The sequence below is a fragment of the Crocodylus siamensis genome, chromosome 4 (genome assembly GCF_052110815.1).
Source record: "Crocodylus siamensis isolate JL-2025a chromosome 4, ASM5211081v1, whole genome shotgun sequence".
Classification (NCBI taxonomy): Eukaryota; Metazoa; Chordata; order Crocodylia; family Crocodylidae; genus Crocodylus; species Crocodylus siamensis.
Window position 1 is genome coordinate 223,516,423 of NC_143398.1, and position 288,358 is coordinate 223,804,780.

The 288,358-nt window shown below is 41.2% G+C and overlaps 2 long non-coding RNA genes and 1 pseudogene across 2 annotated transcripts; 1 reads left to right on the plus strand and 2 right to left on the minus strand.

The window, feature by feature from the left end:
• Positions 1-2,800: 2,800 nt before the first annotated feature.
• Positions 2,801-72,277, minus strand: LOC149867612 (uncharacterized). Its single transcript, XR_016441641.1, has 4 exons — positions 72,232-72,277; positions 8,843-9,059; positions 5,656-5,788; positions 2,801-4,848 (listed from the first exon to the last, which is right to left on the minus strand). It is a non-coding gene; the product is annotated as an uncharacterized LOC149867612 (long non-coding RNA).
• A 36,174-nt stretch (positions 72,278-108,451) lies between these two features.
• On the plus strand, positions 108,452-202,585 carry LOC149867613 (uncharacterized; annotated as a pseudogene).
• A 1,983-nt stretch (positions 202,586-204,568) lies between these two features.
• On the minus strand, positions 204,569-223,311 carry LOC149867614 (uncharacterized). Its single transcript, XR_016441734.1, has 3 exons — positions 223,135-223,311; positions 205,935-206,180; positions 204,569-204,717 (listed from the first exon to the last, which is right to left on the minus strand). It is a non-coding gene; the product is annotated as an uncharacterized LOC149867614 (long non-coding RNA).
• Positions 223,312-288,358: the final 65,047 nt, after the last annotated feature.

Consider the following 288,358-nt stretch of genomic DNA (forward strand, 5'->3'; position numbering starts at 1 on the left):
CTAACCAGTAGGCATTAAACAACGCTGTTTCCTAGGAGGTGTCAAGGTAAAGGGTAAATTCTAAGGGACTGTGTTCACTCAGTGCTTACTAACCTTGGGCTGACTGCTTAAAACGAATATCTTTTCTTTAGCCTGAAAAGGATTTTTTAATATTTAAAATTATTAGTTTATAGTATCCATGTAATTTCTTCAAGCCATAGGGCTTTAATTTCTTTGATGTGCATCTCTGTTCCAGCTGGTACTCCTACCACTCCTGCTGTCTCTTAGCCCTAAGTAAGGTTTCTTTCTTTGTTAAAGCTGGTGCCACTGATTTGTCTTCAGTTGTGAGAAGGGCTTTTATCCATTTTAAAAGTGGTGCTGCTGAGACAGCTTTCCTTTGCTCTGAGAAGATTTCTTATTCACATTTGGTTGCTGTATTTTTTCTACTATGGAAATTTGTATTCTCCTGAGATGTCGGGTTCTCTTAGTACCTAGCCTTTCAGGCAAGACCAAGGTAGTCAGAAAAGGTAATGCATTCGCCCATCCCTTCTGGAATGCAGACAAATTATAGTGCTTGTGCAACTAGAAGCATTAGTGCGTGTCTTTGAACGATCTCCTGTAAGTCATTCCTGTGGCAAATGGCCAGCACATAACTCTTGCCTACATTAATTTCAAAGAACTAATACCAGGTGAAGATTTTTCCCCATAGCCACAAAGAAGAGCACAATCACATCAGGCTGAAGATAGGGAGCCAGGAGATTCCCTGAATCAGGGTCTTCTGAAAGGTAGATTAGAATGGATCCTTCCTTGTAAATCTATTCTAATGATTTTTCTGTAATATATACACAAAGCTCCTCCGCCTGTAGTTTCATTAAGAACCTAGCTCATCATTTGCTATTTATAAGTAACTGTGTGGAGCTTATAAATTTGTAGCTTCCTGGACTGTTTCCCTTTTCTAAATGCTTAACATCTTTCCCACACTTGTAACTTCACAGTATTCTGCCCTTACGCATTCAAATGGATACTTCTTTTTATTGTTTTCATATAGATATCTAAAGAAGCCTTTTGATGTCATCTGGTATCAGTTGATAGTTTTAGCTTCCGGAATACAAGAAGAACATGCATTTCATAGCATCTTTCATATAGACAGATCCCAAAGCACTTTACATTCATCTTAATAAAAAAGACCTACATCAAGTACCTGAAAACCAATAAAATGCACTACAGCCAAATTTTTAAAATCTTCTAAAGAAGCCTTCTGATAAAACTCAGAACAGATTCAGGGTCTAACACCTTCAATCAGCAGATTCCAGAAGATAGGACCTAACAAAGAAAATAGTTTATTCCCCATGTTAATCCGATACCCATATATTCAGTATATCCAGGATAAAAGTGTTTATGTAGTGATATAAGTAGTGGGCTGTTCTATTAACTGCAAATGTATAAGATATTTGCAATTTCATACAGCTGAGGAAAAAAATCTTAGTCTTGTAGACATTTACAAATGAAGAAGCAGATCCTATCAATTGAATAGATCATTTTCTTACTTGACTTAGAGTTATAAATGGTCTAGAAAGTTTTGTATAATTTACAGACTAGAAAAAGTAGTATTAGCAAGGCCACAAAACAAAGCTTTATAGCAATCAAATGATCTGGCTAATACTGTCAACAAATTGCTCTGCATAATAAAAGGCAAGTTAAAGTATTAATTGAACATTAATAATAAATATAATAAAGAAGATCTTCTAAAATTGATTTTCAGTAACAACTTCATACAGCTTAGACTAGATAGAGTTAGTCCCACAACTGAAGGAGCTGAGGGTATGAGTGTGTAGCATGGGGACAAGATGGGCAATGGTGATTTTATCCTACCTTTCTGGTATCAATCTTATCCTTCAGGGAATGGTTTGGCTCAAGGTACAATTTAGAGAAGCTACCATTTTGCAAATGTTTTCATTGCCTGCCCATGATTTCTGACTTCTTTGTCCTGGGGTCTCCAAAGTAGATTTCTCCCCCCCAGAACAATGCCTTTTATATCATTAAAACATGGAGAGAAGAGGTTGTTATCACTTCTAGTAGCTATGCATCATGCTTATGGAAGAAAAATGTTTTGAGGTCATTTCTTTTAATGGATGGTAGACATAGCAATGCAGATCATTAGCTCCTCAGACATTTCATGAACTATGTTAATTTATACCAATAGCTAACTGGCACAACATCTCTAACAATGCAAGTAATCTGAGGGCCAACATTGTGAGATACAGGCTATGTCTACATGAGAGGCTAATTGTGCAGTTGTTACTGTGCAGTCATTTAGTACTGGTTTATTTGTACTAAATGGCTCCACAGTAACCAGCATTAGTATGCAGTAGCATCCCCACATGGCTTCTGGGTGACACTGACTGCACAGTAGCTTGTTATTACTGCACAGTAGCTCAGTACTATTGCGCAGTAGTGTCACGTCATGGTTCATGCTCCGCAATGTTACTGCACAGTAGTAACAAGCTACTGCACAGTGAGCATCTCACGCAGACACAGCCACATAGTCTCAAAGGGACTGTAGCTTGAAAGCCTTATACACGTACTCTCTTTTCCCTCCCCCACACTCCAAATGCAAGCAGGTGGTCCATGGCCACTGCCATGTTACATCTAGGAAGTACTACAAGTACTGTAAGACATAGCCTAATTAAAATCAGTTCGCAGGGGAAAAAAAAAGTTTTTATTACCAGGTGTTCAGTTTCCAATGGAAAAACAAAAACTGTAAATACAAAACAAATACATTTCAAAAACACATTTGTTTAGTCCAAAATCCCATCTTTATTTTTTTTAAAGTTTAAGAGAAAAGTGTCCTTTCATCCTTTCTAACATCTAATAATTCAACATCTTCCTAACTGATGTCTAAAACCATAGCATACCATTTCATCTATGTAATCTGATCTCTTCATCCCCACAGATTTCTACCTCAGTATCTATAGAAGCAGAGGGCTTTGTGTTATATCAGGTTAACTTCCCTGTTCTTTGCTATAAACCATGACATCAACACACAAATGCAACTCACACTAATGAGTATTTTTTAAGAAACTGAATTGGGGAAGTCATGTGTCACCTGTCACTCTGGCTACCCTCACAACAGTAAAAAAAATATGAAGATGTAGGCAAGTTTTCATCACCCTTATTTCCTCTTCTTCATTTCCTTCTAATGATTACTGAAAACTGGATAGTACCTTCTGGTTTTAGAACCTAATATTAGAGATCTACATTTTCTACTGTCCTTTGCCTTCTGTTTCTGCTTTTACAGACTGCCTGGCTTCCTATGGAGATGCTGAGCTGTACAAGCAAGGAGATAAGAATTGTCAGGCCAGAGCCAACCAATGGTTCATCCAGTCTGGTATCAAGCTTTCCCCAGTCTCCTACACTCCAGGTTTCATGGGAGAGTGAAAACCTTGTTAATGAAGCACCCAGTAATTGTAGAGAAGGGGTGGTGCGAGGGGGAGGGAGTAGACGTAGACCTCTCTCTGACCCCAGATAGTTATTAGTTTAGTTTCATTTTATAAAAAATAAATTCTGGCTGGTCTCCACATGTATAAAGCCAGATCAAAAATGATTTGTAACTGTACCTAAGATATATTATTAAATTGAGTATTATCTAGAGAAATTAATATATCCCTCAAACCCATAATCTGGGATTATCTGTGACTCCTCCTTCTCCTTTACCTTCTGATCAAAGACACGTCCTAATCTTCTTTATTCTTCCTCCTCAACATCTCTAAAATATGTTCATTCTGTCCTATCATTACAGCTAATCCTCTCGTTCAGGACGCTATTATTTTCAATCTCTGTCAGAGGGAGGAGTTAGGCCTGTTAAACTGAAGTTAGGGAGAAGGCAGAGCAGTTTGGCACCCTGGAGACAAACTCATACGTAGGCTTTTGTAGGTACCAGTCTACTTTGTCAGATGCATCACATGCATAGCATTTCATGACATAGGCTGTTGGCTAGGAAAACAATGCATTTCTGAATCACATAGTCCCTAGGGTGCCACCACACCCTACCTAACCTGTTTAGTATGACCTCCTTGTTCATCTCGTTTGATGCCTGTCTGATTCCCTCCACAACATTAAAACCTGTGGTAAAGAGCTTCCTTTTCTGCCCTTTTAACTCCAACATTGTGAATACTTTGCTGGCTCTTGCTCACCTCGCACATCCAGTTCAAGCTTTACAACATCATCTGCACTTACCTTCTCTTCTCCCATTTTGTCCCAGTCCCTGTCTCCTTGCTCTCCCAAAAAACTAAAACTTAACCTCTTTGAAATTGTCTTTTCATGTTCTCATATAAATGTCTTTGGCTACATCAACAGAGGGACACAAGTGACAAGCTCCTAACTGACACATCCAAAATCTAGATTCTCAAAATTAGGGGATCTTTCAGCCTCTGAAGTGCCTTAACTTTTTACCATGAAGGTTTTCTGAGCATGCCCTGAAGTATCTCAGTCTTCACAATGCTGAGCAGTTTGTTGTGTATCTCATACTAAGCTCCATCATGATTCACAACCTGATGTTCCTTCACCTATCTCACCTGCAGGGCCTCGTCAAGCAGGCTTCCTTAAAGTAGTCCTCTTGGATCAAAAAACACAGCTAGAGGAAGATGATGTCCATATCTATTACCCAGGAGCTTTGTGACTAGAACTGTCACTCAGAATGAGACAGATGGGTTTAATTTCGTCTTTGGCTCGAGAGGAGTTGAGCCCACATCTCCTACCTTCCAGGAGGCTGGCTCAGACATTGAATAATAGTGTGTTTGGGGTGAAGTTTCACTCCACCTCTTCTTTTGAAGCTGTTCCACTTCATATAAACAGTAAATATTCACTAGGCTGGAGAGAAAAATCAAAAGTGAATGTGATTGTATAGGAATAGAAAGTTGCAGTTAGGGGTATCTGCATACCCCAGTGGCAGCTTAGTTTGGCTGGAATGCTCCCGAGAACACCCCACCCACCCGCTGCTTCTTGCATATGGCAAATCCAAAAATATGCAGAGCCAGAAATATGCAGTATCCCTCTGTGGCTAGTCCTAAGCTTGTTAGGGAACATGCATGTGTTACGTTTAGATCAGTCTAACTAGGGCTAGACCAATGAAAATGCCCAATCGTGCAGCCAAAGGGCTTAAAAAATGGGCACCCAATCTCAGTTAGTTCACCTGAGTAGGTGCACTAATTAAGACAGAGACCACGTTAATTTGATCTAAGAAATGGTTAGCCCCATCTCGTGAACACCTCTATGTATTCACATTGCAGCCCTGGGACTAAGAAAGCCCAGCTACTCACCCCAGTCCTAGAGCTGCACTATTCCTACTGCTGGAATCTGACCAAGCTATTTTTTAGCCCCTCAACATCCCTCCCAACAAGGCAACCCTTCAACCCTATGCACCTAACAACCCTTCCCACATATCCACCAATCTCCCCCACAATGCTGCCAAATGCCTTGGACCTGCGAGACCCCACACCCACCCACTAGCCCCCCCCCCCCCCCAATCTCTCCTGCCACCCCAAATTATTTATACAATTTTTCCTGTGCAGCTCTGGGGAGCAGTGAATGGCTTCATGCCCTGCTTCTGGTCTACATTTACATGGCATAAAGTAAGCCTCATGAATGTAGCTGGCTGCAGTAAATGACTGTACACACCTTGGAGATTAAGGTCATGAGAGCAACTTCAGGGAGATGTCACCAAAGTAGCTTCATTAATACATTCTGGCTTCAGTGTCAGAGTGGGAAAAGGTGGGCAGGACATTCTCAAGGGCATCCTAGCCTGGCTGCACTGCAGTATAAATACACCTTACATGAATAAATTCCATCAGAGTCACATTGTACCTCCAGCATTTTATCTGCATATTCACTTGAAACACCTTCATAAGGAGAAATGTGACACACACAATCAACGCTGAATGACCAATACAACAACCAATTCAGAAACAATGTGCAGACTATAATTTCTTTTCCCAAATTATTAGTCAAATTATTACAAATAATGAATAGTTTGTTTAAAAAACCCCCACAAACCTATGCATAGATATTTCATTAACTCAAAACAAGGGCCAAATTTGTCAGATAATTTATTCATAGTTAATACTTCAATCATCTCTTTTTGTAAGACTCTTTGACCTTTGTACAGTCTAAAAGCAAACAACAAATAAACCCTATTAAATGAGAGGACTAGTATTCACAATCATGTATTCGGAATACATTATCTCAGAAACCTTCTTGGCTTCCCTATTGGTGTTGGATAACACCACATTTTATTAAAGATCTGTGAAGTGTTTCCTGAGATGTTACATAGCCTATTTTCTTTAGACAGTAAGTTTTACAAAATCTTCTTGGCTTTGTATAGGTGATAACAGGAAACAAGAATAATGAGATAAAACCTCTTCTTTCAGGTTTTTTAATTGAGGAACAAATTATTTCATAGTTTCTCATTAGTTATTCCCATGGATTCTAATGACAAGGTGCCAACTTTCACACTTTAAACAGGTTAATTAATCAGGTAGTAATGAAGTTGGGTGATACCTGAGTGTTGGTGTGCCAAATAATCACAGCTCCTAATAATGTGCTTAAATGTCTGTAAACCTGAGAGGATAAGTTGAAATTCAGTTCTTCTCAGCACTGCATAAATAAATGCTTGCTAGCTAATAGGCAAACTATTTTTAATGTCATATTCTGAGTATCATTATTATTGATGTCTCACATGCATTAGAGATTGATATTTTCTCTGCTTTTCTTTTTTCAGACTTTAAAGGGACACAGTCAAAGTTGGCAGAAATCAGATTTGAACTATTTATTTTCCTTCAAGTTGCCTAATTCAGGAAAAACTTTCACTTTTTCCCCAAATAATCACACTTTCATGATCTATTTAAATTAAATCAACTCAAGAAGCCAAGCATGCAGGAAGAACTGAACATTAACCAAATAATATATGTATGCAAGGGAGAAAAAAATTGCCAAATCCTCCTCCCCCAAAGTCACTTCCAGTCTTCCCAAGTAATATCATGAATAACTGTTAAATATTTATATTTTGTATTAAAAATATATTTGGATCTCTTCTAAGAATGATGTAAAAATAACCTCAATAAGAAGGCCGGTTGATAACCAGTTGTTTTGGAAAGTACTGCAAAAAAAGTCTGAGAATTATTTTTGTATTTGATTATTTTAAGATGAAGTTGGTTTGATTCTCCATTACAAAAAAAATCTTTCACAAATACAGTCCCATTTCCTGTTTGTGAACTGTTCACACACCAATCCTGATTTCTAAAAATATGTCTGTTATTTTTAAATATTGGCTGAATAGTTTATGCAAACAATGTCAGATTTGTTCACACACTGATCCCTTCTACTAGTCACTGTTCGTAGCACATGATTTCTTACTAGAATCACATGGATACTGTATCCAGTCTGTACAAAGTTTTTGAAAACAGGAGAATATCACATGACAAAAAACAATACAAAATAAAAAAAAAAAAGAGAGAGTTCTTTGTGTGAATTTTGAAATTGGTTAAAATGTAAGGGACAAATATTTGCAGAGATAAATTAGGTGGTGCTGATTTGAACACTCATATACAACAAATAATGTGGTGCCCCAGAAAACAGCAAACCAAACTTCTCAAAATTTATTTCACACAAGTATTCATGAATGAGCTTGTAAATTATTAGGATTGCTATGTCCCAAAACTAGATCGCCATGAGTCAGAATATACTTCTGTTTACTATCAAATCTACTCATACGTAAGTAAGAAATTTTATAAAATATTTATTAAGTCGTCATTTTTTCATTAACACTTTTTCAAGTTGTCCATTTGCAGGTTAGCTGCTGAGATATTTTCCTGAGCTCCTTGTAAAAGATTTCTGGACTATACCATTGACAAGGGGGCTGGATGTCTGCCGGACATCAACTATCTACTATACTTTCTACTTTGTTTCTACTGTCTTTTATTATGTTTTTAAATCAATAGGAACTTGAACTGGAAGTAATTTTCTTTCTGTGGAGAAAATATTGTTGGAACTAACAGGACGTTAACAACTGATTGACAAACGTGAGGGAGCCAATGATGGTTTGTCCAACAATAACAGCATTTACATTCTTAGGAGTAGGTGGTCTAAAAATGTGAAAACTTAGTCTGCTGGGTTAGCTTGAATAGTGGGTCAACAGCTAGTGGACCTCAGCCCAATATCTTTTTTATTTTACACATTATGATTATTGGCCATGATTTCCATTGACAACTTATTCTGGGTGAGAGGCCATACTCCTCATTCACGACTGGTAATAAAAAAGAGGAAAGAAAACCTGCACAAAACAAAAGCTACTCATGTTACTTAAAAAGAATATGAGATTCTGTAGTGCTCACTCTAAAAGCAATAGGACAGTATAACAAATGCTACAACATAGTTTCTTTAAAGCATTTGTTTCAAAAGCCAGAGTGGAACTGCAAACATGTATATCATTAGTACAGATGCATGCCATTTATTTTCCTTCACAAAATAAATTACATAAATGGTGTTTATATTGTTAGCTATACCTCATCCAGAGATTAGGATAATTAGGTTTCAAATATAGAGATGTTTTAAAATGCATTTAATTTTGTAAAATTGGTAAGGAAGCTACTGCAATTAAAAATAAAGGACAAAAGTTTCCTATGCCTTACTGGGTAATTTGGGGTGAATTTAGACTATGGCATTCGAAGTACAAAAGGTAACTAAAAATGCCATTAAATGAAATGTTCCAAGTCCAAGCAATTTCCTTCTTAACAGAAAGTAAAATGCAAACAGAGATTACTAAAACCCTGCTGTGTTTAATTTAAGTGTATGTAAGCCTTTTACTCACAGTTATTTTGTCTGGAGATAATCATGTAGATCCTCAGTGGTCAGAGCTGTGAAGCGTGTGTTGTCAAAAGTTGCTCACTCTTTGATTCCACCTCGCTTCTGTCAGCCATGGTTCACATCATGCAAGCTCAGCTCATTCATCTTCTGACAGGGTGGGATTCTCCCATTTCTGTCTCCATCAATTTGTTTCTGTCGCCTCTAGATTGCTTGCAGAAATACTGAAAAGTGTGTGTGCGAATTATTATTATTTTTATAGATAACTGTAGCATACTGTAGGCATTAAGCATATTATCTGTTGTAATACTTTACCAAAGGGCAGTTGTAGATTTAAAAAAAAACAAAAACAAAAATTCAACATCTAGTGTAGATTCATTATTTTTTGTTTAGAGATAAAAGAATTAGACATGCACTAGAGATGGAACTTTATAATGAAGGAAACTGTTCTTGAGTGATTTTATATGGAAGTAAGAAGCAAGCACCAATGGCAAAAAATTAGGGCTAACTCCAGACCTTAGAAAGGACAGTGTGAGATCTGGAGTCAGATTTTAGTAAGGCAGTGAAGTCAGTGGGGAGCTTTGTCTGAGTATGGATTTCAGAATGAGAGGTTCCTTTCATTGCAGAACTACTTCATATTTGCATTATACAGGGATACCTTCTATCAGGTCTAAAAACTCTCTCTGAGAAGTCAAAAGTCTTTTTTTTTCTTGCCCAAATGTCTTGATTCAGAACAAAAAGGTCTCAGATACCTCAAAAAAACATTGCTATTGCTTCAATTAGGGAAGCATATTTAATATAAGGCAGTAGAAGAAGAATAGAAGTAAAATGGTCTGCCTTTGCCAATCAGGGAGTGTGAAGTAATTATATGGGTCACTAGCTGGGGAAGACCCCAAAACAAAGATGTATCAGAGGTTGAGGTTCTTCCCAACTGGCTGTGGCAAAATTAAAGTATTCAAGCATTCAGAATCCAGCAAAACAAAACCAAAAAATAGGAGATTTATTCCCAGCTAGAGACATACTATTCTAATCTATACAGTCATGTGATCCGCATATCTATCATGGCATTATAAAAAACAGTATTGTACCTGATCAGGCAAGTACAGAAACCTACAGGACTTCTCTGCTGTTTGGGATGGCCACTCCTGCTTACAAATCAGAAGCCACTATGTCATGGTTAACTATATTTCTCAGAGCTCTACTACACCTCCCTCAGTTCTCCACCTTCTACTGGGTGGATGAACTACCATGCTTTAAGCGCCCTTTGAATCTTGTGTAATATTTCAAATTTTGCATTTTCTACTGATAATAAGGTAAAGGTTTTAGAAGCTGCTTGGCCAGCCAACTTGTTTAGAGTTGGTGGTAGGTTCCCTTGATAGGCTGAGGTACAGTACCTAATGCTTGCGATGAGGGAGCTCTGATTGATAGACCAGGGTCCCCATTTTGGTTGCTTTCTTGTTTAATGAACATATAAAGTCATTATGAAAATTGAGAAGGATTCACTGGATTCAGTGTTTAATAAGTAGACTTTTAATGTATGGCTCCATTTCAGCTGACCTGAATGATGTTATGGAATGGGAGACCAAACATATTCTGGGCACTGGGATTTGGATTAGGGACAATAGGAAAAAGCTAGTTACAGATATGATGATGATAAAGGTACTTTGCTGGGGGACAAGAGCTGGTGACTATTATATCAGTACTCATTTGATATAGATGACCTGGTTTCACAACCTGGATTATTTGTTGAACCTTTTGAAAGGACAAAACAGTAACATTAACATTCAGATGAGGTGAATAGAGGTATAAAAATTAAGCAGGTAGAAATTGTTAAAGGCTTTCTATAAATTGAGAGAGGTTACTTTTGTTTGAATCTTGTTGCTTTGGGATAGTTCAACACAGATGACTTCCACAAATATCCTGACATTTCTAACAGAAGGTTTCTCTTGGATGTAGGCATTTGTTCTTGGGTAATCATTTTGAAGACAGAACTGAACAGGAAGATGTGTTCTATAAGACACCATTTCCTTGGCATGAAAAACACATGAGAAAAACACACTGAACATATCCAGAAGGTGGTCAGTAACAGAGAGTTACCAGAATTCACTCTTAAATCCGTGTCAGGTTTCTAATTTCTTAACTTCCTGTGTAAAAGTAATTGTCCCAGCCTTACAAAAATCTACCTTGTCTTAAGTAGACAAATGAGATACAACAAATTATTTTATAATTTTTCATTGTCATCATCATTATGATCAAAAGCAGGCACGTTTTTGTGGGCTGGTAAATTTTACAAGGCACAGTTATAAAGTAGAACAAGTGGGCAGTTTTTGGGAAAGGAAATAAATGTCTAACTATATAAAAAAAGGTTTAATGTATAGTGAAGCATGCTGAAGAGCTTGATTCCACTGCCAGTGCCTTATGGCAAATTAACCTAGTGTGAAGGATACCAGGTCACATTGTGAAAACACTACCCCACCAGCATGAACCCAATCTTCAGATTTTTAAAGTTAGCTTGTTCCTATATATTTGATAATAAGAATTATGTCTCAATTCAAGGATCCATTTGTGAAGTATGAACCAGGCATATTTCATGAAGATTTAGGGTGGCCATAAAGATGATGGCAGTATGTTTTAAGTGTAGCCTGTTCTCTTACTAAGAAAGTACATTTTGAACACCATTACTCTTTAAGCTTAGGGAGACAATCACAAGCAGCAGGAGAAACTTTTAATTACAGCCTCATTGGCCAACATAGAGAAAGTTAAAACGTCTCTCCTAGAATAGGACATTTATGTTGTATGGCAGTTATTCACTGGTATAATCTCTTTTTCTCAGCAGAATTATAGGCCCTCAAAATGTGTTCAGTTCCTTCAAAATACAAAATACAGTTTTATCATAAAATATGCCACATTGCATCAATAAACGGTGTTCAATTGATAAGCTCTAACTTGTATAATAAAGGCTCAGTTGAAGAACTTGGGTTTGATCCCAAGTGAGGGTGGAAGGTTTTCTACTCATTTTTTCCACTTCTAGCATGGCCCTTGAATCCACACAGCAAATGGGTACCAGGAGCTACCTCAGGGTAAAGGCAGCCAGAGCACAGTGCTGACCACATCACCTCTTTCTTGTTCAGAGGTTAAAGAGTGGAGCTCTACCTCCACTACTCCACTGGGTTTCAATGGCTGTAAAGAGGACACCTTTACCTTTAATTTGTATAATGAAAATGTCTGAATAACAAAAAAAAAGTGAAAGTGGGGTTAATGTTTTAAAAAAGTGATGGGAATTTAAAATATAATCCAGATAAACACTGTTTCCAAGAGATTCAAATATGTAGCGCTACTACCAATTAAATAATATAGTCATCAAAATTGTAATTGTAATTAAAAGGCCCCGTTTCTCCTACCTTTATTAAGCACAAACTAAGTCATGACAATGAGAGATGGCACAATGACAATCACCCATTACATCAGGGCAGAACAACCAGTCCCTACAATATAAAAAAGTTTCTCCATTTTAATTGAACTGGAAATTTGAATCAACCCTCAGATCCTTAAGGAAATAATATTCTTCAATATTGCAAAGAGGGATCTGCCTTCATTGTGTTCTGGGACATCAAGACCAGGTTTGCCCACTGTCCGTATATTTACAGACAGTCCATAGAAAGAAAGGGCAAAAGAGGCTTGTCTATAAAGTGCTTAAAAATGGAGCCACCCACAAAACACTAAGAAATTGTGAGCTTGATGAACAGACCATGCAGAGCAGCATGACCTGGTGTTTGAGCAGGAGCACAGCACCCTGAAGGGAGCTCTTGTCAGAACGCTGAGGCTCACCAGCAGCCCTCTCCCCTGACTGGCATGAGCTGCAATTTCCCTTTGGTCATCCACTGCATCCAACAATTGTCTACCTCAAAGGTACAAGGAGGGGTGTGTGGGGTTGGGACAGACCTGTGTGGCTGGGAGGGAACAGCATTATGTAGGGTATCATTGCAGGTATGAAGCTGTGGAGGTGAGTAAGGATCCCTGGACTGGGGCAGGCATGGTGTAGTCGAGTCAAACCCACTGCTGTAGTCAAGCAGGATTGCTACCCCAAGAAAGAAATATTTTTACTGATCAGCTGCAGACTTTTTAGTGACAACCAAACTTTATTACGATGGTTGGTGTTAAATCCCTAAATCTGAACCTGATTCTAGTTACTACTGTCCAGAACCTGGCAGAAGGGTTACACTTACACGATGTCAAACATATCTCACTAAAAACATGTGTCAGTAACAGTTTAGTTGTCAATAAAAAGTTTGCAGATCATCATTAAAAAACATTCTTGGATTAGCAATCCTGAAGACCCAAACTTCCTTACGTTCCTAAAATTGGATAAATTATCTTAAACTTTGAGCTTTTTCAGTACCAAATTATTCCCTGTAGGCCTCCAAAGCTTCTCTGTAATGAACATGCATTCCTATATCAGAAAACTCTGGATTACTGCTGAATACCTGCTTGTTTTACTCATCATAAATAATTTTCTGATAATAACCTTTTAAAACTTTGGCATCAGTCCTGAACGGTAAGACACAAGGTATTTTTTGACCCATATGTAATCTCTTTGATTAGATCATGAACATGTAATTCCTTGGAGCAGAGAAATCACAAAAGGGACCATGCCTCTAATCTACTAGTCAGAGCGTGCATTGGGAAAAGGGAGGTGAGGCCTGAGAGCTGAAACCAGAACCCAGGGCTCCCTGCACTCTGTGAATGACCTTATACAGGATCACAGAGTCCTGCTTCTTTTCTCACGCCCGATTCATTTTGTGTTCTTTTCTGCAATGTCAGAATTTCAGCAGAAAGGTTGGAAGGTGCACATACCCAGGATAACTTAATAGACAGATGATGCACTCTTGGATAACATGGTTTTGAACTCCTTTTGGCAAAGAGAGAATGCAATTCTCCAATTTTCTGAGAAAGTTCTCTAACTCCTAAGAAATTAGAGATGTGCACTAATACTTTCTCCTGTGAGTGGAAGTATTTTTGGTAAGGTGTTAGATGTACTTTAAAAGGCATCAGCTCAACCCTGTTGGGGAATTTAAGAGGAATGCTTAATTAAACATGAGTTAGGTGCCAAGATCCACTGTTCTTTCAAGACTGGGGCAGTCCTGGGCATATGTATTTGTGCTCCTCTAAGTGTCTGGGAACCTCTATATAAAAAAGTAAGGTGCCTGCAGAGATTATGTGACTCCAAAGTAAGCAGGCACCATGGCTTTTACATTTAGCCTAAAGGTGCCTGAGTCTTTTATTGGAACTGCCTCCGATTTCCTCATTTGGGGTAAAAACAGAAACCATAGAGTAACGGTTAGCACTAATTCAAGGTACTTTTCAGGAGTTTATTGTGCTGACTTCTAAAGGAAAAATGTTGCACTGAATAGAAGCTCTTCAACCATGACTTCTTCAGGTCATGACACCTTCCAGTATTTTCAAAAATGAAGGATACATTGCTTCCATGAGGTAGCACAATGAGAAATGTCCAACACAAGTATAGACATTATTTCCCCTGGGGACAACCTTGTGCCACTGCTAGTTGTCCCTGGGGAATGCCTATGACACGTGCCCTCTGGTGTATGGCAGATTATGCTGGATGGGGTAGGGGAGGCTGGGGCCAGCACCGGGCTGAGGCCAGGAGCCTTACTTGGGGTCCTGGGGGCCTCGTGGGACTGCACCAGTGGCAGCCCTGCCACTTGGAGCCTGGCTGGCCACTAGAGCATGGCTCCAGCTGGCCAGGCTCCAGTTTTGGGTGGTCCAGCATGCATAGCTCTGCTTTTTGTCTTTTTTGCAGACTTTTCAGCCTTAGGATCTCCCAGGGTCAACCCCCTTCACCCCTGCTGCTACACTTGCAGCGTGAGAACAGCTGAATGTGCAGTGCGTGGCACCACAGACATGTCTGAGGGGCCACATACCACACAGCCATGCTCATTTGGACATGGCCCAGAGGTGCTGACCCTGTCCATACCATTTTGAGGGCTTTCCATGCTTCTTCTCCCTTCTGTAATGTACAAAGAAGAAAACTGTGAGGGCCTATAATCAGGCATATCCTCTAACACTGATGTAAAATTGAAAAAAAATCAATCTGCTTCAAACATTTAATGAAAAATATAACAAAACTTTAAAATTCAAAATAAATATATTTTGGAACTTTGTCAGTTTTGTGACTAATCCACAGATCACTGAGTATGGATTGCAGTGAATTATGAATGGGCAATATATAGTCTTATTTATCATGCTCATCTAAATAAACAATATTTTAAAATACAATAAAATGTCATGAAAGAAGTAGAGGAAGTTTAGTTTTATTTTCAATTAAAATAAATAGTCTTACTATTGCTAATACTGTTTCAGTAATTCACTTCTGTTGACCTAAAGCTTCATTTAAATTTTGTGTGTGTGTGTGGCTATTTCAGTAGTAATTCATATCTATTGGCTTGCAGTTTATTATAAGGTTACCCAAGACAAACTGCTTGATTTCCTCTATTATCCAAACAGAATGGTTTATGGTCAGTCTGGTCAGGATCAAATTCAAATGGTCTCAGAGTTCAAAGGCATGGTGATGACTCGAACTAACCATTTTTGTAATCTGTAAATTCCATTTCTACAAAAATAAATCAGCTAGAGGTTGTAATAGTTATGGCAAGATTTTGCAAGGTCAAAAGACAGGACTGCATTTTGTATTTTGATTCTGCTTCAAGACAGACAACATATACTTGTAACTGGGCTTATGTTACAGTCCACTTTTACAGGATTCTCCTCCCAATGCTTTCTGCATGTGTGTGTGTGACAATGTATGTGCATGTGCACACATGCATATGTGTGTGTGCATTCAACACCTCCCCCGCCCCATATTTATCCCAGATCTGTTCCTAATTCTTTTAAAATAATCTAGAGTTACCTTTGAGAACATACTTATGCTTTTAGAAAGGAATGAACTCTTTGGTTCTTATCTTCATATGCTGTGTGTTTGTTTGGAGGATGGGGAGAGAATTTAAGAATTGTGTAATCTGTTGGTGGGCATTTATTATTGGAAACAAAGGCAAAGGCAGTATTTATCAAATAAACTATTCATTACAAGTTATATTTTGAACTCTAGCAATTCCCACTGAGACACATATACCACATCTCCTAACAACTTGGTCAAAGTGGAAATTTCCTGCAGTCCTTTTGCACAGCTTTTGACTTAGGACATAGTCAAATACTCAATAAACTACACAAATATGCACACACACACACGTGCACTGAAATAGCAGTTTCAAATAATTGGGAAAATCCACTTTAACAGCTGGCTACCTTTTACTCATTTACTTGCCCATCCTACCATATAACCACCCTTCTCTGTGCAGATACCCAAACTGAATATTGGCAGCATGGACAAAATCAGCAGGGTATATTAGCTTATGCAGAGAACTGCACTATTGCAGCTATACTGCTTCAGGATTGGAGTGACCTCAGGTATCTCTGTATAGCACCGCATTGTACCATGCAGCCATACCTTAAGTCTTATTACAGACTGATGTACATCTCCCAGTCTCTCTAACACCCTTCTTCCTTTCCCTCTCCCTAATGACTTTGAGTGAAGACAAGGACTCAACTGCTTTTAAAATCCTAAAATCAGAAGTGGAAGAACTTGACTTTCCTCAAAAAGAAAAAAAAAGTTAACATGGGAAATTGGGGAGAAAGGATCTCTTGGCTGATGGGGATTAGGGCCACCTCCTAGGAAGCCTCATGGAAATCCAGGGTTCCATGATCATCAAAACCTTTGCTGGGGCACATCTCACCCACAGTCATTAGCGTGGTCTGGAATTCTGCTTTCACAATTTGCATCCAGATAGGTTTTGGATTACTTGCATTACTACAGAACCCAAGAGACTCAAACCCCATTTTACTAGGTGCTGTAGAGGCACAGAACAAAAAGACAGTCCAGGCCTCAAGGATTATAAATAGAAGGGGTATGCATAGAGTTAAACGAAGAATTCAAAATAAAGATAGCATACTAATCAGGATGATAAACAGTGGTATCAGCCCTAGAATTTAGGGCTAGAACCACAGAAGAACTTCAACATCAGTGCTATGGCATAATCTAATTTTACCATCCTCACCAGTGCCACCCACAAACAGGCCAAGTGGCTGTATATATGTTTCTTCCCAGATTGTAATGTAGTTATTTCCAAATGGCACCTAGGGAGAACTAATTGGCATTGCTGAGTATTATTTGAGCCATAATGAGTGCATGTTGCTGAAGTAACTTATCAGGTCTCTGACGCATATTTTTGGTATTATAGAATATACTTGAAAAAAAAAAAGGTTGTATTAATCACACCTCAGAAAAACACAGCTGGAAACAATTTAGATGCTTCCTTGAGGTATTGATCATTAAGAGATGTAAAAAGTTGCACAAGGAAGTTGCAAGGCACAATAATATCACACCTTTTCCCCCTCTGAAATCTTTAATATTATACCTACAATCTTTTTACAATCTTTAATATTATGCATTGGCATATCTTATAATAACTTTTTATATGTATTCAGAGTTAAATGTAATTCCATCAGAAACCTGTATTACTAATTTAGTAATTGACTGGAGTATAAAGAAACAAAAAACATAAAGCACTTGGAGTTCAAAGGAAGTTTGATTCCAGGTATTATTTAGAAGCCCAAGAAATATAGAACTTAAGCCAAAGTGTACAGCTGCCATTCTTTCAGTTCTTGCCTAACTCTGGACATTCCTAAGGTCCATAGTTTAACCTTAGGCTGAAGCATCTGAGACAGCCTGTCCTTTCCATACCATACCTTGTAGCCTGCACCAAAACCATTCATATTATGCTTCCTGTTTCTTGAGCACAGCACCAAGGTTCTTTTGCAGAGCCCTTGGAGGAATTGTTCTGAAAACCGCTTCTTTCTCCCTCTGGGCTTTTTTACTTATGAGGAATAGAGAGAAGTAGAGTGGAGAAGGACTGCTTGTTAGGATTCAGTTACTGTGCGACAGGAGGCTTGCACATCCAGGTACGTTCTAAAACATAGCAGAAAGCAGCAGCCTAAGAGGTTAAATGAGGTAGGCCCATCCTCTTGCCAGAAACTTCAATAGAGCTTCCAAGGTCAAGATTCGACAGAACAATGAGCAAGGGAAGTTTAAGCTGGCTATTAGGACAAAGGGTCTCATTAGGAGAGTGGTGAAGCACTGAACTAGGTTACCTGGCGAGGTGGTGTAATCTCCATCCCCATCCTTGGAGATTTTTAAGGCCTGCCTTGACAAAACCCTGGCTGGAACGATCTACTTAGGGATGGTTCTGCTTTGAGCAGGGAGTTATACTAGATGAACTCTGGAGGTCCCTTCCAACCCTAATTTTCTATGATTTTATGAATAGCTGCCACTGTGGGTTGAGCTAATGGGTTTAGAGTATAGACCGCCAGTTGGTATAAGCTTCAGAATACTGCTAAGACTGACCTTTATGATTAGTGTAGACAGATGTAAGTCCTGCCTCCGGACATGCCCAGAAGTGCCTTAACCCTCATAGTGGTGAGTAGTTCACTATCTCTTTCATGCAAAAGCTGCACAGGGATTCAACGACTAAGAATGAGAGTACACATTAGAGTTAGCAAGTGCTAATTCTAAGGAATGTTAATCTAAGGTTAATTAGTGCTACTGATCAGTCACACATTTGGGGTTATTAAACTCCCAGATGTACACTGAGCAGTCAGACATGCTACTAAAAGACTGGAGAGCAGGGATGTAACTAGAGGCTGCAGCTCTGCTCCGCTCCATGCCTGCCTTGCTCACTGGCTCTCTAGCCACAGGATAATCTGGGAAGAATATGGGAGACGCCTCCCCCATGCTCCTTGGATCATGCCCTCTGCCCCCTCTCCTCCCCTCAAATCACCTTGATGCCCCCTTTAGCACATGGATCCCCCCCTCCACCCAGAGATAAGCCCTTCCCACCCCTGGATTGCCCCCTCTCAGATCTTCCCTCCACCCAGCAACTGGCCTTTCCATCCCTGGATTGCTGCTGTCACGCTCTGTCCTCTTCCTCCCTTTCAGTTGCAGGGCCTGGCAGGGGCTGGATCTGGGTGTGCTGGGGTGGGTTTTTCTACATGGACCCCAGAAGCAGATAGAGGAACCCCTCCTGGCACCTCCATCACTCTTGGGCTGATTGTGGTTGTGGAGAGTGATCTGGGGGTGGAGGGGCTGATATGGGCAAAGGGGTTGATTTGGGACACAGTAGAGATCTGGCAGTGGAGGGGTGATTTGGAGGTTGGAGGGCAATTTGAGGGACAGAGGGGGCAGCAGCCCAGCAGCTCCCCACTCCCTCTTTCCCCTCCCTCTTCATCCCATCCCCCTCTCCATGGCTCCCCTGCCCCCTTCACCCCTTTCCCCTCCCTCCCAATTCACCCCATGCCCACTCACTTGTGGCCCAGCTGTCAGTCCAAGATAGGAGAATCCTGAGTGATAACATGGTTGTCTCTCGGGATACAAGTACTGAAGATTGTTGGTCTTATCCAACAATTGTTGGTGAATACCCTGATTTAACACAAGCTAGGTAGCCCAACTCAAAGATAATAGCCTGGAGTGGCATAACTTTAAAATGCCTAAAGGGCATTTAGCATTAGTTAATGAGTATTAATGTGGGATTATTCATACTTTAAGTGCTCTCAGCATGATCTAATTGTAAAGTATAATTTCAGCCTAAGGATTGATTAACTTTTAGGGTGAGATTACACCCTAAAGAGATTACCCATTTATATCATAAGCAGGGCATAATCCAGGAGACATTCTTAAAACACAACCTTCAAATCAGTTTTTACTGGCTTAAGTCAATTAATGTCAGATATGACTTTTATCTCATTTAACATTGCTACTGCATAGCTACCCACAACTTTGAGTACCCAAATACTAGTCTTTAACAGACACTTTATTCTTCATAATCTCTCACAGGTATTTGCATGTCACACTCAGTCTCCAAGGGTCAACTGAACTGCTGAAGTAGCAAAGGTCGGAAACGCTTGAGAATCTCTTCTCTCTGCCTCACTGCAGAACTCTTCCGTCATTTTGTTGTTAGTTCTCTGATTTTCTAAACAGACTGGTAACAATGTTTCATAAAATCTTGTGGCAATGTTCTTGCAGGACATATTCAGACATCTGTTTTCTTTTTCCTTTCTCTCTTTGGTTTACATGATATAGGGCATGTGTAGATGAAACAGGGGCCCTAAATTGAAGCAGTGGGTTTTAAAAAGCACTGCTTCACTTTAGGGTTGATTAAACCCCCATGTTGTGCATGCACCCCGCTGACTTACCTGCCTCTCTAGCAGGGAGGGGAGGGTGAGTTGCCAGTGGGTGAAGCAGTCCCTGGGCTACGGGGGGGAGGAAGCTGGCAGCCCCCACAGGCAGCACCCACCCACAGCTTGGGTAGTCCCAGGGGGTGCTGCAGCCATGGAGGGCAGCTCTGGGCCCCCGTGCAGCTCAGGCAGGCAGGCAGGCTCCAAGGGGGAAAAAAAAAAGATCAGGCTCACAGCTTTTCTTGGGTAGAGCTGCTTTCCTGGGCTGCTGCCAGGCTGCCTGCAGGGCTTTCTGCAGAGCCGTGGAGCTGCACAGAGCGCAGTGCTTCGCTCACCGGCTGTATGGGCAGCAAACTAAAACTCCTTGAAGGAATTTTAGTTTGCTGTGCCCCAAGTCATGTAAAGTGCATTACACTGCCAAATTTCCTACAATAGCTGGAATTAATGTGCAATATACCACTGAGGCATGCAAACACTAACACCATTAAAGAGGTGCAAAAGCATTTAGCTTGCTTTAAAGTGTCATGCTCACACGCCTCTCATTTTGTCTACAAACAGCCATAGACTCATAAACTCCTAGGACTACTGTGGCAGGACAGTCCCTAGGGGTGCTGTGACCTCCCCTAGCGCCCTTGCCCACCGTGCCAAGTCTGGGTCCTGAACACACCCTCTATCTCACCCGCCACATCTTTGATCTTTATATTATCAATGGGAGGCTGCCTTCTTGCCCCCTTGGCATGGGGCTGGTCTTGATACCATGATTCCAAGGCCACTCCCTGCGCCGGCCTGTCTTTGGGACTGTTCTAAGTAGGCCGCTCTCTCTCTTCGGGCTCCCTAGTAGGCTCGCCCTTCTCTCCGGGACCTTCTACTGGGCTTGCCCCCTTCCAGGCTTCCCCTTCACAGGCAGTGCCCCACTGCGCCTGCCCAATGTCCAATATACACGCCCTCTCCCGGGCCTGCTCAATGTACTCGCGCCTCACGCGCTCCCCTGCCCACACTGGGCCCCTTGCTCACACTCGTTGTGCTCTCTGCCCCCCACTGGTGCCCCTTGCTCGCACTCCTCACCCACTCAGGCCTGTGTTTGCGCTCCTCACCCACACTCCGCCCCCCACCGGGGCCCTTGCTCGTGCTCACTACGCTCTCTGCCCACACTCCGGCTTGTGTTCGCACCTTACGCGCGCCCGCCCACACTGGGGCCTTCTATGCCCAACTCAGGCTTCCTATGCTTGCGCTCCTCACGCTTCTTGCCCACACTCAGGCCTATGCTTGCACTCCTTGCGCATCCGCCCGCCTTCAGGCCTATATTCACGCCTCTCACGCGCCTACCTGCACTCGGGCCTTCTATGCCCGACTCAGGCTTCCCAAGGTTGGGGCTCAGGTGGCCTTAGCTTCACCTGGCCCCCAGACCCACCTTCTCAGGCCTATGCCCCACTGGGGCTCTTCCCAATTGGGGCTCATTCCGATATTGCTCCTGCTGGGCTGGGGTCGGGACACCCCACTACACGGCACCCTCTGTGGTGCTAGGAACTCCCCCACTTTACTGGGGAACTCCTGATGAGGCCTCCTCCACCCCTACAGCCTCGCCCGGTCCTCCAGTGTAACAATAACTAAACAGAACCACAAGCCACACGGCCGGAACATAACAATAAGCCTACCGGCTAGAATGTACACTCCTGTCAGGGATCTCTCCCCCCCCGTCTCGTCAGTCAGTCAGTCAGTCAGTCAGTCAGTCAGTCAGTCAGTCAGTCAGTCAGTCAGTCAGTCAGATGGCCATGCCGTGTTCTGCTCCACAGCAGAGTTGCTGTTCCTTCAGCTGCCAGAGGGGAACTGGCCTTCCCTGTTTATAAAGGCCAGGCCCTGCCCCCTGGCAGTCAGCTGACCCAATTAGTAGCCATAGTAACTGGCACCTGCTGCCCTAATGAGTGGCAGCTAGGCCTATATCATCACTATTCAGTAGCAGGCACCCTTGTGCCCTGCTACAACTACATAAATGAAGATAGCAACAAGAGAAAGAAAAATAAATTTCCAAAGGTAATTTCAAATTTTCAGTCAAAAATTGAAAACTAAAAGGATTTCAGCCAAAAACTTTATTCTTTACTTTAGATATTCCAAAAAAGCCTTGCCTGGACTATCATGGTGACAACAACACACCAATTCTACCACTTTGATTTAGAAATATCACTGTGGTGCTGTCTTTTCTATAGACTGGTCCCCTCATTACATCTCTTTTGAAGCATCAGTCCTTCCTCTAGCTAGGCTGTTGTGGTGGTTTCCGGGATTCTCCTGCCTGTGGTGCATGGTAGTTTAGCTAGGCAGCCCAGCATAGAGAAGATACTGTGAGCATGAGATTTCCAAACAAATTTCAGAGGGACTTCCATGACATTATTATTTAATGAAATCCCCACCCTCCCCGTTTTGTTGTAAGTTAGGCACTTTTGAAACAACCACTATGTGGCTATCCACAGCTTTTGGTGCTCAAACACTTTTAAGGGCACCTATACATGTGCTCAATGTCTGCTCTGATGCAGGCTAATTAGTATCCATTGGAGCAGGCTCGAATATTAGCACACTCTAGCAGTGCTAATATGTATTTAATATCTCCATGCTTCAAAATGGCAGTGGGGGCACTTTAACAGAAGCTCATCAATTGAGGTTTAGTTAAAGTATCCCTGCTGCCATGTTGAAGTGTGGGATACTGAATACACGAGGCGCTGCAGATGCTTTAATTAAAGGTGCTCCCAAAAGCCCCGCTAATTAAAATCCCTCCCCTGTCCCCTGCCCCAGATCACATGCAAACATGCCCAATTTATAACAGGTCCTTTACCCTTAATGGTAATCCCCCATGGGTATTTGCATATCAGGATCAATCTTAAGGTCTCAGTTGGCCTTCTTGGTAGCAAAAGTCGGGATTGCTTGAGACTGCCTTCTCTCTTCCCCAGTGTAGAACTCCTCAGAACCAAGGAATTCAGCATTTAGGGTCAGATTCAATTTTCACTGAAGTCAATAAGAGCTGAGTTGGACCAGAGGTTCTTAACTCAGTCTTTATTCAGAGTAATGCCTATTGACTTCATTAGAAATCTGTCCAAGTTAGAAAATTGAGTATTGAACTTAGGACATGGCTTCTAGTTTATAATGCAGACTTTGACACAACAATATCAAATCTGTCATCCTGTTGTGAATGTAACATCAGAGTATAATACCGAACATTTTGCAAGCTAACGTGACAAAAGCCCTTGTATATTCACTATCACTAAGGAATGCATGGGATAGAAATAAAATACAACAAAACAATAACAAAATAAAACCCTAATGATTTCCACAACAAAAATAAAATCACTGTAGCATAAGGAGATTTAAAAAGAGAAATAAAAAAGAAAAGAAAAAACTAGAGAAGGGTGGCTAAAAATCTACACTAAAATTCTACAAAGAATGTCATGTCAAAAAAACAATGGCACAAAATTACTCATTTCTCAGGAGAACAACTGTAATGAGAATGGGAAACTGGTTCTGAACCAATTCTCTTCACAATCTTCAGATCTTAATCATGTGATCCTCTTAGGATGCCAGAATCTAGTTTTCCTAAAGGCCTGTATAAGCATGTTCTGTGGAAAATCTATCTATCAGCAGGTGTCTTTTAACTTTATTTTGTCTTCAACATTAAATAAAGATTAGAAGAATGGAATGAATTAGTTGATAAGTATTAGGGAATCAGGTGAAAAGCAAAAGGATTGTGTCACAGTAAGATTTCTAGCTTATCCACGGGCTGCAGCATTTAATCAGGGACTTGGCCCAATCCTTTGGGTTGGGAATTGGAGCTCACTCAACATTTTATCTTTAAGAAATGACCATTATGCCTTATACTGCATGTTTAGAACTTTGAAATTTGGATGCTGAATTAACTCACAATAATCATAACGTATTAATTTAATAAAGGAGTTAAAAACCAGATTGATGTTTATATTAAAGAAGTAATTCTGATTATTTGATGGGACTGGGGCATACAGTTCATGGGGGTGGCATTTTTTTCTCAGGATGCAAGTAGATGCAAATGTACTTGACCCATTTATCTTAGAAAAAGAAGAGGAAAGAATCTCATTCTTTTTCTTTATGCATATCTTGGACATGCTCTCTTCTCTATGTCTCTACAACACAAAGGTTGACAAAATAGATAAATTCATTGGGAAAATAAATCAATAGGGTGGAGATTCAAACACAATATTTGTTTTGGTAGTAATACTGAAAAACAATTATATGCCACATAAAACTTGTAAGAGTTGTTATATCAGAAAACAGGATTTGAAATAGAAACAGTATATATTGAAAGGAGGTGGCAGCACATAAACATAAAATCGTAGCCATTACTGCCAAATCTAACAGCAGGATGTAGTGGCTTAGCGAACAAATTGTTTCAAAATATAGAAGCGTAAAGGGTAAATCTGTGTTATTCTAGGAGACAGAATATGCTCATTGAGTACTGGATCATTGGGCACTGAGACTTTGAGAGATCAAAGAAGATTCAAAAATCAAAATAAAAACAATATGTTGTCACACTTCCCTAAACCAAATTTAACCAGTTGTTTGAACATAAAAGGTTCTGTTAAGCTATGATTCTAACATCGGGTGAAGTAGAAAAAGTTTTCTTTCCATAAGGCTGACTGTGACTGATTTACAGAGGCACAGATATATTCTGGAATGCTGACCCCTTCCCAAGAAAGGTCATATAATCATTGAATGTAACTATAACTGATACCAATCCTAAGCTTTTGTTTAAAACAGATGCCTAATCAAGCCATTTCTGCTATGACTGCTAATTTACATAAGTACATAAATACTCTTTATCCCCCTAGGTACTTCCTATGTTAGATAAAGGTAAGGTAGGAAATAGCTTAGTGGGCAAGGGTGGATATCTTCCTGAATTTGATCAATGAACTCAATTACGACCCCATTCCAGGGACTTTCAGCCTTAGTTTACAATGATACATAGTTGCCGCCATACCTGACACTTCTCCCAAAATCTCTTCAATAAATAAGAGGGTACTCGAAAGCTTTGACTTTTTTTTTATTTTTTTAACAGCTCTTCTGGGTCCCCAGCTGATTTTCTTCGCAAGGTTAGTTGCTAATACATTCCTAGCACCCATGCATTATTAATGCTCACCGCTCTCCAAGGTGGCAGTGACAAATAGGGAGCAAAATTCACTGACTAGTGGGGAATGTACTTTTTAGTCATGCTTGAATTTTTCAATCCATTCTGCTTGTGGAGGATTTTTCAGTAGAGGTACTGTAGCAAAATATGATTTTTTTTTCAAACCTAAGAAGCACTCTAGTAACCAGTGGAAAGATTATGAGTCAGGGCTTTTCCCAGGAGGCTTTGAGGGGGTGTAGTGCAAAAAGTACCTTTGATGTTTCCAGTAGCATGAAAGTCATTGTTTTTCCTTCCATGTAGTAAGTGGCAGTTTTGACTGCAAATCGACTATGCATGCAGTCAAGTAAATTATAATATTTTAACTGGGCTATGCATGCCAGCTGTAGCATTCCCAGAAATAATACCAAGTATGTATCATGAGAAACATTGATTTTTAATGTGCAGATTTGTTTCTTCAGATGTAAAAGTCTATTCATTCTGCAATATAAAGAAGCAATCTGTGAAGTACGTTCTTACATGAGTATTGGTTACTATAAATCCCACTAGCAGTACTACCCACACTTGTTTAATTCAGAATTACTTCATTTAAACTTTGACATTGTACATGTGGTGTAGGTGCTGTGGATTTAGCAAATACCTTTTTTATCATAACAGTTGGATGTAAATATTAAAATATTTCTAACATTTAAAAGATGAATTAGTAGACAAAATAATGAACCCTTTTCCATAGGCAGCATACATGGGACCAACTTCTCTGTGCAGCAGTCCAGAATAAAAGCAAATATGTATTTGTCTATTTTGGAGTCTCTTAATAGTGTCCAGCTTTACACTACTATAAATAGCATTTTTAACGAAAAGTTACTTTTCGTCACTCTTTAGAGCTTTGCTATGTAAGGACTCTAGATAAGGGTTTCTGTCCTAGCCTATGGCCACAAATTGCAAAGTGCAGTGATAGGATACAAAGGTAAATTTCATGTTTCTCTTGATCCTGAGTAGACTGTGGCCTTTCTAGGCCCTGGTATAAAGACCACTCTAAATTATGCAGACTTCCAGTGACACAAAGAGACATATTAACTCTTGGCTTTCAATCAGCAGAGTCACAGAGGCCCAAACCATGCCCACCACCTCAAGCACTCATAAGCCAACAACAGGAAAAACTGGCAATGTAGGAGCTGCCATGAGATACATCTACAGTAAGGCAACATTGTTCCTTTTTGATGGTTATGCCCTCTTTCAGACTGAAATTTCTCTGTGATCTAATGGAAAATGAATGTAAAGACAAAAACACAATATCAAAAATTCATTGGATGACTTTAAGACACAAGTGTAGTAACCAAAGCTAGTATGACAAACATTCAGTATTTTCTCCTGAAGGGCAGCAACAAATGCCTAGGTTATGTATAGTGCTCCTCAGGCTCTTCCTCTTACCTGTGAGCATATCCAAAGAAAAAAGGATACTAGAATTTAAGTGGTGGACATTGTTGAGGATGCAGCTACTTCTAAGGATACATAGGGAACTGGAGATGATTAATCTTAAAATAAAAGCAGAAAGCTATCATTTGCACACCTGCTTTCTCTCTTTTCTCTTTTCCCTTATGGCTGTTCAACTGTTTTTTGCTTTCTATTGGTGCACAATGAAATTATGAGGGAAGAAAGTGTACACACAAGTAAGGGTGTGCATGTGTGTCAGAATAGTGGATGTGAGAAGAAGGGAGAAGGTTATGTTCAGAGGACACATATGTATTAAAGGATTATGGTTGTATGTGGGTACAGGAGTGAGAGGGAGGCTCAATGCCTCACTGCTAAAGCACTGTAGCTTCCTCCAGTGATACTACTTTAATTCCTCCTGTTGACTCAATAGCAGCACCATTCGGTGCAGATGCCCCAGTGCACAGAGGAGCACTGTGAGGTAGCTGCTGGTTGAAACCTGAAACTTGTACCTGTACGTAACAAAGATTTTAAGTAGTTTTCAGAATAAATTGATCAAGATCTGCATTAGCAATAGAAGTTCTACCACTGGACAGAGTCAGAAGTCAAAGAAGCTGATGAGGAAAATGAATATCAAATAAAAGAGGAGATGCAGAAAAATGAAGCAAAGAAAGAATCAAAAGTGAAGATAAAGGAGAGAAACAAGCATGTGAAAATAGGGGTGATAACACAGGGAACATTATATTAGAAAGGAATGGAAGTGTCAAAGAAACCAAAGAGCAGCAGATTGGATAAAAAAACAGTGTGTGCAGGAGATATTGATGGAATCTATCCAACATCTGAACGACTCAATGAATAGCAGACTGTTGAAACTAGATGAGACGCTAACTAATTTAGTTCAGGCTGTCAATAATTTAAATCAGAATGTAGCTGTATTCAATGCTAATATGGAGATTCAGATTTCAGAAGCTCAGGATTCTAAGGAAGCTGAGTAAATGTATCTGTGCTGTCAGCTTCCAATTGTTATTGTTCACAGAATATTGAAATAATTTTATTGATATATTATTACTGTGTACTATTATTAATAGCTAAATATTTTAATATTATATGTTTTAATTCTATTTGGCATGTATCTGCCTTGGCTCTGGTTGATATTATATAAGGATGTGAAGGGTGACAACATCAACACTGGAAAACGTCAGTGTTACATGTATGATTTGTGTAATTCCAACATTCGACAAATGGCTAGTATAGGCAAAAAGAAAGAAAGTTCTGTGACTCTCAATGCCTTAGCCAGTCCTTTCCAATTGCAGACAGAAAATTCAAATATCTAGTGAATCCTTTTATGTCTATTTATTTTGTTTGGCAATGCTTTTCTTTAGTTATGATGGATTAAAGGAAAATATTTATTTTTAATATATTTAAGAGATTCAGCAAAAACAAACAATATCCTTTAACTCATTTACTATTAATAGGGAGCCATGGTTTACAAAAACATCACAAGACACAGAATTTAAAGCCTTAATCGGACATAACAGAAATTGTAAGACAATGGTTATAGAAGTGAAGACATGGATACAAGGCTGAAGAAGCTGGGTGCCCAGGGCACAACAACAACAACAAGAACAGATCATATAGCTTTGGGGGGTTTTTTTCATATTTATGCCTTAGCTCTTCTGTCTTCACCTCATCCTCCAATTACTTTATTTCTAATCTAAATAGATCATGATCATGCATCATGAGGGCAGCTCCAAGACCTTTATTCTATTACACAAATCTTATTGTTTTTTGGTTTGGGGGTTGTTGTTTTTTTGCAGTATCTGATAGAACTTTTGAAATCTATATCATTAAATGTTGGGTGATACTTTTTTTTAAAGATGTACAAGTTACCCAGAGGACTGGTATGAAGACTCCTCTGGAGCTGCACTGTCGTGCAATTCTTTTTTCAGGACGCACGGTATGGGTAGAAAAATATCCTTATGAAATTGCATAACACATTGAGTACTTTGACTTCTTTGTGTATCTGCTCTGTGTACTATTGAGACCTGCTGTTACTATCCATGTGCCAGGACTAAGTAACTATTCTCCCAGAGCCCAGTTACATTAGGGCTTCTAAATGCTTCTTATCAGTCACAGCTGAGCTCTAAGGTCCAAGATTTTTCAAATAAAAGCCTGATATTCATTTTCTCATAGGTGAAAAAAAAATAAGGAAACCATCTACATTCATTTTGGTGCTGACTATAGATGTGTCTAGGTTCTGACTGTGACTCAAGATCTCTCACAATGACTAGTTCAAAAGCATACCATCTATGCCAGGCTGAAGAAAACCCCAAATTCAAAACACTCATAGGCTGAGTCATTAGCAAAAGGGACACACAAACCCTTTTCCTGTACATATTCTGTTCTGACAGAGGTGATAGTTTACAAGTACCTAAGAGACTCAGAAAAAAATTTGGGCTGATTAAGCACACTGAGAGAGGCAGTGAAACGTAAGTGGATAAAACTAAGAAGCCTCCTCATGCTTTAGCATAGTCATTTTTAACATTTTTCTAGTTCATGTAATTTTTCCCTCTATTCTAATCTCCTTTATGAAAAGCAATTTATCTTATTTCTGATGTGCTCATCCCATCACTGGGACAGGTGGACTAACGGATTTTCCGAAGGATGCAGTGATGTGCACCATGTACCACAGGGCATGACCCATCCTTGGCTATTTATTTCTCATTCATATTGATACATATGCAGTTGTCTGGTAGCCTCCTTTCTGAAGGCACATGGCTATATGGCCATGCACTACATAAACATTGCTGTTCCTCTCTCTCTTATTGAGAAGTTTTGAAATTCTACATAATTTTGTAGAAAAGGCAGTGCACCCAAGGTATTCTAGAATATGAATCCAAAATGTTACGGCTAACAATAGAACTGACTGCAGTAATTTGGCAATTGAATTTTTTTTTTAATTCCTGTAAAAAAATGTATTCTAAGTAAAAGTGAAAAACCCCAGCAGTGAAAGGTAAGAATAGAATAAGTGAGGTCCATTCAACTCTTTGTCACTATAAACTAGCTTAACCGTTTATGCTTAAACCCTAGTATAGTATAGTATAGTATAGTATAGTCACAAAAATACACAAATATTGCATTTCCTCAAAGATCAGTATAGCCACAGATTTTTTTCTAAATAATTATGAAACATGATGCATCTATATCTTTTTAAATGCATATAGCATTTGCATTGGGTAGATCTGTATTTTACTAGTTTCTGGTCAAGGCACATTATTTAGTCCTTATTTGGAACCCCCGTATTTAAAAGGTGGATTACTTCCACAACAGACCAGCACTGACGAAGAAGTCATTCTATCACATCAAGTACTTTTTTATTTAAGAGGTATACTGCTATAGAAAGTCACTGTGTGAAAGCTATGAATGCTCACCCTTTGCTTTGTCTTACTTAAGCAAGAAAATACTCTGAAGAGCAGATCATACTGGGTGAGAACCTCAGCTGCTGTGGAGCCTATTGAGCTTCAGTGGAGCGTGCTAATTGACATCACCCAGAATCTGGCCTATTTGTACATAAGTACATAATGTCTCCCAGATCCCCACTGCATTTATTTTTTTAACCCAAATGAAATTTTCATCTAGTTTTATGTCCTGAAATCTAAAGAAGACCAAAGATAAAACTTACTACTGGCCAAAAATCTAACATACTGAAACAAGAATGTATAAATGTGAAAACAAGAATTTATAAATGGAAATACTAACAGAAAAGTGACGCTGCTTTTATTTATTTGCACTAAATGTTTTTTTCCCCATCTCTTTCCCTTTTAATGATCTAAGTCTTTCTGCATCTAGCAGCATGTTTCCACACTATTTACCCTTCCTGTCAATGTAGTATCATCCATCTATAACTATGCTTTTCTTGGTTTCTTGTTCTCTGTCTTTAATACTTGGAGCCAATTTTCCACTTATTCCCTGACTCCCACACCTAATGTTGTCATTAACCTCTAAAGTGGAACCTTGTCAAAAATGCTTTCAAGATGCAATTTTTTCATTAGAAAAGATGTGGTTATGCTCAAAAATACATTTTTTTTTATCATCAACATTATATATTTTGCATCTGTACCTATTTGGTACTTGACATGAAAGAATTATGGGACTGTTGCTTTGAGATACTGAGTGCCTGATGAGTGCTACCTACTTCTATTAATATTGCACAGGAGTTCTGGCCCTTGCTGGGTGCTCAGCACCTCTTTTTTGGATAAAATACCCAGGGCATTGGAAGATAGGTATTGTAAAAGAGCATGCAAGTGCTTCAGTCTATAGACTTTAGAAAGCTGAATGGAAGTTTGTACAAAAAGTGTAATAAGAGGTGCACTGGCCCATATTCTTTAACATGACCACTCTTCCTTGCATCACTCCAGTACCAAAAAGTAGGTTTAAGAGCCTACTATCCTCTCAATATTTCCCACGCATGTGATACAGAGCTGGTCACCCTTTGTCTGTTCTCCTCCCCTGCTCCCCTTTCAGTGCTCACCTACTCCAGGAGACATGCCGAGGGATGGAGGAATAGTTGATGTGAGGTACGTTCTAACCTCTGTGGTGACCTTTTGGGCGCTTTCACAAAGGTGAGGCTGCTCTGAATAATGCTGGTAGTCCTCTGACAAACCTAGCGTTGCGAAGACATAAGAGACCACAATGAAGAGACAAAGAGACTTAAGGACTGGGCCTAATGTTGTATTTTTAAAATGCTATTGTAGGCAGTTAACTGCCATCTGATAACCCAAGGTAACCGCCTTATATTTTACCAGCTACATTCAACCACCAGGTCATCATTCCTGTCTTTCCCTCCCCACCTACCTGTCTCTCACATCTACTCAAAGAACCTTGTCTGCCTTTGTCTCTCCCTATTACCTCCCCTCCCCTCTGATCTTCCCTGCCATGCATTTGCATTTTCACAGACCTGCATTTTGCATATTGGCATAAGCCTCTATTCTACCCAGGGGAGTACACAAACACTAGAAGACTCTCCCTATGTCTGAAGAAGGGTGTTTGTGCCTAAAAACTTCTAAAGAACAATTTTCCCAACTGTTTAGTTGGTCTAATAAAATAAATCACATTTACCCAAAGAACCTTGTTTGTTATTGTAGACAGATGCTTGAATCCACCTTTTACAGTAGTTACTAGGTCAAAAACCCTGTTAAGAATGGATCTTTTTTGGTTTGGACTCTTGTGTAGAATAGGTAGCAAGGAATGGTGCTTTTCCTACTTTATGTTTGCATAGACTATATATTTTTATCATTACTTGAAGGTATTGGTCCCTTCTAATCTGGCACAACTCGAGAAGACAAAACCTCAATGCAATTTCTCATTCATGCAACTTCATTTAAATAAAAAAATATAAAGCAATCTACTCCTACTGATTAGCAAATTGAACTATTTTGTAGATGTTATTTAAACAGTACCACTATAACTGTCTTTCACAAAAAACATGAAACATTGAAAGGGATCAAAGATTCATAAGGAAGTTCTCTTTTTGAAAGCTGATGCTCCTGGCTTCTTTAACTAATTGAAAAATTTTTTTTACAAGAACAGACCTTCAAGCATTCTGGTTGATGCCACTAGCCTTATCATTACATATTTGTTACTTCCTGCTGAAAGGACTTAGTTAGAGGATAATGGAAAATAAGCTGGCAAATTGTGATGGACTTTATCTATTGAAAGTACAGTATCCAAATATTAAAACACAGGTGTACACAAACATTAATGGACACAACCATTCATGGACTCAGACTGGAAAAAATGCATAGCTTCTTAATTTTTCAGCCTGTAGACAGTGTTTTATGATGTTATGGAATGTCACTATGTGGAACCATATTTCCTTTTCCTGAGTATGAATATTATAAGGAAGAAAGGGACAGAAATCAGTAATGGTATGGTTCTGAGTGAGAGCTGTAAGTTTATATTTTATCATTTGCCTACTTTTAGGGTCTGTTGAGACTTCCATGTAAAATAAATATTAGTTCTGACTGTAGCATTACTATTTTACCCCTACTCTCAAAACCCCTCCCTTTTTTTTTTCTTTTTTTTTTTTTTTACCCCTACTGCTCTACAGCCCAGTTCAGCAAGTAACTTAAACATCCCACCAGGTTACCACTTGGCAGGTAATCGCTTTTTGAAAAACTTGCTGGGGGTTTTCTGGTGTACAAAATGGGGCAGTGAATGAACATTTTTTCTCAAAAGAAAACTGCTGTAACAGATGGCAAGTTTTATTGTAATATTTCTGTGTTCATAGTATTCACATTGTTATAATATTGTATGACAGTTAACTCCTTAGCTTGTGCACAGAGAAGGAGAGATTTAGTGCTAAGGCTGCTTATGTTCAGGAAAAGACAAACATGCACCTTTAGCAGCAGCAAAGGATAAATGGCTTTTTAGACATATCAATAAATTGAGATAAGCATGACAAGACGGGAGCAGGATGGACAGAGCAATCTGGCAAGTCTCGGGCCAGAAGAATCTGGGAAGTGAGAAAAGCTGGAAGAGCTCTGGGGAGCTGGAGAAGATTGGGAGGGAATAGCTGAGCCTCCTTGGTGGTTCTCAGAGTTGTGCAGGATGGATTGGGGATGGAGGGGCTGCTTTACCACTTTGGAGAAGAAATAGACCCTCTGGCTAGCCGGTCTTTGCCCCCGTAAACTGCCTGCTCCGAACTGTGGGTTGCACTGGGTCACCCCAAGATGACATGAAGCGATGCCTAGGCTGGCTTCTAGGGGTACTCTAAGACTGAACAAGTCCACAATGATCCCAAGCAAGCATTCCCTTGGAATAAGCACTCCGTGGCAGCTGCCACATATGTAATGTATATACCAAAATGATAATGGAATGTTTGAGATACCAGAATTCTAGAACACTGATTAACATTAATTATGCATCTGAAGTCCAAAGAATTCCATGGGGAAAAAGTGAGGGAAGTGGCTATTTATTATGTCCCACTACCACTATCAGTCTTGCTTGACTGTATCAAGATCGGCTGGTGTCAGTTTTATAGACTCTACCTTGCAAAGTGCTATGCCTTTGTAGTGCCTAAGGATTCCATGCAAGTTGAGGATAACCAAAATTTGCGGGAAGCACTTAGGACCTCACAGAATTTATCCCAGTTGTGCATACATTCCTAGTTATAGCTTATTAACAAAGGACAGATATTTCTGAAGTCAGAATGGTAGGTTTTTAAAAAAAAATGGAAAAAGAAAACTTCACTTTTTATTACCTGGACTGGAACTGAGCATTTAAAACTCAAAGCTGATTTTGAGAAGAGTTAGATACCATACAGCTGTCCTGGACTACATTTTTCTGAATTCAGCTCTGCATCAGTGATGCACTTCAAACCCTTTGAAGTAGAACTGAACTGAGTTGCTTTCTTGCTGGTATGTGCAGTTGATTTTTTTTTTTGTTTCAACTAAATTGGCCTATTTCATTACCATCAGGTGAATGGACTTTGAATTCCAGACAAGACTGAGTTTCATCGTTAGAAATGTTCTAATGTTAGACTTGTCAGTGAGAAAGCAGGTGTAAAGAAAATGGCCTTTAACCCTCTACTGTTTGCTTAATTGAACTAGAGAGCTTGATAAGAAGCCACAGTGTTTGCCTGAATTTATGCTTAATGTAATGGGAATTTAAGATGTTTCCTCCATTGTGATTCTTTTTCCCTGAGAGTGATATAAAATGTTAATGAAGGATTTATCAGAAATCCTTTCAGTGTTTCTTCCTAGACACAAGTTGACATATATATTATGTACTATTATATGATAGTCAAAATAGACAGACATGAAAATAAAGTCACATTCTATGAGCAAGCGTTTTACCTGTTTACTCCTGTTCTTGTGGCAAACCTATACGCCAGCTTCTTCCCTGATTTCTCTTCCCAAATTCCTTTCCCCACTCATTTCAAGGGAGATGCACTGCATTTAGTTAGCAAAGGCAGAATTTGGTTCTTTGTTTTTAAATCAAGATACTTCTAATCTAGTTAAAACTGCATCTCTGGATCATAGTATTGTAAACTGAAACAGACATCTGAGTCAGGAAAAGTTGTTTGAGTTTTTTTCTCCCTTTGACTGTAATTTTCCAATCCAATTAAAGATTGGAAACTTGAGCAAGGAATTATAATTGCAGCAAAAGTCGGAAAAATATAACAGGCAAATTCCTGTCCTTCCTCATTTTGCAACTAGATGGGTGTGGGGAAGTGTGTGTGCCAGGATGGCTGTGGGTGACCAAAGCAAAACACACTCTGATGTGCATATTACTCCTGCTCCAAGAAGAGCAGATTGCGTCCCTTTAAACCCTGCTCCAGGAACAGACATGTGCCTGAATCATAGTCATCGATCTGAACATCCTGGATGCTTGTGGTAGAAGCACAGTGGTTTTAGCAGTAACACCGGAAACATGGGTTCAGCTCATGGCTCTTACTAAGATTCACTGGCAAACTGCAAAAGTCTTTGAACCTCTTTGGACCCCAGTATTTAAAAGGGGAATAATATTTCCTATATCACAGGAATATTGTGAAGCCAAATAAATTTAAGATCCTCATTAAGACTGTGCTATTTTAGAAACAGAATGCGGAAGGTAGGGTAAAGCAGGTGTCTTTTCCTAGGTATCTGAAAAGTAGTCCACACAGCGTACAGCCAATATTCTTCCAAGGCTTTGGATACATTAGCTAAGAAATCAACATAAAAAAATAGCTTGATACAGATATTCTTTTCAGGCTTTGCTTTACCTAAGGTGCATCCACAGCTAGAGGCCACCTTTGAAAATTTGTGTCAAAAAAACTCCATTGATAAGATACGATACCAAAGATTTCTTTGCTGATTATTTGGAATTTTTGCTCATTTGTACATAATAGTGTAATGCCTTTCAGGCTCTGAGAAAGATCTGGCCCCTGAGACTGATCAGGGGAGAGGAAGAAATCAGCTGCTTCTTTTTGACTTTTTATAATGATTGGTGGTAATTCCCTGAATAAGCAATCTCTACACTGATAATTTCAATGCTCAGTCAGAGGCTGAACCAAATCAGGTATTTCAGGCCTGGGGCAGATACCAAGATACGTACTCCCTCCCTCTCTCTCATCCTTTCAGAGAAAGTTTCAGTATGACTGAAGACAAATTATGTCTATCCTTTCACTGTCTCAAGATTTACCACTTTTCAGTGGACTATGTATTGCATCATAGACTGTTCCCATTAAATTACCTGCTTGTGCCAAGAAAATAAAAGTTTCATATTTAGCTTATAGTTTCTTTCCAGTATAAGGTTCTCTTTCCAGATAAATGGTTGCTATGCAGCTCATATTTTCAAATTATTACTCCTAACTTCCTATTTAGTTGTAAAGGGTGGAGGATGCTAACTAGACTGATAATGAGATGCCAATGGGTGGATGCGAAGGCAACATCTGCATGTCTGATCTCATGTGCTGAACTTGTGTACTGGCCCAGGCCTGCATGACATTTTGTTATTTCAGAAGTATCTTAAGGACAGAAAATTGCAACAGCTGGAACCTGATCTTAAGTTGTCTTTCTTCTCAAATTGATCTCTCCTACAGGCATGTCAGGGTTTTTGGCACTGACGCAATGGGGAAAAAATGCCAGAGTCCTTCTGAGCTACACTTAACATACAGCACTATACTTACCAATGCATACCTAAGCAAGAGAAATAATGAAAGAAAACATAATATACTTATAGCATCCATGCCATACTGCAGTTGCATGGTTTTCTGAGAATAAGGTCAAGGAACAATGTGCTCAGAGTGAAAAGCATATTATTGGTCACATGGATTAAATACTATAAAGTGCTCATGCTAGACCTATACAAACTTTTGCATAAGCAGTTTAAATGATTCTTAGCAATGGTGGCTCAAAGGAGCCCCTATGATTTAGTTGCTTTACAATGTTCCAACACTTGGCTTGACAGCCTTCCTCAAGATTTCCCTCCTCTGGCCCCCTCTGTGTTTTTCCTTCTACAAGGAGCAAAAGAGATAGCCAGAGCCAAGGGGAATCTCCTGGGAACCCCTCCTGAAGAGGAGGCAATGTCAGAGTCCTGCGAGGTCTGTATGTGCTTGGCATGGAGACTGGCTGCTCTAATTCACAAAGTTCATGGCTGGGATGAAGAGAGACTCTGCAACCCCAACTCCAAAACTGGGCCTGCCTGCTACTACTAGCTTTCCCCAGGTTGACAAGGAATAACAGGGCACTGACAGACATCCAGTTCTCCAGAATAACTTGTGGCACTTCACAGGAAGTGCCATGAGTTAGACTGACCCTCCAGACCCAACAGACACTCACTGTTGGGCTGGGAAGGTGGGGGATCAAGCTCCAGTTTGGAGCCAATCCAGGGGAGGAGCTGCAGTCATGCAGTTTCTCTCTCCTATCCCCACCCCCTCCCTCCTAGCTCTAGAGCTGCCTCCCCAGTTGGAGAGGAGGAGAAGGGAAATGAGTGAGCTTGGGCTGGGGTTTCCATAGCCTGTGCTAGAGGGGGGCTGAGGAATTTGAGTCCCTTGCCAATCCACCCACTGCCACTGCAAATGCAATTTCTGTCTGTGCCCACAGTGCTAGCATTACCTACTGCATAGCCAGGGACAACTGTCACACTGATCTGCCACTGTGGACTAGCTTATGCTAACCACCAGAGACTGTGTGCATACACCAGACCTGCTACAGTGTATTTAAAGAAATCCCAAGTCTCTGCTGCATTCATTTCCCTGAACTTCTCTTTCCATAAAACTTCACTAACCAGATCACTTAGTTTGTCAAAACTGTCCTTTAGAAATAAAAAATAAATAAAAAAGTTTTTTTCCCTACTTTATTTTTTCCTTCGTTTACTTGAAAATGATTCAGCTCATGACTTACCTTATTTTCTATGATGTACCGATAACTTTCTAAAACCAAATCTAAAATAGAATCATCTGGATTTGGAGCCACAGGGCATACAGCTGGCAGTGATCCATTGTAGGCTGGAAGCGACCTGACAAGACTTTTTGGCACTTGAAACTGTGAAGCAGGGTGAAAATCTCTGCAATCTCAGGGTGAAAAGGGGGTGGTGGGTCTGGCTCCCCAGGTGGTCAGTCAATCAGCATTTTCCTCTGCACTCACATGTCTTGGGAAATGGGGCCTCCCACAAAGCAGGACAGTATGGCCTCTTGCCATATTCTGCAGTGCTCTGGGTAACTGGGTATTTGAACGTTCGTATACATCAATGTCTCCCAACCTCAGGGAGCAACCCAAGTCAGGGTCATGGGGGGTCTTCCCCTCTCTCCGCCCATCTCACCTGCAGGGCTCTCTTGTCACACAGTCCACACGGTTCTTGCCATCACTGCCCCGCGCGATCCTGGCCCGGGCTCTGGTGGCAGCACCGGGCATAAGTGAGTTTGTGGCAGGGGCAGGGTGGGGGCAGGCGTCGCGACCCAGATTTCGGGGTGCAGCAATAAAAGGTTGGGAGCCACTGGTATACATGTTTCTTGCCATGTTTTAATGGTGCTGCAGATTACTCAGAAATCCTTAGACCTGCAAATGAACACCTGTCAATAGCTTCTGTAGCTCATGTATAGTCACGTGACTACAGGTTTTGGCAGTTACACACATTTTAGGATGCAGTGTATCTATGCTTGTCCTATGCTTCCTTTCTGAGCATGGTCAGTAGGTTGCACTGTGGCTATGTCGGCACCCAGGGAAAAGAAACTCAGCCAGGCATAGGTCAGAGAAGTTCCAAGACTCTAGTCCTAGAAGAAATTCAGCCAGCCATTTCTCTGTAGCTAGATGCCAGGAGAGAATGACCCTTCCCTGTTTTAGTGGTTACAACCTAGGTCTTCTACTTTCTCAACAAATGTTGAGCACTCCCCACACAGAAAAGGTTTTGAACTTATGTATTCTGCTCTCAAGCAAAGGGGTAGCAAATTGATACATCAGCTTCTTGTGACAGGCAAGAGGTGAATTGATATCTAAGAGAGAACAATTGTTGAAGATTTTTTTTTCACTATTTTTGAGGTGTATTTTAATTTTCATTGCTCCATATTGGTTTCTTTTGAGGATGAATCTTATAACTCTAGATGGCCTGGCCGCTATAAGCAGAGACCTGATTCTCAACACAGCATCGTTGTGAAGTCAGTGTATAAGTTACATGAGACAAGGAACTGGCTCTCAAGTCATTAAATGCTTTCTCTTAGGAGAAGAAGAAACTGCATGGCTCAAACTGAACACTATACACAGCTGTACAGTTCTGGATGGTATTGTCCCCCACTTTTAACACAGCCAAGTCTCTCCTTTCAATAAACCTTTTACTATGTGCAGGCAAATGGAGGAATCTATTACCGTTCTGGTGGCAGTCCAAGGTGAAGTCTGGGCAGAGTAGGAATGAATCAAATGTAAACACGCACAGAACTTTTCTTTCAGCACTAAAATCAAGCACCCTGCTTTCAAAGTAAGTAGTTATGCCTAAGCTTGCTTGTTGATTAGGTTGTACTGTGATATACTAGTCCATCAGTACTCTTAGATGACCTACATAACATAATATGATATGTAACAGTTAAAAATGAAAGTGAACACAATACAGCACCATTTTCTAACTAGTCCCTATCCTTTGCAGAAATTTGGTTTGGACTGCCTTTATACGAAAACTTACCATTGCTTAAAAAGCACTGAAACAGGTTCAAATCTGTAAGCAAGACACATTTGCACCCAGGATTGTGAAGTGATGATACAGATTCCTGCAGCCTCATGTGTGATAATACTTTATCACAAAAACCCAGCTTTTCTGTCCTAGGTAGTAGAAAATAAGTAACTCCTATGTTAATACTTAGTTTTAAAGAAAGCAAGTGATATAGCACAACAGGAGGGGGTGACAGGTATGCACAGGGACATATTAAGTAAATCAAATGCCTGATATATGTGTGTGTGTATATATATATATCACAGAATCAAAGAGTTTAGATGTCAAAGAACACCAGAAAGTCTACATTATGTAGTGGTCAGGAAAAAAGTGCTGTAAGGAATGTATCAGTTCCTCTTGAGCTGTCCATCTACATCAGATCAATAGCCCTTCCAAGCATGGGACATTCAAGCTTTCAGCTTGAGAAATTGAAGTTCTCAAAATAAGTCAGGGTTGTAACACAAGTCCATCATTGTGTGTCACCGAAATGAAATGAGTTGTCTCCTGTTCGATTGATGACTGACATAGAACTGGGGGTGGGGGGGAGAGGAAAATAAACGAGACATGGTTTTTTGAAAAGTTGTTACGAATACTTCTGTCAAAAAAGTTTACACAAAGCGGTCAGCTTTCCCTTTTATGTACATACATAACTCCTATTACCAATAATAAGAGTTTTATGGTGTGGAGTGGGAGAAGGGAAAGTGATATACCCATGGGCCTTACTTACAACTTAAATTTAACATAGTTCTTACACAAAGGAACAAATTGCACTAGAGTAAGGAGGAGGTTTCTTATTTAAAAAGGAATTGCAATGCCAGAAGCATGGTAATATTTAACCTATGCATTATAATGCTTAAAAAATAAGAGCTGCTCATAGAATCAAATACATTCAAGTAGATACTTGGTTGTAAAACAAGAGCCTTAGCTTGGTGGAGGATGGAGGGAGGGGAGTACACCTTGGTGCATCCAGTTACAGGAGGAACCCATTAGAACTGGACCTGAGCTGCAAATTTTGGAAATGAATCCACCCTTAGAATGTTAATAGTTCAGAGCAAACCAGGTTTGCACATGCCATGGGGCTTGGCTCAGTTCTTTACAGAGATTGGAGACATTAGATTTGGCTTTCATGTGTGTTCAGACTCCAACCCACCTTAAAATTCATTGTTTCGAGGGGTTATGAGTGGCTGTTCCATGGTGAGGTTCACGTTCTTCTCTAAAGACATATGATTGATGCTAAAAAAAAAATTGACACAGCTTCTCCTGTTAGTTGCCAGCCCTATAACATAATGCATAAAGAGAATGTTCTGCAAAATTCTGTGTTCTATCAGTTAAAAAGGCCCCTGCAGTGCCTACAAACAGGCTAACAAAATCAATGTTTGCTGCAGTTACTAACTGAGCAGCTTGTTGATGTTAAAGGAAATAACTTTGTTATCCATAGTACAAGTGATCCTCTATTATCCAGGCTTTCAAAGTGATTGAACCTGAAATGTATTCTACTAGTGTATATAGATACCCTTGCTACCTTGGAGACCAGTGAGTTTCAATGCATTAAATATAGAAACTACAGTTTCCTTATCTATTGCCTAGAGCAATAAAAATGGAGACAGAAACAATGATTGCCCTTTTGTACATATGTGGAAGTGATGTAACTATGTTCTTGAACTTCTCAGGGAGTTATTTTCCTATTAGAAACAATGGCTTTTGGTTGTAATATGAGTGGCATACTGGTTAGAGAGTGAACCTGCTACTGACTTACTGTAAGTAAATGGGGTAAATTGCTTGACACTCTGTGCCTCCATATTTTGTTCTGTAAAATAGGCATAATACTTGCCTGACTCAGAATGCTATTGTTATTCCTAATGTCTGTAAAATTCTTTGAATTTTTTAAATGTTTTAGCATATGGCCAATGTACATTAATATTATTTGGGTGTTCAGCATTGAATATGGTCTGAACTCAAGACTGTCATTTACTAATAAACTAACAGAATTTGACTAAGACCACACTTACATCATAAAAGATGTATTGCTACCTTGGATAGTACCATTACAGTGAATTTCTGATATCTGAGATCCAAAGCTGATATCTGTACAGTGATTTTCTGATATCTGAGCTCTGATACTGAGCACCAAAATGAGTGCTCAAAGATACTTTCATAACCCGGTCTCAAAACAGACTAAGAAATGTTTCTCTGTTTTTCCGAAGCTGGTGTTGATGACAGTTTTCCTGATTTAGCAAATAATTTGCTTCTGCTAATTGGTCTCTGGTCCAAGCCATTTGGTTTTAACACTACAGTCATCTCTTCAGGATCAGGAAGCTGGAGGTATGTTGCAGTTCAGGACTAGCTTAGCATAAGTAAAGGAAATTGTTTGACTATAGTTCACTGTTATAAATAAAATGTGTTAGGAATATAAGGCACTGACCAGCAAATAAACAGTGCTGTTTTTTGGTAAAAATCTATATTCAAAAAGGCCAAAAATTAGGTAAGCTGTGATGCTCCTGTGGATGTTAAAAATAATTTCTTGGAGTTTTCTATTTTAAATGACACTCATCAAATCTACTTGTGTAGATTTTCTCAGACAAGGAATTTTGATATCAATGGTACAGACTAAATTTGAGAAACTGTAAATTTATGGCCAACAAATCATAGGAATTTCATGAAACACTTGGAAAAAATATACTGCTAATGTATTTGTGATGTTTGATGTGATTAAACACAGAAAAACATAGAAATAAATAATTTGATCTTCAGCATTGTTCAGAGCAATGTTGTAGGTCCGTTTGTCCTGTTACGTAGGAGGGAATAAACATGGTATATCGCCTTTGTTAAAATGATGTAGGTGAGATCAGATGCTGTTAGAGTAATAGACATTTTGGACACTAAGAGGTCAAAAACATTTTTAAAAGATCATTTTAAGTGGAATAAAATATATTGTTTGATCAGAAGTGAGATATATGGTTTCCATTTGAAGCATTTTAAAAATAAGCTTGAAGGGAATTAAGACTCAAGGAATTTCAGAAAAATTTAAATGTAAAAGTCTTGAAACAAAACTTTGAGAAGGAAGGAAAGAAGGAAGGGACCTCTGTCTCAACATTTTGTATGTGCATGTGTGACCATGAGTATGTATAATGTTTTTTGGTTCTCTGACATGACTAATTCAGAAAAACTGAAAAAAGGCCAAACATTTGAGTATCATCAAAGCTTTTTAGAAGTAATCTTGGAGGAGAGGTCTCACCTGGCTCAAATGAGAAGCACATCTACCTAGAACTTATGGGTTCCAATATTTCATCACCCCATTCATTTATATGCAGAATTCAAGTGGGAAACATTTGCTTATGTGCAGTACAAATGTACTGCGGGGAAACCGATCAGATCATTGTGGTGTAAGGTAGCTACTTTACACTGGCCCAGTGCCAATGTGTGATTTGATATATCTCATCCTGGAGGGGAAAAAAAATCTATTGGTAGTTCCAGATGGGTGCTCTAATAGCATGAAGGCTGCTATTCCAGCTGACATGTCAGGTGTGATTGGAGAAAAAAGAGTGTCCTGTGTTGCTTTGATTTTGGTACTTGAGGCCATTAGCAGCCAACGTAAGTATGAACATCTTTCAGGCATCCCTAATTTGTGACAAGCACTTCAGACAAGAACTCCTAGAATCAGGGGAGTCTGAAAGGTGATCATGGAGCCTCTAGCATCCCTTTCTGGTTACCTTACCTTTCAAAATGTATTATTGCACATACTATGCATAAATCAGACTTGTTTTTGAAAACAAGAATGGATATTAGGGCAGTGTACTGCAGTGAAGAAGGTGGACACACAGGAGCCATGTTCAGGACATTCCTTTATCACTTTTAGCTCTAATTCCTCAGGGTGGAGTGAAAAGAAAGTATACAAACAGAAATAGGAATTATTTTTTAAAGCAAATAAAGAAACTGTTTTAATTCTGCCATACTCTGTGAAGTAGATTGGTATGAACCCACCTCCAAGGCCCTGGGAAAAGAAACTTCGTGATAGGTAATTCTGTCCTCAGTTACACTTGGGGCCTCCAATGTCTTTGCACAATACGTGAGTAACTGGACACAGAAGTTTCTGTACTGGCAGTCTTTCCAGCCCTCTTGTATTTCCTGCACCTTTAGAATGACACAACTCTGCCATGTGATGCTTAAGGCCTTATTAGCCACCCCTGGGATACTTAGCAGGGATAGTTATTTATGTCTGTGCAACATGGGTACAAACACTACAAATTTTGACTGCATCAGGCAGAAGAAAAATCAAACCACCCTTCCCTGTGGATGTGTGATATATTCATGCCTTTTGCTTGCTTGCCATGATCTACTGCTTATTCCTTTCTGAGCTGTTCAGCTTCAGCCTTGCTGCATTTGACTTCAAACACTGCAGATGCAGAACAGCTGGGAAATCAGTGAAGCAGCAGAGCAGAGTGGTTACAATAGTAGGGGAAAAAAATCCTTATTGAAAGAAACCGTCCAAGGCAGCCCCATGGTGCCCTTTTACACTGAGACACCATCCCAGAGGTCCCCATGGGAAATGGCAAGACATATTTTTCCCTGATAATAATATAAAGCCAGAGAAAAGTACACATGGCATCTAGACATTCTGTGTTGCTTTAAGACAACAACATGGTTTGTTTATTTGATTTGTGACTTGGATGATAACAATACATTTATTTCTATATATACATTTATTTCTAACACTCTCAGAAACACTTAGTGTAACTTCTAGTGTATTACTTTAAGCACTGATGATATGCTGTGTACAGACATGCTGTCACAATGAGTTTATAATGCAAGACCCTGAATCTAAAACAGTTTCTAAATGTTTGCTCCAATGAGTAGTCTTATGGGACTTCAGTAACTGCCATAACCACGATACTTTTGAGCTAGATTATATAACATGCCTACTAGTGAGCGCTCATTTACCAGAATTGTCCCATTCAATATTCTGATAAGGTTTAGGGTTTAAAATATATGGTGAATGCTGAGTGACATATTCCTAGAAATCTGGGAATCTCAATTATCTTCTTCAGTTCTTAGTATATCAGTGTGAAGTAGGAAATGAAAGAGGATAAATACAATATTTTTTAAGCAAACAACAAAGGAACTATTTTAAGTGAATATCTCAACTCAGCCTGCCAGTAATCTTGAGTTATTTTCTGAGTTTTAGGTCTAATTCTGACAAGGGGCCTATTTGTTTGAGTTAGGACTAAATCCTTTGTTGGATTTAGATGCCTAGGAGCAAGATTTACTACCACCTTCCCACTTACTTAAACACTAAACTTCAATTAAAAATATTCCACTCAGAAGCTGCCTAGTCCTGGATGCATCTAACTTCACTGAGGACCTCATGACTGACTTAAAAGTTCCCTAGATGCCTAGAGTTTTCCTTTCCTCTATGTCCAGCATAATCATTTGGGCTGCACTCTGGCTGTACAAATAGGTGTCAAGACAGGATTGTCCAAGTACATGCATAAAGCTGGATAAGTCCTAAAATTGTAATTGAGCAAAATGTCATGACTAGTTGGTGGAGGGATGGCCCTTCCACATATTAGCCCTATAGCCTAGCCCAGAGCTATCCAGCTGTGGGACTACAGGCCCCATGCAGCCCCTGAGGGATTAAATTGTGGTCCTCAGGCTCCTGCTTGGTCACCTCTCCCCCATTACTCCAGATGCAATAGCAGGTAGAGGCGCTAGGCTCCCCCTCCCTCTTCCAGCTGCCACTTTCTGCCCCACCTTGGGGGCAACGGGGCAGCAAGGCAGCACAGGGAACTGAGTGTGAGTCGGGGGTGTGCAGTGCAGTGGGGGTCGGCTGTAATCACAGGCATGTGGTGCAGTGGTGGGTTTAGCCATGCCTACTCACCTCTCTAGGCAGCTAAGTATATTTAAGTATCTGGCTTTTAGAGAACACAGCACATAGATCAGTGAAGGCATGCTGAAATTCCAAAGAGTGCAATTTTGTTAGGTTTGTATGTCTTATATAGTGACTGCTGCCAGCCACGACCGACACAGCCAGGCACCTTCTACTAGCAGACTTTCATGTATGCATGAACAAGTTACTATGAGGTAAGCTGAAGCATGAAATTACAGTTTCCCACTGAGTAGCTTCCCATGTGCATGTTCTTACCCCATGGCAAACAGCCCATGTGGGGCAAGCCACTTTGCATTTCTGTGGCTAAGAGCGTGCAAAAAAATCTCCCACACTCTAAGTTCACACTTGGGCTAGGTACAGATATTACACTTTTACAAGTATATGTGATTGGAAACCAGTCTATACCCACAGAAATTCTGCACACATAGCCTGGTTTAAAAATGGCAGAACCCAGTCTAAGATATGTCCCCCCAACCAAAGGGCAAACACGTGTCCTGTTTACTACGAATGTTTGCTATGCTGCTTACAGAAAATGGTGGAATTTAGATGAATTCCACTTCAGGCTTTTTGAATGTTTGTACCTAGCCTTTTAGTTTAGTTTACCTCACCTCTACCAAATGGGACTTACAGCTTTAGGTGTGAAATCCTGGATTCATGGACATCAGTAACAAAAACTTCCATTCACTTCAGTTGATTTAGGCATTTACCCAAGATGGCTTAGAAAGCTTCAAGGTAACTGTGGAAAAAAATGCTTTGTTCAGAGATATTCTTTGTCCCCAAAGACTGCCACCTCCCTCTCAGCTGCTTACTCCCCAACTTTTTATTTTCATCTACTTCCAAGCCCGTGATCTTCCTCTTAAATGAAACAACCAAGCCTGATACTTCATCCAACAACTCATTGCTCCATCTATGGATCCAAATGCCAAACTAGAGTTTCAGTCTCTCCCTAGCTAGCACTTCAGCCTTAACAGTAATACCAACATGCTCCATTTGTCATTTCTGGAGTTACCGTGCTTGAAGCAGTAGCAAGTCTAGGCCCAATCCTCCTTTCCTCTCTCCTGGTAAAACACCTGCAGTGCACTCTATACTTCTGTAAGTGAGGAGTACTAGATAGGTAGGGAGCTAAATATGAATACCATAGCCCTTATTTCTCAGAATCTTATGTGACTTCTGAAACTCCAGTAGGGCACTGACATGTGGGCCCTTTAACCTTCCCATATACTGTGTTTCTGGTTTCTGTATTTAAAGTTTTTTGTTGATCTGTCAGTACAAAATACATAATACTTCTGTAGCTGCCTCTCCTTCTGAGAGAAGTATCATCCTCCAGTGGATCAATTTGTCTTCAGGAATGTAATCTATATTTACTTTGCAGCAGGTACTGTAGCTCTTAACTCTACTTTTAGCTGATTCAGCTCTTATTCTGACTACTTTGACCTCAGAAATATTCCCTGCTAACTGTCCTCCTGTTCACTCCAATTTGTACTGCCTAAATGCTTACTGCTGAGTGTCCCTCTGGCCATTTTGAAAGGTGTTTCATCACACTACAATAAACGTGAAATACTGATGCACTCAAAACAGCAAAAAAAACCTGAAAAAAAACCCCAGCTTTATATCGACATGGGACCAGACAAGGGCATTTATTACACTTTACTTTCATACCATTGTCTACCTTTGGCAAAGGAAGATTGTAAGGGTCCCTGGTGGTCCCAACAAATCAATACTACACAGGAGTTAAATTAGACCTTAAGTCAAGCACATATCCACCTTGGCTGAGATGCCTCCAACCTAAAGTCCCTGGAAAATTTACATTTTTCCACTAAGTTAACCAATGACAGGGTGAAATGAGTGAGAAAAAAGCAGCTGTCTAGGCTGTATCTTGCATCACTATCAAAAGGATGTTGCCCAAATAGAAGCTAAGGTACTTTACATGAAATTTAGACAGGATGATGTCTAAGCAAGCTCAAGGTTATTGTGCATATTAACCACCCCCTCCTCTTTTCATAAAATGTCTTAAACAATATTATTTTTGAGGTGTGGTCTTTAGTCACACTTCTAACATGACACAACCCACATTAATGTTATTGGGAATCATGCTTCGGCTTCTCTATGGAATAAGTTCCTGGATTTTGGATCTTGAGTTCACAGAACAAAGGGTCAGAAATAGGGTCTAGCAGTGGCATAACTAGAACAGAGTGAATGAGACAACTGCCTCAGGTGCTGACTTGGGAGTCGGGAATGAGCATGAAAAAAACCTCAGCTGCTGCCATATTAGGTTGCACTTAAACTACAAAAGGCATTCAGGATTTCAAAGCACATCCAGGAGAAAAAAGCTTAGCCTATTGGGAAACTAGGGGTTTGTCTGACCCCAGCGCTCTTTCCTGCCCAGGGCAGGGGGTCGGACTCGATGACCTACTGAGGTCTCTTCCAACCCTAACATCTATGGCTCTATGAAAGAGGTAAGTATTTTCAAATCAGAAGTAGCACTGTGCCTCTTCCTGGTTGGAAGACAGATTAGTCAAATGAAAGGCCTTGATGGAGGGTCAGGAAGTATTCAAAACTCTTGAGAAGATAATCCATTCCTCATTCAAAAAAAACTTGTTCTACACACTAACTTCCCTACTTACTGATCTATGACTGTTATATGGTGAGTCCTATTTACTAGTTGAATATGTGCATACCTTTACTACTTCTACCTTATGGGAAACCCCCTGAGCAGAGGGGTTGCCTGCCTTGAGCAAGGGACTGGACTAGATGAACTTGAGAGTCCCTTCCAGTCCCACTTTCCTATGATCCTAATAATGTATAAATGTAGCTAGTTTCAATATATTTTATTTTTTCCCCAATGCAATGTTCATTATTTAGTTTGGTCTTTTGTAAAACTAAATAGATTGTTGCTATATTGCTTTATTAATGAAGAAAAAAAGAATTGTAGACTTCTTGATTATAATAAAAACCCTATACATATTGGTAACTGGTATATATAATTTGTTATTATTTTTAATAGTTACTGTAGTGTAAAATGCAGTCTGTTGATTCTGCGTTTGTTTGCCTCATTTCCATTTTGAAAAGAAAGAGTGTTTTACTCTTAAATATAATAGTAATAATAGTTGGTTTATTTCCAACCGATTTGTTGGTGTAGAAAATTATTTTGAAATATGAAGTAGGTAAGACCTAACATGCCAGATGTCTTCCTCATGTAAGCAATTTAAATTCAATTTGCCACAGAAAATACAGGCGACTGGTGGATCAATAGGCTGCATTCAGCAGAGCTGACACACAACACCTGATACAGAGCCAACCTGGCTGGGGACCTATTACTCATACCTGAGGGACTTTCCCTGGCTTTTATCACACGGTAAAATCTCCTAGGATTACAGGTACTTAAAACTAATTAGGTCTGCTCTGTTACCTGCCATTTGAATGCCCTCTGTTTCCACAACAACCAGTTTACTTTCTTATTTCAATGAGATAATTGTGGTGGCACAATCCACTAAGGTAAAATGATAGCTTTGCACACACACATGCACACACGACTGTCTTTATCTTGTAGCAGAAAGCACAACTGGTGATGGAGTAATAGCTGGAGGCAGTGTTACAAGTTTACCATATTTACTTTTGGTGCTTTTGTCAGATGTCTGCCTTCAAAGAATATAATTATGTGATTAGAACAAGACACTGTAAACAAATAGTACTTTGCTCCTCCCCAGACATGTGAAGTGAAGCATGTAATTCTCTGAATCCTTTGTAAGAATACCTACACCTTGCTGGCACGTGGAGGCAGATCTGATAGATGTAATATGCATGCACATCAATCCACAATTCCTCTTTTTCTAAGCTGGCTTCTGAATGGTCGCAGTATGCAGGTTATTCACACAAGAATCATTTTTCATACACTTACATTTAACAAAAGTTCATTCCTCAGATTTATGCTAATTATTAGACATAGGTTTAAGCACTGGAAAAATGTAATTCCTGTATGTTCTTTAAATAATTCCACCCCCTCTTTTTCTGAGCACCAATTTTTCCATTATTGTGCTTCCTGCAAATATCCTAGATACTTATAAATATTATATTGCAATGAATTTTATATGATGACACTTCAGTTCTTAAGTGAAAGCTGCATACTGAACTTAACCTAAAAATGCATTATAGGGAAACCCACTTTTAAGAGTAGTTAAAGAGAACAGTAGAGATGGTGTTCAGAATATTTAAGTTCTCTCTTGACAGATACTTGAACTAGCTCTAGACCCCATCCTAAAATCTTGGAAAACTCCATACAGCCTCCCTGGATGCCATGGGCTGGCAGAAGTATGTACGAACAAGAAGTCTCTGAAGAAAAAGAAATACAGTTAAAAACTGCAATGAATATAACTGAAAATAAAGCATCAATTACCAGCATCCCCTTTCCACTTGTCTTTTTAACCTTTCTGCCCGTGGTGGTAGTCAGTCTAAAATCCTTTCCACCCACGAGCGAGGATGTCCCATAAATAACAAACCACCCTATCCTTGGCCAGTCTTAGAAATTTGCTAACTCCTACTCAAAGTTTGTGTCAGCAAGTAGCAACAGTCCAAATGACTCTGAGAGAGTCCCTCACAGAGTCATTTGGACAGTTGCGACCTTCCAAGTATCACTAGTGGAACGGTGGAAGATAACTAGCACAAATGAAACCTCCCGTGGCAGTACTTTTCACCAGCAGAGGGAGTGCAGAGCTCCTTACCCTCTGAAGCTTCTGGCCATCGTTTTATGAGATGAGATGAGCTGTAGTTTAACTCTGCTTATTACAGAGAAATTAAGTAATTTCTCCCTATTCTAGAAAGCATGTGCTTAAGTCGATTAAGTATTTTCTCAAGTGATGTGCTAGATCCTTGCAAAACGAAAAGTCCCTGATTCAAATGTCCATTTAAAGAGAGCTGGATATCACAGCTGGCACTAAATTACGAAGTGGGGGATATAAAGTTGATCATAGCTTTTGAGTAGCATCCAGTGGTGGATTAAGATTTACTGGGGCCCTGGGCTCCAGCAGGGAGCAGGGCCCCTTCCTCTCCTGTTGCTGCTGCTGCCAAGGGCAGGGCAGGCCTCCATACCCGGAGGAGGTATGGGTGTACCAAGCTGGGATGGCACATGCCTGCCCCTCCCATGGAGCAGAGCCAAGCAGGGCAAAGGTGGATGTGGGCTGCCTGCTGTGGGCTGAGGGCTCTTCATCCTGCTGCCTTTGCCCCAGGGGCCATGCATCTCCTGCCTACCTGGCAGCAGGAGGCACAACTCACTGTCCCTACCGCTGCTGGGGGCAGGGAGCGCATGGCCAGCGTGGGGTCCCTGAGGCAAAGGCAGCAGAGTGGAGAGCCCCAAGCCCACAGAGAGCAGCCTGCATCTGCAATGCACACAAATCCTAGGGGCACATGCCCCACCTGCCGCATGCTTTCCCCTGGAGATGCACACAACAGCAGAGAGACGCCCCCCTTCCACACTCCCTGGATGAGCAACCCATGGCTCTGTCCCACGCCCCATTCTGGCCCCAGGTCCCATGCACCACCCTGGCTGAGCAGCACCCCCAGCCCCAGTCCCTACCTCAGTCCCTCCCTCACCATGGGGGTCTTGATCTGCCCCCCATACCGTTACTTGCAGGGAGTTGCTCTACATGATGCCCAGCTATGGGCACTGCCCCCTGCATCTCACTCTCAGCAGCCCTAAGCAGGACCCCTTGCAGACTTGAAGGCTATCCATCTACAAGGGAAAACCTGCCATTTCGTGTGGGAACCCAGGCATTAGCCCTGTAGTCATTATAGATAAATGTAAGTCTCTTATTCATCAAACAAAATCTATCTTTCCTGAGTCTTGATAGGACTTCCCATACTTCACTGGGAGTCTTTTCTATACCTGAATTAAAGTTTTCATCTAGAGCTAAAAACAGCCTGTGTGTTTTAGCCAGCTAAAAATGGCTGTGAAAAAGAAGAGCGATATTACCAGGAATAGCTAACAGACAGAAAGATTACAGAAGAAATGATGGTTTGAATAGTGGAACATCAAGCCCATTAAAAAGGAGAGAGGGTGGTTAATGCTTGTGGAGTAGAAAGATTGTCATCTCCCTGTTCCCCGCTAATGAGCCATGAAGTCAGTTGACCCTCTCAGCTAAATATAAATGCCTAAATATAAAAGCCACTGCCTCTCCCAGGCAGTTGTTTTTAAAATTTGGTTGAATCAGGATTTTCTCTGAATCCTAGCCCTACCCTCCAGTGTATCTACTAACCCTGTCGCCCCCCCCTCCCCCCCAGCTTGGTGTCATCGGCAAACTTGCTGAGGATGCACTCCAGCCCATCTTCCAGAGCACTGTAGAAGATATTTAACAAAAGCAGCCCCAGAACTGATCCCTGGGGCACTCTACTTGATACCATCTCCCAATTACACATTGCTCATTGATTACTATCCTTTGAACCCAACAATCCAGCTTGTTTTCTATCTACCTTATAGTCCATTTATCTAATCCATACTTCCTTAGCTTGCTTGCAAGAACTGTTCATAATTGTTAGGGGCTAGAAGGGACCTTACAAATCACTGGGTCCATCCCCACTGCACTTGGGCAGGAAAGACCTCTGGGATCAGATGACTCCAGCAAGATGGGCATCAAGACGCTTTTTGAAGATCACTAGGGTGGATGACTGTACCAACTCTGGGGGAAGCCTGTTCCAAACTCTTGGCTCTCAACTTGTAAAGAAGTTTTTTCTTATGCCTATCCTAAAGTGATCTTCCATCAGCTTGTGCCCCTTATTTCTTGTCCTCCCCTGGGGGCCCTGAACACATGCTCCCCCAGGCCCTGATGTACACACTTGATATACTTATAGGCTGCCACAAAGTCCCCTCTGAGTCCTCTCTTCTGCAGGCTGAACAGTCCCAAGTTTTTCAGTTTTTTGTCATATGAACTGGTCTCTAGGCCTCTAATCATGTGCGTGGCCCTCCTTTGGACTGTCTTGAGCTTTTCCACATCCTTCCTGAAGCGTGGTTCCCAGAACTGGATGCAAAACTCCAGCAAGGCCGAGTAGAGAAAAAGGATGACATCCTTAGCCTTGCTTGAGATGCCTTGGTAGATGCATGCCAGTGTTTGATTAACTCTTCCCGCTATGGCATTGCACTGCTGGGTCATGTTCATTTTGTGGTCTATCACGACACCCAGGTCTCATTCAGTTGTAGTGCTAGCAAGCATAGCACTGCCAAGCCTGTAAGTGTATTGTGGATTACTTCTCTCCAGATGGAGCATTTTACATTTCTCCATATTAAACAACATCAGGTTGAGGTCTGACCACCTCACAAGCCTGTCCTGGTCGACCACACACCCCCATAGTTTGGTGTCGTCCATGAACTATGCTAGTTCACGTTTAATACCTGAATCCAAATCATTGATGAACATGTTGAAAAGCACTGGTCTGAGTACTGAACCCTGAAGGATGCCACTGGTCACCCTCCACCATGATGACTCAGTGCCATCAATCCATACTCTCTGGGTCCTACCATGTAGACAGTTACCTAGCCACCAGACAGTATAGTAGTCAAGGCTACATGTTCCCAATTTTTTCATGAGGACTTAATGGGATACCAGGTCAAAGGCCTTTTTGAAGTCCAGGTATATGACATCAACCTCATTCCCCCTATCCAGGCGATGAGTTACCTGATCGTAGAAGGAAATGGGGTTGGTCTGGCATGACCTGTGTTATAATGAAGCCATGTCGGCCATCCTTCAGAATACTGCCTTCTGCTAGCCTGTCTTTAATGGATTCTTTGATAAATTCTCCCAGGATTTTACCAGGGATTGAGGTCAGACTAATTGGCCTGTAACTTCCTGGGTCCTTCTTTCTCCCTTTCTTAAAGATAGGCACCACATTGGCCTTCTTCCAATCTTCTGGGACTTCTCCTGAGTGCCATGAGTCTTCAAATAACTTTCTCATAGGTTGTGCAATGATGTTGACCAGTTCTTTTAGCACCCTCAGGTGTAGTTCATCCAGTCCTGCTGACTTGTAGATATTTAGCCTTCGTAGGTGCTCCTCCACAACACCTATGCCAACTCCGGGAGGGTAGTCACCCCCACCATGATCATGATACATGGGATTGTTCCATCCTAAGTGCAGGACTTTGCACTTGTCCTTGTTGAATCTCATGAGATTTCTTTTGGCCTAATCCTCCAATTTTTCTAGGTCACTCTGAATCACTTGGTGTCATCTGCAAACTTGCTGAGGGTGCACTCTATGCCATCTTCCAGGTCATTAATGAATACATTGAACAAAACTGGCTCCATAACCAGAACAAATCCAGAACAAAACCCCCTGGGGAACTCTGCTTAATACTGGCTGCCAACTAGATGTCAAGCCATTGATTACTAATGTCTGAACACAATGCTCCAGCCAGTTTTCTATCAACCTTATGGTCCAATCATCCAGCCCATACTTCCTTAGCTTGCCTGCAAGAATTCTGTGGGAAACCATAACAAAAGCCTTGCTAAAAATCAAGGTACACCACACCACCGGTCTCCCCACATCCAGAGTCAGTCACCTTGTCATAGAAGGTAATCAGGTTAGTCAGGCATGACTTGGCCCTGGTGAAACTATGCTCATTGTTCCTAATCACTCTTTCCTCTTCCAAATGCTAAGAAATGGATTCCTTGAGGAACTGTTCTATGATTTTTCCAGGAACTGAGATGAGGTTGACTGGACTGTAGTTCCCTAGATCCTCATCCTTCCCTTTCTTAAATATGAGCACTATGCTTGCCCTTCTCCAGTCATCTAAGACCTCTCCTGATTGCCATGAGTTTTCAAAGAGGATGGCCAATGGCTCTGCAGTCACATCACCCAACTGCCTAAGCACCCTTGGGTGCATCCCATCTGGCCCCATGGACTTGTATATGTCCAGCTTTTCTAAGCAGTCCCTACTCTGTTCTTTCACCACTCGGGGCTGCTCACCTCCTCCCCAGACTGTGTTGCCTGACGCAGTAGTCTGGGAACTGACCTGGCCTGTGAAGACAAAGGCAAAAAAGGCTTTGAGAACTTCAGCCTCTTCTGCATCCTCTGTCACAAGGTTGCCTTCCCCCCATTCAGTAAGGGACCCACACTTTCCCTGATCCTCCTCTTGCTACCAACATACATGTATAAACCTTTCTTGTTCCCCTTCTTGTTACCCTTCACATGCCTTGCTAGCTGCAATCCAAGTGCACTCTGGCCTTCCTGACTTTATCCCTGCATGCCCAAGGGTCTTTACTGTGCTGCTCTCCATCCTTCCTTTCCTCAGGATCCTGAACTCAATCATCTCATGGTCATTGCTGCCCAAGTTGCTATCCACTACTACATCCCTCACCAATTCTCCCCTGTTGGTGAGCAGGTCAAGAAGAGCTTGGCCACTAGTTAGCCTTTCCAACACTTGCATCAGGAAGTTGCCCCCAACACTCTCCAAAAAACTTCCTTGGATTGCCTATGCACTGCTGTGTTGCCCCCTCCTGCTTGTGTTTCCCCCAGGTCACCCACTTCCCCACTTACCTCAGGGCTTTGGACTCTATCCCCCGGCAAACCTAATTTAAAGCCCTCCTCACTAAGTTAGCAACCTTATCTGCAAAAATGCTCTTCCCTCTCTCCATCAGATGGATCCTGTCTCTTCCTAGCAATCCTTCTTCTTGGAACAACATCCTATGGTTGAGGAAGCTAAAGCTCTGCTGGTGACACTATCTGCACAGACTTGCATTGATCTGTAGGTTGCATCCACTCCTGCCTGGGCCCTTCCCCTTGATCGGAAGGATGAAGGAGAACACCACCTCAGCCCCAGTCCCCTTCACCCTTGTACCCAGAGCCCTCCAGTCACATTTGATTTGTTCAGGGTCACCCCAGCAGTACCACTGCTGAGCAGCATGGGCAGTAGTCAGAGAGCTGTGTAAGTCTCAGTAATCTTTCCATGACATCTTAGATCCATGTTCTGGGCAAGCAGCAGACTTTTTGGGACAGCAGGTCAGACCAGTGGACAGGTGCATCTCTCCGGTGCAGAACAGAGTCTCCAACCACCACCACCTTCATCTAGGTGGACTTGATCCTTCCAAACTTAGGGATGCCTATCCACCAATGGAACATGCTCCTTCTCCTCTGTTGCTCGGGTTCCATCTCTGTTCGCTAGGCATACTGCTGCAGGTGGACAAGCTTCCAACTTTCACTCTCTTGGAAGTCCATGTCCTCTTCCTTCTGTAGCCCTGCCTCTAGCATTCCTTCCTCTGCAGCCCTTCTTCCGTAGTCCTAGAGTCTCCTCCAGCATTGAACTGATGAAGTCCTCATGACAGAAGATATTTTGGAGCTTTGTCACCTCCTCTTCCAGCCTGACACAGCTTTTCAGCCTGATCAGCTCAGCTTGCACAAAGTAGAAAGATTTTGTAAAAAGGGTCTCATGATAGATTCCACTAGACATTCTTATCTATACACACAAGGAAAAAGAGATATACACTCAGAGACAACATATGTTTTAGGCAATCCTGCTTCCTGTAAAACTGCTGTTGAATCAAGTAACCTGTTTAAAAACAGTGTATTCCTCTAACTACAACCACCTGGCTTGTAATTATAGTCCTCATTATAAACAGATACAGGTCTTGAGTGATTAGTTATTGTTTATAAACTACTCAACTGTAGACCACCTGTTTTCATATACTGCTGCACCTTCTTCTTGCTTTGCTACATCATATCTATTAATAGAAAAACACCTGTTTCCTGACAGTGCAAAATGAGAGATAAACATTTAGAAGCAGCTGGGGGAAAGGTCTCTGTGAAGGACAACTAAAAACACTTGCTACCATTAAGCTGTCTCCAGTGGCTGTCATAGCATACAGTGAAGCTTGTCCTGGCCTGCTTCCTTCATGTATGTCTGGCTGTAAAACAGATGACATGGAATTGGAGAAAGTTCATAATTATCATTTGGGAGACTGGAAAACTAAAACATTAGACTCGACTATTACCCATTATTATTATGAAGCTAGTACCCTTAAAGACAGTAGGTAAACAGCATCATATACAGGTGTGGGAGGTGAGGCATGAATGTTGTTTGTCTTAAAAATCGCCAATTCCCCTACTGGCAAAGGCAAGGAAGAGGCTTAGATTTTCTTAGGGCAATGGAGCCCTGTAGACAAGAAACAACAGTTAGACTATTTAAAGCCAATTCTACTCCCTGACACTGGTTTTAGTACATTTTATTCCCTAGCTATGCCAGGGCAACTGGGAACTGAACCTGGCTTCTTAAATTCTTAAATCATAGACATTTACCTCATCATTATTAAATTGTATGCATGTTGTGGTAATAGATTGAGATCTTGCAGTGACCAGAGGAAATGCTACAAGGACACATTGATGACATACCTCAAGAAAACGGATGTTTATGTCAAGACTTGAAGGGAGCTGGCTGCTGACCAACTCCAATGTAACCTCAACCAAGCAGCTGGCCATTTTGAGGTAACATGTCTTACCCTTGATGCAGAGAAGAAAGAGTAGAGGAAGGAAAAAAAGAGAAATCCTGACCTATGGCCTACCCTCCTCTGCAATTTCTGCAGATGGGTGTGTGGCTCAAGGACTGGACTCTTAAGTCACCTCAAGACCCATCAATTATCCATGATCAGATTGCCAACAATGACATGGGGCAAGTATTAATTACAGAGAGCCCTTACTCCAAGATTGTTAAGCTGATGCATTTTACAAGCACCAACTTTGCTCAGAAATAAAACTTAGAAATCTCTCCTAAGTTTTTCAACTATAGTCTGTCCTACAATTTACAGGTTGAACTGTTTTTATAAAACCATACATTGAATCAACTTTGGCATTTTTGTTGTTTTTGTTTTTGTTGTTATTCATGAACCCACCCATATCTACTTCTGGATGTGATCCTTGTAAATTTTGAAAGCTATTCTTTTTTTGGAGGACAGTTTGTTTAAGAACTGGGTTTTTTTGGAATATTTGGTATTCAGTATTCATTGTGTATGGTTACTGAAATGACCTTGTTTATGGTCACTATCTGATTGGTTAATTGAAGTTTTTTTCTAACGAGGAGATGGCAACTAATGGATAATTAAAGAATAATAATTAAAGGATATTGCTAGTGTGAAACTAAAAAAGCTTTCGATTTTAAAAATTGCTCAATGCCTAATGGTAATCCCCTTTCCACGTATGACAAACAATATAGTCCCAGCTGTTTATACACAGATGTACCTTCAGACCTGTATCTCACACCAGACCAGCTGTAGTACTTCAATAGTGTTCATTGCTCTTCCTCCTGGATACAGAAGAACTCTTGGGCATCACTGCATATGTCTCAAAAGATAGCATGCTAATAAATCCAGTAGAAGTGCATTCATAGAGATACAATTCTCCTTCTGTAGGATTAAAAAGAAGGAAAATACACCTATTTAACCCCTCAAATGCCATCTCTTGTGGATCTATAGGGACTGTCACATTTCTGATGTAACCTAAGTAGTGATGTGAAATTTCAATGGAACATGAGGATATACAGCATACATCCATAGAAAGTACTCTGCATCCACAAGGCACCAAATATTTTAAAAGTCTGCAGAGATTTAAGTACCACTACCTAAATAACTAAGAAATACCAAAGTGCACATTGGGCTGTGACTCTTAGGGATAAGGAAGCTTCATCATCTACCTATTTCTTTTTCAGCTGTACTTGTGGTGAAAGCCTGTAGGCTATGATGAATTGGCAGTGTTCTTGTTTGTAGTGTCAGACATCAAGCAATTTGCAGTTGCAGTGGCCTTGCATACCCTATTTGAGTTTTCTCGTGAACACACTTGACATTTTATCAAAGTAAAAAAAAATAAACACAGTCAGGTAAAAAAATGAAATGTGGACTATACAGAACTCAAAACTGAGCTGGGATTCAGCCAGCCTGTTTCCCACCCTCTCTTAAATCAGTTCCATTTCATAGCAAGACCAGATCAGCACAGGTGCCCAGTGACTCCCATTAACAACTAAACTTTCCTCATTCATCACACTCACAAAAAATCACTGGGGAGACTCGTTGCTGCACGCTGGGGTTTTTCATAAAGCAGAATGTTGTATTCTAGTCATTTTCATTTCACACAGTGAGTCAGGTGATTCCATTTGGTTTTTCACTGTGCCTTTAATCATCTGTGTCATTGCTGGGGAGTCAAATAGGGACATAAGTGTTGTGATGTTGAAAACTGCAACAGCTAAATTTTAGGCACCTGGCCCCTAAAGTGGAATCTACAGTCCTAAGATACACGTGTGGGCTCCCTGTACATAGCACATGGGATGAGTTAATTGCCTTAGAAGAGCCAGTATGCTGATCAGGGCGTTGCCTGCACTAACCAAGAGAAAATGATGAGAAGAGGCAGTAACAGAGTGAGGAATGGGGCAAAAGTTGCAGCTGCCTACTTTGGCTGTGCAACACATTTGCAATGATCGTTGAGCTTGCTGCCCGGTCAGAACGGTCTCCTGCTGGAGCTCTAAGTGAACAGTGAACTGTGAACTCACCAGCTAATTGGGGCCAGGCCTGGCTGGAACCATTGCTTTCTCATGGCTCCAGAGCCCAGGGGGTTCCCTCTCTTCTCTGCTGAATTCGGTAGCAGACATCCAGAACCACAAGAAAACAGGGGCTCCAGGCAGACCTTGCATGTGCAAAACAGCCAAAGAGGGTGCAACCACATTAGTGCAGCCCCTCTGCAGCTGTATGTGATATGAGGGGTGTGTCTTAAATCCCACCTTTTTTTGTGTTGCAGTGCCTAAATACAGCTGCAAGAAGGCATCTGCCTCACTTAGGATTCATAGCTCTAAATCATCTTCTGGAGGTAACCAACTAACTCCTTGTACTCAAAAGGGAAGCATAGAACGCTCCAGAAGGGTGACTTGGAAAATGATTTCATAGATTTCATAGACATTGGGGCTGGAAGGGACCTTGCAAGATCATTGGGTCCAGCCCCCTACCTCGGGGGCAGGAAGTCAGCTGGGTTCAAATGATCCCAGCAAGACAAGCATCCAAATACCTCTGATGTCTGTGCCTTTCCTCATGCCCAGAAGTCCTGGTGTCTGTGCCTTTCCTCATGCCCAGAAGTCCCCCAGCCTCAACAAACTGAGCAGCTGGGCCCTGGACTGAGGTCTCAAGGGTTATTTCAGTGTCCTCATATATATTTAATGAACAGTCACACCCAACACACACTGATTACTACTCCATGGATGCTGTTATTCTATCATCCTTTCCTTTCCTTTTTCTTGGCACAGCTCAATTTCTTTGTCCCTAATATATTGCTGAGAAGATTGTTCCAGACCTTCACTTCCTAATGGCTAGAAACCTTCTTCTAAGTTTCACTTTAATTTTATTAGGGACCAGTATGTACCCTTTTTATCGTGGACAGGTATTACCCTTTAACTTAAATATCTTTTAACCTTCTCTGAAATCCATACCCAACTGCATGTATACAAAATAATTGTGTTCCCCATTTCAACCTTCATTCAATCTCCATTTTCAAAACTTGCATCATTTGTTGCTATTTAAATTGTTTTGAACATAGGTGATCAGAACTGTACAAAATATTCTAAATTGACGCTTACTAATGCCTTGTAAAGTTGTATTAATACTTCTCAGCCTCTACTAAAAATACCTTGCCAAATACACCTTAGAATTGTATATCCTTTTTCATGACTGCATCACTGGAGGCTCATGGTTATCTTGTGATTGTTCAATAGAGTTTTTTCCTCCAGTGCTTCCAATGTATGAGCCCCGCTTTATAACAAAAATTCTTACTATTAGTCTCTAAGGGCATTTTTAAATGTGCTCCAGGGGTGGGGAGAGTGGTGCTTTAATTAGACCCACTCTATTTAAGTGCCATAGTGTCCCATGTATTAGCATCCTTGTGCTTCAAAATGATGGTGGGGGCACTTAAACTAAAGCTCATTTAATGAGCTTTAGTTACAGTACCCCCAATTGCCATTTTTAAGCATGGGGATGCTGATACACGAGATGCAGGAAGTTGCTGGAACATAGTAATTACCACCCTCCAACAGATTTGATTAATTGAATCTGCTCCAACGCAACGTTATTATAATGTATCAGAACAGCCTCCATGTTCATGTACAGGCACCCCCGGTGCATGACTTCGTACTATTACATTTTCCAGTACAAAAGATTATTTCATTTTTTAAGGCAATTCAGTCTACTTCTGTATTAACAGTACCTGCATCTTCACCTGTGTTATCCACAAAAATCATAAGCATGTATCTATTTCTTGCACCAAAGTTCCTAAACAAAATGTTAAACAAAATGTATCCCAAAACCTATCCTTGAGGGATGCTACTAGTAACCTCTCTCAAATATAATTCCCCTTTCACTATAAACCTTTGTAGCCTCTGGTTTGGCCAGGTGAATTATTATGTATGTGCTTTTGAAGCATCTGGCACTGACAACCGTCACAAAATGAGGTATTGCCATAGACCAGTGGCTGTCAACCAGGGGTACCCATACCCCTAGGGGCATTTAAAAGGGTCTTAGGGGGTACGCGGAACTGATGTGGCCAATAATTGCCATGTGTGTACAGGCAGCCACAGTGCAGCATGCAGGGAGCCAGGAGCATAACCCAGCCACGTAAAGAGTAGCTGGGTTCAGCTGGTGAGTCTGTTTTGGGAGAGGGAATGGGACTGGGGCACAAGCTGGCCAGCCAGGGTGGGGTGCAGCACTGGGCCACATGGGGGGGGGGGGGGGGCAGCTCCCACTGCTATCGGGGGCATGTGCCCCTGTATTTGTGCATGGGGCGAGGTGGGGCAGGGTAGGCTCTTGCTGAGAGCTGCAGCCAAGGCAGCATTGGGCTCTTCCCAACAGGGGGCTGGGCTAGGCTCTGCTTGGCGCAGGCAGTGGCACTGCTGGGAGAGGGTCTGGGAGGCTATGGTGAATGCTGGAATGGCTGCAGCCCTGCCCCCCCCCCACTGTAGTCCCACTCATATAGGCCCCCATGGTGAGGGAGGGAGTGGGGCTGGGCCAGGGGCTGGGGCACAAGCAGCTCATCTGGTGGCATGGGAGTGGCAGCTCCTGCCACTGCATGCATTCCAGAAGGACACAGGAGGCACGTGCCCCTGGATGTGCATGCGGGGCAGGGTGGGCTGTGGGCCACTGCAGGCTGGGGCCAGGGCAGCACCAGGCTGTTTCTGGTGGCAGTGTTGGACTCGGCTGCAGTGGGAGGAGGGGTTGGAGGGGCTACAGCAAATTCTGGAGTGGTTGCAGACCCTTCAGTAACCTCTTCCGCTCCCTCCCTCCCGTGCTGCTGTTGCCCACCTCAAGCGCAGCCCTGCCCAGCCCCCACTGGGAAGAGCCCAGCACAGCCCTGGCCCCAGCATACCCCAGCCCACATGCACATCTAGGGTCATGCACCCCCATGCCCTCCCATAGTACACATAGTGGCAGGAGCCACCCCCCCCCCCCGCACATGGCTCAGTCTGGCACCCCACCCTGGCTGGGCAGCCTTTGCATCTGCTAGAGCCCCACTCTCCCTGCACCACTGTGGCCTCAATCTGCCTCCCCCCCACAGCAGCAGCCCACTCTTGCTCCACATGCAGATTCAGGGGCACATGCTCCCCATGCCCTTCTGGGGTGCATGCAGCAGCAGGAGCCACCCCCCCCCCCCGCTGTGCCCCACACAAGCTGCTTGTGGCTCTATCCTGTGCCCTACCTCAGCTGTGCAGTGCCTGTCCCAGCCCTACTCCCTCCCTCATTGCAAGGACCTCGGTCTGCTCCCACCCCTGCTAAAAACAAGAAAAAATTAAAAAGTACATGAGCTGAAACTTTGAGACAGAAGGGGTACACTTGTTAAAAAAGGTTGAAAACTGCCATAGACAATAAATTTCTTTCTGTATCAAAGAAATAGGACATACACTTACATAATGAAGAAATAAGTCAAAATTTCATATTTTAATCCTCTATATTGCCTACCTTCTTTCCCACATACATACAAGTGAAAGTATACAGTGTATGCAGTGATAGTTCTGTATTCATAACACGCTCATTACAAGGGGTGGCAAAAAGGTCATCATTAAAATAAATAATTTCAAATAGTTTCATGTACTCTGGTATCAAAGACATTTCAGTTATTTCTTATTTCAGGTACAGGAAACATCTGTTGTAATTACAACATCACTATGTTGAAGCAATCAGCAAACAATGACTACTCTATTTAACTGTCCTTTTTGTAGGTGTTTGGATTTTCAACTAACATTTTGAAAGTTACTTATGTGGATCAACATCTATCAATAAAAGTAAAAACACAAACAAGAAAAAAAAAACAGTGGATTATGTTGTAGCACAACGGTGGTCTCTTTTTAAAGTAACTAGTCCAATTCATTTCCATGAGAGTTTGGAAAATAATCAAAACTTCTCAGCTGAGCATTGGGAATGTGGTCTGCAGGAAGCACAAAATCTTCTCTACCCAGTGGGTTACCATGTTTGGAGAAATCTGAACTTTTCTGAGCTGGTGCAGCCTCTCTCCTGGAAATCTTTTGCTTGCTGTGTCTTTTTTAAAGGTGTTAGAGAAATATGACTGTAATTAACAACTGACAAAAATATCTGGGCTTGAACTGAAGTGGGAAATCACAGAGGTTACTTATTTTCTCATGCATTTACCATTTGTTCTCTTTTCTCAAAGAAGTTGAAAGACCTAAGGTTCAACCTTAATAAGGCCCCTTACTGTTTCTAAGAGTATTTACAACATGCAAAAAATAAGCCAGCACATTTCTTATATTTAAATTTGTTTTCACTCATCTAAGCTATTACACAGTATGCCATCCCTAAACCTTTTATAATAAGCAGTACATGTTTCTCAGACGAGGAAAAGAATGAAATGTTCAGCTACTCTAGCTGTTTGAGACTGGGAATGCGACAAAACATTTGTATGCATCCAATCCACACATCTGATTCTGCTTCAGCATCATGAAAAGAAAGCTGCTTGCAGCACAGAGCTTTGTTATACTTGCATTTATTTGGAAGTAAACCATGAACCAATCAACAAATGGGAAGTAGTAGTCTCCTTTAACAGCTGTAACTTTATTGGAGTTCTATGGAAACAAACCATTACAAAAGGGGGTATTAAATACTATTACTATAAATTATACAGAATCTGACCTAACTTCCATTGAATTTGATGGGAATCCTTCCACTTACAACAACCAGAGTTGAACAGGAGCCTTTTAAGCACCAGATGTATAATAGATATCGTATAGTCAAATCAAGAACTCTGTTCTGAAGAGATTACATTCTAAGGATATGTCTATGCTGTAAACTGAAATGGATTGTAGAGAAACTAGAGACATTTTTAAACATGCCAGATTGGGTTCTGGAAGCAGTCTAATGATGACACCATGGAGTTCCTCACTGGACAAGAAGTAGGGTCATTTAGCCTGTACTGAGCTTCATACTGTTGTGGCCAGCGTGTTTCTGACCCTTTGGACAACTGCTTACTAAGAACTCAGGGGACTGGACATGATGGCTTTTCTGTCCTGTAGTCCTAATTAGCGAAGGTTTTGTCTGCTCTCAGAGGTGTTGCTTAACTAGAATACCCACATTTAGAAATCACTCTTGTGAAATCTGGGCCAGTTTGCCTTTTCTGTTTCTGAAACATTTTTGCAGACAAACTTTTGGCAATTGCAAACTTCAAAACACACCCATTCCCCTCCCTGAGCCATCAGAATAGAGTCTGCACATTTCACCTCCTGTTCTACTGACTCACTGTAAAAATAGCTGACCACTGCTCAAGTTCATTACTCTTAACTAAGATGTTTTGAATGTCTTTGTAAAAAATTATTATTATTTTTTATTAACAATTACTTAATTATGAAAGAAACATGCACACTAAGGGTTTATTTTACATGGAAGAAGATCCAACTCATTAGGAAAAAAAATCCAAATCAGTTGCATGTGCACATATTCACCATGGAAACCTTGGAAACAACACAAAGATGAATCATTTTAAAACTGAGTGGGCACAGAATGGTGCAAAGGGTCCTGTTTGCCAGCCTCAGCTAAATGAAATTTACTCTTCATTCAAGCAGGACAGTTGCATAAGACTACAATCTGATAGGGTCACTATAGCAGAGGTTGGATTGCCACAGCCATGGTATTGTGTTAATGTGCAGTAAAATGTTTTAAAGCAAAACATGATTGTACTCATCAAAGTTGTTATGAGACAATCTTCATATGTTGCATGCCTCTGCAATCGGACAGTTCTGTGTTTGTATTAAGATAATATGTAAGTTAATTATTTCTTAGAAGTGCAGATAAAATAATCTGAAAGTCCATGGAATGCACAAAACACCTTTTAACAACCCTGAAAAAACTTTCCAAACTGTGTTTATGCTGAACTATCTTTGTTTCATCCCCCACAACAACTTTTCTATCTCCCTTAGAATTTGAGGGCTCCTCTTATGCCTTTTTTGCCTCCCAGAGATAACCTCATTTACCCCATTAATATGTCCCCTACAAATTTCTATGACAATGCAAAGATTCAGTACTTCTGGAAACTCAGCTTTAGATACCCTTAGCTTATATGAAAAAAAAGATGTTTTCTTTCCCTAAGTGTGAGTGCTACACTCTTGTTTGAAGATACTCTATCTTACATCCAGGTGCCCATGGCTACAAGATGCCATTCCAGCCACAAGGGGATGTTCCAGCAACCAGGTGTTAGTCCAACATAATGGGTCCCCAACCACAACATCTCCAGCAAACTGCTTCTCTTCCCCCTTATGTTGACTGTGGGCAGCCTGGGGCTCTTCTCTATGATATCTCAAAAACACTCATAGTAGAAAAGGGTAACTGTATAAATATATCCCCGAAACATTTAGGCTAACTTCAACTTTACCATAATTCCCTAAGTAAACAGAATTGAAACATTTACAGAAGAGAAATATTTAGGTGATTTTTATCATTAGGGTTGTTTCTTTGAAGTGGTTGAACAATGAATCATTATTTGCTTTGAAAGAAGCAGGTTAATGTCAGTATAAATAAGGTACGGTCTTAATAATCTCAGTAGCTTTGAAATTGAAGATGGTCAGATTTTCTGCTTGTGACAGAAGTATCTCTACTGGAGCCTTTCTATTGGTGACTCAGCTTTCCTGTTATAGACCAACCGCCTGCTTACTCGCCTGCCATGCCTTGATCTTAATTGATTAATTGACTTATGTAATTAGTGGGAGGCTGCCCACTTTATGCACCCTGGTGCCAGGGGGCGCTATCTGCAGCTCCTTTTCCAGCCCAACACCACAGCCCAAGCTGCGTGGTACTGACGTAGTTTTTGACCTGGGCCCTGTTGTGACTTGGCCCTCTCCTTTACCTCCTTGGGGCTTCTCGCTGCCCATCCCCCTTGCTCTGGGGCTTCTCGCTGCCCCCTTACTCTAGGACTTCTTGCTCCTCATGGTCCTCTCTCCGGGCTCCTCACTGCCCCCCTTGCTCTGGGGCTTCTCATGGCCCCCTTGCTCTGGGGCTGGGGCCAATGCACCCCAAATTCTGCGCCCTCTCTTGGCCACCAGAGGGGAACTGCCCTCCTGACCTCATGCCTGGGGCTTAAGAAGGGCTAAGCCCTGCCTCTTCCTGTCAGCTGGCTCCACCAGTTGTCCTAGCAACCAGCACCTGTGACTCCGGTTGCCCTGGTGACTGGCAGCTGAGCCTCCCCCTTCTTGCCACTAGGGGTCTCTCCCAAGCTGTTTCCTGCTCTCAGTCGCAGGGCATCCGAGTGCTCTGTGACACTGCTAAACTGCATAAGATATTTTTTAACCTACAAATAGTTAGCCAACTTTTCCTTTTCTATTTCTCTCATTAATTTCAATGAGATATGCTCCTTGTTAGTTAAGGGAGAATTTGGACCAGATTTAAGATAAAGAAAAACAATGAAGACAGAGACTATGTATCTCAAGGAGTGTGCCAGAGTCCAGTCTCATATACATGGATGTAGTCTCCCTAGGTCCAGGTACTTATTAGAGAGACCACCATGCATCCAAGACCAAGTAAAAATTAGCTATGATTTGCTAACTACTTTCCTTATTTAGTAAAAATGCAAGTGGAAGCTGAATAAGAAACCATTTTTTCTTAAGATCTGTCTATGTTACCTTTCTACAGTAACACTCCAAGGTAAAGACCTGAAGTGGACATAATTTAGATTTTTAATTAACATATACTAGGAAAAGAAAATAGAATTTCCAAAGGGGAGTGCCATCTGACTAGGTACTGAAGTCACTTTTAGAGTACCCACGAAGAGAAAGCACATAGAAAGCAATCACAGTATCCGTTTGACTTTCCATGCTCACCAGGTCAATCAATGTTGCAGGAGTCCTCAAATGAAAGTCAAGAGAACAAATGTAATAAGGACTGAGCAATTTTTTTTGTCCTCCTAGTTATTCTGTCTAAAAAAAGTACGGGGGGAAAACATTAAAGTAAAAGATGCTTGTGCATAGTCCTGTGCTTGTAACCACAGCTGTAAACACATGTCATGTTTGAGGTGACCTTGATTTTCCAAAGTTTTGACCTCTTTAGAAGAGGTCAAAACCCAAGAGAAAATCATTTGTGTTCCCTATAAATACTGTTATTTTTTTTTCCTAATTGCTTCGCCTAATCATTACCTTATCTTGCCACTAGATCTGATCCTCAGGTGAGTGATATTGCTGTTCATAATTTCCCACCAAACTTCTGGATTTTAAGCATGTGGAGGAAGAAGAACTTCCAATTGCAAGCTCTTTTGTATTGTCTCACATTTTATTTTTAGACATCTTACCGAAGGGGAGTCATACACAGATCACCTGGCAGACGTTTTGAAGGCAAGGAGCTGCTTTCATTGCCCAAGACACATGCCTACACATCACTCCAGGAAACTCCCAAGACATGAGTCACTTTTATGAGGACAGCAGGATTGCAAAGATACAGTCTGGTACCACTTACCGGCTCTCTACTCTTTATACATAAAAGTCTCTTATTTCCTGAATCATTGAGCTAGAATTGGGAAATATCCTTGGATAGGTAGGAATCCATTCCTATTAGAGTCAGCTAGGGCTTATCTACAGGAGGTAGTTAGTGTAAGCAAGCTAAAGTATTAAATTGTAGCATACTAAGAGCACCTTTCTGAAACAGCTTTGAAAACTACTTCACAGTTACTGTGAACCAGGAACAACTAAGCAAGTAAGTGCAGAGTAACTATTGTGGTGCAAATTTGTCCTCTAGCTTATTGTGCACTGATCTCCCCAAATCATGAGATTTTCATTTTTATATCGTCTTAGCTATAGAAAAATCTGCCCTGGGTAATATTTTAGAGATATTTAATATTCTTTAACATCCGCATTTTTGGAATCATAAAGTCTTCTTTTCTTGTTAATTTATTTGCCATATCGCCCACTGTAGGTCAGACACATATCATTAGGTGATGGACAGGGGTCCTCTTCTAGCAACATCTTTGAACCAAGAAGTTGCTGAGCACATAGGAAATAAAAAGGTCTCCTGCTTCAATGAAGGCTAGGAACACTGGCTCTCAGGAACTATATGTGCATTTTTACAGGACACCTTTACACAGGCTTTCCCCAGAGATGCCAAAAATTAACTGGTCCATTAAAAGAAATTCACATTAGACATTCCTTAGTTATCTCTGCAAGATTATATGATGCGTGCCATAATTTTCTTGAAGGTGCTCATATTGCTGATTGGTTTATTAATTTGTGTTTATTGTAGGTATTCTGGTATAATGTTTTATCTTAATTAGTATTTTTATGCCCAATATTTTAACTGTGTATGTGGCCTCTTTTTATGCTACATGCTTTTCCAATATAACTAGGGTTTAGTATTTTACTTCAAGAAGGAAAATTTATACTCATATTAAAACTAATTACATACACATTTTACTTCCAAAATAAAGCAGATTGTATTAGCATGAGATGATCCTTGGTCCAAATCTTCAGCCTTTACTCAGGCAAAACCATCATGGACCTTCACATGACTTCCCCTGACCTCTGCAGAAACTGACTTAAGAAGAACCAAAGGATGGAAATTATGTCTCTGATAGAGCAATTTCAGTAATTAGCCTTCTCGTTCAGTTTTCTTCAATAGGAGAGAAGTTCCTAGTTTGCAAAGACTGGGCAAGAAGCACAAATAACACTTGCTTTTCAAATCGTTATTTTACGTTCTAGTTTTGGGCCAGGTTCTGTTACTCGCACTCATATTCAGTTGTAATTTGCTCCTTGAAGTAAGTGCTAATAGGATAAATGGAGAAGTGCCACTTATTGTAAAGGTCAAGAATCAGGCTCTTGTGTCAGTTGGTTCTCTGCCATGGACACCTAAGTGATTGGCTGGTTTCTAACCATGAACCTGGACTATCTGTAGTAAGCTCTTCCAGGAAATCGAGTTTTATTTTTATACAGGTCTTATTTTGACAGGAAAAAGGACTCCAGTTCAGCAGGAAACAATTGTTAGCTGTATCTAAGATTTCCAATCTTCAAAATATCATTTACATATACCTGAATTTTGGTTTGTTTATAAGTTTACCTATTACCCTGTGAGCAAAGTTTCATCTTGACCTTTGTCTTCTCAAAGCAGGGGCTCATCCCAGGGGTAACTTCATTCACATAAGTGGAGTTACCCTTGATCTGCACATGAGAATAGAATAAGCCCCTCAGCATCCACGTCCTCTTCTTGAATCAAAGCAATTGGTTTCTTCTTTTAGTTCTGACTCTTCCATCTGCTGCCCTGAGCTGGGATCCCTGCATTTGCATTCAGCAAAGCTTGACAGAGAAGCACTTTAGCTTGCAAGCTAACAGTTAGGCTTGGAATGAAGAGAGAGCTGTAAATTACCCACCACTGAGTTGCTGAGTCACTTGAACACTTCAGACTGCTCTAAATGCAGGATCCAGTGGGGCTGCTGAGCCACAAAAAACATTTTTTCAGAAGATCCTTGTGTCATGATCTCATTCTAAATATGACTTTTTGCCTGATAAGTGTTTAAGCTGAGATTTCAGCAGAAAAAGAGAATTGGCCTGAGACATTTAAGTGTTTCTTCTCCTATCATTAGAAACAACAAGAGAAACAGGAAGAGAGAATGAACATGGAAAGAGCCCCCAAAGCACTTTTAGATCGTTTCTTGAGAGTCAGCAAGCCAATATTGACTTTGATTAAGCACTCTCTCTGCCCCTATTAGTTTGGCAAACTGTGAAACAAAAGTGAGCTTGCTTGCCAAGTGGGTTTGCATAAACTCTTACAATTTCAGTTCTGAATTCCTTTAGAACATTTCTGGGGGGTTTCAAAAGAAGTTAGGATACTTTAAAGAATTCCTTGTCTTCACTAATAAATCTTTTTTTATCTAGGCTCTTATCTTGTATCCATCATAATGGTATTCTTTTGCTCTCCAAAATTTCAAAGTGAAGTCAATATGTATTTATTTTTCCCCTTGCTTAGTCAGTAGGGTTAGAGACTCTTTTTGCTCGTTTGTGGTGGTATTGTGGAAGGACTATGAGAAATGAATGGGCTTTACACTTTGCCGTCTCTCTGGAAGTCATTCTGCTGTCTCTGGATGCGACTTCCTGATTCACGGTCCTCCAGTAATGAAAAAAGACCCATCTCCTCCATGTACTGAGTTCCATTTATAAATTTGCCCACTGCAAGTATATAAAGTAAGTACCATGGAAGGCTATAATAATATAAACTGAGTTGCTGCCTCTGCGTATGTTGACCCACCCTATTTTAAATCATTGATGATAAGGCCCGAGAACTTGAATTTGACATCTTTTTTTCAATCGGAAAAAAACACAGAGTGAGAAAAGTGAGGTAATGGATGTTTGTCTCCTTTTGCTACTGAGCATATGGACTGCCTTATTCTGAGTGTGTGTGATTTTATTAAAGGCTTTGTGAAGAGATGGTTACAACAAGCAGTCTTGGAACTCACAAATGCCTCAGTCATTGTGGCCAAATCTAAATCTAAAAGGGAATTCTTCTCAATTAATTAGTTTCCCACAGTTGTGGTCATTTAGGTGTGCAGAATCAGTGTGCAGTTCAAGTAAATATTAATGGCCAAAGGCAAATGTCGTAAGTGGAGGGTGGTTACAGAGGCGAGGATATCTTAACTTTCCCTGTTTAATTCTTCCCAGGATTCTGCTACAGCCAGACACTCTTCATTATCTTGCTTCTTTTGTACTCTCTATATATGGCCATGAACTGGGCATGAATTTGTCCAAGCTATCTTTCTCATGAGCTTTGCAGTTGCTTTCAGGTTGCAGATACCATCAGAACAGCCTCTTTGGCTACTTCTAATTCCAGTATGTGATAGAAACCAAGAAATATAGAAATGAGCCAACAGCGAGGAAAAAAATGGGAATACTTTGTTAACCATTAATAGGCACTGGGCCAAATCCTCTCAGATTCTATGTACAAAAAGGCAGCCGACTGGCCATAGATGGCAGCAACTTCTTGGATGGGAATTCTGCAAATAGTATCCTGCTTCCCTTGAAGCAGGGAAGCAAAAGAGGCTTCCACACATCCAGCATTATAGGAGTCACAGAATGCAAAAGCACAGTTGCAATTTTGTACAGTTAACAGTTTCCATTTAAAGTTTCATTTCAGTCAGGAAATAACTGCTACATAATACCCCACACAGAAACATATGCATTGTAAGCAAGCATGTAGGTGTGTGTCTGTTTACAGATACACACTCACACACATTTTTTAGTTGAAACAGAATAAAATCAATATCCTGATATCCTGCTTTCAGGTATCGTTTATGAAATATTCATGGATGATACCTGAAAGCTGGATAGTTCTTGTCCCAGTATTCCAAATAAAAAAAAGCTCAGATCATTATAGAGGTAAATTAATATATCCTAGAAGCTGAGCCCAAGATTTTGTTGTAAATTTTTTAATACAGCATCTTGTTTGCAAGCCTTAAAAGTAACTAAAATTATATTGAGTTGTATGTGTCTGTATCTCCATATACTATATGTATGCATATAGACATAACCTTTCAGTCTTCTCCCCCCTCACAAACACACAGATGCACGCACACACATACACACACAGAGTATGCACACAGAGTGTATAGATTTCTACATGAATTTGACATTGATTTCTGGGGTAAACAAATGGTTTTAAGTCTTTACTTGCCCAAAGCTAGATCATAATATTCTGCATTTCAAAGTGTCCAAGTACCTTTAAAGTGATGGCTGCAGAGTCCCTCAAGGCATAAAACAGATAAAACCTTCTTTTAAAAGTATTTTGCTCACCTTTGTAAAAAAAGGAACTTGGGGTTTATCGAGTGAAGGAAAGCCTCATTCCCATAGTAACCAATGCAGGGCTGATATTGATCAGGAGAGTCAAAGGCAAAATCTACTGACAGGAATAAAGAGTGACTATTTCCTATCCTCATATGTTTTCTTCATGAAGTTCTTGTAGGTAACTAATGCCACAAATATAGTACATTCGTTATGAATATTTATGCCATTGTGTGCACCACTAAATACATGTTAGGGGTCCCTATAGAAAAAAAAAATCCCACAATGTATTTGACTTTTGATCAGATCCTGCATTATTAGATTCCACCTGGACAAAATTATCATTGACCCACATTGGCTTGGGGCCTCCACTAGCTTTTCAGTTCTACAAAATACTGAAACCTTAATTGGTGAACCATAAAGGAAAACACTGATAGTCTTTTATATTTCTACACTCTTATATTTCCTATCTCAGTTAATAAGACCTTACTGCATTTTAAAGTTCTTCTCCTTTGTTCACCATACTTGTGTCATCTGCGAGATCTGATAACATTAGAAGTCATGACTGATCTCTCTTCGGTAATTTCATTACGTGTTAAATATGAGGGCTAGTATCTTTTTTATGTTAAGCCTCTGCTTTTTGAAATGTAGAGCTTCAGAGAGAAGATCTTCGAAACAAAGTGCTCATTAATTATTAGCATACAGTACAATACATATACATACCTTAAATCCTCATCATGATTAGATGATTCCCAGAATTGACAAGTCTATAAAAATGAAGAAAGAGGACCTATGAGAGCTGTGGAAGGAAAGACATTTTGTAGAATATGATATCACATAATAAAAATACATTTTCTTAAGTCTGATAGTTTTACAGTGTTTTACACACGCCTAGGCAGGTAATAATCTTCCTTAGTTTTCTTGGTCTTGCCAGGAGCTTTAGCAATTTTTTCAGACAAAATTGTTAGATAACAACTGAGCCAAAATTAAATAAACCCCAAAGTCTTCCTCTCTAATCCCTTCTGTGCATGCTTAATGTTTCATTCTCCCACTTCAATTATGCCATCTGCATTATGTCTTTCACTCCACACTCGAAAAGTTGTTAAAATGAAAAGCCTCATTCAGGGTGTCACAGCTCCATTATGCAGGCCTATACCTGTGCTGGCAGCATGCTCTTCTTCTCACCTCATATTGCCTTTTGCCTGGGAAAGAGATCCCTGCAGTGCATCTCAAACTGGAAACTGAAATGAAATTAAGTTGATATGCAGGAATTGGAGGGAGTTATGGTAAATGAGCAGAAAGATTTTGAGCAGACTTTTGACCCTACTTCTCCCTTTAGCCAAGAACAACGGATGTTAAGCACCTAGAATGAAATCTTATCCACACCGGGCACACCTACATGAGACATATTAATGCATATTAGCCTAATTTAATGCACATTATGGGCACATATCTATATGTGCACACTCTTAATGTGAATTAAAATGACACTATTAGTTTAATCCCACCTAAATTTGATACCTGCACGTTCAAGTATCAAATTTAAGTGTGATTAGTTAAAGTGCATTAATGCATGTATAGACACAAGCTGGCGCTAACTTTAGTGCTGGATCTGCCCAGCCACTAGGGGCACAGAGCAGGGCTGCAGGGGCTTGGCAGTAACTTTAGCCAAGTACATTAACTTTAGTGCCAAGTCCTTGCACATATAGACACCTGCCAAAATCTCTTAATGTGCATTAAATTTAATCGCACTTAAATCATGTGTAAGTGCACCCATTGAATCCCTAAATCCTAAATAAACAGACAAATAGTGGGTTCAAATAGTGGATTTTGATGTCGATTTACATACATTTTAAAAATATTAGCTTTAGATTATTTCACTCTCTGTTCTAATCTACCTCCATAAAAAGTAGCTACTAACATGGAAGCCTTCCTCTGGGCTCTGGTCATCTGTTAAACTTTCAGGAAAATAGTTATTTGCACTGGAATAAGTTATTCAAACTGATAACGAGTAACAACCATCATACTTGGTGACTGTTGAAAAGTTCTTGAGTTTCAAATAAATCATGCATCCATACAATTATAAATATCAAATTGACAACAGTAGTATTATTCCAAATAGTACACAGACATGTGTTTAGCAATTATTTATTTTCAGAAACTTTTGTAGTGATGGTTTGAATTTGCATTCTTTAGTGCCAATATTGTAGGCAGTAGTTAAGGGTTTCTATGTCAATATTTCTATTCAAACCAGTTTTCCCCTATATTTCAAACTTAAAAATATATAATAATTCACCTGATACCACATGTGATGTTCAGTTTTGGAGGTACCGTATTCACTATATTTAAACCATTTCAAATTAAGTAGACTGCCAAAGGTAGGAGTCATACTTACTTGAATTGGGCTCTGAAGACAATATTTTCTTTTCTTCAAAATGGATGAGATATTAAACTTCAAAAACTGGCTATTGTGTAATATGTATGTAATAACTCTCTTTTCAGTTACATAGAAGGATTTTGGCATTCAAAATTTCTGCATATATGTGAATCCTTAGTACAGATCCTCACGATACACTTTAGTATCATGGAAGAATCTGTTTATTGTGCCTCTGGCTTGCAGTTAACAAGAATATCTTGTTCCAACATTTCCACTGAAATCAGTAAGGTTGCAAAATAAACCTGCACTGACATAAATGACTGTAATAGAGACCTTGAGCACCATTATCAATACATGACCCACAGTTACTAGGAAGGTTTCATAACACAAGCATTGTCACACAATTTTCCATGGAAAAAGGAATCTTCTGTGTAATTTGGTGCTATCATTTATGGGTCATTTCTGCAATAAATTGTCTACGCCTCTGGCAGCTTGAGAACATGTAAATAAAGTTGGTTTCATCTGAAGGCTTTGGCAGTTACTGACTTGTCTTTCTCTCCTGGAAAACTGGCAGTTAAAACAACACATTGAAGGAACTAGACTCAAAATAGTAACTTGATGGACAAATAGTATCAGATGGACAAATGGCATCAAGTGGTGACAGTGGTGTTTCTGGCATGATAGATGTCACCATGTCAAAAAAAGGATTGAAAATATTTAATCAAAAAACTGGAGAGTATTTTGTCAATGAAATTTTAATCAGTGGCATCATCCTAAATTTGCAGATTGCATGAAAGAATAACTCCTAGAAAAAAATTCAGATCATTTAATGTCAAATCGAAAATCCATCAACAGTAATTTCAGTATAATCAGTATTGGCTACAACTAGTTAGATAATCGAAATATCACATAAAATTCTACCATGTCAACATGTGTTTTCATTTGGCATCTGGAAAAAAAATCAAAATCCAGTTTAAAAAAAAAAAAGAAAAAGATACTTGTTGCAGAAATGTGAAAACAATTATATTGAAACCATTCATTTCAACAATAATACTATAACAAGTAAAGTTCAAGATATAAAATATTATAAGCATGTTAGTGTGTTGTAATATTTCAAAATACAATATAAAACTCAAAATGAAATGAGTCAAAAGTATATACTATGTTGTGATTTGAACATGCTCCAAAATGTTTCCATCAAAAATGTTGTCAGAATTACCATACCTACAAAACTTTTCAATGTGAAAGAAAAGGCATTTGTGAGATACTTGCTGCATTAAATATTTTTGGCCATCTCTGAAATGTCTGAGATTGTAAGAGCAATCTTGCAATCTGCAGTTTATAAATGTCTTCTGAGCAGGTACTGATATATTCACTCACAGGCTAGGTACAGACATTCAAAAAACCCAAAGTGGAATCAATCTAAGTTAGGTGGTTTTCTGTAAGCCGCACACTTTAGATTGGTAGCAGACAGGACACACAAGTTGCCCTTTGAAGGGGGGAAGGGGAGAGCAAAATATTAGACCTGATTCTACCATTTTTAAACCAGTACGTATGTGCAAAACTTCTGTTCTGCTTCAGATATAGACTCAGTTTCCAATCGCTTATACCAGTAGCAGTATAATGTCTCTACCTGGCTGCAATAATTGCAAATCGTTGGAATGTTGTAACATATTAAAGTTAGTATGTCTCACATGTCAGGATCAGATGCATGTTCATGCCTGAACATGCAGTGATTAAGCTTTGCTGCTAGAGGAATGGGGAGTGGCATCCCAGCGCACCATGCGGCTAGGCCATTCCTTCTCCTCCCAACCCTGTCCCCAGTAGGCCCAATTATTTTCTCTTTACTCCAGATTGCATTGTGGTCAAGAATCATTCTGCAATTCCAATTTAAGGCCTTCCTGGAAGACAAGCAAGAAAGCATTGATAAGGACATACCACTGCATTTAAAGTGGACAAGCTTTTTCATGTGGTCATTTCTCACAGGACTGATGTCATACCACAGAGAAGCTAGGCCTCAGTGGTCTGTGGCACATCCCAGGGTGATGCCAGCAAAATATGGCATGTAAGGTTGTCGCTGGTGTTCCAAGCACCAACCCCCTGCCCCCACCCCCCCAGCCCAGCTACGGGCAGAAGAGTTCAGGTAGGGGATAAACGACCCCATGGCAGGGGAGCTGGTGGGTATCCTAAGATGCTGGAGGACCACTCAGTCCTCATACTATCTCTGCAGAGCAGTCCAACATGCAGATACGACCTGATATAATCTTGAGATAATCGTCTTCTAAAAGGGAACAATTTTGTAACACCACAATAGCACTTAACATGAACTAAACTGCTTGAATGTGCATGTGCCCACTTTTTAACTGCACTTAGTAAGTGTTAAGTTGAATATATGACACTTGCCTGAGACTGCAGGCATATTTCAGTGGAATTCTATGACGTTTTCTATCTATACCATCCATTCTGACCCAGAGTAGAAATATAAATAGGAGCATGAACGAGAACTCTCTAAACTCTTCATTTAGCATGAAAACTGCCTACATCTGGATGTTATTTTCACAACAAAGATAAGTGAAACTTCCCTGTTTCATGTTGAAACTTGAAGTTTGGGCTATTAATTAGATACTGTTCTGCATGTCCTGAGACACAGAACACAGAAAATGCATCCTGAAAGTTGGTGGGGAAAATAGTTTTACTCTGTTTCCATAATAGATTCTGAGCTGCTAGTAATCAAAATGGTACCTAGTAGAAGAAAAAAACTCTCAGACACTGCTCTAATTTTCCTGCTTGCTGACTGGCCTCTCTTCAGTGCCAAATTTGTCTAGCTATGAACAGTCTCCCTTCTCCCTCCATTCTACCCTGCATAAACTCTCTACTGCCCCAAGTATGTCTAATGGTACAAGGGAATTAATTCAGTGCTTCTTTTACTTTGTTATAATTTGCATAATCATTTCATATTTTTAAACACCAACTTGACACACTGTGGGTATGAACTAGCATTCAAATGACACAGGTCAAGTTGGGCAGTTTAGTTTGAGTCCTCTACTCTTGAGTTGGGCTCTACCTCATGCAGGTGCTTTGGTGGGCAGCTGGAGGTAAGTTGTGGGGGGAGGGCCTTACAGGATCTGAGGCGGGGCAAAGGATGATGGGATGGGGAGGGTGCTGGCAGAAGGGCTGGCAGGTCTACAAGGGGTCTCCTGGTCAGGCAGAAGGTAAAAATAGCCCAGTCATGTCTAGGGGGAGCAGTTAAAACAGCACAGCCCCAGGGCTGTGGAGAGTGCAATTCTGGATATGCTTACAGGCATTCATTTGGCTGCCTTAACTCATTTTAGATTGGGCATCTCTGTTAATATGTCAGACAAGAACTAATTTTAGATCAGATGCACTATTTTTAGGGCGACCTACACTCTGTGATCATTTGCACACTTAGCCGTTTAGATTGCCCTAAGCTCAGTTAGATGAATCTAAATGTAATGCTTGTACATACACTGTATTTATTCCCATTTTGAAATGGGAATGTGTTTCAGGAGAAAAGTAAATGTAAAATTTACAGCCAAATAACTGAGGGGAAAGTGAGAAAGACCGTCTAAGGGAGCACTTTTTCAATAACCATGCTGCACTTATCTGGTCTGTTGGGCTAACATTTCCAGAGGCCCTGGGAATTGTAGGCTACCCAACAATCTTCCTAAGCAACAGCAATTAAGCAAAAATACCATTGACCTATTGTTCAGAGTTTTGGTTGTCAGGATCCACAAAGGCATCTACTAGAGATCCTAATGCACAAAAAGAATGGGTATTGTGTTGACTCTTCTTCTATATATGTGCTTGAATGTAGTATCATGAAGCAATACCTGAAATATTTTATACTAGGAAGCATGATAATACCAATAAATTCAAACATGGGGCAGCAAGTAGAAGGACCACTGCTTTGCACTCTGACATACTGCAAGCCAATCACTCCATGGACTTACAATATAATATAGTGGCAATGAGATTTTCAGTTCCCTCCCTCTATTCAGAAAAAAAGACTACCCCATTTTAATAAGACTTAAAGTGGTGGAAGTTAGGAATGTATGGCCATTGATGGAAACCATTGTTACTCCATTCTTTTGAGACACTTATTATAATATTCTGGGTTACCACTGTATGAGATTCAACAGTAGTTTTGGAAACCTTATATAGAATAGGTGAATATGAACAAAACAATGGACAGATTTTTTACTCAGGCCTACATTCTCATTCAACATTTTCCAGAATGCTAGTTTTCATCCTACCATGTACTTTGCATGAGATTAAGATTGAATTAGTCTAGGAAAGACATTACTCAACATCATTTTAAGATCTTCCAGAGCTCACCAGCCTGTTGACCTGTAAACCACCTTTAGCTGGACAGATGGTGAATAACAAATTGATCTCAGCCAATAAAAATCCGTCAGAACAATCTGCTACTGGCAGGTGTCAGATAATTATCTCAATAAACAGATAAGCAGAGTAATAAGGAAATTAGGCTCATCTATTGTAAGTAACATGAGGAATTTTATTGTACCCAGGTCCTCAGTCATTTGAGCAAAACTGTACCCCATGTCATAAAAACACCGCTGACATTTTTAGTGTAATTATTCATTACAACTATTTATTCTGTTAATTTTACATTTTCTCTATTGTCTTTCCTACATGCCATCTCTAATTTGTAAAAATGAACTTTGTATGAAGGTTCATGTTGAGAAACAACAGAACTCCATCTCTGATGAGTATTTTTTTAAATCATAGAGTATTTATTATTATTATTTATGTGTATTACCATACTGCATAGGTGTCTAATCATGAATGCACATCACAATTACCTCATAAAGTATCTAATTTCTCTGTGCACCATAGCACAGGGAAGAAATATTAAGACATTACATTTCTAAGTATACATTTTAATTTCATTCATTATATAATACGAGAGGTTGGGTGGTTACATAGCTTACATTACTAAACTGTGCTGAAAGAGAGGGCCAAATTCATTCTTGATCCCTACTGGCTTCATTAAAGTTACATCACAGATTGCTTTGGCATTTTATTATTTGCATTTAAAATAATGAAATGGAGGTTTTCTCCTTCTCACTTTTGCATGGGCTTCTTAGAGAAGTAAGTTAAGATTTGATTCCTCTGCAAGAACATGGTAACACATTGTATGTTGTAAGTGGCAGCTAAGGGGCTATGAGTTCCAGTATGAACAGGAACAGTTGTTATTATCATAATTTGTCCTAGGAGGTAACTCTGAAATAATACAGGATAGGAAACTTTCATATAGAAGTTTGTCTAAGCAAGAGCTGAAAGTCTCAATCAAAACCACACAGATAATATCAGATCAAACTCAGCTTAACTACTGCTGTGAGTTTACTTTTCAGTTCTATTTTTTATCTGATGTTACAATGCATATACTAATGCAGGATTGTGCTGTGTGTGTTGCTGAGGTTTTGTCTGGTTTGGAGGATATGCAATATTTGCAGAGTTGTTTCCTGATCATTTGGTATGTTTGCTCAGGGTTAGAGAGCACTTAAACCTGAACAAGAAGCTTAACATTCTGTAAATGAGCAGGAGTCTACTCAAGATAAGAAATGGAAAAAGGTACTTCCAGAAGCTAAACTGCCTTAATAGAGACAAGATAAACATTTGACAGAAAGGATATTCCCTCAGTTCACCCGAAAGAAGTCATTTTAATTGGCAACAGTTAGGGCCAGTTCTGTTCTGGCTATTCGGATGACACCACATAACAGTAGAGATGAAGCAGGCCCCTTCTTCATCTCCTGTACCTTCTTGCAAGCCAAACAGAAGGTATCCATTAATACGTAGTGAACGCAAGAAGGATGTCTTACTGCAGTGAACAATGCTGTATTCCAGCAGTTTCCAAACTGTGTTATGCAGACTACAGGTGATCTGCAAGACCATAGTGAGAAGCCTATGGTTTTCATTGTCTCTCCCTGCCCCCCGCTCTTGGCCTTTTCAATTTAAAGTTTGTTGACCAAGAAGGATAGTGATCTGCCAAAAAATGTTGAGGGTTGGCAATGGTCTGTGGTCAAAAAAATTGGGGAACCACTGTTTCATACTATACATATACATGGCCAGTGAGGCTGGGAACGTGATCTAAACTCCCAATCCCCTGTTACAGCCCATGAGCAAATCTAGTGTTTGGGATCATTCACTAGGGCTGCTATTTTCAAAAGTGGCCAGTGGTTTTGGGTGTCTCCATGCCTGGGGACTGGTTGGAGATACTGACTGAAGGTTGCTGATCATCTTACTCATCCTCCTCCAATTCCTTGTGCCTCCCTCCTATCATGTCCACACAGCATAGTTTGAGATGTATATATATGCATATCAGCAAGTGTTTAATGTTTCAACAAAAAGTGTAGCTATTTTCTATATTAGCATATACATGTATTTCTTATTATTAGACATGATCCTGTAATGGAAAACTTTAGCATTCGTACTCTGGCTATGCACAAGAGGCCAAGGTTAAGGCAGCCATCAGAAATTTGACTCTAAAATCTATGATTTCCAAAGGGTTAAAATCTCAGCCTTACCCTTGCCATTAGCCTGCTTTGTTTTCTCTCTGCTAACCACAAGCCTTAATCCATTCAGGTACCTAATGCCCACTATTTTCAATGGAATGTGGGAGCCTAGTCTGCTGAAACAGTTTTTAGCCCATAGACTTAAAAACTTTAGACTTCAGCCCATCTACCTTTGCAGACTGAATCTGGCTGAAGGCAAGAAGCAGATGTTGCCAAATGAAGCAGATCAAGGGTGGTAGGATGTGTCCCAGCATAACCGACCCACTTCATTGGGTGAAACCCATGTTGCCTATTGTCCCACATGCTGATACTCTGCGACAATAGGACACATGTTGCCCTAGGGCTTGAGGAGCCTAGTCCTATGCACCCCAGGAATTCCCGTGCAGGTTTGGACCACTCAAGCCTGCTTTCTTGGCTTTCCAGATGCACCGCTGGGATCAGGCCCCTCAAGCTCCCAGAGCACTTGCCCAGGGTGGTTGGAGAGCATGGACAGCTCTGGGTTGCATTTGCTTTTATGCAATAAGTATACAGATATCTGCCACTAAATAGTGGCACAAATTGGTAGCGCCTTCATTGTGGCCCCTATTTGTGGCCTGATAAGTATAGGCATCTCTGCTTGGCCTTTGTTCTTCCATAAACATTTTATGGTGGCAAAAGGTGATTAAAGGCAATGTATCTTTCAAACCTCAGATACTGCATTAGTGGGAAACATGAGTTCCTAAGTAAAACTTCGTAGTATTTTTCACTCAGACAGGCTATTCTTAAAGTGGAAGAAACATTTTTTGCCACGTCTGTAAGTAAAGATAGATTCAGATATCAAAATGACAGTTTTATACAACACATTGTAAGCAGAGAATTGAGACTGGCAAGCAGTCACTGCCATTTGAATTTGGGGGATGAGTTGTCTTTCACATAAGAAATTAACCATATGAATACCTTAGGAGTTACTGCATTAGTTTCATCAGTGTAGAACCACTGTAAGCTGTTAATCAGGTTCCTGCTATATAGTATAAATGCTCTCATTTTGGAACAGTTGAACCATCCTATCCCCACACTGTTTAATCTGAAAGAAGCACATTGAAAATGTAAAAACACTTTCACATCTCTTAATTGTCATTATTTTGTAAACAAAACAAAATGGTAAGTTTTTTGTTTTATAGAATTTCTGCTTAATGTTTGGAGCAAAGTATCTATGAGACATCATTGTTATTGCAAAATGAGCTCTTAGATTAAGGTTACTTCAGTAAAAATGATAATAAAAATTGACATATAAAATCAAAAGAATATAATATGTGTTTCCCTTTAGAGAGTGGGATGCCATGGTACAGACAAGTCTAAAGCACATTTAAAATAAAAAGTTCAAAGCTTCTTTCAACTTGCTGCAGATTTTACTACATATTCCTAATAAACCCCCTTCATCTGCTACTGTTGAAATGTAAGCTTTCAAGCAATGTAAACCTAGCTAAACCCTTTATGTTTTTACTTCCTTCTTTCCTTACCAGCACTGCTATTATCACATGGTGTGTTCCACATGATAAGCCATTCATTAAAGCATCACCTACTGTTTTTTAACTCCTCAGTACCAGCTAGAACATGATCTGTCTCTGCGTGAAGACATTGGACCTCTGACCTTTTTTGTAGCTATTCCAGGCAAGTATAATAAACAGGGTTCACCGAGTTTCTGTAAATCTCTGATTATGTTTACTATGAAATCCAAGTGTTCATCTTGGGGAGAAAAATTAAGGCTGATTTTCAAATATTATGTACAAACTCTTGCTACTAAGCATTCCATAATGAGCACTTTGGCAATTTAAAGCAAATTAGGGTTCCCACTACGCAGAGAAGATATACAGTATAGGCAAGTAAAGATTCTATGTTGCTGGATGAAAAATAAGCACAAAGAAAAATATGATACAGAGCTCTGCTCCAAATGAATTAAGAGGTTTGGTGCTGCTGCACTTCATTACTGAAACTTTGCACCATTTTGCTGTTCACAAAGTATGTTAGGTTTTTTTGCTAATGATTTCTACTGTAGTTTGAGTAAATATCTCTGTGGTGAACTACCTCTTGTGAAAACATGGGCCCCCTCAGGAATGCAAGGGATTTTTTTAGGACACTATTGTGCATTATTGGATTAGAAAACTGGAATCCCAGTGAAACCTCCCAATAAATAAAATCCAGCTTTCTTATAGAGGAGCCTGTAACACTTAAGTACATAGGCCAGGCACAGGTCCTCTACAAAAAGAGGAATTTCATCCAGTGGGAAACTTGCCCTGTGGTGGACCTTTGAATCCTTAGCATCTTATGTACTGCATTTGCAAACTGAAATTCTAACTAAACTGACCTCCAAAGACACTGTTCTCTTTAAAAAACCCTGTAACTTTTTTTAAAGGGCCCTATATCACATGCTGCATTTCATATGATTAATTACAATTAAGTTCAGTTTCCCCACAAAAAGCATGGGTATAGAATTCATCCCCCAAAAAGGAAGGAGGCAGAGGCATCTGCATCCAGTAATACAAGCCAATCAGCTGGAATTGGGTAGTGCTGATGACCTTCTGAAACCTATCATCTGTGAGTTGTGTTATAGAGTCACCAGTAAGTCTTAATCCTCCATTAAGAAAAGTGTTAATAATTGGTTGGCATTGCTTTATTTTCATATATATTACTTTATCCACTGAAATTGACATGTCTAAAAAATGTCAGTTCCAATAAAAAATCCTATAAGAAAATATTTTGAAATAAAATTTGTTTCAGAAAAAGTCATTTTGAAAATTTTTTATTTCAAATTTTCAGTTGGCATTACAAAACACTCTTAACAGACAAACCTATGAACTTCACTTCATCAATCTACTGGATACAAAAATCATGGACTAAATATAGATATTAGATTTTTGGCACATTATAACCTGCCTAACATCTGACTCCCTAGGTACCTCTCCACTATTTACCAGCTATATTCATACCTCTCCCCTCCCCCAACCTGTCTCTCACCCATTGACTCCTTAATTTATATTGTCACTGACTGGCTTTCTTGTATGCATACCAGCCTCTGGCTTCTTCACTATTCTTTCCATCCAGGAAGAGCACACGCCAACTGCAGATGCTTCCTAGCCTGACAAAGGGTGGTTGCACCTGAAAGCTTGCAAACAAGAATTTTTTCCAATTATTTGAGTTGGTCAAATACATGACATCAGGTTTACCCAAAGAGCCTTGTCTGTCTCAGAGCAAGGAAGCATTCTGGTGTTCGGTCTTAATTCAATCTTAGTCTCACACTTAGTTCTCATCTGTACTTACAAGTCATTGGGTGCATCTACACAAACCTTTACTGAGGAGCTGGCTAATTAGCCGCAGAGTAAATGTCTCAGCATCTATACTCCGCCCCTGTTAGGGTGCAGGAAACTAATAAACTGCACAGCCGAGTACTACTTGTAAATGCTTGTAAATACAAGTACTCCCCTGCTGTGTTTTTTCATCTGCAGCAATGCACATGTAGATGCTGACCCAACTGGCTGGGGCTTGAGGGTGTTTCAGTGCAGGACTGCCTGCCAGCTAGCCCCACAGTGAAGCAAACTTATGTCCCAATGAGGCCCTCTCTAGTACATTGAGCCTGTTCAGAGTAGCCTCTGGCTGGTAGGCTGACCCCCTGGGTCTACTGCCAGCCAAGGTTGCTCCAACCCAGCTCAATGTGCTGCAGTCTGAGCACACATCTAACTGGAATGCCCAGGGCTTCCTGGGAGCAATTAACTGGAGCAATAAGCTCCAGAGTTTATCACTGTGCATTAATAGTATGTGTAGATGCACCCACTGCAGGAAATTTAACTTTATGGCTTCAGAAACATCGTTTGTTATACTCTGGGTTAAATTTAAAGTATAGAGGAGGAAATGACATTGTTGATTCAGAAAAAATGGAGACAATCATATAGCAATGCTTCTATAATAGAAGGGAAAGTGAAAAATATAGTAACTAAACCACTGGAAGGTACTTAGTAACTAATAAAGAAGAATGTAAGCTGTGAGTCTGGTTGTGATTGTGCACAGTTTGAAACAAGTGGCGTGCATCAGTTCAATTATCCCTTGAATGAAAGTAAAGTTCTTATGCTTTTACTTGAAGTGCTCCACTGGAGAGGCAATTCGGTAAGACACCAAAACAGGTGAAAGCAATGAATGCTAACATCTCTAAACATATCACCTTTGTGATTCCTTCACATTTACTTAGTTTTTTCCATGTTGCTGAAATCTGATCTTCATCAATGAATAGAGTTAGAGTTTAGAGTTGCCTTGTCTGTTCTGAATTCCTGTCCTGTTGGACTTTATTTCTCCAGTGGCCTTCCTTTAAGGGTGACTAAACAAATAGAATACCAAACATAATGTAATTCATTGTTTTCTCTTTCCCAATGGGCTTTCTATATGGGATTATTGATTTACAGTTTTAAGTGGCTTTATAAAATTTACTTTAGAAAAGATAACCACATGTGTATGAGTTCAGGATCAGAGCAAAGATAAAATTAACTTACTTCTTTTCCTTGAGTTTTAAAGAAAGGATGTTGGTCAGATAGAAATTGAAATTCACCTTGCCAATAGAAAATAACTGGAAACTGAGTCACTTTGTGCTAGAGACAGGGGAAATAACATGCTTTTTCACAATATATAGAATAAAGACGATGCACAATACACTAACTTTCAAAGTGGCAAAAAGTAGATTTAATACAGAAAGCTATTTTTGTAATTTCAATATCCTAAGAGGTTCATTTTTGTAACCTGTTTTCATAGTCCAACTAAGAATTTTTACGATTTCTGCAGGATGTTATTAAGAAACAGAGATGAATGAATTATTCCTTCCTAAGGCAGCCAGAGACTGTCTGTGCTACCTTTATTCATGCTATACAAGTATCATTTATGCTATATGATCATGATACATTTTGGGGCATAAGAATGGAAGAATCTTCTCCTTTAGTAACTATGAATTTGTAGATTTGCATGAATTATTTATGCAAAGATCCAAATTTCTGTGCATATATTCAAGATTCACTTAACAGTTGGGAAAAAACAATTTTCAGAAACTTGTAAATGACACTGTGCCTTTCAGTGCACTATTGACTGACAATGTGCACCCACGAATAAAGAAATTTTACTTTTAAAAGCATACCGGGTTTTCATATTTAAAAAATTAATACTTAAAAAAACAGTATGGTAATACTTTTAAAATTGTGCCTGACATGGCATTTACACTGATGTTAACAAAATATCTCTGGATATTTTTAGCAATTGTTGATGACCTTCCTGAACAACAGTCACATTAAATATTAAATTGCATGGCTTCTGCTTTTTTAGAATCTTCAGAACTTTACAGACACTTCCCTTCCTTTTTATTATAAAATGCCAGTTCACTCAGCACTGAGAACTTACTAATTTTCTCCAGAAATGAAGTGCTGACTCAGATCCTCTTCTGCTAAAGATGCTTTTAGTCTAACAGATCAGAACATTAATCTGCCGTACCTTTGTACTAACCATGGTTTTTTTCCCAATGAAAAAAGAAATTACTCTCTCTAAGGTAATTTCATCCCCAAATTTACTTCGCTGGAAGTTGCGGCAGAACCTCCACGGTGCCTCTCAGCTTAATCCCTTGTGGTGTCTAATACCGATTTAAAAGCAAAACCCTCTGCTACACTGACCCTGGCATCATAATCCTCAGACTCAGGCAATACCCTCCTCCCCTTAGGTAGCCTCAAGTCATGTTGGAATTCATGTCAGAACTATGGCACTGAAAACATTTATAGGGAATGTGGATATCAGTAAAAATGGAGAGGGTACCACAGGCTGGCTAACAGCAGTGTAAAAGGAGATCAGCCTTAAAAAGAGGGAAAAAAGATGTTGCATTTCCTGTCTGTACTTACCCCAAGGGACATAGATCATATTTTCTCGCATACAACACACCTCCAAATAAGATAAACACCTTGTTTTTGCAAGACAGAATGAAAAAAAAATAGATCTTCTCTTAAAAATACTAGTAAGAACAGTATTTTCCCAGGGAAAACACAGGCAGCTGTAGTAAGGGTGAATAATTCATGGAAGCATCGAAAGAAGGACTGGAAGGGCCTGTAAGATCATAAAGTCCAGTCCCCTGCCATAGGCAGGAGGTAACTGGGCTCAAATGAGCTCAGTGAGGTATTTGTCCAGCCTCCTCTTAAAGACCACCAGAGTGACTGCACCACTTCTGCTGGAAGTGTGTTCCAGATTCTAGTTACCCATACAGAAGTTTTTCCTTATGTCCAGCCAAAACTTTTACTTGACCGGCTTGTGTCCATTGGTCTGCACTTTCCGGGGGGGGGGGGGGGGGGGGGGGGAGGATAAGGCTTTTTTGAAAAGTTGTTCTCTTAGATTCTAATGTTCTCCCTTTACATATTTGTAGGTGGCTATCAAGTCACCTCTCAGCCTTCTTTTGCTCAGGCTGAACAAACCCAGATCTCAAAGTCTCTCCTCATAGGACCTGTCCTCCAGGCCCTTCATCATGTGGGTGGCCCTTCTCTGTACCCTTTCGAGCTTGTCTACGTCTTTTTTGAAGTGTGGTGCCCAGAACTGGACACAGTACTCCAGCTGTGGCCTCACCAATGACAAATAGAGGGGGAGGAACACCTCTCTGGATCTGTTGGCAACACAGCTGTTGATGCATGCCAGAGCTCTATTTGCTCTGCTGGTGTCTTCCTCACACTGGTGGCTCATATTCACTGGTGGCTAGGTCCCTTTAGGACGCAGTACCAACCAGTGGACCACCATCCATTGTAAAGATATAGTCAGGGATCTTCCTACCCAGATGAAGGACCTGGCATTTGTCCCTCTTAAACCTCATATGATTTTGTTCAGCCAATAGGACCAGGCTAGCAAGGTCTTCCTGAATCCTTGACCTGTCCTCTGATGTGTCTGCTTGTCCCCACAGCTTGGTATCATCCACAGACTTAATCAGTTCACTTTTCACACCATGGTGCCTCTCAGCTTAATCCCTTGTGGTGTCTAATACCGATTCAAAAGCAAAACCCTCTGCTACACTGACCCTGGCATCAGAATCAACTCATTGGGATCAGCCGCTGAACCAGTTCCCAACCCATCTCACTGTAGCCTGGTCTAGGCCAGTACTCTCCAACTTAACTGAGAGGATTTCATGGGAAACAACATGAAAGGCCTTGCTGAAATCTAGGTAGATAATGTCCACCTCCTGCCTCATGTCCAGGTGGTAGCTACCTGGTCATAAAAGGACACCAGGTTTGTTAGGCATGACCTCCCCTCTACAAAGCCATGCTGGTTGGTTCCCCACAAGATATAAGCCTGACAATTTTTTCAAAGATCTTCCACAAGACCGAAGTCAGACTGACCGGTCTATAGTTGGCAGGGTCGTCCTTCTTTTCCTTCTTAAAGATTCATAGATTCATAGATTCATAGATGCTAGGGTCGGAAGGGACCTCAATAGATCATCGAGTCCGACCCCCTGCATAAGCAGGAAAGAGTGCTGGGCCTACATTACCCCAGCTAGATACACATCTAGCCTTCGCTTGAAGACCCCCAGGGTAGGGGAGAGCACCACCTCCCTTGGGAGCCCGTTCCAGACCTTGGCCACTCGAAATGTGAAGAAGTTCCTCCTAATATCCAATCGAAATCTGCTCTCTTCTAGCTTGTGGCCATTATTTCTTGTAACCCCCGGAGGGGCCTTGGTGAATAAATACTCACCAATTCCCTTCTGTGCCCCCCTGACGAACTTATAGGCAGCCACCAGGTCGCCTCTCAACCTTCTCTTGCGGAGGCTGAAAAGGTCCAGTTTCTATAGTCTCTCCTCGTAGGGCTTGGCCTGCAGGCCCTTAACCATACGAGTGGCCCTTCTCTGGACCCTCTCCAGATTATCCGCATCCTTCGTGAAGTGCGGCGCCCAGAATTGCATGCAGTACTCCAGCTGCGGTCTGACCAGTGCCCGATAGAGGGGAAGTATCACCTCCTTGGACCTATTTGTCATGCATCTGCTGATGCACGATAAAGTGCCATTGGCTTTTCTGATGGTTTCGTCACACTGCTGACTCATGTTCATCTTGGAGTCCACTAGGACTCCAAGATCCCTTTCCACTTCCGTGCCACCCAACAGGTCATTTCCTAGACTGTAGGTGTGCTGGACATTTTTCCTCCCTAGATGCAGCACTTTGCATTTCTCCTTGTTGAACTGCATTCTGTTGTTTTCTGCCCACTTGTCTAACCTGTCCAGGTCTGCTTGCAGCTGCTCCCTGCCCTCCGGCGTGTCCACTTCACCCCATAGCATAGTGTCATCTGCAAACTTGGACAGAGTACATTTCACTCCCTCATCCAAGTCGCTGATGAAGACATTAAAGAGTATTGGTCCAAGGACCGAGCCCTGCGGGACCCCACTGCCCACACCCTTCCAGGTCGAAACCAACCCATCCATCACGACTCTCTGGGTGCGACCCTCCAGCCAATTTTTCACCCACTGGACTGTGCAGTCATCCAAGTCACAGCCCCTTAACTTGTTCACCAGTATGGGGTGGGATACCATATCAAAGGCCTTCCTGAAGTCCAAGTATACGACATCCACCCCTCCTCCTGCGTCGAGGCGTTTTGTAACCTGGTCATAAAAAGAGACTAGATTGGTCAGGCACGATCTGCCTGCCACGAACCCATACTGGTTTCCCCTCAGCATAACTTGCCCTGCCGGGCTCTCACAAATGTGAGCCTTGATAATTTTTTCAAAGACTTTGCCAAGGATGGAGGTGAGACTAACTGGCCTATAGTTGCCCGGGTCCTCCTTCCTCCCCTTCTTGAAAATGGGAACCACATTGGCCCTTTTCCAGTCCTCCGGGACTTGACCCGTGCGCCACGAGCGTTCAAATATTCCCGCCAGTGGCTCTGCAATGATGTCGGCCAGTGCCTTCAGTACCCTCGGATGGAGCTCATCCGGGCCTGCCGACTTAAAGGCATCCAGTTCTTCCAAGTGACCCTGCACCACCTCAGGGTCCACGCATGGAAGTCTGGTGCCTTGCTGCTGCCTCCCTACACTCCCAGTGAGAGACTTGTCATGCCTCTCGCTTAGGAACACTGAGGCGAAGAACTCGTTGAGGAGTTCAGCCTTGTCCCCTCTGTCCGTCACCAATTGTTTCTGCCCATTTAGCAGAGGTCCTATTCCTCCCTGGGCCTTCCTTTTACTCCCTATATATCTAAAAAACAATTTCTTATTGTCTTTTACTTGGGTTGCCATCCTCAGCTCCATGGTAGCTTTGGCCTGTCTAACTGCCTCCCTACAAGCACGAGCAGAAGAGGTATATTCCTCTTTGGTGATCTCTCCCTGTTTCCACTTTTTATGTGCTCCCCTTTTGGCCCTTAGTCTGCCCTGGATTTCTCTGGTCAGCCAGGGAAGCCTCCTGGCCCCTTTCCCTCTTTTACCTCTCACGGGGATCGTCTCGCTTTGTGCTTGAAGGATAGTTTCCTTAAGGCACAGCCACCCTTCTTGGGCTCCCATCATTTCAAAACTACTACTCTGTAGTGCGTCCTTCACTAATCGCCTGAGTTCACTGAAATCAGCTTTCCTAAAGTCCAGCACGTTCACCCTACTAGTTACCTTACCCACTCGACGCCTTATGTTGAATTGTATTTTTAGGTGATCACTGTCCCCCAGATGGCTACCGATCTGTAGGTCCCCTACTATGTCATCCCCCGTTGCCAATACCAGATCCAGTAAGGCATTCCCCCTAGTGGGACCATGTACCTCCTGCATCAGGTGGAGGTCCTGTACACAGGTTAGAAACCTGCGTGAGCGGTGGGACTTTGCTGTCTGTGTCTCCCAACAGATGTCCGGGTAGTTTAGGTCCCCCATGACCACCGCCTGATGGGTGGGTACTGTGTTCACCTTCTTCCAATCATTAGGGACAACTTTCTGAGTTCCACAATTAAACAGCCCCACCAGAGGCACCACTATGAGTTTGGTCAGCTCTTTCAATACTCTCAGGTGAAGGTCTGGACCAGCTGACTTGAAAATATCCTATAGAAGGATTTTTTGTAATCTTTAATTTCAGTGACCATCTTGATTCCTATGGATGGCTTGGCTTTCCTTGCCTCATATCTGCAGACCCTGGCCACATGACCATACTATTCTCTGGATCCTGAATGCTACTCTGTTAACCCCCTAGCTGTAGGATACCACAGGTGCCACTGGCTGAGCCAAACTGCCAAAGTACCCTCTTCTCTTCTCAAGCTAAGAGGGCTGGGTAGCCAGTGCATAGACAGCTGAGGGCCCAATCAGCCTACAGCTCCATTCAGTTTAGAAAAGCAGCACAATCAAGCAAGTAGCTGCTTCTGTAACTTAAGCCTCTGCTGGGGCAAAGGCTCATGGTGGTACTGAGGTAGCCCTATATGCTCATTATGCTACCCTGTGGGCAATAAGTGCAGCACTGCTTTCTCTTTTCCCCAGAAAAGGCTTCTTCTGCAGAAGCTGCTGTTACCATATTCTTTGCTTAAAACACACATCCCAATGTCCAGCAGATTATTGTTGAGAAAAAGGTGGGTGCTGTATGTGAAAAAATAAGGTACTCATTGCCTTTGAGAGTTGCATGTACAAGAATCATTTTGATTTAGAGATAATTTCATGCTGATTAGTGATCTTGGGAGTGCAAGAAGCCCCACCTAGTTGTTAAAAATAAGGAGAAGGTGTAATGGTTTTGGGGAATATGTGTGCATTTTACATCTGTATTTTGAGGAATATGTCTGTATTTTATGAATTCCATAGTTTCATAGCTGTTAGGGGTCTGGTCCAGCCCCTCTGCACTTGGGAAGGAAAGACTGCTGGGGTCAGATGGGCATCAAAATGATTTTTGAAATTGCCAAGGTGGGTGATTGTACCATCTCCCCATGTTTGTTTTGGGAATACAAAATTGTATTTCCAACCTTCATTTTCAAAGAAACCTTTAGCATAGCATGGAATGTTTATTGTGTATCAGATATTTGACACTACCCGGATAGACTATGCCTAGAAAGTTGTAATAAAGCAATCTAGAGCTATCAGTGAAACAATGGCAGTATTACCAGCAAGGGCTTTCAACAATTCTCTGTCCAGATAGAAGCTAACAGGTGATGAGGGAGGTTGGGACCTGGAAAGTCTACAGTAGAGACTGCTTTAAGAAAGGAATCCTCTCTGAGCAAGAGAAGCCTTTCCACTGCTAGAAACAGGATAAGGCTAGAAAGGTTGCTTGGCCTGAAGAACTGAGACAAAAACAGGAAATGCTTGTTTTCTACAGGTCAGGAACTGCTGAGTGACTTTTGTGAGTAAAGTAAGTGTGTGCATTTGTATGTGCGAGTCTGTTTCCTTGTTTTACTGCTACAATTTCCGTGATGTGTTTAACTTAAAAATCTAGAATTGTCACATTGAGGTAGTTCTCTAGAGAGGTTAGAAATAGTCTAAGGACATGGGATCACAGAGTGCTGTGTCATTAGTTCTGCTGTCTAACTGACAAAATGTGGGGTCCTTCTGCCCAAGAAGGATGAAAGGTCTGCACCTCACATGGGGAACTGTACCTTTGAAGGGCTCTATAAAAAATAGCTTTCAAACTCTAACATGAAATGCTGATTAGTTAGATTCATAGATTCGTAGACATTAGGGGCTGAAAGGGACCTTGTGAGATCATTGAGTCCAGCCCCCCCACCATAGGCAGGAAGTCAGCTGGGATCAAGTGATCCCAGCAAGAAAAATATCCAGATGTTTTTTGAGAGACTCCAAAGTGGGTGCTTGCACTACCTCTGGGGAAGTCTGTTCCAGACCCTGGACACTCACGCCATAAAGATTTTTTTTCTTATGTCTAGTCTAAATCGGCCCTCCTGGAGTTTATAGCTGTTAGACCATGTTATCCCTTGGGGAGCTCTGGTGAACAGCCGTTCTCCCAGGTCCTGATGTACCCCTCTTATATAATTGTAGGCTGCTACCAAGTCCCCCCTGAGCCTTCTCTTTTCCAAACTAAAGAGTCCCAAATCCCTCAGCCTCTCCTCATACAGCCTGCCCTTCAGGCAGAATGGCTCTCCTCTGGACTCTCTCAAGCTTTTCTACATCCTTCCTGAAGTAGGGGGCCCAAAACTGGACATAGTACTCCAGCTTCAGCCTCATCAAGGCCAAGTAAAGCCAAGAAGGATGACATCCTTGGTTTTGCTTGAGATGCATCAGTAGATGCATGCCAGAGTTTGCTTTGCTTTGCCAGCCACAGCATCGCATTGGTCAATCAGGACCCCCAAGTCTCTTTCAGTCATGGTGCTAGCGAGAGTAGCACTGCTGAGCTTCTAAGTGTGTTGAGAGTTCTTCCTGCTGGGGTACAGCACCTTACACCTCTCAACACTGAAGGCCATCTGGTTTTGATCAGCCCACCTTGAAAGCATGTTCAAGTTGGCCTGTATCACCAGCCTGTCCTGGGGTGTGACATAATCTGGTGTCATCTGCGAACTTTGCCAGTTCACATTTGACTCCTGACTCCAGATCATTAATGAAGATGTTAAAGAGTACTAAGCCCTGAGGGACTCCATTGATCACCCTGCACCACACTGATTTTCTCCCATTAACTAGTACTCTTTGGGTCCAACCCCATAGCCAGTTACCTAGCCATTGGATCATAAGTTGATCAAGGCCACAGTTCCCCAGCTTAGCCATGAGGACATAGTTGGGAACTAGGTCAAAGTCTTTCTTGACAGCCACATCATCTCTCTTGTCACCTGGTCATAGAAGGAGATGAGGTTGGTCAGGCAAGACCTGCTCGTCACAAAGCTGTGTTGGCTGGCCTTCAGAAACTTGCCTTCTATTAGTCTGGCATTGATGGTTCCCTTGACAATTTTCTCCAGGATTTTTCCAGGAACAGACGTCAGACTGATTGGTCTATAATTCTCTGGATCATCCCTCCTCCCTTTCTTGAAGATAGGGACCACATTTGCTCTTTTCTAGTCTTCCAGGACCTTGCTTGAATTTTCAAATATCTTTGCCAAGGCAGGTGCAATGATGTCTGCCAACTCTTTTAAGACTCTCAGGTGCATTCCATCTGGGCCTGCCGACTTGTGAATCTCCAGTTTCTCAAGGTGTTCTTTCACTTGATCCACATCAATTTTGGGCCTTCCACCTGTTCCCAGGCTGCTTTGCATCCTTTCTGACAGTATGATCCCCTTGGGAGGGTGAAAAACTGACGCAAAAAAAGTCATTTAGGAGATTGGCTTTTTCTGGGGTGTCAGATGTCAGCTGCCCCGTTTGATCCCGCAGAGGCCCAATGCTATCTTTGTTCTTTTTTTGACTTTCCACATATCTGAAGAAGGTCTTTTTGTTGTCCTTGATCCCCGAAGCTAGCCTGAGTTTGGTTTGTGCCTTTGCTTTTCTGGACCACTCCCTACAGGTGTGGGCAAGTGCTGAGTAGTCCTATTTGGTGTCTCTTCCCATTTTCCAACTGGAGTAGGCTTCTCTTTGGAGTTCCTTGTTCAGCCAAGGGGGATTCTTTGCCCATTGATTACATTTCTTGCAAGATGGAATTTTTTTTCCCTGTGTCTGAAGGATTATGTTCTTGAGAGATGACCATTCCTCATGTACTCCCTTATCTAGGCGGGTATGGCCTCTAATTGCCTAACTTACCAAATCTCTGAGTTTAAGAAAGTCAGCTTTCCTAAAGTTAAGGATTTCTGCTTTACTGAGGGCTTTGTCTGCTCTTCAGTGAACTGAGAATGTGACCAAATCATGGTTGCTGTCACCAAGCTTCCCCTTGTTCCTCAGATCACTCACCAGTCCTCCCCTTTGGCTGGGACCAGATCAAGCAATGCCTCTCCCCTAGTTGGCCCATAGATTTCCTGTGTTAGGTAGGGGTCATAATGCAAGCAAGAAAGCTGCATGACCTGTCAGATTTGGCCATGCATTCATCCCAAGAGATGTCAGGGAAGTTGAAGTCCCCCATGATGATCATGCATCGAGAGCACGTGGCTTTGACCAGATCCCTATTGAATTCCCAATCAAGTTCTTCCTCTTGGTGGGGAGGTCTATAGTAAATGCCTACAAGTATGTCACACTCCCCATGTTCTCCCCATATTTTGACCCAGAGGGTCTCAAGACACCCTTACTGGTTAGAAAACTCAATTTGCAGGGAAGTGAATTGATCCTTGGCATGGAGAGCATCACCCCCATCCCTCTTCCCAAGATGGTTTCTCCTGTACAAGGTATAACCCTCCAAAGCAACAGATCAATCATAGGTGGAGTCCCACCAGGTCTCTGTTATCCCTACGAGGTCATAGTCATTTTCATATAAGAGAAGGACCAGTTCCTCTTGCTTGTTTCCCAAGCTCCTAGCATTTGTGTATAGGCAGTTGAGTCTGCCATGAAAAGCCCCATGCTTCCCTATGGGGTGAGGCAGGACTTTTCCTTGGGCTGTCGTCAGAGTGGGTTCCCCTGGGCTGCCCAAGTAATTAGTAATGTGGCTGACATGACCTGGCTAGAGCTTTTAATAGACTGCCCATCCCCCAGAGGTCTTAGTTTAATGCCCTGTCAAAAAGGTCAGCCATTCTAGCCAAAAAGAGCTTCAGGCCCTAATGTCAGACCCTGAATTGAACAGACATCTTTCAGCCTTGGATTCTAAGTGATTTCAGAATCACACATAGTAATATGAGTAAAACAAAGCAGAAGCATGTCCTGAGTAGAAGAATGGAATAGTTAAAAACCCTACTAGAGTTGCAACTCTCTGATATCTAGAAATATACTAAGATTACTGAGTCCCTGAAAAGACATGATATTGTGATTGGGATGTGAGACAAAAGACAGAAAGGGAGAGAGAGACAGAGAAACTATTGAATGACCCAGAAATAACCCATGAAAAACCAATACAAATTTATCAAGGACAGAAAACCATACAGTCTAGATGTTTGACAACATGGACATGAATGAAAGTCCAAAATACAACAACGAAAGAGATCTGAGGAATCAAACCACAAAAGGCTCAAACTGATAAAAATACTCCATGGATTTGTACTGACTGGCAACTAGCTAAAATACTGTCTGGAATAAGTAAAAATGATGTAAGAAATGGAATGGATTACATTTCTTTGAAAGAGTTTTCAAATGTTAGCAATTCATGTAAATATGGATTTGCAGGCATGTGACAATTGTGCTGATATCCCAAGATAGGTATTAAGGGTTCATAAAACATCTAAGTGCACCTGAGAGTCCACCCATAAATCAGCATATTATTTAAATGAATTCTGTATTTTTTGGATGATAATTGGTAATTATGTTTGACAGCTTAAGGAAGATGTGAGGATCTGTCTTTTTAAGTATCTATTAAAACCCATTATTGTCTCCCATTAGGCAGTTCTGCTGATCTAGAACTCAGATACTGAATAAAGTAAGCTTCTGATACATACCTTGGCTTTAATAGGCAACCATCATTCCTCTGGATCATGGTATATGCACAAGTGGTCAACAATCATCAAGACCTTTGACACTTACTCCTAGGCAAGAATATGGAGGAGTGGAGGCTGACCTACCATCCTGGCTTTAGACCACTGAGACAGAATCTAAAAGCTAGAGTGAGTCCAGATGTTCAGTACCTCAAAGGTTTTAGCTTCTGCCAGACAGCAACAGATAAGAAGTGCTGTTGACTGCCTAAATGCTTCAGCAAAGGTGTTAGTCTGCCAGGGTGATGCCCCTTTGTCTTCCTCCAACCAAAGAGTACCCACAAGGTAGGGGGGCTAAGGTTTTGAGGTGCCCTACACTCACTTTATTCTGGAGGTTGCAACATCGTATTTTATAAGCTCTACCCTGCTATGAGTAGGCCCACCATATTACCACCACGCCCTCCAGTAGGATTCAGTTTATAGTCATACCCAGGGCCAGCTTTGGCTATAAGTAGTTTCCTAACAACATGCTTGGGAGTGTGTCCAAGAGGCACAGAACTAGGAACACTGATCAGTTACTGTGCAGACCCAGCAGGCCTAGAAGCACCTGGCATTCTGCAGTCGGGTCCCATCTTGACAAACTGGTGTCTGTCCAGAAAGCGGGGCAGGGCCAAGCTGTGCCAGGAAAGTCAACCTGAATTAACTGAACCAAGGTAAGAAGTTTAACACACCTGTCAGTTTTAAGTTAATTAGGGTTCTACAAATGCTTAGGGCAATAATCTACAACAGGATGCAGGGAGGCAAGAACTGTTCTCTTTTCCCAAAGGTTCATACTGTCGATGCCTAGACCATTAGATCTTGAACACAAGATTTCAAAAGATTAAGGTTAGCATTTCCGGAAGTGCCTAAAGGTCTGTCTATATTGCCTCTGCTAAGCTGAAGATCACCACAAAGAACCAAGTCACTCTTTCCCACTATATTTGTGTCACTTGCTGGAAAATGTACCCATGGTGCTGGGTAAATATGGAATAACTCTAATGATGATCATGTGACTCTACTTGTAGCCTACACACCACATGACTATGCTGGAAATTATTTTTTAAATATATTATCTTGGATGGGTCTGGATTTAGGCCCTAATGCTATAAAGACTTATGGATATGCTTAACTTCTGCTTGTGAGTAGCTATATGAGTCCCACTGAATTCAACAGGACTACTTTATAGTCCATAAAGTTAAAATTGTCTTTCCAGGATTAGGGCCTTAGGAAGTCCTGGGGCATTAATTCTGCTACATATCTACATGATATATTCCAAATCTGACCTTTACCCCTATTTTTTCATCTCAAGCAGAAGCACAAATTATTGCAAGCTGCTAGCCTTTACCAGTTAATATATTTCCACCTTTTCCTTGCTCCTGAACAGCTCATTTGTGCTGGTTGGAGGGATAAACAGTGAATTCACAGTTCTGCCCAATCCTTGTCTCTATCTCCAGTTCAATCTCACTGCCATACCTAGAAATAAGTAGCTTTATGGAGCTTGTTCTCCCCCAATAGAGAACATGGAGTTATAGGTCAAGCTTGCATGAGACAAAGCAGATCTTCCTGCCTCCTCACTGCTCTGTGTGGTGCCTGATATATATATATATATACACATACACATACACACATATATATATATATCATTTGCTGGCCCTTTTATTAGGATTAAAATAACCAATATTTGTTCATGTTTCATTAAATCTCATTTTCAGGATCCTACTAAGATCACATGCTCAAGTTAGAACACCTTTGATCTGATGTTAAGCCTAGAAATTACTAGAAGACATCTGTCACCATGGCTTTTATCTAAGATTTCAAATATATAGTACCTGTGTTCAGTATACTAATGCTAATAAAACATGAATGAGAAACTCTTTCTAGTTCATCCATTACAATTTGTTGCAAGCCTATATAATAAAAGGGAACCTTAAGGAATAAAGCCTCGGCAGAATTTATGCAGTGGGCACTTTTTATTTTGAGCTTGTAGTCTTTTTTCAAATCTTATTCACTGAATATATATATAAAAGAGAAAATAATACTAATGGAAAATATCTTCCAATGGTAAATTTTAGCCTACTGGGACTGTCAATTGTGGATGGGCTCTTGATTGATCAGAATATTACACAATGGCATGGTGTAATTCTTTAGTGTGATGTTGTAAAATGGAGTATTGCTTCTGTTATTTTATCCAGTTTGCTTTTATATGACAGGGTTTATTGTGCGTTATGTTGTAGCTCATTCCTCTGTTCACAATGCCTACTGATGTGTAATTATGACTTGTCTGAACTGTAAGAAGGAGCAGTAAGTGAAAGAAAATCTGCAAGCACACTTGATTTATGAGTCCTGATACTATATTACAGTCCTAATCTGCCTGCTTAACTTAGCTTCAGGCAAACTTACTGTATAACATGCTTACGATTAGCACTGCAGCAGGTTGTAGAAGATTTACTCTGTTGGAGCTATGAGACTTTTTTAAAAATGATTTAGTCATTATTTCAGTTACAGGTATGGCAATAAATTATTTCCCACATAAAGAGTCTATGTCAAGGAACAGCCATCGCAAAAAGGCTTTTTATGCAGTAACAAAGAACAGTGCTTAGAGTGTTTTCTTCATACAAAACATCTTAATGTTATTGGTCATTTTTGATGATGAAACTTCTTACACATTCTTCTCACATTCGTACAATTTGTTTTATTATACTACATCTTTTGTAACTCAGTACAATCTGCTTATTATAAGAATGTCTATTTGGATCCAGTGAATCTCATATTTTCAATAGTGTCCAAAAATAGAAATTGCTATGGATGTGCAAATGAAAGAAAGACCATAAAGCAGTGACCTAATGTCAGGAAGAAAAGATGTAAGCAGATTTGCATTTTTTTAAAATCACTATTCACAAAGACAGATGCATCAGTACAGCTTTATTGAAACCAGAGCATATTCAGCGCAGCTACTTTTGGTAAATTAGAGTGATACATTTTTACCCTTGTATAATTAAGATCAGCATTGAACAGTCAGGTCCTAGTCCTGGTCTCACTGAAATCAATGGGTGCCTTGCCATTTGACTTCAGTGGAATCCTCATTATGCACTATTAACTATGGAAAATAAGCAAGGGGCTTGGCTTGATCCTATGCCCAGTTAGGTCAGTAGAAGGACTCCCTTCGATTTAAATAGCTGCCTGATTAAACCAGTAATCCTGGAATTTTTACTCATGCTTACCAGGCCTATTTGTACAAGTATGGATAACAGATTCATATAAAGATTACAGGTTTGGGTCCTAGAATCATATTTTGTGCTTAGTTCTATTTTTCGTACTTGGAAAAATAATTTGGGAAACCATCTGTAGTTCATGGTCTGGTAAGCAAAACCTATATAAGATGGATAAAGGTTTTCATAAAAATCTGAGTCATATCTAAAACATCTCAATACAGCACTAATAAAAGTTGTTTCCTGAAAATAGGGCTCTGAAATTAATGTCCCTAGGAGATTTGTTTCCTTAGAGCATTTAGTCTGTTCTTTTGATTCATTTTTTTTAAATATTGTTCATTCTAAATTTTATGTTCCTTTTTAAAAATATCTACTGTGAGCATTTTCCTAAGCCAATTAAGATTTGCAATGGAAGACAGATTTTAGGAAAGAAAGGAAGCATATATAAGTTGTTAACTGATTACTGTGCTGCAATAATAAAAGGAAAGATTCCTAAAAAGTGGAATGAAAGTGAACTCACTCTTGAACACTGGACAATAGCATGCTGTAATTACAAACAACAGTATTCTCAAATGTATGCAGCTTTAGTAAAGTTGCCATAAACAATGAGCTTTTATAAAGTAACAATGAGGCCTGTTATTTGTTTCTCTTTTATTTTTTCGGAAAAATGCTTTTAGTAAATATTTTTAAACCATTCTATTTTGAATACTTGCTTCTTTCTATAGCCAGGAACAAAAATGTAATCCTTAATACAAGGCATAACATAGATCTATGATACCTGTCCCCTCTTTCCCCAATTTGCCTTTACTGTAATCCATTTGGCAATCTATGCCATTTGCCAGCGATCTGCACAGTCCAGGTTTTAAACAGGTGGTCATATTACAGGCCTCACCCACAAGTATTTGTGTATGGCATTGACTGAACAAAAAATGTCTGTGTGGCAGGAGATATATATTTTTCTAATGTTGCTATGCTACCTATAACCTAATTAACTTCACTTTAGCCATCTGAGCATACCTAGAAACAAAATATATCATATGGCAATTAACTTTGCTCCGTCTGGTTTATTACACTTAAGCTGTTTATTGGAAAGGAGAAATATTGATTGAAAATGGACAATAGAACCATATTACAAGTGTATGCTAAATGGCAGAACCTGCTGCTGAAACATTTCCAGTTACCCCCGCAATAAAGTAGTTACAACATGGCACTGTTACTAAATCCTCAAGTGAAAAATCCAAAACAAATATAAATCACCCACTCTGCAGCCATTCTTATCAGAACACTGAGTTCACACAAACAGGTTTGAAAGTTCAGTCATTAATTATCAGGATGCTGAAATAATATAATAAAAACCACAAATACTTGTGAAGTCATTTGTTGACTCCCTCCTATTCCAATGGAGGCTGCTATCTCTCTTTCTTTCATAACACACGAAGCCAGATAGACAAAGTATCCAGTGATCACATAGCATGAACAACCGCCTAAGGCAAAGCTTGTTATTTTACTTGAAACAGTGATGCATTTAGGACCCAGAAACTGTCAATAATTTTTCTGACTTTCAGGGGATAAAATCCCAATTACAGTAACTTTCCTGAGGAGCCATACACACTAATGATACATATTAATAATATGGTAAGTCCTCAGATACCCATCAACTCAGTTTTATCGGTAGATTGGACCAAAACTGAATGAATCCATAAGGGTAAGCTGCTGCAGTCTAATTTTTGCCCACTTGGAAAAACTGTAAGCACATGTATAACAAAAGACATTCATAGCAGGATACAAGGAAGACAATACACTACAACCTGACACAAGTCAGCCATTGATTTTAATAAGGACTATGTATATGGATCCCAGAGCCTTCGGCTTTTTATTTTTTAAGAATTTTTTTTTAATAAAAATACAGCTTGATTTTGTAAGTCATCAGGCCAATAAAGTCCTTCTAAAAGAGCACTAGCAGTGGAAATCTTGTTGATTCAGCCCTGTCTCATCTCTTTTTTGTGGGCCTTTATTAAAAGGTCACTCATGGTATTATGGGCCTTGAATAGGGCATTGCCAGTCTAATTTTTCAGGATGAACAAATGCACCTAATAGATGATATAGGTTGTACCCAGCACATGCTTAAAGATAATATACTGTGATGTTAAACAAGAATGCCACCCTGAAGTCTCTTCCTATGTATAGCACTTAAGAGTTTTGCTCATTCTTGTCAGAATCAGGATGAGGTATGAAGCTAAAAGGAGAACTATACCAAAGTGAATCAGAGGTATTAGCAATTCAGGATTAGTGCTGTGAACACCTTTTTTGCTGTTCTATGGAAATCTTGGCCTGAGATTGTCGGAAACATGTTTTTATAGGACAGGTAAGTATCTTCTGAGAGATTTTTTTTCAACACATAATTTTACCATTTTCTTTTACATGTACTTGGAAAACTAGAAAATGTTCAGAGACTAAGTTCTGAAGTATTTTGTTTGTTCAGAAGAGAATTAACAACAAAATAACAGCTACAGAAATAGAATCAGTGTGTATTATGTATTTCATGTAAGTACAAAATAGGTGTCTTCTCTGTGCTTCATTATTAATCTTTCATTGTGCATAATGGAATTATCGTTTTTAAAAAAGGGAGAGAATGGCATGTTTTTCTACGTTATCTCCTTGGTTGGCTGGTTTTGGTAATGAGGATCCAAAATGAACCTTTGCAATTTATGTATTATCAGGAGTAAACCTCTACATTGTACAAAATATTTGAAAAGCTTCCCTTGATCAAAATATAATGCTGTTTAAATATGTTAGGCAACATGTACTCTACCTACTTGCATTATGTCAAATGAACTGCATCATTCCAATATGGTGTCACATGTGCATGGAAGCCTGTAGCATTTATAACAGGTGTTGCAGAAATGTACTTGACAGAGATATTGACAGTAAGGTCATCTGTAAAAATGACTACCCAAAAGATCAAAGGAAGGCTATGCTTCTACTTGCTTTAGCAACATTTTTATTTGTGAGATTTATTTTTTAGCAAAATTGTATTATGTTGGGTTTTTTGCAGGAAAAATAAAAAATAAAAATGCAGTATTAAGGAATGATAGTAAAACCTAGAAGATGTGCAAAGAGGTTTGCAAAAGGCCAAAACATAATAAAATAGAATGGCACGAATTCAGAAGGATCTCTCTTTAATTCCAATATTTTTATAAGCAGATTTTTTGATGCTGTTCATTCTCTTGTATATATTTCTATTTCCACCAAAAACCAAGAGTTAGAAATATAAAATATAGATTTAGCCTGGTTTTGTACAGGTGGAGTATTAAGTTAGGGTATCTTTAGAGGGCAAAGATTTTCAGTGTGTGAGTTCTTATCGGTTGTGACATTTACGACAATGTTTTGGTAAAACAAAGTCCTTAAAGTGTTAAGAATGGGTCTATGGTTATCTGTATACTGCAGCATTCCTGGACTCTATTCTCAACATTTTGGCCCAATATATAGTGCTGTAAGTAGAGCCACATTTCCCCCCTTGAAATGTCAGCTGAAACTGTTAAAATTCTGTTTAACAAGTCTACATTTATTTAGGAATAGTTCCACAAAAATGTTTAACAGATTTACTTGCAAAGTACAGCATAATTCATCCTAACGCTGCTTATATCTTATTTGTATTTAAAAGTCAGATATTTTGTTCTGGATAAACTTCAGAAATGCTCTTCAATTCTCAGTGAGGCAAGCATTTCAATTTTCTGCAATATTAGCAGGGGTAACTAATGATGGCTAATTTTTGCCTGTAGTATTTCCCTCAATCTGCTTGTGCACTTTCAGTTACTCTGGCAGCAGCAGCATTTGTACATTTTCTGGTCACTAAACACTCAAGTACAATTGTAAGTGATCAGTTTACAGTTGGCCAACAAAAGAGCTGAAAGAATGTATAAAAGAAAAGCAAGAAAAGAAAAAAGAAATGTGAATAAGGAACATATGTACAATATGCGTTATGTGGACATATAAACAGTGTATACAACATAGGAACTTGAATCTATTTTAGGTATTAGAATATATTTTGAAAAAGTGGATCATATATTTATTCTGCTATGTGGGGATTCAAACACAGATTCTGAAAGTGCATTATTATGGTCTTTCATGACTGAGGGTAAATCTTCCTCTTCAGCCTTTTATATCTGTTTGACGTGGTCTTTAACATACAAGTATATCTATTTGATGTGAGGGCTATTACATTTCAAAATAGCATCTTATTAACAAAATTACAAGCAAAATATTTCAAAGAGAATATGTTAGATAGGAAGATGCATACATTTATACTGTATGTATAAAAATGTGCTATTGCAGAATTTTAAAGGATATTTTTATGTCCACTCCTCTAAAGTCGGGGGAGGGAGGGTAGATATAATTTGATCATCTTCACACACACATGGACTATTTAGTCTAACCAAGATTCAACTGTAAAATATTTTAAAATATGAGGAAGTTTACTTAGGCTTTTGTTAATTATTATTTTCCCACTAAATTTAATTATTGCCTAGTATTTTGGATGGTGTGTTTTATGATGAAGTGGCAAGAAATGGTTCAGATTAAATCAGGACTCTTTGGAGACAGTTCAACAGCTCATATCACAGGGAAGCTTTCGTTACAAATCTCACATCTCGCAAAAGATATTTCTCTGTTTTTCGTTGAAGAGGTGTCATCATTCATGACACTGCATTGCAGACGTAATGCCAAAGAAACAGGGAAATGTACTGTGGGCTTTGCATGCTTTATACTAAAATCATCCTAAATGCAGAAAGCCTGCACAGCTTCATGCCTCAATCTGATCAAATCAATCTGTATGATAGAGGAGACTTTTTGCATTAAGTATCAAAATATTAAGCAATAGACAATGGTTTTTGCAGTGGCAGCCACACAGGGGGGCATGCAGACTGCGGAAGTGCAATGTCTGAATGGCAATTGTTGGAGATACTCAGACTGCAAAGTGCTGAGACAGGCAGAAATCCTTTGAGGGCATTGTGTTATGCTCTTCAGTAATGATCTAAGATACAGATGATGCTGACACCTTTACACATGGGCCCTAAATTGTTTCTAGTGCTTATCACCATGGATGTTGTCTAGATGTCAGTGACTACTGCACCCTATTCTAGCACATTTTTCCATTGCACTTCCCATTTCCAACCTCCAGACATTAAAACATGTAAAAGTTTGATCACAATATGATGTAACTGTAATGCTGCCCTTCAGACCACAACCCTATGAGCTGGAGATTGACTTATCCTCTATTTGGTCAGTGTAACAAACCAGGTGTGGTTTCTTCTTCTATGGAGGAACAAGGGATTAGGGGAAGATGGGGAGGAGGCAGCAAGTTCTGGATTTGGGGAGGATGGCAGGGGGCTGACTATAAGGAAAAAAGTGGAGTTTAGAGTTAGGAGGGCTGAGAAGCTGTGGTGCAGCAGGTTGGCATGGACCAGTGTTAGAGATGGATTATAGGATCAAATAGGTTGACAGCTACTGGTATAGTAGGTGAGTCCTGAAAGGGGGTTCTATTCCCCAGTGGTGATATGGATGCAGTAGTGCAAAAATTCACAAACTATTATTATAGGTATAGTACATATATGCAAGTGACAGTCCTTGAAGACAGTCAAGAGTCAAGGTATTGGAAATATTATTATTTTCAATTTACAGAAGGAGAACTAAAGCATATGGAGATTACGGGTGAATTTGTTAAAACTGACTAAAATATTTGGATGCAATTTCAACTAAAATTAATGGAAATTAAATGTACAAATTCCTTAGGGATCTTTGAAAATGCAGCCTAAGTTTGCATCCCCATGAGCAGGGGTATGCAGTTGCCATAGGGAAAAAAAACAGCAACACAAATTCATGCCACTGCTTTTTTTTTTTCCCAGCACCCACCCCTGAACATGGGGTTAGTTTGGGGAAAAATGCTCTGGGTGAGGTAGGGAAGTCTGGGGCTAGCACTTTTTGTGCACTATACCCAGAACCTGGGCTGGCCCCAGCAGCATTAACTGGGGGTCTTCTGGAGCTCCAGCAGTGATGATCTGGGTGTGCAGAGCCTGGCTGGCAGCCAGAGCATGGCTCTGGCCAGCTATGCTCTGGTTTTGAGCAGCGCACAGTGCTGCCATGTGCACCACCCTGCTTTCTTTCAGTGCACCTTTTTTGCTACTGGGATTTCCAGGTATGTAAATTTGGATCCGCACTGTAAATATGCACTGCAGTGAACCAAATCATGTGTGCAGGGCATGTTTTGAGGTGCTTTAAGCACCACAAAACACATGTGCGCACCTGTGGACGCATCCTGAAGTGTCTTGGCTATTCACACGAGAACCCTGGCAAAGGCAAAAGGCAGCCTAACACCAAATGAAAACAACCATTCTTGACAAAGTTCACCTTTAACATTTAATTTAATTGATTGTTGTCTAGAGTTGATATTTTTACCCAAATTTTGATCTAGGTGGTAAAGAGAAGCTTTTGGTTTGCTCAGCATGCTTTTAAAGAAAGAAAAGTGCTCCAAATCTGAAAATCTGAGTATTTTTATGTCAAATTTCAAGTTGAGGGGGCGGGAGGAGGAGCCTACAGATCTTCAGGGTGGGTTGTCCATCTGCAGGTGAGGAGGAGTTGAGAAGCTCACCCAGTCAGGACATAGGTGTTAGAAAAAGTGCAGTCCAAGGCTGTGCTCTGAATGTGTACACGTTTGGTTAGATTGGGCATAGGTTAACTCAGTTTACTTAGGGCACCTACTCAGGTGAACTAAGTTAGATTGGGCCAGCCATATTTTGACTGATCTAACTCCCTGAACCTATGTACAGTTCAGCCTAGTTAGGTTGCTCTAAGTGTAACAGCTGTCCATACTCTTAGTCAAATGACATTGCAGAATTGAGCCATGCAGAATGTGTCCCATGGAGAATTTTTACCAGCTGTTTAGAAAATATTTATTCACATGTTTAATCTTGCACATTGGAAAATAATTTTGTGCACTATGCCCATTACACGTATGATACCTAATAAAAAAAATATATTTACAACCTTCCTGATACAACCAGTGATAATAAATAAGCAAATTAAAATTTAAAAAAAAAAAGAAAAAGAAATCAATTTGTTCCAAATATTTTGGGGCCTACCTTATAATGACCCCAAAACCAAATAAAATTAAGAAAATAATATTATGTTGGCCTCTGAGCTGATTATTCCTTGGAATGTCTGCAGGTTTTTGTTCACCAAGAAAATAATCCTTCAACATGGAAAAAAATTGACAAGGTACATTGTGCCATCAGAGAAGTATTATTATTCAGGAATTTTCTATGCCATAAGGTCCAGAGAGTATATGTTTGTACTGCAAGGATTTTTATTATTTTCAATGAAGCTTAAGCATTATATCCAATGCAATTGTATAATTTAAATGTAACCCCCCCTCCATATTTTGCTCAGAGCCTCTGAAATCAAGAATTTATGGAGTTGCCCTAGAAAAGAGAAGTTCACCTGATGTGAACTTCTCAGTGAAACTGTACATATTAACCAAAATGTGATTGCTCCTGCAGGAGTAGGTACATGGATTTTCTAAAATGTTTCATCCTCAGGCTAAAAATATTAAGGAACAAAAAGGTATTCAGGATGAGATTTCAGTAAAACTATCTTTTCCCTCTATATTGTTGGAAGTTAGCTAGGGGGTGCTTTCTCAACAACATGCAAGACAAGTCAAGTGCAACTACCTATAATGAAGCCCGGGGCCTGCACATATTGCATGCAGGCCTTACCTTGCAAGCTAAATTTAGTCCACATGTACATTTACATTGCCTTTTCTCTTGAAAACTATCTGTCAAATAAAAACAAATAAATTTTAGGTTTCCAGTTGGCTTCTACCTGTTATGGAGTTACAACACAGCAGTACCCTTTTTAAAGCCATTAATAATGCAGAATGTCAATAACTAAATATATATATTTAGTTACCATTACATGGTATACCATTATAATAGCCAGAGTTTTTGTATCTCAGGTGATTTTTATGCCATTTGACCCTTTGAAGCTAATTACAAAACACAGTTGATATCTCTAATCATTCCATGAAGAGTATTATGTTTGATACCTATAAAGGATCAGGTTCCACATATAAAGGGTAGAATTACTATCAAATACATCTCAGCATACCATCATAGCCTCTCATGGAATATTTATAGTAATCTGTTACTTTCACAATTCCCACTTCCTTTGAAGTAAACTATTTATAAAATAGTAATTTTTTTAGAAAAAACAATTATCAGTTTATGTCATTGAGAGAATGTACAATGTATGGTATCATAAAAAATTCAGTATTTGTATTCTGCAGTTATCCACACCATCTCAATATTCTAATTATAAGATACTACAGTTACTGCAGAGATTGGTATGGTGAACACTGAGCTGTTGATGATTCTTAGTGCATAGAGCAATATACTTTGCCCTTCTATATGGTGTTAAAACAGTACACAGGTATCAAATTATAAGAGCATTATAAGATTAGCATTTAAAATTCATTGTTAGTTATTCTCTCATTACAGTATTTTATCTTTGTTTAATTGAAAAACAAACTGGTCAAACTACTGAGAGCATGCTGACCCTGGACTCAGGGCAATATGATGACTGGATATAATATAACTGGTTTAATTGTAAATTGCTAATTCTCTGAAATTGATAGTAGCTATTTGGTCACACTCGAAACTACACAGTGGATCTTTGGATTTTCATTGGTGTCTTAGTCCTTGGAAAAACCCGGCAACTTTAGGATTGGAATCAAGCCCTTAATGCAGGCCTGACAAGGTTGGCCTAAATATATTAATTGGACAGGTTTCCTAATGGCCTTCAAAAAAATAAAGCAGAGCTTCACAAAGCTGTCAATCAAAACACATTACATTGACAACCAAAAAATAGTGTTTCCATTCTCCTTCTGTCCAAGCTGTAACTCAAGTGCAAAAACCCTTTAAAAATTACCTAACTTTTCTGTCCAGCTAGCTTTATTCAGTTTAATGAAAAGCAAACATTCAGTTACCTCTTACCGGACTGAGGAAAATTCTGTAGTTCAAAACTCTCTCAGGGAAAACCCCACTTTGTTTCAACATCTTGCCTTTACAGGAATACCAGTTGCAAAAACAAAAAATTTTCTTAATAGTTTCTACCCAAAGTGTCCCTCTTTTAAATTTAACTATCTTAGAGTGGAAGATTATTTTCCCCAAACATCTTCATGCCAACCCAGAGTAGACATAGAAACAAGTTCCTGAATTCTTTTGGCAAAGCACCCTCTGATTAAATGCAAGGAGAAATATCCCTGATTACAATTAATAATAAGTAATGCTGCTATCACTGAATAAGAGAAGTACTATATTGGAGTCAGAATGTACAAGGACACTACCTCCCAGAGTCTTTGGACAGCACAGAGAAATGGGAATAGAGAAGTAGGGAAAGATACAGAGAATCGTGTAGCAATAGCTCGTAAAAGAGCAGAGAACACACTAACTGCAGACTCTTCATGTGTAACGGTGAGTGAAAATAATTTTCCCCATTCTTTTGAGCCCATACTTTGTACTCAGCACACCAAGTGAAAAAAGAAAGAAAGAAAGAAAGAAAGAAAACAGCCCCTGCTCTTCCTCTCCCCACCAGGCATATGAATTCAGCCACGTGGTTTCCACCAACTGACCACCTCAAAATACAGTGCAGGACACTTCCTCAGATTCCTACTGATATTCAGGTATTGTCAAAAATATCTTGTCCAACTTCAGAAAAACTTTCACACATACTAACATACATCTAATAAAGCATGTGTGAAAGCAACAGACTGCAGAACAGGCTACTTTATATTGTCTTGTAGTTTAAAATAAAAGACTAATTCTGAGTTGCCCTCGTTAACATGCTGCCCAGTTCATTTGGCCAGTTCACTTGCTGTTTACTTAGCTTTGTTGGTTTGTTTGCTTGTTCATTCATTTTCATTGTCATTAGTGTTATTCCTGAGGACAACTGAGAGGGCTGGAAAATGTATTCAGATACTTTCACCTCTAGGTCAATGGTTAGATTCTGGTCCAGATTGATAGGGACAGCTCGTGCTTAACAAGCTTGCTGTGGCCTGTGTGAAAGAAGTCCTTGATCTCAGTACAGTTCCTAGTTGGGCAATATGCTCATCCCAAAATATACCGACAAAAAGGGCAATGAACTCTCCGTCTTCCAACAGTTCCAGAAGAGAGCTTGAGTGGGCACAGACACTGAACTACTCTTCCACCCTAGTGTTAAGGTATACTGTCAGATTAGGTGAATGAGTTTTTCTGCCTATCCTGGAGCATTTCTATGCAGAAGACTTCAGTTTGCTTCAATCTTTCTGGAACCCTTTTCAAAATTTTTCTCTAAGGATCTATTAAAATATTATTACATAGGAGTAAGTTACTCTGTAGCCCAAAGCCTGTGTTTTGAAAATGCTGCCATTTTGGTCCATGGCAAATAAGCCCTATTTGCACCTATCTGCAGTCACAGGGGTTCGAAATAAATTATCTTATTCATAGCAACCAAGGTGCTGAAATACAAAAGACTGAGCAGCTCCATCTTTAAAATTACCTGTTTGACCTGCCACTTCCAGACCACAATTCTGAGATAACAGCTCTCCCCCCAGCTGAGATCACAGGCTGGATCTCTTTTCTCGAATGACATACAGACAAAACAAATGACACTGCTGTGATCTATAGCAGTAACAAACACTTCTGTTTCTGTGGAAAAAAATAAGCTATTATATTTCGTTTTGGCATTATTATTGATCATAACAGGTGCTTTGAACTGAAGATCCCCATGGCTTACAGGCATCCTTACAAGCCTTCAGTTTAAACTACAACAGAGACGTCATTGGTTTTCACTAAAAAGCTATCTAACCTCTTTTGTATATCCCCAGATACTTGTAATCCTCCGTTCTCCAGCCCATAGTAAAAGTATGAGCATTTAACTTTAAATCTTAGTAGCACGACTCATTGCTGGATTAATTTATTTTTCTTCCCTATCAATTCCATAGATTTATAACCTCTTTCCTGTTGTATTTGAAGCCAGCACACACTGCTCTGCCATTGTACAGGTATGACTAACTACTGTCTAGTTCCATTGAATATGGTATCATTTGTCTTACGTTATACAGGCTAGCTGCACTACACGACAGCACACAGTGACAGTAATTTGCACTGATCTGCCCCCACTGCTAGTCCTGCTGCTACAAATAGCAATTGATTATTATGCTGTAGCGTTATTGACTGTCACTATGAACACAAGCTTTATTTCATTTTTAAAGTAACATGCCACAAATTTATTTACTATAAAAGAAAAAAAAGACCCATTGCTAAAACAGTGACAGCATCAAATAACACTATAAATCTCAATAAAGTATTTTCCTAATATCTCTAAACAATTAAAATGTTGCTAACACAGAGGAGAACCATAGCTGATGTTAACATGGTGTGGTTTCCCTTATTTCAGTGGAGAAATGCATGTCTATATCAGCTGAGGAATCGAGCAAAAGCATTCGGTTCACAGGAAGCCAAAAAAATCTGTCAAAACTCAGAACCCCCTGCCCTCCCCCAGACACACACGTCAGCAGCCTCAGATACTGATGTTTTGTCATTTGGAAAACTGGAATCCCCCACTATTGAAAAATGCAATAAGGCCAGTTTGGACTTTGTCCTACCCCTACCTCAGGATGCAGTTTGATCTGCATTCTGAAAGTAGATCCTATTTAATACATGCATATATCCTTTTTGCAATGTTATATTCTCAGAGTATTAATCTGCAGGGTTGTCCCTAGAGTCCATTTTAGAAGGGCCCAGACATTTAGTTCAGGTAATTATCCTTTTTTGCCAAGTGAATTAAGAGACAGGGAATCCTCTGCTTATCTGACATAACAGTAGATTTTGCTCCTTAATGCTTGTCACCTGTGAGGCAATTCACACAGGTAAATCTGGAACTGTGCCTTTGTGCCCCATCTAAACTGGATTTGGGATGTCTCTGCGGACTAATTCTCCAAGGACTTTATGGTTCAGAGAAAATGGTAATGTATATGTATAATACATGATTTACTTTAATAGGCTTTAACAGCGCAACTCTTAAGAAGAAGATACACCCCTGTTAATCTAGTGTGTACACTGCCTTCTTTTGTAAGTCTGAATATAATTTAGTAGGCTGCTATGTATTGACTGTTTTACCTTCATTAAGAATGAAAGGAAAGCTTCTAACTGACTGTATACATAGTCTATGCGTGCTATGATGTAAGGAAACACATTGCTGAGTTATCTATCTTCGGGGAACAGCGTAGTGCCTATGTATATATAGTCTACTTTCCATACACATGCACCCCTCTTGTGGGCACTGTACCATCTAAAACTGTACTGTCACATGTGACTTGTTATGGAAAATGATTGGTGTAATAGCAATGATGTACAAATTATGTCAATGCTATCTATAAAAGCATTGAATGGCAAGAGATGGAAAATTGCTCTCATAGGGCACATCTACACATATGGTGACATTGCTATGGCGCTGTGCTTTAGTACTTCCTTCTGGTGGTTACTACACCATGCGAGTGGCACACAGATTTCACTGCTTCATCACTGTAGCGGCATGCTATACTCAGGGAGTGTACTAGCAATCACGTGTAAACACACGGTCACTACATCACTGTAGCATGTCACTACATTGGCATAGGCGAAGTGTAGATATGCCCATAGAGTATTTAAAGTCCCACTTCACCATTTTTCAAATGTCATTGGGCCCAAATTTATTCTTAGGACAAAATCCCATTAGCCTCAAAGCTTTTTTCATGTGAGTATGAATGTTAGAATGAGGAATAAATGAGTATAATAAATACTTAAAAGTGGTTTTTTTCCCCACATCCACTTCAAACTTCATTTCTGCACATTTCTTTTTACCTAGTATTTTTTATGTAAGACAGTATCAATGAACTCAGTTGTAGCCCTATTTTATTCCGGTTAAAATCAATGGGGATTTTTATGTATTTTTCAGTGACACAGGATTGGGCCCTTAGGCCTAATTCTCTGGGTGTAATAGTTGGAGGGTGTTAAAATAGCTATAGATGCCAGGAACTTGTGGAATACTCGTCCCTGTTCAGATGTATCTTCACATGACCTCAAATAATCCATGACAATATGAACAATGTCCTACCTTTTAAAGACTTGCCTAGTACAACATTGACAGCTATTTGGGAGAGAGGGAGGAGGCACAGAAAAGGTACAAGTATATACATGTTTCAAAAGCTAAATGCACAGTGATTTGTAAAACGAAAATTACAGGTATTACTCATTTTACTACCATGCCATAGCTCAAATTAATGCTTAAGCAGCAATGTATTTATCAATTAGCATTATTTCTCTATCCCTGTCTGACTCTCTGTATTGTTGTAACTCCATCAAATAGTCATTTGCTTTTTTATGGTAATAATCCCTTCAAATTCTCTCCTTTCATCTGGATCCCTGTATGTTATTTGTTGTTCTGCTAAATCTCTATTACAGAGGGCCAGGAGTTCCAAAGGCCTGATGAATAATTAGAAATGTTTTATCCCTAAGCTTCAAAAGGGTGCTAGAAATAATTATAAGCAAACATTTTATGTAGCGTTCCATATCAATCCAATCCCTGTTTTATGTTGTTTGTACTTTAGATAGTGAGCAAAGGAGTGAGATCTTGGTTACCAGTTCTGTCAGCATAAAGAGGACAGATGTCCAAGTTGCTGTAGCTTTCTTCTTATTTCTTCCCTCTACTTCCTGGCAGTTTAGGATGTTCAGTAAATTCCACTGTTAAAGCAGGCCTATAATCTCATAAGGGTAAAGTTAATTATTGATCAATCAAAATGAACTTCATAATCCCATTGGCAGCCCGTCCTGTACTTGAGCCTCCCTTTCTCATCCATAAAGTGGCTTACTGCAAAAGTCTACTCTGCATGTAAATAATGTCAGGTCAAAGAAGGGCTCAGGCATTGTGACCCCAAACCCACAATATATATGTCTGATTTCATGAAACTCTGAAAAGGATTTCAGGGGTGATGAGTTGTACCCCCCGCAGAGTAACAGAGTCACTGTGCAGAATTGTTATGCACAGGAAGCAATGAGAGAGATTTCTCTGCATCTTGTATGATTGAAGGACTAACTGGAATGCATCCAGGTTCATTTCACTACATTTCAAGAAACATCCCATCATATTGACATAATTTTTCAATTTTGGTCAGTGACAAGTAGTTTTTCACTGCAAAAGCATCCATCGTTTCCCTGGTGGCAATACTTGTGAAAGGGTCTGGGTTGAGATTGTGAGTGGTCTTCATGAATGAAAAGCTAAACATTTTCCAGACTCACTTTTCCTATGAATTTTTTTTATCATGTTGCAAGAAATGCCCAAGTACTGTTAAGAACAAGGGATTTGCTTCTAAAAAGTATTGAGCATTCAGGCCTCAATCCAGGAACCAATTTAAGCATGTGCTTAACTTGAAACATCAGTTTGCACCACTGGGAGGAATCCTGACTTTGTTGAAATCACCAACAGTTTTGCCATTGAGTCTAATGGGCCAGGATTTTACTTACTGATTTTTAAAAAGGAATGTAATTCGTTAACATTAAAAAAGAAATTAATTCATGTAAAGAAATGAGAGTGAACAAAAGAGATACAGAGTGTAGCATCAGGAGCCCCAGTTAGACCAATATGCTCCCATATCAGGGCCTTGTTACACATTACGCTGTGAGCTACACAAGTGTTGACTGGTGTTAGCATTGGTTTGGAGTTTGGAGCAGTCACAACCTTAGTTTAGAAACCTTCTCTGGCTGTCCCCAACCTGCACACCTATGACTTGCCACTAGAGGCCTGGTGAGCAGAGGCTGGGCTAGGAGCTGTAAATTGCTACTAGGGATAAAGACAGAAATTACACATAAACTGGTATAAAGGATCAGAAACAAGTTCAAAACCGTAACACAACATAAGTTCAGGGCACATAAACCACTTTCAAAATGGCCCAAACTATATCAGGATAAACCTGGATGGATGTAGTGTCAGACTTAACTGACTGAGGTTAAATTGGTTTATTGAACTTCTGTCCCAGTTTCCCTCCAGATTCAAGTTAAGTCTCAGTTCCCCAGCATCCCAGGATGCTTTGCACCTCTCTCACAACCCCCTCCTTATAAGGTGGGCAGGATAGACTTGGCCCAAGCTGTCTGCTAGATCATGCCTCCAAGCAGGGAGGCATGCTTAGCACCCCCTGGCTTCTGGCCTGAGCCACTGCAGGCATGTGGAATTAAAAGTGATTTCTGGAATCAAAAGTGAATGTCTGTTCACTTGCTTATTGGTTCAGTCTATGCAGCTTGGACTAACCTGTGAAGATTGAATCAATTCAGCCTCAGGCTTTTTGACTGTGTATACTTAGCCTAGAAGGTTGGTAGACCTGGACAGGCTTCTATCCCTGCTCATCAGGTCGGGGTGTGAGAGATCCTGGGATACTGGATGACTTCAGTTTGAGCAGCACATCTGTGGGAAGTGGCCACATCTTAATGGAACAGGAGCTGGGTAGCGCAGATCAGAGACAATCCTGCCCTGGAGTGGCATAACTTTGAGCTGCATAATGAGTACTTCAAATATTTTAAGCTGCTAATGTGTGGGCAATCCAGGGGTTAAGAGCTCCAGGACCACCCAAAATGACCATGTAACAAGGCCCTCATTCCTTGATTCTTCCTGATATCTTACTTCCACAGCTAGCCCATATGTTTTATTCTTGTGCTATTCCAATAATAAATGTCACTGGGATAATAACGTTGCTCACCAGAAATCCCATGAGCATTTTTTAATAATTATATAATCCTCAGTAGTGCATCTTTTATTTGCTTTTGTTTGGATGACATATTGCTAATCTATATAAAAGACCGAATCCAGGTTGACTTTGCAGGCATTTCTATTTAGGCACTGCAACACCTAAAACATAGGTGCCTTGCCACAAAAGACCTATCCAGACTGACAGTGCTAGGTTCGTATGCTTCCTATGAAGTCACTGGAGAGAGACAGGTGCCTTCTCAAAAGCAGTCCAGAATATTAGTGCTGAAAAGGGAGGTGCCTAGAGTTAGTCAATTAAAAAACATAGAGCCAGAGTTTTGCCTGAACCCTCATTTCTTTCCATAGCCCAGGCACCAGACTCAGGTCTATATGTTAGGTATTTCTGGCCTCCTAAAATTCAGACTTCGGGGGGGTGCCAAACTCACATGTGCTGCTTCCCACCTTCTGCATAATTGCAAGGTGGTTAAAGCACTTCCTGAGAGGATTCAAACCCACATTTCCACCACTCAGAAGACTGCCTAAATCACCAGCTCCTGTTGAAGATAGGCCACCACTTCATTGGGCTAGAAGGAGAAGCAGCAAGAGGGAGAGGTACAATTTGAGTTTAAAAATACAGACATAACAGGGCAGCTTTGTACTCTGGGCAGTGCCAACTCATGAAGCAGTGCCAGCGGCAGTGCAGGCAGCCACCAGGTGCAGCACTTTTTGCCCCGTCCCCAGTGGCTGTGCCTGAAGATGCTGACCTAGTCAACACCGCCCCCCGCAACAATGCCAAAACTGCATACACTAAATAAATATCAAATCAGGTTAGGTCACTGTCTGCTGGCATTCCAGGCTCCTTTGCACATCCCCCCAAGACCCCCTAGGTGTGCAGGAAGGTGTGCTAGAACTCGACCATACTCGGCTGCCCAGCTAAGCAGCCAGTTAGTCCTCCCCTAAGCTGTCACAGAGCTGTCAGCAAAGCCTCTGACCATAGCGCTGCCTCCTGCCTGTGGCCAGGTGTCAGCAGCAGGCAGGAAGGGGGAAAGAGGGAAGGGACTGTCTATCCCTCAGTATTTTTCCATATTTATACAGTGTCCCTAGGTGGGTGGTGGGGGGGTTGCTCCATAAAAGACAGGATTGAGTCGCTCTGAAGAATGGCAAGTGTTGGCAGCAAGCACCCAGCAGTCCCAGGCCATATGGTGGGGAAAGGGGCACCCCACAGAAGGAAGGATTGGGCTCCTCACAGCTGTAGCAAGTGGCAGCAGGTACCTGGTGTGATTCCTGCAGTCATGATTCCTGCAATTGTGCTGGGCACCTGCTGCTGGTGCCTGCCATTCACCAGAGCTCTGAGTGGCCCCATCCCTTCTTCTTTAGAGCATGCCTCCCCCTTGCCACTGCCAGCTGGGGTGCTGGTGTGTCATGGTGACTCACCCTGGAAGCCTAGGGCTAGGCATGGGCAAGGGTCCATGGTGACAGGGTTTGGGGTTGTGCTTGCCCCCACCCAGCAGCCAATCATGGGTGGCCCAGCTGTTCAGGTCCACTCAGCATTCTCTGGCAGCCCAGGGAGCCCACAAGACACAGTGGGCGGCATGAAGGAGTGCCCCCAACCTGCTGGCCTCCCCCAGTGCAGGCAGCCTGCATGCCTCCCTCTCCACTCCCCCCACCCCCACCAAAAGGTGAACATGTGTTCTGTTCACTCCTGATCTAAACTGCATCGCTTACAGAAAGCCACATAGGTTAGATCGATTCCACTTCAGGCTTGTTGAACGTCTGTACCTAGCCCTAGTTCACTCCTCCAAAAATGACTGAAAGAGATTATTCTTTGAAAAAAATAAAAATTGTCACACACCAAACTATATTTTATGTGCTTTGCAAATACATATTCACTCTTTTTGATTAACATGCAAATGATGCAAGCTTCCAACTTTCATCACTGCTTAAATACTGTACAGGCATCGTAAATAACCTGCCTATTCAAGTTTTATCTTGTCCACTTTACATTGCATTGCTCTTGTACAGGAAATGGACTGTATTTAATATTGATGGCTCTGTATGTGTCATTTAATCGTCCCTATTGATTGGATTTCATCAGAGTGTGGGGCTTGAACAGAAGCTTTGATTATACTGTAAGGATTCTTTGCAGTTTTCTGTTACTCAACACCATATCAATGTACCTTCTGGTGTGATATCACTTTCACAATCAATATCTGGAAAGAAAATAAAAAAGAGGCCTCCAGGAAAGAAAAGAAAGAATCTGCTTCTAAGTCCCTTTTTGCACATAGATTAAATCTCTCCTATTGAAAAGGTTTATTGCATGTTTTAATGTAAGAGCAAAAGACGGAAAAGGCCTGAAAGAGTCTCTATGGATTGTTTGTGTAATTTGTACATCATTTTTTATTTAAAGGTGACAAACTCTCCCTTTAAATCTTAGCTGACATTTGAGAATGGATCATTTTAACAGTTAAATTTTATGGTTACTTTTTACTGTTTTTCTTAATTTAATAATAGTGCCATAACTATATTATTTGAATAAATTGTTACCTTAAGAGGACTCTCTTTCTCAAAATCTATTGCATTTAGAATTTGCTGCCTCCAAATTTTCAAGGTTTTTCTTAATCTAACACCATCCCACAGTGGCCATATCTAATTCTGAATGCCAAAGCCACTCCAGTATGCACACGCAGATCTCAGACTCCAGACTTAAAGCATACCACTTAACCGGCAAGAAACAATAATAATAATAGCCTGGCCCTCAATGTTATTAATATGCAGCAGATGGTGTCTCATACTGATGGTGTGAAGAGTTATTCATCTGGGCATGCTCAAAGAAAATATAGTTGCTGACATGTGCAGAGAATTCACACACAGAGTGGCTGACTGAAAACATCCATGCTACTTCTAAACTTTAAAGGCATAGACATATATAGTTCCTGCTAGTTTTTCTCTGCGTTTCAATTATATGCATTCTGCACCCTGGGAATGAAGGGGAACTTCTGTATCATGGACATTTTATTGATCATGGACAATCAGAATTTGTTCACGCTTTGAAACTGCTCCCTGGGCAGTCTCTCCCCTTCACCTTTTCACCATGTCCTCCTTGAAGAGCTCTGGCCCTAGAACCTCTGGCACCAGGCAGCAGCAGGTAGAGGTTCACTGCTGAAGGGAGTTATTAACTAATATTTTTGCTGCTGACATGCATATCAAGGGGACAAAAAACAACTGGTTTTCAGTGGCAAAAAATGAAATCACATCACCCCCCAACAGTAGACCTACATTTCCTAGAACTATGTTTCCCAGAATGCCCTTAGTCACATGCAATCTTGTGCTGCTGCTATTGCTCTCCTACCAGAGCTGGAGCCAGAAGGTACAGGAGGAGGGGCACAGAGGACAGGAGGGTGAGGCAGCCCCGCTCCATTCAGATCCTGCCGCCCGCATCTCGTGCCGCACTCATACACACGTTCCTATTCTGTTGTGCATAACTTATTGTCTTTGCCAGCGGTTCCGAGTCTTCTCAGGTTGGTGAGCACCATTTTCAAATTCAAATAATGAAATCATTACCACCTGATACTAGGAAAGTTAGAAAAAAAATATTAGCCATAACAATGATAAGCCTAGAAGTGTGTTCCAAGGTTCATAGATATTTGGTCAGAAGGGACCTTAGCAGATCATTGAGTCCAAACCCCATGCCCTGGGCAGGAAAGAGCACTGGGATCAGATGACCACAGCCAGGTGCATGTTTGGCCTCCTCTTAAAGACCCCCAAGGTAGGAGAGAGCACCACCTCCCTTGGAAGCCTACTCCAGATGCTGGCAACCTTTACTGAAAAGAAGTTCTTCCTAATGTCTAACCTGAATCTGCTGTCTGTCAGTTTGTGGTCATTGTTCCTAGTTACTCCAAGGGGTGCCCTGGTAAACAGAGCATCTCCTATTCCTTGCTGTCCCCCCCAATGAATTTGTAGGTTGCCACAAGATCACCTCTCAGCCTTCTCTTGCAGAGGCTGAAGAGATCTAAGGCACTCAATCTCTCCTTATAGGGATTTGCCTGCAGGCCCCTAACCATACGAGTGACCCTCTGAACCCTCCTGAGGTTGTTCACATCCCTCTTGCAGTGTGGCACCCAAAACTGGACGCGGTACTCCAACTGCAGCCTGACCAATGCAGCATAAAGGGAAAATATCACCTCCTTGAACCTGTTTGTCATGCACCTGCTAATGCATAATAAAGTGCAGTTAGCTTTACTGATCACTTCATCACACACTTACGTTCATCTTGGAGTCAACAGAGACTCTAAGTTCCCTTTCCACTGCTGTGCTACTGAGAAGGTCCTCCTGCAAGCATGCTGGTGATTCCTTCTCCCTAGGTGCAGCACTTTGCATTTGTCCTTATTGAACTGCATCCTATTCTGCACCATCCACTTTTCCAACCTGTCCAGATCTGCCTGGATTCATTCCCTGCGCTCTGGTGTGTTAACTTTACCCCACAATTTGGTATCATTTGCGAATTTGGACAGAGTGCTTTCCATGCCCTCATCCAAGTTACTGATGAAGACATTGAACAGCATCGGTCCAAGGACTGAGCCTTGTGGAACTCCACCGCCCACATCTTTCCAGGTCAATACTGACCCATCCACCACCACTCTCTGCATGTGACCCATAAGCCAATTTGCCACCCACCTGGTCATGTAATTATCTACGTCACAGTTATTCAGTTTATCTATAAGAATATAATGAGATACTGTATCAAAGGCCTTCTTAAAATCCAAGTAGATGACATCCACCTCAGTTCCTGCATCTAAGCATTTTGTGATCTGGTAATAACAAGAAACAAGGTTAGTCAGGCAAGATCTACCTGTTATGAATCTGTGCTGGTTGCCCTTGAGCACTGCTTTCCCCGCTGGACTCCCACAAATGTGATCCTTAATTTTTTCAAAGATTTTCCTGAGGATAGAGGTGAGACTAACAATTCTATAGTTATCCAGATCCTCTTTCCTCCCCTTCTTGAAAATAGGGACCACATTAGCCCTTTTCCAGTCCTCTGGGACCTGACCTGAGCACCCAGAGTGCTCAGACAGCCATGCCAGTGGCTCTGCTATGACACTGGCCAATTCCTTCAGCACCCTTGGATGGAGATTATCCAGGCCTGCTGACTTAAACACATCCAGCCCCTCCAAGTGTCTTTTCACTAAGTTGGAGATAACAGTTAGTGGGCTCATTCCCCTTTTATGCCTATGATCCAATTGGGAAATTTGTCCTGATCCGAGTTCAGGAATACAGAGGCAGAAAATGCATTAAAGAACTCAGCTTTGTCCCCCTTATTTGTCACTAATTGCTCTAGTTTGTCTTGTAGGGGGCCTATGCTATCCTGTGCCTTCTTTTTCCTTCCTATATACCTGAAGAAGGACTCTTCATTGTCTTTAATTTTTGTTGCCAGCCTAAGTTCCATTTCTGCTTTGGCCTTTCTGACTGCTCCCCTGGAAGTGCAGGCCAAGTAGGCATACTCCGCCTTGGTAGCTACCCTTTGCTTCCACAGCCTATATGCCTCTTTTTCTGCCCCAAAGCTTTCCTGGATTTTCCTGTTCAGCCAAGAGGGTTTCTTGGCCCCTTTACCCCCTTCCCTGTGCAAGCAGATTGTCTCCTTCTGCACCTGTAGGACAGCTTCCTTTTAGGAACGGCCACTCTTCCTGAACTCCCATCTCACCAGTTCTCCTGTTCTTCAGTGCCTAACTAACTAATCTCCTGAGCACACTGAAGTTAGCCTTTCTGAAGTCTAGCACTTCTGCCCTACTGGTTATCTTTCCCATCCTATGCCAGATAGTGAATTCAATCAAGTGATGGTCACTGTCTCAGGTTACCTTGTGTCAGTAGATCCCCCACCAAATCATCCCCTGTAGCCAGGACCAAGTCCAATAAGGCATTTCCCGCAGTGTTGGTAGATGTTAGTAGTATATTTGTCCCTGACGTAGAGGGATTCCACAGCTTGGCTGAGTAAGATTCTCTTTGTTTTTGGACTGTAATAAGTTTTCAATACTTCACCACCTCCCTGATTACCTTTCATCACTCTCCATTGTTGGTAACCCATCAGTTGAGTAACACTGCACAATGTAACAAGAATAGGACTAGGAAGAGGATCTCTTTTATCCAGACCATTTTATAAAGACCATAGACTACTATTCAAGTTATGTAAACTAACACAAGTGTATTTAAGTAAGCGGTGGTACCAATTGAAGCTCTAGCTCTTTACAAGTAACTTGTTACTTAACATTGTGTAAATGTAACATAAGGTGCCATTCACTCTTCTAAGAATACAATAATTATAAATGCATAGTATGTATAGTACCTTTCGTTCAGAATGGCTCCAAAGCAAACATTTTCTAAAATAATTACTTAATTGAACAATGATTTCAACCATTGTCAGTAGACCATATCAGCCCATTAACCAGCATGAAGCAAGTAGTTGGCAAAAAGTATTCTTCCTAAGAAAGCAAGAATCATTATCTGTTACTCCATATTTTAAAGAGTGGACTGAGAAATCCACAGTGGATACAAGATGCATAGTCTCCCTGAAATAAGATTGGATGAGGTCATCTGGAACTAAAGACATGGTAGTGTTAGTAACAGATTTAATGTTTTTAGCTAATAATGAGACTATACCATTCTCTTGTTCTTAATATACTTTAAAAGTACTCTTTTGTAGTGTCCTAAGTCCTGCCAGCTATAGATTTTTCCACTGATGTCTTTAGCTTCTTTTTTTCAATTTACTACATGTCAGAATTTCTAATTTATATTAATTGCTATCCTCCTTTTTAACTGGTGCACATTTTTTTTATTTCTAATTCCTGTCTTTTCTTCGCCACTGAACCAGGGTGATCTTTTAACCAAGTTTATTCTTGTTCTTGATTGTAGACGTGTGGCTTTTTGGTCATTCAACTTTTTTTAAAAGAATGTACAATTTTCATTTTGGGGTAATAATGGGACAGGTTTTTAAAAAGTATTTAGGTGCCTAAAATGCACATAGTTGGCAATTTTCAAAACTACCTAAGACCCTAGCTCACACTGAAGTTGATGGGAGTTAGACATCTAAGAACTTTTGAAAATCTTGCTAAATTAATCTGAGCCAAAGATTCAAAGACATCAGACAAAATGATCTGGGTAACTACAGACTGCTTAGCCAGACATCGGACCCAATCTAGTGGAAAGAAGTGATAGGGATGCAATTAATACAGAATTAAAGATACAAAATATAACTAATGCCAGTCAGTATGGCTTTCTGAAAAAATAAACCTTGCCAAAGAAACACATTTTAATTCTTTGAAATTATGGCAATTTTAGTTGATAAATATAACTCTACAAGATATTTAATTTAGTGTTTCATGATGTTTTGATTTTTAAAATAGTATTGAATAATATCAATACAGTATATGTCACATATACAAAGACTTATCTAACTGAGACAGCTCAAGAAATGGCTGTCAATATGAAACCATCATTGAATGGGATTTTTCTAGTGGGGTTCCTCCGGGATTGGTATTACGTTCAATGTTACAAAGTCAAATGCAGTTATGCATTTAGGAATAGGGAATGCAAGCCAAACTGAGAGAATGGGTGACTGTTGTTTAAAGAAGATTTAGAGATACGAGTGAACAACTTTATCAAGCAACTCACTGTGAGCTCCCAGTATGATATTGTGATAAAAAATGACTGCTACAATAACTGGATATACAAATCTGGGTGTAGTGCACAGGAGTAGACTAATTATCTCTGTAGTAATGCATCATCTTCTATACATACAGCAGTATTAGGGCGCAGTAAACTAATTAACTCTACTGTAAGATAGTACTGTTGGGGACAGTACTTCTTTACAGTGGAGTAATTTACTGAACTGAAACACATGTGTAGATGCTGACCATGGGCATATATTGCATCCAGTCAACCCAACCAGTTGGGGGCCTGCTCTGCCCCTGCTCAAATTGTTGCTGTCCCAGGTGCATGTGTAGATACTGCACCCAGGAGCAGTTCATTTCAGCTCAAACTGCTCCAGAGTTTATTGTGTCACATTAATTGCATGTGTAGATGCACCCAGTAAGATCAATATTAAGATACTACCTCCAGTTCTGATATTCACATTTTCAAAGGGATGTTGATAATTGGAGAAGAAGAAAAAAAAGTCACAAAAATTATTTGAGAGCTAGGAAAATTGCTCCACTGTGAGAATCTTAAACAGCTTGATCTTCTTTTGATATACAAACTAAATTGAGCTCTATAAGCATCTCCCTGTAAGGCATGTTTTCCAGACTGCATTGTTTTTGTGGCTCCTTTCCACATATTCTCCAATTTTTCAACATTTTGAGTGTGGTGACTAAGTACTGTTACAGAGAGAAAACGACATAACAGAAATGAATAGCTGGTAGCTGGACCTGGACAATTTCAAATTTGAGTTAGGGTGTGAACAAGCATTTGTGGGACTTGGTTTAGGTTTAGGTGGCTTAAAGTAAGTAACCTAAATTAGGTCCCACAAATGTTTGTAAGGCACCTAAACCTAAACCAGGCAGCATGGGCAGCCCAAAGTAAATCACATGGGGGGAAAAGGCTGGCAACATTAGCAGTGGCAGAGGAGGCTGACAGGGGTCCTGGTGGATTGTGGGGTCCACAAAGAAGAGTGGCAGATGGGGGAAGGTTGCCTACTGGGGCAGGGGGCTAAAATTGCCATGTCAGGTTTGAGAGGGGGGTAGGAATAGCATAGTCCTGGGGCTGTAGTAAGTGGCTGGACTTTCCTAGCCACAGGGCTGTATTAAGAACCTGGTGGCTGCCTATAAGTATGCAAGGGGTGTTCATCAGGATCTGGGAGAACATCTGTTCACCAGAGCGCCCCAAGCAAAAACAAAGACCAACTGTCATAAACTCCTACAAGACCATTTTAGGTTGGATGTAAGAAAAATTTTCTTTGCTGTCTGAGCCCCCAAGACCTGAAATAGGCTCCCTCCAGATGTGGTGCAGGCACCTACTCTGGACTTATTCAAGAAATGCTTGGATGCTTATCTTGCTGGGGTCCTTTGACCCTAGCTGACTTCCTGCCCCTGGGGCAGGGGGCTGGACTTGATCTTTGAGGTCCCTTCCAGCCCTAACATCTATGAAATCTATGAAAGAATGTATGCAGGTGTTAGGCTGGGTTAGCCCAAGCCAATCCCAAATCAGCTTATCTCAGTGAACAAACTTTAGATTGGATGTGAATAAAATTCAGATTGGGCATGCCCTTTTAGGGCAACCTAAGCCCTGAAAATAACTGAAGGTCCTTAGTTAGGTTGATCTAAATGCAACATCTGTGTGTACCATTTGGGTACAAACTTTTATCTGTGAAAGCGGTTAACCGTTAGAACAAACTACTAGGGGTGAGTCCACACATGCAGGCATGTGTGCCTGCAGCAGCTCAAATAGAAGTGGTGCAATTTGAGTCAGGGCTTTTTGCCTTAGCACACGTACCTGGACAAGCACTTTGGTGTAGTGCAAGCTGTGCTACTTGGGGCAAAATAACCCTGCCTGGCTCCTCAAGGATTTGCAGCCAGGGGGAGCTAGAGCCTGGGGTCATCACCTGTGCTGTCCCCAGCAGTATAAAAAGCTGCCCTGTCAAGTAGCTCAGGGCTAGCCACTCTCAGGAGCTACTGCGGCCTGGCCAATTGGTACCTGGGGACACTATCCCTTATGCCAGCTGGACTGCTGAAGCAGCCCTGTGAGTTCCCTGCATGCTTTACCCACTGCAGCAGTCTGGCAGTGGGGGCTGCTGCCTGGTTGTCACCTGCTCAGCACCTGCACAATTGCTGCCCTGCCAGACCCGGATGGGGACTGCACAGCCAGTAGAGGCATCTGCCTCTCTGGGCCAGGTGCCAGTAGGCTGTGGCTACAGAGTTGACCTTTGTGTGGCACTACTGCCCTGTGTGCCCCTGTCCAGGCATCTGGGCAGCTATCACCCGGAAGATGTTTCCAGTATGGTGGCCTACTTTGAACTGTCAAAGCGTGTCCTCCTGACCCCATTTGGCCAGGATGTCAGCCACCTTCAGCTGGGTCCAAGGTGCCAGCTCTGACAGGCTCCTCTGCCTGGGTTCTGCCACTTGCCTCCCTAGCAGGAATTCTGATGTTCCCTATTTGAAAACTGAAAAATCCCTGATAAAAAAATCCCAAAGTCACTCTGTAAAAGTACCCCAAAATCCATGTTCCTCCACAATTAAAACAAAAGACCACTATATATACAGAAAGAGCAAAAAGAGAGACAGCAATCAGTTGGGCAATGTTTTATTGATATATCTAGTGTTAAAGCAATTTGGAAGCCTTCCAGTGTCTCTCTCATCATAATAAAATGAATTCTAAATACCTATCAGTTTTGCTGTTTGCCTTTGGTTTTCTTACCATAAAGCAGTTACAGCTTCCCCTGACCCCTTCACTTACCAGGATGTGGGGACAACTGCCCCTGAAGCCACAGCTTCTGCCAATAGAGCTCATCCTGTCTGGCAGCTGGGCATGCAGGGTGTGTGATAGGGGGATGCAGGGTTTGCAGAAGGGGGGTGGAAAGAGGGGTGGGGGGAAGGTGAGTGGCTGTGGGAGGATGTGGGGGGCTGTGGGGTGTGTCAGTAGGTGTGGGTGGATCTTGGGTGGACTGTGGGAGGGGGCTTCTCAGGAGGGGTGGGTCCCCTGTCCCCGTCAGGGCGCAGCCCCCCTGCACAGATTATGGGCTGTCCCCCCACAGGGCCACAGCCCACCCACAGGGGCCACATCACCCCCCCAAGGGCTACCACCCCCCATGCAGGGCCCACTTGCCCCACCCCAGGGAGCAGATGGGGGATGGGGCTGACAGGGGTCCTTCCTTCCATGGTCCCCTCCCCCCTCCTCCAGTGCCCCTCACCTGCTACTCACTGGCACAAAGTCTGGGTCCAGCTCCCTGCGGCTGGCACACTGCAGCATGGGTAGGCAGCATGCTTCAGCACCCAGGTGAGGGGTGGTTATCAGAGTGTCTCTGTGGAGGATCAAGCCTCCAGTTGCCTCAGGCTCCCCCAGCTGACCCACTTTTTTCTCCCAGGGTATTGTTTGACCCCTGGATATCCAGGGATCTAATTTTACCCTCACACTGCAAATTTTCAGCATGGGGAACGCTGTTTTTTTCCCCGCACATGCCTCTTGCAGCGTCTCAAAGGGGTTTGAGAAGCTGCAAAAGGCATGTGTGCACTCATCTGGATGCACCCTAAGAGAAGTGCTGAATACTTCATTTCCTGATGTTTTCCAGTCAAGACTTGTTGCCTTTCCTGAAATGTACTTTTGCCTAATTCAAGTCATATTTAAATCAAACTCACACTATTGGTCTCAGTACAGTGATTCCTGGGTGAATGTTAATGGCCTATAGTGTAAAAAAGTTTAGATTAGATGCATAAATGACTGTAAATGCAGAGAAGTGCATTCAATTGTCCAGTAGGTCTTTTTCTGTCCTATGTTCCTGGGTTCCTATTTACCTAATCAAACCTTTTGGGTTTTAAATTCTATGAATATTTGTATGCAAACTACTTCGGGACCATATTTTAGGGCAAGCACATGGTATTCATGTAAGGAAGATTAAACATTAAACATTTTTGCAACCCCAACCACCATCTTAGAAGAAATTCAGCAGATATATATTTTCTATTATACAGAAACACAGCAGAAAAATTTGTGAGGATGGAGCCTCTCCCCTATCGTTTTACTTCTTGCCTAAATCTTTCACAGAATAGGATAAATACAGTTTCCAAGGCCTAATAAAGAAGGTGAATATACTAGTAGTCTTATTGTTCACAGGCTCAACAGCACCGGCTAAGTTTAGTCCTCGTAAGCCTGCGTGTTTCATTAAGAAAATGAAAGAAGTAGGAACACAACCTGAGCTATAGTTATGTAACTGTTTGATTAATGTTTTAAAATATTTAGAAATGCTTACACAGTAATTATTAATGAAAAGACCTAAATACCATTGTGACAATATGCAATAATGATTCACTTTGTGATTTTCAATATTTTTAACTGATTTTTTTGCTTATATAAAATATGCTACAGTGCTAGTGACAGCCCTAGAGGCTGAATCAGTCCATTAATAGAAGAGCTACTTAGCAGACTACTGGTAGTGCAAGTTTCCCTGCCTACCCTGTTGCCCTTTTGAATCATATTATTAGGAATAATGCAGAAATAGAGCCCTGGTACAGCAAATACCTAAGTATTTGTACAGCTTTGAACACATGACTAACCTCATTGAAATCAGTAACAAATGTACTTAAGTGCTTCACAAAAACATGCCTAGATCTTCATGGCCATCATGATTGAGACAGCTCCAAAACAGTGCCAATTATTGCAAATTCTGACATAAGTTTCTGTGGACACCTATTCCCAAGGGACTGGGTTGAGGCCACTAGCTCATTTCACATAGTCTACCCAATGACTACCAGATGGTAACACAATCAGTCGTAGCCAACCTGAGACAGATTCAACCTAGTGACTTAACTGTGAAGTAAACTTTGTATCCCATTAATAATACAGTGAGCCTTCCTGACCCCTAAGACATGATTAAAGGAATGTTAAATCCACTCGGTACCTCTGGATAACACTGGATAAAAGTGTTTGCACTTTGTGTTTTTGTTTTGTATTATTGTTGATAATATATTTTTAGATAATATCTGATATGATATGATAATTATATTACTAGATTTCTTAACGTAGGTATTTTTCTCTTCCTCTTCAAGAATGAATCATATTAAGAACTCTCCTCACCCAGGAGATATCTTTTTGTTTTGCTTTTTTCCTCTCAGCGGGTGAGTTAGCTGCTTTCCTTTGTCTAGTTGCTCAAAATAACAAATGTCAAAGCTTGGAAACTGGTAATTTGGCAATTTTAGACAATCGCCTCATAACCACGTTTTAGTACACCTTTGAAGCGGTAGAAGTTCAAAGGCTTTGAAAAGACGACTATTGCTTTGCCTGTTGCTATGAGTCATTTGAAGTAATTGGTCCTGTCTGATGTATGTTTTGAACTGAGGAAGTAGTGCTTTATTACTACAATCAGATACAGGTTTTTAGCTAAGGAAGTGGAGTTTTCCTCACAGATGTAGATGTCTGCTTGATAAGGCAGAAAACAGACAGATGTGCCTCTATGCACTAGGGAAGAGGTGTGGGGAAGGAACAAATACAACAGTTGAAAAAAATCCATTAAGCTATATTAAAGTGTTTTTGGAAACATTCCCAGTAAGAACATTTCTCACAAACAAGAACCTCATATTTTAAAGATAGACAAATACTTAAATTCTGATATGCTAAATAAACATGCCTATCACATATTTCTTTGCATGTAAATCTACTGCAGACAAAGGGAAAAAAAATGAAGTGAAAATTTCTGAAAGTCTTTTAAAAGATTATCATCCAATTTTACATCAATTACTATTTCTCTGATGATATATTTTCTGCAAAAAATATACTCACTAAAAAGCTTGTAGTTACATTATTAAAGTTCAAGAAGTATGGGGTGTTGTTATCATTACACATCAAGCTGGCTTCGGGACAGCTTAGCCTAAGATTAAAACACCCCTTCTCATCTTTTACCACTATGGAGTTTTATCACTGAATAATACATCATTTTATAGTGAGGAGGTGCTTTTCTTTTCTAAATTCTTAGTTTGAATAGAATCAGAACAAACCAGATTGCATATCCAGGTTTGCATTAACCTACATCTGAGAAAATCAAAAGGATCTAAAAATCTCAGATTTCCAAACCAACCTTTAAAATTGAAAATTACCCTGTCCACTTCCAAGTGCGTCTCCACTACATGGAGCTGCCTAAATCTTTGTGACAGAACGCTGGAGCTTATCTTGTTCTCCAAATGCAAGTTTGATTGTGGCTAATGGACGTGGAGGGACTTCTCTGACCCCCGTCACTACTGGTGCTGCACTGCTCCTCCTTCCCTGAGCTGGGATTTCAGAATGTGGTCGACCTAACCAATCACCTACCCAGGAAATCACGACGGACTGTTATCCCATTGGGCCACGTGGGTGGAGGACTGGAAGATGCTTCAGCTATGTTGGTACATTATGAAAGTACAATTAAGTTCAAAGTAATAAAAATATACATTTTAGTGCTAGGAAGCATATAGAAACGTGAACTCTACTGTAATTCATGACCTGGTATCCTTGATAGATAAAGGCCGAAAAAGGACCAGTTCCAAGATGTAAATAAGACCTGGGGTATGGTTGATGGACCTTTTGCCAGTAAGAAATAGTAAAGACTTTCAGTCTTTCAGACTTAATCATTCCTTGGTCTGATAGCTTGGCACTTTCACTATACATATTAGAGGGCAACTACAGGATATAGATTTGGTATCAGTCCTACAGGATAAGATGCAAATGGTTTTGTGATTTTTGGTTATAGACATTTTAAATCATTCTAGACTCAATAAATGCATGGTATGTGGGGAAGGGTGAGTAGGACCCCACCTCTTTATTGATCTACTATATTTTCAGCATGCTGATTTACATTTATCCCTAAATCCATGTTCCATGCAACTGTGTGACCTGATTAAAATATACTTTGGTTTTACAACTGTTTGTATATGCAGAAGCTGCAATTACTTTAAGGAAAGCAAACTTGCACATTCAGATAAAGTAATTATATAAAAAATCTTCCAAGCAACAAAGAAAACAGCCTCTTCTTGTAAAAAGGAATGTATGTCTGAAAGAAACTGGTGCAGACACACGTTTGAAAGAAGTACTGAAACATGGGTTTAAACTCATGCACAGTGGAATCAGTGAGAGAATTTCTTTTTACCTTGTATTATGCTCTAAATGCAGTTCTCTGTCAGGCTATAGTAAGAAACTACTTTTTCCTAACCTTCAATTTGTTCACATATACATGCTTACATATTTGAAGGTATTTTCTAATTAATATTAATTATCAGTTTCAGTCAATCAGTGCTGAAAAAGTAAAAAAATCATAGTAAAGCCTAGAAAAACATAGGAGCTGAGAGCTTGAAATAATGTTCTCTAAACAGTCTTTGAATATTAGCAAGTTTTTGTTAAAGATAATTGGGGTTGGTGACTCCATTTTCCATGAATGCCCAACACTACCAGACATTTCATTACAAATAAAAGTTTCACAGGAACAGTGAAATTACCTTGTAATAGTAGACCACTAATGCATTAATCCAGTATCCTGTCACAGTTGTTTGTCCCAAATGCTTGTAGGGCAAGCAAGGAACTTCTGTATTTATGGAATAATCTGCTGACAGGGTTTCTTCTTCTTCATATGTTTATATCCTACATATTCTAAATGCAACCATTACACAGATAAATTAATGTCTAATTCTTTTTCTTAATCCTAATTAAATATTGGACTCCATTATATTCTGACTGAATTCTGTAGGTTAGTGAAAAAAAATAGGGGAGGACCATATATGGAACAACATAAACAGAGGTAAAGTAGAGATACATCAGGAATTTTCTGTACAACTTTGTCTGACAAAGTTATTGTCTGTTCATTATGGTGAATAACCTTTTGAAAGCAAAAACAGAACCAATGACCCAGTGAATCTCAACTAGGGTACCATAGCACAAGGGGTGACTTAAGATCTTTTCAAGGGGTGTTTACACATGTCCTCTGGGAGTGTGGGGGGGTGCAAGGGAGGGGGCGCTTTAATTAGACTGGATCCAAGAGCTGCTTTAATTAAAGCACCCGGAGTGTCCCATGTATCAGCATGCCCGCACTGAAACATGGATGGTGAGAGAGCTTTAACTAAAGCTCAAACAAGCTTTAGTTAAAGCACCCCTGCCACCATTTTTCAATGCAAGGACACTGATACATGAAGCTGTTGGAGTCTGCTGGAGCATGGTAATTACTACACTCCAGCAGACAAGATTAATCACGTCTGCTCTGACGCGCTGTAATTACAGTGCATCAGAGCAGCCTCACTGCTCATGTATAGGAGCCCAAGGTGCCATACAATTTTAGCAGTATTAGGTGTGTAAACATGACTGACAAAATAAACCTAGAGATTTCATATAGAAATCTACAGACTAAGTACGACCATTCAGGGAGCTTAGGGGAAGCTAGATCAGGTTCAAAATGGCCACCTGATTTATGGTAAGTCAGGACAGGGTGGCTAGTGGGAGGCAGGGGGTGAAGGAATGAGGGGACAAGTAGTGTCTGCAGAGGGATTGGGAGGGCAGCCATGGTGGGATGGGGGGACAGGTGGCATCTACAGGGGGTTTCTGAGGTTATCTTAAGCCCCCAGATCCCACTGGCAAACCTATACCCACATCCTTCCTGCTCCTCCCCCCACCAATGGTCATTTATTCAGCTCCAGTGGCAGTGAACACTGATAAAAACAACACCCGGAGTGGCTTATATGATAGGGGGGTGAGAGGGTGGGGCTGGCTGGTCTATGGGGGAAGGGCTGGAGGAGCTAAAAATTGCCCAGTTCTGGGTGTGGAGTTGTAAAAAGTGCAGCCCCAGGGCTTCCCCAGCCCTGGGATTGCACAGATAACTGTACAGAAGTTCCATGCCCTGGTCTAACCTAGATGAAGTCAGTCTGATACTACATTCACCCAGGTCTAGACCAGGTTCTGCAATTTTTATATGAGTCTGTATCCACAAAACTTCTGTATAGTTCAGGTTTAGATTGATTTCCAGTTACTGACGCTGCACAGTTCATAGCCAGGGTAAACAGTTAAATTGGGCGGTCACTTTGAACCTGATCTAACCTCTTCCTAATCTCTTCCATTTGCCAAATGTCTGCACTTAGGAATAGTGATACAAAAATTCTGACTTGTTGTGGTCTTTCTGAGTTCTATAATTGTTCTATTATTTTTCTGTAGTCAATAAAACTAGTGAAAATTAAGAGCTGCATTTTTCAAGGGGTAAAAATTTTTGAGTCTAAAAATGTTGAGAACCATTATAATAAACTGTGAAACAAGTAAATGATAAATCCTTGGCCCTGACCAAACCTCAAACAAGTGAAATATAAATAAAAATGGAATTTGCCCCTTTCTACAGAATGAGTTTAACATCCTGATATAATTGTTCTACTGAGCATTGAGCAGAGTTCTCCCAAGCCACCAAGGATCTTCATATTAGAAGAACTGAAGAGCATTTCAATCCTAAATGTGTCCTATAGAGAAACAATTCCATCGAAGTGAAGAGCAATGATTTAGTAAGAAGGTAGCCAGCATTTGGTTTAAATATTGCTGATTGATTTAATGGTGAATCTGGAAAGGATTCCATACTGTTTGACAGACATAGATATATGTATATATTTTGATAGTATTGATTTTTCATAGTATCATAGTACTTAGGGTTGGAAGGGACCTAAACAGATCATCAGGTCCGACCACCTTCCCCAGGCAGGAATGGGTGCCAGGATCATATCACCCCAGCCAAATACCTGTCCAGCCTCCTCTTGAAGACCCCCAAGGTAGGAGACAGTACCCACTTGGGAGCCCATTCTAAAGCTTGGCAGCCCTAACTGTAAAGTAATGTCTCCTGATGTCCAGCCTGAACCTTCTCTCTTACAATTTGTGGCTGTTATTCCTAGTAACCCCAGGTGGTGCCCAGGGGAACAGAGCTGCCCCACTTCCCACTGGTCCCCCCGGTGAGTTTGTAAATGGCCACCAGATCCCCTCTCAGCCTTCTCTTGTAGAGGCTGAATAGGTTCAGGCCCTTTAGCCTCTCTTCGTAGGGCCTGCTCCGTTGCCCCTTGACCATGTGAGTGGCCCTCCACTGGACCCTCTCAATGCTAGGCACATCCCTCATTTTTTTTAATGGAGTCATACGATTAGCCTAATAGTACTCTACATGCACCTTTCACTATATAAGATTCAGTCTGATAACTCTTTAGGATTAAATATATATAATGTATTATATATAGTTTACATTATATATTACATTATATATAATATGTAATGTAAACTAGCCAACTGCCCATCAGGAATGATGGGGGGGAGGGAGGGAACAGAGCACCACGACCCACCACCTGATCACCATCTCCCAGGAGTGTATGAAGGGGGTGGGAACCTTGCCCCACCATCCCCTTTGGCCAGCACCCTGTGCCACTGCCACCTGCAGGGAGCAATGCTGGGCGGGGGGGGCAAGGCCTTGCCCCCACTTTCGCCACTCAAGCCCCACTATCATGGCAGCATGCCACTGCCACCGCCTCCTGTCTGGAACATTCTTGGAGCACTCCGATTGGTTGTTTCAGACAACTGATCAGAATCTGAATAAAGCATTACAGACAGACAGATAGACAAACTAAGGCTTATATAAAATTACAATATCGGTGATAATTTATATTTTCCATTTTTTACTATCTCTAATCAAGTCAAGCTGGATCAGGATTTCAGCTCTAATAAATCAAGGTTGCTTGATTAACTTCAGTGATACAATGTCAGCTTGCACCATCCACCACCTCCTAGAATGCTTAACATTCAGCATTGACTTTGATAAGGGTACATACATGCTTGGAATACATCTTTGTGGGAAGGGGCAGCTCTGATGATCTCTCCCCTTAGGAGAGAGACACTTTCAGGTCCTATACCTAAAGTTGATTTATACATTTATCATTTGTAAATTTAAATAATTTATTTATAAGTTAATGTATTTCTATTTATATGTATATATGGGTATGTGCATTTATATGTATCTAGGCAGGCAAAGTTGTTTGAGTAGATGTGATATCTTTTATTAGACTGAGTAGGTGGAAGAAAGTTCTTAGCAAGCTTTCAAGCATAATCACCCTTCTTCAGGCACAGGATGTCTCTTTTATGTGTATCTACATTTCTTATGTTCATTATTTCTATCATGACTAACCTTTACAATAGGTACTATGTTGATGAGTGCAAAAGGCATAACTCTAAATATATTTTAAAATAGATTTTTTTGTTTAAATGATGAAAAAACATTTGAAAAATCTGACAAGACTTACAAACCAAGAGAATGCATTAGTAAAAATTATATGGCACTTGTTCAGCAAAGTGTAAAAAGTCAATACTGGACTATGTAAGTAATTTTATAACCCTGAGGTATTAAATAAGGACAATATATGATCCTTCTAAGCTTGTAGCGGGAGGAGTTTAAAACCATTATACAGAGATAGGTGAACAAGAACTAGACTTTGAGGTTCATTCTGGTATTTCTATTGATTCATTCTGGGTAATTAGTGCTATAAAGCCTTACTGTGCAGTAAAATACTGTGCACTTAGCTTTTCCTGGGAGCATGTCTACATGTGCTCCCTGTTGTGAGCAAATCTGCTCCCAAAAGGAGCAGCCTGGTACAGGGCTGCTACAACCCAGCAGCAGCCAGGGGGAGATCCAGGCTCTCCCTGGGTGCTAGCCTGGGGGCTGGTGGTCCTCACGGACACGGGGCCAGGAGAGCTTTGCTGGCTGCAGAAGCAGCTGTTTTCTTGCCCTGTACACACCAGGAGGGGTCCTGATGTGAACAGGGCTGGGAGACAGCTATTGCTGCAGAGCTCTCCCAACCTGTACACATGAGGACAAGCCCTGGGCCCTGTGGGGCTTCCTCGCACAACCCAAGCTAGCCAGGAACTGTCCCCATTCTGAGGCAGTGCCCAGCCAGCTCTGGGCTGCACAAGGATTTCCCCAGCCAGCTCGGAGCTCCCGGGAACTGACCCACGTTTGGGGCCGATCCCAGCCAGCTCTGGGCTGGGCAGAGATCTCCTTGCACAGCCCAGGGCTGGCCAGGACATGTCCCTCTTGAGGCAGTGCCCACCCAGCTCCAGGCTGTTCAGGGAATTCCCACAAAGCCTGGAGCTTGCCAGGAACAGTCCCTCTTGGGGCAGCATCCAGCCAGCTTTGGACTGTGTTGGGATTTCCCCGCACAGCCTGGGGCTGGCAGGGAACTGTCCCCCTTGTAGGGGATGCTGCCCGCCCAAGAAGGGGAACAGAAGGGGGACAGTTCCCAGCCAGCTCTGGGCTGAGCAGGGAAAGGAGCTCCTGAGTCCTGGAGTTGGTCAGCTCCCAGCTCCTGTGGGGAGCTAAGAACTAAGCAGTGCCAGGACAGGGGAGTGGGGGCAGAGAGCCACCCCATCCCAGCACTGCGCTGCTCTCAGCTCCTGCAGGGAGCTGGGAACTGAGTAGCACCAGGACTGGGGGGAGTTCCCCATCCCCTGTGGGGCTGACTGAAAATTTGCTGCAGGCTAGCATCTACACATGTGCTTCTGCTCAGTATCTACTGCACAGTTAGTTTATTACCTGTATTTATGGGTAGTAACTAACTGACCAGTAAACTAATTCACTGTGCTGTTAATATGCACACGTGTAGGCGGTGATGCTTTACTAAACAGTAAATTAGTCAACTATGAAGTGAAGCATCTCATGTAGACACACTCTCTGTGACCTTGCTATGGGAATTTTATACTTTAGTTTACTCATCTCTAAAATGCAATGCTTAGTGGCATGGACCTTAGGAACACACCTGTTAACATACATATAGCTTTATCATTGGATAAAAAAGTATTTTTGAAAGTATATGCATTATTTCAAACACAAGTAGCAACATAAAAACATATTATCTCCAAGTAAAAGTATAGGCATCTAGGCCCAAGATTGGCTTTTGAAATCCTAGCAGCGCCTGCTTTATGCCAACCTTGTCTTCAACACCAGGAGCAGAATGAGGGGTAGCACAGGAGATCTCTCCTGACTCTTTGACATTAAAAGCCTGCTGCCCTTCTTATGGTTCATTACACCAAATATGTATCTTTATAATAATCATAAATAGAAGACCTGGCCTTATAATCTCAGGTTAGCACTCTGATGAGTTTAATTACAGGAAATTCTACAGTAATGTCAAAATACCATGTTTAACATCATGAGAACCACAGAATAAGTCAGTTTCTACAGACACTGACCAAGGAACTTTATTAGAATAGGGAAGACTGTCATCTCTAAAGGCTCCCACTTCCTTAATCTTTCTCTTTTATTGTATGGCTTCTTTCTATAAACTTTCCAAGTCCTCTTCGACCTGCCTTCCTGCTATATAAAAAAACAGTGAACACAATTTTTCCTTCCATCTTATTCTTCTGTATACACTCTCTGAAACAAAAAATAGCATATAAAAATAATAAGAGAGCTGCACATTACTGGCATACATATAAGTCAGTGATATCAAACCACATTTTAAAGAGCATATTTTAGGAAAAAAGTACAAGTGCCAACACTTTAAAAAAGGGGGGTGGGGAAACAATGCATTTTCCTTCCATGTCAGATGTGTATACATATACATTAAAGCATTAATTTGTCTCTACTACATGGCATGACCTAACTATGAAACAAAACAACAGGTGAACTTCAATCACTAGCATTTGCTCTATGCAGGTCAAGGTCATCTACCTAGTAGCAATTTAAATGACAGCAATTTGGATTACAGTGAAAACAGATGACCCACATGGAAAAAGCTGGCATATACCTGCCATTCCTGAACTAATTAACAGGCCAGATAAATGAAGATACTGTCCTTATGAACAGTTCAGTGACGACTGAACATTGCCAGTGCTGCATGGGGAATAATATATCAGCAGAGAAAGAAACAGCAATGCAGCTGATTTAGTCAATTCACAGATGGTGGGGAAGAGGAGATATTTTGCATTCTAAGTCAGCTCTGATTTTTTTCTCTATCCCACATTAAAAGTTTTTTTAATTTATGTGACAGTTTAAGGACATCATTTTGGATTCATAGATCTAGGCCTAGGTCTGGGAAGGAACCATGGAGAACCAAAGATTAGTAGGGAAATGTCTGGAGAAGACCCATCCTTTACCTTTTCCTTTAGTTGCTACCCAGCTTTTGAACTGGATCCTTGAGTAATAATATCACTACAGATGTTTGCCATCTGAGTCCAACATACACAACTATACATATTAAAGTGTAGGGCAGTGTTTGTTGACTTTTTTTCAGACTTGGATATACTGGAGGCACCCTTTTATTAGACTTGAAATACCCCTCAGAAAATGCCAGCTCTTAGTTTTCTCTCTTTATTTTGTTTTGGTTTTTTCGACTACAGAAAAATAATAGAGAATTCTTCTGTAGCAAAGAACTCAGAAAAACCATAACAGGTCAGAATGTTTTTAACACTATGGATTCCTATGTGAAATCTCTGAGTTCATCTTGTGAACCATGTTTGTACATCTAATAATGCTAATATTGTGTGGCAACCTGCAGCACCCTTGAAAGGATTTCAAATCATCCCAGGTACTATGGCACCCTGTTTGAGAATCACAGGTATAGGAGTTTTATGAAGTCCAGCATATCAATAGATATGTCACTGCTCCTTAAGGCCCCCTCTACACGTTACATGTATCACGCAATTACCAGGTTAATTGTACAAGTAATTTAGACAATTAATAAAGGTCCTAGCAGCCACAGGGAATTGCCATGGCTGTGGGTTGCATCAGCTGCAGGACTTGCAGCTGTGGGAGCTTGTTACTTGCCGGTGCAGGAGGAGGCCAGGATGGCAATCCTAGGCTTCTCCTGTACTGGCAAAAAGGCATGATAGCATCTGATGCTGGACTCCACAATCAGGCGTCCTGCCATGTACGTGTGGCACAGCAGGAGATGCAGTTGTGTGGCTCACCCGTCAGATCCTCTCTCATCACATCTTTACCTAAAAATTTAGAGGGACCCTTAGAGTAATATTTTCAGAGATTCATATTCTCTTATGCATCAAATTTGGTTCCCACATGATATTACATAGAAAAAGAAGGATTCCAACTTGAAGGAATTAAATGAATATCTGAATGAAGCTTGAAAAGAACATGTTTGTGTGTGTATATCTGTGTATGTGTGTGTATACACATGCACACAAATCTGCATACACACAAATACACAAACACACATACACATGTGCATGTGAGAAAGAGAGAGAGAGAAAGAGAGAGAGAGAGAATTGCTCTTATTGATTTGGGACCTAATCATGCACACATTTAAACTCAGCTGAACTTTACTCACATAAAGGCAGGGTAAGTTTGCTATCTGATGAAGTGAGTTCGGGCTCATAACAGCTCATGCTATGCATCTCTGGTTTAGTTAGTCTAAAAGGTACAAATTTACCCTGCCTTCTACCTGACTTCAAACTAACATGGCTAACTCTCTCTCTCTTTCATCCCATGAACAGTCCCAGAAAAAACCATGGGGCCTAGGAATGTATCATATGCCTCTTTCAACCAAAAAATAAGGTTGGTTTGAAAATATATAACAATTAAAAAAACCCTGCCAGTCTATGAACAGAGGCCACAGTTCAGCAAAAAAAAGTATGAATTAGAAGTAACTTTATGTAAATAGATACTCAAATGAAAATCAAAGGTGCTAGTTACACGTGTCCCATTATTTAGGTATGTGAGTGTTAGCAGAAATAGTTGTCTTGTATTTGTTATAATACCCCTTACATCTGAAGATGTATTCCCTGCTGTTGTATAACTTAAATGTATAGAATAATTGTAAACAATACACATGTTTAAAAATTATGAAAACATATTTAGCAGCTACTGCTCTTTCAGTCTTATCTGCTACAAAAAAGGCATAAAAAACCCTAAACACATATTTAACCAATTGACCAGAATGGCACTGAAGGAGCTTTAACGTATTTTGAAAAATTGCCTAAATACATATTTACCCAATAGACTGGAACAGTTCCTTCAGAGCCTCTCTGGTCTCTTGGGTACATAATACGTGTTTTTTAAAACTGCCTGACTATATATTTAGCTAATAGACCAGAACGGCTATCAAGTAAATAATACACATTATATAACTCTCTTTCAAAGATTATTTTTCATTCTTTTTTTAAAGTGAAAAAAGGATGCAAAAGGAAATATAATAATAATAATAATAATAATAATACAGTGAGACTGAAGAAATTTGGAGTCAATCTGTCTATGTCATTATACATACAGGAAATATTTCAGATTTCTAACATATCTATCTTGGAGATGGGGGGAGAACGGGATTCAATATATATATGCCACTGTAAAAAGCCTGAGAGACTGGAAGGCTTGAGGTGGATGATAGGACAGTAGTTGGGAACTGGAAAGGTCTGGCAGAAAAGAAATAAAAAAGCAGACGTTAATCATGAACTCTCAAGAAGGATGGGTAAATCACATGGCAAAGGGGCGGGGAACAGAGTTTAGACAGACACATGTATCATACATAGAATATATATCAGACCCATATATTATATATAGATAGACCCATATATCATATATATACCCATATATAGAAAAGTACCAATAGAGGTGCCATTCCACTGGCTGTGGAATGAATGGCGTGGTTCTTCTCTAAATGTTTTCTCCAGTGAATCTGCAAGTTAGAGCTTTAATGTTCTTCTGGGTAATCAAAGATGCAAAATTTCTCATGTGTGTCACATCCATGATCGTTTCTCTTTCTCCCCTCACACCTCTAACTCCTTTCCCCCACAGAGTAGAAGGGAGATGTTAAAAACATATTCAAGAGAAATATATATTTGCATTTTTATTTTTCAAAACCTTTACTTTTTAACTTTTCCTTTTCCAACTGGAAAACATCAGAAAAGGTAACTAACTTCTACTCTCTTCAAAGCTGAGAAATGAGTCAGCTCCACTATCAGGTGAACTATAGCTGTGTTACCACAAAACTCTGCCCTTCGGCTAATTTGCTTTGCTGAAAAGTAGCCTATGCTGCTGAACTTATATATTGCTGATATGCTGTTTCCAGTATTTGAGCTTTTTTGTACACAATGATGAAAAGATGATCAGGAAAGAGAAGGTCATGGGCAGCAGTCATTAATCTGCATCTTTGACTTACAGGCTACAAAAAAAGACACTGCATTTCTCTCAGGATAAACCCTTTTATACCAGGACAAAGTGCAGTCTGTCAAATATCCATGTCCTTTGTCCTGGGATAAATTTTTAAAAGGTTTATGGGATAAGAAGTACTAAAAGCTCATCCCAGGACATTATAAAGTACATCTGTACAGCTATCCTAGGGTTGCATCATTGAATCGGCAGCGGAAAAGTGGCAGTGAAGTCAGCCACTCACTAAACCATGATTAGAAAGGTGATGTGTGTATATGCCAATCTTGGGATATTTCTGTTCCAGGACAAACACAAGTACTACTTGTCTAGGGACAAATGCATCATCCACTCCTAGCCACAAATTCTTTTACATTCATAATAATATCTGTGTTTGTGGAGAAATGTAATGCAATTGCCATTTTTCAGATTATCGTCACTAGAGCAGTCTCTCACGTTCATTTTGGTCCTTTCATAAGAGAAGCTAAGCAATCTTTAGGGGCATGAGCCAAAGCATATCACCTTAGATTCATTTATGAAGGATGTGTCCTCAAAGTTATACTTCAGGGTATTCCAAACCCCATCAGTCTTATCATAGGAGCTATCTTATTGCAGCTGAGGGTATTCTGTAGTATCAGGTACATGTTCCTGAATCATTTCCACACTTCTAATACTACTTTCTTAATTAAAATCTTTAGGGTGGATTTCTTAGGAAAACAACTGTCTCACATATTAAAAAAAGGTGTGATTGATACTTGGAGACAGAAGCTGTCTGTCCAGACATCCACTGTCCTATTTCAATCATGCTGCTAAACATCCATCAGATAATTTTCAGTTGCTACTGATTCAGGCTGATTTTGAAACAGTGATCTACACAAAAATGCTTCTGTATCCTATAACCATCCCTATATTCATCCGGCCCCCCATTTCCTCGTCCTTTGAATCAAAGTTCACTATGCTGCTAGCAGTAAACTTAATACAGAATTAGTGTGAGGATTAAGGTAAAATTTTACTGATATCTGTAAAAATTGGAGTAGAAAAAATAAATCTGTTCAACTAGAAATTTAGTTTTGTTGTATTGCTTCCAAGCTTTCTATTCACTATTTAGAAGCCTTCCTGCAAGACACAAAATCCATTGTGTAATAATTTCTAGCAGACTGCAGGAGTGTAAAAGTATACACTGTTTCCTTCAAAAATGGAATCATCTTTCACAGATGTAGATGTGTACTTGTTATGCCAAGATGAGACAGATGTGGCTCTATTCACTCAGGGACAGGTGCGGAGGAAGAAGAGATAAAACATTTGTAGAAAGTGTAAGCAACTGCATCACTGTTGTTAAATAAATAAACTCCCTGCCAAAAAAGTTTATTTGCTTATTTTTTTCCTGGAATGTTTATTTTAAGCTGTAGTTTAACTGTGATTTATTCAGATGTATTTTGCAGTATGGGTTTAAAATTATAATATGGCTTCATTTTATGCCCATATTATTTATGCAAACTGTATCAGAATGTACATTTTCCTACACACAAAGTGTACATATGTATGGTACCTATACACGCATCCATATATTCATACACACACAGAATAAGCATGTAAGGATTTGGGATTAATTTTATGAATGTTGAGGGAAGGTGTTGGATTGCCTAAATTGTGATGTTCATTATGGGTTAAATCTGCCTTCATTTTGGGTTACAGGAATTAATTTGACCAACATAGATATTATCTAAACTCAAGTGGACAATACAAGGAATCAACCATATAATGACTACCATGAATTCCCTCTGGGGAAAAGAGTCTGGACTAGGTTTAGGGTCCGAGGTCATGTGAAGGGACTTTGAACAGGATGAAAGATAGCCTGTGAACACATTGACATTAGCTGACTGAGAAAGATGGTTTGCAGCAACGCAGACACAGAAGGGATGACTAGGACAAGTGGAAAAGAAACAGTTTAAGTTTTTCTTTCTTTAACTCCTTTGTCTCTGCTTGGAATAGTTCAGTGGATAAGTAAATCATACTGTTTGGACAAAGCTATTCTCTGTCACATCATTTACCAGCTGGCCGCAGCTCCTGGAACATATTCCTTTGGAGGGGACTCAGTTACCAGGAATCCTATGGGTACTATAATTTCATAGCTTAGATGTAATGGGGAAAAGATCAGGATTCTGCTCTGAGAAAGGAAAGTGACACTCTAGAAAAAATAAAAGATAAGCATTGAAATGTCAGCATATGCCAAAACCAACAATGTTTTATCTAAGAGTTATATATTCTCCCTGTCATTGAAAACAATCTGTGTGGCAGTGGTCGATAAATTTTGCCATCTGATGTATATACTGATACAGCTCAAATCAAAGATCTTTAACTTAAGTTCTGTGATTCATGGACGGTTTTTTGTGGCACTGGGAGCAAAAAGGAGTCATAAACATGGTGTAAACGCCCAGGGGAGAATCTCTCCTATCATCCAGGAAAATAGGTGGTGTTTTTAAACTGATTGTTTCCTCTAGAAGAATTGTTATGGCTAGGGCAATGTTTTTACCTAGATGATTTCCATCCTCCTTACTTTGGGCCATTAACATCCAGTATTCAGTAGAGCAGCTTTCAGGCTGCTCTATGCTATTTTAACATTATAGTAAGGCCTAACTGACATTTAGGCTGATTGGAATAGAAATATGTTTAAGCCACCTTTACCTTAGGAGGAACCAGGCTCACACTATATCACTTTAAATTTAGACATGTATTTTCTACCTGTCAACTGAGGATCTTCCATTTCTTACCTGAGGATGGCTATGCCAACCCTGCCCATTTGGTACAGCATTTTAAGCTCATTTTCACCTACATTCAATAATGGATTTGGTCCCAGGATCCAAATGGCTCCGGTCTTCTCTGAAAGATTTGGTTTAAATTGGTTCAAGGACAGGTACTGCCTTAAAACAAGTGCTGAGTGAGGCTGGATTACTTTTTTCTAAAACATTTCAGCAAGCTGACAGCTGAGAATAGGCCTGGGAGGGAAATTCACAGCCATGAGGATACAAGGAAGAGGGAAAGAGAAAGAGGCAAGGGGAGACACAGGATGATTTTGTTATTATTATCATTATTGTGGGGTTTTTTAAATATTTGTGTTGATCACGGCACCAAAAGTGGGATCAGGAGGAGAATTCACAGCAGGGAGGAGGGGGGAAAATGGAAAAGATTATTTTTAATTTTTAAAAATGTATTAAATCCTAACTGTGTGGAAAGAGGAGTCTGCAGCTGGATAGAGAAGAGCTGTTGATGGCTGGAGGAAAATGAGCGTTTTAACTTTGAACATGCTCTCTGGGTTGATTGGGATTCAAATCAGGGACCAGGATATGTGCAAGGTGAGGAATTATGAAATAGACTCAGTATATAACATGGCCATTTCCCTCTTCCAGGCTGAATAAACTTCACAGCCTCTAATTCTGTCAGAAAATGGAGTACAAAACACAATTTAATGTCAAGTGACTTTCTTTTTACTTTCTACAAACTTCTCAGCTTAAAAAGGGTTTTTCCCCCCGCTTTCTTCGCTTAAAAAAAATACAGAAGAATGGAGTAAGTTTGCTGACCATGTGAGATTTTTATCCCAGCTTTCATAGCTTGACCAACGAATCCAGCTTAACAAAAAATATTTCCTTTTGTAGACTGAACACTCAAAGACTTCACTGGTTTAAGTCCGAATGTGAGAAGCTATTTTGTCTGAATGCCAAGAATCAGTTATACACCCCTCCTCCCCCTTTTGGGGACATAATATTCATCTTTATACATCAAGGAGTACTGAGGAGCAGTAGTTACCCATTATTCTGTAGCAGTCTCTTCAATTTTGTCTTTTTTCTCTTTTCTTTCTTTTTTTTTTGTAACAAACATCAGGCTTTGAATATATGGAACTTACCATTTGTGTCAATAGAAACACTGAAAGTAGACACTGTGAAGCTGGAAGCTTCACACAAAATACATCACACAAAATACTGCTAACTTCCTTTATATTTATATTTTCTACACCCCAGCATTGATTTGCTCCTTATTTAAGCAACATTTTCTTGATAAATTAAAAAAGCAGCAATAGCCATTACTGCAGGCTATATACAGCCTCTAATATCACTTAAGCATATTACAGAATATAATATCTGGTACTTAACGACTAACTTGCATATGAAAGCTCACATAATGTCTCATAAAACCCTTAAAATGGCTTCAGTTTAAGAGTCTCTTTAAAAAAAACACCTTCAGGGAATATTGTAAATGAAGTAGCACTCCAGCCTTGGAAAAAAAAATTCACACACTTGCAGAAATTTTTAATATAAATTGAACACATTAAAAATTAATTTTGCATGACCATTTCGCATTGCAGTGCCAATGCATAGTTAAGATAAGGCCTTAACTCTTCTTTGTTTAAAGTAATATGGAAGCTCCTCTCTCCCTCTTATCTGTAGATAATTATAATTTTCATTAATCAGAAATCGGAACCCCATCCTCTTTTAATGACAGCCCCAGCTGGAGTTGAATGAAACCCTACCTGCGTTGCTGGGGAAACTTACTATAAACTTTGAGGAAACTCATTAAAGAACGATGTGACCTTACAATTAGACAAGTCCATGCCAAACAACTTCCACCTTAATATTGTATGTATGTCACACAAAAATCTAATTCATTGTAAAAGTCCACTATTTAGCAGCAATCTTTCCACCTGAGTAGATTCTCCAGTGATGTCAATCATGAGCAAGGTAGACTTATGTAACTTTTGGTACACTGGCTTCTAGGAAGTTGCACCAAACACTGAATTTGTATTAATATGTTACTCTTCGGTGGGAATAATATATCTGTATTTATCTATCTATACACATGCACAACCCTCCACATATATATCTATATAGATATATAGATAGCTAGATATACAGAGAGAAAGAGAGGCATACACCTCTGTACTGACTTCTTTTCTCTTGCAGATTTTTTTATTGGACTTGTAGCCACAATTTTACAGCAAGAAATTCCCAAGGCAGGCGTCAGTTGCAATAAGACATTGACGAATGTCTTTTTCCACCAGAGAGCTGGTGTTGCATGGATCTGACATGCTGTAGTTGTGCTGTGGCTCTGACATGAGCAGCCTGCTAGCAGTGTGGTGTGCCAATTGGGAGCTTGCTCAGATTCGCTGTGGTGATTCATGTATTATACCTCTGGTGATCAGTTTTTAAAGTAAAGAAGGGCCTGAACTTTGCAGAACGCAATGTACCTAAGCAGGCAAGAAAGCTTTTCATTAAAAGGGCATGTTTATAGGGATCTTTGCAAATTGCTTTTTTCTAATGTCCAATATGTAGTATTGTTGTAATTGAATACTGCTGTGACTATACCTTCCTGGGACCCAAATCAGATTGCAGCTCCATTCTGCAAGGCACTCTGCAAACATACATGAAAAGATATTCCCAGGCCTTCAGCTTCCATCCAAGGGATATTTTCTTATAAGAAAGATATTGGGAAAATGAAATCCTACATAGTGTGACATGCACACTCCTATGATTTGTTTGTCACTCCTGTGATTTTATTTATTTATTTTCAAGATGCAATGAACTACTGTAACTCAGAGCAGGCCTTGCATGACACTTCAGATTAATTCCATGGTTTTCATCCACTCCTTTCATCCTTTGCTAATGCTATTTCAGGTACAAAAAACTAAGATCATTCTAAAGTCTTTGAAAAGAAATGTGTTTTCTGTTAAAAAGAGAATCAGACTATACTGTAGAATTTATCTTTGACAATCAGTATGAGTTGATCAGAGGTTGATACACCCTCCTCCACACACCCATGCTATCAAACAGTCCTAAAAACATACAGATGAAAAAAACTGGCAGAGAAAAATTTACATGCATAAATTTAAAGGCAAAATGCAGTGGGTGTTCCAGCTGAATAGCAGTGAGCATCAAATCATTTTCCTTGGACACCATCTGAACTATGCATGCACTAATGCAGAGTGCATTTTAAACTGAATATTCCCTCTGAGGCATAGCGTGATAGGCCATGTCCAAATGAACAGGGGTATGCAGTTTGTGGCACCACAAGCTGCATGCAGTACCCCATTCTGCAAATTTCCAGTGCAGGGCCAAAATTTGTACTGGGAAATCCTGGTACCAAAAAAAGAAAGAAAAAAAAAGCACCAGGAAAAGACATGGCAGGCCAGAAACCAGGAGGAGTTGGGCACAGGTAGTTTGCCTAAAACAGGGCAATTTGTCCCTCCACAAAGCACACATGCAGGGACTTATGCTGCGGCAAAAACTAGCAGCACCAATTTGTGCCACTACTACCTTTGCTGCAGCAAGCACATGCCCCTGCATGTCATAGGGACTGATAGTGCAACCACACTATAGGTCAGGGGAAGGCGCAAAAATAACCAGGCTTGAATTCACTAGCTTTGCAACACCCTTCCCTCAGCCAGCTTTATATCTAATAGTCCCTACGTTTGGCCCACTGATTTTGGAAGAGCTGCCCACCTGCCCAATAGTTTCTAAAATACATGTGAAAACATATGGATCTTTAGATGAAAAAATTTGGAGAGATGCAGTATCAGATGAATGTAAAGCAGTATAGAATGGGAAACAATGTAATACTTCTCCTTATCAGGGTTTTATCTCTTTGTGTGGTTCAGGTCTGTGGCTTATTAAGAATGCCTCAGCTACAGACCATAAAAAAAGAAACATTACAATACTATGAGGTGTCCTGAAAAAGGGGGTAAGCCACAGAGATCACAACCTGTTTAAGGTTAGCAAAATGCTCTGAGGGAGGCCTTGTCACTTCTCTTAGGAGCTTCATCAGTGCATGCCAGGCACACGAGTGCTTCCAGGTTTAATATACTGCAGATGGAAAACTTCAAGCTAATTCTCTAAGATTCTGGCCAGTGCCATGCTTGGAAGAACACATCCTGTGGGGCCTTAATTAGTCTTCCATACCTTATATTGGGGAGACAGGAAACCTTCGTGTTGATTTTGCTTTGGAAGTACAAAGACTAGGTGCGTATTATCTCTTTGTCTGTCTGCCTGCCTGTCTGTCTGTCTCTTTCAGGCAACAATGTGAACTTGCCCAAATTTTATCAGTTAACAGTTACATTTTCTGTCTGATTCTCACTTACATAGTATATTTCTTTTACTGTACAATGCTGCCTTGAAGTGGAATTAAACTTACATTTCCAATACTTTGAAAAGACCAGAATAGTGTAGAGAGGTTTTAGTATAAGGGAAACTCAAGGGCTAGGAAGAGACATTCAAAAAGCCTGAGCCTGAATTGATTCAGTCTCTGCAAATTCATTTAACTTGCAGAGAGTGAACTGATTGACAAGTGGTTAGACATCCGACATATGCCTGCAGTGGCTCCAGCTAGAAGCCCAGGGATGCTAGTGCGGCCCTCCCTTCTACAGGGAAGCTGAGCAGAGAAGGGCGGGGGGGGCAGGGGGCATGTCCAGGCCCCAGCAGGCCCGCCTCAGCGACTCCCTGACATGTGGGAGCGATCCAGGCACACAAGACTGCCCAGCCCCAGAAGGGAACTCTTCCCCCTCCTCCGGCTCCTCCACCACTGTGGGGCCAACTGGGGGGCCCTGTTCAGTGCTGAGGGGGGCTCTTCTCCCTCCTCCTCCTCCCCCATGGTGGGGTGGAGAGGGGAGCTCTGCGAGGCTGCCTGGCCCCAGATGGGGACTCTTCCCCCTGCTTCTCCCCCCCAGGGCAGGAGGAGGCTCTGTGGGGGCATGTAGGAGCCCCCTGGCATGCCCCAATGGTGTACAGCCCCCACTGCATGGCAGCAGCAGCAGGCGGGGAGGTCAGGGCGCTCATGCCTGATTCAGGCATGGCGGAGTCTACAGAAAGAGTGGAGTCTGCCTTATCCCACAGCTCTGCTCCTGGCAGTGTGGAGCCCTGCAGAGAGGGGACTGGGGAGAAGCAGCTGGTTCCAGTGTGGGACTTCCCCTGCTGCAAGGGCTGGAGCTGGAGGTTCAGGCTCAGGGAGCAGAGTCATGGGGATAAGGCAGGCTCTGTTCCCTCCCACGCAGCATTAGCCAGAGCTGCGCCTGTGCCAGGCACAAGCACCCTGACCTCCCCACTTGCTCCTGCTGCCAGGCAGCAGGGGCTACATGCCATGGGGGAAGTGTGTGAGGGTTCCTACACCACCACCCTCCCACACACCCCACACCCTGCCCAGCTCAGCTCCACACTCCCACTGCCCCTCCAGGGGGAGGATGAGGAGAGGGGGAGAGAGTTCCCACCCCCCCAGCATGGAACAGAGCCTCCTCCTGCCCCTGCTCTGGGACTGGGCAGCATCACATGGAGGCCTCCCCATGCTCAGCCCCGCAGCAGCAGGGGGGGAGGGGAAGAGGGAGGAGGAAGAGTCCCCATTCAGCACCTCACAGAGTCCCCTCCCTCCCCACACTGGGTGGAGAAGGAGGGGGAAGAGTCCCTCCCCCAACTCCCAACCCTGTGGGACAGCCAACCCAGCATGGCCCCATTAAGTTGAAGAGGGCAGGGAGAAGGGTTAATTCCTCCCTCCATCCCTTCCCTGCAGCTGGGTCTTCCAGCTCCAGAGGCCACTGCTGCAGCCCCCTCCCCTTTGCTCCCCAGCAGACAGACTGACACTGGCTGCGGTGGGGGAAGAGGGAAAGGAGGGAAGAATTAACCCCCTCCCTGCCCACTTTGCCTTAAAAGGGCCATGCCAGCTGGTGTCTCTGCTAGGGCCAGTCCCTGCTACAGCCAGGGAACAGAGGGGCAGGGGCAGCCCTGTGGCTGAAGCAGAGAGCCCAGCCCAGAGAGCATGCCGAGATGCTGGGGGTGTCTGGTTTATCTTAAATCAGCAAGGGGTCTGGGACAGACTGCATAAACTGGTTTGAGCCAAATCAGTTAAGTCTGATACTACATTCAACCAGGTTTCTCTCAAACCAGTTTTGGACATTTTGAAACTGGTTTACATGCACTGCACATCTGTTCTGTTACAGGTTTAAACCAATTACGATCACTTAAACCGGTTTATATCTAATGTCTGTCTGTAGCCAAGGTCTACCTTTCAGTATTTCAGATAGTGGTCAGAATTTCAACAAAAGATACACACTTGTATTGTAACTGAATTTGGCCTAACGCAATAGTATTTAACTGAATATGCAATATCTGAAATAGTTTGGAAAGAACTCAGCTATCACCAAACCTAAAATTACTTTGCTTCTAAGAGTAACTACCATTCACTTTATCTGCATAGCAAGTCTGGATGATTAAATCAATACTAGACATGGATAAAGATGGTTTAATCTAGGAGGAATTACTATAACATCACTCTAAAACTACCACACTTGAGAAAACATACTACTTGTGCCAGATTCTTACCTTGACTCCTTTGTACAGCATCAATATCTTGCTTCATGTCTAAAGTCCCAGCCCTTCAAGCTACTTCCCAGTGGAAGATTCTTTCTACATTCACACAGAACCTCATTTATGCCATTGTGGCTCTGGTAATTTGAGGGCCTACATTTGGCTCTTTGTCACCTCACAATTTACACTGTGGAATAAGGAAAAATGATGTGGAAGTTGAAAAAGAATGTATAAACCTTTTTGAGAAGAAGAATAATTTCATTTTAGACAAACTAGTAAAATATACACTAGCCTTTTTCTTCCTTTATCTTTGGAAAAGTGTGATGATAATTTTAAAAAACCCAACATATATTAACACACACACTTAACTATAACACATATTGTTCATTTTTTTATAAAACAAATTTGTTAAAATTACCTTTCTGCAAAAAAATATATATATTTTTAATGAAAAAGTAAAAGATGTGTCAGTATTCAGACTTCTTCAGGAAAATTAACATACTGCAGAATGAAACAACTTTATGCTATAAATAAAGTTCCATAACTTTATAGGTTATAGGATGTAGCTAAAGCCACTATTTTTCCTTATGGGATAGATTCCGTTCCCACCACAAAATTATGACAGAAGAAAAAGAAATTAGCTTTATGTTCCTGTGTTTTGTGCAATATTAGGACTCGGTTGCAAAATGTATATTTTACACAATAGATACGGCACTCTGTTTATGTTCATAGGGACTAGATAGTTCTACAGTACTGCATTTTGTCATGCAGGAAATATAATAACAGAGGTGAATTTAGGAACAGCTTTTGTACCTCCATAAAATATAAAAGATTCATGTATTATAAATGTGTATGATAAATAAATTATATACATATTTATGGATGTATATGTGGGTGCATGTATTCACTGTTTAATAACTAGTGGCAATCTCAACTATTGTGCATTGCCCTATGACCTGTGTAAGTTTTAATGACATTTCATGTTAAGAACTCAAACCTTTGTGCTAAACTTAAATAGCTCACACTCATTAAGCTGGTAAGCATCACAAGCTAGGTTCTGAACAATTCCCTGAAATCAAAATCTAACATGCTGAATGAGGCTTGTGATCTTAGGGCACGTCTAGATGAGTGTGGCCATGCAGTATCTGTCTGCATGTACCATATACATGTCTACAGTACCATATACCATACAGTCAGGTGTTCTCCATGCTGCAAGTGCAGGCTGGGAGTTTTGGGGGGGGTTTTGACCCCTAGATATCCCACGGTCAAAAAAATGATGGGAAAATAGAACGGATCAGTACACACATGGGCAGCTCATGCCACTGAAAAGCAGAACCGGGCCACCCAGAGCTATGCTGCAGCTGCCAGCCAGGCTCCTCCCAGCAGGATCATGCAACTCCACTGCAACCATCAAGCCTCAGGCCTGGCAAGGACATGACAGGTCTGGGCTTTCCCCAGCCAGGACTGTGTGCATGAGTGTGGTAGCTGGAGGTTATGCTGCCTCCTACCCGCCTTTCACCAGGGGGATCCTTGGTCCTGGCATTTATGGGGCTGCCGTGCCACCAGCAGTCCTACCAGGCCTCCCCAACCCTGGCAGAATGCAGTTTTAGTGGTCATGCCAAGGACTTGGGGATTCCTCCTTCCCCTAGCCCCAGTCCATACCTCCAAGTTCATCCTGGCACAGAAGCTCATCAGGAACATGTTCTTCTCCTGCTGACTGGTAATGCAGTGAGCGACCCTTCCAGATCTGAGAGCAGGGCATTAAATGGTTTTAAAAAAATTAAAAAAGGAAATAGGTGAGGGGGGTGGCACTCACTCCATCTGCACCTAGAGCTTGAGGAACCCCAGCAGCAGGAGCTTCACCTTCAGGAATACTGGCTGCTCCATCAAATCAGGATCCAAGCAGGTGTGGTGGGGTGTCGCTACATCCCCAGCAATGCTGAAGACCCTCTCACTCAGAACACTGGTTGGTGAACAGGACAGGTGTTCCCAGGCATCTGTGGCTGGATGCAGCCACATCTGGATGCAGCTTGCCTAGTAGGCCAAGAGTCGCACAGCAGCGGCTCCACGTCCTCAGCAATATAGGCAGCCACCAAGGCCTGAGCACTACCTGCCTGATGGTGGCGTCTGGTGGCTCTGGACCCTACCATGGAGGCCATGCTCTTTGCCCACATTGGCAGTGCCTGTGTTGGAGGAGGAGATTGGCTGGTGGATGACATGTTAGCATGGAACAGTGGCTCCCCCTCTTCCATGTCCCCCCCACCATTCTGACTCTCTTCACCAGCACCTTTGTCCACTGATTGAGGCTATGGATGCTGCATACACTGCCTTTCACCCTCAGGTCACACATGGCAACCAGCACATGGACCGTCCTGAACCACAAGGGATCAAGCTGTTTCCTGATGCCCTCCTTCAGCATCCTTACCAGTGCTTGAACATCTGGTGACAGTGGCTTGCCCCAGCCAGGAACACTGATCCCCTGGAAGCTCTCCATTTGGCTCTAAAGTTCCTTCACTATGGGGATCACCTGGCTAAGGAGGGCATCACCAGCACTGAGGGTCTCAGTGGCCTCAACGAAGGGCTTGAGGACCACCAAGAATGGGAGATGGTATCCCACTCAGCTCTGTTATGGGGGCCACTGATCCCAATCTCCCCAAGCAAGGCCATCTCATGGATGGCCTTCTGTTGCTCTGCCAGCCTCTTGAGCATCAGGTATGTGGAGTTCCACCAAGTCTCCACATTCTGCATGATGTTGTGCTGCAGGATGTTCAGCTCTGTTTGGTTGTCCCACAGCATCTTGCCCTACTTGATGCTCTGGTGGAAGTAGCCTGCTACCTTCCTGCATTTGTAAATGAGCATGCTGGTGGTGCTGGCACCATCACCAGCAGCCCTGTCCCCCTCCAAGAAATCCCTGACAATGAGGTGGAACTTGTGTGTCACACAGGGGATGCCAACAAAGTTGGCATCATGGACCACCTTGACCATATTGGCCCTATTGTTGGTGACTGTGAACCCATGGGTGAGCTCACCCTGCCCAATGAGCCACCCCTGCACCAAGCGGTTCATGGCACCCATGATCTGTGTTGCTGTGTTGGACTCATCCATCACCACAGCTTGAAGGAGAGCCTACCAATGGCCTGACTGGTCGCACCAGTGTCGTGTGAGGGACAGGTGGGTGTGATCACCACCCCGGCTGTTCCAGATGTCTGAGGCAAAGTATAAGGCCACCTGTGGACCTGCCTTACACAGCTCCTCCCTCAAGTACTCCCTGCATGCCTCATACAGGGAGGGTACCACCATCCTGCTGAAGGTGGTCCATGCAGGCACTTGGTAGGATGGGGCCACGAGTGCCATGAGCTGCCTAAACCCTGACCATTCAACTAAGGAGAAGGGCTGGCCATCGACAGCAAGCATCTCCCCAGTGCTGTGGGTGATCTTGTTTGTCCTTGCAATGCGCTCCCCTTTCTATCCGCCTTTGCCCCACTGTTCCAGGGTGGCCTTTCTCTGCTTCAAGGGGATGGGGCATTGGAGTGAGAGGGGGACTTTCCTTTGAGCATGCTCCCACTGGTGCCAAGCTGAGGAGGAGCAAGGGGTTGGTGCCTGCAGAGATATATCAGCATCTCCATGGTGCTCATGTGTTTTGTTCCTTTGCCCTGGCTGGTTTTGGCTCAGCAGTGCAGGCAGATAGTGTATGTGGGGTCATATGCTGGCTCAAAATGATCCCAGACCACACTACCCACTTGCTTCTGGGCTGCAGGTGCATTTGTGGATGCTGCAATTTCCCCCTGCTCAGCAGGCAGAGGCACAAGAACAGGAGGAGAGGACTCAGCTGAGCCACTTGCTTCCACAACCTCTACCTCAGCCTCCTCCAAAGTGCCTTCTGGGGAAGAAGACCTGGCTCTAGGGTAAACTTGAGAGATGTGGAGCTGATTCCTCCTCCTTCCCCAGAATTTCCTTTGCTGGAAATTCTTTGCTGGAGCTCGATCTGGATCCACCTGGATCCAGCTCCAGCTCCAGCTCTTCCTCTGGCACTGGAAGGCTCAGCATGGGAAGTGAAATGGGGGTGGAGAAGATTGTCACATTGATGCTGGTGCTCCTGCTTGTTGTCATGTTGGGGTGGGGGGGAGTTATGGCCGGTGCTCTTGGAGGGGATGCAGTCTCAGGCACAGGCAGTAGCACTGGCACTACTCCCCTCTCCTTGCTGCTTCTGGAAGGCTTGTTCCTGCTAACTGTAGGAAAGAAGCTGTCTCATTTCTTGGGGGGGGGGGGGGGGGGGGGGGGGGGGGGGGGGGGGAGGGCCAGGCAAGCAACTTACACCTCTCCTTCTACCCACTCTTCTGCCCCTCCCTGAAGGCTTGCCAGCTGCCTTTCCACCATGCTTCATGGTGTTTCATAGTGTCTTGTTTTTATACAAATATATAAATGTATCTGTGTTCCTATAAAAATTCTATAAGGTGTGGTGTAGTATATGCTGCAAGGTATAAATATATAGAAGTAAAATATAAATGCATCTCCTTTCCTATATAAATGCAATAGTGTAATATCCAATATAATTATAAAATTCAAAGAATAAATCAATGAGTATAATAATAAAATAAAAGGGTCTAGAAGAAAGCAAAAGGTATTGTTGAATCCCACTTCCTAGGCTAGGCTAGCAAGTGGGAAATTATTCAAATCAATGCTAGTAATAGCCTTTGTGTCTAACACTCCTGAGCTGCTGGAAGATAGGTCAGTAACTGTCAGACCCCAAGGCAGAAAGCAGGCCAGTTCAAACAATGCTGCCATTTATGTTGTTTTTCTGTCCCTCCCCCAGACCACTGGGATTGGAAGGGACCTCAGGGAAGGATCACAGTCACTGGCCAGCTACGCAGTCAATATGAGAGCACCCCTTCCCCGCTCTTCCCCTTCCCTCTCTTTACTTTGTTTCCTGCAGGCAAGCTCAGCTTCAGCTTTGAAACTAGAAACATTTCAAGACATTTTGACTGACCTCATTTTGTTTTGAGGCTGATTTGAAACCCTTCATTTCATTTCAATTTTGCTGCTTTAAGCTCGAAATGAGTCGAAACAGCATCAAAATGAAACAGTGAAGTTTCACACAGCCCTAATAAGCAAGGCTGCAGCACCATAAGATGTAGTTTCTAAGCTATCAGGCTCTCTTCTGTAGTTTACACTATGTAGGGATCATTCAGATTTTCTATATTCTCTACTCTAGTTGCTTGTTCAGGTAAATTTGAAACATAGCAATATGTAATGTGTGCAACTGGAGCCTTATTCGCCCACAACAACATAGCAGGGTGGCAATCTCCTTTACCCTGGACTGACAGACTTTATACATACCAGTTCATTCAGTTTTTCTGTGCAGTATACATTAGAAGTAAATTATATATACTTTCCACTTAGTACTTAAAACTGCAGGCTTCACCTTCACATCCAATAATATCTTTAGAAAGCTGGCTGTATACCTTCCCATTTTTAATAGGGAGGGGCACATCTAAATTAGGACATGAGTAAAATTAATTTGCTGGAGCACTCCAGGACATTAGAGCAAAATCCTATATGACATCAATTATGTTATTAACTTTTCCACTTTTGCTGCAGAAGTTGTTTCTGTCAATATTTTACTTCAACGGTGCTGAATGGGAGGAAGGAGCAGGGTCCAAGCAGATGGCTGTCAGCAAACTGATGACGGCAGCTGAGAATTAGTGTCCAAATACAGTATTTAAAACTTGCTACAGTACATAGTTTCCTGCACATACATGCCAAAATAAATCTGGCTTGGGGAACCTTTCAGGATCTTTATTTTATTTTTGTTTTGAGCTTATTATATGAAGTGCATCTAACCTAAGGTATATCCTCTATTTACCAAGAGTGCAGATACACAGACGACTGAATTGCACAATTGTACAAAGTAAAAAAGGGTACAAAAACCTTAATCCACTACATCTTTGGACTTCCTCATTAGCAGAAAGAATAATAGCATTGAGCAGAATTCATAATTTGTAAGATTTACTCATTCCCAACTCTATTCTACCTTCCCCGTCACCCAAAAAAGCCTTTTTTTTCCCCTCACAGGATGCTTTGTTATTTCCTTTTGGCATGCTTCTTATAATTGTTGTTAGGTGCGATTCTGTTCAAGCAGAGAACACCTGAAACCACTTTTCCTGGGTATTGATCAGAGAGGTTCACACCCCTGAACCAGATACACTTTTAGTAGATGACAATTGAAGCAGGTTGTGAGTGTTTCATTACAATCACATCTTTTGGTGGAAGCATGACTAATATGTTGTTTTAGATACCTGGCTGCACAGAGGTCAGAATGGGGTCAGGCTGTTGCTTGTGTAGTGAATTAGAAGCTTACATTCATTATCTTCCAAGACCTCATTAAAACAGCTTTAATGTGGTGGCCATTTGATGGTAGACAAAAGCTTTAATCTTGTTAATATCAAACACACCTGTGTTACATTTCCTCTTGTGGACAGTCAGTAGAAACAGGTTAACAAGCTATTTTAACTCCTTAATCTGCTGAATGTGTGTGGAAACCAGACTTTCACCAGTCACCTGAGTTTGAACTCCAATGGACTACATACACCCCTAATTTATCAAGCTCTTTTTTCAAACCTCAGACTGCCCTAGACACTTTTAATCATCTGTTTAATTTTGCACCTTTTATTTTACTCTGATATATTATATGCAGGTTATACTTAAGGCCCAGATTTGCCCTATTTTTCTTCCTCATCTGACCTAGATTCAAATTTACACACTGTGAAATAGCTAATAAATCCCCATTAAGGTTGTAAAAGGTGAAGGTTCAACCAATGTGCAAGTCATCAAGTTCTAATGTAAAACTGAATGAGCCTTGATATTAGCAGCAGTCTCAAAAAGGGAGGCTGAAAGACTCTACAAGTTCCTAGGATTTTTATGAGAGGTGATGTTTAAATTACCTAATCCAAGACAACCAAGTTAATTGTGTACAGGAAAGGTGACAACAACAGGCTTTAAAGCCACAAGGAAAAAATGTTATCACCTCAAAAAAAAGACCATGAACTTTCGTTTCCTTAGCAATGTACAACCTTCCATTAAGATGTGTTATGCCCCATACATTCTACACTGTTAATTTAAATCACATTCAACACATCGTTTTACTCATTAAGTATAAACTTGTATGTTTCATCCTCCTAAAGTGTGTTGTGCACGTCTGTTTCAGTGCTGCTCGTGTAAAATGGAGGGGGGGTGTTGTTTTCTTTTGTTGTCCTAGGCTAGGAAAAGTGGGTTCTCAGTCCAACTTGAGAGCATTTTTTTTCACTAGCAATAGACAGTATTACAATGATTTGCAGAGACACATTGAAAGTAAATTATGTTGCAACCGCCTGTCCCTTGGGTCAACAAAGAATCACAGGGAAAAAATGCAAAAAGTTTGAAATTCCCAACAGCAAAGGTTGACAGGAAAATATGGCATTGTTTTTCTCTGAATAAAAGTAACTTTTATGTTGTGTTTTCCCATGAGAAATTATAAACTTTCAAAGGAATTTTAGTCTCTTGTATGCACAGAGAAGAGCAATTTATCTGGTACTGCCCCAGTGAAAACACTGTTAAGACTTTAAAGCTGTTAGAACTATGGCTGAACTTCATCTAGACTGCTACTACTTATTTGTTCTTACTGCCTCTTCTTGTCAAAACATTTACTCAGACTTCGAAGAGTTGCAAGTTGGCAATGTGTTAATAATATTAGAATGCATTTGTGTTGGCCATGTGGCTGCAATATTTGAGTAAATTCATCACTTATTTAATGAATAATGAATTCACAAGAGTAGCTATGGAGACATAGAACCATATGTAGTAAATTAAATGAGAACTTGTCAACGTACAGTAACAGTGAATGTCACCAAAGCAGTTGTGTCTGTTTTATAGCAGCAATGATGCACTTGTGTCCAGGCTGGCATGTACGTGTTTTTACTAGAGTACACCAAACTTTTCACACCTAACTTGCAATAGTGATTTTCAACAGGTGTAATAATAAAGTTAAAATTTATGGAAGTTGTTTTTTTTCTTCAGGCATATGCAGCACAGATTAAAGAACTTTAAAACATTCAGTTTAAGTTTCTCTACAACATCTTGAAAAGTTAGATAGAATTAAAATAATAGTATTACCTTAGGAAAATACACACCGAAAAGAACCAGATCCACAAAGGGAACATAGGTTCAGCAATCGAATGCTTACCTTGTTGCTGACCTACCTTTCAGCTGAATCCACAGTCATGAGCTAGGTGACTAGTCTTCCTTGGCAACATGTAAGGATAGTGAGGCCCAAAGAAAAGGATTCACAGAAAACAGTACACTGAACATTCAGCCAGCCAAGTTAGTAAGAAATGACAAAAAAGAAGATGAAACCTAAGTCCACTCCTTTTCAGAGTTTGGATCATCTCACCACTCAGCACATACTCAGAGTATACGCTAATAGATTCCCAGGTGTTGAGATGAGGCTCACCGGTATGTAGTTCCCTAGGTTCTCCTTTTTGCCTTTTTTGAAGAGAGGCACTATGTTGGCCCTGTTCTAGTCCTCTGTTACTTTGCTTGTCTCCCACAACTTCATGAAGATCACAGCCAAGGGCTCAGAGATCTTCGCTGCCAATTTCTTCATCTGACCCTGCTGACTTGAATTCATTCAAACTCAGCAAAAGCTCTCTAATCATCTCTTTTGTTATCTCCTCCCTCAATTTGCCCTCTTTTCTTATCCAGATAATTCTTATTAGTGTCTTGTTGCAGCTTTTGTTTTGTGAAGGAAAAGTAGCTGTTGAGTAGTGCTGACTTCTTTATATCTTCAGTTAGGAGTTCCCCCTGGCTTGTTAACAGAGGACCCAGAACAGTTGGGTTCAAAATGGCTACCTGATGTAATCCATTTAACACGGGTATGGACCTTACACTCAGACCCTGTCTCAGTGATCAGAAATCAGAGTTGACAGAACAAGAAGCAATGGTCTCAAATTGCAGCAACGGAAATTTAGGTTAGATTTTAGGAAGAATTTTCTTACTAGTAAAACACTGGAACAGATTACCATCCCTGATGAAACCTAACTCAAAGCCTTCCTTACTAAAGTTAGTCAGAGAATGCCCAAAGATTCTCTTCCCTGTTTTCATCAGATGTGTCCCATCTCTTGCCAGCAGACCTCCCCCCAGAACAATCCACTCATTGTTGAAGAAGCTAAAGCCTTCACATCCAACACCACTGTCTCAGCCACACGTTCACTTCAAGGGTACAATGGTCTCTGCTTGGACCCTTGCCTTCCACAGGAAGAATAGATGAGAATACCACGTGTGTTCTGGGCTCCTTAATCCTCCTGCCAAGAGTCTCACAGTCACCTCTGATCTGCTCAGTGACATTCTGGTAGCATTGTTGGTGCCTACATGGACAAGAAGAAAAGGGAAGTGTTCTGAAAGATGGAAGCGCTTTGGCAGGCTCTCTATGACATCCTGAATTCAGGCTCCAGGTAGGCAGCACAACTTCCAGGCCCTCAAATCTGGGCAACAAACTAGTGCCTCTGTTCCCTGAAGAAGGGAGTCACCAACCACCACCATTCTTCTCTTCCTTCTTGGTGCAGTAGTCCCTGTTCTTGGGGCCTTTCACTTCCTGCTCTCTAGGCTGCTGCCTCCTCTGCCTCATGCCTGTAGATGTCCTCTTTGCCTTTTCCTCAGTAGTTCTACCACAGCTAGGGTGGCCATCATAGAGCACAGTCCAGTTGTCCTCTACTGATATGAAACCAGACACCTTTATGCTCTCAGAAAGGTGTTGGGTTTCATATCACTAGAGGACAGAGTAGCAGAAAAATGGAATGTCCTCTATGATGTCCACCCTCACTGAACAGCATGCTTGCAAGTGGTTACTGACTTCAGTCCACTCTTCTTCAGTTCTGGGGACTGTCCTTCTTTGAGTAGTCACTTCTCCTCATTGCCCATTACCAGCCTCTCATAATTCTTGTCCAAATAACCTTCCTGGTCTCTGATGCAATTCAGCATGGATACCCATGCCTCCAATCTTCAAACCTTCTCCTCTATGGCAGATACTAGCTTATAATTAGGGCAGATGAAGTGCTCCTGACCCTCTTGGAGCAACAGACTCCAACAGCTGACCTAGACTCTATTTGTGCCTCCTTTGCTCTCCAGAGCACACCTAAGCTATAAGGAGGGGAAAAGAAGAGTGGGGGGAAATGGGAAAAGAGTCACACCACAAGAATCTGCATGCCAAAAACACACAACAGGGCCCTTGCACATGCTCACACACGAGCAGTCTTTTGCTTTGTGGTTCCTTTCTACAGTGAATTCCCTAACCAAATGCCCTCTCTTTTTGTTGCCCTCTGTTCACTGCCAACACAGTCTGCTGGGGGCTGCCTCTTTATAAGGCTGTCTATCCTAATGTTCACCCCTCATTCACCTAAACCAGCTCTACCCAGAGCAAACCCTGTTATTCATTCACTCCAGATGAGATGAGAAAAGAAAAGAAAAGAAAAGAAAAGAAAAGAAAAGAAAAGAAAGAGAGAAAGCAAGAACGCAAACACACACCACCAAATGGCAGAAGGAGAAACCCAAAATACACACACCAGACACTAGGCAAGCACTGTGGGCACCTACACACTTGCTGGATGCCTGCTCTGATGCATGGTAATTAGCACACATCAGAGCAGACTTGATTAATTGAGTCTGCTGGAGTGTGCAAGTAGCATGCTCCAGCAGCCTTAGCATCTCATGTATTCAGTACCCCCACACTTCAAAATAGTAGAGGTGGCACATTAAACCTCATTGAACAAGTTTTAGTTAAAGCAGCCCTGCCACCATTTTGAAGTGTGGGACACAATGCATGAGGTACTGCAGGTGATTTAATTAGAGTAGCTCCCAAGAGCCTCTCTAATTAAAGCACCCCTGCCACCAGCCCAGAGCACACGTAAAGACACCCTGTAGCACCAATCAGCTTTCCTAATCACTAACACAGAGAAAAGCCTCTTCAAAGTGGTCCTACACTTGAGCTGCTTATCCCAGAGCGACTGCTCTCTGCTTAGTGTCATTGAGATATTCTACCCACTGAAATATGGAATATAAAGGGAAATTTGGGAGCCCTGAAAGCTAGCATATGGTGTCTTGTGCAACCAAATAACCTAAAGTGGCACATAGGTCCCTAAGTCCCTTGTGAATCAACCCCCAGGACATTAGCTGATGTAAATAGGCATAACCTAATTAAACCCAATAGCGCTATTCCAGTTTACTTCTGCTGAGGACATGGTCTAAGTGGTTGCATCTACATGAGATGTTTACTGCAGTTGCCTAATTAGCCCTATAGTAAAATATCACCATCTACATATTCTGTGCTGTTATGATGGAATAAACTAATTAATTCTGCTGTAGGAGTTATTTACTCCACTGCATTACGTGTGTAGTTGGTGACAGGGTTGGCTAAGGCACAAGGGTTGATATGGCTGGCTCATGCCCCAGCTAGCCCCTTCACAGCATGCTGAGCTTGGTTGGCATTGCTGTGGGCTAGCAGGCTTTCCCCCAGGTTCCCTTGCCAGTCACGGCTGCTCTGCCTTGACTCAACATGCTGCGGTCCTGGCCATGTATGCAAACAGTACACCCAGGAGCAATAAACTTTGGTAAGAAATGTGCCAGAGACTATTCAGGTGCACTAACTGCATGCACAGACATGCCCACTATTTGTTTCTTTATAAGAACATAAGAAGTATCATACTGAATCAGAGCACAGGTCCATCTAGCCCAATATTCTTTATTTCACAATGATAGAGACTGGATGCTAAGAAGAAGAGTATATATACAGGGCTTATCCAGCCTGATCTGTCTCCTTAATTTTTCTTGCATTCAGAGGCAGAAGAAGTCCTAGTCTCTGTACATTCCAGTTCTTCTGTATTCTTTTGGAGGTGGGTATCCTGTGAATTTATACAGTGGCATAATACATTTTCAGGGGGATGGTGGGTTCAATTCCTTTTATAATATTCTATTGTTTTTTGACTGCTCTTCAACACTGGGTTGGTGTGTTCAGAGTATTCACAATAATTCAAAGATTTCTTTCTTGAATAGTAACAAGTAATGTAGAGCCTATTATCATGTGTGTACAAGTTATTTCTTCCCATGCACAACTCTGCACTTAAGAAAATTATAACTGGAGTATTATAGTTTAAAGAGTAGAAAGAGAAGTGTGTAAAAAGGGAAGTCACACTCTTCTTTGCCTTGTTGAATATCATGTCAGTCACCTAGATTTTCATTTTGTTTCGTGGGATCAACAATGTTAGGGGATTTATATCATTATACTAATATAATCACAAAAATTGCACTCCTGATGTCCAAAACTGAAAGGATACAAAATATTCTAATTGTCAAGATACAGCTCACATGGCATGCAAATATTGTATTTTACTTTCCCTGAAGTGGTTTAGGAGATTACACCTTTAACCTTTCAAAGAGAGGTCTCATCTACAGCAGTGCATTCTATTTGAGAACAGACCTTGAAGTCTTTCTTGAAATTACAGTTGGGCCTACAAACTACAGGATACAATGTAATGCTGAGGCAAAATATAAGACTCATCTTTTCCAGCAAGTCTTCCCCTTAAGAACTGACTTGGGTCATTGAGCCCACAGTTTGACTCTAATCATGACTGCAATACTTACCTACTGCCATTTCACTTGGAGTAATCCAAAGATTACTCAAAAATTTTCTTAAAAACAGAAAAAGTTCACCAATCTTAGGAAAAAACAGACAAAAAAAAAGGATGTTACTGATCAATCTATCCCAAGGCCTATGTTTAGTTCTTTCACTGATACATCCTGAATCCAACATTTCCTCAAATCTGTTACACAATGGGCATGTCTACATGCTCATTAATGCACCTTTGGTACTGTGTATTATGTATAGTATCTCTAATATGAGGTACTACATAAAGGTTCATTGGCCCACACTAATGCACAGTAGCAAAGGGAAACTTTTTTGTGATGCTTAATACACAGTAGACTAATTATACTGTGCATTGGCACTGTTTTTGCCATGATGTACTAATGCACAGCAGAACAGTCCACTGCACATTGAGGCATCTTGTATAAATGTGCCCAATGTGTTGGGAGTTTTTGAAAACGTAACTTCATTGAAATTTCCATGGGTCTTTGTAATAACATTTTTGGAACCCAGATCATCACCTATAAACTTTCCCTTTAATTTGTACCTATTGACTTGTGCTATATCGTATCATGTTACATCATGTTAAATAGATTACTTCCATCTCGATTACAGAATCATAGAAAAATAAGGTTGGAAAGGACCCCGGGAGGTAATCTAGTCCAACTCCCTGCTCAAATCAGGACCATCCCAAACTGTATCACCCCAGCCAAGGTTTGTCTAGCTTGGTCTTAAAAGCCTCCAGGGATGGCGATTCCTCCACCTCTCTAGGTAACCTATTCCAGTGCTTCATTATCCTCCTTGTGAGAAAGATTTTCCTAATATCTAACCTAAATTTCTGTTGCTACAACTTAATGTGACAGGACAAACCACAATTTGACATATTTTGCCTGATGTGATTCAATATGATACACCAGAAAATCAGTCACCCATCAAAATTGATACATCAAATTCAGGAAAAGAATATACTTTTACTGACTACCTAATCAATTGTAGGCCAACAATGTAGCTTAAGGACTAATAGACAAGTTAGTCATAGTGTTTAAGTTTCCTCCACATTTCTTCACACGATATACTTTGTTTGGGGAAAATGGGTAATATAGTAAAATTACACAAAGCTATAACATAATTTCATCTATATGCTGTTCTACTCCTTTATGTACCTTGCCACTTAGCTTCCTTCTTCCCAAAATATTTGCATGGGAAAGATACAAAGTAGAAAGAAAATATAATGTGCCTTCTTGTAACAATTAAATAACAAACTAGACAGCTGAGAACAAGGAAGTAGTATTCTATTATTCCAAATCTGAAGAATGCAATATCCATTTATATCCAAGGTATATTTATATTTCAGTGTCACCAATTCACTAAGATGTCTCATAAGAATTGCATGAGAGAAGTGAAAAAGGAAAAATACTTTTTTCCTTCTAAATGAGTTGTGTTTTCTAACTAATTCAACATCAGTATGGGAAAAGACCCAAACAGCCTTTCGAGACTGGACTTGGGACAACTGGCAGTATTCAGTAAGTAGTACCAAAGCATGTACGATATTTGCAGAGTCAAAGAATGAGGTTATTTCCAAAGGGGAAAAGCAGTTTTATGTTGTGAAGGGGCATGAAAGATGATGTGGGTGCAATCTATCGTCCTGAGCACATTAGGGAACCCTGAAATGTCATAAAATCCCTCTTTGATCTGTTGTCACTACTGTTGGTTGTATGGAAAATTAACATATTTAATTAACTGCCTGACCAAAGCAGCTGTTACCTTATATAAAACCTTGAACATCGATGCCCGGCTTATCCCACTAGGTGTTTCAATGTGCCAGTGGCATAAGACTGATTATATTTTTATACCGAATGGCACAGCATGACTCCTCTTGCAATAGGCTCAAGTCAAGATCTTCCTTAAATTCTTCATGGAGCATAATGATGATCGAGCCCAAATTGCTTAATAATGTCCTAAGTCAGGCCAGCCAGTAAGACACACCATACACAGCAAAATGTGTCCTGGCCAAACCAACTGCTTTCCCTGCTTTGTGTTCCTGACATCTAAAGTGTCCCTGCTGCCTAAACCACAGATAAGTTTGGCATGTGATTTCCCCCTGAATACACCAAGCATTCTTTTATTTATATTCAATTTCTATAATTTATGACAGATGGTTTACTTGTCTTAAATATTTAAAAAAAAGCCTTGGCTGAAAATTTTCAAAATGAAAAAAGTAAACTATGTGAGTGAGAAGCAACTTATAGTTGCCTAAGTTATTCTTACCCAAATGTTCAGCCAGTGCATGCACATGCATATGTGTCCATATTTCTTTCCTGACAATTGAAAATACTTCTCAATGATAAACAAACAATAAGCTTTTTTGCATCAGTGTAAAAAATGTCAGCTTTTTATGATAGGATATCACACCTTGCACACAATAGATTAGAACAATCTTTAACTGGAGTTGTCAAGTTGTGAATCAAGGTTTGGCAATACCATAATATACAAACCTGAAAAATTTTCTTTGGGTTGTGGATGTTACTGCTACTTATACTTTCACTCTCCTTAGTCTACTGTGAAAGCCATAAATATTTTTGCAGAAACTAAAGAATTTTCATTATCCAAATACAGGGCTGATTCTCAGGTGGCATATATTGAAGTAGTACCATTGATTTCAATGGAACTTATACATACAATGACTGAAAAGGAGATCATAAATTCCTCTCTAACCCCAAATATGGCAATGGGTCCAATCCTTGGTGGACAGGCTAGGCCCTCCGGCCAGGAATCTCTAGGTTTCAGTCCCCAATAGGAATGTTGACACATTCCAGTCAAAATCTCCAGTTTTGGCTGCAGCCAACCCCCCATGGCACCTGAGGAAGGCAAAACACCTCCCCAATGATGTGTAGCAGCAGGAGAGGAACAAACAATTCCTTCCAGCAAAGCCCAGATGCATGGGAAATACCCAGAGTACAGAAGAAACATAGCTAGAAGTAACTTGTTCTACCTCTTCTTGAATACCTCCAAGGATGGAGATATCATAACTTCCCTAGACTGTCTATTCCACTGCCTCTGTTCTAACAGTGAAGAAGTTTTTCCCCCTAATGTCTAGTTTAAACCTACTTTGCTGCAACTTCGAGACATTGCTACTCTTCCTTCTCTTTTTAGCAAGAAAGAAAAGATGTTCTTCTTCTTCTTTATAGCAACCCTTCAGATATTTTCAGATTGCTATTATATCTTGATCACCTTTTCTGCAAGCTGAACATGCCTGTTTCTTTCAACCTCTTCTCTTAAGACTTGCCTTCCAAGCCCTTTATCATTTTTGTCACTCACCTCTGTACTTCCTAATTTCTCCATGTTCTTTTAAAATGTGGAGCCAAAATGGCACACAATACTCTAGATGGGGCCTAAGCACTACTGGGAAAAGAAGCACTATCGCCTCCTGTGTCTTGCCCCTAATGGTCTTATTGATATAGCTCAAAACCACATTTGCCTTTTGTATGGCTGTCACACCGCAGACTCATAGGGAATCTGTGATCTGACAGCACTGCTAGATCCTTCTCTTAACATGTTGAGGTATATGTTATGTTACATGTTTATGTAAGTTGGACTCTAGCTTTTAAACCAGTGATTCTCAACCAGGGTTCCAGAGCACCCTGTTGTACCACCAGATCCTTCGCAGGGTTTGAGGAGATAAGCAGATAAACAGAGCAGAGAAGCACAGGATCAGGCTTATCCTTGCCTAGAACATTCCCCATCTGCACTGTCCAGTCCCTCTGCAAGGAGGTAAGCACTGTAACATATAAATTGGGTGCCACAATTTACAAAAGTTATGTAGGGGGCTTGAGTCCAAAAAGGTTGAGAATCACTGTTCTAAAACTTTAAATAATCTGTTAGCTAGTCAGAGCTTGGTCGAAATACAGCTATAATAATTTCTAACCATCTAATCCTAGTTTTGGGAGGCAAGGATTTTTTGTTTGGGGGGAGAGAGGGGGGGCACAGGGACAGGACAGTACGATCTTTAATTGGATCAATTATATAGAGATCTTAGGCACAAGGTACCCTTCCTCAGGTAGTACATTTTGTCCATTAGTCTTAAAGAGCTAAAGGAAGAATTATACCCCAATCCTGCAAGCATTTATGCACCTGCTAAACTTTACATATGGGAATAATTCCATCAGTGTGTCAGCGTAGTACAGGGTACATCTGCAGGCCACAGTGGCCCTGTGCCCAACTGGACTGGGCCATTGGGACACGAGTTCACCCAATCTAGTCGCATTGCAGGGAGGGAGGGGGTCCACCTGATTCTCTCCTGCCACAACTTGATGTTGAATGATACTTTAATTGGGAGGTGTTCAGTTCTACAGAAGATTGACTTGGATGGGCAAGGCATGTCTCTTCTTTTGGACCTTCAACCTTCCTTACACCCTGTCCTTGCAACACCCTGATGTGAAAGCTTTGATCTCATACTTGAGTTTCACTGAGTGATGTCTTTCTTTTCTTCAGCTTTGTAGGCTTGTGTTTGTCTTGAGCCCATCTCCAATGTATGATGGCTGCCTTGGCCCCACCAGGGTATCAGGTACATAAGAAGAACTGAAGAGCAATACAAAACAGGCAACTTGGAACTTATTTAAGTCTCTTGGCTCTCTTGGCCTTGTAGCTCATAGGCAGAGTCCTCCCACCACAACATACATCATTCTAGAGGGCTGTAGAGTTTCTCTCCTCTCCATGCAGGGCCCGTCTCTTGTCACCAAAAAAAAGAACTAATTGATAAAGTCCTCAGCTGGGTTCACCTCTCCTCAGTGTGGGGCCCAGCCCTGGGGTTTTCACCCAGGTTGCAGGAGTCTCTAAGTCATGAACAATTAGCCAGGAACCCACCTCTTTCCCTTCATCCCAATGCTGGAGCAGAACCCAAGCATCCCCCCCCCAGGAAAGCCAAATGCAAATAAAAGAAGGAAAAAAACAGGACTGTGGCCGCTTCCCTCATGGATGACTCGTTCTCTGGTGGGGTTCCCAGCAGGCTCCTGCCACTTCCCAGCCACAGGCTTAAAACCTGCATTTCCCGACTTACCAGGGCTCCTCTGAGATCCCTGGCAGAGAGGCTGCTGGCTCTCCGGTCTTTAGGGTCTTTCTCCTGGCATCTTAGAGCTCCCACACTGCTGCTTCCCCATGGAGCACGTCCTGCCCATCTCCTGCTCTCAGCAGGAGGCCAGAAATACCTGTGCAGCTGTTGAGTGGTCCAGTTCAGACCAAAAAGAAGCACGGCTCCCACAGCATCTCCCCATCTCCCATCATTGTTGACTCCAGCTAGGCAGGTGCTTTATTTTCTTCAGCTGCTGTGAGGTTGAACAGGGTTTTTTTTTTTCCTTTCTTCACACCAAGTCAATGGTATTGTTGATGTGCAAAAAGTTAAGCTTGCAGGTATGTTTGAGCAGGATCTGAGCATTAGAGAGTAGACAGCATTCTCTCCAAGCTTTTGTATAGTGGGCTCATATGTTCCCAATTCCAAGACAATAATGCTAGTGAAGTAAAGGATTTTCCCCCCTTATTTTATAAAGCTATGACATTTTAAGATTCAGGGTTGAAACGTGTGTCAAAGAACAAGAATAGAATATAACAAATGCTTAGTAGCATTTGATCAAAGTAGTCACCACAAATACATTAAGACAAATGTAGTCCTTTTTACTTTTTAAACATTCTTCCAACATGAACTCTGCAAACTTGTTTTCTCTTTGCTTGACAGTTAATGAACTAGATTTCAGACTATAAAACACAAAGTGTTTGTCTATTATCTGGTTTGTTTTTCATGGTTTTATATTGGTAATGTAAACTGTATGATGGTGATTTTGCTCCTGGATTAGATGACTGAAAATGTTAAAATAGCAAAATAAACAATAAGAATAAAAAATGAACAGACAGTGAATAACAGCTATTCTTGTTTGCTTTTGAAGAAGCAAATCTAGCTTCTAGCTCAAGGTCACAAGGCACCATTGCATAGATACAGGGCTAGATGTAAATAACCCATATTTAAGTTGCAAAAGAAGTTGAAGCATAGGGATGGGGCAAAAAGAAAGGATTTCCTACCTTTAAGACTATCCTATTTACTAGTAGATTTGGGATACCTAATTTTTTCATCAAAGCTACACAGGAGATATCAATGTGTTTGTTTATCCCTTCTCCACACTTCTACCAATGAAGTTACCAAGGCTGGACAGAACACATAAGGCATGAGAATAGGGGCACATATAGAATAGAACAACAACAACAACAATAAACAACATTGGTAAAAATGTTCAAGAATAAAAAACAATAATAAAAGAATCATGGTCAAAGCAAAAAATGTTAATGAAGTCTAGGAACTGGCCTTAAATGCTGGAGGTTGCAAGTGACAGAGGAACAATAGAAAAAACCTTGGTCATACCCAGTTCACCCTACCTTACAGCATCCTCTCTCTGCCTCTCTGTGACAGGTCTATTTGCCACTTTAGGGGATCATGGGCCAATGTCCACCAAGAAAAACTATAAGCTGCTCAAAAAGGAGGTTAGTGAGAAAGTGGCAATTGATTCCTTGGGGCAACTAAAAACATAACAGGGATGGGAGTGGAGATCAAAGATTCAAAGCTAGTGCACTGAGGAGGGGACACCAAGCAGAGCACACTGGGCAGATCCTGCTGGCCCTCAAATGAGTCCAAGGAGCCAGTGGACACTGTCCAGTGAAATACTGCCCAGAGACAGGAAAGAGGCCCACAGTCCTCAAGAGTCCTCCCAGTCAGAGACTTCTTCCTGGTCAGATAGATGGCTAGCTTGGCTAAGGCCAGGAGAAGGTTGATCAGGAGGTCCCAGGGTGGGACATGGATGGGTACTGGCTAGGTAGACCTATGTTTGACTCACTAAATGGCAGTTCTTATGTTCTAATACCATTTTCACCATATCTGACTGTTTCTGGTGCTAAGTACATATTCTGTGCAAAGATTTGGAATTCAATTGTTACAGCCCCCCAGATAAAGGACAGAAAACTCAGGAGAGCATTCTGCAACCCACAGCTGTTAGATCCATTCTGAAATTGATAAGGGCTTTGCCACCTGTAACAGGGGGCCTGCTCTGGGCTGATCTCCTTGTGGCCCACCCACCTGTTCCTGGGCTAACCACCCACCTTCTTGCCCGTTTGATGATAATTAGTTAACTGACGTAAATAAGCTGCCCATTTCCTGCCCCAATGCCAGGAGGCACTATCTGCAGCTCTGTTCCTCCCCTACACTGCAGCCCAAGCCTCACAGATGGCATCCAGATGTTATCAATATCACCGGCCCCACACTGGGCCCCAGAATCCTACTAATTGAACCCTGTCTGGATTCCTCTCCTCAGATGGCCTATTCTGCCTTCATCCTGGGCAGCATAGCTCTCTGAACTGCTTCCCCCTTATGGGTGTGATCCCCCTGGGACCTTTGGCTACTAGCCCTGGCCTACCTCCAAGCCAGTCAGAACCCCAGGCCCTCAGCTCTTGGGTGTTCCTTGTGGTGGGCCCCTGGCCCTTTCACCTTCCAGTCCTGGCCCCAGCATTAACTAGTATGGGGATGTCCAGACAGGTGTGAGTCTATGGCCCCACTCTTTCTCTCTGGGGGTCCACCTTCCAGACCCTACAAAGAGGGTAACCCACCTGGTTGTAGGGGCTAGGGATTAAGGCGCCTCAATCTGCCTTTCCCTGGGGGTGGTAACTGGCCTGGCATTTCCTGGGGGCTCCCGCACCTCTGAGAGCCCCACCAGGCCACCCCCTACCAGCAGGTTGCAGTTTTAGGTCATACCCAGGACCAGGAGCCTCCTGACCATCCTTTACAGCTCCTACCCTTACCTCCAGAGGAAACCAGCAGCCCTACAGCCAGGCAATGTTGTTGCCTGACCTTCCAGCAGTGAAAATGTCCTGTTTATATGGGCAGCCCTGAATCTAAAATGGCTGCCCTAATCAGACAGCTGCTGGCTGCTGCATTCCGGCCCTTAAAGTGGCAGGCACAAACAGTGCCCGTCACACCTCCTTCTAAAGGTACTGAGATACTGGTGATTGGGAATGGATGGATATGCTGACTTACTCAATACTCTTACCCAAATGGGAAAAAAATGACATTCTTAGAGGTTAATTTGTTCAGTTACTGACTATTGTATCCTTATCAGATTGATGTCCACATTTTAATATTAAAGGGCACAGTGGGCACATCTACATGTTCATTAATATGTTGTAGTTACTGCACATTATGTTTAGTATTTGTTTAACCAAGTATTAAATCAATATGCAGTAACTCGTGCTACTGCACAGAAGTGCCAGCACATGGGTTTTTAGTGATGATTACTGGACAGTACCCTTATACTACTGTGCAGTAGTGCATGAGCAGTTTTTGCCCAGCACACTAATGCACAGTAGCATTAGGCTACTGTGCAATTAGCATCTTATGTAGCCATGCCTAGTGTGAATGCCATAGCAAAACTGCTATTTACTTAAGTTTGCCAAAATGTCACCCCTAAACATAGACTTTACTTGAGCAATGCATTCAACAATTTAGTGGGAGATGTGTTTAAGTAAAGCCTCAGTAAAAACTGAAGAAAAGTATCAGGATCTAGTTCACAGTAACAAAAAGAGAATGTCAGTGACTCAAATACAATGACAGAACTCTGAAAAGGATCAGAGTACTGCAGCAGCATATATATGAGGTATAAGACCTCTGACACCTCATATTCCTATCAAAGATATTTAAGAGGAACAGAAAAAGTACACGATGGTAATAAGAGCAGGAGCTAGAACATGTCTGACCCGTGCATGTTACAGACATAAAATTGGAAACTTGTGTGGTCCTCCTCTGATGCCATACTCAAGATTTTTATTGCAAACACCTTTCTTCAAACATCCATTTAACATGCATCCATCTGTCAAGTGATGTTTTCCACAGCAGTGTTAATGTGTATGTGCCCCCTTCCACTTTGGTAGTTCACACCTTTAACTAGGGCTGGAGCCAGAGTGCAATAAACAGGCTTCCACAGCTTTGAGTATGAAAGGCTCAAAATGTGAGAGACACTTCATCAAAAAAACAAAGAACTGAGCCAGAATAGAATTTAGGTTTTAAAGGCATGAGGAGTGGCATGCTTTAAAATCTTCACTGCATATGGATAGTTTAAAAAGCAATGGCAATAACATAAAAGAGAATAAACAGTCTGGACTAAAGGACATCTTTATAGACCAACGTGAAGATAATATTCTTAGCACTCAGCTAGGTGTAACCACTGTGTCCTGTTTAGGAGGGAGAAAATGACCTTGTTTAATTACTTACAATGCAAGTTCCAAAGGTTCAGGGAAGAGCTCACTCCAAGCCCCAAGTTTTCCTATAAAATTTCAACTTTCTTCAGAAAAAAGTAAGAATATAAAAGCTTGAAAAATATATTATATAACTTACAGCCTTAATGAAATATTAAAGATGCATCAGAAATACTGTTCTGGCATTAAAAATAAACAATAACATTTCCTGCTAGTTATGGTTCACTTCAAATCTTTAAAAATTAATTATTACCTCTTTAAATATTTGATTAAATTAGATTTGGACGGGTTATCACCATCCACAAAATACACATTGTTGCGTGTAAATTTGCTTTCTTCAGTTTCTGACATGTACAGGCATGTTATATAGTTGTATGATTATTAGGAAGCTAAATCCAACAACTGCTTTGGCAGTGTGCAAAATGTATACCACTGAATCCCTGCCACTTTGAATGAAAATTCAGTCTTTTGGCAAGAAATCCCTAATTAAGTTGGAAAACTGAAACAGTGAAATTACATTAGATTTCTTACATCTATACATTAGATGGTATTTGAGGTTTAGATCTTATTATGTTGCTGTACTTCATATTGTTAAAAGTCATCTTTATTTTTAATAATTGTTAATTATGGTTTTGGGGTGATGGTCTGGATGTTACAAGAAACTGCTGGATCTATTCTGCTCTCATTGCATAGGTATTTAATTTATGTTTCTAAAGGGCATCAATAGCAAGAAGAGAATAATCCCAATGATATGTCCTGAGAAATTATATCAAATGTTGTCTTGGATATTATGACAAAAAATGAATTACCAGGTTCAACTGGAAGGTTAGCAAATGTTACTGGGTCACTTCAATATCTGACACAATTAAAAATGTGTGTTAAAGTGGAACAGACATATTTTAAGGATAGCCCTTTTAAAACCCTTTTCTTTTTCTTTACCACATTTTACATATAGATTTGGGGCTTCTGGGAAGCTCTTGGTTGACAGTCCATTTTCCTAGAGAACTGTACAAGACAGTAGAAAATGTTCTTCAAATTGCTCTGCTCCTGTTCTACAATAAACACTTTTGCCATAGAGAGAATGGCTCGGTCCCCAGAACCTGTAAGTCCCTGGCCCCCATACCAGAACTGTCAACAACAACTACAAAATTGCCAACACGGAAGGGAAGGTGAGTTTTTTTCCCCCCTGGTGTTGAAACAAAAAGCCAGTTAAAACTAGATTAAAAGCATCAACTCACTTGCACATCCAGAAGCAATTATGCAGAAGGTAAAGATTTTAGGAACTACTGCCATTCCCTGATCTGTGTATTTAGACTATTGTGGCTGAATGGTTAAGGTATCTTGCTGTGACTCCAAAGGTTTTAACACAGGCTTCATTCTGGATTCATGCGAAAGGTTTCTGCTAGTCAAACCAATTAGAAAGGATAGTGCTCATTTGACTCAAAAGTCAAAAAGTAACTGCACATGGTGCTAATCACCTCATTCCCTTGTATGCTGTTGATGACAGAAATAGCATGGTTTAAGCACGCTAGATGCGAGAGTCAGAAATATATGGCTCAGGGAACCACTGGATCCGGCCGGAAGAGCGAGGGATCTTCAGCGGGGTGCCAGCAATGGGGAACTTCAGCAGCATTCCCGAGGTGGGAGGCTTCATCCAGACCTGTGCCAGGGCTGGGCAGTAAGGAGCTGTGCCAGAACTGAGCAGCTGGGAGCTGCACCCTTGCCACGAGTGAGGGGTAGAGAAAAAGGGTGGCAGAGGAGGGAGACAGGTCAGAACACTGTCCCCCCTCCAACCCATGTTGTTCCAGTCCATGGCTCCAAAAAGTGCTGTCTGTCCTAGACCAATGACCTCTAGACTTAAGGTGGTGGTGTGTGTGTAATGTTATTTTTTTAAATAAAAGTACCACCATAGCTTCTTTAATTTTAATTTCCCCCATCAAGGAAAACATCTTTTACATCATTATAATTGAAATTATTCCCATAAAATTAGTAAATAGTTTCTTTGAGCTGATGATGTTCAGAAACTAGACTGAGGATGAATTTCTCTAATGCTCACATTAAGCTTTTCAGTTCATGTGCACTATAAGCTGAGAAGCCCGGGATTGAACTTTCCCAATTTGCAAGAAATAGGGGCATTTGGATTTGGGTTTACAGTTCTTTTTGCTTTCAATCATGCTCAAACTATCACATTCTATTGTCTGAAAAACCATTCCCATCCTTCTCTTTAAATTAGGACCACAATATTACAGTGCCAGCATCTGGCAGGTACATATGCTTGCAGCTTTGAAATTGCCACTGACTTTGTGGCTAGGTGCTTTGCTCATTGTTCACATATAATAGATGGCATATTCTTTACATTCATTCAACACTGAGAAATGAACGTGCTTCAGTTCATTCAATCAGAAATCTCATGGGAGGATACACAATAAACTTGCTATACTGCCTTACCCATAAAGTTTTCTGTATGAATCCATGCAATTGTAGCATACCCTGAAACCACACATGAGCCCAAGATGAAATCTTAGAATTTATGTAAGTGGGGTACAGAGGAGTTACGGTCACAGGCCAACAAGATTAGGAGATTAGAAACACATAACTGAATACATCAGAATACATGCACTGAGGTAACGTAACAGGCAGCTAGGCATTAAAGTTCATGCACTTAGAACAGATATAGCAGGTGAATAAGCATTAAGGTTCGTACACTGGGAGCATATCAGGTGGATAACAGTCACCCAGTGATAAAAACCGGAGCAGTAAATGACCAGATGCCATGTAAAAAACACTAACAATGGGATATTCACACCATGGGATCCTAGAGCTCTCCCCCACTCCAAGAGATCTTAAACCAGCCTCCAATTTCCCAAAAACCTGCCTACCATTTCTCCCAGACTTTACAAATGGGTCCCCTCGGCTGTAACCCACCGGACTGACTCCACAGCACACTCAGGCTCATGCATGCTTTGCAACCTGTCAGGATCAGTCCCGCTAAGGCCCCAGTGTCTATGCTGCTCAGCTCACTGATCACAGACATGCTCTCTTTCCCCAACCATTGATTTGCACACCAATCCCCAGCTTCCCCCTGGGCTTCCTTCCCCTTTTTGAGGAGCCTACTAGGAAATGGAGCCCCAGCTGCCAATGCAGTCCATTGCACACTGTTGAACCCTTTGTCCTAAGGTATGCAAAATATTCATAACAGCAGCAAAATTATTTGAAGTTGGAAGAGTTTCTAAGTTTTTTATAAAACTTGAAAAGTAACCACTTTCATGAAAATAATTTCCAAGTTAGATATATTTTTGTATCGTACCCTTTGCCAGGCAAAAATAGGCATGTATTTTGGACAAACACAATATAAAAAACCATGCAAATATTTGCATATTTTATATGAAAAATGCATTGTCTTCAAGAATTTGAGCCTAACTCAACTTTTGAAAAGGGCACTGGTCATTACAACTCTATAAAGTCACCATTATAAATTTTACACAGGGTGAATTTCTCTCTCTATGCACCAAAATACTTGTGCGCGTGCGCATGTCTACATAAGATGCGACGTCGCTGTAGCAATGAGCTACAGTGACATAGCTTGTTGCTATGGTGACAGCGTTGACTGACATGAACTGTGACACCAATGCTACTGCGCAGTAGCAACAAACTATTGCACAGTAGCTCATTGCTATTGTGCATGAGGGTCAGAAATGACCTGTGCAGTGCTGGGACTGCACAGTAACTGCTGTTACGTGCTCAAGTAAGTAGTAAATGACTGCACAGTAGCAACTGTGTAGTCAAGCGCATGTGTAAATGTGCCCTGTATGAACTAAATTTATGGATTTGCCAAAAGAAGATATAACATAGCTAAGTTTATGTATATTTATTTATACCTTGTACTACATATTCCGATTTGCAGGCACAGCTCTGCCTTGTGCAGCATTCAGCTTGAGACCCCAAACTTCTCAGGAAACAGTTGACTTTTGGCACGGATTTCCTCCATCCATCCCAGTAGCACAGGCTTCTCAAACTAAAATAGAACTTAAGTGGACTGAAGAGGCTGAATGAGGCATTCAAACACCCATTGCATTTGAAGTAGAGACACCCAAATAATAAATGCAAAATCTGGAGGAATAACAACTGTCTCATGGAGAATGTGAAAGAAAGTGACAATTTGGAAATACCAGCCTTCAGATTAAACTCTCTTCCTGCTTCAGTGTCATCTTTGGGTGCTTCAGATGAACAGCTATATATTCAGCACTAAAGCACTCAGAGTAGTAGAACAGGAAGCTCAGGACAGGCAATAGCGTAGGAATAATGTTTTCATGATTATATATGTAGTAAGATGAGGTTGATTTGCATATTTTGATTTTGCTATTCAGAAAAGTTTGGTCCCTGAGGCACTCTGTAAGGTTAATCCAGGGGCACCAGGAAGTGGCACTTGAGAGGTAACAGGGAGAGTTGGCTCAGAGCCAGGAAACCTGCCCAAAAGTGGAAATAAACTGTTCCTGTTTGAAAAAGCTTTGGATGGGAAGGCAGTTTCCACAGCCAAGTGGAAATGTTTTAGTTGGCTAATGCAGCACGTCCAGTTGATCCTTTGCTTTGGGAATTCTTACTTGTCCTCCCTCCCCGTGGAGAAAATGGTCTCAGAGGAGTAGTATTTGAGTAGTGCCTTGGACTTGTCGTTGGTGACTAGACAAATAGGTCACATCCAGACATGCAGCCACATGTGGTTTGTGGCGCCGCAAACTGCATGCGGGGCAAAGTTAAAGTGCCTCATGCTGAAAATTTAGTGTGGGGCCAAAATTTGCTACTGGAAAATCCCAGTAGCAAAAAAACACACTAGGAAAAAAGCAGCATGGTGCATGGGACGGGAGTGTGCACAGAAGACAAAGAGGGTCAGTCTTCCATGCTGAGGCTGGCCAGAGCATCTCCCCTCCTGCAGTTGTGCCCTGGCTCTTCCAGCATGCTAGGAGCTGGGAGGAGCCTAGCAAGGGCAGGTTGCCTGAAGTAGGACAATCTGTCCCTCACCAAAGCACTTGTGCAGGGGCATGTGGTACGGCAAAAAACAGTAGCACAAATTTTTGCCACTGCAAACAAACACCCCTACACATAAATGTAGCCATAAGGGCTTCCTTCCTTTTCTGCTGCTTTGAATGGTAATCATGACACTCCAGTGTATATCAAGAGCCCTTCTGAAGGCAAGTGGAGAAGGCAAAACCAGGAAACTTAGTGCAACAGGAATCTAAGCAGAACAAATTAAGAATAGAGAAGAAATTGTATACCCTGCCACAGCTACTGCTTTTTTCCTCCTCCAGCCTACTGTTCCAAGGAAGTACTGCTTAACTGGCAAAGGATCAGCTCCCTTTGCCCCCTTGGCTATTACAAGAGGCAGCTCCTATTGATGTCGACAACCGAATGCAGGGCAGGTGAGGTGAAGAAAGAAAGGAAGCAATACTTATTTAGAGTTTACTAGCACTCATCCTCCAACAATTTCAAACAAAGTTTCCTTGTCACAAGCCAAATGGATTATGGGGTGAATCCATAACAACTTGATCAAAAAAAGAAACTGTGGCTGGTTTGGATGTTTCTGATTCAGAAAATGTGGGGACTTCTTGACTGGACATTAAGAGATGGAGTGAGAAACCAACAGATACAAAGACTATTTTGTTGTCACAAACAAGCAACTGCAATTTTGGTTTTCAAACATCAGAATTGCATCAAAGATACAGATAGTGACAGTTAGACCTTAGCTGGAAGTTCCAGCTTTGGGAACCACATTTCAAAAAAATATGTAGGGAAATTGGAGAGGATCCAGAGGCAAGCAACAAAGATGATAAAAGAGTTGGAATCAAGCTATATGAGGGATAGTTGAAGAAACTCGGTATGTTTATTGTAGAGAAAGAGAGATTGAAGGGGGATATAACAGGTTTCAAATATTTTAAAGACTGCCATAAAGAAGCTGGATAAAAATTGTTCTCTTGTACCACACAGGGGAGGATAAGACACAGTAGGTGCATCTACACATGCGCCCAAGTATGAAAGTCATTTCGTACTTGCTAGCAAGTACTAAATGACTGAGCAGTACCCGCTGCAACTGTGCAGTCCTGGCACAGGTCATTTCCAACCCTACTGTGCAGTAGTGGCAGCATCACGGATAGTATCCACTGATGCCACATCGCCGTAGTGACAAGTATGTCACTGTAACTTGTCGCTATGGCAATGTAGCATTTCATGTTGATGTGCCCAGTGGGTATAAATTACAGAAAAGTAGGTTTAGAACAAATATGAGGAACTTTCTAACTGTAAGACAGTAGGCCAATGGAAGGAAATTTCCAGGGAATTTGTAGAATTTCCTTCACCGGAGGCTTTCAAGCAGAGGCTAGGTAGGCGTTTACCTGATAATGATTTGGAAATAATGCACCCTGCGTGTTTGACCGTTGCTTCCTTTTCCAAGCCTATGCTTTTATTGTTCAAAATATTCTTTTGAAAAATTGCAACATTCAGGAATAAATTATTTAATTAATATGTTGATTAGTTGTTTAAATAACTCTAGAAAATCAGTGAATGATGGAGAATGATCTGTCAAATATCTTATTAATCACAAAATGTGTCAAATAGAATATCCTTGAAATCACAATTTTTATATTTTCTGGCTGTTTCTTGATGGCAGATAGAATTATAACCCCCCAAAAATGATTTGGCAGCATGGATGAGGGCTGTATGATTACCTGGCAATCATGAGGTTGAAGAATAGAATTAGCTATATAATTTTTCCTGTTCTTGAAGTTTCCTATTCAGTGAAGTCATCTGTGAAGCTAAACTGAATTACCTCTATACTAAAGGTATGAGCTATTCCAAACTAGTATCCTTCAGCATCTGTCTGCACTCAAACTCAGGATAACTCTGAGCCTCCTACTCAGAAACACAGGTCCCTAGTTAATATAGAAAAGACAATTTGTTAATTCACAGGACTTGTTAGTGACACGGGATCCATATGCTCTACTAGAACATCCAACAATACAAGGTGTATGCAAGCTTGTGCAACATGAACAAGATGAGAAAGGAGAAGAAAGGGAAAAAAGTGGGCAAGCATTAAATGCAGAAGAATTCACTCAAAGTGCAAATAGGCTGACCTTGAACTAAACTTAATAGCCCAAATCGTTCCATTAAAGGTTGGGGCAAAACTAAATGAACAAAGTTGAAGTTCAGCGTATCAAATGCACATGTGCCTTCTTCTTAATTGAACAACAATTGACAATTATGCAGGATAAAATTCCTCACAGAATGTTAAATGAATTTGCACCAGTGGTCTGCATGCCGCTAGCATCAATGGCCCATGCAAGGTGTTTATATTGCAGGAGATATCCCTCCTGTTCACATGCCATTCACAGCCGTTTTTAACTTCCTCTCTCTTACAAATGTAGCACCAGATGCATGCACCAGACTGTACATACTCCAAAACTCTCTCCCCGCTCTCCCCGTATCTCTCTCTGTCTCTCAGCCATTAATATGCACTTCATTCTCACACCATATTTAGAATCACTGCATAATTCATTTTACATAGGAACACATCTATTCTGCTGTATTTATTCAAAGGGTATAAGAACGGAACTCTTTTTTTTTTTTTGGCAATGCTTGATCTTTTACCTTCACTCTCTCCATTCCTCCAGCTACACACCCGCTTAGTCATTCAAGCACCAAAGTGCAGACAGAGAGTACGTCATTATCCTTGATACTTTCCACCTTATCCTGGTGTTTTTCCTCTCTTTTCAACAATGCAGCCTTCTGTCAACAATTTAGGCTTTTGAATAGGCTATTAACAGATGACGCCATGTTAGCAGGCCTTGAAAATGCTTAGGTATATTTTAGATAAACCTACAGGAAAAGAAAGCACCTTTTCTCAGTGTACAGACACAGATGAATAAGTCATTTAACTCCTTTCCAACCAAAATTTTGTAAGGGGCACCATTAATGGTGCTCCAATGATTTGGCTCACTCATTCTGAGATGAGCTGCACATACTTATTTCTCCCGCTTCCCAACCTCCCTGTATCCTGAGGCTATCTGTATCTTCAGACACCAGAAGAAGAATAGATGACCATGTTCTCAACCCCCCATTTTACATATAGCAGCAGAATATATTATTGTGACACTACAGCACCAAGCTAACAAGGGTGTGTATAGGTGGGGAAGATCATTTTCTTACCTTGAGAGATGGGTTGTATGTTTGCTTGTGTGTTGTCTGTTGGTAAAGTGTCTCCTGCAGAGGTTGTTCATAAAAATAAATATAATGAATTATCTAGATTGCTTTATGTAGAAATGTTCTTTTATCATATAATATTAAGAAAGAATGGAAAATAAACTAAGGGCTCTATGTTCTCTCTGAAGTCTGGAACTGATCTAGTTATCGCTTTATGCCGCATTACTGGTGCACAGAATCATAGAAAAGTAGGACTAGAGGATACTGCCAAGCACAACCTAACACACACTCTTTCTCTCCCATGCCAAACCCAGAAGTGTGGAGGTGAATGTACCCTGGGAGGTGTGTGATGGGAAAAGAGTGGGGCAAGAGGAAAGCCCTCAGAGACCCACACAAAGACCACTCAGCTCAGGTACACCAAGAGGCCTGGCTAGAGCAGGGAACATGCTCCCATGCTTTTGCAGCGTGTGCTCCCTGCAGATAGGTGGGTGGAAAATCCAGGAGAGTATTTGCAGCCCTGGAGAGGAGCAGTCAGAGGAGGGCCATGTCCAGTGGATGGAGGTGATGCTTGGAGTCTCCCCTGACAGCAGATGCCTGTGGCCAGTCATAGGAGAGGAAAGCTGCTCGTCTACACAGGGTGGTCTGTGGACCACCGATAAGCCACGGGACAGGAATCCTTTGAAGACATCTGGCCAAAGACTAAAGCAGCGGAACCACTGAGAAATGGTCTATGAGTTCAGGGGTAAGGCCCCAGGGTTTTCTTGATGTTTTTTCCCCTCTTTCGTTGTTTGGGGATCGTGCTCACCCTTCCACAGTATGGGATAAGGTGACTGGGGGAGAACTCTCCCTCTGGAAGGATCGTTGAAGGTTCGCACCCCGAGGAGCCCACCAAGGCAACACAACCCAGCAAGGAGATTTTTGTCATTTGAAGAGCAGAGTCCTCCTAAAAGAGGCAGAGGCTTCATTTATTTTGACTGTCTTTTTAGTTATGGAATTAGGCCCTCTAAAGGACTGAGATGTGCCGATCAACCCCAAGACAGGAGATGTTTTAAGTTCGTTTGTTTCCTTTTTTCTTTACTACCAACTGGATGGTAAAATTTTCCTAAGGGCTGACCTGGACTGATTCATGTGGGAATCTGTGAAGAGCTGATTGAAGGTTGTTGGCCTGGTGGACTGATCTCATTTGGGCAGATTCACGGCCCAAAGGGGTGATGGATTTTGGAAGATGTTCTCAGGTGGGCTGAGTAAAAAGGGTTTGAACTCCTGGGCATTCCTTGTGTCCTCCAGTGCATAGCTGTCAGCAGCATCAGGACAACACAAGAATTGGGCCCTGATGCAGGGAATCCAGGATGTACTAAGGGAAGATGAAGCCCCACGAAGAAACCATCCAAAGGAACCTGTCAGGACCTTCCCCCAACCCCACAGCCAACTCCTGTTAGTTAAAAGTACCTCAAGATGTGGCAGGAAAGAGGAGAACATCAGAAGTTGGTGGTGGTGATACTGTCCAGTGCCCCAAAGGCTTAGTCAAGTTAGACACCAGGCAGACATGGGCCTCGGCCATCTATCCCTGACAAGGTATCTCCGCTGATCATTCTCCAACCAAGATCTAAAAAATACCTGGGGAGAGAAATGACTGGAGTAGCTTTGGCACTGCATTTCTTGGTTTGGTATATCTGAGGGGGGTCAGGTGGGTGCTGCAAGCTCAGGAACAATCCCAGAAGAACATGTAGGGGACACGGCAAAGTTATAGTCTATTTAGATATACTCTACTCATTTGTTCCCGCAGACACTGGCACATTTAAACAAGAAATTAATGTGTAAACATCCAGAGCAATTAATCAAGCTTGAAGTCACCAGCTCCTCCATGTTTCTTGGAAGAGACACAAAACCCAGCCCTCAGTCCCAGACGCCACAGAATTGGATGTATCGAGCTTCTAATTTGAGGCTCTGAAGCTGCTTCTTGGTTTCTGATCTGGTAGATGAAAACTCTTTTGAACTTGTTTCCCAAAGCTGGGCCAGATTTGGCTTACATCTTGAAAGAACAGCTATTCTTGTGATTTTTTTCTCCAAGATAGCAGATATTTTAAGGCCAGTAAGGAAGTCTCTACTAGTAGATTTCCTCACTAAGTACTGTAGTGCCTATAAGTCTTTCCTTGACTAAAACATGCCTCTGATTAGCTTTATTTCTGATAGGTCTTTTCTTTTCTTTTCTTGAGAAACAAAGCTCTTATAGAGATAAGTCATCAGCAGAGGCTTAGATAAGATGCAACTTTATGAACAATAAAATCTTAAGACTCAGAAAAACACAGCTAACCATATAGGTATTCCCCTCAGCTAAAATGTTCCTTTTAACACCCTCCCACACCCCAATAAAAAACCTCACGCCCCCTCCCCAGTATAAAGTTAAAGCATGAGGCAGGACAAGAGACCATTTACAACTAGTGCACAAATAAATTCTCAGGAAAAAGGCAGGCAAAACTTGCTGTTTGGCCCAGGCTTAAACCAACAAAATATTGCATAAAAAGATTAATAAACTGGGTTATTTCAGACTAATTATTTTCAGATACCTACAGAAGGAATTAAATATATTTTAATGCATAAAAAACAGGTGACAGTATATTTGAATTCTGTGTAATAGAATGAGCTACAATTTCATTTGAGATGTGTCAAAATAAAAAACTACTGGGAAAAACTGTGTCACACTGAATCCCTCATACCAGGCAACAGAGCCAGCAATGTGTGAAACCAAAGAAATTCAAAAATACATTGTTTAATAAGAATCACCTTTAAAGGATGGCTAGAGTAGGTTATCTTTTATGTTTTTAACTCTCACTGCTAGTGAAAATAAAGAGAACAATCTGAGGTCCTTTAAACTATTTTAAGTCACCAGTAGTCCTCCTACTCAACTTTCTTGGGAAATTTCAAGGCCATTTGAAGACTGACAGGAATTATGATCCCAACTGTGACATACCCTAATCCCAGGTTCAGTTAGATATGCCTTTGAGACACACTCCTGTGGTGTTATCATACCTTTGGGGTGCACTTCAGCTCTAAAACCCTCTCTGTTGTCTGCTGCTTGACCCCTGAGAACAGACTGAGATACTCCAAGGGTCACCTTCCTGAATGATGGCTCCGGTTTACCTGCCTCACCTAGATCTTGCCAGCTCTTGGCAAAGGGGATTTCATCAGCTAAGAGTATCATGCCCTGGTTCTGTCACGCACACAAAAATTATAGATTCCTCTCATCCTTAAAAAAACTCTGCCTGTATGCTCAAATACTTTGAAAACACATTCATCACTGATAATATGTTATAAAAGAAAATAAAAAAAGATTTATTAGAAAAACAAGAGCAATCATAAGAAAGATGAGATACAGGCAGAGATATAAGAGCAACCAACCAAGAAAATATCGGAATAACGAGTTTACTTTATCCCTGCATCTTAGGCTTAAGCTTTAAGAATGTAGCATCCACTTCTCTTCTCAACAGGTTAGAAAGCTGCTGCTGCCTCTGACCTTAGTGTGAGGGTTTTCTGTAAAATCTCCTGTCAGCCTATCACACTCAACTTGCTGACTTAAGGAACCAAATCACCTTATGCCCAAGGAAACTTTAGACAAACACTTACTGCTACAGCAAGACTTAAGTATGGTTTCTTATCAAGCCACTTACATACATTATCCATTGGATTCTTGGGGAGGCCATACTATGCATATAACTTCCTTCTCTCCCAAGGGTGTATCTGTTTACCAGACCAGAAAACTGTCCTGCTCTAATTATGACCTGGAGAATATTTGTTTCCTTTCAAACATATCCTAAGGCTACCGGCTCTCATTTAATTTCCCCTCCATGAAAGATGTCCTTCCCTGAATAACCTGTTTCCCAGTGTTATTTTTGTTACAGTTCTCTTATTTTAAAGTGTAAATTTGTCATTGCATGGAAGGACCTGGATTGTGTGCCTCAAACCATATCCACAAGGGTCTGTTTGACTGGCCATTAAACATACCCATGTTAGATACTAATTCTCAGCGATTACTTCGATTACTTCTCTCAGCCATTTAGGCTTTGAGCCTCTCCCAGATGCAAAAGTCATTGTTTAAGGAGAAACACATAAAAATTATTATGATATTATTCAATCTTGCCCCTACTATAACATAAGAAATACATATAAACATTAGGATGATAAGGCTGGAAACAGCTTGATGCTACCAATACATAGAGACTGCACATACCATAGCAATAACATGAATTCAAGAAAACATGCATGACTTTCTACAGCCACCTCCAAATATTGTAGTTTCATGATACCCACCAAACATTGAACTGTAACAATGCACATTTGAGTTCATAATATCTTGCAATCCTATGAAATATAATGTTAGCAAAAACATCTCCGTACCTCCTGCATGGGAAGAGGTTCTAGCCAGATGGATATGTAATCAGAAAGCAAAAGAGTATCAACTGCCAAAAATGAATAGTTTGTATGTTCAGAAGAACAACCATTCCAGAGATTACTACTAAAATTAGAGAGATCCGTAGCGGTGTCTATACAAGATGTTTACTTCACAATAGACTAATGCTGTGCAGTAAATATCACATATCCACTTGTGCATCCCTATTGGGCAAGAGTAAATTAATTTACTCCACAGCATGGTAGTATTTGTATTTGATAGTATTTACGGCAAGATATTACTTGTATTTTCTAGTAAAAAACTCCACAGCAGTGCACGTGCTGTAGATACTGCCCTGGCTGACTGGAGCACAAGGGTGCTTAGTGCAGAGCCTACCTGCCGGCTAGCCCTGAACTGAAGCACCCTCATGCCCCAGCCAGCCACTCCACAGCACGTTGAGATGGGTTGGGGGCTGGCCTTGGGGGGGAAGGGGAGGCAGGCTGACCCCTGGGCCAGCCAGGGCTGCTCTGACTTGGATCACTGTGCTGCGGTCTCTGGTGCACCTGAAGACATGGCACCTGGGAGGAATAAATTCACAAGTTTATTCATGTGCATTAATTGCATGTGTAGATGTGCACTGTTGGTGCAAAATCATTGCTGTGGTACAGCATAGAAAGAGCCTTTGTCAAACATTTTTCTAACTCTCAAGGTAAGACAATGCCCTCTTGGCCACTGTGGAAAGAAGAAACAATGTCTGGGGCACCCAGAAGGACAGAAAAAACCTACTACAGTATCCATCTTCCCTGAGTTAGATGTCCTAATTCCGCGAAGAAAAGAACTGAAATTTGATAATGCACCCTAGATAATAGTATTGTAATTAAATTCTTGGGCTCAGTCTGGGTCTCTTCAGTGACTTCTCTCTCGAGTATAAGTTGAGTCTGTAGCTTAAGCTCCAACTAGTGTTTTGGGTTTTGTTGCGACTATTTCACATACCTGAAGCAGACTCTCTAAGCTCAAATCACACCTGTAACATTTGTAATAACTGCACCTGTAAAGCATCTGAATATTTATAATGCACTTATCACTACAAGATGAAGTACCATTAAGTGAATATTCATTTACATTTCCAAAGCACAGAACAAACACATGCAATGTTAGTGGATTTCCATTCTATATATTTCTTACTGATTTCTCTTTGGAGGCTTGCCTTGATTGGTTTTTGCATTCTGGTCTTGATATAACAAACCAGCTAAGCTGTGCCTAACCTTAAGCAATGACTACTGTTCTTAATTTAGGTCAGCAGGTGAATTAGGGTGCCTATAGACATGCAGAATGTCTGCTCTGATGCACTGTAATTACAGTACATCAGAGCAGAATTGATTAATTATGTCTGCTGGAGCATGCTAATTAGCATGCTCCAGCAGCCTCGGTGTCTCATGTATTCAGTGTCCCCATGTTTCAAAAGGGTGATGGAGGTGCTTTAACTAAAGCCCTGCCACCATTTTGAAGCACAGGACACTGAATATATGAGACTCGGTGGATGCTTTAAAGAGCCCCCCCACCCCACCCCATACCCAGGGCATGTGCAAAGATGCCTTTGGTTTCTATTAAGTGTATGACGTTTGCTCATTTTGATCAGCTCTCTGCACTTACCTTCCCTCCTTCTCAGACGTATTTTCTGTTATGGGTCTAACTGAGCACTTAAGTGCATGCTTAAACTTAAGACAATCAGGACTTGTAGTAGAGATGATATCTTTTATTAGACCAACAAGATTTTTGCCAGAAAAATGTCTTTAATTGCAAACTTTTGGGCACAAACACCCTTCATCAGGCAGTGGAGAAATGATTGTAAAAGTTCTCCTGGGTGAAATAAAAGTTCATATTTCATAGGATTTCACACAGGAGTCAACAGATGGAAAAGATTTTTACAGTCTTTTCTCCACTGTCTGATAAAGCGTGTTTGTGCCTGAAAGCTTGAAGTTAAAGACATTTTTTTGCAAAAATCTTGTTGATCTAATAAAAGATATCATCTCTACTACGAGTCCTGGTTGCCTTTTCCTCTAGACCAATACAGCTACAACCTGGATACCTGCTTAAATTTGAGAATGTCAGTAGATCCATCACTTTGAGCAGCACTATTAACAGGCTTAAATTTAAGCATGTATTTAAGACTTGTTGTCTTGGGGCTACAGGGTTCAATCCTGCAAGATATTGAGCAATAAGTGAAGGTGAATTCCACACTGAAGTTGATATTGCACCTCCAAGAACATTGCAGGGTCAAGCCTTATACATTCCTTGATCCTTCTCTAACAGTGAAATAAAACAACACCATCTTGTCTTAGAAACTATGTCATGGGCAACTGCTGCCACCTTAGTCAGGGGGGCATGTGCCTCCACCAGCAACTAGTCAGTGACCAGAGAGGGTCCCCCCATGGCTAGTCACACCAACTGAGTGGGGGGTGGGTCCCCACAGCATAGCTTACCAACTGGTGAGTGGCTGCACTGCTTCCAAAAGTGGCTGCGGCGCTCCCAGAAGTGGCCGTGGGGCTTCTGGAAGTGGCCGTGGCCTACATCCGGCACTTGCACTCCCCAGCTGGTCCTCACAGGGGGTATCGGCATTCCTGCCTGCCCCCCCCACCCATTGCCTGAGCTGGGAGCATGGCCTTACAGGGGGTGCAGCAGTGCTCTCAGGGGGTGCACATGCACCCCCATGCACACCCTACTCATCACCACTGAATCATGTTGTACATAGAAAATAGAAGTTGTGATTGTAGTATAAACAAGCATATTTGTGCTACTTTACCTATGCTTACCAACTTTAAGCCCTCAGACTTTTCTATGCTTACTAACTTTAATGCCCTTAACTAACGTTAAATCAGTATGCATAGATAACAATAATACTGAAAATATGATGACAGACTTTTATGTGAACTAAGAATTTGAGTGTATAATCAGAGTTTCTGGGTCAGCTTGTAGCTCATGCTGAAGTCTGAGCCACTGCATCTTCACTACAATTGTTACCCATAGTATTATTGGACAACCAAGATAAGTATACATCAACCCTTCTGAAAAAACCCTCTTCAATTTGCTGTGTAAATGTACCCTTAGCACATAGAGTGTTTATAAATAAGTGCATCACCCTTTTGAGCTTTTCAGTGGATGGTCATATCTTTGCCATTTATTTTTTATGATTTCACACCCTTCTGTGAACTTCTGTGGAATAATCCTCCTCAGATGGGCAGCAGTTCCTTTTCCCCCACGCCCCACCCCCCCACATACTAGTAGTAAGCAGGATAAAAATATGCATTTTCAATGAGCCTCCCTAGTACCCTAACCAGCTAGTCCTGTCTAATACTTGTAGCCTAAATAATCGCCATATGTGGCAGTAGAATACAAGTTGTGTGTGTGTGTGTTTAAATAGAAGTTAATCCAGCTTTGAGCTGGATTAATTCCCAATGAAGCTTGGGGACAGACAGCTGTTTTTCATCTCTTGGCTGGCAATAATGCCCTCAAAAATTCATATTGATTGTTCTGAACCTCTGCTGTACCAAAAATAGGCCCATCTCCTCCAGTCCTTTTATCATACCTGGATGAGAGTATACTAGTCTGAGTTCCTCTAAGAAGTGAATATGACACTTGGGAACCTTTCTTATTTTGGCATGGAGTAAGGAAGTCTTTGAAGCTCTCGTCCTCATCTGGAGAGTTGGGGAGGAGGAATGTTTGCAAAGGAGACATTTGACAAGAAAATCAGTATTAGCCTGTAGGGCAGCAGCAGAGCCAAATAAATCCTGTGCTGGCTCTTATGGCTGAATCCTTGCAAAAATGTTTTTAAGGAATATAGCCCCTGAAGTGATAATATCCCTTAGGCAACAAGGCAGGAACGAATAAAAACCAGGCATAGAAAACAAGGGCTAAAATGATCATGCAAGCACTATTCCCTAAGTATAACCTGCATTTTTCACACTGGACATTCTGAAAACAGAAGTGATTAATTAACTGGGGTTGCAAATGCTTCTTTTTATTCAATGGCTATGGTACCTCAAAATGGGATCTCAGCAGCCAAGTAAATTACATGAAGATTCTATTTTAAAATCTACATATGGAATAACCAATAATCATTCAATAGAGTAGTTAGGAAATATTACTCAAGTTGAGAGGTTAAAATCATATCTAAAGAGTGACTTTTAGAAAAACAAACTAGTTTGCAAGTTTGAATCTTGTCCTTTGCATCCGATGTTCTGTTCCTAAACATATTATGTAAGCAAGTCAGAGTGCACCTAAAATGTGTTTCAATTTGTGTTTATTCTGCTTTTTTATTGCCACATTTGAAAATTAATAATTCAATGTTCTAATATTAGCTGTCATCTTAGCTGTGATAAAATTAATAATTCATCAAACTGATATCAAACAAATGGCACCTTTTTATGCTGGATAAGAAATATACTTTGCTGCATATGTGAAGCTAAATTTTGCTATTTCCTCTACTTATTTCATATGAAATTATATTTTACCAATTAGAATATCATTTTATCAACTTCAGTCAAGTTATAGCTATATGTAAGGAAGGAGTCTATGTAACATCATAGGGTTTTATTCTCCCAGTGTGTTTTCTGAGACAAACCATAATACAAGGAGAACAGTGTTTTTAGGAGACAAAGTACATGAAATCATTTATGTGTCCTTTCCTTCTGATACCACAGCACAAGATTCCCAGAGAATGTATCTACTGTACCTGCAGTGTCCTGGCCTAATTCCAACTTGAGTAATTGCATTCAGCCTACCTAAATTCTTCCTGTAGTTTCATTTTGAAAAGGTATTCTCACTTCCTGGACTAAATTGTTGTGTAGTGTTGTGTGTATTGTTAATCAGGTTCTGTGCTTCTCTCCATAGGAGCTGGCTTTGGTCCAGTTCTGGGCAAAGGGATTCCTGTGAACAGAGAGTATCTTGTGTTAAGTTTGCAAAGCACTCGGAGATCCTTTGGGGTGAAAGGTGCTATGTAAATATAAGGTCAGCCCCATTTTCTAGGGTGAAAATGCATCCAATTCAATACTCAAAAGCTTTTCAAACAATTATCTCACACTAATATTCCACATACATCTTGACACATGTTCAAAATTCACTTTGCTTGAGCATGTGTCCCCCCTGAAGGGTGAAGTTGTGGTTTAAAAAGGCATACAGGAAAATGACTTCAAAAGAGAAAGTGCATCACATCACAGCTAAAGTAGGGGGCCAAATTGTAGCTGGCCCCTAGGCAGGTGTGTGGATTGATGTGTGACACAAAAAATTCTCCCACCTCTTGAATCTGCTGTGCAGGAGGCAACTACAACTGTACCTTCTGCACTCCCTTGAGCACAAGGACTGCTTACAGCAAGCAGGCACCAGATTCTCCAAGGGACAGTAAAGGACATGGGTAGACAGGAGCTACTCATCTGCAACAAGTGGACTGTAACATGGTGCTATTGGCTGCCAAGACATGCTTAGCCTTCCAAAATTCCTGCTGGGCAATGTGATTGTACACCATCCCTTCTCAGGGCTGTGGTTGCAGGATGGAAGTAGAATGAAAAGCCATGCACCAGGCTCAGAAAAACAAACACAATTCTTAAAGTGCTATAAAATGTACAAGCAATATGGCAATAGTGTGACAACTGCATTTTATAAATAAGGATATTTCAAGAACTAGGTAAGTGATGGAGAGTCAAATAAACCCTTCTTATTTATTATTTCCTTTAAGAAGCACCGAGAGGTCCCAGTGACGATCAATGCCTGATGTGCTAGGATCCGTGTGAACTTATTATGAGACATAACCCTTGCCCCTGAGAGCTAACAATCAAAATGGACAAATCAGAGGGAGAATTTAGATAGGCTGAATGTAATTACTCAAGTTGGAATGTGGCCAGGACACTGCAGGTATGGTGGATATAGCACTGGGAAGCTTGTACTGTGATATCAGAAGGAAAGGGCATGAAAATGATTTCATGTAGTTTGCCTTCCAAAAACACAGTTCCCTTTGTATTACGGTTTGTCTAGGAAAACACACTGGGAAAATAAAAATCTATGATGCTACATAGAATGCTTCCTTACAGATGGCTATAATTTGAATGAATGACGCAAGGGGGTCAGGTCATGTGATGCGAGGGGATCAGGGCATGGGAATTCAGTCTCTGAGGAAGGGTTGACAGTCTGGGGGATAATTACCAGATCGAGAAGAAAAAACTGGATGAGGACATATGGCACAGGCCTGGGTCGGTATCCAGAAAGCCAGCAACCAAGCTACTGTGGCCAAGGGAAAAGCCACAGGGTGAAGTCCAAGCAATGAGTCAAGCCAGGGGTCAGGAACCAGGAAACAAAAAATCTGGGGCCAGAGTCCAGGGAAAAGCCAAAACCAAGGTCAGAAACCAGAAAAACCAAAAAGCATGAATCAAGAGGCTTGCCACAGCAGACTAGATCAAAACTGTTGACTTGCCTAGAGATACCAGTAAGCCCATGTTAGGCAAAGCAAGCAAAGAGGAGGTATTTACGCCATGTCAGCAATGCATCCAAATAAGCAGTAAGTGACACATGGGACTGACAAACAACAGTGCTCCACCCTCCAGTGCAGTATACTGACAGTCCGCAACAGGAACATCTGCAAAACAATTATGGTGTTTAAGCAGATAAGCCCCAGGCTTATACTCCAAAGTTGTCATGACATGCGACAGCATTATGTCTCACGCATGGTGACTGTTGGCAAATGCTGCACTACCTTTTAATAACCACCACTATTATGACTATTCCATACCATTTTTATTTGTTTCTCTATAATTGCATTGCACTGGGTCTGTGCTTTACAAACAGGTACACATCTACCCCTTCCCTCCATTTTCTTGTATGGCTTTTTTTTTTCTTTTCCCACCCTGAACATCACCACTTCTTTAATTCACCTGCTACACTGTATACTGAAACAGCTTCCATCACTGATTTCTTGGCATCATTTTTCCTTCCCTCTGAGCTGCCACTTGACAATCCTATTAAGATGCGATTGGCTGGCTAGGACTTTGATAACTGTCATTTAACCAGCCTTAAAGGGACAGAATTTCTAATGAAAATTGAATTTGCAAGACTGGATTCCGTGGGGAAATTTCAAATTGACAAATTTTCTGAATGGATCTCTTCTAACCTTGCTTTATATAATATATGCATTTATTGAGTTTAATTTTTGGTTAGTATCAAGAAGCATCGATCTTCAAGATAAATATTGACTTCACCTCACTTTCCCTCAGTCTATATTTACTTCATAAGTCAATAAGTCTTGAAACTGATCTGACAGGAGTCAATAATGGTTTAAAATTCTCAAAATGGCAACTTTGCTGTAAGGTTACAATTCTCCAGAGTTATTGCCTTATACAAACAAAAAGCTCATGGAAACTTAACACTTTACTCTATAAATGAATCATGGAAGATTGCCTGTGTTGTAACGGCTTGAACTAGAGGTACGCATAGTTGCCAAGAGACTTCTACTTCAGGCCACCCCTGCCATTTCAGCCCTAGCCCAGGAATTTTGTACATATTTTAATAATGACCTATTGAATTCCAACTCTTGCCCTCTGGATCCTAAAAAGTTGATCTCAGCTGCGGAGAAAATGCTGGTTTATTGTTTATTGAATGTGTCAGGGCAAAGCTGTCCTCAGCCCTGGGAAAATATGAAGGCTTGCTGGTGGGTAAACATTGTCATAATGAAGATGCACTTTGTGCCTTCATTTACTCTCTACTGAGGAGACTCATTCATAATTAGCCTGGTTTAAGAAACTTGGTGTCACGTCCTTCCCCTTTCCTCTCCCATGTGTTGACCACATCTCATCTGTATAATTACTATAGGCTTCAACCTTATTTATTTCATGGTGACCTTGCAACAGCAACAAATGCCTTCAAATTTTCCAGAACAAATTCTTTCTTCTTAGGCCTTTTTCTATCACTGGCATCTTTTTCAGAACACAGAAGAAATTGGCTTGCAGGATGGAGTGGTGCCCACCAGGGGCATAGCAGAGCAGCCACTACTCAGGGGCAGCACCAGCTGCTGCTGTGCCAGTCATGGTGTGTGGTCAGCCACCACGTGAGTGGCAGCTCTTTTCACATCCCCCCATCCCTGAACAAGCACTGAAAAGAGACTCGCTGCAGTATAAGTAAAACATTGGGAGAATGCAGAATTGTTCCAAGACTTAGAGGTTCTGCACATGTCTTACGAAGTTCTGGTAAAGTGCTAGGCAAGCTTCACTAGAAATGGACTCAGCAGAAGAAAAAGACACTTGAGCACCTTGCAAATTCTATTTGAGAGAGCAGATTTACAGTATTCTTTTTTGCTTACTGCTGAAGGAAATGAGTGGTATTGGCTTCTGGATTCTGTAAGTGCCTTTGCACTCCATTTTTAGCAACACAAAGTTAGGAAATAACTAAGTCAACCTACTATTTTAATAGCTTTATCCCAAGGAAATTCTATAAATAACCCCTTGTTTTTTATGTTAGATTCTCCATATTCTTGGCATATAATAAAGTGTTCTGATCAATAACGGGTTTTAAGATCAAAAGCAGTCTTATGGTTCCAAGGTGATTAAAATATGAAGTGAAGCATGAAATATCTTTATGAGTACCTACAAACTGTTGGTAATGTAATCTCTTTCAGTCTCGATTTAGAGTAATAACTATAATTGGCTGGGAAATATTTTTTTCCATTCTCCGATTCTGCAAAAATGTTTACTATTTCAAAAAAAAAAAAATTCCCACACTGCATTTGGGCAAAACAAAGAACTTTGAAAGGTTTTGAGACTGATCATCCCCTAGCCCCCCCCCCCTTCCCTAAGTAGCTCATGGGTCAATGGTTTGGACATTCATGTAGGACATGGAAAACCCAAGTTCAAGTCTCTGTTCTTTGGGATCTGGAACCTGATTTTCTATTCTGTTGGAGGTTTATTTTCTACTTGGTATAATTAAGACTCATTAAGGAGAGAACAAAAAAGACAACAAAGGCTGATTTTTATTTTTTTTAGGTTATTATCTGGAAGAGTAGGAGATCACAGACCTGAAGACTGATCTCCCACATCTGGAGTGAGTGCCCTAACCACTGGTCTTTGGCTACTCAGTGGTGAACTCTCTTACTTCTGACCAGAAACTTCATCCTTTGGTGAAGAATCTTCTGTAATCTACACTGGCAAAAGTCTGTGAAAAGTCTGTTTTAAGGAATCAGTAGTTTCTAAATATACATATGTGATTCTAAGAAAATGGTATAGGCCAACACGGAAGGCGTCTCCATCTTACCGGTAACTGAATGACTTGTGGGTGTTGAAAGTAATTCTTTTAGAAAGTACATTGTTTACTCAGCAACTTGAATAGCTTTCAACTTGTTTTCTAGTTGTAAAGAATGTTCCTCCAGCCTGAGATTTTCTTGACTGAGATCATCACAACCCAAAGCTGCAGTAATTGTGCAACTGAGAAATGCATCCGGAATGATTTCAGAATGGATTAGTTATGCTTTAAAATTCATGTTACAAGGAAAAAGTTCAGGGGGACACCTTGCCTATAAATGATAGCCCCACTGCTTATCTCAACGCAATCATGATTTATCTAGAAGCCTGAGAGGGGAGAATAGTTGCATAGGGTTATTTTATTCTACAGATCTGGAATTGTGATTGTGCAACCAGTGTACACAGATACTTAGGGAAGAGGGGGAAATTTGCTTTTCATTTACTGTTCTCTAACTTTCTAATAACAATAAGCCTGATCACAGCCTGCCTTCTTTGTGTAAGAAGGAAAATAACAGTGTTTTTATTATTTTTTTAAATATTACAAAAAGGGACAATATGCTAAAAATATGCAGTGAACAAATATCATCTGTACAGACTGGAAGAGAACCTTCATAAATTAACCTTATTAGTGCATTACTGTAAGCGAATGCCAAAAAAGCTCCTAATTTGCATTAAGATAGATTTTTCAGGTTGGCTGCATGATTTAATTAAAGAAAAGATTAAGAATCATTAAACAAGCTGCTCTACCTTGCAATAACAGAATTCATATCTGATTCAGGTTAACGAAAACACAGATGGTGATTCAGTAACTGTTGAGTTGCTGTAACAGAATGAAAATGATCCCATTAGTTCTCTGGAAATGTGAGGGAATTTGAAAATTAGTATGCAGATACATTGTATGGTGCTAGACAGCTTGGTCTGCTTGGATCATCACTGATTACTCTTTGTTTGGGTTGGCAACACTGAACTTAATAAATGAAAAAATGTTCCAGTATACCACAGTTGGAAACTGTTCAAGGTTGAAATAGGTGTGCAGACTTTCAAGAAGAGAGAGTTAAGTAAACAAATGTCAATCAATTTAGGGTTGGCAACATTTTTTTCCTCCAGAATGTCTGTTCTTGAGAAGCAAGTGTCATCACAATTGAAATCCTTTGCTTGATACATATGTCCATGTGGTATTTATTATTACAAAGGTATTTCAAATGCATAGCATTAATTTAGAAAAGGAACCTCTATAGCTTCTTTTAATACCGAGAAGGAAAATAGATCCCAGGAACAGAGGTCAGGTTGTGAATTGTTAAGAAAAATCTATAGATTTTTGTGGAAAAATGTTACATCAGAAGTAGATGTAAAGCACAGGTCAACAGTCGGAATATTTCAATGGATTCAATAAGGATCATAAAATGATTAGTGTAACCCTCTCTGGGAAAGCATTGCTTACTTTAGACAACTAGACTAGTTCAGCAACTCAGTGCATGAAAACTGCAAATCACTCTGACAGAGATAACTGTACTATACAGAATACAATAAATGGATATCAGCACCTCTGTGACTGTAAGTATCTGACTTTTATGATGAATCACACAAAGAAACTGTACAGAACAGTGAACATTAGGTCCTAAAATGCACATAATAAATGACATTGTTGGGTTAACTTTTATACAGGGAAACAGATATGATGCTACTTTGAAGTTTAAAGTTTATTTTGATCCTTTAATTTTACTGTAAAGTACTTCAAGGCCAAAAGATTGATCAATATGTCGCAACAAAAAAATAAATAGACCAAAACACTCAAGTCTTTTAGGTTAAATGTTCCTTGCTTATCATGTGTTAAGATCTTTCAGAAATGATGTAATACACGGGGGATTATGGCGCTACATTTGCAAACCACCTTTTTTAAAATCATTAATTGACATCATAGAGCCATGTACAACTCACTACTCCCAGAGTGATGGTAATTAATCTTGTGAAACAAAAAAAATGATATTTTAAGTTTTTGGCATAAAAAGTCATAAATGGGTTGTCTTAGGTCTGACTAGTTTTTAACCATCTGATCAAACTTTTTATTTTAACAGTTCTTATGCATTACTTTGTTTCTTAACACTTACATATAAAACAGCATGTACAGAATAGATATCCTCAGCAACTTGCCAGTGTTTGAAAGCATGTGTTATTACCAACAAGGTCCTCTATGCCCAGCACTCTTTTATGACTTTAAAACCTGTTTGGTCTATGATAAGTGACGGTACTGCAATTTTTTTTATCCCTTGTTTCAGAGTCATAGTAGGTTCTCAAACATGGTAAACTGGGGGGGGGGGGATCATTAGTTTTTTTTTCAGTGCTCCAGTTTGTCATATACAAGCTAAGCACCCTTTCTTTGTACTGAAATCATGGCATGCAGTTTTCAAATAATTAAAGTCCCATCTCCCCTCTGTCCTGGCTCTTCTAGTTAGGATTATAAAGAACTCTAAATTTTATGCATAGTCTTCCCTCTGAAATCTTGTAGTCTATGAAGATGTTAAGGGTTTATGCTATGCATGCCAACATACAGGACTACTTTGAAAGGATTGGATTACTAACGAAAGAGAATAGATCAAGATATTAACTGCCAACTATCAAATGATCACAGGATATTTTGATAGTTGCTGCTGAAAACAAAACTTACGAGCAGATATTTTTAACATGCTGTATTTTTTTTTAAGTAGAAGCTAAAAAGAGTAAAAGTGGCTATTTTGTTTAGTATTTGATTTCTATTACTGTAATTCTGTTTGGATTATAACTGTGAGAAAACCAGAGGTTTTGGTTCATGGGAGACTTGGCACACCACTTCTTGGTTTTGATTCAAGTGGGTTCACATCCCCTGAGTTTCACTTTGACTTTTCAGTTTGAACAAATCCAAGAAACTTCAAAACAAGACTGATGAAACCAGTGACTTTCACATGGTTTCTACCCTAAATTACAAACACTGTCTTTTTCACAATTCCTGGACCCCTTCCATATTCAAAGGGATAACTTTTCCTAATGCCATTAACTCTAGTTATTTTCCAGGGAAGAGAGAGGATGACCAAAATTCTTTTGACTCATCCTTAGAACCTGAGCCCCAAATGTCCTAATGAAATGCATTCATCACTTCAATCTCCTTCAAAGTAGTTCTGCCAATGGGGGGGAGGGGAAGCAGTACTGAGTTCTCAGCTAGCATATTTGTCAAAACCAAAATACATAATTCATACCATCACTCCTTGATTTCATTGACACAGAGCACCTTTGGGTCTGTTTAAAAACAGCAGACAGAAGTACTGCCAGAAGATGCCATTCTCCTAATACTAAGCATTCTCACATTTAGTGGGGTCATCTAAAATGGAAGCTTTAGTGAAGGCACTTGGATGCTTGACAGGACCTTCTTGTAAACTGTGTCCTTGGCCAGTTCAAGAATATCTCCCTTGTGAATATATCACAGAAAACCCTGCACATAGTTCTGGCCCTTGTTAAAAAATAGATAATGAAAAGCAGAGAAACCTCTGGACTATTCAGGAATCATTTTTATAAATACTCTCAATAGAGATGATTACATATTCCAGATGAAATACCTTGGAGACCTACTTATTCCAGTAGACCTCTTTAAAAAAAGGAATTGCTAGTCATTATATATTTATACTAAAACAAAATCTTAAATATCCTCATGCTTTTCTCATCTGATGATCATGGTAGTCCAGTAACTGCTATATTAATGGCTCTCTAAATTTGTGCTTTCTTCTAGGGTGAAATTTTTCTTTAAAAAAACCCAAATCATACTTAACAATCTTGCAACAGCCATTTGCAGGCATCACCTAATTAATCATTCCAGCATGCCTTTAAGATTTTGATAGTATTATTTCTATTTAACAGAATGAGAAAGAATAATAGAGAAATTAACTTAGTTGCAGGTAGGACTAGAACCCAGGGGTCCCGGTCATCAGGCTGTGGTGGTAACTGGAACACCACACCTCTCTTCTTAAAGATTTTTTCCTTCCATGATTCAGTTACAGATCATAATTATCATACTGTCATTAGGTTTTATGATATTATACTGTTCATCCCAAGGCAAGTAAATATACAGTAGGGCAGTTTTGTAATTCTGTGAAGGCCATCGTAACATGTCCAATGTGAAATGCATAGCTGAGTACTTCACTAAATTGTGAAGTGTGCTGCCCTTCATAAAAGTTAGGAACTCACAAGAACAAAAATCTTTGTGTAAATAATTTATGAACAGATACAGAAGTTACATCTGTCAGTTAGATCATCAACCTTGAATAATTAATCTATTTCAATTCTTCGAATAGCATAGATCTCAGCTAGCTGCATGCACTGTTTAGCCTTGTGAAGTGACCAGATACAAAAGCCAGGGATGCAAGGATCCATTATCATGAACCTCAAGAAACACATTAAGTTCAGTAGAACTACATGTTTAAGTGCTACACAATATGAAGAAGAGTTATCAAACTAGATCTGATGTACATAATAGGTGTTCTATCTATTTATAACAGACAAAAATAATATTAACTGTATTCTCAAGCTTTTTCCCTTACTTTGACTGGAATTATAGCCAAGTCACACCACTGAAAATCTTCCATACATAGGGCAAAATATCAGAAACTATCAAAAAGACTGAATTATCTCTCACAATAGGAGATTCACCCTGACTGGTAAAGGTGGAGCAAAGCATATAAAGCTCACAGTTTACCATTCTGTAAATAAAGCACAGTCTCAAGTAATGTATTGAGTATTCAGAAGGAAAGGGACAAAATAAGCAAGAAGCACTTGCTTCAATAATTGTGTCCCTTATTGGGAGTAAACTAATAAACTAATAGGAGGTACCAGAACATGCAGATTATATGTAAAATACACATACATGCACAAAGCAGGCATTTGTGCTTAGCTACTATTGTGGTGGGCACCGTAAAACAAATGAACAAAAACCCATAAATAGATAAAATACTATAATTTCTGAATCTGAATCTTGACCATATGATTCAATGTTTCTTGGGCACTGTAATATGGAAGATTTCAAATCCTAAAGCTATTTTTATGTCAGTGGTTTGACATGTGAATTTCTTTATGAAGGACTGAATAATGGGCGAGCCTCAGAAATTATATTTGGTTTGCTGAAGTGTAGGGTGAATTGAGTTGGATCCATGATGACAAGGACCTATTGCAAAAAGGAATAGACCTGGAGGAGGAAGAGGACTGGCCTAATGAATTCACCTATGTATGCCCAAAGACAGGAGAAGGGACAGATTTTTATTTGGGTCTTTCCTTCAGGTCAACTTGAGACCAATATATGGGATCATCACTTAGGAGGGAGTGGAATCCTTTTCTTGCCATCAAGCAACCATGAATAAAAGGCCTTTTAACTTTGCCACTAGAAAGAATGAAATGACTAAAAAGAAGCTAATGCCCAGAAAAACATCTCAAGATTGTGTATATTGTTATATTAGCAACAAGTATGGTGTGACAATCAAACATTGCTACATCTAATATCAACTGAAAGCTATTCTTCTCCATTTGGATAAGCAAATATTGCCAGCATTCCTATTCTCTGGAGAATTTCAGATTCATTCAGTTTATGTCTAATCATTACCTCTGTAATAATATATTAAAACAGCTTAATTTTCACCTTTAAAAATAGGAATTTGGAGACAACACGTACACATACTATAAGAAGAGCAACATCTTATGCATTCCAGGCTACCTGAGTACCAAAGAAATCATTTAATTAAAGCAGATCTCTGGTCAAGCTGGCATTTCTTTCTCTTTTAATTGCAACATCCTGTCACACTGAAATTTATTTTATTTTAATTTGTCAGGGTGTGGGAGCACTTCAGAATGTCCAAGACAAAAATCAGGACTGTCAAAAGATCCAGTGCTGCGTCATCACGTAGCAGATGGCCAGGAGCCAGGTCTGTCAACACTTGGCTTTGTACTGTCCGGGGGAGAGAATTTGATTCTTCAGCAGTGTCTAATCAGTTTAAAACAAGTCTGGAAGATGTTACTAAAGGACTAGATGAGATCCAGGCCACAGCAGCCTCTGCATATAAAGAAGTGAAGGATTTTGTTTAAGAATAAAACTAAAGATGTGGAGACAACACTTGACAGATTCAACACTGTTACAACTGTGAATAACAAGGAGTAGTATGCTACTGTGTTTGGAAACAGGACTACTGGTACCTAGAAAAATTAACCCCCTCTTTCTCCTGCAACATCTTTTCTCTCCCCACTTCTTCAGTCTAAGCACAGCCAGTTGTCTAGCTGATTCTGCTGGAAAGGAGACGGTGGCTTGGAAGTACAAAAAGGCGTTGTTTCCTCTGCTTTTCTCCACTCCTTTCACCTTTGCTGACATGGTATTTACTGGATTACAGAGTCTTAGTACAGAACTTATACAATGTCTTCTTTCATAATCATTGTTTTCTAAACTTGCATGTTTCCAAATTGTAATATCTGGCATTTATAAAGCTCTCTAGCAGAACCTTCAATACCTTGCATACAAGGCTTCTTTAAGTCAGCCAGGGTCCTGGAAGAATCTGCTGGACTTTTTAATATACTGCAGTGCTTTGCAAAATATGATTTAGATTAAGAAATTATAGATTAATATATATTTTTCTGGGAATTGATAATAAAAATAATACCTGGGATCCCCAAGTGATCTGCAAATGCCCTGCAATTGGGGAGCCCAGTATATTTCACAATGGACAGGTATTCACATGACAAAAACTATCACCAAAACTGGCACTGATTGTAAACTTTGCTGGCAGTTTTAGAAGACTAAACAAATGAACAGGCATATAGGTTTACCTAGAGCAATCTGTAGGGACATGAGGCTGCAGAGGCTGCACTTTCTTAGTCTGGTGATTAGAAAGTTATGTCTGTCAGTGTCCAAGAGCCCTGATGAAGAAATGTGCATTTTCAAGGTACAAATAAAAAATATCCTTACACTTCTGAAAACAATTACTACAGATCATTAATAGGACAGAGTAGGGGATGTTCATGCTGTTGCTGTTCCAGGGCTATCAATGTAGTGACTTCTGTGAGTACTAAACGTGCACACATACAAGAACCTGTTAGCAATCGTAAGAGAAATAAGAAAACCAAATCTTTAAATTGGAGTCAGACTCAGCTGGTATTCGGACAACAATATAAACTAGTTCTCACCTCTCTCTGAGTCCAGAAGTCACTTGGAGATCCCAGATATTAATTTTAATATGAATTCCCAGAAACATAGAGATATATATATATAATCTATTAATCTAAATCAGATTTTGCACAGCATTGCAATGTATAAGGACTCCTGGATTCACCTCTCTATAATTAAGCTCTTGGGCTGTTTTGTTGGTGTTGTAAAGCTAGTATTGCCAAAAGTCATCTGGCTTTTTCCCTTATAAGACTGACAGGTTTTTTCTTTGCTAACAAGCCTTTCAATTTTATATATTGTAAGTTTTAGGTGTGGTTATTTTTCACCTTTCACAATGTTATTCCCTATCCATAAAATTATATAAAAATGGTCATCAGTGAAAGGAACTGAAAGGAATGACTGCCATACATTTTAAAGAAAAACCTTAACGTTTATAAAAAAAATAAAGCCCATACTTCTTTTAAAGATCTTGCTCTAAACAAACTGAATTATTCATGCATAGAATTGTACAGCGTTAGAACACCTGTTTTCAATCATGCATAATGTAAAATCACTCATTACCTCACAAGAGCCTCTACATCTCCAGCAATCAAATGGCATTGAAATAGCAAAACAGGTGCTTGGCAGGTGGATCCAAACAGATGTTTTGGGCTTGCATGTCTTTTCTTGTACAGGTGTGACGATCTTGTTTTCAACAGCATAATTGCTATTTAAATAGGTAATATTTAATTCTTATGTGCTTTAATATTTATTTTTGCTTCTTCAATTCCTTTTTCCACTTTACAAACTGCAAAGGCTTCAAGCAGCCTATGAGATGTGTAAAAGCTTTCTGTCTGACTGCTAGGCGGAGCAATGCCAACTGAAAGTACAATTATTCATTCCTAGCTTTCCAACACTGGGATTCTCATTTACCCCACTTTTACACATAGAGTCTCTATTAGAACTCGGTCTCTAGAAAGGAACACTTATTTTAAGCAAAATGCCAGACAACGGATATTGAAAGGGCACTGCGGTCCTATTCCCAGGAATCACTTCTACATTAATAGAATACTCATTAAGAGGGATACAGACCTTTGAAACAGTTAGAAGCAAGCAGGGGTTTTCCTTAGCAATGACATACAGTTTAACAGAAACTGCAAACCGGATAAACACAGGACTACTAACGCGAAGTTCCAAGATATGGGACTTAGCGACCCTTCAGGGCACTTTATTAATTTCAGTGAGGCTCCATGATTGTACCCACTCAAAATCCATTGCAGGATAGCAGCTTTTGTTTTGTAAGCAAGCTAAGAAAGCTGAGAATAAAATTTGCACAAAAAAAAAAGACTGCATTTACAGAAAAATCAACCTAAAGGTATTACTGGACTTATACACTTCATTCTCACACACAACAACTTCACTTCCAACAACCAACACTTCCTCCAGACCATGGGCACAGCTATGGGCACCCAAATGACCACACAATTTGCCAAACTTTTTATGGGCCACCTGGAAGAAGAATTCCTCAAAAACTGCACCACCAAACCCATGCTAAGATATATAGATGAAATCTTCATCATTTGGACTGAAAATGTGAAATCTCTGATTGATTTCCATCAAAAATTCAATAGTCACCTCCCCATCAGACTACCTCTTGAATACTCCAACACCAATATTTCCTTTTTAGACACTATGATCTCCAGAATAGTAAAATACAAATCACCAGAACCCATGGACTAACATCCGTATCTACACAGAACCAGCAATCACCCTCAACACACCAAAAAAAGCCAACCCCTCTAATACCACCGAATTTGTGTTGAGAACACCTGCAATTGTCACCTCACAAATCTCAAAATGGCTTTCACTCAACAAGGACACTCCTCCAGAGAGATGAAAGACACTTTTGAAAAAGTCACGCAGATACCACATGAAGAAGTGCTGCAGTACAAACAGAAAATTCCCACAAATTGCACACCATTAGTTATGACATACTACCCTTCCCAAGAACCTATATGGAAAATCCTCAAACAATTGCAACCCTTACTACAAAAAGACCCAATTCTTAAAGAGATATTTCCATTACCACCCATCCTAGCCTTTAAACAAGCACTAAGCCTCGCCAAGCTCATCACCAGACGTAAACTTCCTATGGCCCAAAACACACCAAATGGATCCAGACCATGCCAGGACAAGAAATGTAAAATCACATTTCTTACACTGCACAACAGTACTATAATAACCACAATAACTACACTGCACAACAGAGCCATCACCATTCCTGGATCTTACACCTGCACTGCCAGAAATGTAATATATCTCATCCAGTGCACTAAATGCCCTGATGGAAAATATGAGGGAGAAACCAAACAACGTGTACCAGAATGAACACACACCAAAAATCGATCAGACAGAAATACCCAATTACCTGTGGACGCACACTTCTCACAAGATAATCAGTCTCTCTTCAGTCTCTCAGCTCTAATCCTCAAAGGGAACTTACAAAACACCTTTTGTAGATGAGCCTACAAACTTCACTTCATAAATCTACTGGATACAAAAAATCATGGGCTCAATATAGATATTGGATTTATGGCACATTATAACCTGCCTGCTATCTGATATCCCCAGGTAACCTCTCTATATTTTACCAGCTACACTCTGTCACCAGGGCAACGTTCCCCCCTTTCACTCCCTGCCTACCCATCTCACACCTATTGTCTCCCATCATACTGATCCTCACGGCCTCGCATTTGCATTTTCACAGACCTGCATTTTGCATATTGGCTTCTGTTCCATCCAAGAGAACACAAAACACCATCAGATTCTCCCTATGCCTGAATAAGGGTATTTGTGCCTGAAAGCTTGCAAAAAACAGTTTTTCCAACTGTTCAGTTGGTCTAATAAAAGATATTACATTTACCCAAAAAACCTTAACAGCAGCAGATAGCACTTTTCTGTTTAATATTGTCCCAAATAGTAAAATTGTTGTTAGGCCAATGTGAAACAGAGATGGTCTGAATGCAGTTCTTAGAAGCTCAGCAGCCATATCATGAGAAAGCACTATTTTGCTTGGCCCTTATGTCACCAGCCCTGACAAAAAGGCCAAGGCCTGAAGAGTTATTGATACAAACCAGGTTAGACAGGTAAGATATGTTGTTTCTGCCCACAGTGTGTCTATCTGGGGACTACATATGTGCTTAAATTTTGGCAATTAGAAACAAAGATGACAAGATAAGGGAAGGAGAAAGAACAGAGTAATTTCAAGTGGCTCAAATACAGAGCTGGAAGTAAGACTTCTGCCTTCTAATCCAATGACCTACTGTGCATCAAGTCTCTCTGTGTTGCTGACTCTTCAATCTCAGGTCAGTAAAATCTTTACATCATATCACATCATCATGGGATTAGTCCAGATCACCTCAGGGATTACTTGCATGCTGCATGAACATCCCTTATACAACAGCTATGGTACAGCTGAATGGAATAAAGGAACCATCAACCTCAAGAACGAATCCAATATGTGTGAAAGAGCCATATCCATCACCAACAGGTGAGATCCAGAATGAGCATAGGACTCCTCACCTAGAGAATAATATTTAAAATCTACTTCTTAGAAGATGGGGCAGGGGAATTTCCATTCTTTAGTAGGCCAGCATAATCACAGGTTTAAAAATGGCCTTCAGAAAGAAAACCCTGCCCTGCACTGCCCCAAGAGATTTTGAATTCACTTGAAAAAAGGGGGTATGGTACACAGATACCATGGGGATTGGTGTGGTATTAGACACTAGATATATAGATCATATATCCCCTGTATTTGCATCCAAAATGGTTATAATGATACCTTTTTCACAGCAATATTTAATAATCTTTGCAAAGTATTTTGTATTCCTCTGATGAATAGCACTACATACTACTGAAGATCAAAAGATTTATTAGGTGGGGTTTTTTTCCTTTGTTAAATAATCTGGAGTGTGATAAAGTTATTCAGAACAGTAATGGTCACAGCAAAACTGATTATAGAGAATCCCTCCTAAGATAGAGCAATGAATAATTTGGTAGTACTGTTGAAGACAGCCTCCTGTAAATAGGAAGACACAATGTAATAATAATAGTTGCCATGACATATGATTAACATTAGTTCTTTATACCAAGACATAAAAAAGAATTTGCATAAACAAGCTAATTCAATTATTCTGCCTCAATATACCTGAATAATTAACTCTACTTATTTCCCAGTGTCAGGTTCCTTGTTTTCTTTGAACATCTGCACAGTAAGTATTGCTATCATCATTTACTAACAAAAGTGGCAACAATCAAAATTGGAAAATTAATGACTTGATTCAAGATTTACCTGTTATGAAACAGGTGCTAAAATGCCAAGGTGATATGTGCAGTAAAAGAACCTGATTATAATGACAGAATTGTCAGGATTTCTCTGAATGAGGTATGATTTCTATTAAAAATAAGTTATGAAGGTTTATAATGCATATCACTTTCACAGCATCAGAACATTAATTTAGGAGTTCATTCATGTACAGCTATTTAATAAAAACACAAACTAGAGACAAAATTCCAAACAAATTAAGACTTACCCTTTCAAACCTATCCCAGGTCCCAAAATATAAGTGATTCAATAAAACAACAGGTTCCTGCCTTCATTATTTCCTTTGACTCAGGTCTCTTCCTTGGTCTCCCCTGTGATCCCCAGTTTCAGCCCTTTCCTTTAGCAAAATTGTCCTGCCTCTGTTCACGCACTGTCTGACCGAAATGGTGAAGGAAGAATTAGGATTTTCCTTCCATGCCTTTTCCTAACGGTTGAGTATCTCTGGTTTTCCTATGTCTGTCTGTTGTATTTCTTATAAAACACTGGTCATCTTAGAAACTATTCTATAGAGGAAATGATGGTACAACAAATCTAATAAGATCATATATGTCACCTGAATTCTTTTCAAGGCCCAAGTGAGACTTCCCTAAGGGCCTTGTTACACCTTACACTGTGAACCGCTTAGATATTCAGGACAGTCAGTGCCAACTCAAGTTTGGAGCAGTCGCACTTCAGACCATAAGAGGTCTGGAGGACTGAAAGGTAAGATTCACCCTTCCCTTCCTATTCTGGGCTTCCTCCCTGCCCCTTGCTCCCTGGGGGTTCCCCAGTTCCCCCTCTCCTGCCCCCCACTGCTCCTGGGGCATTAATTAGCCTGGAGTGGCTACATCCATAAGCTGCTATGCATGGATCAGAAACAATCCTGCCCTGGAGTGGTGTAACTTTTAGCCACATAGGGGATTTTTACACGTGTAAGTGCCACAGCACTAGGCGCTTTGAAAAGCAGTTGCATAAGTGGGAAAATGAGTGTCAGCGCTGATACAATGGCACTGGTGCACTTCTGAACTAAAACATATAGAAGGTGCTTTAGTTCAAAAGCACGCTGCTGCCATTTTCTGTGCACTGATGTGCATTTCAACACCTATACAACTGCACACAACACAGCACTGTTCGCATCAGCTCCAAAGCAGCGGATCTCTGGTGCATAGCAGGACAAAAAAAGTATGTGTATAAATGCCCATAATGAGTACTTAAAACAGTTTCATGTGTTAACGTGAGGACAATCTAGGATTTTCCTTCCATGCCTTTTCCTAACGGTTGAGTATCTCTGGTTTTCCTATGTCTGTCTGTTGTATTTCTTATAAAACACTGGTCATCTTAGAAACTATTTTCTGTGCACTGATGTGCATTTCAACACCTATACCTATAGGGTTTAAGAGCTCCAGGAACTGCCCCAAATTACCATGTAACAGGGCCCTAAATTTAGTAACATAGAAAAGAGAAGAAAAACAATTCTTTTCTAGCTGTCCATTTCTTTTCATGACTCCCAGCAGTCTCATTCGGTGTTACACCTGAAGAAAATTACTAACCATCCCTCACATGGCTTGTTTACCAATCCCAGATAGTAGAATTCAGTATCAAGGATACATAAGACTTCCTGGAAAAGGTTTGATTAGGACTGTTGCTTGGAGGAAATGCAGGAATCTTTCTGCCATGCAAGAGCCATTCTCTCCCTTTTCCTCCAACTTCCTTTCTTCAGGTCTAGCACTTCAGTAAGCTCCTTCCCATTTTCATAGACATTCCTCAAGCGTTACGACGGTTGTCATCTCCACCATTCTTAGCAACAGGTTTCAGATCATACCTCATCCTGAATGTGTGTGGTTTCTCTTTTAGCTAAACACAGAAGTAAATTGGATTAGTCCCTTTTGGATGTCCTCTTATCAGTTTTCCTTTGACACGAGATAATTTGCTGACAGACAATATAACAATATAAACAGCTGACTCCAGAATCACTCTCACTATCCAGTATTCCCAATAAAGAGTGGGTTGCAGAGTCAATAGTCTCCCTAAAAAATTACTTGGAAGTAGCTTCTTTGTTTACAAACCACTTTCCCTCATTTTTTGTTTTAGGGCTTTAGGTAAGTCACTTAATTTCTATGTAAAAAACTTCATAAGTGCAAAGTATCATTATATCCCACTGGTATGAGATTTGCACCACATGATTTCTGAGTTCAAAGAAGCCAGGGGTTCTTCTCAACACATAACAACAATCAATGGCTCAGAGTTTCCCCTCTGTTTTTGCAAATGAATGGCCTTACTATACCACAAATATTTTCAGGTGGGAAACACCACGCCAAAGTACCATCTCTGCTACAAGTGAAACTAAAAATGTTCTGCTCTCCTCAGTGTTGTTCTGGGTAGACAGGCAAAATGAGAAAGGGCAGAGCAAGGGAACAGCCTTCCTTGCTGCAACTTTCTAGGTTAACCTCTTCTGGGATGGTACCAGATTAAGAGAATAAAATCAAAGCAGAATTAACTCCTGCTGGGCCTCCTGTAGCAGCCACTGTACAGCTGACTGAGGATTCAACTAATGGAATGGTGACAGAGAGGCAGGCAAGCAATATGAAAGGACCAGCCCTCCTTTTGAATGTCTTTTATTGTAGGCTTGTGGCATCCTTTTCTTACAGATCTTGGACAAATCCCTGCCCAGTCCTTATCCTCCAGATTAAAAAGAACAAACCTGATATAAGTTTCAAACTTTTACTTTCACCTCCCCCACTGCAACATGATAAACTACAAAATTTTGTACAGAGGCCATGAAAAGAAATCTTGCAATCAAAATGAATGCACTTAGACACTGCATATGTTCCTGACATACAGTTTACTACTTTAAGCCAATGGAGAGAAAAATTGCAAATCACCCGAAGAGAGAGATATATCAGTGCGACATTCAGGCAAGATTGTAACATCTTGGGCTCAAGTCTCTCTTCTTCATTTACACTGCTTTATATCCTACTGACTTCAGTGCTGTCACTCCTGATTTATGGCTGTGTTAAAGAGGAGAATCGGGTCCCTTGTAAAAAAAATGCTTGCACTGACACAACTCAGCCATTAAGAAATACTTTTGCATGTTTACATACAAAATAGTTTGAACACAGCAGTTAATATCCTCTTAGATGTAGCTGTGTTGCAGGAAACAACAGTTCAAGTTTAGTTCTTTATTTTTCTCATAGCATTTGAAAACTAAAGTCATGCACTTTTTCCTGCCCTTGATACTCCTGTCACCCCCATGCACCTAGCATTGCCTGCTTGTCAGTGACAGTATCTTCTTGATGAGCAGACCATGGCCAGTCCCAGGCAGCTCCCCTTTCAGCCTGACAGCTGCATATCCCAGGTGGTCTGACATTTGAGATAGAGGCTGTGGATAAGATTGAAGGTGTTTTAGGGGAGAAGAAGGCTGTGAATAACACCAAGCCCTCATCCAGATGGAATCATTCATGAAACAACCTGAGATACTCTATTACTGTCCATATGTCTACTAGGTCTCCAAAGGCCATACTCTATTGATTTATTAGAAATCTGCTTTTTTCAGCTTTAGTTCTTCCCAAAACAGAGTATAATGTGGCATTTAAAATTGTCTGAAATGCCTTTTCAAAATCAGTTCTTTACATAAACTGTTCTTCAGAAATGCTTCGATAAACATCAGATGATAAAGTAAACATTTTGGGATGCGAATCTGTTGAGCCTTCTTTTAAAGCACCTTTTAACAAGTTCCTTTCCTGCTATAATGACAGAAGAAACATTTTATAGGTCATAACTATGATAAATAATTACTACATACATGGCACCAACAGAATCAAATCTACCAAATATAAGTATATTACACTATATGTTCCTTAGCAGATAAGCCTGGAAGACTCATTTTACTGTTCTAGCACTGCAAACAGTTGTTGTTAGTGTATCTTATTTATAGTCAGTTCTTTGAAGCACTATAGTAATATAGCAAAATATCAGTTATTTCATCACACTGGTGAATTTAATGAACCTGAAGGTGTGTGTTATTTTAGCACTTGCTGTAGCTCCTGTGAAAACCCAATGGTGCTAAAATCTGTAAACCTGTCACTGCTTAAGTAATAACCTTGTTAAAAGCATCTTCATTTAACTTATTTTAGGTTTTGCAGGATGCAGGTTTTATTTTATCAGTGGAGAGAATAGGTGTTTCCTACTAAACCATTTATTGTAAATATAGCTGATTGTAGTTCATTAATTTATTCTCAGTGTTATTGCTTTTATTTTAACACTTAGTTTAAATTTAATATTGTCTGGTATCAAGTTCATTTTTTTAAAACAAAATCTTAATTTATATAAAATATCTATGGTTATAACACTAAATTTTACACTGCAGTATGGAAAATATTCTTTTTAATCATTAATTTTCCTTTATGCAAGCAAGAAATGAGATCACTGCCTTTATAAGTTACAGATAGAACAGCAGAATTAGATTTTTCCTTTTATTTAATTTTACTACTATAAAATCATGTTGATGATTCCTCTCTTTTATAAAAATATAGAGAAAATGAGATATTGATGGTAGGTGTTTCCAATTATCAATCGATCCCTGCAAATATACATCCACAGTTATTGAAGTTCTGGCAATAAAAATTGGAACTCCCTCCTTTTTAACACCATTCAGCAAAAGAGAATTGCAATTTGCACCATCACTTTTTTATAGCAACGATACCGTCTACATTATTACAATGTGGAGTTGTTTGTGACAAATGATAAAACTCTCTGGTTCATAGTAAATTTTTACAAGCTGTGCAATTATCTTTGCATTAATACCCTTTCTTTAAGCCATGCTGTACTATACTAATTTTTACTATACAACGTACATAATATCTCTCAGTAAAAAGATCCCACAAATCAATGTTGAGTTCTAGTATAGGCCCCAATTCATAAAAACATCTGTAGGTATATAAGTGTTTTCCTGATTTTGATTTTTTTTAATTTGATAGGTCCTGGGACAGATACCTTTTGAAAAAGGTAACAGAATGAGCAGGAACCTTCGGCAATAGATTGACATTTTCATGCCCCTCCAATTTAAATATATTTGTTCATAATTGATGAGGTCTCCCTTTCAGTCTGTTTCAGTTTCTTCGTCTACTGACCAATAGGACAACCCAAATCTACATCTGATGTCATTCAAAGCATAGCACTATACTGATTTACACTAGACCTTTGCTGTTTCCCTGATCTCACCATCAGCATTTTCTGGCCTAATCAGCTTGGAAAGGACTGAAGAATGTCATTAAGGACCATTCTTTTTGATGCTTTAACATTAAATAAGAAACCAAAGTCACTTTGCTTCACCAACATCCTCGTTTTTCCCAAGTACTGGTTATAATGTATGTAACTGAAGTAAGTGGAACAGTATATAACGGTATAATGATCAGGCATCATTGAGACACAATAACTAAACTGGCTGAACATCCATGCCCCAGTTTAGAATCTTATGGCAACATGAAGTCCTGCTGACTTCAAAATAAGACAGTGCTACCAAACATGAAGCCATGAGCATCACCCAGGTAAGGTGAATCCAATATGGCAAAGAGGAGCTTAAATTCTAATGTGACATTTGAGCCCTTGTTCATGTACAGCACCAACTGCTTCCCACTTCCTTTATTCCTTGGCAATAACCTGAATCTCCTGAGGAATCACAATGTCTTTATGACTGTCTTGCTCTTAGGCAGGTTACATCTTTAACAGGAAACTCCATCTGCTATCTCTGTTATCCCCACCACATTTACCTGGACTGAACAGCTGACTAATCCAGATAATTCAGAATCATGAACCTTTTTAAGTTAATATTTATAGTAAAATAACACACAGAGATTCCTTTCAGCATCTGGGCCCATCATTCAGGTGCTGCAAAAACACATGCAGCCATGTTCATTACCCTGAGAAGTGTAAATGGAATTAAAGAGAAAACATGATTAGTGAACACACCAAAAAATAGAATGGATGGGAGGATGGAGAGAACAGTATCATCATCATCATATATGACTGAAATCCTGGCCTTTCACTCATCGTGAAAGCTGTATGCTGAAAAGTGAGCCATATACATGGGGGACAGTGCAATAAAATGACTTTCTAGGGGATGTCAGATTCATTCATTTACTTTGCTAGGACTTGAGTCTGTTGAATCACATCCATTTATATTTATATGTAGAGAAAAAAACTATACCAGTTACATTTTTACATTAATGTATTTTTTCCCTACTGGGGAAAGCACACTGTAGTCTGTCTTAACAATTCCAAACTAGCTTTAAGTCAATATTACTTTTGTGACTCTAGTGCCAAAACCAAAAAAAAGGTCCTGAATATACTCAGAAGAAAATCTGATTGTAATATTTATAATGTGTTTGTTAATAACAGCATCCATCCCTCCCCCCACCCCAATAAATATAACATTAATTTAACAGTAGATATTTCCTACAGAACTTTTTTGCCTCCCCAGTTAAGTTAGAATATGACAGGCCAATTACATATGCTTTAAAGAAATCTCATTAGTTACTGAGATATTAAGGAGCTAGAGTCATTCTGTTTGGTCACTTGGCGCAGCTTTTAAGGAATAATATAGAGAGAGATGTTCAGTGAGATAGACTTTAAATGTACACTAATGCTAGAACAAATTAATGAAATTCGCATTTATTTCAAGGATTTTTTTTAATTAAATCTATTGGTTGTTGGTATCCGTAAACCCTTAAGAATAAACACCTGCAGTGTTTTATTATGTAAAAAGGTAGTTTAATTGCATCATATTTATCACAGACAAATCAAGCCCTATTCAGAAGATAATAATGACACAGTAATTGGATCAGTAATTGGTTCAGGATGATTCAATATTGTACTAATAATCATAAATACTACTGTTTCCTGCATTGGTTCAGGGCTGACACTGTATTATAGATTGGATTTACTGGAATAAATATTAGTGAACTGGGTCCACTATCAATGCCTAGATCTTTAGCTTGACTGTATTAGTAGATAAAACATATCAAATGATACACTCCTCAAGAACAATAGTTCCTAGCTGAAGTCTTTAGTGAGTATGACTATCACGCTTGCTTTCTGCATCCAGAAGTTAATGGAGTTAAAGGTTGTTAATGGAATAAGCTTCTTTGCATATTCTTCTGTGGTATATGGATGGTCTTTTTGTTTCTTGATGTTAAACATGGGATGACAGGGCTAAAGGCAACCTGGTGACATTTAGAATATGATCTAAGGCAGACTTCTGTGGCTGAAATTGTCCTTGATTTTTTGACTTCCCTCACAACAGTCTGTTTTTATTCCTGACAACTAGGTGTTTTAAATTCTACTCCAGTTCTAGGTGATTCTTTCTAAAATTTTCAAAATCATTACTGGTAAATGTTTAGTGACATAATTTTCAAAAATCACTAGTGATATCTGACATGTCAGTTAGTGATACCATGAAGGGGTCTGTTTTTCATGAAGCGTCAAGTATCCGGCTCCCCAAAACATATGTGATGTCTCAAATTGGGCACTCAGAATCAGAGCCTCTGAAATCACCTGTCACTTCCTAAAAATTAAGCCATTATTTTTAAATGTATTGTGGTGACCAGATTCTATCACATGATCATTCTCTCCTGGGAGGTGCAAAGTACCTTCCAATTGTAGATAAAGCCACAGAAATAGGTCCTGTTATATTTGGAGAAAAGCAACAAACAAAGCTTTCTGTTCTTAGGCTCTCCCATGCAAATAAATATGGCTATAGTTTTGCCTAGTTCCTTTACTGTACACAACCAAGCAGTGGACTCACACAGAAAGAAACTCTTACTTTATCCCATTCTTTCTGCAAATTGCTGCCTGAGTTGGTATTGCAACCTTTCTATAGGTATAATGTAATCCTTCTCTTACAAGCCTGAAGAGCTGCTATTATAGGATATAGGATATATCTAAAATGAAACATGATAATCATTACCATTATCTACTGTGTATTTTATTGTTGCTTTGTATTTTAAATCATACAGACTCTGATCTGTCAGCAATTAAGTCAAGTGCCTAAACCTAACCCTTTAAATTCTTATTTAAGCACCTAAATGAGGTGTTTGATTTTCAAAGGTTACCAACTTCAGTTGGGGCTGAGAGTGCTCATGACATCAGCAAATTAGGCTCTTCTAGAAGTGCCAAACATGGGTTTAGGTGCCTAATTTTGTCCCATAAACAACTCCCTAGTCGCTAATGAAACCCCTATTTACTAGGGGTGTGCGAAGTGGGCCCTATTCGATTCAGATTCGGATTTGGCCCAAATCAAGGACAGTGATTCGATTAATTGATGTGGATCACTGTCCCTGATTCAATTCAGTTGAACCTGAATCTGAAGATTCGATGTTGATTCAGAGAATAGACACAGTTTTAAAAAAAAAATTCTACATACCAGGAGGTACCAGCATGCCTTGTGAATGCTACAATCCTGGGACAGATAGAGTGTGCCACAGAAGTGTTGGGGGGGGGCCTCCATGTGCTTGTTGGTAAACCCAGAAATGGACCAGATGTACTTCCGGTCCACCGGGGAGTGTGCAGGGCGAAACTCCGCACCGCCCCCTGGCTCAGCGATCAACCATGAGGGGACCCCAGGTGCCTCCCCACACTCAGGAGGCACTAGTCACTGATATGGGAAGGCTGCAGGGGAGGCCCCCAGCATGCTCCCCAGCAGACCTGGAAGTGGACTGGAAGTGCTTCTGGTCCACTTCCTGGTCTGCTGCCAAGCATGCTGGGGAGCCCCCCATGCTTCTGTGGGATGCTCCATGTGCTCCACCATTGCAGTGTTCATGAGCCACCTGCTTCCTTGAGGTATGTAGAAAACTCATTTAAAGCTCTGTGTGTGTGTGTCCGAATCTTTCCGAATCTCTCCGAATTGATTCATAAGGTTCCGATTCAATTCGGAGAGATTAAAGGGTCCTCTGATTTGATTCAGATTCAGAGATTTGGCCACCAGATTGGGCCAAATTTCCGCTGAATCGAATCAGGGACCGAAGTTTCACATAGCCCTACTGTTTACCCTGATAGTGAAATCTATGCATTATCGTTATCACATTGGTACCAGTTTGCAATCATTATTTTTCCTGTATTTTTGTTTGCAGATGTAAAACTATATTCTTATTTAATTTTGTTTTGTTTTATGACTTGTAGGTACAGATGAACCATTTAGTACATAAAACATGATAACATTGTGGCAAAGCGGTCGGGTTATTTTAGTTGGTTGCTTGTTTATCATGAGTTGATAGAACATGATGCACAAAATCACTTGCATGCCATTTAATGATAGCTGTGAAAGCATGGTTGTCATCACTGTATTTGGAAGACACTTGGACAACTCAGGGAACTGTTTCTTAGCCAGTGCTGTGGTCTTTCAAAGAGAGCCAAAAGGGAATGGAGTCTCATTATCCCAGAAACAATGACCTTATTCACTAAACACAGAAACTTGCTTTTCATTGGGACATTATACAGCTGTGAGCTGGAACAGAGGTAACATATCCCCTTTATCCTTGAAACAAAAGCTCAGAGTCTACACTCCTGACTTGGAACCTTGTTTTCAACATCCAAAAATGACAGGTCTATAACTGTTTGTTTCCCTTCATAAGCGCCTTTGCACAACAGAGATGGTAGGGGAGTCACAGGTAACAATCAAAGATGGAGTTTGGGTTGGTAAGAGGGAATAATGCTCCAAGTGTCATCTTTTCCACAGAAAGACAACAGTGTTGAGACTTGCGTTCCAAAATAAAATACTTGGAGAGTGGAGGGAGGGAGACAAAATATCTTTGAAGGAACTCAGACAAATAGACAAGTCATATTTCTGAAGGTACTTAGGGAAACATTTTAAGACTACACAGTGTAGCAAACACACTGTAGGCACTAAACCTGAAAGCAGTCTGTGTAAATGAAATGCCATGGCAAAATGGTACCGGGGGACTAGTTCAGTCATAAAAGAGTCTAAGTAATGGAGCCCATACACTGAAGTTATGTACTTGTCCTAACCTGGGGGTAGCTACAGGAAGGTATGTAGCAAAAACTCCCCTTTGTCCCATCAGTACCCCATCACAAAGGCATTTTCATTCTTTCATTCTTTTACCTTTGATTTACTTAGTAGGTAAAGGTAAGAACACAGGAGAAAGATTACTTTGCCCATAGCCAGTCAGCAGGCAACAGAGGTAGATGAACAGAATGTGTTGAAAGCATCATGATCCAGAGCCAGGAAATAACAGTTAGTACATCCCTGAATGACATTTACAGCAAACCTATGTTTCCTTTTCAGGGCCATAAGCTTCCACAAACTGGTGTGTTCAGTCAGCCCTTCCCCATGTACAGTATGGATGCCACAATTTTCTCAGCATATGCTCAGCTGATTCCTTCTGATGGCATCCATGTTGGCCTCTTTCCATATATAGGCATGGAGGGATGTCTTCATCTTCTGCATGAGTCTGGGGCTACTGCCAAAGGCAGGATTCCAAGCTCTGCAGGCAAGGAAAGTAGATAATTTTGGTTCCTGAATAAGGATTAGATTCTGCAACACCTGAGCAGTGAAAATCCTGTGGAGCCTTCATGGCCAGAGCCAGGAAACTCTACAGTTTCTCTTAATATTGCTGAACAGAGTCCTATTTAACCATGATGAATATTTGCTGTAAACGATAGAAATTCCATGGAACAAATGGAAATGAGGCAGTTGTGCATAGTGTCCATATTGGTGCCTGGATAGCTCACTGGTTTTTGACTCTGATAGTTTCTCATCATGCAAGTTAAAAATTTCACGATCGGAACCCAGTCTTAGTTCTCACCTAAGCAAGAAGTAAGCTTCTGGCCTAATTATTTAGTTCAGTTACGTGAAGGTATCAAAATCCATTCAAACTTCTCACTACATCTTATTAAGTACTCTGGCAACATACACTCCTTTCTTATTTACCTGCTTTGTTTAACCAAACCTAGTAAATTCAACCCTTATCAGGGCCAAATCCTGTTTATCTTATTCAGAAGAATAGCCCAAATGAAGGTAAGAGGACAATTGAAACAAGCAAGATTTTGTCTCCTGTTTGTTGCTATCCATTTTACATTTCCTATGTCTAATGGATGCAGCAAAGGTGGCAGAAAGAATTTTATTTAAAATATTCTTGCAATTCATTCAGATCATAGTGTAGTGCAGACCCTCTTCTCTGTGGGACAGAAAAAGAAAGAAACTTGCATTTCCTGAACTTTTCCTTTTTTTTGATTATGTGCCTTGATTTTGGTACAAATATACAATAGTTTGTGTAAACATAAATTAAAAGTAGATTGATGGCTATTCACCTGAGAACTAAAAAGAAGCCTTCGCTAATTAAAAAAAAAACAATAATAATCAAAGAAGTTATGTCCCAATTTTTTAAACTATTTTTGTTCCCCTTCTTCAAATATACACCTTTTCCAAAGAAACACTGACAACACATGGCTAATTAGCAACAAAGAATAATTGAACTATGACTATAACTATCTACCTTTAAATCAAAGAAAGAAGGCAACCAATACTAAAATTTAATCTGTCCTCTGGGGCCCAAGACAGCTTACAGGTTCAAGTCAGATAGCAAATGTAGCTAAATGGCAGTCAGAAAAGATCATGTGACTGGGGGCTAAAAACTAATTAATCTCCATAAAGCTGTAAGTGAAGTAGGTAAGATGACTTGAAATCTGATTACATTATTGCATTTAAGGGGGGAAAATGCAGCATGTATTTTTCATGTTGATTTTAACCACCTGAGCCCTTAATGACATTTTGTACCTTGGAAGAAAACTCATATTTCATTTATATTTAAAAAGATTCACAAAGATGGTATTGTCATTATTCCACAATCTATGAATTTAGACTATATAATGCCTTAATGAGTCAGAACACGAATATTTGCAAACTTGTCTTATTACAAGTCAAAAGGACATTCAGTGTAATTTTGGAAAGTCCAAAGATTTAAAAAAAGAAAAGAAAGAAATCCTGACAAAATTACAATTTTCCTATTTACAGCACATAAAACATCAGTGAATGACTGTGTCTTATATATTGACATATATATATCTATGACTATAGAACATTCATGTGCTGTGTTTCTCAGATTGGAAGAAACTTCCTATGATAGATACCATTTCTGAATTATATAAAACAGCATTACACGTGAATTCCACTGCTTATTTGAAATATTAAAGGCCATATACTAATACAGGAGGCCTGCTTCATAATGTGGACTTTTAATTCAGTTTGTTTAGCTAAATTATACCCCTCCTGAAATAAACTTCTTGTTTGTTCTCCTTAATTCTTAAGGAGAAGAACTTTTACTACATATATTTTTATACCAAATTGAAATGAACCTTGCAACAACTTTTTTAGGCTTCAGTAAAGACTTTGGATCCACATTCATAAACTCTTCTCTCTGGTATATCAGCATCCATATAAATATCACAATGAGGATAACCGCTCAAAAAAGAAAACACAGGCCATGCTTTAGTGGAATCAATTATACATGTCTGAGATTCATTATCAGCAGCACCTGCTAACCACTGCTTCACTGCAAGCCCCTATGTGCAGACAAGGCCTCAAAAGAGACAAGTTTCTAACATGAAAAAGTATCTTTGTAAAGTGTTTGTAATATACTTAATATAAATTGTTGCATAATTATGTAGTGTGGATCAGTAAATGTTCTTTAAGATAGTGAGTGTATGTTTTTAGATATAATAATGACACTTTGCATTTTTATATCACTTTAGATCTAAGGATCCCCAAGCCCTTTGCAAAGAATAATTAATCATGTTCCTGTGTGTGACAGGCATCATTATATCCTATTCACAGGTTGCTAACTGTACATTATATATATATATATATATATGTTTGTATTGCATCTGGTAACGTGTCAGGTGTCCGAGAACTAGGTTTGTGCTGCTCAGGTAGAAAAGCAAAGTGACATGGGTGAAGGGAAGTGACTACAGAGACAGGGGGTGGGCATGCCTTCCAGATCTAACCTCTCCTAATCCCTGACTGATGTTTGAGGATGCAAACATTCCTGCTGGGCTGCTTACCCCTTTCCTTCCAACACTGTTTCCTGGTTCCTCTTTTCTACCTGCCATTTGTCCAGAGACTCACTCCCTCCCCTTCTGCTACCTTGGTTTTGGTCTTTTGCAGTGCTAATGTCTTTTGCCAATGCTGTTCAGGGCCCACCTGGTGGATGCTTTTAGATGGGATGTTCTTGGGGGGTTTTCCCTCTCAGGAATCAGAGGGAGAGAGAGATCATTATGCCTGTTATATTTTTATTCCAGAGCCCAATGTGAATCATAGATCAAGCCCTATTTCCAAACCAGTTATGCTTGGGCCTATAGCATATGTTTCTATGGTCTGGGACACATGACTCATTATCTGTGCCCATAACATTTCCATGCTGAAGGAAGTAACAGAGAATTTAGGCTGCCTTTACAGTTATGTAAGGGTGGGTGAAACACAGATTTGTGTTTTACAGAGGCCTTTCCCATTGAGTGAAAATTAGCAACATGAATCTACACTAAACTAGGTATGCAGCATGAAATGATCTAACCCCTGGTTATATTGGTTCATTAAGTTAATCTGGTGGCCTTAGCTTTACATTTTTGTCTTGTGGGGGTTAGAAAGCACAAATTCTTGTTGCTAAGCCATCTACTGATGGAGGTACAGTATTTGCCATATCCACCATAATACAAAGAATCTTTTACATAAACTCATCTTGACAAGGCACCAACAAACAGACAGAAAAGTGATTTGTAAAAGGGCTTATTTAGCCCCACAAAAGCAATAGGGAAGCTGGACACAATGTAGTATATAAGTTGTGGACATTAAAGAACTTTAATGTACTTCAAGCCATGATCACTCAGAAATTCATGGTCCCAAGAGGACTCAAACACCTCTGAAAGCACAGCGTCTAACCACTGGAGTGATGAGAGAAACATCACTGGCAGCTGAGGGCGTATAATCCACAGTTGAAGAATTCGATCCAAGAGATGGTAGTGGTATACATACAAACTTACCCGTTTCATTATGACACTGTCACCGATCAGCTCACTGACAAGGAAAATAACGTATGGCACTTCACTACCTACTTCAATTAGTTCTCTTCCATTGGTCATCAAGAGGCACACAGACGAGCCAGAGTTTTAGTTCATGCACACTGTTCTGAAATATGCTACTTCTGCTGCAGAAGTTGTCCACTAGCTACTAGCTTTCTTACATCATTCTCCAGATATTGCCTCCAATGAACCATGACACCGCTTGCATATTGAACAGATGTGCTGGTGCTTCATTAGCTATACCTTCTGAGAATCTTTATTTTCTTTATCAGTTTACTCACCTACTTAGGGCAGAAAGAGAATCCGCATAACTTGCAGACCCGCATCGTTCATTCTCAAAGCATCATTTCGTGTTGTTTTTCTAGGGCACTATGTCATAATGCTTTGTCACGTTGCATGTTCTTGTGCCAGATACTTGTGGGAACTCGATTCTTTACCAGTGTCAAATGCAGCCTGTCGCTCTTCCTTTAAAAGGTACTTTGTAGATTCCATTTTTGAAGAAATAATTTCCTTCCTTATATGGTCAGCAGAAAGGGAATCCCCATGCCAAGCTTCAGATTCCAAGCATAATTCTCCACCTACTCTGCTGTAATTAACCCCAAATATTAGAGTATTCCCACACAATTCTAGTACAGTGCATCTTTTCATGAGGCTAAATACCTCTGTATACCATAGAAAAGCAAAGCGTATCACAGGAGTCTATTTATTTTTAAATAAAGTGGGCCCTTGAAACGCAAATGACAATCTTACCTTTTTGAGGTCAGCTAGATGCTGTAGTTATGTCCAGCTGGACTGATGAAGTACTTACACTACAAAAATGTTGATAAGACAGCTCATTGTGTTTTAATATTTCATTACACTGAGGTACTGCACAATCAAAATACCTTGGTTTAATTTGAACTGCATCTGGAAAGATGTCATTCAAAGTGCCAAGAGTATCTGTAGTTTAAGAAGGTTTCTTCTTTCTTTCTTTTTTTTCTCCTTTCTTCTTTCTTTTAAAGCTAGATGTTCTATGTGCAGATTTTAAAGCATGTGAAATGCAGCTGAATTCTTAACTTAGAAACCTGACATCATAATCAAAGACTAGGCTTATGGAGTATATAGTCTCCTGTTTTATATATTTGAGGCAAAACAGTAGATACAAATCTATCTGAAGGCTCTTTAATAAGAAAGATGGCAAGTAAATTCTGGTTTAATATAAAAGCCACTTCAACTATTAATCATGATTACAGATAATTCCCAATGTGGCATGATATCATTTAATTTCCAAAAAAACAGAGGAAGTGACAGCACACATTTTTTTTTTGAAACTATGCCATGTAATAATATCATGCTAAAAGAGGCTTTCTAACCTATTCTATGCACAAGTCATAAATTACCAATCAGACATGTATAACCCATTTAATATTTCAAGGTCTTGATTTTATGTATTCTTTTTTCCTTGTTTCATGCTTTGTCTTAACAAATACTCTTGGCCATAATGAAAATAAACCTGCTGAAGTCTCTCTGGCCTGAGACAAGCTATAACACATTTCTGCACCACAGGGTGGGCTCCTGGGATACCTACTGAGAAAATGCATGCCCACTGAGCATGCCCAGACTATTAAAATGAATTGACATGTTAATGTTGACAGGAAAAGAGCACAAGAGAGCTTGCTAAATTACTGCTCAGTCAGGCACTAGGAATTCCTGAGTGGCTAACTCCTGAGCAAAAACTGCAGCAAGGAGAGGGGGAAAAAACGAGAAAGAAAGAAATGGGGGGCAAAAAAAACTTTATTGTCAAATGCACCAAAACAAACAAACACTAAAGGGCTGTCATGTTAGTAATGCACCTACTCATAAATCATGTGGATTTTAATCATACCTGCCACCTCAGCCTGCTTGTCCCCTGAGAAATTGTTTTCTTTTTGCTCCCTCCTTCTCTCGCTTTCAATTATCTGGAAGCCGTTTCTCGTGTTTATTTATTTATCTAAAGTTCACATACAGTATGCATGCACAAATTTCCTCTAGGGGACTGAGATGAGGTAGATCATACAAGGATGCGGTGGAGCGTAGCAGCTAACAGCTCAGATGAATGTACTCAGTCTCAAAAAAACCTGCTTTGGACCATGATGACAAGGGAAGGGGAGGACAGAAAGTAATTAGTGTGTGTACAATGATGGATTATGGCTTAATATGCAGGCATTTCACCTTTTGACTGTTATAGGTAGGTCTACAAGATGACAAACAGAAAGTCCACATTCTTGCTGATAAGAAAAAAAAGACACTCATAACCACACTCTCTCCTCTGCTGGGCGGATTAGCTATAGTTTTGTTTTAAAACTCTTAATTTTAAAATCTTTTATGGTTTTAAAAAATCAGATATTGGGGGGGGAATTCCAAGAACACTCATTTGGCACATTTCTGACACATGGGTGTAATAATGTTTTTACGTCTCTGCTTGCATACGCAACTTTAATAGTAAGAAGCAACTTCTCTCAAGTTTTAAGACACGAGTGAACTGCAAGTGACCTTTTCTCAGCTCTGGGAGGCAAACGTGTAGCACAGATCCATCACTATCTGAGGATCTCATAGACAACGATGGAAAAAAGTCATCATTTTCATAGATCAGACTGAGTAAATATGGATGAGAAGATTCAATAGATAGATATAAATACACACAAATTAAATAGTTTTAACCCTAAATATCTGATGGAATAGGATTTTGAACTGCAGGTCTCTTTATGTTATGTCTATGATTGCTGTTTTAGGGGTATATGAATCTATATTTGCTACACAGGGTATTGCTTAATTAAAAAAGCATCTACCATTTGGAACACTCATAGAAATTAAATGGATCACATGGAGCTTGACATTTTGCAAAATAACAGAATAATTGCTGCACCATATTGTTTTTTCCTTTTAGGAAGAATATTTAATCTCCCCTATGAGGCTTCACTAAAATCAGAATTCAGAAGTTGGGGCCTGCATTTCTTCTCTTTGCTGTTTTGCTGGGGGGGAGGGGAGACCAGCTAAAAAAGGTGTACCCTAATTTGCCCTTTCCCATTTTACGTGACATCTGATATACTGCTACTTTGACAATTTGTCATCCTGAAAGTGTATTTAGCCAAACATATATAGATAAAAATAAACCTTCATAATCGTAAAATGAGTGCTTAGCACATCAGAATTTTCAACTCAGTATTTTTTTCTTAAGCCCATTGAACTGAAAACAGGACAACATCTGAGTTATCTGCATCCTTAGTTAGGATCCTAAGTAGGGGTTCAGCTATCTGTGACTATTCACAAGGGCAGGGATTGTCTATGGCTTTTTGAGTTAACCAATACTGTGAATTTCACCACAATTCTACGCTTATCTACACCACTTTGTGACAGGCCCAGTAGCTTCCTACTTCACATAGAAAAATCCCAGAAATGCAGCAATAAAATCACCTTTCAGCAGCCTTCAAAAAGACTGCCAATGAGCATACCTGAGACAAAGGATGGAGTATGTCTAAGGTGACTTCATTGCCTCATACCCGGGATCTGGTGTGTGGAGTGTGAGCTCCTGGGCTTGCCACAGAGAAAAGATCTAAAGAGTCTTTTGTATTGCTGGTACCTAGGCCCAATCTGACTTCACTGAACCTATTAAAACTTTTTTTCAAGATAACAAAGGATTGAATTCCATCTGATTGGGCTTCTCCCTTTGAAATGGGGCATAAACCAGGATAATCTACATCTGCAGCTGCCATGTGAAGTATGATTGGAAAGATGACTTTTATATACATTGATTAGTATATTTTGCACTGTTTTGTATCTACTTAACATAATAACATGCAATCATATTAGTGTCATAAGCAGAACATTGCATGCTTATTGCTAATTGTGTGTACCACAATCACCTTATTAATCAGGAAGGAAAAGAGTTCATCATGAAGGCCCAAATCCTACAATCACTTACACATGTGCTGAACTTTTAAAGTAAAACTGATTACAGAAGTAACATTTAAGGATGTACACTTCTTCATTTAGGAGATTAGAGATGAGCAAGAAACAATCCCAAACCCAAATGTTCCCAAACTTTAGATTAAAAGCCAGTTTGAATCAGTACTATTGAATAGCAGGGTTTCAAATGGGTCAGATCTGAAGTATTGAGGCATTCCTCCACTGAAAAGGGACAGTACTGAAATACTGTAGGAACTGTCCAGGATCTATTGTTCCCTCTTTCCTCTGTCCAGGAAATATTGTTTCTCTTGTCTTCACAAATGCAAACTACCTCCTGATATATCCAACCAGAGTGCCATTGTACAGATAATTATTCCAGGCTGTTGCTTTGACCAGGACATGCCTATCTTTACTTCCCTACACTGGAGCTCTGTATCAACATGAACTACTTTTCCATACTTTCAAGGTTCATCACCATCTATCCCTATCCTGCCATTCATTTCTCATACAGAAGAATTGAGAAATTCGGGCCAGGGTTGAACAAGTCCTGTTTCTGATCAGTCCCTGGTGCCAGCCTCCATTTTATGCTTGCTAGATTTTAAAACTATATAAATACTTTTGAAAAAGAAAGGGGTTGTGTTTCTAGCAACTTGCCTATGTGGCAAATATGATATGATGATTGTTATTATGACAGCTGCAGCCATGCACTGGGGGGCATAATTCCAAATATCAAACTTCCCATAGAAGATGGCACATAGACTTAATTCCAAATATGAATTCTAAATAAACTGTAGCTTACCTATTGTGGAAAAACGTTACCCCAAGATGCTTGTTCTTCTCAGTTGGGTCTGCTGCTGAATGGCAATCCATATTGAGAATTTTGCAATCTCTTAGACATAGATGAAGTTTCTTTTCCTTGACTTATAAAACCACTGTGAGGTCTAATCCCATTATATCAGAGTAAACATGTGGTCAACAAATGGATCACCTATAATAAAACACACAAAGTATGACTGGAGGCACAGCAGCAGTACAGCCAGGATGTGTCGCTACAGATGAAGAGGTGTGAGTTTAAGCCATATATAGGCCTCATGAAGAAAGCTATTTCCTAACCAAGCAATAAATGAATGTGTGGTCATTTTGGCTGGAAATCAAAGATGGATGGACACGATGTTAACGACATCACTACTTTGTGTGCCTCTGCCTCCAAGAACTTGTCTTAATCATACAAACCAGGTGGACCTTTGACTTTTTGGATGAGCTAGACATTGATGGCAGCATAACTATGCAGTACAAAAGTGCAAATGGACATCTACAAGTCATGAAAAACCATTGCTCTATAAGTTCAATAGGTCCAGGTTTCCACAGCTTACCCTTACCCACAGCTTCATAGTAAAGTCAGGGCATGTCTATATCCCCTTGGACCATGGTAGGTAAAGGCCTTGTGAAGCATGGCTTATTTCCTTTGCTCACAATAGTCTGATAAATGCATTCACTGCTTAGCATGTGGTCTCTGTTTCAGCTGAATTTGTTCACCTGTATGTAGAGCAACTCTACTGGTGGCTACATTACTTTTTTCAGGCTGTAGTGTATGCAGAGTAGTAATGCTGTGTTTCACTGTAGTCCTCTGTAGGATTGTTTTCGGGAGAAATGCGGGGGTGGGGGGAGGACTATACTGACATGTCCTCAGATTCTAGAAATTAGTGACACTTTTGACAACCCCTAAATCTAAAGTATGCAGGAGAGAGAACTCCCTAAGGTCTCCGGTTAGCTACACTTTCTCCCAATCTTGCAATAATACGTGTTTTCTTTATGCAATTGGGAAAAAATGAATAGTTACCATGGTAATTGCCACAAATCTTTTTATTTCAGACGCTTCTGAGCTATACAGCATATTTGTGAAGAAGCGCACAGAATATATTTGTCATTAAAACAGATGATGAGAACTTTGGTTTCAGTATAACTAACATGTTTTCCCAGGTTTTACAGTGGTTCACAATAATTTGCTTTAGTTCTCATTCTCATTATAGATGGGACATTAGAATTATAATGACTTACATGTTCTGTCATACTATACTATTCTGACCTTTTCAGCATTCTGCATTTTGAAAGCCTGACAAGTCCACCTCTTCTTCACACATTAGGAAGGCTGCAAGAGGAGAAGAGAGAACAGTGCTGCCAGATTGTTCTCAATTTTTCACTAACTCATCATTTCTTGTTTTGCCACTTTAAGTGGATACTGTCCAGATTCCCTGTTTCTTAGCGAATCCCTTTGCCTCCAGAATCCCATGGATTAGTCAGCATAAAGGCCACACTGCAGCAGACTGTCTTCACCTAGGAGCTGTGCATTTCTTGCATGAATAGTCATTCTGTCCTGACTTATATTTACTGCCTGCAACAAGTTGTATATGTTTCACTGAAGTCTGAATGATGTTCTAAATATGCAAACACCTATGTGCTTTGCAAATTTGATTCATGTCATACTCTTAGAGTCCGACCCTGCTCTCCAGGATATATAAGGTGTTTTTTTCTGGTGTTTTACACAATAAAGCTCCTTCAGACACACTTCTTGTACGAACTCTCCTGGGAAAAATCAAGAGATTGACAAATGCTGCATGTGGAATGAGGGAGGTTGTGTGAGTCAGAGATGTAAAGCATGTTGCACAAGTGTGGGGCTACAGTGGTGCTTTTCAGAATGAACAAGTCCCTCCTATCTTCTCCATTTCCTTTTTCACATAATGGTCAAAAGGAGCTTCATTGTAGTTTCCATTTCTAACCACCTACTTTACTATGGAGTTTAAAGGTCTCTCTCTCCTGCTAAGTGTCCAGGAAATGGAAAAGAAAGGACTCAGGAAATTTCACAAGAGTCAGTTCAAAGGCTCCTGATCAGTCTGTTCAAAAAAACAAAAATGGACATTCCATGGTGCTTCTAAATTTGAGGAACCCTTGTGATTCATGGAGAGATCCTGTAGATGTGGCTGGATGGGATGCACCCAAGGGTGCTAAGGGAGCTGGCTGATGTGATTGTAGAGCTATTGAGAATCATCTTTCAAAACTCATGGCAGTCAGGAGAGGTCCTGGATGATTGGAAAGGGGCAAACATAGTGCCTACAGGGGAAGGAGGAGGATATAGGGATCTACAGACAAGTCAGCCTCACTTCAGTTCCTGGGAATATCTTGGAGCAGATCCTCAAGGAGTCCATTTCTAAGTACTTGGCGGGGGGAACAGGTGATTAGGAATAGTCAGCATGGATTCACCAAGGGCAAGTCATGTGTAACCAATCTGATTGCCTTCTGTGATAAAATGACTGGCTCTGTGGATGTGGGGAGACCAGTGGATGTGGTATACTTTGATTTTAGCAAGGCTTTTAATACAGATTCCCACAACATTTTTGCAGTCAAGCTAAGGAAGTATGGGTTGGATGAACGGACTATAAGGTAGACAGAAAACTGGCTGCAGCATCAGGGTCAGAGAGTAGTAATCAATGGTTTGATGTCTAGTTGGCAGCTGGTACCTAATGGAGTGCCCCAGGGGTCAGTCCTGGGGCCAGTTTTGTTTAATGTCTTCATCAATGACCTGGAAGATGGCATAGAATGCACCCTCAGCAAGTTTGCAGATTACACCAAACTGGGGGTGTAGTAGATACACTGGAGGGTAGGGCTAGAATTCAGAGTGACCAAGACAAATTGAAGGAATGGGCCAAAAGGATTCTCATGAGTTTCAACAAAGACAAGTGCAAAGTCCTGCACTTAGGATGGAACAATGCCATGCACTGGTACAGGTTGGGGGCTGACTGGCTGGGCAGCAGCTCTGCAGAAAAGGGTTCCTAGGGGTTACAGTGGACAATAAGCTGAATATCAGCCAGCAGTGTGCCCTTGTTGCCAAGAAGGCTAACAGCATACTGGGCTGCATTGGTAGGTGTGTTGCCAGTAAGTCAAGGAAAGTGATTCTCCCCCTCTATTCAGCACCGATAAGGCCACATCTGGAGTACTGTGTTCAGTTTTGCCCGCCCCCCCTTCCCCAAAGAAAGGATGTGAACAAATTGGAGAGAGTCCAGCAAAGAGAAATGAAAATGGTGAAGGGGCTGGGGCACTTGACTTATGAGGAGAGGATGAGGGAACTGGGCTTATTTAGTCTAGAGAAGAGGAGACTGAGAGGATACTGAGAGGAGACTGAGAGATAGCAGCCGAAGGGGGGCTTGAAAGAGGATGTTCTTAGTGGTGGCAGATGACAGAATAAGGAGCAACAGTCTCAAGTTGCAGCAAAGGAAGTTTAGGTTAGATATTAGGAAAAATTTTCTCACTAGGAGGATAATAAAACACTGGAACAGGTTACCCAGGAAGGTGGTGGAAGCTCCATCCTTGGAGGTTTTCAAAACCTGGCTAGACAAAGCTTTGGCTTGGATGATCTAATTTGAGATGGTCCTGCTTTGAGTGAGGGGTTGGACTAGATGACCTTCTGAGGTCCCTTCCAACCTTAACTTTCTGTGATTCTATGACATAGTTTGACAAACTGTCCCTTTGCATACATAACTATATTTTGGCGTGTACACCCCACCAGTCACTCCATCATCACCCCTAAAAGACTTTGCATAGGATGGAAATCAGTGCAAGGGACACAATGGGCACATATAGAAGTTACATTTGTCACATGATCATCCCCTTGAAAGAGCATGGCTATAGAGCACTTTAAAAGTGCCTGATCACACAACAGTGTGAACCCTCATTACATGAGGATTCAGATGAACGCATTCCAAAGTGGAGCACCTTCATTAATGTATCAGCACATGCTGGGAGAGGGGCTGGGCTGTTACAGCCCAGCCGCACCCCTGGTGCTGACTTCAGAATGGGAGGGGTGGGAGCTCCATCTGAGGTTTGCGTAATCTGTGCCGGAGGGTGGGGCAGGTGGATTATAGCTCCCCACCACCACCTCCAACCTGCCTGCCCCACTTTTCAGCACAGGTTGGGAAAACCCCAGATAGACCTCCCTCCTATCCCTTCTCCCCTCCCATTCTGAAAACAGCAGTGGACCTGGGAGCGGGGAGGGCCAGTGCTAAGGAAGAGCAGTTGCTGACACACAGGCACTCCAAACTGGAGCTCAATTCCCCCAACATCCTGGACTCAACAGCAAACATCTGTTGGGTTGGGGGGATTCTGTAACTCATGGCACCTCCTGTGAAGCACCATGAGTTACAGCGAGGAGGTGCACATCTCTCAACATAATCTAAAGCTGCCAAGTCTCTGCGGCATGAATCATGTGCACTGGTACAGAATGTGATCCTAGCCTTAATTATCTATCCTTTCATCCAGACGTCCTGACCTGTGTTGCCTTGACTATTCAATGTCCTGTGAAAAAACATGTAGTTTCCCACAAAGACACTTTTTAATGCTCCCTGCACTTACACATCCTTTTTAGGTCCTCTCAGAATTTTAAATAGATGGGCTGAGCAGAAAAAAAAAGGCAAGAAAAGTGATAAGTGATTTAGTCTTATCCATTCTGCTATATCAGAGCTATTTTTTCCTTTCATTGTATTTTCAACTGTTTTGTCCCATCCACTTTCAAACTAGGCAGCCTCAGCCGTTTTCCCCTGGGGTCCCATTTGCTTTTAGATATTTTTATTTTGATGTAGTAAATAAAGAGTTAATGATTACCAAGCCCACTGCTCATGGATTATTTAGAACACCAGGTGCCTGCTGCATTCTTACTGGCTAGATGTTCATGGGAACAGAGAGATGAATCATTGTTGCAGCTGCAGAAGAAAGTGGTCTGGAAACTGGTGAGGGAGCTGCTTTGGAAGGTGGTGAGACAACCTCTATCTCCGTGGAATCTTCTCTTTGTGTTTATGTAAATATTAAACATGTGCTAAGAAAATCCAAGTGGGTGCTTTGTGATTCAAAAGTTGACTGCACTGACTGGAGGGAATAACATGCCTTACCATTCATGACAAAACTTTTTACTTTCTTGGGGAATTCAGTACAGTTTGTGTTACTCCTTGGTAGTAACTCCTTGCAGATAGTTATCATTTCCCTTTGCTCGTCACTTATGGAAACGGTACTGCATTCTGTGAGGTTACAAGATTGGGAGGAATGGTAACATTCTAGTTCTTTTAATCTTTACATACGAGTCAATCCCTCCAGGCATTTAATCACTTTTGTTGCTTTTCTCTGAATTCCCTTTCTTTTAAGCACTCCTTTCTCTTCCTTCAGGGGATTGCCGTTAATATTTAGTAATTGAAAATGCCTTTTTTTAAGCAGCTATATTTTTGTTTTAATAAAGAACTCCTTAGTGTATTGTCATATCATGTTTTACATGAGTAGAGAGAAAAAAAATCTCATCTTAAATCCACTATTTGCTATTAACCGTGTCCAAAGAGGGGAAATATCTGTGTTCTCTATAAGGAAAGGGGTCTGATCCTGCAGTTACTAAAGACAGTGGAAAAGATTGCCTGGTGTAAAAAAACAAAACAAAAAACCCCCAGGAACTAGAAACTAGAAATACCTGAATCTCCATCAGATCCAGAAAACTATTTTGAGTTCACAAAACATTTTCCCCTATATATGAATCTATATGGCCCTGGTTCTTATTCTAGCAAGCAAAGAAGTGCAAGAACCAAGGTACCAGGTCAAAGTCTCCTGACCTCCACTCTTCCCTCGGTGCCTACACATATAAGGCAAGCAGACAGCAAGTCTCACATGATTTGATTTGAATAATCACAACACAGACAACAAGACAGACTTGTGGAATTTTTATCAATTGTCAAAGAAAACAAATTGTTGATTATATACAGCATAAAAGAGGAAAATGTATAGGAATACAGCATTGTATCATTCAGCTGGGAGCAAAGTTGATTACCATCCATTAGAGTGCTCCTCTTGTGGTTAACTGGATAATAGAAATCCTTATAATTATAACCATGCTGCTTCTCTCGCTGTAAAAAGACTGTGTTCTGGATGAGGTAAACTTGCTCCCTGTTCAATAATCCTGCATCTATTATATGATTTCCTTTATCCCACAGTATTTAGTATGTGGCATAAAACTGAGACAACATATAACTTTGTTTTCTGAAGAAAGCTAACTTTGAAAATATCTCTATGTATATTTTTGCCAGTCTGGGGGAGGGGGAGGGGGGGGAAGAATTCATATCAGTGCATCAAAGTTGTTGTGAAAAATATGGTATTTTACCTTTATACAAAAATAAATAATGAGAAACACTTACTCCACTCCAGAGGCTGAGGGAGAGTTGAAAAGAGTGTACCATCATGACGACACACATCCCCAGTGACCACCGGCATGTGCAGTGAACTATAATCATTCTTCCTAATTGCAGTTAAAAGTCCCTGGTTAGAGACCCTTCTTTTTCTAAGTGTGAGCCCCACAGAGATGCTGCTGAACCCTAATTCTACTGCTGCTGTATCTTCTGTTGGTTCCCCATTCAGCAAAATGATGCCTAATGTTTGTCTAAATGCTACACTGAAAGATGTAAGCATTCTTGGTATACCCTTAAATGATCCCTATGTGACGCTTGCTAACGTGTATCCCACATCCGCATCCAACTATTTTCACTTAGCTGTTCTCTGCTTCACGCATTTCTTTTCACTTTCCTCAATGTTTACTGTATTTTGAGTCGTTATGTGGCTACCATCCATGGAAGGATAAGCATGAGAACTGGCAGGGAATGAATGACTGGCATGTAAAAGTTTTTTTTTTTCCTTTTCCTTCTTCAAAACAACCTTGGCGTGCCATCAGATGAAAAATCTATTCTTCTGCCAGCTCCTGCCCACTGCCAATGTTGGGCTATTTAAAGCTTTGTTTAAGGGGGAAAAAAGGTAGTATGTAAACTGCATAAAGAGTTGCATCTTTTTCTGCAAAGCTCATGACAAAACTCGAAAGAGTTGGACCACTATATTTATGATTACTTACGTTCTATCCTGATTTTGACTTTACCCACTGACTGCTAAACTAAATCACTGTTTCAAAGACATAAATGTACACCATAGAAATCTACAGGAAGATATTGAAGTTCTAGTTAACAACTGAATTTCTGATGTGCAAGTATTATCCTCATTGTTTTATTACTGGTGAGTCTGTATTCTCCCACAACAGAGGTTTTGTGCTATATGACATGCCTACCAACCATGTCCTTTTCTTTTGCAGTTTCCCTATGCTAGGAAAAGGGGGAGTGGATTTAAGTTTCCAGGGAGCCGTAGGCCTTTGTAATAAGGTACATGGCTCACTGCTAGTTCACAAAGGGGGTTAGCACTAGAGCTGTGCTGAACTATTCATCCTGCCAGTGAGCTCAGGTGAACAACACACTCCGAGCCAAACTGGAAAGCTCAATCCCATTCACCCAGTAGCTGTGTAATGTACCACAAGCTGAAACTGTTCATTGAGCCAGCAGGAAATTCAAACATTAGAAAGCATTGGAAGCAGAGATGCTGCGATGTATGGTAATATATAGGACATGGGAACTGTGTAATGATGTTCTAAATGGGGGGTGTGCGTGCGTGTGTGTGTATGCATGCATGCAGGAGAGAGAGCAAGAGCAAGGGCATGGCTTCTAGATCAATGAGAGAGAATGAGCATTGGCAGAGTCTACAATTAGATGTTTATTTCCACCCCTTGTATCTCTCCAAATCTAGGAAATTCAGACAAAAGAAATGAGGTACATTTGTTGTTCTCCTTTGTTGTTTTAGGGAAAGCAAGAGCAGGAAAAAAAAGTCAGCACTGACTCTATGAGGCAAAAGGAAAATCACTGGGGAGAAACATAATGCATGCCAGCTTGTCCACTGTTGGCATTCTGAGACCCACTCGCAGCTGCTAGGCATGATTCAGTTTCATCACTCAAGCCTGAGTTACAGGAAAGCCTCAATACTATGGTGCTACCTCAATTTTTCTGGTGCTGCCAGTCCAAGCAATGCATGCTAATGATAGGCATAGGTTTCAGGACACTTCTGGCCAAACCAGTGTGTGAAATTGGAGTTTGGACTCGAATGCCATTTGGATTCAAGGCATGATAGAATATATTGCATTACAGTAAAAGTACATGCAGATTATCTTTCATGAAAAAAAATGTGTACCTTGGCCATGCAAGTTTTCTGGGATACTTTGGGGAGTGACCAAGGGTATTTTTTTTTTAATGTGTGTATTGCCCAGAGGCTGCCAACTATGAATTGAGTTCCCATTGTGCTTACATACGATAATAAAGATGCTCTGCCTCATAGAGTCTACAGTCTAAGGAGCATCCCAAATTGCATTGTTTTACTGGTGTATAATTCTGAGTTTTAAATATGGAGTAGTGAACAGGATGTGCCCATCCTCATACATTCCACAACCATTTTGTTCCTGAGAAGACAGTTCAAGAAAGTGCTACTGTCACTGCTCCAAACTGTACTTTGGATGATATGGAGCCGTCTCAAGGTCACCCTTTAGATGGCATGTCTTAAATGGACACCACCAGAAATGCAGAAACAACAGACGAGCTGTCAGAGTATTTTTCTAACTCAGTTTTCAGTGATGAAAATGAAGTCTGTAGATAGTGGGTCCTAGAACACTTCGAACGTTTTCACTCATGTGAGAGCGCACAAGCCTTGAGATCAATGAAGAGGCCTTAAGGGCTCTGTGTGGAGGACGAAAATACCATTTAACGAAGCATTTCAAATGTGATTTTTGGCTTCATTCCCATCTGGGGTGAAAAGTAAACATTAAAAAAAGTCCTGTGGTGGAAAATTTCACAGAGAAAATCACATGGAACCATTTAAAATGTTTCATTTTGATTTTGACTTTCTTATTATAAGAAATAAAATAAAGGATGGTTTTCCTAATGAAAAATCAAAATGTTTATTCTGAAAACGTCAAAATCAGATGTTTTAACATTTTAGAAATGTTTTCCCTGTCGTTTCTGAAGTGAAATTCCAGAAAAAATCAACCCAGTTTCAGGAAGAGATTCAGTATCGATCAGTAAGATCAGGGGGCAACTGGGTCTGTGGGGGGTAGTGTGGTTCAGGGGCTATTTTGGCAGGATTGGTGACGAGCTGGTCAGGCTGCAGTGGCGGGGAGGGGGACGGGGGAGAGGATTATCCATCCAGGGGTCGGTGGTTCAGGGAGGTAAAACTACCCTAGTCAGGGTCGGTGTTGGTAGGAAGAGCACAATCCTGAGGTTGGGGTGAGCACCTGGACCTTCCTAGCCCTGGAGCTGCACTGAGAACATACAGTGTTTGTTAGATTAAGTTAACCCGCTCCAGTCAAAGTTAACTTAGATTGGGCCTGCCCTTTTTCTTTTCCCCCTCTGAATGCCTGCACAGACGGGCATTTAGATCGACCTAACCTAGTTCACTGTAATGGCTGCATGTGCCCTAAGGTTCCTCTGCTTCATTCTCCAGCCCTGGATACTTTGGTGAAATGCAAAGGCTTAGGGGCTCGAAATTGCAGCAGATATTATACCAGTACTCCGTATTTTTAACACTTTCAGTCATTTCAAAGCATTTTGTAGCTGGAGAAACTGAGGCATGAGATACTTAAATGGCTTGACAAAGGATAACTATCAAACCACTTGTTACCGGTACCGTGAACTGGGTGTGATGTGCTGATGTTCTCAGCTTGCTCTCAAATTCAGTACACCCACAATGGACCATTCCCAGTCAGCCTCTTTGTTGGATTAACACTGATAATATATATTTTTTCCCTCTATGGCCACTTCTAGTGTTTCTCCTTTGGGGCTGCTCAGATTACTTCCTAGAGTCTGTGATCCCAAAGAGCCACTTCTATCCTGCTTATATCTAAGCACATCAACAAAGTATCTCTCTCAGTGCTTCCGCATAGCCTGCTAAACCTTTTTTCAGTACAATCAAGTCCTAGTAACAAAATGGTGTTTAACAGGCAAGCACAACTTCTCATCTCTCGTGCCATGTCCTAGCCACTTGACATAACTGCCTCGCTGGTGTCACATTTGCCCATCCAGTGCAGACAAAGAGTCAGAATTTAATGAAAAGGGTACAGAACAGACTCTGATAGTACCAAGAACCGGCAGAGAGCAGGAGAGATATGATTCTGATTCAAGCTCTGAGTCTTGAAAATGGAGTGAGATTTACATAATAATTAGCTCCATTGTACTTGGACAACTCACTTTGTGTGCAACAACTGTGGATGATTCCCCCGTACACCCTTAAAAAGCTGTCTAGCTAACGAATCCAAAAAATCAAACACCTGTGTGTCAGCACGAACAGCTGTACACTTGCCACTGCTCGTCTATCTGTAGAAGATGCCGCATGCCAGTTGCTTTACTTAGAGTGTGTTGGGAGGCCAACCCATTAGAGAGAGAACACAGCATAATTAAGAAGCAACATGCTTTCTTGTTCCTGCTGCCCTAATTTTTTTTTCTCCTTACTTTGTTTAAACAACTCTGTCAGCTTTATTATGCTGATCTTTAAGCTTGCAGGGCTAGCGAACTTGGAACACAGAGACTGTTTTCCCAAGTTCTCACAGCACTCGTCAAGCTGGCATGTTTGGGTAGAGAAGCTTCCAGTTGTACTATAGTGTTTGGTTTTTTTTACTGAGAAATATCCTCAATAAAAAAGATAATCTTGGAATAAATATTGGGAAAACCAAAAGGACAGAATCTAAACACACACATTCCATGAATTGTACAATGGCAACAAACAATTACATCCACACTGAAATATCTACAGTCGTGTTTGTTTTCACAGCATTCCAGATATCAACTGTAATCAAGCATATATACATACATATACACATATATACATACATATTTTTATATATACATATGCATGTGTGTGTATACACACACAAACACACACACACACATTTCCCTCTCTTTCCTTCTCTCCAATATGTGCGCAAAACAAAGGAAGCATTTTGTTGAACCAGGCTTCATTATTAAAGCCGTGTCCTATTTGAGATGCATTCCATTTAAAATTCCTTTTGATTGTATTTTTATGTGTAACAACTAAATGTCTTATATTCCTATTGAAGCCATAATATACATTTATTTTCTTATGAATAATTTGTATTCTTACTCCTAATTTGGCAAGCAAAGAGTGCAGCATAGCTTCACGAACCACAGTACCTTTGTGCTCTTAATTCTCTTGGGGCTACCTATACTTGTCTTTCTGTACATTGGATCACTGCTAGTGGAGGTCTGAAAAGCATCTCCAGCAATCTTTAATTCATGTGATTAAAAATTCAAAAGAAGCCCTTGTACCAGCTGTTAAACTATGTTAGTAAGCTGTAATTCAGAGTTCAAATCCCAGCAAATTGAAGGTTAGGTTAACAGGATCATTCAGTGGAACTGCATTATATCGTAGCAACTAGAACAGTAGGTGGACTGTTTTATACATGCTCATTTGCAGAAGATAAACTAAGGATGAGCAAACTCGTGGCACTGCAAACCGTGCCATTGGATTTAATTTTTTTTCACTTTCTGTGGCATGATTTTTTTAAAGCCAGCAGATGAAACTAACTGTGGGTTTTGTTTAATCTGTGCACAGATAGAAGCAGAATAAAATCAGCATGAAGTGCTGGAAGATTATCTGGAATCTGAGAAATGTGGTTTTCATCTCTGAGACTAATTAGTTTAAATATAACAAAGGTGAAATGAGTTTGATGGTCTTAATTCTAACACACATTCGCCTTCAATAGATAGTAAGTAGTCTAAACGAGAAAGGAAATTCACATTATTTTGCAGTTTAACAGGAATATTCTTTGCTCAGACTGATCTCAAAATAAACTTCCCAGAAATTTGAAATTGTCAACCATAAATGAATGGAAGGCTAAAATTATGTTTTACCTCTCAAATTAGTATTTATTCTTAGCCTTACAGTAGCCATTAGATGCTGCAGTTGAAAATAGGATTCTAATGTGGAAGGCATTTATATCCACACAGCAAGTGACAGCCCCTGTTCTGAAAAGCTTATGGTCTAAGCAGACTAGACAGAGAAAAGGTGAATAAGTATTATCATCTCAGAGTTACAGAGAGAGAACTGCGGAAAAACAAGCCATCCCTAAAATCACCCAGGAAGTCTGTAGCAGAGCTAGAAATTATACCCAGATCACCTGACTCCTAGCTGAGAGTTTTAATCAAAAGATTATAGATCCTTCCTATTTATGGAAAGACTCCAATTCACTTACATAGGCCATAATGCAAACTTTAAATATTTTATGGCTCAGAAACCTCATGGTCTTATGCTGGAAAAGGATGTGTGAGCAGAGGTTTAATATAAACTAACAGACTCCTGTCCCCATGAGAAATACCAGCCCACTTAAAAGACATAAATGAAGCTTCTAGATATTTGCCATTGGAAATTTTGGTGAGATAGTTTTGGGGGGACTGTAAGTAATCTGAGAGCAAGTTGCTGGAAAAGAAGCTGGGGTTAATAGTAAGCTCAGGAAGACAAACAACTAAAACTTGCAATTCATAGATTGTAAGGGGCTAGAAGGGACTTCACAAGATCATCGGGTCCAGGCCCCTCCACTAGGCAGGAAAGACAACTGGTGTTTGGTGACCCCAGCAAGGTGACTGTCCAATTTCCTCTTGAAGATCTCCAGGGTAGGTGATTGCACCACCTCTGGAGGGCATTAATTCCACAGTCTGGACACCCTGACTGTGATGACGTTTTTCCTAGTGTTCAGCCTGAAACGGTCTTCCAGGAGTTTGTGGCCACTACTCCTCGTTTTCCCTAAGGGTGCCCTGGTGAACAGTTGTTCACCGAGCCCTTGATGCATGCCCTGATGTAGTGGCAAGCTGCTACCAAGTCCCCTCTCGGCCTTCTCTTTTTTAGGCTGAAGAGTCCCAGATCCCTCAGCCTTTCCTCATATGGCTTGACCTGCAAGTCTCTGATCATACGGGTGGCTCTTCTCTGGACTTTCTGAAGCTTGTCCACATCCTTGTTGAAGTGCGGTGCCCAGAACTGAACACTGTACTCCAGCTGTGGTCTCACCAATGCTGAGTCAAGCAGAAGAATCACTTCCATGGTTTTGCTTGAGATGCATCGGTTGATTCATGCCAGGGTATTGTTTGCCCTGATGGCTACAGCATCGCACTGATGGCTAATGTTCATACTATGGTCTATTATTATCCCCAGGTCCCTTTCAGTTGTGGTGCTAGTCAGTTTGGTGCCATTGAGCCTGTAAGTATGTTGGGAATCATTCATCCCCAGATGGAGCACTTTATACTTCATCTGGTTCTGATTCACCCAACTTGCCAGCCTGTCTAGGTCTGCAGCCTATCTTCAAGCATGACCACGTTCCCGGCATAACATAAATTCAAGGGAGGGATTGAGAAAAAAAAAGTGTCACTTTCAGCAGAAGAGGCAAGATGTCAAATCAGGAGGAAATGCTGAGAAAGGAAACAAAAGAATTAAAAAGATGGGAGGTGAGATGGAAAGAATAGGCTGGAAATTTTGCAGAAGAAAATAGTTTTTGGGGTGTGACACCCACTAACATTAATGGGAGTTTTTGCATAAGTAGAAATTGTATTAAAACTACGAGTGCAATTAAAAACTGCACATCAGGATTTTGTCTTTATAATGTTAGTTGTCAGAGCCAATATCAACCAGGCAGATTTTAGTGGCATGATATATTGTGTCCATTTAACAACCCCCTTGCAGGTTTAAAGACACAAGTCTTTCTTCATGGTCAGGATACCTAGAAAACTACATTTCTGACTTTTTCCAGCAGGTCTTCTTCACTTACCTCCTGAAACAACATTCTGCTGAAGAACCTGTGAGATGGAATTTTTCTATTTAAAAGGTATTTCCCAAATAGTTGTATTGTTTTTAAGTTGTGGAGGCAACAAGATGTGAGATTGACCCCTGTTGTTCATTCATTAGTTACGTCCATTAGAATTACGTGTTCATTTGGTATAGTAATGCTTTGGGAGACCCCTAAGAACACTTTAAAAATGTTTTAAAATAATGGTGTCTGAGTAAAGCTTGAGTAAAAAACAAGTAAGGACTTCAGGAACTGGTTTCACAATTAAGAACAATCATCCTCATCATTAGAGTTTCACTTTTCTTTCTTTGATCCTGTCTTCTGAAGATTTTAGGACACTTAATTAAATCTTTCAGCAATGGAGTTATTCTGGCAAGTATCATTATAACTGCTCACAGAGGTTTGAACCTCAGATGAAGAGAGGTTAAGTGATTTTCCCAAGGTCCCAGAACTCATGAATAGAATAGCCAAGAATAGACTCCAGAAGCCAAACTCTTACTTCCTTTCTTACCACAGGGCCACACTCCTTCCCTACTCATGATAATTGTAGGATTCTGAACCACAGTTGTAAAAAGATTTTATCCGCATTAGATTCAGGGACTGATTCTGTTATGTTTTATTTAGGCCTCACCAAGGTCCAGATTCTAGATGTCCGATGAGTGACTCATATTAATGGCCGGGCAGATTTTTACTCCTGTTCTGAGGACTGTGTACACACTGTATACCTCTCTTTTGGATCAGATGCACTCCATAATTCATTGTGGTAATAGGAGCCCTCCCCCCTTCAACAGAGAGACGAAGTGTCTCCTACTGTTGGTGCAGTTCCACACCACTGCTTTTTCTGGGCTGCTTTAGTGAGTGAGGTTGTTTAGTTCTCCTGTATATAAGTTTCTTTTATAGGACATTAGTGGTTAGGGACAGAGTTTTATAATCTGTCTTTTCCAAAAGCCTATGCCTTTAACAGCACAAAAAGTCAGCCTATGACCATGCAGGGATATTTGTTCACTACTGGCTTCGAACGAGGAATGTTTTGTACTGATTCAGGAACAACTTACAGTACCTTGAGTTTTTCTTGGAGGTCTCTCATTCAAATATGCACTCGGCCTGATTCTGCTTAGCTCGTGAGATCTGAGAAAAATACAGACTGCAGTGGTGTGGCTGTAGGCCATACAGCACACACTAACCATTACCAGATGTCACAGAGGCAAGTAGACAAAACCTTCCCTTAACGTGGAAAAGAGAGTTGGGTACATGTGAAACTTCACCAAACAGCAAAGGTTTATAAAACAAAACTGACTAAAAATCAACAGCAACTTTCACATTTACAAATACCTTTATGGTGAAAGGGAATAACTGAAAAGCAATTTCCTTTTATAGCCACTCCAAAGATGTGAGTTCAAAAGTTACTTTTTCCCAACCACTGCTGAATACGGGAATGTTTCAGACGGACACTGTGCCACTATCTGCTGCACAGCTGAATGACAAAGATTTCTAAATATGGACCCTGGCAGTGATATAAAAGACCAGCTGATTTTCACATTCTTGTAAAGTTCATTCTTCCTAGGTCATCAAGACCAAATGATGTTCAGAAGGGGACTGCTGTGCAAAGGACAAAATGAAATAATAGCTTTTGGCTCCCTGATTCTGAATCAAGCTGAGGCTTAGGACTGCTTTGAATTGCATCTGACTGGCCACTATCCTGAAAGGCCCTTGTGAGACTGCTGGAGTCAAGATGAGCAGAGCATTGTCCTCTTTTCTAATGCCATGTCTTCCACAGTTTGGTCCACAGTGAGTGGAGTGCAGAGGTACTACTTTGGCAAGGGACAAAAATTACACATAAACCAGTATAAGTGATCAGAAACCAGTTCAAATCTGTAGCACAACAGAAGATAAGAAGTTTGGTGCATGTAAACCACTTTCAAAATGGCTGAAACCAGTTGAAGATAAGCCTGGATGGGTGTGTATTAGACTTAACTGATTTAAGTTAAATTGGTTTATTGAACTTCTGTCCTGAATCCCTCCCAGATTCAAGTTAACTCACTTGAACCCGGGAGCAAGTTTGCTTCCAAGTCTGCTCAGCTGCTAGGGGGCCAGCCAGGGAAGCCAAGGCTGCAGGATAGGATACTTATGCCTGCCTAGCAGCACCCCTGTAGTGCTGCTAGCTACCGTTCTGTCACGTGGCAGCCAGGACAGTGCTGTTGAGGCCAGCAGCTTACTGAAGGCTGCTGCAGCCTCTGCCCAGGCTTGCCAGCCCCATATGGCTGCCTACAGGGAGCTTTTGTGAAGTAGGACCAGCACCACCTGCCTGCTCTGCACCTACAGGTGCTGCAGGGCATAGTCTCTGCCACACACCTGCCAGTCTCATGCCATACCCCTGCACTGGGCACTGCTGGTAGCTGCCCAGGGCCAGCAACACCTGGACAGCCATACAGGAGCCCAGACAGCCAGCATGGGACCCAGCATGGCTTTGTCCTCCCCATCCAGGCTCAGGGTCACCACCACCCACCATCAGTGCCCTATGCATGTGCCAGCTCTGCCAGACATGCACCATAGACCAGACCCTATTCCTCCAGTGACTGGGGCAGTGGCAGAGGTACTGGATGTTTGCCAAGAAGACTCAAGGGACCTGTGTGAAGAGGTATGGCACTGGGCTGACCAGGAGTTCCTGGCTGAGCTCCTAGCCCTGGAGCATGAGTGGATCCAGGTCCTGTAGGACCAGAACAGCATTCTGAGCTGGGCAGTACAGGCCACAGACTATGACTGGACACCACAGATTGGGTTCTGGACACCATCCTGAGCCTGGCGATCTCATTCATGTTCACTACTGCCTGACCAATCCTTAACCCTGCAGGCCTCCTGGCATCTGCCCACCACCCAACACTGCCCACCTGCTCCAGCCCTGGCCCCTGCCCCTGCCCCACCCAGCCCTCCTGTCTGGGCCTAGGTCCGCTGCTCACCCTGGCTCCATGCAGGTGTGGAACCAGAGCAGCCAGCAGTGGGGACAGGACCCCACACTAGCCTTGCTAGCCATGGACAGCATCTGGCAGAGGAACACACTGGAGGACCAGCAGCCATTGTCAGCCCATGGTGAGTCTTGCATCCATTGCATGTGCCACAGCATCTGCACCCATGGGGGACTGACCAGAGATCAGGGTGCTGACCACCTGTCCCAGACTCTGCACCCTTGGCACCTCACCCCAAGGCTCCCCATTCCAGGACACCAAAAGATATACTTTGTAAATAGCTTACGAAGAGAAGAGGGTTTTTTACTGTTGGTGGGTGGGGTGGATGGTGGAGGGGCTTTGTTTGTTGGGGAGGAAGCAGTGGGAGGCATATGATGTAAGGGGAATAAAGACTTGCTTTTCAGATACTTGTCTTCCATAAGAGTTGTGCTAGGGGTGGGCAAGGGAGTTTGTGGGTAGTAGGACATGGGAGCTAAAGCAGGGGGTGCTGGAGGAGGTGGTCAGCTACAGCACCCTGAACCTGGTGTCCTGGCCCCTGCTGACACACACACAGATCTCCTAGGGCCTCAGCGGGAGGGAGGGGGGGATAGATTGGAGGGTGTCACTGCCACTGCAGGTGGTGCTCCTGCCACCAGACAACCTTCTTTCACCGTGCCTCCTCCACCTAGACCTCACAGGATGGCTTTACTTGGGCCTCACAGATGTTATGCAGCACACAGGCTGTGATGATGACCTAGGGGAGGTTGTTCTCAGCAACCTCAAAGTGGACAGTGATGAAGCCCCAGTGGCCCTTGAGGTGGCTGAAGGCACACTGTACTAGGTCATGGCTGTGGCCCAGAAACTGGTTAAAGTGGGCCTGGAGGGGGTCCAGGTGGCCAGTGTATGGCCACATCAGCCAGCACAGGAGGGGGTAGGCAGGGTCCCCCAATAAGCAGAGGCAGTACCACAATGGCACCCCTGGTGCAAAGCATCTGCTCTCCACCAGTCCCATCAGGCCAGAATTCCAAAACACATGGGTTGCCCATCCAGTGCTCACATGGGTGAACATGCCACGGTTGTCCACAACAGCCTGCAGGACCATGGCATGAAATCCTCTTTGGCTGTAATAGGGTCAGTCCCCATGGGGCAGGCAGGTTACAGGGATGAGGGTCCCATCCAGGGCCAGGGCCTTGGATTGGGATGCACTGGGGAGAATACGAGTGCACAGAACCCAGCCAGAATTGCCAGGAGATCAGGGATACAGAGCTTGTTATGGCCTAGCACATGCTGGAGGGCACCTCCAGAACAGCCTCCCCAAGCTGTGAGGTGGCCATGCCCATGCCCATGCCAAACAGGTATCCAACATATACTTGCAGGATTGGGAAGCTTCAGAAGCGCGAGGGCCAACTGGGTATCAGCGGGAAAGGCCAGGTATGTATGCTGGTGTCCTGGAACTCCAAGTGGGGCTGTAGCTGGTGGAACAGGTCCCAGAATATAGCCTGGGTCATGCAGAAACCATCCAGCCACTGCTCATCATCACAGGTCTGCTGGACAACATGCAGCCATGAGTGCTGGCTGGCATAGCAGGCCTAGAGGTAGTGGGGCTGGAGGCCCAGAAGGGTGACAACAGCTCTGGAAGTGGCATCATGGAGCCCCTCATTGGCATCCTTGGTGACAGCAGCTGTGCAGTGGTGGTGGCAGCCCTGTTATGGCGCACTACATGTGGACATGCAGTTTCTAGGTGTTGGGGAGCTGAGTGAGGTGAGATGGCTGTGGGCCAGGAAGTGGTTAGCACAGCAGAATGGAGCACTGGTCATTGCTGCCAGGTCCAAGGGCTGTAGCAGAGTGTGGGAAGTACAGAGTGACCATGGAGAAAGCTGCCACATGCTGCCCCTGTGCTGAGCACACTGCTCCTGGCAAGGAAGAGGCTGGCCAGAGAGCAGACAGCTGGCTTTTAAAGAGGGCTGCCAGTTGCTGGCAGCTGCCGCTGGCTCCTCAAACTCCCCCCAGTGGCTGTAGGGGCTCATTAAAGGGCTAAAGTGAACTGGTAGCAAATCTTCTCCTTAATCCCCACATGTGTAGACATCTACCCAAAAACCCTTACTCTGAAGAATTTTACTCTGCAGTCAATCTAGACTGGAGTAAATAATAAGCCAAGTTAGTGGCAAGGTTCAGTAAAATACTACTGAAACAAGGACACTGCTAATATGCGTACCCCATACCATAGGTAGAAGGTAAGACAGGGTGGCAACTTACAGAGTAATTAGTCCAGAGAGGCATCAGCTTTCAGAGGCAACAGCCAACTTCATCAGATGCTAACAGTAGTGTCTATGAAAGCTCATGCCTCCCTCAAGTAATTAGTCTCTAAGACTAAGTACAGACATCCAAAAAGCCACTGGTGAAAAGCACTCTATTGCACCTTAAAGTGCTATAAAACAGAACTTTACAACCAAACAGCATGCTGTTCAGGGGGGGAGGGTGTGGGTGGGGGAAGCTTGGTGCCTTCCAGCACTTACCAAGACCAGCAGGGGACTGTCAGCAGCTGCTGGGGGAAAAGAGGGAGGAAAGGGAGCCCCCCTGCCATATAGACTGAACCCAGCCCACCCCCGCCCACCTGAGCCAGCAAGCTGTGAGGGGGCCCTCATGATGGGGTGCTCTCTTTGCCCAGCTGCAGTCAGCAGTGGCAGCATGAGTTCCCCATGCCACTTTTCACTGGGAACTGCGTCAGGGGGAGGTTGGTAGAAAAGAAGCCCTCCTGCTGGGTGGGCCACTCCCAGTTTCCCGGCTTGGGTCTTGGCTGGAGCAGACCTGGGCCCGCACCATAGAGGGCTCCTTTTCCACTCCCTCCCCACCATGATAACACGGTAGGCAACTCATGCTGCTGCTGCTGGCTGCAGCTGGGGGGAAAGGACATAAGGGGGAGAGGTTACCTGACCCCCAGCAAGACCTGAGCTGGGGGATCCTGCCAAGCAGGGGGGTACTTCCCCCCAGCTGCAACCAGCAGTGGCAGTGTGAGTTCCCTGCACCACTTTTCACTGTGCTAGGAACTCTGGTGGGGAGGTGGAAAAGGAGTCCCTCTGCTGGCCACCCCCCACCCCCAGCTTCCTGATTGACATGTCAGGGCCCCAGCTGGGCTCCACCATGGCAGGGGGGCTCCTTTTCCATCCTCTACCACCAAAGTTCCCAGCACAATGAAATTTGTAGCTAAGGGAAAGGAGTGCCCCCCCGCCAGGCTGTAGCACACAGCAGGGCCAGGCTGTAGCATACCCAGGCTAAGCTGTGGCTCACAACTGGCCAGGATCAGAGGCTGTCATTGACTCAGGACAGTGACAGCTAAGGCAGGGGCAGGTTCAACCCAGTGTGGGCAAACCTGACAAGCTCTGCCCATGATAAGCCGGGGCCCCCGGGATGCCAGGGAATGCAACCTAGCCTAAAGCATGGCGAATGTGACACAGACATTCAAAAAAACATTCTGACCTAAAGTGCTTTAAGTGCTGTGAACATCTGTTCTGTTACAGCTTTAACGCACATTTTGTGCGCTTAGCATGCGCTAGGTACAGACATTAAGTGTAATGTCTGTACCTAGCCTAAAGTTCCACCCTGCCCTACCTTCTCTCTGACTTTAGACTAATGCAGCTCACCACCTCTTTGTGCATGTCACAGTTTTGCTGGGTTGGAGCCTGAAAAACTTAGAACAGATCCTTCCAAATCCATAATAAATATGCACATTCTTGTTGGCGCAATTAACCGGGTAGATTAGTGGTTCCAAACCCTTCAGGTTTTTTTTCTTGTCACTGTTCAAAGTCCTCACTGAACATAATGAAACTTGGGTCTAAAAATTATTTTAATGAGCTGAAATGCACAATCTTAATTGGCATGCACATTGTGTGTTTTTAGTTACAGAGTAAACAATTTACTTCAGTATCAAGGAAACATTGGTTAAAATTTTATTAGAATTCCAAATATGTGCAATAAACCCACCCCTATGTTTGTTACGATAGCGATGGTAAAATAAACTCCAGCATATACTGTGGTGACCGAGTTAAGCTCTTTGTTTTAGTCCATCAAACTATATTGTGCAGCAGCTGGACTTTTTTTCATCACCCTTGGTATGTTTACTGCAACAGCGTAACTTTGTCTCAGAGGACTGCGACTGTTGCTAAGGCTTCGGCCACACCTTCCTTAGCCTTACCTAGAGCTGATTGGCTGCATTTTTGTAATCAAGCCTTTAGCACAAAGTCAACACGTGGACATTGGTAAAAATATTTCTGTGTTACTACAGGTGTTACATTTTTTGTTCCCCTAGTGACCGGTAATAGTTCTTTTGGACTAAAATTATATATCTAAAAACAATGTACTGGCACCGCTGAGAACATACATATAAGGCCACTGAGGTCCACACGGCAAGGATTGCACAATAACCCATTAAAATAAACATTTGCAACCACAGATAGCTGGACTGAAATCCCTGCTCTGATACAAATAACATCTGGTCAACTTTTGTATGCATCTTCCAGCATAAAACACCCTTGAGAAAAAATAGAAGGCAAGCTAAAAGACAAAGGACCACTAAAGATTTTATTATGCTATGGGTGTGGTGCCATAAATTTGAGGGGATTCAGGCAACAGTTGCCAAACCTGAATTTAAACAGCATGTTGTTTTTAAAAGTTGTAACATTAGTGACGAACAAGTCAGTATTCTTACATAATTAATCCAGTGTGAAATAGAGTGACTGGAAGACATCCAGTAGTTTAAAAATAACTCAATCATTTATAAGATCCACAGTACTATAGGATTTAACATTAAGGCACAGGAAGTGAAGGCATCTTGGTACCAAGCATGCTGTTTTAATTCTACTAAAGCTTTATAAAGTCAGCTTAAACAAGCTAACTGTAAAATAGCCCAGTGTTCTGCAAAAACAAATGAAGTTCTTCTCAATTGATAGCCGGTTTAATGATCAGTTTTTTTTCCCCCTGACATTTAAAAATTGACAATACCTAGAGATATCATTAAATAGAAAAAAATGGAAATAAATTTTCAAAATGGTAATACTTAACTAGAAGTACTGAAGGCAATGCAGGGGAAGACACACACACACGATGGATAATGAGTATCTTCAGAAGATACATAATAATGCTATGAATCTTACATGACTCTGTATGGACTTTAACTTGTAGTGTTATTCGTTAATGTTGTTTTTAATCGGCATGAAACAGAAATAAGTACAGACCAGAGATACAAGCTAACACTAGTTTCAATATAATGATGAAAAAAAAACAACCCACAAATAAAATCCTGACCTGAAACTGCCACTTGCATTTGTAAACTAGGTCCAGTTCTGTAACTCTTATTCAGAAACATACACAGTGAAGCCAGTGGCACCTAATTGTAGGAGTAAAGTAAGGTTATTGTCCCTGTACCCACAGGTTGCAAGTAAGCAGCAAGAACAGACTTTTTTTCCCCCTTAAAGTCTGAGTGAAGAAAATATAGAGGTAAAGTTTATTTCTAGATAACCTATTTCTCATAGTGATCCAGGAGGAGTTAGTAGTACTTTAAGGTCTATATACCTTAGAGCACTTCAGTTAGCTATAAAATATCATTTAGCATTGATGGGCTCCATCTTACAGCCCATTTCTATATATAATTCACCTTTAAGCTAATGGAAGCTCTGCATATGAGAAAACTGTGAGAATAGTCTGCAGTGACATAGTAATATACGATTTGAGGAAGGTCTTGTTGAATTAGAAGACTATAGTCATCTAATTCAATGAAACAATTCAGATATAATGAATTAAATTTGCACACATAATGGAAATCTTTCCCTTGTGGTATAACTGCTTAAGTTTCATCAGTCTGCAGAATGGGCCTGATCCTGCCAGGTATGCACTTCCTTGAACCCTTACTGCTGTTAATAGGAGGCTCAAAGCTCTTCAGGATCAGCAACGTTACAGTAATGACAAGGGGTGCCCTAGGCATTTTTTTTCTGTAAAGAACTCCAACTCTGCTGCAGAAATGGAATGGGCTGGGAATGTAGAATTCAGACCCTTCACTTGAAGCTACTCTCCTGAATTTGGATGGATGGATAAAATAAGATGCAAACTGACAGGACATTTTCCTAAGACAAATTTTAAGCCCAGCCTCTTTAGCTATGTACTTAGTATGAACTGCAAATCTGCATCATCCTAGGTGGGCAAGGGTTTTTGAGTAGATGTGATATCTTTTATTAGACCAACTGAGTAGTTGGAAAAAAGTTCTTAGCAAGCTTTCAGACGCAATCACTCTTTTTCAGGCATAGGGCATCTCTGCTGCTCTGAGACTCCAAGATGACTGTATCACCCTATGCAGTCAACACTGCATTAACATTGTACCTCTATGAACAGACATACTGCAAATCTTGATCAATTATATGTCTGATTGAAAGTCTCACTTGACTGTCTTATCCAACAATATTCCAAATGTCAAGGCTTCCATTTACTGCCCTAAAAACAGACTTTGCCCCACAAAATCTATAGATTCCTGATAAGGCAAGTAATATATGCAGATAATGCACAATAACTCTTGTTTTACAATGTAATCTTCTTTAACTAACTTCAAGTATTGGGTAGTATAAAACATGCTCAAATTGTAACTTTGAATAATCAAAATAAATTACATCTGATAGATTATGACTAATGTAGAACTAATTAAATAAAGAATAGAAATAGTAATAATGAATTAATAATAATGATTTAAATGAATTAAACAGAACAGACTAAACTGCTCTCAAATGAAATGACTTCCATAGAAGCTGTGCATGCATGCAGTATCAGAGTTTGGCAAATAAATTGTGCCTTATTTTTAAGGACTGAATTTTAAATCTGAGTAGTATTTTAGACAGCACTTATAGACCTTAATAACCTGCTATATTTACCAATGTTTATTTGAGGGTAAATATTATTTTCCCAGTCAACTAGATGACCACTTAGTGCTGCAACATACAAGAAAATTGTGGAACCCACAACTGCAGGAGGGTAACAAATGATTCATAGAAGGGTTTGAGACCTACAGATGAGAATACTGCCTTTTGTTTCAGAAGATCAGAAAAAATGTTCTAAATCCTATATCTCTTGCTTCACTCTCATGTATTCACTAATTTTCACCTAGATCAGGAAGAATTCCACCCATCTCTTTTTCTCCTTCATAATACAGTGATACTGTATCATGCGTTATTTGACCTCATGTCATCGTTATCGTCATCATATTTATCAATCAGTTCCTTTTGTTCTCCTGAAATGCACACAGAACAACAAAAACTAGACTAATAATTGCTCCCCTCCAAGTTTGTTCATTCCTAAATTCTCAGATTCTTTGAAAACTGACATATAGACGAAATAAAATAGGCTTGAATGTATAGAATTCTAGCATGGAAATCCAAATTTGCACATAATTTGCAATATGCATTTTGACCCAATGGCCTGTAACTTTGAAAATCCATTGTGATCAATCAGGCAAATCTTCCCTACTCTGCTGATATACTAAGATAGCATGCCAAATGAGGTCGAAATATTTGTCACTACTCCAATAAATTATGGGTGAGATCCTGGTTGTGAAGTACTGATCAGTAGAAAAAAATGTGTTTTAGGCTAGGGATAGACATTCAAAAAGCCTGACACTTAATTGATTCAATCTTTGCAGGTTAAGCAAACATGGCTAGGCTAAATCACTTTGCAACTGTACAGATATCCCAGACATGCAAGCACATGCCTGCAGTGGTTCAGGCTAGAAGCTGTGGGAATGCTAGAGCAGCCCTCCCTTCCCTTCCAGAATGCTGAGCTGAGGTTGGCATGGCCAGGTCTCAGCAGGATTAGGGAAGGCCCCTTCCCCCTTTGATAACAGAGCATTTATCAGCTCTGTCGTCAGCATTTAGCACCCCACCAGAAAACAAACAGCCTCTCTCATTAATTCAAACTCTTCTTAAACAAAGAGGGAACTGAGGGATATTACCAGCTGAACCATTGATAAGCTGACGCTGCTGCCTTACACAGCACGGACCATAGCCAGAATGTAGTCTGCTAGCTGATACTAAGATTCCTGTGTCAGCCAGAGGGGACAGAGGATCCCTGCTTAGTAGGGAGTGGTGAGGGAAGGGGGAGAGCAGGAGGAAGCCAGGCAGATGCTGCTCTGCCTGTAAGTCTCTTTTAGAGCTGCAGTCATGGAGCAGAAGGGAGGGACTAGCCCTGCCGTGGAGTGGAGAGCCTCACCCAGCCCAGAGACCATGTCAGGATGCTGAGGGAGTCTGATTTAACTTAAACTAGCAAGGGGTCTGGGACAGACATTGCATAAGCTGGTTTGAGCCAAATCAGTTAAGTCTGATACTACCTTCAACCAGGTTTATCTCAAACCAGTTTCAGCCATTTTAAACTGATTTATGTGCAATGAACATCTATTCTGTTACAGGTTTGAACCAGTTTCTGATCACTTAAACCAGTTTATGTGTAATAGCTGTCCCTAGCCTTCAAGGTGAAGCAGTATAGGGATAAATTGTGAATTGCAAAAAGTCAAGCCAATTTAGACTTTGTAATGAATACTAAAACAAATCCAAATTTTCAGATATATATAAAGGAGGAGAACAAGGAAAGAAGAGATGCCTCTCTGCAGTGAGGATGCAGTAGTAATTAAAGATAATGTACATATTGCCTCAAAACGATATGAATTCTTTATCTTGGATTTCAATAATGATGATGCAGCAGAATTGCAAGGAATGAAACTATGGATATTATCACATCTAAAGGTGAAGCAAAACTTCAAGATCTTATGAACTCAAGCTATCACTAAGAGACAATCTTCATTCAGGGTTTCCTAAAGAACTAGCACATGAAAAGAGAGCCAATGGCAGGTATTTTAAATAAATGTATCCACCTGAGTGTGGTACCACATGACTGAAGAACAGCAAATGCAATATTTAAGATGAGGAAAAAATTATCTGGTTGTGTATTAACCTGTTACTCTCAGTACTATGCTAGACCTTGCAACAATTTTTACAGAAAAAATAAGAAATGGAGATTAATGAAAAACTGGATAAAATGCTTGTAACAAAGATGTGAGGTATCATTAATACAGAGGAGGATCAAGATATCATGTAGAAGGTGCTAAGTGACCTTGAGAATAGGACTATGCTACTGAGAAGGACCTCCTCCCACCTGTAAGCATGCTGGTCATTCCTTCTCCCTAGGTGCAGCACTTTGCACTTATCTTTGCTGAACTGCATCCTATTCTGTTCTGCCTACTTTTCCAATCTGTCCAGATCTGCCTGGATTCATTCCCTACCCTCTGGTGTGTTTACCCCATAATTTGGTGTCATATGCAAATTTGGACAGAGTGCTTTCCATGCCCTCATCCAAATCACTGATGAAGACACTGAACAGAACTGGTCCAAGGACTGAGCCTTGTAGGACTTTACTACCCACATCTTTCCCAGCTGATACCAACCCTTCTACCACCATTCTCTGGGTACAACCCCTAATCCAATTTGCCACCCACCTGACCATGTAATCATCTACATCACAGTCACTCAGTTTATCTATAAGAATATAATGAGATACCGTATCAAAGGCCTTCTTAAAATCCAAGTAGCTGACATCCACTGCGACCCCTGTGTCTGAGCATTTTATGACCTGGTCGTAAAAAGAAACAAGGTTAGTCAGGCAGGATCTACCTGCTATGAATCTGTGCTGGTTGCCCTTTAGCTTTGCTTTTCCTACTGGACTCCCACAAATGTGATCCTTAATAATTTTTTCAAAGGTATTCCTGAAGATAGAGGTGAGACTAACTGGTCTATAGTTACCTGGATCCTACTTCCTCTCCTTCTTGAAAATAGTGACCACATTGGCCCTTTTCCAGTTCTCTGGGACCTGACCTGAGCCCCAAGAGTGCTCGAAGAGCCAAGCCAATGGCTCTTCCATGACACCAGCTAATTCTTTCAGTACCCTTGGATGAAGATCATCCAGGCCTGATAACTTGAACACATCCAGCCCCTCCAAGTGTCCAGCCCCTTCACTAAGTTGATGCTAATAGCTGGTGGGCTGGTTCCCCTGTTATGCCTGTCTATGATCCAATTGGGAGATTTGTCTTGATCTGAGTTCAGAAATACAGAGGCAAAAAACTCATTGAAGAGCTCAGCTTTGTCCCCATTATATGTCACTAATTGCCCTTGATTGTCTTGTAGGGGGCCTATGCTACCCTGCACCTTCTTTTTACTCCCTATCTACCTGAAGGACTATTTGTTGTCTTTAATTTTTATTGCCAGCCTAAGTTCCATTTCTGCTTTGGCCTTTCTGACTGCTCCCCTGCAAGTGCAGGCCAAGTAGGTATACTCTGCCTTGGTAGCTACCCCCTGCTTCCACAGCCTATTTGACTCTTTTTCTGCCCCAAAGCTTTCCTGGATTTCTCTGCAATGAACCAGGTTACCACATGTCAGTAGATCCCCCACTAAATCATCCCCTGTAGCCAGGACCAAGTCCAGTAAGGTGTTTCCCTTAGTGGGACTGTATACCGATTGTTTTATGTGAACGTCCTGTTTGCAGGTTAAGAATCTATGTGAACAGTTGGATCTAGTTGACTGCTCCTGCCAGCAGACGTCAGGGTAGTCTAGGTCACCCATGACAACCAAGTCCCTTGACCATATGTCCTCTGAGAGCTGTCTGGAGAATTCCATGTCCAACCCCTCCTGATGTGGCAGTAGTAAACCCCCACTACCAAGTCCCTTTTCCCCCAGCCCCCTTGCATTCTAACCCACAATACCTCAATTTGTCCCTCCTCTGATCACATCTTGATTATGGAAGATGTATATTACTCCTTCACGTAGACAGAAACACCCTTTCCTCCTACTCTATCTCATCTGTACAGCCTATAGCCTCCAATATTTACTGCCCAACTATGGGTAGGTTCCCACCAAGTTTCAGTTAGCCCAATTAGATCAAAGTTTTTGTTTGCAAGCAGTAGTGTGAGTTCCTCCTCCTTGTTCCCTGTGCTCCTAGCATTAGTATAGAGATATTTGAGCCCCCCGATGGGTGCTTTTGGTGCTCCCCTGTCCTGATGTCCATTGGGCCCCTTAGTCCTTAGGTGGGCTGTTCCAGTACATGGCTCATGGTTTTTTGAGTTTAAACCTAGTTTAAAGCTCTGTGTAGCAGATCGGCCAACCTGTAAGAGAACAGACTCTTACCTTTTGAAGAAGATGAAAACCATCCCATCCCAAGGTGCTCCTTTTGTGGAAGTTTGGGTCATGGTCAAAAAAGCCAAAACCCACTTGATAACACCAACTCTGGAGCCATAAGTTGACTTCTCTGATGCAGACATTGTGATGCTGGCCACAACCACTGACCGGGAGGGTTGGTGGGAAAGCATTACAACAAAAATAGTGAAAACAAAAAACCTAGATACTTTCAGATACAGCTGTATCCATTGAACTAAACCATTCTAAGGTTTTATAGTAAAAGGTAACTATAGGTAAAGTTACACATTACACTTAGACCATATTAAATTTGTTGAAAGGTAAGCAGTGTTAAAGTAAGAACATGCTGTGAACAGTTGCATGTTAATGGCTAATACTGTTTCTTGCCTACAAAGCTGTGACTTGCCAGTAGGGGACTGTTGAACTGGGATAAGGCTAGGAACTAGGGCTGGGTACAGACATTCAGAGAGGTTAGAATAAAGTTGGAACAAGTTAAAAATGGCCACCCAAATATCTAAGTTAAATCATGATGGGGGAGAGTAATAGGGAGATTGTAAAGACTGGGGGGCCAAGCAGGCTCTGGAGAGGGTCAGAGGTTTAGGCAGGGTCCTTGGGAAGAATTGTGGAGAGTAGAGTCTGCAGGGGTGATTGGAAATCTTGGGAGCAGGTAGCATCCTTGGGGGGGGATTGGAGGTCTGTGTGATGGATTGGGGTGGTAGATGGTGTCTTTGGGAGATTAGGGGGGCAGGCAGTGTCCTCAGGGATGACTGGAAGGCTAGCAGAGTCTGCAGGGGTATTGGGGAATCAGGCAGGGCAGGAAGACTCCATGGGGAAGGTTGTGGGGGAGGGGATTGGTGTGGTCTGCAGAGAGATTGGGAGGGCAAATGGCCCTCAGGGGCAGCAAGTGGCACATGCAGGAGGGATAAAGGAGATTAGGGGGTCAGAAAGCCCAGTGCCAGGGTGGTGAGTAGGAAAAGTCTAAACCTGGGGCTGGGGCTTGAGTCAGTAGCTAGGCTTTCCCAGCCTTGGGGCTGCACTGGAAACTGTACAGAAGCTTGGGACACTTAGTCTAAAAATGACTAACCCAATTTAAGTTAAACTACCTTAATTTAGATCAGGTTGACCATTTTAGACTGAGCTGATCTTTGTGGAAATTCTGTACAGTTCATACTTAAATCAACCTAACTAAGGTTCCAAGTGTAATGTCCACACCTGGTCAAACTAAATTAGATTGGGTGGTTATTTTTAACTTGCAGAGTTAGCCCCCACCTGAAGTGGAGCAATTTTTATATTCTCAGAGGTCACTTTTCATGACTTAATGAAACGTTTTATCAAGACAATGCTCATGTTTAAAGTGCCCTTAGTATGGTCTAAGTGTAATGTATAACTGTACCTTACGATAGCAAGTGACTAGAATCAATGACCCAAGTCGACTATGTTCCTGTCCTATGTTCCTAAAAGCAAGATGTATTAATATAATTTCAAAATGAAAATATTTTCCATGTTTTCATTTTGAAAAAATTAAAACAAAACAAGAAAGTTGAAATGAAAGCAGAAGCCATTCCATTTCAGAAAATGTTGAATAGACATAATTCCACATAGCACTGTTATTACTACAAAATATAACTGTATGACAGAAAGCTGTTCTACTGAACATTTTTTAAGAGCTGAGGATTATGAGGAAGTTGAATAGCCCTGGTGAGGTATATGACTTTTGTACCTTGCTGTCATTTTGTGGCATTCCTTGGTGAGCACAAGTCAGTCCAGGGTCCCTCTGCATGTGTCCAGGAAGTTACAGGGGCTATTTGCCTCACCTCAGGTTAAGTTCTAATAGCAAAAGAAACACTGAATTCCACCTAGATTTGTATTGGCAAAGGTTCTGTTTTCTTGCTTACATGTAATTTTGCCACATACCAGTAAACATTTAGTACAGCTTGTTGGAATTATTCTGTAGAAATGAGACATTTTCTGAGAGAAAATGCCTTTTAGTAAATCTGAATTTCAATTGCCTAAAAACATGGGATTTCCTCCATTAGGGAAATAAAAAAGATAGTTCCAGAGGTGAATATTTGAAAGGGTCTCATCAATTTCTCTTTCAGATAGCAAACTGAAAAATTATGTCTTGTTTTCCCAAAATGTGCATTTTCCATAAATCTCTTGCCATGAAAAAATCATGTTTTTTGACTTCTTGTCCTAATTCAGGATTTTTTTTTCAAAGAGACAAAACATTTTCTGGGAAGATATTTTCATTTTCTAATCAGGCCATTATTTCATATTAGCACTACAGGTGTTTAGCCATTTCCATTCTCTTAATTTAAAATATTCCACAAACATTCCTAAGTGATACAGAGTAGTGCTTGAGACTATGAACAGACTATTCCTTGTATAGAAATAGGCTGATCAGAAACTGAACCTTATTTAATTGTATATGTAATGGAAATTAGCTCCCCCCGCAACTAATTTTGTGGCAGCTGGCAACAAAAGCAGCACGATGGTGTCACTGTCCTGCAGCACTCGATGCCATGCAGTGTGCATCCAGGACAGTGCCCCAGTTTATCAGGCCCTGTAATGGCCCTGTGGGAGGGAGGCAGGGCTGGGGCAGCTCAGGCAGGGCATGGGAGAGAGCTGTGGGAGGCTCATCCAGGAGGCACTGGAAGTGGCGGGAGTCACCTCCCCCAAATAATATTTATTCAGCAACCCCAAAACAATATTTTCTCCCACTGCGGATGCCATTATCAGGTCATAAATCCATGAAAATAAAAATAAACATGACAATTGAAAGCATTACCACTTTACTTCTAAATATACTAATAATAATTTAAATTGTCTAAATGTTCCCAACTTTCAATTTTGTCATCTAGTGGCACAAAGCAAACAATTCCATCTAATGCGGTTTATTTTTCATTGAGCCACATACTGAAAGTCAGTCAGAGAAACAGGACTGGAAGGGACTTACAGAGGTGATCAAGTGTAACCTCCTGTCTTGGGCAGGATCATCCCTATCTAAACTATCCCATAAACTCTACATAAGACTACCTTCAATCATGACACAACATAGATCTACCACCCTAGCCATCCCAGGTAAAGCAGGAGAACTACAGCAGCCAGTGTCCTGCAGAAGATAAAATGTTCTCAATATGTGCTCAAGGGGTCCCAGGTAGAGGGCCATGCCCTCTGCTATAGAGGAAGGCAAACCACCCCCACAGTCTACACCAGTCTGACCATGGGGTAAAACTCTTTCCTGATGACTGGTCTAATCCAATTCCTTTAGGTGATTGGTCTAACCCTAAGTGGAGGGGCAAGACACTCTAGCCAGGAATCTCTGGCTTTACTCCAGCAGGAGAATCAGCTGAAGTTGAAGTTGAAGTTCCCATCCAGCCAACACTCAATGCCTCTGGGAAGGCTTAAAAACACACTGACACATATAGCAGAAAAGGCAGGGGGAGGGGGAACAAGAGCAACTAGCAAAAACCCAGAAGAATGGCAAATACCCACGGTAGGAAAGAAGCATAGCTATGCCTAGATCACCCCCAACCAATGGCTGCCCAAACTCTTCTTGAACACCTCCAATGATGGAGAGTCCACACTCACTGCTTGTGATCAGCCTTTCCTCCTCCAGATGCTTGAAAATAGCCATCCTTATGATATGCTCCAGTAGCTTTCCAGGTATTGAGGTGAGGCTAGCCAGTTTCTACTTCTGCAGATCCTCTTCCATACCTTTTTTAAACAGGGGAACTACATTAGCCCTAATTCGCATGATTGGGCGGTGAATGTCAAGGGCTATAGGCTGTACAGGAGGGACAGGATAGGAAAGAGAGGTGGGGGCGTGGCGCCCTATATTAAGGAGGAATATACAGCCTCATTAATTAGCAAGGAGTCAGGGGAGGGGCACTCTGAAGTGCTTTGGGTTAGAGTACAAGGCAGTTGAGGGGAAAGGGACTTAATGGTGGGAGTCTACTACAGACCTCCCAACTAGGGAGAAGAGTTTGACCAGGAATTCTTAGGTCAGCTCACAGAGGTAGTGAAGGGTAAGGATGTGGTACTCATGGGGGACCTGAATTTCCCGGACATCTGCTGGGAAGAGCAGTCAGCCAGGTCTGACCGCTCACGTAGGTTCTTGACCAGAGTGCAGGACCTCCATCTAACCCAGGGGGTGCACAGCCCCACCAGGGGAGACACCTTGTTGGACCTAGTGCTGGCCACGGGTGTTGACCTGGTGAGGGGGCTGCGGGTGCTCGACCACCTGGGCGACAGCGATCACCGCCTGCTAGAATTCACCATTCAGCGTAAGGTGGCAAGGGCATGCAGTAAGGCAGCGGCCCTAGATTTTAGGAGGGCAGACTTCAACGAGCTAAGGAGGATAGTTGGAGAAGTGCTGAGGTCCTGGAGGGGAGCCAGGTGTCCAAGGTGAGTGGTCGCTCCTTAAGGAGATGAACCTCCAAGCCCAAAGGAAGGTAATCCCAACGAGGATCAAAGGGAGCAGGAGAGCACACAAGCCTCTGTGGCTCACCAAAAGCATCCAGGAATGTCTCCTTGCTAAAAAGGAGGCTTACACCCAATGGAAAGAAGGGATCATCTCCAGGGAGGACTATTCTGTAGTTGCTCAGGGATGTAGGGGGGTAGTTAGGAAGGCCAAGGCAGAGATGGAACTGGGACTAGCTTCCCAGATTAAGGACAATAAGAAGTCCTTTTTTAAATACGTAGGGGGTAAAAAGAAGGTCCCGGGTAATGTGGGGCCCTTGCAGGACGCGATGGGAAACTTGGTCATCACACCAGATGGCAAAGCTAACATGTTTAACTATTTCTTTGCTTCCGTCTTCCTAAGTAGGGACCAGAACAGTGACCTCCCCGCTGGGCCCCCCTCAGGCCCCGGGGGAGGCACACCTGGGCCACGGGTTAGCGAGGATTTAGTTAGGGAGCTTCTGGAGGGACAGGACGTATTCAAGTCAGCCGGTCCGGACTGACTCCACCCTAGAGTTCTAAAGGAACTGGCTGAGGTCATTGCAAGTCCCCTGGCACGGCTTTATGAGCACTCGTGGTGCTCTGGTGAGGTACCGGAGGACTGGAAGAGGGCCAACATGGTCCCCATCTTCAAAAAAGGCAGGAATGAGGACCCGGGAAACTATAGGCCGGTTAGTCTTACCTCAATCCTAGGCAAGCTGTTCGAGAAAATTATGCTGGCACACATCCAGGAGGGGCCAGCAGGGGACTGCATGCTTAGGGGCCACCAACATGGGTTATCAGTGGCAGGTCCTGTCAGACCAACCTGGTGGCCTTTTACGATCAGATCACCAGATCATTAGATGCAGGGGTAGTAGTGGATATAGTCTTCCTGGACTTCCGGAAGGCTTTTGACACTGTCTCTCACCCCATTCTCATTAAGAAACTGGGGGGCTGTGGTGTAGACACCCACACAGTCAAATGGGTCACCAACTGGCTGAAGGGCCGCACCCAGAGGGTGGTAGTGGATGGGTCCTTCTCAAACTGGAAGGACGTGGGAAGTGCGGTTCAGCAGGGCTCGGTCCTCGGGCCCACACTGTTCAACATCTTCATCAGCGATTTGGACGAGGGGGTAAAAAGCACCTTGTTCAAATTTGCTGATGACACTAAGATGTGGGGGGGATGTGGGCACACTGGAAGGATGCAACAGGCTACAATCAGACCTAGACATGTTACAAAGGTGGGCGGACGAGAATAGGACGGGTTTTAACACAGACAAGTGCAAGGTGACGCACCCTGGGAGGAACAACCGGCACCATACCTACAGGTTGGGGAACTCCCCTCTTGTCAGCATGGAGGCAGAAAGGGATCTGGGGGTCATCACTGACTCCAAGATGAACATGGGCCGGCAGCATGGGGAGGCAGTCAGGAAGGCCAACCGCACCTTGGCATGCACCCACAGATGCATCTTGAGCAGGTCCAAAGAGGTGATCCTCCCCCTCTATGCGGCACTGGTCAGGCCGCAGCTGGAGTACTGCGTCCAGTTCTGGGCGCCGCTCTTCAAGAGGGATGTTGACAGCATGGAGAGGGTCCAGAGGAGGGCCACTCGCATGATCGGGGACAACAGGGCAGGCCATATGAGAAGAGGCTACGGGTCCTGAACCTGTTCAGCCTCCAAAAGAGAAGGCTGAGGGGGGATCTTGTGGCCTGTTATAAACTAGTCTGGGGGGATCAGCAGGCATTGGGGGAGTCACTGTTCCCCCGAGCACTGCCAGGAGTGACCAGGAATAATGGTCACAAGCTGGCAGAGGGTAGGTTTAGGCTAGATATCAGGAGGCGCTACTTCACAGTCAGGGCGGCTAGGGTCTGGAACCAGCTTCCAAGAGAAGTGGTGCAGACTCCTACCCTGGGGGTGTTTAAGAGGAGGTTAGATGCACATCTTGCTGGGGTCGTTTGACCCCAGTACTCTTCCCTGCCATGGCAGGGGGTCGGACTAGATGATCTACTCAGGTCCCTTCCGACCCTAGAAACTATGAAACTATAAGAAACTATGAAACTATGAATTCATTCTTTTGGTACCTGTCCCATCTCCCACAGCTTCATGAGCCCTTCATTGCCAAGGGCTTAGAGATCTCCTCTGGCAGGTCCTTAAGAACCCCGAGATAAACCTCATCTGGCCCTGCTGACTTAAATTTATTCAGACCCAACAAAAGCTCTCTGATCATCTTTTTTGTTATCTTCTCTCCCAGCTTGCCCCCTTCTTTGCTGGCAGGGGTCTGTAGAGCCGGGTTGGGCTGCACCAGCAGGGAGAGTGAGTGCTGGCTCGGCTCCATGGAGCCCCTGTCAGCCGAGGCCAGGACTCTGTACTGCTGCCACCCTACTCTTGGCCCTGCTGCCACTGGCTCTGGGAGACTGGTGCAGGCCCTGTGCCCCCCCACCCCATGGTACAGGTGGGAGGGCAGCACACAGTCCTGAGCCCCTGCTCCCCAGCAAGGACGGAGCTGGTGCAGAGCATGGGGAAAAGTAGTCCTTCACCTGCCCCATGGCTGGAGCTCCCTGCTGCAGCCACTTGCAGCCCACACGGGGCTGTCCTGAATGGGCACAGGTAGCCCCACACAGGCTGCAAAAGGCTGAAGTGTGGGGCACCAGCCACAGGGGGGGTGAGGGGCCACTTTTGCCATGGACTCAGCACCAGCTTGTAACCCAGCCCTGCACAGGCTCCAGGCTTGCCCATCAAGGCTGTGCCACAGCAGCAGTAGCTGCAGCCCCCCGGCTTGCCACACCGGGCAGTGTTTGCTGCTGCCCCCACCCACAGCTCATGTGATGGGCAGCCCAAAAGGCAGTGACAGCAACCTCACCACAGCCTACCATGGTGCGAGGTCCGGGCAGGCAGCAGCAGCAAATCCTGCACAGTACAGTAAGCGGGGGGCGGGGGGCGGGGGGGTGCAGCTGCTGCCGCCACAGTGCAGTCACAACGGGTGAGCCCAGAGCCCACATGGGGCTGGGTTACAAGTTGGTGCAAGTGACCCCTCACCCACCCTGTGACTGGCACCCCATGGTGCAGCCACTTGCAACTCCCACGGGGCTGTCTGTGCCTGCTCAGGACAGGCCCACTTGGACTGCAAGCTGTTGCAGAAGGGATCACCGGCCATGGGGTGGGTGAGGAGCTGCTTTTCCCCATGCTCCACACCAGCTCCTTTCCTGCCCTCCCCACCCTCGCTTACCTAAGCTTCCCGTGGCAGGGCAGCCACGTGGCCCCAGCAAGGGCTCCTGGCTGGGGGCCCTGCTGTTGCAGGAGCCCACCAAGGATTCCCCTGGGTCCTACTGCCCCTGGTTCCTGTCATTTTTGACAGGAACCAAGAACAGATAAATTTTAATTTTCAAAAAAATTGTAGGGGTCCCGTGGGCTGGATAGAATGGCCTCGCAGGCTGTATTTTGCCCATCCCTGGTCTAGCAGCTTAAATTGTTTTTGAAGATGGAGGCAAAGTAGCTGTTAAGTAGTTCTGCCACCTTTGTATCTTTGGTTCGCATTTCAACCTGACTTAACAGAGAATTCACAATTTCCTTTATCCTTCTTTTCTGGCCAACACGCTTATAGAAAGTCTTCTTATTGTCTCTAATTTCCTTTGCCAGGTGCAGCTCATTCTTTAATTTTGCCTTCCTGATTTTATCCCTGCAGGTTCTTGCTGTTTCCTGGTATGCATCCCTGATGACCTGCACATTCTTCCATTGCTTATATGCTTTCCTTTTGCATTTGAGACATTTTAGAAGCTCCTTGTGCAGTCACATTGGTCTCTTGCCACACATCTTGTGTTTCCATCTTGTCAGGACAATTTCTTGTTGGGCTTCTAATACTTTGTCCCTTAGAAGCTCCCAACCCTCATGGGTTTCTTTATCCTTCAATCTTCAGTGTAATCAAATCAACAAAGACTGTTTAACACAGATAATTACTGGTAATTGATACAGGCCAACCCCATCTTGTAGAGAATTATCCTGATAAAATAACTTCAGAACTCTCACCTTGTTTAATGCTGGAAAACTTGTAAACAATTAATATCTTCCAATGGACTTACATGATCCTTGTAAATAAAATATATGAAGACACTGAATACATTTAAAGTCTTAATAATACGGGAGCTGGAATTCCAGCACAAAGGATTGAAATTCCTGAAACTGTAAGCAAAAGAAAACCAAGGAAATGTACCCAAATATTCTAAAATACTAACTTATCCATCATGAAAGATTTTTAGAGGAAAATGGCAGGAAATTAGATCCATGATCTCCTACTCCATCATGTAGACACGTTAAGAATTACCTGATACCTGTTACACCAGGTACCTTTGAAATCCAATGATAAACCAGATATTTGATGCTATGTCTATATTATACACCTCAGACCGGAGGGCTCCAGTGGTCTAACATGAAGACAAATGCCGAATCTATGGCTCGTAGCTGATATAAATAATTAGCTTTTTAATTTATAAACAAGGCCATTTTTGCTGGCTCATTTTTACTGTGGCCCTTACTGGTGCTGTATTTTATTTAAAGGCATAATTTCTATGGCGTATGATTCTATAGGACAAGTAATGTTCATAGTTAAAATAAGTATGTGCTTCAAACTGCACATATTGCTTTGAAGTAACCACTGTATCAAGGTTCTAAACTCTTGCAAAGTAGCTGCTTTTTCTTTCCCATTTACTGCATTTATTTTATCACAGCAAATGCCCCTAAATACATAGACCACTAGTATAACAACAGCATAATGAAATCCATCTGCCTTCACTTTATGCATGGCAGTCCAGATGACATACCGTATCTTGTAATCAGCTCAAAGATGAACCATTTCTTTTACTGCCTTTGTGATCAGTTTCACTATGTTGTTTCTTGCAGTGATCCTAATAAAGGCACTGTATGCCCTGCATTAGCTCTGAAATGAATACAGTTTACATGATTTAGAAGTCCAAGCCATGACACTGTGATTCCCAGAATTTTGTAGTGGAAAAGATACAGCAATGGAAGAATAATGCCTGTTTTAGAGAAGAACAGGAATTGTGAACTCCCAGATACTGTGTTTTGCTATGTACAAGGGAAGGTGTGCAGAGGCTGTAGCACGTTGGGGTCTCAGGGTGGCTGTTATGCCCTCTGATGGCTCCACAATCATTCCCCACTCTGTCCCTACAGTGCCTTCCATTCTGTCTCATCTGCCATGCCTTGATGTAATAATAAAAGGGAGGCTGCCCACAGGCCTTCATGTGGGCCCCAGTCTAGCTGAATCCCCACTACAGTTCCCTGGCACCCTACTGGTCTACACCTTCAAGTTCACCCTATGCTCTCAGTTTCATCAGGCCCTCTTGGTCCCAGGCCCTTCACTAGGCCTCTCTATCCCCAAGCTTCTCACTGGGTTTCTTGACCATGCCACTGCAAAGCTCCTACAGCCTTAAGGGATAATTGCATGGCTCCATTCCTCTCCTATACCATCCCCAAAGCGTCACAGGTAATTACTGTAATGTTGTTCTCCTATTGGGGCTTTGGCCTCCTTGGCTGCCGTCCCTTTCCTCTCAGCTAGGCCTTCTATCCTGGGCCCATTGTATTGGATCTGACTTTAAGGCACCAGCTCGGGTCTAGCCCTTTTGAGCAATAGGACCCTGATGCTTGTCTGCCAGGCCCCTTGCCCCTGCCTGGTTCTCTGGCTCCTCTCTCTGCACTGCTCTGGGCTCTACACTCATTAAGGCCTTGAGCCAGCCCCTGGCAGGGCTCAAAGTGATCACATGCCCCTAGGACACTAATAGGGCTCTGTATACTGCCCCTTACAGTTCCATCCCAAACCACCAGTGCTAAACTGCAATCTAAACTATAAGTCCCCAGGCTGTAACATAAACAGTCCCCTCCAAGCCCACCAAAATCAGCACACAATGAAAAAACAGCCATCTGCCCCTTTAAGAGGGAAAGCTTTCCCCTCACGTGTTGCCAGGATAACCTCTCAGCCCTGGGTTATATCCTTGCAAGCCCCCTGAGTCTTGCCCAGGATCCACATGCAGCACAGAAGCCTGTCTAGTGTTCCCTAATAGCTCTCATGGGCAGGAACTCCTAACCCTGTGGTTTGCAGGGCTTGACTAACTTGCTATCCTGAGCCTCAGGTTTATATCCTCCCAGGGCCCTGTCCACTTCAAGTCAGCAGACTACCTTGGGCTGCCTGCAGGTGCCTTCTAATTGACCTCATTGTCCCACTGTCAAGGCAACCTGCTGCTGCTGCACTCTACCTGGCTTGCAGTGCTCCCTCACTTGGCTTCTCCTCTCTTAAAGGAACAGAGAGCCACAGGCTCTCTGTTACACCAGCCCACACTTGCATTTGTCTACAAAGTCTGGAGTAGTGTGGGCCAACCTTCTCAGCAGATGTGCCCCACAACCCCCGCCCCTCTAGTGATACTCTGATCCCCTTCTATTGCCCAATTTGTTACTCTGCTTTCTGCTCCTTGCTCTGTGGTCCCTGCCTGGTCTGTTGCTTTGCTTTCTGCTCCCTGTCCTATCTGTCACTGTGTTCCTGCTCCCTCCCCAATCCGCCATATAGAACATATATAGAGAATGCCCATATAGAGGATGCCCATGCCATTTATGGCGCAAATGCCATGGGTTGTCCATCCCTAGTTTATACAGCCAGAGGTGTAACTCTGCACCTGGGACAGACATGCAGCTACTAAGGCAGTACCAGCTGCTTCACAGCCAATCATAGTGGGCATGTCTGTTTTTATGCCCTCCCCTTCATTCCCTGCCCCACCCCTGCTGCAAGCAAAGGTGATGCCTGGGATTGCTGCCCAAGTCTCCCCTCGTCAGTTATGCTACTTTAGATGGCTGCTGCTTTTGCACTGTCCTGAGCAAGGACTCAAACAGGGGCAGAGGGAAATGCTAAGGGGATCACACTATGGTATCCCATACTCAGAGGTGTATCTTAATGGCACTATTTATTTCTTAACAAGACTTAACCTGTAGTTTTGAAGCATTCTCTGCCTTGTTTTTTGACTGGGTGGAGAGGAGACTCAGCCACTCTGAGCACATAAACTAACTATATCCATTACGCCTGCGCAAAGCAGCTAACATTCAATTCAGATTCCAATCCAGCTGATTCAGGGGACAGTGTTTCAATACAGTGATTTGAATCACTGTCCCAAATCAATTTGGCTGAATCTCTGAATCAAACAGGCCCAATCCCCTGCCCGCTCTCCCAACCCTGTCAATGGCTGCCCTGCCCAGCCCCAGCACCCCAACTCTTAAAAAAAAAAAAAAGGCCCACACTCACCAGCTCCTGCCAGGCAGGGGAAGATTCCTGCTGCCCCACACTACCCCACACTGCGTGGGGGGAGGGCTCTGCCATGAGCCCCCAGAAAGCATCCAGTGAGTGTGGGGCTTTTTTTCTTTTTTTCTTTTTTTAAAGAGCCAGGATGCTGAGGCCGGGCAGGGCAGCCATTGACGGTGCTGGTGGAGCAGACAGGGGATAGGGCCTGGTGGGGGTACCCCCATGGTCCCCTCCCCGCTACTTCAGCATGGATGCCAGGTCCAGCTCTCTGCAGCAGTGAGTGGGAGCTGCCCAAATCTCTCTGAATTAATTCAGAGAGCTTTGAATTGATTCAGACCTTTTTATTGGTCTCCCAATTCAATTCAGATTCAGAGATTCAGCCACTGAATTAAGCCAAATCTCCTCCAAATTGAATCAGCACCCAAAGCTTCAACAGCCCTAATATCCATTGGATTCCCTGCCCTACCTTTTGCTTTCTGCTCATTCCACTCCCGGTCAGCAAAATTGTGACATGCCTTAGACAGAACTGGGGCCATTTTCCAGTTAACACAAGAAATCAGCCCATTACAAATATGACACAAACTGCTGTAAAAATTTAAACATAAAATCTGAAATGCAATTACAAAGGACATTGAGCTTTTCTAGAAAATGAGATACTAGCTATTTTGTCATAGCATTTTTGTACAGTTGCATACATGTTCTTAATATATACTAGCTATTTTGTTATAGCATTTTGCACAGTTGCATACATGTTCTGTTGTAGCTTTTTCCTAAGTTATATAAAAGACCCCAAACAAACTGCAGTCCAATGATTTGCTGATCATTGATGGAAAACATTCATTGCTTGCCTTTAGAGAACCAATATGCTGAAAAATAGTTACATTATGCTGTCTTTAAAGAGATGCTGCAGCTTTTATAGATGTTCCTACTAGGATTCATTTACATTAACTGTATTTTGGAAGGTTTTAACAATGTGATTATAGATAAACTCTATGGCTGAACTGGGAACACCTGTCTTGGCTGCCTCCACATCTTTTGTTGGCCCAAACTTCCCTAGAGAAGAGTAGCTGAAGTTGGATAAGGAACATTTTGTAAGTTTGAAGTTTGGTAATGAGGAAAGATAGAATTGCTTTAGCCTGCCTGAAAGTGCAAATTTGAGTGCTCTGAGCACTGAGGGTACAAAAGGAAATGTAATTGTTTTGTAGATGAGGCCCTGGGGTTTCCAGTTCAACTAAGCCCCTGCAACTGAAACAGAAATCCCAACAATGGGGTAACTCTATGCTTCTTCTATGAAATCTGATGCTCTGTTGCTTTGAAATAATGCAAAACATCCTGTGTCCTTGTATTATATAATCTCTAGCCATAAAATTCCAAACTTGGCTTATATTTGAATTTTGCCTAGGAGGGTCATGCTATTCTTTCTAAAAGCAATAACAATTATTTAAATATAATTGTATTAAGCTTAAACTTATTCATATTTAATTATCAGAGGAAGTTACTTTCACATCTCTACCCAAATATATATATATATTTTACATTGTCTGCTTTCAGTAAACTAAAATCTAGTGCAGCCCAACACAACTTATACGGTATACTCCATGTAATATAAGCTTCTTGGTACCCAATTATTGTACCCATCAAAACTGCATCTTATGAGAAAATAAAGAATTAAGAAAGTGTCATTTATCCAGTTAAGACTGTATTGATTTCAATTTAAGCCCCTTCCTCTTTATAAAATTAATTGTACATCCCTAGTTCCAAAGCCATGCTTGTGCCCAGGGGAAGGATGATGTGAAAGGGATATACAAATCTACTTGGATAATTATAAGAAATGTCGTTCTAGTCAGGCTGTGACACAATTCATGTTCTTATCATACAAGACCAAATGGTGTCATTTTAGTCACTGATCTGCATGGAAGATGCACAATGCTTCAGGGTCACTTTGGTCTTGATTCAGCAAGTACACATTTGACTTAGTAATCAGTGGGATAATCTCAGTGCTAAACCACACTATTTTGAAGTAACAGGGAGTTTTTCCAATGTCTTCAGTAGTCTTTGGATCAGTTTTATTTCCCACAGTTAAGCACGTATATCTATGCAGGATCTTGGCATTCACTGCCAAAGCATCCATTTTACCCCAGTGGCAAATTTGGATGTCTAACCTTGTCTATATATATCAAATACATAAATTTGAATTGTTAATGTTTCCACAAATGAGCTGGAGTATCTTTCAGATGTAACAGAAAATAGGAGCCTCATGCCTATCACAAGTTTCATAGTAAAATAATGGTAGGGTTTCCCTCACTTTTTCAAATCAAAGCCTGATCAATTCATTCTTATTCTCTCTCTCTCTGTGTCATAGTGATATTACCAATTACATGGTCACTGGGCATGCCTACATGTGCTATTAATGCAATATTGGCTTAATGCGCCTATATCGCTGCACCTGACAGAGCTCTTCTGGCCCAGTACTCATCAGGACACATAGCTGCCAGTGAGCCGCATGCCCAGTGGGGTCTCCCCACCAAGCAATGATCCCCTGGCTGGGCAGGGATTCCCACACTTACGTAGATGCTGACCAAGAGCAAATTTGGGTCCAGACGATACACAGGGGATGGGGGAGTTCTCTGCCCCCAGTCCTGATGCTGCTCAGCTCTTGGCTACCCCAGGAAGCCAGGAGGCAGGAATGAATCAGTGCTAGGACAGATTCACTCTCTGCTGCACACCCCTCCCCCCACCTGGCCCTCCCAGGACTCCATGGTTCCTGACTCCACACAGGAGCCTGAAGCTGAGTAGCACCAAGACTGGGGAGCTCTCTGCTTCCCCTCTCAGCTGGGGGTTTGCTGGCAGCTGTTCCATTTGTGGGACAACTGCTGGCAAGTCTCCTGCTAGGTGGCAATCCCCCACCCAGACAGGGGTGGGTTGACAGTTGCCCAAGAAGCAGGACAGATTCCAGTCAGGCCCCTGCTGGGTAGGGAATCCCCACCTGGCAAGGGGCACTAGCAGCTACCACACAGATGAGACAACTTCCAGAAAAGCCCCAGCTAAGTGGGAAAGCAGAGAGATCCCCAATACCAGTGCTGCTTGGCTCCAGGCTCATTTGAGGAGCCAGGAACCATCCAGTCCTGTGATGGGGTGGGAAGACAGTGACCTGTCTTGGTGCGGACCAGCTCCTGGGGATCAGAGCACCAGGATCGAGGACACAGAATTCCCCCATCCTCTATGGACCTTGCTGGTGTGGCTGACCAAAAGCAAATTTGCTCCCAGTCAGTATCTACAGGAGTGCTACTACACTGTAACTCCTGTGCAGTTAATCTAGTACCTGTATTTACAGGTAGTCTTTTCCTTTGTGCTCCCTGTTGCTGGCCACAGACCTAGGAGGGAAGGATGCATCAAAGAAATGAACAACGACTCCAGCAGTGGTGATACTGAGAGGTCTTTGGTTTCTTCAACCACAGCAAACACTTCAGGGACAAAGGACTCCTGGGAAGGGACAGCATCACCTCACATGGATGTACACCTCCTTGGAGGCCAACATTGGCTCCAAAGAAGAGTGGCTCAAAACCCTCTGGGTCAAACTACAGGGTGGGGGGAGGGTGGCACAGTAAGAGAGACCTAACTGTTGGCGTATACTATAGACCAGCAAACCAGGGGGAGGAGCTTGATCTGGAGTTCTCCCAAGAACTGGCAGTCGCACACACATGGGACATGGTTATCATGAGTGACATCAAATACCCAGGCATCTCTTGGGAGGAACACTCGGCTAAATTGGATGAGTTGTGTTGCTTCCTGACCTGTATCGAATGGCTCTACCTGACTCAAAGTGCAGAGGCCAACCAGAGGTAATGCTCTCCTAGATGTGGTCTTGGCCAAAGGAGATGATCTTGAATATAGAGGGTAGCCTGGGCAACAGTGGCCATGAAACCATCACATTCATTGCCCATTGCAAGGCAGGAAAATCTGCTAGCAGGATCAACATTTTAGACTTCAAAAAAGTGAATATGAACAGGCTCAGGGCAATAGTACAGGACGAGCTGCAAGACCAGGGTCCAAAGGTAGAAGGAGTACATGAAGAGTGGTCATTTCTTAAGGACACAATCCTCAAAGCACAAAAGAAGTCCGTACCTATGCAGAAGAAAGGTAGCAGAAGGGCTGGGAAGCCCACTTAGCTTAACAGTTCCTCTTGAAAAAGAAGAAAAAGGCATACAAACAATGGAAGCTTGGGACAGTTCCAAGGAATACTGTACAACAATGGCCTGCACTTATAGGGAGTAGATTAAAAAGGCTAAGTCAGTGACTAAATTTAAACTAGCAACAGGAATGAAGGACAATAAAAAGTCCTTCTTTAGGTATGTAAGGAACAGGAGGAAAACAAATGGAAACATGGTACCGTTGCTTAACTCAGGGCATCTAGTTACGGACACTCTTGAGAAAACTGAACTCCTGAATGACTGCTTTGCTTTGGTATTTCACCAGACTAAAGAGAAAATCATACTAGATAAGGTTCAGAATGGGCATGGTGGGAATGACTGCCTTCCTACTGTTGATGTTGAGCTGGCACGTGAGCAGTTAGAAAAGTTAGACATTTATAAGTCAGCAGGATCAGATGAACTTCGTCCGAGAGTGCTGAAGGAGATGGCCGAAGTCATCGCAGGGCCTCTGGCAAAACTCTTCCAAAACTCGTGATTCTCAAGGGAGATCTCTAAAGACTGGAAGAGAGCCAATGTTGTGCCCATCTTCAAGAAAGGGAGGACAGAGGACCTGGGCAACTATAGGCCGATCAGCCTAACTTCTATCCCATGGAAAACCCTGGAAAAATTAATCAAGGATTCTATGTGTGATATGCTTGCAAAAGGTAGGATTCTGAATGACAGCCAGCATGGCTTCGTTGCAGGCTGGTCTTGTCTTACCAATCTCATCTCCTTCTATGACCAGGTAACTCACCGCCTGGATAAGAGAGAGGAGGTCAACATTATATACCTAGACTTCCAAAAGGCCTTTGATCTGGTATCCTATGATGTTCTCATAGGAAAATTGGAGGATTGTGGGGTTAACTGCTCAACAGTCAGGTGGGTAGGAAGTTGGCTTTGAGGGAACCAGACAGATCTGTGTCATCCTGGTGAGAAGTGGCCAGTGGTGTCCCTCAGTCCAATGCTTTTTAGCATCTTTATCAGTGATTTGGCTGTGTGGGTGAAGAGCTCACTGGCCAAGTTCATGGACAACATCAAGTTATGGGGGAACATGGTCATGCTTGAAAATAGGCTGCAGATACAGGCAGACCTAGAAAAACTAGCAAGTTGGGCAGATCAGAACCCAATGAAGTTCAACACTGAGAAGTGTAAGGTGCTCCATCTGGGGATGAACAATCTTCCAATTTACAATTCTTCCAATTTACTCAGCATTGGTGAGACCACAGCTGGATACTGCATCCAGTTCTGGGCACTGCACTTCAACAAAGATGTGGAAAAGCTTGACAGAGTCCAGAGAAGAGCCACCCATATGATCAGAGACTTGCAAGGCAAGCCATACAAGGAAAGGCTAAGGGACTTGGGTTTCTTCAGCCTAAAAAAAGAGAAGGCTGAGAAGGGACTTGGTAGCAGCTTACCGCTATATCAGGGGAATACATCAATGGCTCAGTGAACAACTGTTCACCAGAGCACCTTTGGGGAAAACCAGGAGTAATGGTCACAAGCCATACATGTTTCTGTGGCTTTGTCGGGGTTGGACTTTGCTAGTGCCATGCTGCTCACACTGAATTGCAAGAGGAGGATGCATGCTCCTGCTACTATTTTGTTTCTTGGAACTTGGAATACACATTTTTTTCTCTCCCATTGTATTTCATGATGTCTCATTCATTAATCTATGTGCATTATATATTTATACAGAAGGAAGGATATGGGTAACTACACATACATCTGCTTTAGCATAAATGTAATATGCATGTTTTGAAGTGACTTAAGAAGAGTTAATGGGAGGTGCATGCTTATAATTGAGAGTCCATCAAAATGAGCTGATACTCAGGAAGGAACATATAAAAATCTGGTTTTGCATCATACCTAATGGTACAAGATAAGGAACTGGATTTATTTTTTACCTCTCACATCTTTTTCATAGTTTAGCTCTTCAAATAAAATTCGCTTGGCCAGTTACATAAGAAATCAGCAGTAACCATGTATAGTATCAGAAAATATTTTGGGTTGATTCACTAAAAAAAAATTTGTTCTTATGCATGTTCTCCTCAATATCTTTTCATCCTGAGAATTACTACATCGTCTTCTGTCTCTTTAATTTTACAGAAGAAAAGAAATACCTGAACCCGCCCCCCACATATCTAACCTCAGTGAAAAGATCTTTTTTTTTTGCAGTGTAACATATCATCACTTGAAGTTTGCTCTTCCAGCATTATTTGTTTAATAGAAATATTTTCCATACCACCTGGTTCTGGCAGAAAGTCAAAATTTGCATTTATATGAGGTAGTTTATCAAATATAACATACAGAAGTCTGTTAAGTACACATTGCATTTTGTTTGTGAGAAAATCTGTTTGTATTTAATGTAGTTTTTAAATTAACCTTAATGAAAGCTTCTGAAAATTGTTGTTCCAAGCATTTGAAATATGCAACAAGAACTAGTGGAAGACATAAACATGTTTTCCATTATATGTTATCAGATAGCCCAAAATTACTACAAAGAAGAATGTGGGACTATGTTAAATTAGAAAGATAAGCAAGCATTTAGTTAAAAAGCAAAGGTCTTTAGAAGAGTAAAGCATCTGACAGTTAACCCCAACATCTTATAATCTCCGACTAGGAATAGTTTTGTACTTTCAGACTACAGTAGGGTGTTATAACCACATACATACAGACATGAAAAATTAAGGTATTTTCACAGCATCCTCATGGTTGACTTTGTTTTACCCTAGAGTCAGAATATAATTCACACCATTTTTAAGAGTTAAGAAAACACCAGCCTATAGTTAAACTATGGGTAGAGAGCTAACAGAAAGATAGTGTACTTCTTAAGCCCTGTGTTCTCATGGCAAAAGTTGATTTTACCCATAATACCTTCAGTTATGAATCTAGAGCTTCCTGCTTCTCATTAGCTGGTTCCTGGCAGTCTTTTTTTGTATCTTAATCACACTATGGGTCATAATCTGCTGTCATTTTTATCTATGTGACTACTACAGTCACTAAGAATGTAACCAAGTAAGTGAAAACAAAATTCTGGCACAACATCTATCTTTCCTTCTTTTTCCTTGCATCTCCAAGTGTGTTTATGGTAGAGACTAAAAGCAGGCTGCAGAAAGATTGCCAAATGAGGATAGATAGCTATAGGACATCTAGAATATCATGTGATCCCTTCAACTACTGAACTTTTTATTTCCTAGGTACTTCACTCATTGCCATCACAATTAAAACAATAATTTAAATAATGAACAGAAAATCTCACTGGTAATGATCAAGCAAGGGGGAAAAAAACCTTTGGCACAAGAATTTGTTTCAGTATTCTGGTAACCTCTTTGCATAAAGTCTTTGGTAAAGATCAGGCTTTAATCAGTCTTTTTTTTTCTGGAAACTGTTGCTTCCCAACACTCTCTGGCACTTTCCCAGTTGTTGAATAGCATTCCCACAGTCAGTGAAACCTCTATGTAGGGAGCAGCTGTTGTGGAAGACAGGAAAATCTAAGAAGAAACTATTCTCTCCTGTGCCATAATTTTGCAGTACCGCAAGAGCTGAAAAAGGACAGTTACTGACACTTCAGGCCTGAGATTTGGTGCTCAACCTCCTTGATCTCTTTTGACTTTTGATCTCCCAGTTTATTAAATCATACTTTCCACACTTGTTTGAAAAACCAAGGCACCTAGGAGTAAAATCCATTCCTGTACAAAGGGTAATGGACTTTGGTTATGTGCCACAATTTTGAAGACTTTGCTGGGGCCCCTTTTCAAGCTGTCCCAAACCTCATCAAATCTTGTGGGGATTATGTGGTGTCAGGCAGATTTTCTTGTGTTTGTTGTACTGATATGGCATGTGCAGTCTAGCTGAAAAGCCCATGTTATGATGTATCCATTGACATTGCTTCTATCACAGTATAGAATATGTCATGGTAACTATATATATCTTTATGATTTTGGACATTATTTAGTCAAAGGAACTTGCATACTTAAGGAAAAGAGAGTAGGCTTATGTGAACACTGAAAATGTTCATGCAGTTTATAAGATTGTGTTTTCAAACTGAGTGCCTTTATTGGTTACAGCTGATTAAAACTTGAAATTTCATTTCTGCTGGAAATTCTGAAATTTTGTAAGGAAAAAATGTTTTTGATTATTTAGCAATTGTTTTTAAATTTCCTCTTGGAGAGTAAAACTCATTTGGAAATAACTAACATTTTTCATTTGGAAAATTCTGAAATTAAACAACATGAGAGATGAAATTCCAAAGGTTCAGTTTTTACCAATTTTGGCTTGAAGGCGTGAGCTAGGGTTAAAACAACTGAAAAAGAGTTTGAGGACATCTCCCAGAAATTAGGGAGCTCTCAACAGACACAGAACAGAGCTGAAAGACCCAATCATTTCCCAAATAATATGAGTAGAAAAGTTCCCTTAGACTGAGTCTAAAAGAGTAACTGGATAGGATTATTCTTCTAGGAATCACAGAGCTGGTAAAGGACTTGTGCACTCCTTAAAACACTTTTCTTGTGCATAAGCCACAAATTTAAAAAACAAATATATAAATAAATACGTAACATGGAAACATTTTCCTTCTAATAGAGGTGGACCTTCATGGAGATGTACCTGATGTCAGATATTTTTCTATTTTGGATGCATCATCTGGTGCAGACGGCCCTGGAAAAAATGGATATGAGGAATGACTCCTGTTTGTCAGAGTGATTATGTTCATCAGCAAAGGTATTTTAATACCAAACATGGGACTAAGGTCTACACCAATGATGTTTCAAACCATGGAAAAGCCACAGAAACCATAATCACAGGTCTGAGCACCTTTAGAGAGCAACAGTTGCTCAGCTGCAGTTAAACAAACAAAAATTAAATTCCATTTAAGGGAAATAATATGTATGTGAGCCAGAAATTAACAGAGTAAGGTGCACAGATAGATCACAGTAAGGTTGAGGCCATCACCAACATGCCTCTCCAATAAATAAGGGGTAAAAGATTCCATGGAATAGTGACCTTTGCAGGAAGATGTGCATTTACTGTATATGCTCAAATATCCAAGTCCAGTGAGACAAATCCTAGGGTGGGGCATCATTATTTGTGGCAATTTTATTTGGAAAAAAGTAACAAACCCTGTCTATTCACAGGTGAAGAGCAGATTATGACTGCTAGAATAACAGCTCAGAGACTAGGTATAGACAGTCAAAAAGCCCAAGGCTGAATCGATTCAGTCTTTGCAAGTTAGTCTAAATTGCACAGATTAAATTGAAACAGAAATGAACAGCCATTTACTTTTGATTCAAGAGATGCAGCCACAGGCCCGCAGTGGTTCAGGCCAGAAGCTGGGGTGGGGGGGTGGGGTACTAGAGCATGGCTCTCTGCCTGTGAGTTCACTTCCTCTTCGTGCTGCCCATGAGGTCTCTGGGATTTGCAGTCCAGAATTGCAACAGCGCAACTCTGCCCAACTTCCTCTTCCTGCTTCCAGGTGCCTCTGGAATTTGTAGTCCACAGTCACAGCCAGCAGTAAGTTTGAGTGGGGCAAGGGGTGCTTAACCCCCCACCCCCCGGCCCCTGCCAGGGTTTGCCTGGGCAGGGGGGGCAGTCTCCCCCCTGTAGATTGAGCTGCATCCGCAGCTGGACTTGTTTCCCCCAATCCTTTGTCAGCGAGCCCTCACTGTTCCAGCTAGGGAGTTGAGGGGAGGGGCCAGCCCTACTCTCTGGAGTAGACAGCATAGCCCAGCCCAGGGTTGGAAAGCATGCTGGGATGCTGTGGGACTATGATTTACCTTGAACCAGTAAGGGGTCTGGGACAGAAGTTTCATAAACCAGTTTGATCCAAATCAATTAAGTCTGATACAACATTCAACCAGGTTTATCTCAAACCAGTTTCAGCCATTTTGAAACTGGTTTATGTGCACTGAGCTTCTGTTCTATTACAAATTTAAACCAGTTTCTGATCACTTAAACTGGTTTATGTGCAACTTCTGTCCTTAGCCAGAATGAGAACTTGACAGAAGTACATAAAGTATTTAGAACAGTGTGTCTGGCACAGCATGTGCCCACCTCTTGTGCTTAGCCTCTGTTCCTAAGTTGGTGATGGGTGAGTCGTTAATTCTAGATAGGGTTTTGATTAAATGCAATAGGATTGTGATCCAAAAAATGTTACCAGAAAATATGTTAAAGGAAATAAATGAAGGTCATTAGACTGAAAAAGTTATGAGATGGGCTGGGGACAAATACTGGTTTCAGATTAACAAAGGAAAAAATCCAGGGTTTCTTCCACATGTCAAAATTATTGGAAAAGTGAAGCAAAAGAGCCCAGGTTGGTGACAAGGAAAATATCAACTGCCTGGAGCAAGGTAGGCATAGATTAGTTTAGTATGCCTGGGAAAGTCTGAGATATTTGTTTTAGGCTATTATTCTCACTTAGTAAGATACTCTTAATAAAGGCTATCAAAACTAAACAGCAGACCATCCATGCCAGGGACCCTGAAGCCCTGAGAACCTCAAACCAGAGTTTTCAGGCTCCAAGGAAGCAAGAATTTGACAGCCACAAAAGCTTGAGGAAACCCTGATCTAGCCAAAGTTTTCAGGGTCTAGATTTTCAGGTCCACAGGATGAATCCTGGAAGTCTGGAGAAATGCATCTAGCACTGGGATGCCCAAGACTGCAAAGGATTTGTACCCTGGAATGAATGTGGCAAGTCTTAGGAGCCCCAGAAACTGTTGAGTGAAAACAAAGTTGTTTTTACCTTTACCCAGGTTATTAACATTATGAAATGCCAGGGAAATGGACGGGATTATGCATTTTACTCAGCTGTTTCAAGAACTCTCTGAGTCGGTGGCTCATGGACAGCCCTTTCCTGCAGACCTCTCTGTGTCTGGGTTCTCCAGTAATTCCAGGGTCCTGAAACTGTATGTTCTCTGAGTACTCAAGGTTTGTTTTCCAGATCTATGAAAGAGAGCCTTGAAATGAGGAATCATTTGGTTTTGCCATGATTCAGTTTGAAACCAAACAAAAAGAAAAAAAAAACAAATTTTCTTCCAAAAATCAGGTGCCTCTGGAGACACACAAGAAAAAAAAATAGAATTTACTCCTACTTGACTGATTTTTTTTTTGGAGATTCATCAATCTAAGCAGCGATACAAATAGTCTCAGAGCAATTATTATTTTTCAGCAAGATTTGCTAGTAGGTTGGTTATAAGTATTTTAAATCCTGTTTTTATATAAATATTGACTGAGAAGTATTATTCTTATTAAATTTTGGCTGGGAAGGAGATGTGGTATTGGGAAAGATGCCCTTCAGAGGTTCAGCTTCCCACACATAAGTCTGAGGGAGGGGTAGTACAGAAACACATGTTCAGTTTAGCGCAGGCAATTAGAAATACTTGATAGAGTAAAGATAATCTTTTAACTATCTTTGGCCCAGAATGATTTCTTAACACTACGCTCAAGCTCTCAAGCTGGGTCATCAAGGCTTCTGAACTTGTTCTGGAGAAACAATCCTAGAATCCCAGACTCCCCAGGAGCCTGTCATGCAAATATAACCTGGAGTCATCTGAGTGTTTCATTGGAAGGTCTTTTAAACAAATCACAAATCCTTTTGGTTTTGACAATCCAGTATCTTATGAAGAAAACCTGTTTCATCTGAGCAGGTTTAAATATTGCAACTGGACTACAATGGGAAAGATCATAGTTGGGTATTTAATTAACACAGTCAAAATGTGTGTGTGCGCATGGGTAGGTACAGGTATGTGTCTGCATGCTTGTACAGATGTACGTATGCATGCATACACACAGACACTCATATATTTGGCTGGTCATACAGAGAAGCAGTGCAATCTGGCATGCAATCACTACATGTACAATTAAAGAACTTACAATTTCAACTGAAATCATTCAGCATTCAGCGGATTATATGTATAGAAATCTAGATCAAAAGTGACAGAGCATGTTATACTACATGTACATCCTCCAGTTAGTACAGCTGCTTAATGGTTAAAGTTATCAATGCCTTTAAAAAGAAAAACAAGCAAACAAACTGATGGCATAGTGGTTAGCAAAGTATGTCTGGATTGATGGGTCATAGGTTAAACCCAGATGAGGGTCACTCAAGCCTGATGTTAGTCTAAATGAGTACAGCATTAATACTGAGAAATCCTTGCAATGAGCTCACCACCTGTCTACTGAGTTTCAGAAATCCGACTTGTATAGGTTCAGTTAAACCTGATGTTTACTTGGGTTTACAGTACTTACATGCTGTTAAACAGGAAGAATGAGGTAGGTAATCTGGCTTTTGATTTCAATTATTCCTAGTATCCTTAAATTCCCTTATGTGCTGCCTTAAAAAACCCCCCGTAATTTTTCAGTATAAATAGAAATAATAACAGAACTGTGCTTCATAAATGAAAATCAACCTAGTTTTAGTGTTCATCATTTTGGAGTTATGTAAATAATGTTTTCTACCCTTTTGATGGGATATTTTGTTGCAGGTGACCACAGAGGTCTGAATAAGATTGTGAAAATTTTCTCTTAACTTTAGATCAGAGTTTACAGAGCTTATAATAGTATTGACAATGCTATAGCATCACACTAATAATAATCTCCTAACCTCCAAAAGCAACATTTCAGTTGACAGAACAAAGCTTTGAATGACATCAAAGGGTTAATATAGCCAACACTTAAGGAAAAGAGGGATGAAGCACTTAATACACATATGCTGTTATTTACGTAGAACTCAAACGGCTGATATAAGCTTGTTATCATTTGCCAAAAGTTAACATTTGTTGCAGAAAATACATACTTTGCAAGTGTATAACAGCTAATCTCAGACCACTAACAGATTTAACCTTGTATGTTCAGAGATATTTAAAAGTGTTATGGTTTGAAGGTCAACTTCTCAGCCTTACTGTAAAGGGAAAGCAAAGAAAGGAATAAAAATTAGAAAGAATTAATTCTTCAAAAAGTTTTTACAAATCAAAACCCTGCAGTTTCACACTGAGAACAAAAGAAGCATATTAAACACCAAAGTTTATCAAGACAAATTAGGTCCCAGTTTCAAATTTTCTTTAATCTTTTGCATCTGAACGTTTTTTTGCCTCATGCTGTTTTCCCTAGTTAAATGTTAAAATGAATTCTAGCCAATACCATTGACTTCCTCCCTTAAAAATATTGAGACACATAATAAAAAATTAATTACTTCCCCTAATTTCCGTGTGATTCTTTAAAAAGATGTAAAATTCATTTAAAGTAAGTGGTGACTTTGTCTTTGAAGATCACGACAATTAACATGGATCAAAGCTTAGGTTCTGTAACGATGATAGCTTATTAGCATAATGAAATTAACTTAGAGACAAGAATCTTTAATAGGTACAACAAAAACGCTTTAATAATACTTGAAGAAAATTATGTATTTGCTAGAAGTACAACAGTTTCAGACTTTCTATCCAATTAATAAGTTGTTAATTAACTCCTTTTCCAAACAATGTGCACTTTCAGTTAACATCTGCCCATTGGATAACACTTTTCTATCGTCCTTGTTTTTTGTTTTTCTTTTTTTGGATATGCTGCAAAACTATAACAGTGTTTTACTGGTAATTCATAGTAGGACTATTCTGTTTCATAAGGGAAACAGAATCCATATACAGTAATATACTTTCTCCATTCTGGCCAATTAAAAAAGAGGAGGTTTAATTCAAAGACAAGGGGAAAGAATGGGTAATTCCTTAATTATAGCTGCATTGTTTGTGGTGGTGTGTAGTTTCAGGGTTTCTTTGCATTTCTAATTCAAATTTCTATGTCTTGCAGTTAAAAAGACTCTCTAAAATGGCTCTTTGCTGTGTACTGCCATATACAAAATAGCTCAGAAAAAGTTATATGTATATAATAAAGTAATTATATATACATACATACATACATATATATATATATATATATATATATAAAGTTTATAGCTATATTTATATTAGTCAGTTTTAGGGTTTTGTAGCTGTATTTATAAGATTGTATATCAGTAGCTGTTGCTTTTAAAAATAGTTTTTCTGTTTACAAAAATGTTTAAAAAATTGTTTTATTTATAAAAAGACCATCTTGTTAAGTCTTTTTTCCCCATAAAGTGGCCATAACGGCTTTCAGTAGTTTAATTTTTAATTAAGACAGCATAACATCTTTTATTTTTAGAGGCTGCTGGCTGCAAAAAAGTTTTGGGGTAAAAAATTTCAGAGAATTTTTAATTTGAAAAGAAGATCTTGAGAGCATACACAATGCTACACTGAACTAGAGAGCCTCAACAGGAATCACTCCAGCCAATGATAGAGCAAACTGGCCTGGTAAGCTATAGGCCAATTAGTCTCACCCTCTATCCTTGGGAAAACTCTGGAAAAAATGATTAAGGAACACATTTATGGGAGCCCAGCAGAGGAGATAATGCTGAAAGAAAATCGGCATGGATTCACTGCAGGTAGATCCTGCCTGACTAACCTTGTTTCTTTTTATGACCAGGTCACAAAATCCTTAGATGCAGGAGTCGAGGTAGATGTCATCCACCTAGACTTTAAGAAGGCCTTTGATATGGTATATCATTCCGTTCGCATAAATAAACTGACAAGCTGTGATGCAGATGATTACACGGTCAGATGGGTGGTAAATTGCCTTAGGATTCGCACCCAGAAAGTGGTGGTGGATGGGTTGATAGTGACGTAGAAAGATGTGGGCAGTGGAGTCCCGCAATGCTTGGTCCTTGTACCAGCGCTATTCAGTGTCTTCATCAGTGACTTGGATGAGAGTATGGAGAGCACCCTGTCCAAGTTCACAGATGATACCAAACTATGGGGCAAAGTTAACACACCAGAGGGTAGGGAATGGATCCAGGTGGATCTGCACAGGCAGAACAAAATAGGATGCAGTTCAACAAAGACAAGTGCAAAATGCTGCACCTGGGCAAAAAGAGCCACCACCAGACTTACAGGCTGGAGGAGGACCTTCTCAGTAGCACAGCAGTGGAAAGGGATCTTGGAGTCATAGTTGACTCCAAGATGAACATGAGCCGTCAATGTGATGAAGTGATCAACAAGAGGATCATCAGGGGAGGGCACAGGGAATAGGAGATGCTCTATTTACTAGGGCACCTCCTGGAGTAACTAGGAACAATGACCACAAATTAATGGAGACCAGCTTTAGATTGGACATTAGAAACTTCTTCACAGTAAAGGTTGCCAGAATCTGGAATGGGCTTCCAAGGGAGATGGTGCTCTCCACTACCCTGGGAATCTTCAAGAGAAGACGGGACAAGCACCTAGCTGAGGTCACCTGACCCCAGCGCTTTTTCCTGCCCAGGGCAGGAGGTCAGATTCAGTGACCTACTGATGTCCCTTCCTACCCTAATATTTATGGATCTGTGAAAAAAATTAAGTTGGTCTTATTTGAAATAAGTAGTAACACTCTATTGGGCCAAGGATTCATTTTTAATACATCCATAATTACAGTAGGGTTTCACTGAATCTGGCAAACACTTTGCAAATTAAGAATTTATGAGTTGGATTAAACAATGAAATATATGCCTCTTCCACATTGCTCCAGGCCATACAGGTTGATCATTTTTTGAACAACATGTAAGCTAGGAATATATCTCTTGAGCAGGCACTGACATTTTACTGTGCATTCTATTAAAAAATGAGTAGATTATTCTGTTTCTTTTCAGAAATAACAAAGCAATAAAATGCAGAATTCATTTTCCCTCTGGTTTCCCTTTTCCCTATCATATCAAGCCCCTTTTACTATCTTCAGCCTAAATGCTTATGTCACAGCCATCTTCTGAGCTGCTTAAGGCAGATTGTGATGGTCTAGTGAAACATACTTTCAGCATACAACCCAAGCCTGCCTATACATGTGCTTGGGGGTGGGGGGAAGTTTAATTAGAGAGGTTCCTGGAGAGCCACTTTAATTAAAACGACTTATCATCAACTCTGTTAAGCCCCCACACATTTAAAAATGGCCATGGGATGCTTCAGCTAAACCTCATTTGACAAGGTATAGCTAAAGCATCCCCTCAGCTATTTTAAAATGCACAGAGGCTTAATAGATGTGACAATTAGGTGACACTAGAGAATTTTAATTTGAATGTGGAGCAGACTTAAACATGAATGAGCACATATATAGGCAGCCTAAGAGCTTACCAGTGGTTACAAACTGGCTTGCTCAGTGTCATACAAAGGTCAGCATATGAACCTGTGTTTCTGTCCTACAATACGGGGTATAAAACAAAAGGAGGGTTTAATTTGTATTTTATGCAGAACAAAGTTATGTGAAACTCATTCCCACAGGAGAGAGAAATACTTTAACCAGGTTCAAAAAGAGATTAGATAAATTAATAGTAGACGAGTCCATTGGCATCCACTAAATGGAACAGACAGGGATGTATCATCTGACATTCCAACGATGATTGACACTACGGAGCTTATACCCATTTGTATACTCTCCCTCTAAAGCATCTATCATTTGCCACTGCTGGAGACAGGATGCTGGGCTAGATGGACAATTGGGTCTGACTGAGTATGGCACTGGTTCTTGTACATGTCTGTTACCTCAGAACTAGTCAAAATCATTTGACAATCCTTCATCCTTCAATACAGAGCCCTGCAGACTGTGGAATTTGCATTATGAAAAGGAACAGTGGGAAGTTGCTGGTTTGGCTCAAAGGGACACAATATGATAGAGAATTGGCAGGGAGGAAAGGACTGCTTCCTACAAAGCTATTACAAGTGAAGACCTTGATGTATTGGGCGGAGAACTCTGCTCCTAGTTTTAAGTTGCATTCACTATATGCATCACAGTATATACACTGTGGTGGCAATATGCCCTGGCTGACTGTTCTGTAAACATGCCCCATGCACCCATTCCCACTAGCACACTACAAACTGGGAAATATTTTGGTGAAGATATTCCAAGCCATCAGTCTGCAAATCCCTTTGAGAAACTAGTTTCTGGCATGCATGCACAATCTCAGGGGATGACCCCGCTGTATTGTATGGTCTTGTCAGTGTATTTTGGGGCTGTTGGGTACAACAGGGAATTGAGTAAGCAGGGCTTGCTAAGAGTCTTCTCAACCAGGACACAACACTGTCATAGAACTAACTTTGAACATATGTATTATAACTGAAGAAACACAGAATACAGAATTAACTCTGCATGTGACTGTACATGAGAGTTCCCTTATTTCACCCATTAAAAATACAAAACAGGTAGCACACAAATATCTGTTAAAGGCACAGTGCAATTTTTAAATAATCAAGACTAACCACAACACACAGATAAATACACAAAATTGATGCTTTGGGAAATACTTCACCTTCTACTTCACTTCCTACGTGTTCTGGGTGGAATGCATAAGCTGATTAATAACTGATAGAAAAACTACTTGATAATTTAGAACAGGACATGAAGATAAACACTGTGTTTTCAAGAACAATAATGGCATGACAAAGATTAAAAGACTCTAATTAAATGTGTCATAGGATTTTTATGAATCAGACTGAAAGGGCAATCATTTTATATCTCATTGGTATAGTTATATACAGAAGGGGTCAAAATTGAGAATGCCCTGATTTGTTGGACATTTCAAAATTTGGTTTTGTTTTGAATCATAATTAAAATCTTTTTTTTTCAAATTTTCTAAGTGTAAATGTCATGAAATTTTCATTTTGGATACAGGATGATTATAACATGAAATATGCTCTCTGAGCCCCTGACAGTTGGTGGCTGACTGGCATGATACTTGTCAGTTTAACTGGTGTCAATCACTGAAATATAACCGACTGGAAATGAATAGTTGTGGATACAGGCAGATCCAGAGTGGGTGTGGTGGCATGGTTCCAACCCCTTTTTGGACCACACCATAGAACAGCAGGCAGGGACCTTTTTCAGTCCAGAAGCAGGTAAGAATTCCCTCTGGCTTCCCCTTGACATATCCTGTCCCTTCCCATTCTTTCCCACCCCCTACCTATGTCAGCTGCTGTCCCTAGCTGCTGGGGCCAGATGGAGCTCCAAAGCTGCTCCTGCCCCACTCCAGCTGGGCTGCACTGGAAGCTGGGCTCAGCTGGGGACAGTAGAAGTGGAGCAGCAGGCAGGTTTCTCTTTCCTGCCTGATTCCACCCCCCCCCACCATACCCAGGTGTTCTCCACCAGCTTGGGAGTGGGCTCAGAGAGAGGATATCTGCCAACCCCCACTGGTATTGACACTGTCTCTGGATGAGCTCATCTGTAGTGTGGCAGGAGTGATTCTAGAGCTGCCTCCACCTCTGGCTCAACCAGGGAAAACCGCAGTGGTGGGTGGTGAAAGGGATGTGCCACTGAGCGTGGAAGGGATGGGTGAGGATGGAAGGGGTGCCAATAGTCAGAAGGGAAGGAAAATCTTACCTCATTTGGGGACTTAAAAGAAGTCCCTGGCTGCTGCTTCTGTGAAGTGGTCTTCACACCTTGGCTGGAGATCTAGGAAGAGGTTGGGATAAGGAGTGAAGCCATCCCTACAGCTCTATTTGCTGGTCCCCTTTACAAAATCCTGGATTCACCCATGATGGTGGACAATAGTAAGAGTAATGAGAATGATGCTAATTTCAGTTAGCAGCTGCCATGGTTTCCTGAGAAGTCCCACCAGGGGGTTCCCTTGATCCTGGGAACCTCACAGCTGCCAGGATTGGTGATTTCCTAGGCAGTTGGCTCCCCAGTCTGCAGGAATCTGGGACCCCAAGAAACTGGTTGGCTCTGGAGTTTCCCAAACTTGGTATCCCTAGTCTCAGGATAGCCCACATGGCAGGACTGCCCTGAATCAGGGTTGGATTTTCTTTTGGCTTTGTTTTTTGAAGATTTGGAGTGCTGCTGTAGCCCAGCAGTTCTCAACCTTTTACACCTTACATTTCACCAACTATTTTGTCAAAAAAACCTGGTCCCACCATGATAAAAACAAAACACCACTTTTGCACTGTCCCCGATATCTGTTGATTCATCTATTTGAAGTGCAAACCACTTTAATTTTTTCAAACGGGCAATGAGTTGAAGTCCCACCTACACAACCTTCACGTCCCAGCAGTGGGTTGGGTCCCAGTGGTTGAGAAACACTGCTATAGCCTACTAAAAGCCTACTTCAATAACCAAGTCTCACAGGGTTTCTAAAAGATGTCCAGACAAGGGCATTGGCGGGCCTCAAGATGGAAAGAATTCAAAAGCTGAGAAGCATCTACTCTGAATGACCTCTCTCATGTTTTCAGCAAGCAAACTCGGTAAACAGATAATCACAGAAGGTAGCTCTTGGTTGACATTAGGGATTATGATTGGACATAAGGGGGAAGTCAGTTCCTTAAGTACATAGCTATGTCACATGTATCCTTTTTTGATGAAAAGATATCTCTAGCAACCATGCCAAGGCATTGGTTGAGTGTTGCTACAGTGCGAAGACTAGCATGTATTGAATATACTCATCCAAACATGGCCACACTTACCTGTGCTAACAGGTGATATCTGCTATATCCATTGTGACACAATAACACAAGATACAATGACTACAGGCCAGAAATCACAACAATCACTAATAATTAAAAAGTCATCTTTCTTTTCTTATCTCCACAACCAAGGGAAATCCTTTTATTATTCTAAATGTCTGCTGCAGCTGCTCAAAAATGGGTTACATAGAACATTTTGCATTTTAGTGTAGCTTGACTTAATTCGAGGGGATCCTAAATTCTCATTCCTAACTAAATGACTAGGACACTAAGTGGTTAATTTAGGGGGGTTTTTGTAGAATGTAAGTAGCTTGTCAGGATAACCTCAGCAATAATGATGTTAATAAATACATTGATTTAATGATAATCAATGCAAAGCTTCCATTGTTTTCACAACCATTTTATTTTTGGTCAGGAGAATATACTTCTCTTGCTTTAGCTTTTCTTGCCTAGTGATGTCATCTCTACAGTCCTATTCCTGTTAAGTGAAACATGGGTGTGAATGGCTAAATTCTGCCACTGGACATACATTCAGTTGTCTTAGTGAGTATGATGCACAGTACACATGAGGGCAGAATTGGGCCATTGATAAATAATTCTAATTTTTTAAGAATGCCATGATAGTCAGAAATGCAAGTCTGACTTCAAATTATCTCCATAGACTTGAAAAAATGTTTTAGGTCCATTTTTCATTGATTATTCCCTTTGAAATAACACCCTTCCCCTGCTAATTTGTTGTTGTTACTCCCAGCTTTCTGTGATTTCTCTCAGTTGTGTCCTGGATTTGAATTTCCCTTGATGGCCCTGTTCTTTTAATGCCATTCTACTTGTCTGTTTTCAGAATAATTTATGTTTCACACTTAATTTGCATGTTTTCCTAGCTGCATGAGTAAAAACAAGCACAAGTTGCCTTGTCTCAAATTTCACAACTGAGCAAAAAAAAGTTCTTTTCTTTTTCTCTGGTGCAGGTACAATCTAGCCTCTCTTGCTTTCAGATGTTTGGCTCCTGTCTCAGATCTAAATTGGGACTCAAAGTGGTGGCATTGCAATAGTAGATGGTAAGTACAGAGATACTTCTAAGTAGAACTATGCAATGCAGAGGTTTAATGGTTACATGTGAACTGACTCTACTTTTAAGATGCGGGTTACAAGTTTTTAGCTTCACTTGTAGCTTTAGGTTTGTGTGAACATATACCATTTACCAAAACTTCTGAATTTCACCAGAATGCATGTCAAAAGTTTGAGTTGCCCATAATATCAATACCAAGCAAAGATCCTGTACTGGCAGGTAAGGTTGTGCGAAGCTTCGGTCTCTGATTCAATTCAGTGAAGATTCAGCCCAATTCAATGACTGAATCTCCAAATCTGAATTGAATCAGAGGACCCTTTAATCTCTGAATCAAACTGGAACCCTCTGAATCAACTCAGAGAGATTTGGAAAGATTCAGAGATTCAGACATAAACACAGCTTTAAATGTTTTTTCTACATACCCCAAGATACCAGGAGGCTCATGAATGCTGTGATGCTGGGGCAGATGAAGCATCCCACAGAAGCACAGGGGGTTCCCAGCACGCTCAGCAGCAGACCCAGAAGTGGACCACAAGCACTTCCGGTTCACTTCCGGGTTTGCCACCAAGCATGCGGGGGGGCGGGGGGCCTGCACTCCTGTGGGACGCTCCATCTGCCCCAACATTGCAGTGTTCACAAGCCGCCTAGTACCTCAAGGTATGTAGAAAAAGTATTTAAAGCTATGTCTATTTCCGAATCACTGAGTCTCCAAATCGGCACTGAATCTTCAGATTCAGCCAAATTGAATCAAGGACAGCGATCCAAATCAACTAATCAAATCACTGTCCCTGATTTGGGCTAAATCCGGATTGAATAGGGCCCACTTTGCACATCCCTACTGGCAGGCTTTAACTCAGAGTTGCCTTATCCAGAAGGACTTACCTGCTGGGAATAATCTATGATGGGGTCAATCTTTTTTTCCAGCCACTACACCATATGATGTGCATTGATCAATACAGCAGGCAACAATTAAAATTGTTTACATTAATAAAATAGCTCATGCAATAGAGGCCAGATAGAAAAAAAAGACATCTCAGGTTAAAAGAAAACAAACAACACTAGATCCTGACAAGAGATACTCAAATTCTGGAGTAATCAGCAAATATCCTGAGAGACTATAGTTGACATTGTTCCTACAGCAAACAGAGATGACTGAAATATGCACAACAGTAATACAGACCCAACAGCATTTTAGCAACCTTATAGGCAGATGCAAAGCTCTTTCAGGCCCTGCCAGGAGGAGTTTGCAATCTAAGTAAGTAATATTCAGGAGTGGAAAAGACAAGTAAGCAAGAAAGAAACTCAGTAATGGAATTAGACACTTAATACCATGCCACTGAAATCAGTGGGAAAACACAGTGGTACATCTGAAATTCTTCAAAAACTGGTTTGAATGGAATGCTGCTGCAGCTGTTTCCCCTCTCTCACTTCTTTAAATTTATGCTCCATAGTGCACTATTTAATTATTAATTATTTGTATTATGCTAGTGTCTAGAGGCCCCACTGAGATCATGCCCCATTGTGCTGGGCATTATACAGACACAGAGTATCACGTGCATCTCTGCCCTGATGCCCTGTCTCTGAATAGACAAGACAGACAAAAAGCATGCATCAAAACTTGGAATGCTCCAAGAAAAATTAAACAAATTGATAAGGAGATGCCAGCAGCTCAGTGCCAGAATTACAAACAGGACTCATCTCTCCTAATTCACTGCCCATGGCACTACCCACTAGGCCAGAGAGGTCAAAGATATGGCCCACAGGCTGGATCCAGCTCATGGAGCACTAAGACCTTACTTGAATAAGATCTCTGGCCATTTAGTAGTTTCAGACATCCCCGTGTGGAAAGAACATAGTGTAGCATTATCACTTGGTCAGAACTTCAGAGTAAGCAGAAGACCTCAGAGCCGAGCCAAAAGTACAAGGCTTTACTACTGATGGCAGCAGCCTCTTGAGATTATTCAGCTTCCACACTGCCTGTTTTAAAAAGGGAAATACCACCTCTGCCCCGGCAGAATAATTCAGGAGAAACAACAACTGAGGATCCTTTCTTAAAAGTATTCCCTGCATCACGTGATGATACAACCCCTATTTCTCAGGGTGCTTAGATCTGAAAAGACGCTGACCTTCTGTGCTGAAGAATTCTTTTTAATGACGGTTTTAACTGAAAGGCAGAAAGACTAGAAATAAAAGAAAGAAATCATAACAAATGTAAGATTAGTCAATTAGGTGGCTGGAATCATTGGTGTCTTCATCTGCTAGAAATGGCTTACCCAATACACTGAAAAGATACGTACAGAACTGCAAATGTTATTGCTCCCACAAATGTAATTAAGTGCAGACCCTACTAGAATTCTCCATGGACATCGCCAGGAAGAAATCAGTACGCTAGTCATCACTGACATTACCCCCACTTTCTGGCTTAGCATCTGAATATTCACTTACAAGCCTAAAACAAAAACTCAAATCAGGAAATGTTCTGTGATTCCCTTTAAGCAGATGAGAGACTGAAGATGAGCTGAGAGTAAACACCTGAGGGTATGGGACAGTAATTAAGTTGAGGCACATAGTCCTGAATAGCAATGTTCACGAATACTTCTTCTAACCAGCTCCTCATCTCTCAATTAACGTAAAGGAATCTTAACATTAGGCAGACTGAGCCTGTCTAGTTAGTGTTTCTGCTTCATTAGAGCAGGCGTATCAACTGATACTGTTATTGCCATTTCTATTTGCATTGACTGTTTTTGGCCTGATGCTGGTCTCATTTACTTTAGTGTGATCTCATTTTCTCGTTCACACCAATGGATTCAATGGAGTGACACTAAAACAGAATTTGAGTGAAACTGGAATTGGGTCCTAAGGGGCTATGTCTTCATTTTCTTCCACTTTGTATAGTTGTGAGTGCATGTAATATACTACCAGATGACAGCTGCACAAAGATCTTCAATTGGCATCAATTAGTATAGCTGCATTGAAGCTATATGCCAGTTTACACCAGCTGAAGATAGGGCTCAGAGACCATAACTTTATGATAATAAATTAGTTATTTTCTTTTCAGAAATTAAATACGTTTCTGTCATCCTCAAATATAGCCCATGCTTTTAGAACCTGAGCTGATCCCCTTGAGCACCCCTCCACCACTTTTTAAAATGCAGTGGCATCCCCAGTTGGGAACTACTGTTGTTGCTGCCTCAAATTACCTCAACAATTCTCAACTGGGTTCAGCTGCCTCCAGCTAAAAGTGCCCCATGTACCAACTGCATAGACAGCCCATGAGCGTGTTCCTCCTGCATTAGGGCTCTGATCAGCCTAAAGCACGCAGGAGTTGGCTTGTGGGATATAGCCCTTCCTAGTCTGGTCTCTCCTATGATTGTCCTGGAAACAGAGGTACGTGGGTGGAACCATCTCACACTGTTTATGGGAGAAGTGTAGAAAGGGCCTGACTGAGAAGAACTGCACAGCATCAGCCAGGTCCTACCTGCTTTAGGCTGATCAGAGAGCCCTAATGCAGTAGGAGTACATATGGCAGTTTTATCTGGCTGCTGCTGAGGCAGAAGTACCTGCATCATGGCACCTCTGTAGGGACTCCCAGGATACACATGTGGGGAGCCATTGCCCTAAAGGATAAGAAAACAATGAGCAATAAGCATATAGGAGATGTCTCTTTTATGGAGTCTTCAAATCAGCTGTTTCACAAAGTCCTAATTCTGTACTAGTATCTTTCCACTGAAGTCAATGGAGTTATGGTAGTAGAAATTGAATCTAGTGTATTTTTTGTTCTCCAGATATTCAAATATTCCTATTTTAATATGCATGTCTTCAGATGGTAAACTTTTCCGTTTCCATTTCTTACAGTTATGCAATCTGAACTTGCTATCTCATACAAATGTAATTGGTAGTAATTCCAAGTGAAGACAATAGACTAAACACACTGACATTTACACAAGATGCTTTACTGAACAGTAGGCCAATTTACTGGGCAGTAAGCATCACTTTCTACATGTGCAGATGCTTACTGTGCAGTAAACTGGCTTACTCCATGGTTAATTTGCAAATGCAGGTACCAAATGAACTGTGGAGTAGTTACTGCACAGTAACACACATGTAGACAGGCAAATGGGAGCTAATTCACTCCCGGTCAGCTGGAGCAGCAAGCAGGAAATTGCAATGTCCCCCTGCCCCAGCAGCAACCAGCTCCCGGCCCCAGCTCCACAATCAGAGCAGGGGCTAGGAGATTGCTCCCTGCCCCAGGGAGCTGTCTGCTGCTGGGACGGGCTCTGAGGTTGGAGCCCAGCTGGGACAACGTACCCCTGTACCAGCAGCAGGCAGCTCCCAGCCCCAGCTCCATGATTGCAGCGGACTGGGAGCTGCCTGCTTCTGGGGCAGGGGGGAAATGTCCTGACTGGACTCCAAGCTCAGAGCCCACCCCAGCAACAGGCAGCTCCCAGGGTCAGGCAATTGAGACACAGGGCTTGGAAAGTGCTGTGGGGAAGGGGCAGGTCACAGCCCCTGCCCCAGTCCACCAGTGGGGCTCACTGCTGGCTGCCCCACTGGTGGGATAGCTCCTTGCTTGCTGCCCCTGGATGAGCAGGAATCTCCTGACCATATGGGGGCTCACTGCTAGCTGCCCCACCAGTGGACTGAGGCAGGGGCTGGAACCTGCCCCTCCCCCACAGCTC